Below are 288,358 nucleotides of genomic sequence, written 5' to 3' on the forward strand. Positions count from 1 at the left end.
TGTCCTAGTGTTCACTTCTATAATTTGAAAAGTAACATTATCGGAAGGATATCAAAAAGAATATGTGGTATGATTGCCAATGAGACAACTGTCCACAAGAGACCAAAATGACACAGAAATTAACAACTAAAGCAAAGCCCATACCGCATAGTCAGCTATAAAGGCCCCGAAATGACAATGAAAAACAATTCAATGAACTGAATAACTACTGTAGATTCATTATTATTCGTTTAATACAAATTTTCGTTTGATTTCTTGGGTACAGGTGAACCACGAAATTTAACGTTCAACGAATTACAAATTTCCTGTAGGTTTGTATGCAGTTTTTGGCAAAACCACGAAATTAAATATCCCCGAACATGCAAATTTTCTCTTATCCACGGAAATTGGTACCCACGAATATAATTGAATCCACAGTATTCTGCTACAATAGAGTACTACTGTTACATGTATCGCAAGTGATAAAAATAGAAAAAAATGTACAAATACCAAACGACAATGATTTATTTATTATCCAATTGTAGCAAAATTTTACAAATAACAAATCTTTGATTGGTTCTACGGCTAGAACAGTTCTTCGACTAGAACAGTTCTACGACTAGAACAGTTCTACGATTAGAACTCAGCTAGAATTGATTTAGTCAGTTCTATCCACTAAAAGGTTTCAAGAAATCTTTGTCTTAAATATAAATAAGTCAAAAGAAGGAAATATATTTAAAAAAAATTTATCATCACAGCACTGTTTTTACCTTTAGAACTGTTCTACAATCCTGACAGTTTTTATCAGTTCTACGGCTAATAGACAATTGAACTGAAACATGCGAGTTAGTATCTTTTCTCACCAGTGGTAGACAGGCAAACTCTCTATAAAGCAATTAACTACATTAATAATACATGTTTTAGTACGCATAAATGTTAGAAGTCAAAAATAATTACCACAATAAAGGTTTACATGAAAGATGAGTTTCACAAAAAAGTAAGGTCGAAAATTCGCATTACAGTCATCGGTGGTATATTTTGTTACCAATCTAGACCTGAATCAAAGGAGTCATCGTCTCTATCATAAACGTACATGTAATCCATCCTGAAAAAAACCATTACATTTCCATTTAATCTTTATTTTAAATTATACAGTATACAGAATACCTATTAAAATACAAGTTAATTGATTATAATATTCCTAGTGTAAAGAATCTCTCTACCATTTTCAGTTTGAATCGGGTTTTGACTTTATTAAATGTTTATTACAACAGATAATAAAATTTTCCATTTGATTATGAATATTTACCTCTTAAGGCAGCACAATACAAAGATTTGTTCACTTCCAAACTTCAACCTTTAAAATGCTGTTACTTTCTTATGACTACATATAAATTAATAAAAGAGGTATATAAAGATAGATAAAAGATTACTCTTTTAAATGAATGCAATATTTTGTTATGCAATCATTATGTAATCAATTATTATGCAATTAATGGCAAAATCTTGGTCAATTCACTTCAATGAACTTAGCTCTGGCATCCCTATAACTTCACAAGAAATGTTAACGTTATCTTAATCAACACAGCAGGAGCTACAAAAGGGTGTCTCAAATTATATCTATCGTGTTCCATTCTCTCATCAATCTGTTATTAGTGCATACATCCTTACAACATTAAAGTAGAGATTGTTTGATAAGTTGTAAAATTTTATCTATACATTCTATCAATAAAGGGCTGCGCTTTAGCGCATGATACGCCCGTTGCTCTTTTAACTTGTCTTTTATGCTTTAAATGAATTTATATGATCAACTAGAAATATATATACAAATCAAAAGAGATGTTACATTAATATATACACCAAAGTTTCATAAAATCCCCCTTTTTTAGGTATAAAAATTCATTACTTAAGAAAACGTAAAATCTAAAATTTATAAAAATGAAAAGGGAGCTTATGTCAATAGATATAAACAATTTATCAAAGTTGCATAAAATTTTGTGAAAGTGTTAGTTATTGTCCCAAAATTCGAAAATCCCCCCTTTTTTAAGCATAAAAATTCATAACACGGAAATGTAAAATCTGAAATTTATAAAAATTGAAAGGGAGCTTACATCAATAGATATAAACAATTCACCAAAGTTTCATGGACGTTGGTGAAAGCCTTTTTGAGTTATTGTCCGAAGTGTTGAAAATCACCCTTTTTTTTATGAATAAAGCCCCATAAATCCAAAACCTAAAATCTGAAATTTATAAAAATTGAAAGGGAGCTTACATCAATAGATATAAACAATTCACCAAAGTTTCATGGACATTGGTGAAAGCCTTTTTGAGTTATTGTCCGAAGTGTTGAAAATCCCCCTTTTTTTATGAATAAAGCCCCATAAATCCAAAACTTAAAATCTGAAATTTATAAAAATTGAAAGGGAGCTTACATCAATAGATATAAACAATTCACCAAAGTTTCATGGACATTGGTGAAAGCCTTTTTGAGTTATTGTCCGAAGTGTTGAAAATCCCCCCTTTTTTATGAATAAAGCCCCATAAATCCAAAACTTAAAATCTGAAATTAAAAAAAAACGAAAGGGAGCTTACGTCAATAGATATAAACAATTCACTTAAGTTTCATGGAAATTGGTGAAAGTGTTTTTGAGTTATTGTCCGAAATATAAAAACTTATTTATACTCGCTAAGAAACTGGAAAAAAAACCGCCGGGCCTCGTTTTTCGTCGTGTTTAGAAATGTCATTCACATACATATCAATAATTTTGACAATATACATATACATGTAATGTATATTTGTTTGAGGAATTATGACTTTGGAGCTCTACCTATTCTGTCTTAAAAAATTCAAGATTATTCAAGATGGCCGTCATTCAATATGGCTAACATTTTAAAAACTTTGTTCAACAAGATAATTGGTATAAGCACTGTCATTATGTTCACCAGGTATCATGTCAATATCTTCCCTATTATCATTTTCATGATTTTTGTAATGACTTTATGGAAATCAAACGTCCTCCATCTTTAAAATGGTCGCTTCTACCGCCATTTTTGTCTTTCAGAGTGGGTTCATAGCTGTAAATGTTGTCCATGACATATACTATTACTTTGCAAAATTTCGTGCTTTTACCACAATCTGAGCAATTTTGCCAAAAATCTGCACAAATCGAATGGACTATATATTCAATAGCATTTTTTAATATTTGCCAAAATGTAGTTTTTATCATGCTTTTTAAAAAATAATAATAAAAAGAATAGGTCACAGGGCTTATTTTCACGTTACACGGTGTTCAAAACTGACAGATTTTGTAAAGACACTAACAATCAAAACCAAGGAGTAAACAAAGACTCATAAAATTAAAGGACATTTACATCAACAGTTATAAATTATAATTAAGAAACAACACGAACTCCACTAAAACCGGGAGTGAAATCAGGTGCTCCGAAAGGGTAAGCATTTCTTGCACCGTATACGGCACCCGTCGTGTTATTTCTTTGTTCAATTCGGTAATGATGGAAGGTAACTATGACTGCGGACGAATATCAGATATGATTTCTGACACACTTTTGTCATAATGGCTAATTAGCTCATTAATACGACCGTAAAATTTCTTGAGTGATGACCTTAATTTGATTGATTCATAGCCCTGTCTCAGCAACTTTTGAGAAAGCAGTTTTCCTCGTTCAACAAAATCAACGTACTTTGAGCTAGCTCTAGAGTAAAGTATCAAATGAGACACATATATTTCTCTTTCTGGTGCCGCTGGGATGTTGCTACACAGAAATGAAAAGTTGACTATAGGAAAATTAAAATCATCGCGCTTGTCATAAATTTTGGTATTCAACCTACATTTCGAGAAAAAGGTCTAAATATGAAGCAGATTTATCTTTGTCGAGTATGCATGGAAAATCCAATTTTCTGCAATAAAGCGTAAACTACACCATATAATTTTGAGATTACATATGAGAAGATAGCTTTAATAGTATGCTTTCAGTTAAGAAAAAGAAAAAAATGGGGTCACCGGACCGTTTTCTTGCTACAGAATGAAATAGGTAAATTCCTTACACATTCTATTGTAAAAGTACCTTTATCTGAATTATATGCCCTTGCATTTGAGTTGCATCCCCTTATGAGGCAAAGTTAGGGGAAAAAAATATCAGACAAAAAGTTTCTGTTTTTTGTAAAATACATCCATGAATATAATAACACATGTCATTTTCTATATTGAAAAGAAAGCTCTTACACATGAATTTACTACTACTCTCAAACTTTCCACATTTTATTAAAGATCTATACCTTGTTTTCTGGTATTTCCTATCTACCTTAAGTCTAAGGTTTTATGCTAAAAATACATTTTAACCAAATAAAGATTTTTTGCAATTTGCATAATTCTGAATTGTTATTTTAGCAGAAGTGAAAAACAAACAAGATCGATATTTCAATGCTTGGTTAATGATGCAAAACTATAAACGAATGGCGAAATATATCAACTGGATATTAAGAGTCAATGTCAAACGGACCACACAAGTTAGAAAAATAGAAAATCGACAAAAAGACAGGCAAAAGTATACATAACATTACATTAATAAACACTGGGAAACACTACCCAAACTCCGGGGCAATTGCAGGTACTCAAGAAGGATAAGCAGAGTTTACTCCCACATGTGACACACTTCGTGTTGCTAGAATGGTGTATTATTCAAAAGCGACAGGGAGATCTCGAAACATAACTCTGGAAAGATTTATACGAAAATAATTACTTTCTTTCTGATCTTTTTCGGATAGACAAACAGCGATTGGATATATGCAGTACGATTTTGTTGTAATTCTATTTTTGAAATATACGAAAAAAACTTACTATTTTATCTCAATATTTTCGATGTCGTTCATAAATTCCTTCAAAGATAAGAAACATTGGATTTTTGGTGGAAGCGGAAGTGCTGAAATCTTTGTTTCAATCTCAGAACCATTTGACACCATTAAGAGTTCAGATCGAATTGATTTTCTGCATATATTTGTTAAGGATTTTGGACCTATATCAATGTTTTCCAGGTATGATTGAAATTCTGCTTTTCTTGCTTCGAATTCATTCTTTTTGTAGATTCTTATATTTCTAAGATCTAACTTTGAGACATCAAAGTCATCAAACCATTCTTCTTGTTTAACATCCCATCCACTTTGTAGTAAATATTTGGCAGTTTGGAAGAGTCCATTACTTATAAACATGAATAAGACTGACCGATTTGTATTTTGTCTGAAAGGTAATTAGCCACAATATGATAAGTATATTTGCTTATAATTGAAAAGACGCATTTAAAGTTCGATCTTCGAACATATATCGTTTATTTTATCTTATTAGGCTACACCAATTTAATTTCTTGTTCTACGGATTTTTTGACTCCAAAAATTGGGGCGAGCGAGCTATTTGAAAATTTAAATAAAAAAATATTTAATTTGCAAATTTTTGAGACGAAGCTTGAAAAGTAAAGGCGAGCGATTATAATTTTTTTTGTAAACATAAAATAGTAGGATTTGACAATATTAAAACTTGATTTATCACTTGTACTTTGACATTTCTTTAATTTATGAAGTATTTTTTCCCTGTTTACCAAGAAATAATTGAATAATTAAATCTGGTCTTTGTATGTGTGACTGACAATGAGACAATTCTCTATCCAAGTCATAATCAGGTTGGAAACAACCCCTTAATGTTATAAATATCCCTGTTAATGAGGGGTCATTATACATGTAACTTTATAATATTTTTTTTTGTTAAAATCACTTTTTAGTACAAAAGGGCTCATATTTTCCCAAAGAACTATATATCTATCTGGTATTAAATGGTCAAAGAATGTTGTAATATTTCTGGACTTTAACCATGTTAACACATTTATTTTAACAGTTTAATATTATTCAAAATAAGTGGACCCCTTTTTTAGAAAAGTTGTTAAAAATATGTTGTATTTAACCTCTTTTTGAGTAAAAAATTCTAAGTTATCAAAGGCTTTGTATAGTAGCACTTTACATTTCTATTTTCTTTTCTACAACAGTAAAATGACCGCTTGTCTGAAAAGGGGGGGGGGGGGGTATTATTCCCAATTTTTCGGATCACTCTAATTTGGGATTAATTGGTTTCACAGATATGCACAGTGTGGTGGGGTGCTAATAGGTTTAAAATCGTTATATACAGGTTTAAAATACTTTGATCTTAAGACAAATGTTTATATCTTTTTATAATATTTACAAAAAAAACGGTGCGGGAAATGAACATGATTACATTTACGGATGCGGGAATATAAAAAAAATTAAAAAAATCTGTTTTGAAAAAAATAGGTATGGGCGGGTCCGTCGAACAAGGATTTAAATTGGTGTGGCCTTCCTTTAATCTAAATGTACTTCTCAAAACCCTATTATAATTATCTATTATGCAGCAAAAAGCTTCTTATTAAGGTTCATAAAACTTTATAAAGGTTTGATAAAGTAACTGATGTGTAATAAACTTTAACCCCAGATTGTATCTTCGTTTAAAAAAAACCAAGTCCATTTTTCCGTTAAATACGGAAACATGAAAACAAACGCCGGAAACTGCTATTTGCACATAAATAAGCTTTTGTTCAAATATTATAAATTTCTAGGACAAAATTAATGATGACTGAAAATTTTATCCTTAAACCGAGTTCTAACTGTATAAAGTCCATTTATCAGTAAAATACTACGGGGTCATGACAATTCACTATTTTGAACATTTTGCTCTGAATACTTTCTTTCGTTTATAAAGAAGTTTCTGTCCAAATTTTCATTTTTTTTTTTATAGTTTGACAAAATTTATGACGACTAAAAGACTGTAACCTCACCATTGATAAGTAAATACGTACAAATGAAGATAATATTTTCTATCGCTCTGGGTCACAAAGAAGCTTCTGTCCAAATTTCACATAATCCCATGTAGATTAACAAAGTAATTGATCTTTAAAAAACGTTAATCACAAACTGAACCTTAATGTTGCCAACACTGACGCAGGTGCGAAATAGGTTCGACATTAATAAATTGCAATTTGTTAAACTCAAAAGATGTATAAATTGCATGAGCACAACTCAAATAAAACACTAGACACATGCACCGATATAAGATTACTGGCAGCTACTGATAAATAAAGAAACAAGAATGTGTCCAAAGTACATGGATGCCCCACTCAATCATTTTTCATGTTCCATGGACTGTGAAATAGGGTAAAAATCTAATTTGGCATTAAAATTAGAAAGATTATACTATAGGGAACATGTGTACTAAGTTTCAAGTTGATTTGACTTCAATTTCATCAAAAACTACCTTGACCAAAAACTTTAACCTGAAACTCCCACTTTCATTTTCTATGTTTAGTGGACCATGAAATTGGGGTCAAAACTTTAATTTGGCACTAAAATTAGAAAGATTATATCATAAGCAACAAGTGTACTAAGTTTCAAGTTGATAGGACTTCAGCTTCATCAAAAACTACCTTGACCAAAAAGTTTAACCTGAAACTCCCCCTTTCATTTTCTATGTTCAATGGACCGTGAAATTGGGGTCAAAAGTCTAATTTGGCTTTAAAATTAGAAAGATCATATCGTAAGCAACAAGTGTACTAAGTTTCAAGTTGATTGGACTTAAGCTTCATCAAAAACTACCTTGACCAAAAACTTTAACCTGAAGCGGGACGAACGAACGGACGAACGAACGGAGCCACAGACCAGAAAACATAATGCCCCTCTACTATCGTAGGTGGGGCATAAAAATACAACTTATAAATATACCATGTTCTCCCAGACTAATGTATCTATCAATACACATCTTTATGGATTTAGTATTTAGACAATACATTCAGTCTTTGAACACACGACCTTGGGTAATGTCAAAATATTAGTAAATAGTCTTGACATAATGTAAGGTTATGCGCTCTCATAACTGTAAATATATTTCAATATATCATTAGTTATGTTTTAATTTTTCAAAGTAAATGTTTAAATCGATAAAAACAAGAATTAAAGATGTCACTACGGGGGTAATTTAATAGCCTTTTAGAATTAGTTATCAAAGGATCGAAATGTTTGTATTGTGTGTGCGGTATTGATTTATATTTGTATTGTCAAGTGTAACGTTTTAGCAAGCAGCATTGTTAAAATAATTCTAAAGTTAGACTAAAACCCCATGAAGATAGTCAATAATGAAGTATTATACTTACAGTTGTATTGGTCGAGAGGACAGTTTTTTGTTTTTTGGTGGTGCGATTGGATCAATTGTAGCAGGACATAAATCTGCACCTCCGCAAACTAGTAGATTCAACAGCGACATGTCTACCGTTATAAAGCTGCATTGTTCTTCCTTTACCTCTTTCCTCTTGAGATCATATATGTCGTTAATCATATTCTGCACTAAAATATCAAGAGGTCTTTCCCCATTTATTGATGCTGCATTTAAATTAGATCCATATTTCACGAGCAGTGCTGTCATTGTATATCTATCATTGAAATGGTCTACAAATACACATTTGTTTTTTAGATTAATATGTTAAAAAAGTTTCAAATGATAAAACGTCTGTAAAGTATATTGCACAAACATTTAAAACAGTATTCAAGCATAAATCAAATTATCAATTAATATACTTTGTACTATATTTCTATTTGCAGAAGTTTTGAACATAAATAATACATTCCAGTTGATATCGCCTCACCAGGAGACATATCTTAATTGACAGCATTTCGCCATGAATGACCACAACACAGGTGGCTAAACGGAAGAGAGAATATATCGACAACAATTTGGAGAAGAAACTTAAAACAAACGTATGCACCATATTGAATATATGAGAAGAAGTAGTTTCCCTTTTATAATTGTGGACTTGTCGTTACATTCGGGATTTGATAATTCCAAGTCTATTCTAATGAAGATATTAATTTGTTTTATCTATATAATTCAATATCAAGAGCATATTACTTCGGTTACTAATATGCACTTACCTTCTAGATGTCGGAAATCTTAATAGAATGAAATAGCATTATACAACACGCACGATACTTGATATAGATCAAGAGTCCTAATATATTGTAATTGGTCCAGAGTCAACAATGCAATATTTATCACGATGGAGCCATTTCCTTGATATTGTCTTTACTCTTTTGTACCCATTTATATTAAGTTAATTCCGATATAGTATTGACTTTCCAAGTTATAAGAACAAACAATTCTGACATATGTTAATGTCAAAAGTCTATACACAAAAATACCTCACTATTTGGGAGGACTGAAAGAGATGTTCTGTATTGATGAAAACATATATAAAGTATAAAAAATAGTAGACAGTAGATTTAAAACCGAATCCACTTTTTGGATAGTTCTCGGAGGAAATGTATCGCAGTTTTATTTGTACAACATATACCCAAATCAAAGATACTGCCATTGGCGCCATCATTAAAAATCTCTTTAAGGGTTTTGTAGAAGATTGACACTAAAAAAGATGAAGAATAATCAGTTCTAAACCAGTTAGAAAGGGTTTTCTTCGAGGAATGCTTCATTCTTTTATTAGTTTCAATAGAAGAAATACGCGTATTTTATGATATTTTAAATTATATATTACGCTTTATCGTATTTATATATTTTTACACAAAATGTTTAAATGATCAAATGACAAAATAACTGTATTCCTTAAACAAATCCAACTATAACGCATCTGTATTTGAATTTTACAATTTGTTACAACACGTTATCGAGGAGAAACACATATTTTGTAATACTACAAAGGAGATTCATACATACATGTATCCTTTACAAAGTAAGATAATTTAAAAAAATATATTGAATAGTACAACCATGTATACAATAACATAGGAAACAATCTGCAAGTCAAACTATAACACAAAAGTTGAAATGAACAATGTGTAAATGTGTGGTGACAATGGTTGTTGAATCGGCGAAATATGATAATCGTATAATCAGAGACTGTTACTTTACAATATTCCAAATATAGTAAAAAATTTACGAATGTTCAAATATGGGATACACTACATAACCTGTCCAGGATGCATTGAACACTGTATTGGACAAACGAGAAATAGCCTTTTGTTAAAACTTGAATCCACTAACAACAATGCAATATCAAATTATACATCATGTTTGATGTTTATTCTATTTTATATATTTAAAAAAAAGTAAAATCATAAAAATACTGAACTCAGAGGAAAATCAAATCGCAAAGTCCGTAATCTTATGGCATATTTGATGTTCATTATATTTTACATATAATATGATGAGTAACTTATAGAAAACATAAAGAAGGTGACCTAATTATTGTAGTTAACACTACCTGTACAACAACGGATAAAGGATCGAATCAACAATGTCCTGATAAAATTCCATTTTAAACCGAAAAAAAAAAATGATGACGTCACAGTCACTTCACAAAATTATGTCTTTGAGGTGACAAACAAAACAACGTCAGCCAATCAGAAGACGAGTTACATCCAAAATAAAATTATTGAAAAATGTCTTCACTTGAGGAAGCAGATACACAATACTTGATCTCACTGCCAATTGCTGACACAGTACCTACATGACATTAGAATACATAATTAGAGAGGAAATAATTCAGTTCGTAAGGTTAAATAAATCAGCAGCAAGCAACACGATGAATCGTTTTGGAAACTTTCCGTGTAGACTATCAGTATCATTTTCATGACACAATTCTATAATATAAATACTTATACTTTAAAGACCATTTGAGTAATTTAAATTGACAATGATCAAGACTTCTTCACTAACCTATATTACAGGCATAATGTAAAGCCGTTGTCTTCATAACATCCGAATAATTAACATCAGCCCCATGCTTGAGAAACTCTTCAACAATATGACTGTTTCTTTTTTCAATAAGTTCAATAAGATTTGACGATTTTGCCTTACGCTTGTTTGGATCAGCTCCTTTCTGCAGCACGGAGATCATAAAAGAAATCCAAGATTTTCTATTTTAAAACTTTCTACAAATATTCATTGCATTTTGCAGGCAGTATCCATTCTTTGGGTCCGCTCCGCTTGCCAGTAGAATTCGTCCTATGTCTATATTTTTTCCTGTGTAGATAAAACATTTGAAATATAACTAATCAAGATATTAAACTACAGGTATAACATAGTTATATACCGTTGTAAAACTGTGGATGGTAAAATTGTCAATTAATCAGGCACTGTTTATCACCAGCCCAGTAGTCAGCACTTTTGTGCTGACATGAATTAGTATCGATATGGTTACAAATGTATATTTATAAATTAACTGTTTATACAAAAAATTGTATTTTAATTAAATACTAAGGCCTTTCTATCTCAGGCATAGATTACTTTAGCTGTATTTGGCAAAACTTTTAGGAATTTTGGTCCTCAATGCTCTTCAACTTCGTACTTTATTTGGCCTTTTACAATTTTTGGGATTCTAACGTCACTGATGAATCTTTTGTAGACGAAACGCGCGTCTGGCTTATATACAAAATTTAGTTCTAGTATGCTCTTGAACTTCGTACTTTATTTGGCATTTTTAACTTTTTTGGATTCGAGCGTCAAAAGTGCCTTCAATTTTGAGGATACACCTTATATCTTCAAAAAGTATGCATTCTTTATCAACACTTACGAAATTACTGTAACATTCTTCTGTCTATGAAGAAATAACATAACAAAATGTGGTGCACACTGGATTACTCGCGTAGCAGGTTATTTTAAAGTTTGTACCACATTTCTTATGTTATTTCGTATAGACAGAAAACATATAACAGTTATTCCTTTTAATTTAATACTAAATTTAATTCTAAGTCGAAGTAAGTCATGAAAACACGTTGATAACGTTAACGTCAGAGTCACATGACTAAATTATGCCTATGAGCTGATAAACAAAACACAATCAGCCAATCACAAGACGTGTGAAATCCACAATTAAATTATTCGTTACTGTGTTGAATGAATTTTCTTCAAATATATTGTTCAACATAATGTTTTTATAACTAATAACAGTACCAAAACACACTTTTAAATATATTGTTTTGAAGCAAATATCAATAATAATAAAACAAGACACAATTATATTGTTTTCTGTCAGTAATTTCTGTCCGGGTTTTGTAGATGTTTGTTATATTGTTATATTATTTATATTTAAAAGAATATGAGATTTGTCAAACGATTTACTACAATTGCATTTAAAACCCGATCCGTCATCTTTATTAAAAGTTATAAAAATTCAAAATAAATTCTTCTTAAAAGAAATAGTTTATATACATTTTGAAAGACGCGTCCTTTTTTAAATTATTGTTTTAACGAATTTATTTACTTTAACAGACAAATAGTATCGAACACAAGTTTCGCCGACATATGAAGTCGTCTTATTTACATAATATACCAATTGCAATTATACCTAGCATGCAACATTCAGTTTAAAGGTTTAAGTAAATGAAACTTTTACACTTAGTCTAAAATAAGGCCTGACACAACCAACAAATAAAAAGAGAGAATTGAGAAAATACAAAACCAAAAAAAAAAAAAAAAAAAAAAAAGAATTGAAAATTAGAAACATCATTCAAAAGAATACATTTTTGTGTAATAATTAATTTTAAGTTATAACAACTGTATAATAGAAATACAAACATTATCACCAATAACATATTCCATAAAACGTATTCCAACAGTCGTTACTTAAAAAGTTATATATTCGTGTGTTTTTTTAATCGGTATAACATTTTTATAAACCACTTTCAAATGGTAGTTATTAAAACGAATTTCACCTTTTTACCAATGTTTGAAATGTCATTACACTATTTAAAGTATCATACTTTGTCATGTTAGAAAAATGGTATTGTAATCATTTGTTCAAATGAAAAAAGCCATGTTTGCATATATAGCAACAATAGCTTCATGTTTTGCCTGATTGGCGATAGTTGATAATATATAAAACAAAAGATTTAGATGGCATCATCCATCTTTAAGCCATGATATTAAAATTAATGGATTTACAAAACTAACATACATAAACATGTCAAAAATTGTGGTACAGCAGTCAACATTGTGTCATAATCTTAATTACTATAAAAACAACGAATGTGTGAACAAAGAAATACAAAAAGGCAAATAGGCAAAGAAATACAATAAGGCAAATATACAAAATAAAAATGAGAAAGGACAAAATCAAAATATACAGCTTTAACTGAAGAATAACGCGTAGAAATGACGTTTTGAATTTCTCATTTTTCATTCAAGAGGTTAAAAGTGACATTATCATAAAATTTGCATAAAATGATTTCAGGTTTAAATGAAATCGTGAAATTTACTGTGAATCAAAATGACAAAGTAGTCACTTACCAAACGAACAGTATAAACTCAATACTGTTTCTTCTGAATTGTCACAAATATTGAGATCAGCGCCATGATTTAAAAGAGCATTGAAAATATCATTAAATAAATGAATATCTGATTCGTTTCTGTCATAGTTATCCATATACGTATCAACCATATGGAACATTGCAGACTTTCCCTCGCTATCAATCAAATTAACTTTGATACCCTTTTCAAGCAGCAGATGTGTCAGACAATGATCGTTTTCTGAAAGAAAAAAACCCAATGATTTCATTCTCAGTTATATGTAAGTTAGCATAGTATTATCTATACTATTATCCGAGAAGACCTCATTTTGGGTGTCGCTTCTTCTCTTTCCACAATAAATTAATATACACGTCTCTGTGTCCTATAGGTATAGTACATAGTCGCATTTGTCATCTATTCATATGATTATTCAGATTGAGTTATTTTGTGAGAAAAACGAGAAAAAAGGCATCCGGATATTGTCCCGCCATTGGACGAAATTTTAAGTCAGATTAAACTTCCGGTTTGCGTTTTTCTGTATACTTTGAACATACATATACAAAGAATAAAGTGTATTTTCAGAATTCTATCTGCTATCATTTTCAAGTTTACTATCAACGGCGGTCACAGAGTTTATTAAATAGAGAGGATCTGCATACTATATCAATGACCACCATGGACCGATTAGTAAACTTGGAATTGAAAGTAAATACACTATATTTATAAGTAATGAATTTTCATAATATACAGATAAGCGCTAAAAATATTCATGTGAACTTTTGATACCTTTTCTGAAATTCTCCAGTTATTAAATCTTTTACAAAAAAAAGAAGATGTGGTATGATTGCCATGTTGAGACAATTCTCCACAAGAGACCAATATGACACAGAAATTAACAACTATAGGTCACCGTACGACCTTCAACAACGAGCAAAGCCCATACCGCATACTCAGCTTTAAAAGGCCCCGAACTGACAGTGTAAAACAATTCAAACCAGAAAACTAGCGGCCTTATTTATGTACAAAAAAATGAACGAAAAACAAATATTTAACACATAAACAAACGACAACCACTGAATTACAGGCTCCTTACTTAAATGTCCATACTATACATATACTAAATGTATGTTCATATTGAAATTGATAGAAAACCAAAAATTGGGAATTTGGAAATAAAGGAGGAGGGATGAAAAAAAGCATTTTCATGTCCCCAATTAGCTATGACTTTAAGATACTTTTGCTGAAATTCTCCAGTCATTCAATATTTTACAAAATTCTTCCAACAACACTTTACATACTTTAAACTACGCTCTGAATGCCCGCGATTTCGCGGGTGTGTTCTAGTTATTTTAAAATTACATCTGACTATTTAATGACCACAGTTTTACCGAAACAATATTACAATATGTTGTTCACTTTTTAATTGTCAAAAGTTCTCTCAAAGTTTAAAAATAAAATCATGTAGAATTTTAAAAGCCATGAGGCATATTTGTTAAGATTCGAAATTCTTGAAACAAATCAATTTTCGATTTAAAAAGCTTCAAAACTGTTCGAGATACATAAGTGATCGTCTGTCATCTCGGTTTACTGCTAAATTTTCTCCTGTTTTGTGAACTAACCAATCATGGTTTCGATTTCTATAATACATTTGGTACTATAAAGTGGTAGTAATGAGTATAGATGTATTTGAAACACATCAAGAAGCACATTAATTATTCCCAACTTTCAATAATAATGTTTTCTCTAATAAATTAGACAGCATACCGCCTACAGGAGCAATAAATTCTTTAATTTCCGTCAAAATTATCATTATTTTTCTTTTTTGTCTTTCAGCTTTATTTTTGATGTTTCCGACACATGAATTTCGAGATTTTTAACGACGCCCATTCAACTCCAACTTTTTGACTTTTTTATTTCTATATGATTTTGGCATTTTCTTCTGATACATAGAATCTTGCTTGTAACTGTGTATCTCTATCAATTATAATATCCTAGATAATAAGCAAAACTACACATTTTTATTAGCTCACGTGACCGAATGGCCAAGTGAGTTTTTCTCATCTCTTTGCGTCCATCGTCCGTCGTCGTTGTCCTTCGTCCGTCTTCGTCGTTCGTCGTCGTTAACTTTTACAAAAATCTTCTCCTCTGAAACTACTAGGCCAAATTAAATCAAACTTGGCCACAATCATCATTCGGGTATCTAGTTTAAAAAAATATGTCCAGTGATCCGGCTTACCAATCAAGATGCCCGGCATGGCTAAAAATAGAACATAGGGGTAAAATGTAGATTTTGGCTTATATCTCTGAAACCAAAGATTTTAGAGCAAATCTGATATGGGGTAAAATTGTTTATCAGGTCAAGTATCTGCAATGAATTTTTAAGATGAATCAGACAGAGAACCCGTTGTTTGGTTACTGCCCTTAAATTGGATATTTTAAGGAAATTTTGACGTTTTTGTTTATTATCTTTTGTATTATTATAGATAAAGATAAACCGTTTTAAAATATCAATAATGTAGAGCAAAGTAAGAGCTACAAACAGGTCAACTTGACCAAAGTGGTCAATTGATCCATAAAGGAGTAATAGTCGTTTTAATTTTTTAACAATTTTCATAAATTGTGTAAATGTTTGTAAATTTTTACAACATATTTTCCACTGTCACTTCTGGGCCAATTTCATTTCTGATATTGTAAGAGATAATTAATTGTAAGCAGTAATATTGTTTAATAAAGTAAGATCTACAAACACATCACCAACAACAAAACACAATTTTGTCATGAAATAATCTTTGTCCTTTGTTTAGTATGCACATAGACCAAGGTGCGCGACGCAGGCTCTTTAGAGCCTCTAGTTAAAATTACTAATTCAGGGACAGCTTTTAAACAACGGGTTGTGTAATGCGTCTGAAAATTTCAAAGATATAAGCCATACACTACAATTAACCACCATGTTATAATTTTAGCCATACAGGCCGTCTTGGTTAATGGGAGGGTTCATTGAATACGTTTTGTAAACTAAGTACCATAAGAATCATTAAGAGATTAATCCTTTATAACATTGTATTTTCTCTGTCATGTAGAGCCTTTTCAATTATCAAGATTCTTCAATCTTAATAGGAATATTTTTTTTGTAAATTGAAAAAGATTGTCATGGCCCATAATCAAGGTTATAAGTGACCATAGACCTTTTGCCAAATAGTAGGCCATTTGTTCCATAATCATTACTTGATACCCCATTTGTTTACCACTAACTGTTTTAACTTTTAATTATTTGATTTGAAAATATTCACCGCGTCCTTTCTCTATTTGTAATATGTTGATATTTTTACCTTTTTTATCATGACACATAAAAATAACATGGAGTCCCGACATTCCACGGTTATTTGTGGCGTTAACATTTGCACCAGCTTCTAATAGAAGGGTAGATGTTTTGACATCCTTTGCTTCTAAAGCAGACAACAAAGGTATATAATGCGTAGAGTGATCATTAGGATCGGCACCATTTCCAAGTAATGCTTCTACCAACTGAGCCGTTATCGAAGAAAAGTCAACTTTGATGTTTTGCAGTTTTCTTAAAACAGTTGCTAGGTACAGTGGCGATTCTCCTTTTAAATTCAAAGACAGTGTTGAGTTTTGATTTTCTAGAAGCTTTTGTATAATTTCACATACATTTTCCTTTGCTGGAAAATAGAAATATAAATTAAATAAACCCAATAAGTGTTTCAAGTCAAAACAGGGTTTAAATTTAGTTTACTTTTGTAGGTGTGTTACCATTGCAAAATGAATATTATGGATTGTGCACTTTGCTGTTATCAGGTTGAATATCAATGGTGGACTACATGGATTGGTTTGAATGTCTATAATTTATTATACAAGTATAACAAAATACCAAGAATATGATAAATATTGGAAGCTACGTGTCTGCTTTTTTTCTTTATTGGTATCACCAAATTTCAATTCATTCCTTAACAACTGTTAATAACGTTTGAAAATAAAAATCGAATGGCGAGTTAACTTGATTTATCGGAAAACATGATCGAGAGATCTTTCAAATGCAAATATATTACAACTCATTACTAAATGTAGCTGTCAATCACTTATTTTGTCATTCTGTTTTGTTTTCTCTATGAAAGTTTGAACAACTATTTAATGTTTATTCAACATATTGAGGATATTCCTAGAGAAAACAAAATAGAACTCCAAGATATGCTTACCCTTCTGGAGCACCTGAGATCACCCCTTGTTTTGGTTCGGTTCGTGTTGCTTATTCTTTAGTTTTCTTTGTTGTGTCATGTGTTCTATTGTTTGTCTGTTTGTCTCTTTCATTTTTCGCCATGGCGTTGTCAGTTTATAATCGATTTTTGAGTATGAATATCCCTATGGTATCTTTCGTCTCTCTTTTAAGGGATTTGATTCAAAAATTCAAATGACGCAAACAATTCAAATCGATACATGTATTTTTTTTTTACTGTTATGTCGATTATTGTGTTTCTTACACTAACTCTTTTAACGGCAACAAATCCTTAAAAATATAAATTCGTGGTATATGTAATTAGAATTTATCGATATTTTGTATTTTTTATTCGATCGATGTTCTAAGTTCAAATGGAAAAGGGGACATTTCCTAAATCGATCAAAAATAATAGAAGGGCAACAACACTTCTTTGTGTCAATAGTCAGGAATATAATTGGTGAAAAGCACTGTTAGGTACAAATTTGACACACCAGCTACACATTCCTCACAATGCAACAAAAAATGTATTATTGTTTTTTAACATCATAACCTAAAGGAATACTTTGAGTAATCAATTGCGAGTGTTGCAGTTTGTTTCATTGTTAATTGTCGTTGGAAGATGGTCTATATATTTTTTTTATATAATATTGTCTTCAAAATGTTTTGACAAGACTTTCTACAATTCAGCATGATACTAAATTTAACCCAACGTTGCTGTCACATGATCACTATCGTTATAAGGTCAAAGAGTATATACACATTAAATTGTCGAAAACATACACATAATTATCAGCAAGAGACATATCATGTTAATTTGATGTTTTTTTCTGGATTCAGCCTGTAAATATTAGTTTACTTACGATTTTTCAGACACATATGTACCGCTGTATCCCCTACTTGATTCTTGTCAACTATTGTGTTCTTGCACAATTGTAAGAGTACTTCTAAAGTCGCTAGGGAACCAGTCTTTGCAGCTATATGCAATGGCCCATTTCCGTCTTGATCTTTTCCAAAATATGCTCCATGTCTATCAAGGAATGAAGCTATATTTGATTTTATTTCATCTCTGTTCATATCATCATCGCAACGTGTTTCTTCAGACAACAACGATAATAGTATTGAGCGTTCTGCCGAATCAATATTTTTAATAGAATTTCCTGTATCCCCAAAGAATTGCAGAAATTCCAATGCATCATCTAAAGCTAGAAAAGAGTAAACAATTATTCTAATCTAATTCCTGACAATTTGAGTTTCGAGAGAAATGGAACGTTTACTGAAATCCCAAACTGGTGCAAAAAGCTGCTCACAAGGAAGCTATTAAACCAAGAGTCCCAAACGGTGAAGTTTAAATCATCCCTTCGTAAATTTGACGGACGCCATCACGAGTTGGTTGACCGTTATGGAATAACCGTTTTACAAATGATATCGGATATGTTTCTTATGTCGTAACTACACGGCCGACACGGTTAATCTATATTGAGTATGCGGCTATATCGGAGGTTGGTCTGTTAATCGGGTTGGCTTAAGTCTGTTAATCAGGTGTTATCGAGAAAATCATTGAAAGTTCGGCATGTTTCATTGTATAACTTTCTAAATATATTTTCATCATAAAAAGTATTCATGTCTAACAAAACAATTCAATGTACTGAATTCAGTGGTGTAATTATTATTTTTCTAGCTTCGATGTACGATCTATAAAATGAAAAGGCGGGTTACTCATCAATAAATTTATACACATTTTACACACATAAAATGTACACAAAATTACACATTGGTTAAATTTACTTGCATTCAATATTTTGAACATCGAAAAAAGAAAGGCATTATGTTTGTTAACCATATTAATATCATTGTGTGAAAAATGTACACGAAAATCTGTATTTTGGTGACATAAATCAATCTTTATTTAAAACCTGGTCTGTTAATGGGTTGGATGTATAAAACCCGGTCTGTTAATTGGTCTGCTAAGAGTTATTAATGGCAATTAAAGTATAATTTTATTTTTATATGGGGTGTTATCGGATCAAATGAGTAGGCTCAAGACGAGCGGCTAAAATATACGAAAACAACACATGAGCAATGAAACATAACATACAATGTATACGGAAACAACACATGAAATTGAAAATTAATAAAAAATGGTTTCAAAAAGTGTAATATTAAAGTAATATCAATTTCATCCAAGAATGATCGCATATATCATGTTGATTCTGTTTAATTGTCATGAATGACACAAATTTGTCATCTACATTGGTAACCAGTATATTAAATCAGAGATAAACGTCGTAATGTAACTAAACATCAGTAAGTAAAATATATTGGGATGACAAAATATGAAAAATAAAGAAAGAATAATGAGTAAGATAAATAAAATGTAGAAAAAAATGACATAAAAATTGAAAGAATACAGAAATAAACAATACCCCCAATCCGGACCCTCATGTACTGTATACGAGAGAATCTGGATGGAAACGAAGAATATAGAATAATATGTAAGGACAGTAGAGGGTGGTACATTGCTAAAAACGAGAGAAAAATAATACTTGTTTAAGAATACACGCGTGAAACACCGATGGCTGTTGAAACAGTAACGGATTGCGATGTACTTATAGGCGAGTGACTTTAACCATAAAATTTTATTTTTAATGCACCTACCTAACACACGGCTAAATTATATATCATTTGAAAGCTACACATCTGTACTATCTGTTTTGCCCGGTCGTAAAAAAATCGTACGGTGCAATTTCCGTCAAATCAAGATCAAAGGTCAAGGACGAATAAGTACATATTTTCTAAGATTTCATCTTGATTGCATAGTATGACTTTTATACACTAAATTCATATATGAAAACAATTTAAAATTTTAGCAGAGAGATTAACAGACATTAATTATATGCATTTTAAAATATTTAAAGCGTTTTTTTGCTAGACAGCACATGTTTCCTGAAATTCGAGCAAAAGTTAACAAAATGTGTGAAAACCCAAATTTTTCTATCTGATGCAACTGCTAATCACTTAAAACTAAGTAAAACCTTGTAATGACTACCAAAGAAGTTTTTGACATCATAAATTTCCTAAAATTATGCTTACTTCTAAACAAACAGCAAATCATAACAACTCATACAGTTGCCCAAAATACCACCATCTGCGAAAAAAACAGCTTTTAAGCATTTCTTCCTATTTAAACATTGTATGTTGTCAATATAAGATTTATTCAACAAATTCTTAAGAAATTGAAAAATTTAAAGTAAAAAAATATGTGCGCAAATTATACTATTGCTTGAAATAAAGGGTGCGAAACTAAGAAATTGCAATCTGCATTTTAAATACCAGACTGAAATAATTTAAACATCTTTCGACTTTTCTAATTGTTTGATTTGTAGCTTTATTATAAATATTGATGTAGTGAAAAGACCTTTTATTTATTAAATGTGAACCATAAAAAAGAAATTGAAGATTTAGACAAACATAAATAGAAAATAAATTGAAATTTCAAAGAAATAAAAAAACTAGTAAAAACATTATAAAACATGACTTCTTGATTGCTTAAATTGCGTTGTTCATTATTTAAATGCATTAATTCATCAAATGAGAATAATTTTGAAGAAAAAAAATCTATTATTACGCAACGATTCTAGTTACAACTAGACTTCCTGAATAGCTTGAATGACTAGTTCATTTTTCATACGAGGATGACTTCATGCAAGAGTTTCTGGTGACGGCTGAAAAGAAGCTAGCATTATCTTGAAACTTCACTTTCCAGTATATGAATGATGTCATCTCACTGAAAAGTGCCAAATTTGTGACAATGTTGGAATCGTATTTTCCATTCAAATTGAAAATAAAAAGACTCAACAGATATAGTTAACTCTATCACGTATCTTGAAATCGACGATGAGGGTTGGTTGAAAACAAGTGTTACGACAAAAGAGAAGAGCATAAATCAACCCATAAAAACACTCCTTACTACCAAATTATAAAGTTTTCATTTCTATGTAGCAATATTATAGCAACGGCTGCATATCTATACTACTAAAGGAGGAGACCGATTTCATTGAAAATCCTCTGAAACAATAACAAGTCCGAAATATTTATGATATGACGTATAATAGTTATCAAAAGTACCAGGATTATAATTTTATACGCCAGACGCGCGTTTCGTCTACACAAGACTCATCAGTGACGCTCGTATCAAAATAGTTTAAAAAGCCAAATAAATACAAAGTTGAAGAGCATTGAGGACCCAAAATTCCCAAAAGTTGTGCTAAATACGGCTAAGGTAATCTACTCCTGGGGTAAGAAAATCCTTAGTTTTTCGAAAAATTCAAAGTTTTGTAAACAGTATAAATGTAGGGTTTTGTATTTCCTTAATTTGTCTTTGCATGCTCAGTCGACGTACTGCCCGCGAAATTGAATAAACCTTTTTATTTAAACACTTGCCCAATTGTAACGCGATTTCGCGGAATCTTCTTGTGGAGTATATATCTCCAAGTTGATACAATATTTCAGAGCTTGCATTTACTTTCACGATTTTCGAGATAGTGCGTAACTGCTCACAATGAAGATATTAAATAAAGGCAACTATAGTTTACCGCTATTCAATAGTCATCAATCGATTTACTAGTAACTGAAACAAATCCGGTCACAAAACCAAAACCAAGGAAAATGCATCAACTATGAGAGGAACACAACGATATAACAGAAACACTGAACTGCTTCAAAAACAAACGCCAACATACAAAGAAACAGATTAATGGATACCAACTGTCATATGCCTGACTTGGTACAGGACATTTGAAGAAAAATGGTGTTTCGAATATGGTTTTAAACCAGAGTTCAAATACAAAATTTAAATTATCCCTTAGAACATTTTATGGACGCCACTACTAGTTGGTTGACAATTATGAAATATCTATTTCGCCAGATGATGACTGATAAGTTCCAATCGACGTAACCAAAATACCGTCATCTCTGCCTTGATTGTCACCTACCGAATAAGGCTTGGCACCGAGTTAGGAATTACATAGCCACAAGCTGGGTGTCACATGTGGAACATGATCTGCTTACCCTTTGGGAGCCCCTGAGTTCACCCCAAATATTTTTGGAGGGTTTGTGTTACTCAATCTGTAGTTTTATATGTTGGGTTTTGTATACTGTTACTGTTCGTTTTTTGCCGATTTTCATTACTGCAAGTTAATGTCTTCAAAGTAAAATAATACCAAAGGGACAATCAACATCTCAAACCATGAATCAAATAAACTTTATTAAAACAATGAACAAAATTAAATTAAAGTCCAAGAGACGAACAACAGTCCACAAAACACAGCACACCATGAAAACGATCACTGCCTAAAACAGCGAATGATCTTATGAGGTCAGGAAGGGTATTCAACTTTTTCATTTTTTATTTCACAACTGCTTATATTGTTTTACATACACAATGACCTGCATTTGTATTTTAAAAGCTTATGTTGAAAATGATCAAAGCATCTTTTATTCAAACAATTAAAGCGATTAAACTTCTAAACAAATTTAATATGACGAACACGATTTTAAACTAAATAAGAAGCAGCAGAATTCTATTTAGTTCGTTTACATCCCGCTTTGGACAAGCAAGTGTTTCTTTACAAGATTACTTATTTCAATGTTGCCTACGATTCAGTCGCAAAGTCATGTTTGCATTTAAACATGATTACAAAAAGTAAATAAGTTTGACTTCGTAAAAAACATATTTTTACCACAATTAGCTCGTATATATTCTTTTCGAACTTCAAATACCCCTTCTATTATTATGGAAAATCATTCTCCTCCCTGATATTGACAATAAGCGATGTGCTATCTTAACATAGAATAACAAAATGATCACTATTTGCAGCAACTACAAACACTTCAATACAAGGCTGTTCTATTAACAATAATTAATAATTGCATCTTAAAATTACAAAACAAATATTCCTTGACCTAAAACATATACATTTATCTATTTTTTTAGCATACAAATATCGATTCCCCAAGATATATTTTGCTTGTGGAACAATTTTTCCTTTTTTTAGGATTTATGATAAATTTCAATTTTTCGGGAAATAATGCGCATCTAACCTCTTATGTTTTGTTTGATTTGGAAGTAATGTATCATATTCCATAAAGTTCATATGATCTTTTGGAAAATTTTATGGTACAAGAATTAGAAAATGGCTTTTTGTTTAGTAATCGCAAAAATTGAAATGTTTATTCATGACCTTTGACCTTGATTTAACAGAAAATGCACCGTACGATTTTTTTACGACCGGGCAAAACAGAAAGTACAGGTTATTAGCTTTCGAATGATATATAATACAGCCGTGTGTTAGGTGGGTGCATTAAAGTCGTTAACTAAGCGCCTTTTTGAAATAAGTCACTCGCCTATTATATTGGTGACAAATTCCAGAAGTTTACATGAGGACAACTATGGTGGCAGGTTAGTGCCATTTTGCGTTTTAGCGCTTTACCGTTTTCGCCTTACATATTCTATATGGCGAAAACGAAAAATTGCGAAGTCGAAAACGCGAGAACGCGAAACCGATTTCTCGTTTTCGACTTCTCGTTTTCGTGTTTTCGACTTCGCGATTTCGCGTTTTCGCCCTACAGATTATGAAAGGCGAAATCGCGAAAACGCGAAATGGACTTCACCGGCCACCATAGACAACTGTAGTTTTCCTCTGCACTTATGTAGAAAGGAACTAAACGGAATAAAATGAATTGAAACTTAAAATAACCAAATGTAGCTGCATTCGCTCCTCTCCGTTTACTTCTTTAGAGTGATTTGTAAACAACATATGATTAAGTAAAAGAAGTAACCCAATTGGAAGATGCTGACGAATTAGGGTTTAACGTCCAGTGACAAATATCATGTTCATATGTGAACGAGAACACGTTATATGTACCCTGTGTTGTATTAGAAAGACACTTTCAGTCGGAATTGAGAACTTGCTACTTCGAACAGACACAAAAATTAAGGCTGAATGAAAACGTCAATAAAAAAATCATGAATATTCCAGAGGCCAATCCACATCACGCTATATTGAAGTGACACACCCTTCAATAAAATGCAAAGTAAAAATGCTCTTTCTATGATACTGTGGCACCGTATTGTCATTTTTGTTTACTCAGGAACATCTCATTCTTAAATTTTTCAAGGGGAAAATATAAAGGTAGCAAAATTATTGTCTTGGCTAAATAACTCTTAACTGACACAATTTCAATTGTCCAACCCATTAACAGACTTTATTCCCATAATTTTCACTAAAATGTGGTATTATTCACGTTATTTTAAAATTATGAAATATTTACTAAATGTCAATTTATTTTTTAGAACCACAGTACTATATTTTGTCCTTTAAATGATATCTAAATTTGTTTGTTTCGCCTTTTATTAAAAAAATTGCTATGCGTATAAGCATAAATACTACATACTTGCGCGACGCCTTTTAGTTTTACTGAATACTGCGCAGACTAAGAAATGTTTTTACAAGTGCAAAATGTTCTATGATAGATATCATTTTGTCAGACACTTTTCTTTTTTTTATTTGGTTCTTGTAACATGCCAAAAATCTGTATATTTAATAGAGTTTAACATTAAATTAAGCGTTTTACTCTTAACAGACGTATAACCAACCCGATTAACAGACCAATCGCCCATATAGCCGCATACTCAATATAGATTAACCGACCAATCTCTCGGTTAGCCGAGTGTCGGCCGTGAACTACAATCCGCTTCCCTTTCATGAATGTGACCTATCGAATTAGACTATTTACCGGATTTTTTATCACATAAGCAACACGACGGGTTCCACATGTGGAGCAGGATCTGCTTACCCTTCCGGAGCACCTGAGATCACCCCTAGTTTTTTTGGTGGGGTTCGTGTTGTTTATTCTTTAGTTTTATATGTTGTGTCATGTGTGCTGTTGTTTGTTTGTCTTTTTCATTTTTAGCAATGGCGTTGTAAGTTTGTTTTAGATTTATGAGTTTGACTGTCCCTTTGGTATCTTTATTCCCTCTTTTATAATCAAATACAACTGTTTAAGTGTTGACTGACTTACACATTTCAATATAAAACGTGTGGTAAGAACTATGATTGATTTCAAAGTGTAAACTACTTTTTGAAAAATTGATATAAATCGAAGAGCTTTTAACATGATCCAAACATCAGACATTTTCTTTATAATATTATGTAATAGAATAGTTTTACCACAACACTTGCAAATGAAGTAAAATTACCTCGTGGTTAAAATTAACTGCAGTTTAACACCCTTGAAAAAGTCTTAAAATAACATTCACGCCATTACAGGTATACGAGCACATTGAAAAGTTATCAAATACGATGTAGTTTAAATTTACTTAAATGGGTACTACTTTCCAGTATTGTCTTTTAAACCGAGCCTTAGGTGTTTACAATTGATTATAGTCCTTTTCTAATTGTGTTTTGTTTATTAACATAACATGTCTTACCGTATTTAGTCTTTTTAACGATTATAATACAGTGTATATGTTAGCGGCAAACATTTCAATTTTATATCTAGTTATCTCCAAAGACTAACAATACCATGGTCATTGAAAATTTGTGAAAGACAACATATTATATATTCATGAAATAAAAAAAAAGTCGTGCATTTTTTTTTTCTTTTCAAAAAATATTTTATTAAAAAATTGTTTTTGTGATTTTACTTTTTTTCACAAACATGCACACATACTATCGATATTAAGTGTTAAACATCAGCATTCTCAGACAATCACAAGTCTTATTAAATATAAAGAAAAGAAGATGGTACTATTGTCAATAAGAGGACCCCAATCCACATAGTCAGCCGTTAAAGACCCCAACGTGACAAATGTATAACAATTCAAACAAGAAATGATGTGGACCCCTATGTAAAGTTGTGCACCTCAAATGCACATATATGCATGGCAATACATATTTCTGTAAATATATAAAACATTTAAAGCAAGTATCTTTTTTCACATGTTTGCTGGGCAACGGCGTCCATTTTTGAAATTCCAAAGTCAAAAGTCTTATTTAGACTTACTTGCTAGTCAACAATCATATTTAGTTCATTAACTTTAAAGCATTTTGAAATGTTTGACATTTTTTGACATTTTATATGGTTCATATTGTAACTAAGATCATTTCAAAAATTTAATGGCAGATACCACATTGGTACAATGGAGGGAACATACCTTCAAAGTTTAAATGCATTTGACCTACCATTTTAAGAAAGTGAATCCTACTTTTAGATTTTTGGAGCCTTTTGACCAGTCTCGACGTGTTTCCATGGTAACGGCAGACATTTTAGAAATTCCAACACCAAATTCAACATCCAACAATATTGCTCATCGTCAATGTGAAGTTTTAATAAATTTGGAGCATTTTGAAATTTTGTACCTATTGTATTAACAATAGTTGGCTAGTTGCATGGTAAATTTGTGTCGACACAAGACTTTGAATCGTGTGTTCGCAACTCTAAAATTTTATTTACTTTTCCTGATGCAGAAACTGAAAAATATACAATGCACCCCAACAAAATGCCAATTGAACGAATGTTTGAAATGTATTTCACATACACTTCGAACCATGTTTTAGCTTTCCCAGCTGAAGTTGCAACTTAAGGATTTGGCTTCTCAAATGCTAAATCATACATCATCTGCCAACCTTCACATTTTTATTTTCTTCTCTAAACCTTTTTACTTATACATACTTAATTTGATTTATCAATTATAGTTGTAGTCAATGCATATTTATTCTATTTCCAAAACACTTCTTTCGAATGTAAGCACGGATAATTGCCATGTTGACGTTGAAATTATCTATCCTTTCCATGTTAAGTGTGTATTCACAAGTTAAATTGCTACTCATTCATATAATCGCCTTACAACAAATATGGATATTAGTGCATGGTGTTTACGGTTACCGGTTCACTAGTTTTTCAAGTTACATCCTAGTAGAATGCATATGTTTGTACATGCTAAACAACGAAAACAGTCAAATTTAACATTTTGCGATTTTTTTCCAAAGTAAGCAAGACACTGTTGTTTTATATATTTTTATTCTTTAAGGTGGCTCGTGGGTACAAAAATTTAATCAAAATAATTCAACCTTTATTTTTTCATTACAAATTTTATTTATTACACTACTAGTTATTACTTTATGATATGGTAAAAAAATCAACCCAAAAATCGATTCGGTTTGGCCCCAGATGACTTTTAAAATGTTTATATCATTGAAAAAGATCCAAATTATCTTCTTTTGGTGCAAAATGCCATTTTTTGGCATTAAATTTGAAATATCTTTTTTAACTCATCGGTGACCTATATTTTTTATTATTGTTTTCACATAAGCTGTACATAAACTAAATAATTGTAAAATTTAAGCGATTTCTGTAATTAGGTTATTTTTTATTTCTATACTGCCTCTATTTCTATTAGTTCAACAGAAAAAAAGGACTTTAACAAAAATGTATGCTTCTTCCGGAGGCAGATTGTGAGCTTAAATGAACGGTGACTCCATTTTTTTATTTCATTTTTCTTTTAAGTATCTGAAAAAGTTCATTTATAAAAGAACATAGCGAAATCCTATAATAGAAAAAAAAATTGATTTATACCCAGGAGCCCCCATAAACAATTTAATTATATCATTGACTGCTATAAATTCAGTTGACTGTTGTCGTGATAGTATAAGATATTAATACAAAATTGGTCGTTCTGTTACAATGTAAACTCATTGAACAAGCATACTAGAATCGAGTACCACCAGAAAAGGCTGGTAATCATTTAATATACCAGCTGCATGATCTAAATTAAATGCTTTTAACAACTAATTTTAATAGTTTGTTCTTATTTTGTATTGTTATACCACTGTCCCAGATTACGGGGAGGGTTGGGATCCCACTAACATGTTTAACCCCGCCACATTATTATGTATGTGCCTGTCCCAATTCAGTGGTTGTCTTTTGTTTATGTGTTATATATTTGTTTTTCTTTCCTTTATTTATATGAATAAGGCCGTTAGTTTTCTCGTTTGAATTGTTTTACATTGTCATTTTGGGGTCTTTTATAGCTGCTATGCTGTATGTGCTTTTCTCATTGTTGAAGGCCGTACAATGACCTATTTCTGTTAATTTCTTCTTTTTTATATAATAAACAAATAATGATCTCCCAGACAAAACAATCAACCAGTTAATTGTATAGATATTATAGGTCACACGTCATTAAATGGCTATATGTAAATCTGAAGAAAAAAAAACAGTATTTGCCAACTTATACGTGTTTTATGTTATTCGATCTCTTGGGAAAATCAAGTTGTGTCATTATCAACAATACTTCCTCTTCTCATTTTATTATATTTATTTTAGTTTTTCGATATAGGTGTCACTATGGAATATTTTGATAAACGTTTAGAAAAATAACATACCATTATGTGTGCAGCACTGTATCCCATATTTTTCGTCTCTGTCTAACTTTAAGTTTGCACCAGCTTTAACTAAAGTCTCGATAGCTTCGTCAGCATCCTGTATATTTACTGTTTCTTTTAGCCCTTCAAGAAACCCCCGATCATCCATGTGTCTTATGAAAATAAGGAGATGTAGTACATTCCTTATAAATGGCATTCAAATATGGCCGATTATTGTATTGATAACAAATCGAAAATGCACTTACTTGATTTACCGGAAGAGTACTTTATTGATATTTGATATATTAGGTTATTTTTAACTTTCAACTATTAACTTGTATTTACTGCGAATTTGAAAAAAAATGCAAATTATTATTATTCTTAAGGAGTTATAGTTCTACATGGATGAGCAACAATTTCAAGTATTACATGGAAGAAATAAAATTATACAAATTTAATTATTTTACCGCAAAAATGTGAAATAACTAATAAGCTGAGTCGCTGGAATAGGTCACTATTTCATGCTCCATAATATATATATTGGATAGTATTTATATTCTTACTTGTGGAACTTGCAAGCTGCAGTATGTTGGTGAAACAGAAACTAAATTCAACATCAGACTTAACAATCACCGGGCGTTCTATACAAAAGGAAGAAACTGTCCAATTACGAGACACCTCTTAAGAACAGGACATACTTTTGATTATACTTAATTGCCCAAATACATGTATATCTTATCTAATAATCTATAATCATATATTCATGTTCATTCTTTTATTATTCATATTTCCCCTTACTTTTAACTCTATAATGAACCAGAACCGACCAATTATATATTTCAATAGATATAGTAAGATATGGTATGAGTGCTAATCAGACAACTCTCCATCCAAGTAACAATTTATCAGAGTGCAGCCTTCAACACGGAGCTTTGGCTCACACCAAACAGCAAGTTACACTAAACCAGTTGGATGTACTACTCCCTTGATTTTATTTGTACATGTACATGTATGTCATGTTATGTTTTATTGTAAAATAGTATTGTTAATATTGAGAGAATTAATATCTCTTAGTCATCCTTTAAGAACATTAAAATTTAAATGTAAACACTGCTTTTCTATACTGCTTTAATATAACTGTACATACATGTTATTGAAATACATCAAAATCTTTTTGGACAGTTTGGTCATTGGCAATCAGACATATCCAGAAATCAACGCCACTTTGCTTATTTGAATATTATACTAAAGAAATCAGATACGGGTCACGGAAATTACATTAAAATGATAGGGAATTTTGAAAAAATGTCTGTTTTAATTTTAATTTAAGCGATAGACAGGTTGCCGGGGCAGAAAATGAATATACACAACAATATACACCATTTAAACGAAACATAATGACTGTTGTTGCAAAAATACAGGTTCCTGAGCTATTTTAAAAATCGAAGCGAGAGGCTTTTAACATTGCAGTGTAAAATACAGGCTAAAATGGCTGAAACATCAAATTTGCAAACTTCGTGTTGAAAATTGGCTTACAATGTACAGGGCCATTACAAAAACAGGTTTCCGGGGTGAAATTTGAAACTTGAATTTCCAAAGAATAAGCAAGTCCAAACCTTGTATATGTAGTCGTTGAACTCTAGGTTCCCACGTAAAATTAAAATGTCACTATTTCAAGAAGAATAAACTCACAAAAGCACGAAAAATTCACTAAATTCGCGTTCATTGTTTTGATTTTGACCGCCGACAACTTTACGGAAATATCAAAGTGATTGTAAACAAGGACTCTTTGACGGGCAACTTATAATATCCGTGTTTTAAAGATTTTAATGATATCAAGCCTATCAAGCCAGTCTAGTTCAAACTACTATCACGTGGTACAATTCTCATTTACATATTATGAATATTAATTAGCAAAACCACTACTAATTTCTGGCTATGTCATCCCACTTCTTTTCATTTATTTATTCCATCAACAGCAATTCAAAAGCAAATGATACATAGATATTAAATTTCATATGAACGAATTTTAAGCTCGCTACCACACAGATAAAATATGGGAACAACTAATAATCTCAAATACAAATAAACAATTTAACCCTTAACTAGAAAAAACTGGCACAAAGTCATCTTCTCGCCCATTTTCCTCTTCTAATTGGTTATTCAGGAGCAAATCAAGGTATTCCTCCTCGTCCTCCGACAGAGGACAGTCAGATTCACTCTCATCGTCCATGTGTACAGGTTAAGAAGCAATAAGTAGTATGTCTCGTTAAAATTTCAAGTAGCAAAAATGTTGGAAAATAAGTTCAACAATCAGGACGTCGCGATAATGTAAGAAATATTCCGCTTCCAAAACCCGTAATTTTCCGTCTATTTTTGTCAAATTTCACACGCTAATTGCTCACTCATTCCAGTATCAAAACTTGAAAGGAAAAGTCTTTTTGGAAAGCTTGGAAATTAATTTAAAAAATACTCGATTTAGATTTTCCAATTTCGAGATACGTTTTCCTATAATTGACGTAGACCTTAAAAACTATGTTTTTTTGGCATTGTGAGTCCTTGTCTTTTTCGCTACTCGTTTCCTCTGCTTGGACACATACCATAAATTATTGTTTTCTTTCAATAATCGATAACTATTGGAAAGCTCTTTGTTTGGTCTTTATGCATATTTTAATTTTCCATTGGTAATGTTAGAAAGCCGTTAAAATACGCCATTTCGGCAATGAACAGATTGTTTCCCGTTTGTAAATAACGTATGAACTGCGAAATAAAATGACTGCATTAAACTCACAAAACGCATTGAATAAAAAAATATTCCATTGACTCTTGCCTTTAAAATAAGTCTTTCGTGGCTAAAATACGTTTAGAATGAGTGACATAATGCTTTCATAAAAAAATATGACTTAAAAAACGCTTGATGAATGCCAGTGATCCCATCAGAGGTTTCCAATGTATAGAGGCTTTATTTCAAAAGATATATTATTTCTGGTGTTACATTTTCTTTGAGATGATCTTTTTAGCCCTGCATAAATCTCCTTTGTATAACTTATAGAAACTTTCTAATACTGGTAATCATGACGTAAAATTAAATGTGCTTTCTTATCAGTAACTCAAGTTATTATTTTCTAGTTTATATATTTAACTAGATAGTAATATCAAACATAATAAAATGTTGCCTTTGTGCAAGGCATCCAGTTGAGTTTTACAGCGGTCCACTTGTCTGAGTGGTATAAATAAATCAAATCAAACAAATAAAATAAGTTTGCTTCATATGACCCCATCAGGTCATTATAATTACAGACAAGACAAAGACAAGAGACAAACACTTAACATACATTAGAGGCAATAACAATAGTATATGGTTGGTTACACACACAAATATGTGCGAGAGTGAGCTAGCTACGGAAAAGAATGTTGGCAAAACTTGTATATACAGTCCTTGGATGGTGTAAACTTCCCACTAACACCATACACCATTACACCATTACACCATACACCTTGACCTTGTACCATTACACCATACACGTTACACCTTTGCACCATACACGTTACACCTTTGCACCATACACCTTACACATTACACCGTGCACCATTCCCCATTCTATCTACTCGATTTCAAATTACCGTCATTACCCATTATGCAATTAAATTTCAAATATTAAAAGTATTATTATTGTTTATGTTTACAATTCAAAAAAATAAAATAAAAAGAACTTCATTTTCAACCAATGAAATGTCGTACACCATCATTCACACCATTCCATATCGCACGTTACACAATCAAACCATTCCTCAAACACCATTACACCATTCCCCTTACACCATACACCATAGCACCATACACCTTACACCATTGCACCATATGCCATACACCATTACACCATACACGTTTTTTTTGGGAAGTTTACACCATCCAAGGGCTGTAATAGCTAGGTGTGTCAATTTGGTAAATTTATTTTCCAAGTTTTTTTTTCTAGCTTCACAACTTTTGATCATGTATCTGAATAAAGATATTATAAAGCTTTTATCATTATTTGAATACATTCTCTAAGCTTATCATTTTCAATTTTAAATATTCAATAATTCACTGCAACTTTCGGTCTACACGTTATGAACATTATAAGCAGCTGTTTGAGGGGTTCATTGATTTGGCCCGTAATAATTGCTAGACAAAACTTCTATGCCTAATCACTATGCACTCATTTTCTAATGGCATTTCAAATTTCCCAAGATTCATTTCGGTCAACCCCCTCAATCAGGACCTGCTTTGTTCTAATCCTGAACATGTTTGAACTTGTTATTAGAAATGCATTAAACAAAAAACAGTCTAACAATCATTCTACTTGTAATTCCACTATACATTTATCTAATGTGAAACGCAGGATTATTAATTAAAACATTGAAATATTCTGTTTCCTTCAATCACTGGAGTATGTCTCAGGTATTGGAACACACTGGTTGTATCCACTAAGCTTAGCTGACATAGATTTTGACAGTTTTGTTACTATCATACATCAAAAAAGGAATGTTCTTAAAAAATTACTTTTGTTTTGGCTTCAAATATTTTGATTAATCAAAGTACAGTCAATTTAAACGTTTCATATACGCAGAGACTACTCGTACTTGATATATACGACAAAATTTCGAATATTTTAAAAATATTTATTAAGCACGGGGAAAAAGTTTTTAATAAACTTGATTTGAGAAAAATGTGGCGTGACTACATGTATTAACAAAATTGACGTGTTTTATGGTAAATTATAATATAATTCCCGAGATAGCAATGACGCTCGCATCGGATGTTCCCCGCTTGAATGTGACTCTGTTGATTCTTTTGTTTATATATAGTTCATATAATTTCTCAAGCGAATGTCTCGTCAAATTTAATAATATTTTAGAGCAACATAACGCCCTAATTTCTTTTTAGATGAAAAAAGTGTAAAAAAACTTTACATTACATTTACTATAAAAAAAAAAAAAAAGAACATGTGGTATGAATGCCAATGAGACAACTATCCACAAAAGACCAAAATGAAACAGACATTAACAACTATAGGTCACTGTACGGCCTTCAACAATGAGCAAAGCCCATACCGCATAGTCAGATGTAAAAGGCCCCGATAAGACAATGTAAAACAATTCAAACGAGAAAACTAACGGCCTTATTTATGTAAAAAAATGAACGAAAAACAAATATGTAACACATACACAAACGACAACCACTGAATTACAGGCTCCTGACTTGGGACAGACACATACATAAATAATGTGGCGGGGTTAAAACATGTTAGCGGGATCCCAACCCTCCCCTAACCTTGGACAGTGGTATAACAGTACAACAAAAGAACGAACTATAAAAATCAGTTGAAAAAGGCTTAACTCATCAGAAGGACAAAAATACAAATGGACGTGGCCGGGTACTTATACATCCTTTACTGTAAGTTTATGTTTTTTTTTTATTCTTTCAACATTCAACACCATTTAACTTTTTTGTATGTTAATTAGTGACATTTCATTTTTGAAACAGTTAAACTTCAATGTGTATTGATTCGTTTCAATAAATATAAACAATTCATAAGTATAATCCGGTTTTCACTCTAAAGCGTCGATATGTATTATTTCTTTGTGCCATTGAAAACAAACAATCAATCAAGACATATTATGTTCAAATATTCAATAGTTTCAGCACTTACAAATGTTTTGGTTATATCTAAATGATAAGTAGGCCTTAAAAATATATTAACATGTCCAGTAAGTATGTTATTGCAAACAGAACAAAATTATTTATATAAATATTCAGCGATTGTTTTCTATTTTCTATTGGGGGATACAAAAGTCATTTACCAAATGAAGGCAGGCAATACTGGGCCAAAATGCGTCAACATAACTTATATAAAGTTAACGGTTAAAAAATATAATAAATTATATAGAGGAAAACAAACACACAAAAAAAACGAAACAAAATAAGCCATCTTATGAAGAACAAGGGTGAGCGGGTGCTCCGGTAAAGTTATCATTTCCTGGTCGATAAACATCATCATTCACATTACTCCTGCATAGATATGTCGATCTGTCCTAAGTCAGGAATATAATGTTCAGTAGTTGTTGTTTGTTGATGTGGTTCATAAGTTTTCGCGTTTTTCGGGTTTTTTTTATATATAGATTAAACCGGAAAGTAAACATCAGTATGTTGATGGTTTTCTGAAACTAAAAAAGAAGAAACCGTTGGTTGTACCGTTTGAATGGTTTTACACTTAGTCTACCAATTTGTTGCCCTTTATAACTTGCTGTTTGGTGTGGAAGCTCGAACATAAAAAAAATAAAAAGGTCAAATAAAGATCGAAGTTGACGAGAATTGAAGACCCATAATTACGAAAAGTTTTGGCAAATGCACCTTAGTTTATTCATGATGTACGTCAAGGTGTTGCTTTATAAGACAAGTCAGAATATTTCTTCCTCCCTCTAACCTAAATACATAACTATCTATTACTAACACATGTATGGTATATTTGTCAATGGAAATTTGGTATACAATAATTAAGTATTTAATATAATAACTTACACACGTGACAGTGTGACATACTAAGTTACAAATCGCTTTGTAAAATAGTTCCGGATTGAATATTCTGACCTTAAATCAATATACCGGGACATTATTGTTTAAACCAGGGTACGAATTGTCTTATAATGCAGTATTTATACAATTCATTAAATATTTTAAAAGGTACACACTTTCTTTTGTTATCCAGTAATCGTGAACAATTCGAACGGATAAAATCTCTCTATAAACCTGAGCCGAATATGTTATAGCAGTCGAAAAACCAGCAAAAGTTAAATTGAGATTGTTTTCAAAATGGACGACGTCGATTCATTTGAAAGAGAGTTACACAAAGCAGTAAATTCTAAAAGCATTGAAACTCTTTTATCATTATGTGACGATCCAACAAAGAAGAGGGTGGTTTTAGATTTCAAAGGATATTATGATAATAAAAGCTTGGTTCATTATGCTGCAGAATTTGGATCTGTTGATTTGTTAAAAAGGTTAGTATGTTTAGGTGCCAATGTAAAGGAGACAGCAGGTTCTGGTAAGAACACCTTACATTTTGCATGTGAAAAAGGTAATGAGAAAATTGTTGATTATTTAATGCAAACCGTTAGTGACAGTTCATTCAAATCAGCATTTACAATGGACTTTGACAAAAAAGTTTACAAAAACTCGTTTTACTATGCGGCTATATCTAGTAATAGCAATATTGTTTATTGTTTAAAAAATAAGGGAAATTTAGATATAGACGAGGCTTTACCAAATAAAAGTACAGCTCTTTTTACACTTGTCAAGCAGAACCTATATGAAGCAGCAAAACTATTGTGTCAATGTGGAGCAGACGTGAATCTTGGATTTCATGGACGACATCTTCGACCGATTCATTATACAGCCGAGAGAGAAACTCACACAAAAATGTTAAAACTGCTGCTTGAATATGGAGCCAATGTGAATGAACACTGGGGAGATCCCCCGTATGGTCACCAGCCTCTATTTTTTGCTCTTAAACACAAGCTTAAAGAAAATGCAAAACTATTACTGGAAAAGGGGGCTGATATTTCATTTAAAGGTCGAGTAACAAAAATTGGTTGGATAGATTGTTTCTGCTTGGCTGCAATGAACTGTCCATCTTTAATACCCGAATTTCTGAATCGTGGAGCAAACCCAGACACTAAGAACGACGGCAGTTCAGTTTTGATAATTGCATTTGAGAACTACGCCAACAGAAATGACCTATTGGCTTTGATAAAGGCTGGCGCAAGACAAGGAAGAGATGGTAAAACTGCAATACAGTGCTGCAAATCTTACAGTAAGTAAAATATATAGTATCTTAGGTCCAGTTTGCCGAATTAAATAATTACATCTAGCTTGTCTATTTCTATTCGTACGGTCTTCAGATGGAGTCGCGCAGTGATTAAGGTGGACACTCCCAATTTTTGTTACATTGTACAGATTTTTACTGAACAAACTATGCTTTGGATTTTTGTAGGTTATCATGTTTGTTGTTTATTAGCATTAAGCTGTTAAAAAAGTCATGTATAAGTTTATAACACATTGTTGGAAAAAGTGCAAATCTAATCTAAAATGTTAATTAAAATGTAGAAGTACTTTAGTGGAGGCTATAACATAATGAACAATATTGCGTCTAAAATCGGTATAGTTATCGTTTGTGTAACGCCGAAATTACATCTGACGGTGTATTCAAATAAAAGAGGGCATTTTCTTTCTTCCAGTCGACAAGGCTTTTGTTTTCATACACTACAGTCAGGAGTTTACTTCGTCAAAATTATCTCCCCATTACGCCAGTTCATTATCACAATCGTAGAAATGGAAGCCATTGTAGGGAGGACGCGCTACCAATATTGCTCTTGGAAACCGAAAAAATATCCACATTGCACCATTACGATCCTTATATGTTAGTTGTATTTTAAAAGACAAATATATCAACTAGCTAATGAGCATCAGTTAATAATCTTGTCTGCATTGATTCAACTTAAAACTATTGTCTGATCGGTTGTCAGGTGGAATTTTCGAAAATTCATAAACATTTAAAAAAATTCTAATTAAATATTTCGTGGAAGGGCAGACTAGATTTTTTTTTAGTGTATGAAGACTATAAACCCTAATAATCACACACAAAAAAATAGAATTTTTCGAAGATATGCATTTTCATCATCCAACTTGAAAGGCTGTCGTCAAGTACTTTCAATAAAAAAAATAGCTATTCGAACACACCTTCTCTGTTTTTGTGACTCATTAGATAGGTATTTCACTTGACCCATATATTTCATCTTTTAGTACTGTGATTCTTTTGTGTTATAAAGTCAACCTGTAGCTTTAATATATAAAAATGATAGAATCTGAAGCGAGACGATGTATGAAATATTCTTACTTTGTACGATATCAAGACAAAATACTCAACTCAAACACGCCCTAACATAAAAAGGTGCATTCGATTTTTTCTTTTTGTTACCCATTTTTGGAATTTTTTCTTCAGTCACATAATGGAAGGGCAGACACGAAAATTACTGAACTAATAGATTGATATGTTTTCCGTCCGTGGTAATTTTTTCATAAAAATCGGGGGTTATGCATTTTCTTCATCCAACTTGAAAGATACCCATGTCGTCGACTTGATATCTAATTGTTCTGCTTAACTATGTACTAGATAAATTGAAAACTTATGAAAATGGTGTTTTTAAAATAAAACACCTCGTAATTGAGAAGAAAACTGCAATTTTGTTTGTTTCTATTAACTTTTAAAAAGTTGGTCACTATAGTAAACAATACAGTAATCATTTATCGCCTTCTCTAACAAAGAGCTTCGATTCTTTTGTTCTATTTCAACCTGGTTTCCGACTGCACTAGAATATCTGTATGTCTAAACTCGTTGATAAGATACTATAATTTAGAATGTTACTGTATCATGATCACGCACCAAGTTTCGTATATTAAAGATTTCAAGATTTCAAGATTTTATTGTACACTCTGACAGTTTACACTGTTACAAGAGGCAGATATACATAATATACAGCTTGACAGAAGTGGTATAATAACAGAACAAAACTGAAATAAACATATATACAGGTCAATTTAATATAAGTCATCAAACACACCGTAACATACGGTTGTTTAACACGTGATTTAAACGATCCAAACAAATACACATATCATGGCATATATATATATATATATATATATATATATATATCATATGATTAATTGGATTATAACACACAACTTGAATTAGGTAAGTACTAAACAGTTTCTTTTATCAAAAATACTTCATAAAATACTTCATGATTTTTTGCAAAAATAATGCAACATTATTGAGCACTTTTATATTACAATAGTATAGCAAACCAAATAGCTTGTCCTCAGTTGGGTTAAAAAAATAGTATCTTGGTATATGTATTTTTCTAATTTTTTCAATATTAGGGTTACAACATACTAGCAGATAATGAAATTCATTTCCTATTACACCTAAGACACATACATAGATAAAAGAAGTAAATTGTGTTTCATGTGATTTCTCTGCATTTGGACGTAATAACGCAGGTTTGTGCTCACAAGCTGGAGGGTTATACATAAATGGGAAGAAGTAAGCATAAGATTTAAAACAGCCAGTAATGAAGAAATGAACATCCAGAAATCATTTTCAAATTATTTTATTTCCCAACTTGCTCAAAACGGAAAATCATTATGGAGGATTTAACATTACATTTTGGACACTTCCGTGAGTGTAAAGAATAAGTTGTCATTTATATAAATACATTCTTTAGAAAAAAAATACTATTATAAAACGTTATTAATTTGCTTCTCATAAAATTTAAAGATAAAAGATATCTGGATCTAGAAGTTTAGATATTTGATGTTAGAAACAACTGGAAACTTCTGTTTACAATTCTGGTAATGAAACAGAAACTAAATTGAGCTAAAATTTATCTAAAGTGCAAATTACGGTTACAAAATATATGACAGCATCTATATGTAAGCTCAAATTTATACAAAAATATCCATGTAGCTTAATGTTTAGTAAGATAATTAAATTAAAAAGAAACGAAACGATCATTACTCGTCTAAAATCGAATTCGAAGATGGGTGAACGATGATAAAACAAATTTTTTTTTTTCTCATTTCAGATCAACTATATTTATTCATACAGGCTGGTATTTCCGTGGATGAAATTGAATCAAGGCATGGTGTATCAACTTTAGACAAACTTTTAAGAACAAAGTTTCCGTGTTCTCAAAAACTCAAAATTCAAAACGAGGTTTCAAAGTTACTTTCGGATGGTGCAAATCCTAACCTGGCTCAAGAGGGAGAAGATTCGCCTTTGATTTTAGCGATTACACTCAATTTGTTTGAAATTGCAGACAAATTAATTGAAGCTGGTGCCAATGTGAATCATATTGGAGAGAACGAGACCAATCCTGCTAATGCATGTTGTGTTTCGGGTCCGTATATTTTCTTTTCTATTTATTTGTAGATATGCACTGGTCATTATTTTATGAAATGCAAAAACAAAAATATTGAGTCATGCGTCTTAAAATATTATGTGTAGTTATTTTCTTTTTATAATTTAATATTTTACCTTAAAGTTCACACAGTCAGTTTTTGCGCAGACATTTAAGGCAGATGACACGTGAAATTTTATGATACAGATTTAAAAGTATATAATAGTTTGGTTTTGTCAAGCTCTCTTGTCCAATTGCATAGACGTGCAAAGATCATTGATAAAAAGAAATGATATTAACAAGCCTTTATGCGTTACTAATCTGTCTGAACATTTAAAACAGTTGTTTTGCGTATCTCTTTTAAAGCGGACGTCGGGTGAGACGTAATAAGACGTTTTAGTCGTACGATAATTTATCTAATCTTGTCATTTTATGAAGGACAGGAGTAACACGTAACACACTTACTTTTCCATTTTCTGACTTCATCAAGAAAAATACAGCGTTAGTCAACAACATCAAAAAACATCATTGTGACTTGGATTGAGAGTTGTCTCATAGGCACTCATACCACATGCGTCATCTTATATATATGTAAAAGTAAGTTTTACACGTTCAAACTCATCAGATCAACATGAACCAAAAACAAAAACAAAAAGACTACAGTAGCATATACACAAACATGTAAAATTAACAAGATATATAAAATTTGTCTTGCCTTTGAAAATTTACTTTGACATTGGAAAATATCTTATAGACATTTTCAATTACGCTTTCTGAGTGGCCACTATCTGCCATTGAATTCGTACGAGAAAATACAAAAATAACTTTTAAAACTTTACTGTATTAAATTTGTTCATCAATGTTTTTGTAGGATTGTCTGCCAATAAAAATGCTACCATGGAAGCGATGATTAAAAAAGGCTTGCTTCTTAACAGCCAGCATCCATGTGGTAACCATTTAATCGATCTTATAGTTGACGCAGATTTTGACAGTTCCGTGCTGATGTTAATGATTGAAAAGGGTGCAGATTTAAATCTAGTAAAAGACAAGAATGATTCAATACTGATGAAAGTCGTCAAACAAAAACGGTACCAAGTCTGTTGTGCTCTAATAGAAGGAGGGGCTGATGTTTCCTATAGGAATGCTAAAGGACTGACTGCTTTCGACATTTATGGTGGTAAGATGATAAGCTTAGCGTTGCATACAGAAATGTGAAAACCTACATTTACTTTTATCAATTGTGACCTGGATGAAGAGTTGTCTCATTGGCACTCATACCATACTTTCCTATATCTATATATGTTGTTATAAGTAATACATTCAAATACATAATAAAGATATGTTTTATTTTCCTAAACCTACTCTTATGAAGGATACAACGTACGTTACTCGGACATCGTTAGAACGTTTTAATTTAGGTAGAAATGTGTATGATATATATTTGAAGACAATTTGAAAAAGATTAATATAAGTATTATAAACGTTGTAGACAATTCAAAAGGTTATCTTCCATGTTATTTACAGATTTATTTCTGGAATCAAAGACAGAAATCTACAAACACAAAGACTCAGACATAAATTGTATGTATAATAGTTGTCATCAGTTAATAATTTTTTTTTAAACGTTGGAATGTCTTGAAAATTAGATTATTCAAATAAAATGTACTTGAAAATCAGAGAGATTGAGTTAATTTTCGTGTTAATCGTTGTTTTCGTGGAAAAAATCATCAACAAAGGTTACTGAGTTTTTCTTCTAGCAGGCCACCTTTGCACCCTTTAGGGAGTATTTCAACGGTTCATTAATGTTCATAGAGAGCACTACGTGGCGTTTAGTATTTAGATTCCCGATTTTGACTGAACGTTGGTGCGAAATTATACATTCCCAAAACGACTAATCAGTCGGAAAAATACAAACATAACAATTGTATTTTCCCCGCATAACAGAAGGTTAGTTTAGTTTCGGTAGAAACAAAAAAATTATGTTAAATAATAATTAGTTTTGATTGATTGATTAAAATAGTGACAGTGAATTATGGCTGCATCTAGAAAATTTAGAAAATAAGATGAAAACAAATAATCTAGCCATAGCAATCTATATATCAAATGATCAAGCAAATAACATGTCTGTATTGTTTGTAGTGGATAAGATGAAAGTATTTAAAGCTTTCCTGGCGGCCGGAATTGATGTCAACAAGTGTACTGTGTCAGAAATATACCCTTTAATCATAGCGGTATGGCTTCGAAGTGAGGATAGCGTTAAATTGATACTGAAAATGGGAGGAGATGTGAATATAATGGATAACTATTACGACACACCATTGACTACTGCACTTGAGTTTGACCTTGAAGAAATAGTTAATGATTTGTTGAAAGCAAAAGCAAATGTCAACTATAAAGGAGGTGAAAAGCTTGTACAATGGATTGTTGAGAATGAAGGTACTATATTTTATAACTAAATTAGAGAAACTAGGGGATAACGCTCACAAGATCGCTCTTCCTTTTAAATGGTTTCGGATTTTATAAATTATTGTATGTGTGGATTTTGCCCATTAATGCTGTACAGTGGTTTATGTATTTAAATATATCGTTGTTATGTGTTGTCTTTGATGGAAAGTTGTTTAATTGCCATTTAAAATGTACATGTATACCGTATCTCTCTTAATTTCAAGTCGTAAATTAAGGCAATCCATTTAAAACATTTCACATCAAATATTCAAAACTTCCTTTTTCATTCTGCTTTTTCCAAATAAAATACATAATTATAGAGATTAGTTTACAGTGCTCCAAAAGTATGAAATTCTCTTACCTGAAATAAAAAAAAAGATTTGTATCAGTATTACATATTTGTTCCAAAACTATGTTCGTGTTTTTTAGTTTTCTATGTTGTGCCTTCTGTACCATTATTTGTCTGTTTGTCTTTTTATTTTTAGACATGGTGATGTCAGTTTATTTTCGATCTATGAGTTTAACTGTCCCTATGGTATCTTTCACCCCTCTTCGATAAAGGTTGATTTTGGGAAAAAAGGGGGGGCATTAAGATCTATGGGTTTTATTGATACTTAGCTAAATTGTAGTTATCTTCAATGCTTTCTGAATTAAAACAAAAAAGAAAAAAAAAAGAAGGAAAGTGTGGGTCACGGGTATTATATTTTAACCTACAGGCTTTGCAAAAATGTCATACTTTGTATACAATAATGAATGTACACTTTTGTGTAATGGACCATAAATTTTATTTATAGTGAATTGGGAAACAAGTTATTGCAACTCATATTAACCCCTTTCATCTTTGCGGGTGCGAGTGCTGTCTTGTAGCGGCATAAGCCTGCTCTTTCGAAATCTACAAGGGTTTCTGTTACGTGAAAGCTATATGACTCTCTCTGAACACGGGTCAGCCATTTATCGTCCCCTTCCGACGAATTAAGACCATACTCGCAAATGGTGTCAAAGGAGAGCCGAAAATTCAGTCCCTGAAATTTTCATCCTGGAACGGGAATCAAACCAGGATCATTTGTGTTAGTAGTCCGATGCACCTACTAAGAATAGCTCTTGTACTAGACTTTCACAATATAAAAAGAAAAAATAGTATAACGGGACTCAATGGCTGTATTTGTAACATACAGTCACAAAAATAGTATAACGGGACTCAATGGCTGTATTTGTAACATACAGTCACAAAAATAGTATAACGGGACTCAATGGCTGTATTTATAACATACAGTTACAAAAATAGTATAACGGGACTCAATGGCTGTATTTATAACATACAGTCACAAAAGTAGTATAAAGGGACTCAATGGCTGTATTTGTAACATACAATCACAAAAATATTATAAAACACATCATTATCTTCATTTAATTGAAAAGTCTAACAAATGAATGACATTTTCTCTGAAAGTTTGAACATTTGATTAATGACCTTAACCGATATTTTTCTGCTATTGCAAAGGGTTCATCAAAAGATACTATGACCTTGTTGGAAAATATTCAGTTTCAGCTTTTACATTTACATATAATTTGTTTTGTAAAATGTTTAGTCTATTTTTACTAATACCCCCTTGAACGTGGTTCGATACTTATATATACATCCCATCATTGTAACATTGTTGTCAATATAATGAAATTGTATACAACTACCATACATGTCATAAATTAAGCTCGTAATAAAACCAGGTTTTATCCATCATTTTTTACATAAGGAAATGTATGTACCAATTCAGGAATATGACAGTTGTTTTTCATTTGTTTGATATGTTTGAGCTTTTGATTTTGCTATCAAATACAGGTTATCCGTTTTAAATGTTCATTAATACTTTTGTTACTTTTTTGCTCTATAATCTAAGATGGCGGAAGATACCCGAACTTTCGTAACAGTATACTACTTTGTTTTGGTTTAATTTCACCACTATATGAGTCTTTAATTTAAATGTATATGTTTAAAAATGTAATGGACATCTTACGAAAACAAACAGCATGCAGAAAACCAAACAAGAAAACAATGTGATAACAAAGGCGTAAACTCAATAGAAAACAAAGTGGACGCGTCTGGCTACCATAATATTTATCAGTTCTGAAATTTGCAATCACACTAAGCGGCATATTGTTAAACTGTATAACACAATTTTTCTTTATAGAACCATCAAATGCAAAATACATGAAGCTTTCAAATGTGTGCGGAAGTTGTATTAAAAAAAATAGCTATTTAATCAAATATGGACATACCTTATTGACAAGAATCATAACTGACATGCCTTTGATGTCAGTAGAAAGAAAGGATGTATATATAAGGCTACTTCTGGAGTTTGGTGCTGATCCAAATCTTGAGGAAACGGAAAGATATTCTACATTGATGCATGCTATCTTATTTGAATCTCATGTATTAGTTAGAAGTCTTATTGAAGCAGGTGCTGATGTCAATTATGTTGGAGAAGGAAACATGACTGCATTGCATATTTATTTTCAGCAACATCACATAAAAGGTGAGATTTGTTTTGTTTGGTGCCAACATTCCTTTAAAACATTTTTCTGTTATAATGAAACATTACGTTAGGGCCAATCGTAAATTGACTTTCGATAACATTCTTTCTTACTCCTAACTACATCTTAATTAAACAAGTTCATTTTGACATTAAACAAGCACACTTAAGCTATATTTCCATATATATAGACATACATCTAATTATGGCGGAATGAAACGGTATTTTGTCGAGATTGGTAAAGTGATGACATATTTAGAAAATGTTTATACGATCCAATTGGGACAGCAAGTACTGGTTACGGTTCTTTATGTTTAAAACGATTTGATTAGAGTTTTTATCAACTGATAAATTTTATTTAAAGATCTTTTCCTTTAATTTTTCCCGAAAAATTAAGAAAGATAACACTGATTCTTGCTACAAAAGTGTTTAATACTTTTACCTTGTCATGTACAACGTCGTTACGGAACGACACTGGAATGGTTTTGACAAGTCCTAAGATAGTTGATATCGCCAGGGAATACAGTAGTGTTATGATCTATTAATGTTACTTTTACCTAACATAAAGAAGTTTTGTTGTAGGATGTAAAACATACAAAAACAGAATCGATGCTGGAAAACATTTAATCTTACAAATGTTGTTAGATGAAAAAGCATGCATCAATGCAAAATCACTTCATGGGGACTTACCAATACATCTTGCATTACGAATGAAATATGATGACATCGAAATGCATATCAAAGACGTACTTCTACTGCTTAACCACAGTACGGAAATTAACACTCCCGACAGCAACAACATAACACCCGTCATTTTGGCTGCACAGTCTTGTACTATCGATGTTATTAGAAAAATGACAGAAATCGGAGCTGATGTTAAATTCAAGGATAATCAAGGAAATACAGCTCTTCATACTCACATGGGTAGGATTAAGATGGTTATAAGTTTCATAGAGTTCTTTTTAAATTGTAAATGTTCTTCCAACTTTAAGTATCAGCTATTTATCTATGTTATCAAAATCTCAAAACACCAAATGACATTTTTGGAAAAGAAAAAATATAAATAAAAAGCGTATGTACCGTTGGTTGGTATAGTCTCTCGATTGCCACATGTGGAGCAGGATCTGCTTACTCTTCCAGAGCACCTGAGATCATCCCTAGTTTTTGGGGTGGTTTGTGTTGCGTATTCTTTTGTTTTCTATGTTGTGTCGTGTGTTCTATTGTCTGTCTGTTTGTCTTCTTTCATTTTTAGCCAGGCGTTGTCAGTTTATTTTCGATTTATGTGTTTGACTGTCCCTCTGGTATCTTTCGTCCCTCTTTTTTCGACAGTTTCAATACACATCAATCATCGTTTTAAATTTAACCTTGGAGCTCGGCATTTTTTCTCCTACTTTTCTACACTTTTTTTATCCACAATTATTATACCCCAATTAACGAAATTGCGGATGGTATAACAGAATTTCATGAAACCTTTTAAGAAAATAAGGACATACTATGTAGATGTGCATATCGACAGGAAATAATGATTCAATTTTTTTCTAGGAATTATTCCCCTTTAAACTTATTTGCTTCAATATATTACCCCAGCAGTTTGTCACCGCAACCACACAACAGAATTCTATGAAACTTTGTAGATAATTAGGACATACTATGTAGATGTGAATATCGACAGGAAATTATGATTCCTTTTTTTTTCGTATACAATTTTCGTTCTAACAGTTACTTTAATTCAACAATGACAATATGGGGACGTGGGGTATGTGAGCGCGCTCACTAAGGTTCTTTTATTGTATTTATTATGACTCTTTTGCCTTTTTTATAAATTTATTTGTCACCCAAACAATAAAAAACCCACCCCAACAAAATCGAAAAAGAAACGACAAGACAGCAAAAAATCACATACAGACAATTAAAAATCAATAAATCAATCTAATAATCAATTAAATAAACAAGCAATCAATCAATAAAGCAATAATAGAGAAAACATGATATATACCAAAACCCAAATGATATTTAATTTATCTAGATGATCATTTATTTACCTGTAGTACAATGTGAATTGTGTATACTGCATTATTTGTGAGACGTTGATAAATCATTATTGTATTGTATTGTATTTTTTTTTGAAGATTCAGAGAGGTTTGATAGAGAAACAGTTTTAATCTTATTACGATGCGGCGCCAGTTTGAACATTCATAATGATCTAGGCGAAACACCATTAATTAGATTTATCAAAAGAAGACATTTTGCTCTTGAAGATATACAGTTTCTGTTGAAAAATGGCGCAGATCTTGATAGTAGTAGTGAAGGATGTAGCTCAGCATTGATAGTGGCGATAAAACACAATAAATTTACATTACTTCATTATTTTATACGTGCGAAGGTTAATCTGAACCATGTTGGTGAAGGAGGGAAAACTGCTTTGCATGTTGCACTTTTAAAAGGTAATTTAACACTATTTGCAATTTCTTTATATCTGTATTTTTACGCAGAGGAATAATAATTTCAACATGTTCAAACATTAACCCTCCCCCCCCCCCAAAAAAAAAACAACAAAAAAACGAAAGACAACAACAAAAAACATAAATGCTACCCTGAATAATGTAATGTAATATGAAACAAAAGCTAATAGATACTTAACATCTTAAGACGTCCTAAAATATATTGCAATATTTAAAGTTAAATATATTCTGAACTCTCTAAACTTGTCCTGAATACAAAGTTTCATTTACATATCATATATAAAAACTGATTGTTTTATGTTCAATTGCAGGAAAATGTCGATTTGATGTTTCTATAGAAGCAAAAATAAAGCAAATGACAAGTAACACAACGCAATCGTCAGTTCAAGCAGGTAATTATAACACACGATGTTTCTGTTTAGATGTCTTATTATGATCAGGTTAATTTATTATATAACTAATGAATAGTTATAGCAAGATTGCAAAATTAAAGAGTTTATTTTTTTGTCTAATTTTTTGTATGCAAAAATAATAGGGAAGCGATAATTTGGCGCTCTTTTTACGTCATGGCGGCGACAATTGTTTAGTTTATGCAAATTACAGATTAAAGGGAACCGCAACTTATAGATAATGTATACTATTTAGTATATGAAGCTTACAATGGGATTGCAAATATATTGATTTACTGCTTAATCATAGAACTGGTCTTTGAAACTTGTGCTCAGTCATATGAAAGTACTCATATGTACCGTATTTGGCCTTTATAAACATTTTTTGATTCACTGATGAGTCTTTTGTAGACGAAACGCGCGTCTGGCGTAAATATAAAATTTCAATCCTGGTATCTATGATGAGTTTTTTTTACAGTGTTTTGGTTTCTATGTTGAGTTTTGTAAATATTTTCGTGGGGTTTCTTATTTTTATGCCATTGCGTTCTTCGATCGTTTCGAATAGTGAGATTTGAATTTCTCTTGATATTTTGCGCCTCTCTTTAAAAACTAATAGTTGTATCTGTTCAGAGGAGAACTAATGGTAAGACAATGCTTTTCGGTATTCATTTTGAACATATTGTCACTGCGGTTACTGTGCATTGCTTTCGCCGTCAAGGTCCTATCTTAGAACTTTATGCCATCTAAGAAGATTTTGTTTAAGTGAGAAAAAAAACCAACTAATTATCGTTACTTTCATATTCACGCGAATAATTTGATAAAATCATTGAATGTTTAGCGAATTTTTTATACTTACCAAAAGCGGTAGGAGCGAAAATAACGCATTTAATTTTGAAGCTTTTACATGTACTTTCAAATTGACCCTATTAATGTATCGTTTTCTTGTAATTTGTTTTAATCTTTATCGAGAATGAAATATATTTTTATGGCGTAAAAAGGTAAATTGAACGCGTTTTGTTATTAAGTTATGAATTCATTGACATTTCTATTCTTCTGATTATGTTACAGACCCACTCGTCAGCTATGGAAAAAGGTATTGGTGTTCTGAAAATGAAAAATCTCTTGTAAAAATGAGAACAACTGGATCATGCAATTGGTCAGAACAAGTAGTTACAGTTCCCCCTGAAACTCCAAAGAGCAAGAAAGAAAATAAGTACATGGACAAAGGTGAATAAGAATGATGTAATAGATTGACTCATGTTTGATTGTTTTCTGTTTCTAATATAATAAATGTAAACACAAATAAAGAGGGACTGAGTCATCCTACTAAAAATGGTGTATATGCATAACAATAAAATTGTGTGCGCATCGTTTTCGATCCTTTGTTTTTACACAATATTTGTTTCTTGTTATTTGGTGTCCTAAGCTGGAAAAAAATGAAATCGAAAAGAAAGCAAACACCTTTCGACAATCTTAAATGTGTTAAATTCGTTCGGACTAATATCACTAAAGTTCGTATTTCCAAAGCTTAATCATATGGATATAATTTGTATAATTCGCCACCTTAAAACTAAGACAAATTCTAATATGAAGCTATTCTGTACTTTTTAAATTCCAAAAGAACATGGAATAGAGATGTATGACTTCACAATAGACATTTCCAGGACACGTATTTTGAACAACGCCGGTTCGATCTAAATAGATATAAGTATGTTTTTTGTGTCTTAGGTGCTTGTTAGGAAATCAAATAAATTGTTCTTCAAATTAAGTTTACATTTTTTATTATTTTTAAAATCGTAAAACTGTTTGTTTGCTAAAAGATTAAAATAGCTGTCATTCAAACGCTTCGTCCAGGTTCGCTTTTAACTGCACACGATTTGATAATTCTATAAGAATTCAAGTAATGCTATCATACTAACGCTCGGTATATATTATAGAGCTATTGACAAGTATAATGCCTATCAGTGTAAAAAGGACAATTGAGTATTGCATTAACAAATTATTTCTACAATTGGTATACTAGTATTTTCCGTGTATTTAAGGAGGTAGAACGAGGGTAAGGAAAATCTATACTATTAAACGAGAAGACCTCATTTTGTGTGTTGCTTCTCTTCTTTCCACAATAAATTAATCAGCATGCCTCTGTGTCATATAGGTACAGTGCAAAGTCGCATTTGTCATCCATTCATATGATTATTCAGATTGAGTTATTTTGGGCGAAAAACGAGAAAAAAGGCATCCAGATATTGATTCCGTCATTGAACGAAATTTTAAGTCAGATTAGACTTCCGGTTTGCATTTTTCTGTATACTTTGAACATACATATTATGTCATATACTACGAATGAAGTGTACTTTCTGTCTGAAATGATTTTCAAGTTTACTATCCATGGCGGTCACAGAGTTTATTAAATAGAGAGATGTCTGTATAATGTATCTATGACCGCTTTGGGTCGATTAGTAAACTGGAAATTGAAACTGAGTCTTTATTTATAGTAATGAATGTTCATAAAGATAATATACAGATAAGCGCTAAAATCATGCATGTGTAATTTAAATTAATAGAAAACAAAACAAAACAAAAGAATGGGCATTTTTGGGGGAAAACAAGGAGGAGCCGGGCTAGAAAAGCAATTGTCCTGTCCGAAAATACCTTTTTTGACTTTTTTGACTTTTTATACCTTTTACAAAAAATCATTGATAAAAAAAAGAAGATGTGGTATGATTGTCAATGATACAGCTCTCAATAAGAGACCAAAATGACACAGAAATTAACAATAACAGGTCACCGTACGGCCTTCAACAATGAGCAAAGCCCATACTGCACAGTCAGCTATAAATTAAAAGGCCTCAAAATGACAATGTAAAACAATTCAAACGAGTAAAACATTTTAAAACTAACGGCCTTATTTGTGTACAAAAAAAATGAACGAAAAACAAATATGTAACACATAAACAAACGATAACCACTGAATTACAGGCTCCTGACTAGAATGTTTATAATATACTAAATGTTTGTTCATAAAGAAATTAATAGAATTCAAAGCAAAAAAATGGGAATTTTGGAAATATAAAAGGAAGAGGGATAAAAAAAATACATTTGTCTGTCCCAGAGTACCTTTGACTTTTGATACTTTATCTGAAATTCTCAAGTCATTAAATCTTTTTCAAAATTCTTCCTACAACACTTAACATACTTTCAACCACGATCCGAATGCCCGCGATTTCGCGGGTGTGTTCTAGTAACTCTTAAAATCATTAGTACGTTTGTGTCAAACATTTTCATAAATATATTCTAAGATTCTAGGTTACATTGATAGTTTCCAATATGTTTAAAAAAAAAGCTAGGAATACACTGATGAAACTTGACTTTTACAAACACATAACTGATTCAAAGAGTTATCGCCCTTAACCAAGGTCTACCCCCTTAAATATCTTAGATATTGTCTTTAACAATGCGATTGAATACTTTTTAAAATTCGTCAGATTATAATCCTACCATGTTCAGTATGACCTGTGTTATCGTTTGTATGTATATCCTGTCGCTAATAAAGATGTTTTACTTATATTCAAACTAATAAAAAGAATGCCATTTTGTTACAGTTGTAGAAACAATAACGCTTCTTTTAAATGCTGACGCAGATGTGAACATCATAACAGAAAAGGGAAAATCACCGCTTTACTTACTGTTATCAAGACATCAAAGTGATATTGTCCAAACACTCTTGCCAGTCATTCTTGATAAAGGTGCAGATCCGAATTTAGGTCATTATCCACCTTTGGAAATTGCAACACTACTACAACAACAGGCAGTGGTAAAATCCTTGCTCAATTACGGTGCTAAAGTGGATATCAAAAATAAAAGATGCCAAACTCCGCTTATAGGTGCTTCGCGAATGTGTTTCCTCGAAGATAAAGGTATGTTTTGCCCTGTGATTTTACATGTTACTCAAAATACGTCACTTTTTGAGTCGTTGATTCATAGGAGTGACGCATATTTTATAATTTTATTGTGGTGTCCTGTTGTACTGTCGTGAATTCATAGAAGGTGTCCGTTGTAATACATGTTATACATGTTGTAATGTACAATTATACTATTTATGTATGTAGTTCTCTGTCCTCTAACATAAGGGGGTGGGGTAGTTGCTAGCCATTAAACCAGGTTCAACCCATCATTTGTTTACTTATTATGTCATGTACAAAGTTAGGAACACGGCAGTTGTTATCAAATCATTTGTTTCTCTTGGGCTTCTTTTGTTGTGTTTGCTTTTGTTGCAATTTAGTGTTTATGTTTGTGTCGTTGTTTTCCGCTGATAGTTAATGTGTTTCCCTCGGTTGTGGTGTGTGACCCGGATTTGTTTTATATCAATCGATTTACGATTACAGACCAGCAGCATACTTCTGTTGCCTTTATTTGTAAACTCGAATAACTATTGTTAAATATTGTACATTACTCACAATTACATGTTCCGATTTAGTGATTTCTGCATGACATATTTTTATTGACCCGCAACGAAGTTGTCCGTGCTATATAGTTTTACCCTTGTCCGAAATTCCGGAATTCCGAATTTCCGAAATACCGTCTTTCCAAAATTCCGTCATTCCGCAACAAACCATTATACGGATTTTTTTTCTATACGCCTTCAGATATTGGGCTGATTTTCGATTTGTGACTTCACCATGATGAGTTACAGATCAAGTTTAAGTTTCGTTCCGCTCCGCTAATTTTTGCTGAAATTACGGGTTTTGGACTCTGATAAATTGTTGAAAATCACAGTTATACGGAGTTTTTTTCTAAACGCTTTCAGATATTTGGCTGATTTTTGGTATGTGAAGTAACCATGATGAGATACAGGTCAAGTTCAAGTTTTGTTCCGCTTCGCTAATTTTTGCCGAAATTACGGGCTTTCGACTTTGATAAATTGTTGAAAATAAAGTTATACAGACTTTTTTCTAAACAATTTCAGATATATGGCTGATTTTTGGTATATGAGTTACTCATGATGAGTTACAGATCAAGTTTAAGTTTTGTTCCTCTCCATTAATTTTTGCAAAAATTAAGGTTTTACAACTTTGAAAATTGTTGAAAATCACAGTTATACAGACTTTTTTTCTATAGGCCTCCACATTTTGAGCTGCGTTTTGTTAACAGTTATACACTTATTTCTATTGGCTCCACATTTAGAGCTGAGTTTTGTTAACAGTAAATTTATAGTTATGAACATATCAATGTGAGAATACCATCATGTTTGTGTCAACATGTGTTATTGAAATTGCAGATTTTAAAACTTTTTTGGACGGGGCCATTTGTGTCGCTTTGACACATCTAGTCTTAAACTGCTGTTTTGGATTTTTGAAAAACTAAATAAAATTATACTAAATTTAAACTGAGACAAATCACATAAACTAAAACTTTTTTCAAATGAAGGATATAGTAAAAAAATATCATTATGATATATGACATGTACCATGGTTACGAAAATATTGTTTAATGCACATTTAAAAAATTCATTCTTATGTTCATATTTTGTAATACACACTTTTAAAATCACAAACTAATATTTTATACAAGGTAAGAATGATAGGATTGTTTTACTTCAGATAAACTTCTGGAGATAATGGAAACACTTTTAAATGAAGGAGCATCGATTAATGTTAAAGATGAAAATGGAAATCCTCCATTGATAATATCAATCATTAATGGTTGTTTCCAGCGGAAAGATAATTGTGACTCAGAAATGAACAAAATAGTATCGTTGTTGCTTAAAAAAGGAGCAGATCCAAATATTGCGGACATTGGAAAAGATTCTGCCTTAATTTTAGCAGTTGAAAATATGTTGCCATCAGTAGTCGAAACTCTCTTGGTTTTTGGTGCAAATGTTGATCATGTTGGGGAACTTTGTATGTCAATGTTACAGAGATGTGTACAAACAAAAAGTAAGAAATTTACAATTATATCTAGTTTGACAGTGAACTTCTACATATTATTGACATTCAACAAGTCAGTCAGCCATAACATTTCGTATCAGTAAATTTGTGTAAGGAACACACCGATGTTAATGAAGTACCTGTAGTATAAATACGCACGACAGAGTAATTCTGCGTCTTCTTATCATATTTGTATCCTGTCAATTTATTCCTCGTTATTTCGCTGCGTTGAAAAACTAATTACAATGGATTTTGTAACTATAATTCGCTCGCTTGCTATAACTGATTATTATAATTATGTCTTTTCATAATATTGTGTATATAATGTACACGTCTTTGAGCAAACATATCTATTTCAATATAATGTTCTTATAAAAATCGTTGAGATTTTGCTAATGTTTGTTTTTTCGGACATGCGTTTTAAAGTAAAACTTAAAACAATATACTATCAAGTTGTGATAAAATTCGAAGAACATAATATAAATGGTTGAATGAAAATGGAACGTATTTTTTGATTATTTTCAAAACTAAAAATTTAAAACCGAGGACTTATCTTCTAAAAGATAACATTTTGTTTCTTTCTTTTACGCTTGAACTAATAAAATTTCAGATAACACAAGTTCGAACTTCGAAATGTTGAACGTTTTACTAAGCAATAGAAGTTTTGGAGAAGAAATCAACGTTTTCGTTCCTCAATTTTGGGAGTACATGCAGAAACCGTATGACTTGAAAGCGTCCTCTTCTTTTCTAGAACAGAAAATTAACAAAAAGCTTATTGGAAAAGTTTCATCAATTGTTTTGTCGAAATCCCATGCAATTCCAAATTTTACAAGTGAACTTCACAATTCTGCACTCATTTACTTTTGCCAAATTGAATGTCTGGATGCTGTCAAACTTTTAATACAATATGACGCAGATGTTAATGCCATAGGCGAGGAAGGGAAGACTGCAATACATCATGTTATAGAAATAAATGGTAATTCATTTTGTATTTGTACTGATTGAGGTATTTATATATACATATATGTAGTTTTATCGACAAATATTGAAAATTTTATTTCAATTATATATTCCTCTTCGTAATTGAGTACCAAATGGTAAGCCTGATGATGTGTTTGATGAAAATCAATGCCGTAAAGTCAACTTGAAAAAAACGTATCATTTTAAACAAATGTGCACTTTTCACTCTGTTAAGAATACTAGCTGCACTGCTCCTACATGTATCTCTCTTAAGAAAATGTTTTGATCTGATGTTGTTCCACGAAACTATACTGAATCACAATATGTTTAGTGGATATCGTCGGAACAATATAAATTATAAGCTTATAAAACAGGTGATCGTTAACCGTTATTAACGGTATGATATATGTAACACTTGTTCAACCCAACAATAACAATAAATAGTATCGTATAAAACAAAAAAACTTACAGTAAGAAAATGAAAAGTGAAAATGTTAAACTATTGGAGAAGTATGCTCAATCGAATGAGTTTTTTTTTCTTTTACATCGTGCGATTCGATTAATTTTTATTCATAATAAGTTTTTTGAAACATAATCGATTTGTGTTAAAGACTTCACATGTTCCGCATAAGGAAATAAATATTTTATTGGGGAAGAAGATTTTTCTGTGTTCACTATGTACGCATTAAATTATGAAATCAAAAAGCTACGGGCTACACTCTACCTAGTCATACACAAAAACTATCCAAATAAAACACTTATATACTGACTTTTTATCAATTTGGATAAACGTTTTAGAAAGGACAATCAAAATAGGTTTCGACGTTGAAACAGAATACGTTGTTTAAAAGATGATACTGTACTTGTTTATCTTTTTAAGATTCATGTACGGCAGAACCAATGCTCGATTGCATTTTAAGAAGACAACCAAATCTGCATCTTACAGATAGAGCAGGGAAGACTGCTCTAGAAACAGCTATGTGTTATATAGATGCTCAGTTCGTACAGTCGAACTGGTACAATGAACGAAAGACATATCTTGCTGAACACGAAAGAGTGAAGTTGATAACGCTGAGACGTTTGATGATTCGACTATTAGAATCAGGGGCAACAACGGAAGTTTATTCATTAAACAGCACGTTAATCAATTTTCCCATGCTGGCGATTTCAATGGAATGAAAGCATTGATTTCACATGGGGCAGATATGAATTATCGAGAGAAATCTGGAAATTCAATACTTCATGTATGCTGGTCCTACTGTAAGACATTAATGTGTTTTCTTATATACGGGAAGTGAATAAGGTAAAAGAGGGACGAAAGATACCAGAGGGACAGTCAAACTCATAAATCGAAAAATAAACTGATAACGCCATGGCTAATAATTAAAAAGACAAACAGACAAACAATAGTACACATGACACGACATAGACCACTAAAGAATAAGCAACACGAACCACACCAAAAACTATGGGTGATCTAATGTGCTCCGGCATGGTAAGCAGATCCTACCTTACATGTAAAATTTACTTTTTTGTAGTATGATTAGTTATAAGATCTAAAGTAAACCTATAGATATGCGTAAAATATGTGATTGTTAAATTTAAGGAGAAAGCAGGAATTATCTAAAACACCATACAGACATAAACATACAACACTAGCCACTAATACACTACCTCTCCTAAAAATCAGATTTACAAACCGAAAATAAACGTTAAAGAATAACGTACACATGTTTCAGATAGTAACGTGGCTTAAACAGCAAAATAGAACTGTTGGTTGCATACTATCACGCAAAAACAATTAAAATACAACCCTTTCTACAAGTAAATAACGACTCTCCAAATATTTAAATTGAAAAATACATTCATTAAGTATTTCACGGATTATTCTTATCTCACGATTTAATTTTTTTTTTATAACAATTTAAGATATTTGAATGATATATTGGCTCTCAATGATGACGACTTCAGTATGTACACTGAAGAGATTTATCCTGCCTCACTTACTCTAGATAAAGCTAATTTTACAATCAGCACTGCCCTTTCCGGGATCTTGATATCTATATCTTTAACGGGATGATGTATACCAAATTGTATGATAAAAGAAATGATTTTCAATTCTGGAATTTGCCGAATGACGTCGAAATTCCATCCGACAACGTTAAAGCAAAGCATGCGATATTAACCGGAAGCAGTTGATATGAAACGGAATCAGTTAATATAGCCCGGAAGCAGTAGATAACAAAAGTCATATCACACAGCTAAGGCAATTCTTCAAATTTAATGAATAAATATGTTAGACTCAGATTTACATCCGGCCTCTAATCGACGTCCGTTCCTCAAATTGACGTCCGTTCCTCAATTTGACGTCCAAATCTGACGTCACATTCTCAAATTGACGTTCAATATTTTGATACTCTAATCAACGTATATTTTGATAGTCTATTCGAAGTCCAATGTGGCGTGATATGTTGCAAAAATCAAAGTCTGATTGACTGTAGTCTTTTCTAATCGATGTCCAATATCAATTGATAACTCTACTAACAATTCTACATGTTTTGTTGGGTTTTTATGACAACTTAATTTTCAAACATTTATCCAGACTTTCCATTTAGACTTTTTTCAAACCCTAAAAGGTAACATGCATAATAATGTTTATTTTGTTAAAGAGTCAATCTTATCGACCTACGTTGTAGTGTGTTCAACCCCCCCCCCCCCTTTTTCCTCTTTTCCCGGGAAATTCCTGGCTACCGGCCTGCATATTCTGGCCTTTTAAAGCCTTTGATATATGGTTTTGTTTATCATTGTTGAAAGCCGAATGGTTGCCTTTAATTGCCCACATTCACTTTATTTGAACTTTATAGTTGTCCCATAGGAAATCATGCCAAATCTCCTTATCTTTATGTTATCTCTAAAATTTAAAAATTTATATCAGAACATATTTACATGCATAGTCGAGTATGTAATACATTTAGATTTTTTAAAATAAATCGTATTTGTAACACTTTATATGTTTAATAAAAGGTCTAAAGATTTCAGTTGCTATAGGTTTAGTTTGATTTTGTATTCTGTGTCCAAAAAGGACGTTGATTAGAGAAGTTAAAAAATAGACGTCGATTAGATAGGCATACAATTGGCCGTAGATTTGGAATGTTATTTTATTGTGACGTCATATTTAGACGTCGAGTTGAGGAACGAACGTCGATTAGAGACCGGACGTCGATCTGAGTCTTAAAAATATAATTACAAATAAGTTGTATCATGGGGTACAATTATACCATTATCTTCTATAAGCATAGATAAATGTTCTTTTCATTTATGTTAAGATAATATGATACTAAACCCCTAAAGTGATATACTGTGCTTGATGCTACTATGATGAAAACAAAAACATAAAGGTAAATTGCGGTCTGGAGCTGGCATGTCAGTGACAGCTACATAAAGTAGTCCTCTGTTAATTTATGTATCGTCGTTATGTTGTTCAGTTTCTTCAGTTACCTTTTCTGACATCGGACTCGGACTTCATTTCAACTGAGTTTTATTGTGCGCATTGTTGTGTGTTTTTTGTTCTAAATTGATTAGACGTATAGGGGAAGGGTTGCGATATCACAAAACATGTTGAATCCCGCCGCATTTGTGAGTTTTTCCAAGTCAGGAGCCTCTAGCCTATGTTTTTTTTAATTGTAGTTTATTTATATGTTTATTATGATGTCAATTGAAATTGAACTAGTATATATTTTTGTTTAGGGACCAGATGATGCCGTTTCCGAGTGCTTGATTTTCTAGTTGTGCTAAAGACCCCGTGGTGGCCTTGGAATCTCTTTTTTTTTTCTTTTTGATCCGGTTGTGTTGTATCTTTGATACATTTCTTATTTCTATTCTCAATTGTATGTTATGTGACGCTTTTTTTCATTTATGTACATGTAGTTGGTTTTATTTTGTTCGATATCACGACATGGCTGAGGGAAACAGACCTATGTGACATAGAATATTGACGGATGTAGAATGCCATTGTTACGGAATATGTTATCTATTGCTCTATAAAACATTCAACACAACTTTTAATTGTAGGTATTAATGAGTCATTGGCTTTTCTGAAATGGGTCCACGGAAAGGGTTTTGATTTGGGCATTGTAAATGCCGACGAAGATTCCATTTTGATGTCTATGCTAGCTAGTCGTAACAACGGAAAAAAGGATGAAAAGTTTGCCGAAATTGTTCATTTTTTTGCTGAAAATGATGTCAAATTTGTTGCGAACAAATACAAGAATTCCCCTTTACATAACGCAGCAATAGGAGGATATGCTAAAACGATAGAGGCATTAATAGAATACGGCGTCGATGTATGCTGTCGAAATGAAAGTGGATTGACACCTGTCCATTCTTGTTTTGAAAATCCAGGTAAATTAGTCTATATTTTTTACTAAAAACAAACAAATAAAACTAACATCCTGCTCAACTACTATTACTTGTATTTCTCATCGTGTTGTTAATGAATTTAATAATCCAGGAGTAAAGGCACATTGTACTGGTCATTAACGCGATGGAAAGAAGAAGAATATAGTTGTAAAAGAAGACAAGTAGAACATAGCTGTTAACGTCACTTGAATTGCATGTATAAATTAACGCCAACAAAATTTATATGAATCTAGCGTGTTAATTGTATCTTCAATACACAAATGTAAGGACCCGATGAAAACTTACAAATATTGTTTCAAGTAATCAAACTGAGTATTATGAAATGACATTTATTGTCATTTTCTATTTTTATAAAGATTTTAAATATGCAACCGTCATTAACATAACTATTTTCTTATAATCAAAGAAAGTTTTGTCGCTTACTATACATTCATTTGTGTGTACATTGATATGTAAATTGATATTTATTTTGAAAATAAATGTGATATGGCCAAGGAAATACCAACTAACCTTATATCTTAAAAGAGGATAGTAGCTACACCTGCCAACTGGTCCTATTTTAAATTCCTTTGAAACTATTTTGAACTATTTTTCCGTTTAATGTGGCTTAATTGGTTGAGTTGCAGCTTAATTATGACATACTGCTATGTTAGACTGTATTTTTGAATGATTTATATCCATAGATAAAACTAATGGTCCACAGGTTATATCACAACTACTTACTGTTGCACTATCAAAAGAGGATATAAAATCGCTAGAGGGAGGGAAGCTTCTATATCTCTCATCAATGATAGAATGTAATACAGATTCAAAAGAGGAATCAGCAAATTTACAAACTAAGTTAACTGAAATTCTTTTGAATTATGGTGCAGACCCCAACGATCACGAAGGTGATGACATACCATTGCTAGCAGCATGCAAACAAAATAACATAGCGCTAGCAACACTATTACTAGATTCGGGAGCGAATGTTAATGTAAAAAACAGTGGAGGAAGTTCTATTCTCCATATTTTGTTTTCTGTTTTTTCGGACAAAGGTAAGGCTTGATATACGACTTTTAACTGTCTAATACCTGTTATGCAAACCATTTTTTTTAGAGTTAGCTAGTAATTTAGTGAAAGGTGACCATGTTCTTGTTCAATCTGTTATTACTTCAATTTTGTATTTTGTAATTTATGACAATACCGAATATGATTAATTATCAGCTTTAACTTACCAAGTATAACGCAATAGCACAGAGGACCATGTTATCCACTCGGACGCAAATTATGCGTTTATCCAGCTATTTATGTTTCAGTTATTCAGTCGGAAACCAGGTTGAAATAAAACAAAAGAATCGAAGCTCTTTGTTAGAGAAGGCGATAAATGTTTACTGTATTGTTTACTATAGTGACAAAATTTTTAAAAGTTAATCGAAACAAACAAAATTGCAATTTTCTTCTCAATTACGAGGTGTTTTATTTTAAAAACACCATTTGCATAAGTTTTCAATTTATCTAGTACATAGTTAAGCAGAACAATTAGACATCAAGTCGACGACATGGGTATCTTTCAAGTTGGATGAAGAAAATGCATAACCTCCGATTTTTATGAAAAAATTACCACGGACGGAAAACATATCAATCTATTAGTTCAGTAATTTTCGTGTCTGCCCTTCCATTATGTGACTGAAGAAAAAATTCCAAAAAAATGGGTAACAATTGTATCGAAAAGAGAAAATCGAGTGCACCTTTTTATGTTAGGGCGTGTTTGAGTTGAGTATTTTGTCTTGATATCGTACAAAGTAAGAATGTTTCATACATCGTCTCGCTAACACAAAAAAATCACAGTACTAAAAGATGAAATATATGGGTCAAGTGAAATACATATCTAATGAGTCACAAAAACTGAGAAGGTGTGTTCGAATAGCTATTTTTTACTGAAAGTACTTGACGACAGTCTTTCAAGTTGGATGATGAAAATGCATTTCTTCTAAAAATTCTAATTTTTTGTGTGTGATTACTAGGGTTTATAGTCTTCATACACTAAACAAATCTAGTCTGCCCTTCCACGAAATATTTAATTAGAATTTTTTTTAAATGTTTATGAATTTTCGAAAATTCCACCTGACAACCGATCAGACAATAGTTTTAAGTTGAATCAATGCAGACACGATTATTAACTGATGCTCATTAGCTAGTTGATACATTTGTCTTTTAAAATACAACTGACAAATAAGGATCGTAATGGTGCAATGTGGATAAATTTATCGGTTTCCAAGAGCAATATTGGTAGTGCGTCATCCCTACAATGGCTTCCATTTCTACGATTGTGAAAATGAACTGGCGTAATGGGGAGATAATTTTGACGAAGTAGACTCCTGACTGTATTGGTATTCTATGTTATATTTGTTAACTTATATTTGTCTGTTGGCTTTTATGAGGTTATTTTCTAATTTGATAAATGATCTAAATTAGTACTTTTTATGTTCTATATTCCCTAATATACCGATCAAATGAAGTTCAAATATTCACGTTTTGGATTAATCTGGTATATACACAGCTACTTTTGCATAGGTACTATTTCTGCACCCAGTACAACAAACATTTGAAATCAACTGTCGAAATGGCAAGAAGTTTTCTCCAAACGAACATTACATTGGACATACATTGTAGGGAAAGGAATTTGAAATAAAGCAACTATCTATTGAAGATATTATAGAATTTCTTGACTTATTTACGTTAGAAGTAATATATAAATAACCACATAAAAGAGCACTTTGAACATATTTATATGTAGCAAAGAATTCACACACAGCTACTTTTGCATAGGTACTACATATTTTAAGTACAGAAATAGTGCCTATGCAAAAGTGAATGTGTGTGTATTCTCTGCTACATATAAATATGTTCAAAGTGCTCTTTTATGTGGTTATTTATATATTATGTATGTCCAATGTAATGTTCTTTTGAAGAAAACTTCTTGCCATTTCGACAGTTGAGTTCAAATGTTTGTTGTACTGGATGCAGAAATGTAGTTTCTTGTTAACATGTTACAACTGGAAGTAGATACGCTAACCAAATTCTTTTTTTTGCATGGCTATACCTAAATATTGGCATGCAACCAATCCAGTGATGTGATAGGAAATATTGTTCTCTCTAATTCCAAATAAGGGTAAGAATGCTTGGTATTATTTGTTTATGTAAAAGAAATTTTGACATTAAAGGAGTTCCAAATAAAAGACTTATTTTTTTAATTTAATTTTCAATGGAACAAATATAACAGCTAGTAGAATTGTTTCTAGCGGAATAAAAAGTAAGGACATATTTCCAAACAGGAACTTATTTATATCATTATGCAAATGAGGAGATTTGGTATGATTGTTTATTATAATATTCTGTTAAGTGGAACACAACTACATTGACAAAGTCAATGGAGATATTATCTATATTTTCATTTTCATTTATGAAATTATCAACAAAACTTTTTAAATTTATATCTATAATTGTATAATATAAAATATAATTTAACGTTGCGTTTCGAACGTTTTTAATTAGTTCACTGTGTTATGTGATGCCAGATTCATGAAATGTACATACAAAAGACCTTTCTGCTTGAAAATACAGCATTTTGTTATTCTGTTACGTCGATCAATTATCTACGCTCGGTATTATAATTTTACGTTTAAGAGCTTTTGAAAAATATAATCAGGTCATCAAATACCGAAGTTAATTTTAACTTCAATAATTCAATTTTACAATTTGTTGTTTAACTTATTAGAGCTGGTCAGATCTAGATTGGTTTACTAATGTTTGACTCGGCTTAACAACAAGAAAAGAAACAATCGCATGGCCCATGCTTAAGCGCTTTTATATGTAAATAAAAACGACATTTACAACAAAAAACCATCGACTGACTAAAGACCGACTAACAACAGGAACATTAGAAAATGTTTCGCTTACAAACATGTTTTTTAGAGCTCAAAGCTTCCACTACACAGTGTAACAGCACAACTCAACTCATATGCTTAGTATTCTCCAATTCCGTTTTCAATTTTATATTGTCAAAATTGCCGGATTGAAAGGTAAACAAAAAATATTATTGGGAGTCAATCATGTGTGTTATAGCTTATAACCGTCATATTATATATATAATTACCTCAAACAGGGGTTAACGTTTTGTAACTTTAACAACTGTACGGCCTTCAAAAATGAGAAAAGTCCATATCGTTTAGTCAGCTATACCTTTGTAAAAGGCAACTACATGCAAAATGTGAAACAATTCGACTAACGGGCTAATTTATGTACAATAACAGAATATATATATATACAAAAATTGGCCATGTGTCTGTTTGTCTAACTGGTAATACTGTACCTTTCTTGACATGCTTAAAGAAAAGAAACTGCAGTTGGTTAGACTTTTGCTTGAAAGAGGTATACGTGTAGATATGGTTGACAAATCTGGACGATCTGCATTGTTTTTAGCCATTCAGACGTGTTCCGATGATCCAATTGATGACCTCGATGAAATGGAAATCTATTCTCCAGCAAAAAAAATAGATTATAAATCATCCAGAGAAATTGTACTTGAGCTGCTTCAAAATGGATCAGATGTTAATTTACAAGATAACTCCGGAAACACAGCTTTAACAACGTTCTGTCACTCAGGTTAGTTTTTGTCTGTAAGCTACAAATGTTTTATCATTCATCATTTATCATTTTTATAGACGTTTTTCCATTCGCTGCATAATTGAAGCCATGTTTCACTTTTGTCAGACCCGTGACATTTCAATTCAGGTTCCAACATGTACATCGTGAAGTTTGTTTTCGTATACTAGTACTGTAGATCAAATTTTTTTCCGGATATCGTGTTTACCTTTTCTAATCCACTTTGCTGCTATTTAATCTATCGATTTATAAAATTCTTCGTTAATTGATCGATCACAGATTTACATATTCACGACGAATTTATATACACCTTATTTTTCTACTAAAAATCGCTTGTGAAAAGAAGTTGGTTAACAGTATAGTGTGATTACAGCCAATAAAAGTAAACACATCTTGATAGTCAACGAAATATTTGCACTACAATTAAATATGATTCTTATATGAAGCCCTATTTTTCTTAAACCAGTATAGTTATGGTATATCTACTTTTTGGCTGTTCCGTGTTACGCCAGTCGTATTTATTATTCGACTTGAATGTCAAGTAAGGCATATTCAATTTTTTTTAAAGTAGAACCAACCAACGTTTGACTGAGGCCAATCATTTCTTTTCTTATGCAAAAAAATAAACAAAACAAACAAACCAAATACATCCGTCCAATTCAGATATTTTTTCGATGTAAAATGTCATTAAAAAAAATCTGCGAAATCATGTTAATGACTTTGGCAATTTAGCAACTATACGTCTGTGTATGCTTCTGGTATCAAACATAAACAACAGACATTTGCAGGCTTCTTGTGTGCATCAGATGGTAATTAATAAAACAAAAGAGAGTGGGTAATTTTTAATTATTAATATAATAACATGGTGTGTAAAACGTAACAATCATACAGTAGCGTGTATAAAGGGCTATGACGGTTGACAAAATTGGGCTATTCATGATATTAGAATGGAAATAAAAAATGGCAGTAGATATATTTTCATTTAATTTCATGAGTTTGACATCTATAGTCAATCATTTTATCCCGAGCGAATGCAAATTTTACAATACGAACATAAAAACCAAATCCATTATTTAATAAAAACAAAGCTACATGTACGGCCTTTTATAATACGAAGAATTGGGCACATATTAAAGCTAATGATATCATCAAAACTACAAATTACAAAATTATTCTTATTCGTTAATGTTGTCATCGAGCAAAAGAAGATAGGACTGTTGTTATGACAATTTGAACATACCCGTAATCATCATGTGTGACACAGATAGTCAAAGAGAACTTACCAGCTCGTTAAACGTTTGAGGGCATGCTATATTTTATACAAATTCTGTGGCAATTAAAAAATAAGACAATATATACAATATCTCGTTTGTTTTAATTTTCAGGTTCCGATGTTTTTATAGGAGAAGCTCTCATACAAGCAGGTGCCGATCCAAAATCATGTGATAACATATATTGTTTACATTTTGCCGTAACAAATAGACAATTACGGAGTAGCACCGAACCCTGGGTTAATTTTGTTTGTCTGCTTTTGGATAAAGGAGCATATCCAAATGAGTTCAAAGGAAATGTATCAAATTTAATTGAAGTTACTGTAAAGAAAAATATACTCCTGATAGAGAAGATATTGAAGCACGGAGGGGATGTAAATTTTGCAGACAACACAAAAAGAACTGCGTTGCATTATGCCTGTATTATAAGTAAGATATTGACAATTTATACACGCATGTTCTATAGAAAAAAGTGTGCAAATATAAAAAAGAAGATGTTGTATAATTGAGACAACTCTCTACAAGGGACCTAATGACACAGAAATTTACAACTAAAGGTCACCATACGGCCTTCAACAATGGACAAAGCCCATACCGCATAGTCAGCTATAAAAAGCCTCACAATGACAAAAGTATAACAATTCAAACGAAAAAAATAACGACCTGATTTATGTACCAAGAATAAACGAAAACCAAATATGAAACACATCAACAAACGACTACTGAAGTACAGGCTCCTGACTTGAGACGGTGACCTTTGTCATTTTGTCATTTTGTCATTTTGGTCTCTTGTGAACAGTTGTCTCATTGGCAATCATACCATATCTTCTTTTTTATACATACATACAGAATGTGTGACGGTTTTTAGTTGTTTTTTGAAATACATTTCAATATTTGTATCAGTATTGACAAATTTAAATTCTGTTTTGTAGAGGACAACAGAATAATAATGTAGGTAAACAAAAACTTATTGCAGATTTATTTGCAGAAAAATACATTTTTGATTAGTTCACGATTAAGGGTTTGTAAAGTCTAAATTGCATTGATGTTCTCATATATAGAAATATAATGTGTTAAATTCATTCACATTTAAACAAAATCATATTTCTAAATAGTGTTATAATTTCACAAAGTTAATATCTTTCCTCAAGTAAAGAAAATAAAAAAAATTAAAAAAAAAACAATCAAATTGATAAAAAGAAATGAATTACTTTCGGAAAAAACAAAATTTTTATTGGAAAGATCGTATTATTATACTATATCAGACCAATATAGTATTTTCACCTATATTTGAAATTGAGAGAGGAAAATCAAGAAAAATGTAGTAACAATAACTCATATTTAAGATTCATTATTCAAAATCTCTTTTATTTCTGCGTGGAAGTAAAACTGAAATTAGAATTAATACATAATTTCTCATGTATGTACATTATAACAAACTCTAGTGGAAAATGTTGCATCATTACAACTGACATTTTTTACTTACGTCAAGCAAATTGATATAACTTCTTTTAGAAAAAGGGAAAGAATAAGTTTTTAATTTTTTTGATTTTCAATTTCATGTTTATTGATGATGTCAAATCAATAGCCAATATTTCAGTGATTTTTAGCATGGCATATATCAAACTCAACTTGCTAATTAGGAATATGAGCACAACTACGATGCTTTACTTCATATCTTGATCTGTCATTGGTATTGACACAGAAGGACGACTTCTTACTGGAAAATATGACAAACATTAAAACTTCAACTGTCGCGCTGTCAACTTCTCATTTATCAACAGGAACGACATACCCTCTATACCAAAGAAACAAACAAATAGTCAAAACAGAACAAGCATACGACATGTCACAAGTCATTGATTTATTTCCAATAAAAAAATGTAAATATTAACAATTTATAAATATTTATGTATTTGTAGAGAATGCGATGGATAGGGATGAAATAATTGATAAACTCTTGGATTTCGGTGCAGGTCTTAATTGTCCATCAATTACTGGAGAAAAACCACTAGATGTTTTAATGAAGAGTATGATACATGATTTAAGAAACAATTGCGATATCTGGGATAATCCAAACGATCCATGTTATCAGAAATTTGTAGTTGATTTGTCCTCGTTCAATCGTTTTGTTAGTGGAGGGTGTGATTTAACTCCAGTTCAAGATCTTAAAACAGACATGTTTATATCGTTCCAAAAATACATTTTTGAATGGTCAACGAATTTAATTGTAGAGAGGTTAGTTGATTTTAGATAATTATTGTACCTTTGTTTTCCCGTGTAGTTCTAATACACAACAGATGAGAATTATTATCATTCTAATTAGTTTATACACGCATACCATATCTAGTTGAAGAGGTATTGGGAGCTCGCTTTGATGTCATGTGTTTGACAGATCTAGAACGTTGTGTTTTAATTTATTTGTCTTTCTTTTCTTGTTTTGTCGTATTGACTAATATCAATAATCTCTTCTTATTAACATCATTACATGTTATAAATATTTTTGATTTTCAAAATACTTCAAACGAACTGCCTGTCAATACTTTTTTTTCGCATTGCACAAGTCAATTTTTCTTTTACTGTTAATTGCGTTAAAACACTAAATCTATGGAACGTGTTTTAAAGAGAATGTCTCTGATGCATGATGTTTCATTATTAACTGTGTTTGGCCTTATAGAAGCTTTCAGTAACTGTGAATACTCTCAAATTATACTTTCGTGTTAACTTGACCTGTTGACACAATTTGTGTAATGAATTTCTGTTATTCAATGTTCATTATGTTGTGTAATATCTCTTCCCACAATTGTTTTATAAAATGTTTGTAAGATTCTAGTATAACGATAATCGTTAACTTATTATAAATTACTTCCGTACTCCTTACAACAATATTATTATATTTAAATTTATCTGTGTGATTTCTCTTATTTTAGGCCATTTTTATCAAGGATAGATTTGTCTCTTTTTCACTCTTTTTTTAACTCTTGCTACATCTGTTGTATTAATACCTATTACTTATGGCAAGTTACATAGGTTCCTACATTTTGATATGTGTTTGTTTACTATTTTTTTATATGTCTCTATTGATATTTTATAGTGTTTTTTTTTCAATTTTGTAATGGTACACTACTGTCTCAGGTTGAGGGTGAAGTTTGGAGCCTGCAAAAACGGTAAAACCAACTGGTTGTTTTTGCACCTGTCAGGAGCAAGTTGTTCAGTTCGGTGGTTGTTCTTTGTTTGTATGGGTCATATGTATTTCTTGTTTCTCTGGTTTTTATAGATGATATCGTTTCGTTTGTTTTCCTTTTTGAGTTGTTTTACACTAGTCATTTTGAAGCCATTTATAGCTTTTTTTTGTATGTGAACCAAGGCAGCTTATTGAAGGCCGTACTTTGACCTACAATTGTTAACTCTCTATACAATTTGACTTACATGTTGGATTTTCTAATTACCTCTCATATCACATTTTCTTGCTTATAATCAAAAGTATAAAAACGTTTTATTATTTTTATCAATACGTCAGTGGTAAAATTGATAGTATTTGTGTAGATAGCCAGTTAATCGTACAACAAAAGTAAAAAAACATATCGAAAGTTGTTTGTATTGTCTCACATGTTCCATATTTAGAGGAGATATTTTGATGTAAAAAGTTAAAGGTCAATTAATTTGATGTTGGCGATTTTCTCTAATCTAATCTCTATATGTACTGTTGTTTCAAATATGGACATCAACATTGACAAATACATTAAGAAAAAAATAGACAACATGATAAGTGGCACAATGTTTAACCAAAACGCGATGTGTAAAACAAAGTGACCGATCATGCATGTTGATAGTATAACATAAAATGGCGAAAAATGTTTGCTATATACTGTGAAATTACAACACATATCATGGACGATACAAATACCGACAATTAATAAAATGACTGACCAAGTGAATAGTGTTTCTTTTTCCTAGTTTGCGCTATATTTGTCTTTTTTTTACCTTAATCTTTTGTTTAAGTAAGAGTTTATTTGGTTCAATTCATTGCCATGTAATAAATTGAAAGAAACAACTTTTTTTCATTATATACCGCAAATTATTTTATGGATAAATGCAATAACCATGCATATAAAACAACAATTTATGCCTTTGTTATCTTTCTTTTGTTTTGAGTGATTTCGTATTAAATCAAAACACAATATGATTTCTTTTTGCATTTTAATGGCAGTTTGTTAACAACCTTAATGATTACTTTTGTTATCTTTTACAGCAACGATCGTTCAAATGAATCCGTTTTATAAACTTTACTACAAACAGGATTGTTTGAAACGGCAGAATGTCTCATTCGTTGCGGTTGGCAGGTGGAACGTGAAAAATGGTTCAGTACTAACAAAATCGCAAATCTTCATGCATCAGGCATTGAGATCTGTGGAACATCTAGAATACTAGAGGTTCAAGATGGTCAAGACCGATTCAAAAAGTTTATTGACAAAAAAGATATAGGACCAATATCTTTGTCAATAATATGTAGAAAGACCATTTGACAGCAGCTTATTAAAGCATCAAGAGGGGCAGAGATTGAGACAAGGATAAACCTACTTCCTATACCGTCGATAATACAATCATTCCTAGCCTTCCGTTATCTTCTCCAGGACTACGAAATTATAAAACTGCGAAAAAATCATAGGTATTAAAAGTAATAGATTTAAAATACTAATAAGGACCTAAAAATATCATATGAAGTTGTTTTCCCTAATAATTTCTGTATATAGACTTTTGCGAGTTGTGATGTAAATAATTTTAAAACAAAGATTGCTAAACATTAAAAAAAGTTGGATGCAACAGATACGTTATTTGAAATTTATTTGAATTTCACTTTGTTATATTTCTCCTCTTGTTTATACCTTTGCTGATCTGTTTTATGTGTTGTTTACATTTGTAGAATCACAGGTTGATTTAAATGATACGGTCGCAATCACGAATTTAACGATAAAAGACCGAAATAAGGATTATATCCGCTACATCAGTGTCTCAACTCGTTTTGTTTGTTGTGTTAACTACCTTGATTTGCCTTAATCGAGATTTAATCATCGGGAAATTGGTTTCGCCATAGTTTGTCAGTAATAAGTTCAGCAATCTGAACTCTTAAACAATAACAGAATGCAGACAATATAGTCATAACACAGAAATATTTCCCGAACTATTGAAAATGATAAGATTGCTTACACGAAATTAGTAATATTTTCCTTTTTTGTTGAAAAATAATTCGTTATTGATTTTTATTGTTATTTATGATAGATAATCAAGATTGTGTGTTATTATGTACAACGTTATTGAAATAGCTACCTGAATAACGACTCTGTGTACAATTATTCCACGTAGAATAGTTAAGGTAGACGTCATTAATGGCCTGAGTATTAAAATGAAGTGAAAGAGACGGCACACAATAACTAAAAAGGCTATTTATGTCCAGTATTCAAACACTTTTAAAAAAAATGAGAATATTTCGATTCATGATAGTTAAATAAAGAAAATGTTAATAAAGCCAGTTACTGAAATAACTGGTTGAATAACCACTGATTACATACTTTTATTTTAGCTCTTTTTATTCCACAAGAGATAGGTAAGTTAGAAGTAATAAATGTCATGATTAAAAAGAAAATTTGAAAAGGTATCTCACAATACAATAATTTACAAAATTGTGCGATTTTTATCCAAGTAAGGAATACAGTTGTGTTAAATTCCTTTAATGTATATGAGTTTTTCGTTTTGATATAAGATACACGCATTATTTTACAAAACGTTATTTTATCCAAGGTTATAGTTGTCTTTCTGATACTGATGTTCATCTTCCCCTTTTTGTTATTAATATTGTGTTTACATTGTGTCATCGATAAAATGTTTTAGTTCTGTGTTAGTGTATTTGTTTATGTTAACATGTCTTTTGATTGAGTTAAGAAATTTCAATTGATATTTTATAACGTGTCTTTCTATGTTCTGATGATACATTCATGTAACTGCTCACGGAAGCGCCTGTTAAAACGTTCATACCCGCTGCATTTGTTTGCGCTTGTCCTGTGATTTTATCGTTATTTTTCCTGTTTAACTGGTTTTACACTAGTAATTTGTGGGCCATGTATAGCTTGCTGTTCGGTGTGTTGAAGGCTGTACTTTGACCTATAATGTTTTACTTTTTACTAACAGCGACTTGGATGGAAAGCTGTCCCATTGACACTTATACTGCATCTTCTTATGTCTACTAGCGAACAAATTCCTATACAAAAGCGATAATAAATACAATATGCACATACAAAACAGAAATAATTCCAAATTTATTGTCAATGTTCTTGATATTATTGCCCATTATATTATATATTTGCTATGCGCGTGAAAACCTTATTTTAATTAACGATAAAAATTTGCAATTGATAGTCCAAGTTCGTATATATCATATATTTAAACACATTAAGGAAAAAATATAGTTTGAAAAAAAATGATTTTTTAGAATAATTTTTAGCTGGCTATAAATTCAGATTTAGTCCACTATTTTGTACATACAAAAATGTCTGCATCACGTCAGGAATATTGCAGTTGTTATACATTCGTTTGATATTTTAAGCTTTTGATTTGGACATTTTTATGCCCCACCTACGATAGTAGAGGGGCATTATGCTTTCTGGTCTGTGCGTCTGTGCGTCCGTCCGTCCGTTCGTTCGTTCGTCTGTCCCGCCTCAGGTTAAAGTTTTTGGTCGAGGTAGTTTTTGATGAAGTTGAAGTCCAATCAACCTGAAACTTATTATACATGTTCCTGATGATATGATCTTTTTCATTTCAATGCCAAATTAGAGTTTTGGCCCCGATTTCACGGTTCACTGAACATAGGAAATGGTAGTGGGAGTGGGGCATCCGTGTACTGGGGACACATTCTTGTTTATTATAGACTTTTTGTTTAGGTTTTCCTTCGGAGTTCAGTATTATAGTTTTTTTTTAACCCTTTGCAAACATATTGAAGTCAAATATATATAAATATACTACAATAATTGTCCGCTGCGTACTGCAATGCTTGCAATTTTGCAATTGGGACATAGGCATATTTGGCGTCCGTCCGTCCTCCTCTCCGTCCGGTCCTGTTAGCGCTCTAACAGGAAAAATTGTTGTCAGATTTTTAAACAATTTATACTATAGGTTGATATCAGCAATATCTCGGACAAGTTCGATAATGGTGTCCGACTTTAAAAAAAGTTATGTCCTTGGAAATATTCAATTTAGTGAAAATGGCCTCTATAGCGGTTGAAAATAAAGTGTTATTTTTAGTTTTGCCCTTGAACTTTTAATAGATAAAATATGTACAATTTTATCAATAAACTGGTTACATGCAAATATCTACTTTTTTTGTTTTTGGTTGAAAAAATTAACTGGTGATTGTTTTGTTGTGATTGATAATAGATGGTTAAAAGTAATATTTTGAAAATTATTGAAATAACTAATCGAATAACAACTGACTGCACTATTTCATTTTAGTTCTCTTTATTCTACGAGAAATAGGTAAGTCAATGCTCATTAATTAGCTTTATAAAAAAGTGGAAAGACAACACACCATGCAATAATTGAATAGAGATATAAAATGTATCAGCTTTACCTTTTTGATGTTATCAAATTGAAATTTGAACTGACGTCTTTCCATTCTCAATCCTTTATCGTATACTAATCAATAACACGTGCTGATAATTTTATATATCCATCACATCCGTTAAGTGCATTTAATTTGAAACTACCCCTTTGCAAATAAAAGCAAAACGGTCCCATTACAGACCAAAAGGCAACTTATACAGGGCTGTTATGCATAAAATGATGCACTAACTAAAATAGGCTATTACATATTTGTATGGCCCCGCAATAAAGTTGTAGGTGCCATATAGTTTTACCCTTGTCCGTCATGTCGTCATTCCGTTATTCTGTTATTCCACAACAAACCATTATACGGACCTTTATTAAACGACTTCATATATTGGGCTGAATTTTGGTATGTAAGTTAACCAAGATGAGTTGCAGGTCAAGTTTAAGTTTTGTTCCGATCTGATAATTTTGGTGGAAATTACAGGCTTTCGACTTTGATAAATTGTTGAAAATCACAATTATACGAACTTTTTTTCTAAACACCTTCATATATTGGACTGAATTTTAGTATGTGAGTTACCCATGATGAGTTGCAGGTCAAGTTTAAGTTTTGTTCCGATCTGATAATTTTTGCAAAAATTACAGGCTTTGGACTTTGATAAACTGTTTCTATACGCCTTCAGATGTTGAACATATTTTTGATATATGAGGCTACCATCATGTTTTTGAGTCAACATGTGTTGTTGAAATTGCAGATTTTTCAACTTTTTGAGACGGGGCCATTCGTGTCGTTTCGACACATCTAGTTTGTTCTTATAAATTCAAATACATTTCTGATGGAAAAAAAAACCATTAAATTTCAAGTTAATTATTACATAATGCATTCCATGCATTTATTTATATTAATTTGAGTTTTAAAATCCTAAAGGAATTCTAGTATTTTATTTGCCATAAATGTCTTCGAACATGAAAACAAAATACTGCATTTAAATTGTTTTTTTTTTTTATATTGCATTGGTATGGTTGTATGTATTTAAAATTCTGCACAAACACACCAATTACATTTTTAAACATTGACATTTTGGTTAAAAAAGTGTAAAAAAATGATAGTGTTTATATTGATCCTGTTATTTGACCTCGTTCAGTAAAAATGACCTCTGATGATGTAATGGCCCTCGGCGTTGCCTAGTGTGCACAGCATTTTTTATGGGTTTTTTTAATAAACATAAACACATATTACAATCATTCCTTGAATAAATCTGTGTGTGTGTGTGTGTGTGTGTGTGTGTGTGTGTTTATTCCTTCAATACGACATAACTCGTTGTCATCAGATTATGAAAGCATATGTTTCGCATTTTTATTGTATAGTATTGTTGATTTTCATCATACTCTGGAAGTATTGATATATACTAGAACACACCCGCGAAATCGCGGGCATATACAGCTTGTAGACTGATCTTTTGTAAAAGATATTATGTATGGAGAATTTCATAAAAGGTATCAAAAGCCCTCTCCCTTTTTCCAAAGTCCGATATTTGTTTCCTTTCTGTTAAATTCAATTATTTTCGTGTGTCTGGCCTCAGACCACAATTATTCTTCTCCTTGCTACAATGCTTCTTTTGGTAAAAGTCAAATCAAATTAACAATTTGCACCGTTTCAAACATGAAATAAATGTAACTGCTTATATATAGACCATTATAAGTCTAATACAATATGCTTCTAGGACAATCCATCAGTGTTTTCTTTTTCTTTTGAGAGCCTTATTAACATGCCAATGGTAGGATATGAATCATCTATAAATGACTAAGGCTTATTTGAGGGGTGGTCGGACGGGTCCTGATCCCGAAATGCCGGGCTTAAAAAACATGAAATCCCGAGATGCAGAATTTAAAGAAATGCATATCCCGAAATCCCGAAATCGAAAAATATATTCCCGGATACCGTAAGGATCAATCCCCGTATCCCGAGCTTAAAAACACCCGATCCTGACGCCCCGAAAAAGGTCCTGCCTACTTCTAATCTCTCTACCTTACTTTCATTTTTGCCAAATCACTATTTTCCCTTTCAACAATAAATTGTTATGCCCCATTTATGGGCATTATGTTTTCTAGTTCGTTCGTTCGTCCGTCCGTGTCTGTCCCGCTTCAGCTTAAAGGTTTTGGTCGAGGTAGTTTTAGATGAAGAGCATGTTTAACTTGTTTTAATATATATGCAAGTGGTATGACCCCTTAAATAGTAAAAATTTCAAAGAAAACAGTAGACAGAATCAGGGCCGACTTTCTATACTAACATACTAGCATACTAACATAGAAAGTCCCTGACAGAATACAGACAGTCTCTATATATTAAAGTAGTATAATCGTAGTTTACATGTAGATAAACGCGAAAAATAATTGTCTTCTCTAAGAAGGTATAATAGTTGTGGTTCTTGCGATCTAAACACCATGATATGAAACGCAAAAATAATACTCCTCTCTAAGGAGATATAATAGTTGTGATTCTTGCGATCTAAACACCATGATATTGAAAACGCTCTGAATGGCTTATTTTTTTCCATTTTTGTTATCCATCATACGATTGGTTGTACTTGTGTCAAATGTTTTACTTATATTAATATATATACAACTGGTATGACCCCTTAGATATTAAACATTTCAAAGAAAACAGTAGACAGAATACAGAGAGTCTCTATATATTAAAGTAGTATAATCGTAGTTTACATGGAAATAAACGCGAAAAATAATTGTCCTCTATAAGGAGGTATAATAGTTGTGGTTCTTGCGATATAAACACCATGATATGGAGAACGCTCTGATTGGCTTATTTATTTTTCATTTTTGTTATCAATCATACGATTGGTTGTATTTGTGCATCTTAAAACCGGAAGTCTTATCTATGACTAAAAGTCAGTCCGATGACGGAATCATATCCGGACTCCTTTTTTGTCGTTTTTCTCCCACAATAACTCAATCTGAATAATCATAAGAGTGGATGACAAATGCGACTATGCATGTTACCTATAGGACACAGAGGCATGATGATTGATTTATTGTGGAAGGAAGAGAAGCGACACCCCGAGGTCTTCTCATTTAATAGTATAGATATGTTCTTCTAGGTAAAATAATTCCATGTCCATTATTTTTCAGTTCAGTATTTTTGTGATTTTACTTTCTTGTACACCGAAAAAAAAGGAAAATTCATTTGGAAAAATTTAGTTGACAAAATATCTTGTTAAAATTATAATACATAATACATTATAAATTTAAGGTTTACATGTATGATAATATTAATTATTTTCAATTTGATTAAATACTAAATAAAATGCACGACATTCTTGCCTGTCTTAACTTATCTGAATCAAAAGAAGATTTTGAATAACAACTATATGATTTTGAAATGAAAGCTTTTCAGTATTGTCCAATACACCGTATCGTTATTTGTCCGCCATTACTGGATATCACACAGGTTCCCGTAAAATTTTGACGTCATAAAGCAAAATATCTGACGCCACAATGGAAAAGTGATTGTTGTTGACGTCAAAAGTTCAAGCGGCCGGGTCAGCCGGGATTATTGATAAGGTGTATAGGTTAATAATCTAACGAATGTTATAAATCTTATTTAATTGTATTCAATGACATTTTGTATTCTAATCTGTTTCAGGTTCGAGATGCCATATTACAGTGAAAATGATAATGAGTACAGTCACATTACAGATTTTGATTACGATGTATATTAATTTTTGTGAAGCTGACTTTTCCAATATATTTAAAGATGTATATATTAAGTCATAAATAAAGTAATTACAACAAATGAATAAGGCAGCATGCGTTACCTGATATAAAGGAGTATATTACGCATTTGTCTCCCTATTCTGAGAAGGATATACAAATTAGTTTACATGATAAAATTCCTTTTTCGGATGGCTGTCCGAGGGTAAAAAACATTTGTATCTCCCTAAGCCAAGGGAAATGCTTTTTTCTTCCACCACTGCATACGATTTTTGAACATAAAAACTTTATTTATAAACCTTTTTAAATACCCACTTGTCTTTATGACTAGATACGACCATACCGATCACAAATGCAGATTTTTTATGACAAGGTGATTTTCTGTTTCTGTTTTATGTCTTTAATAATTTATAAGACGGTCATGTCTATATACTCTATAGAAAATAAAACGACCAAGGCCTTATGTAGTGTAACGTCGCACGAGGTAGTCCTGATTTGTCATATGTTCAGTTCGGAATATAAACAAAGTATGGTATACTCAGAAGGGTGTATGCAGTTTTGTTCAAGGTCCCGTTTTCTTCAACAATCAGGTATTAATTTCGGTCTCAATATTAACATGTTCTTGAATATTATGGTATCTTTGCGTTCAATTTTTAGGCTTAATTAATTAATCTCCAAAGGAGTTTATCCAGTAAGACCACTTTTCGGCCCCAAAATATAGCAGTTTTACAAAATTGCTAAAATGTAAACTTTTAGTTATTTATTAGACAGTAGAATGCTTCTGCTACATAAATATGGACTGGTTTTGACAATACAATACACATATATCGGGTACTAACACCATTAAGTCATTGCTAAATTACTGAAATCTCGACAATTTAGTTAAATTTTAGACGGTTTTCGTGTAAAACGAAAGTGGCCGCATTCGTGTGCATCCTTGATATTGAAATGTAAGTTGATTTTATGATAATACATAACATATATAAAGGTTGAGGATGAACACGGCCACTTTCATTTTTGACAAAAACCATCTGAAAAGTGACATATTTTGGCATGTTTGGTAGATTTTTCATATTTGAGCTTGAATCTTTAAATGACTAAATCAGTTAAAATCGTTCGCATAAAATAATTGATTCAAATGAAATAGACACTTAAGTGTTTAAAAAGTGGTCAAAATCTTTCGTCAGATGGACCTGAAATTTGAGGCCAAAATCGGTGCTTACCGGACCTACTTCTTAGTTGATATCCATGACAGTTGGATTGGTTTAATTTTTAGCTCACCTGGCCCACAGGGCCAAGTGAGCTTTTCTCATCACTTGGCGTCCTTCGTCCGTCGTCCGTCGTCGTCGTCGTCGTCGTCGTCGTCGTCGTCGTCGTCGTCGTCCGACGTTAGCTTTTACAAAAATCTTCTCCTCTGAAACTACTGGGCCAATTTTTACCAAACTTGGCCACAATCATTATTAGGGTATCTACTTTGAAAATTGTGTCCGGTGACCCGGCCAACCAACCAAGATGGCCGCCATGGCTAAAAATAGAACATAGAGGTAAAATGCAGTTTTTCGCTTATCACTCAAAAACCAAAGCATTTAGAGCAAATCTGACGGGGTAAAATTGTTAATTAGGTCAAGATCTATCTGCCCTGAAATTTTGAGATGAATCGGACAACCTGTTGATAGGTTGCTGCCCCTGAATTGGTAATTTTAAGGAAATGTTGCTGTTTTTGGTTATTATCTTGAATATTATCATTGATAGAGATGAACTGTAAACAGCAAAAACATTGTTGTTTTTATTGATCATAAAATTTTGTATTCTACTATATGCATCTACATCAAGGCATCCAACATGTGACATGTAAATATAAATTTATATATTTGTTTTACATTGTATTGATTATACATTTGTTCTATCAAATATTATTTTTATTGATGAAACCTTAAGTAAATATTGGCTGAAATATTTTTGCACTTGACTATAAATCTTAATGATTAAAATCAACATTGTTCTTCATTTTTGAAAGGTATGCATTTTCATTTATTCTGATATCAAGTTTATTAAATTTGGAGTCAGGAACTATACCAGTGCTGTAAAACGAAAACAACTTGCAAGTGAGAGGTTTAGTTAGCGATAAAACTATGGTCAAGCTACCATTTTCTACATGAGAAAATGCCTGTACCAAGTCAGGAATATAACAGATGTTATCCCTTCGTTTGATGTGTTTTATCTTTTAATTTTGCCATTTGATTAAGGACTTTCCGTTTTGAATTTTCCTCGTAGTTCAGTATTTTTGCGATCTTACTTTCTTGTACACCGAACAGAAGATAAGCCTTTTAAAGAAAAATAACAATTCAATTAGAAAAGTATAATTGACAAAATCTCTTTTTGAAAACCTAAGTATTATTAATGTGCGATAATAATCTATTAATTTTAGATTAATATGTATAATAATGTTATATTTGTTTTTCAATTTGTTTCATTACACAATAAATTGACACGACAGTCTAACTTATCTTTACTTATCTGTATCCAATGAAGCTTTCAATAATGACCCTATAATTTAAAAATTAATGCCATTCATAACACAGTGTTGTCCAATAGGTTTCTACTTATTAGTTACTTGTTATAGTGTTCTTTTATTTGTTTTTGTAAATTATTGATTTTAATGTTTATATATTACTTTTGGTCATATCCATTTGACGTGGCTCGGTACTTATATATCCCGTTATTGTACTATGATGAATTTTTGTATGTTTGTCTTTCGTCTTTGCTAACGTGTGTTATCTATATGATTTTTTCTTTGTTGAAATATTAATTGGTTTAATTTTTATAGATGCCAGATTATAACACAATGATGAATGCTGTGCCACTATTTTTGACATTTGATAAATTATACCTGTTTAGTTTTTTTGTTCATGCATTGCTTTCAATATAATGAAATTGTCATACAAGCGAGAGGTTATCTTCACCGTTCTCTACTTACAAAAAAGCTTGAACCAAGTCAGGGTTATGACAGTTGTTATCCATTCGTTTGAAGTATTTGAGCCATTTGATTGGTTGACTTTCCGTTTTTAAATTTTCATGTGAGTTCGGTATTATATTTTAATTCTGATGTTTATGTGTGATATTTTTAATTGATATTTTTTATATATATTTACATAATCACTAAATGCATTGTTGCAGACTTTTAAGTTTTTTTTTTATTTGATATTAATTAAATATTGTGCAGTTTTTACAAACGAGTGATATCAGTGACAAATAATAAAACAACATACATGTTATTGGTTATTAACACATATTTGCTTAAAAGAAAAGTTAAGTCTATTTTTTTTTTTTAAAGTTAATAACAAAGAAATTTTACAACATTAGTCCTCCACAATCAGCTTTAAACGACATGTGAACAGCACATGGTCCAGATATCCTGGCTAGTAATTTAGGATATAACTAATTTTATTTTAAGCTTCGACGGCACCAATAAGTGATTTGATGGTTGCAAATTCAGTTTACTGGCAACTCGAAAACGAAGCCAGTAAACGAGTATTTGTGAACATCAAATAAACAATTGATATTAACTACACGTTACAAAAATACAGATGATGACATTTTCCCCGAATAATTCATTAGTTGGTGATTATCTTGACTGAAGCTATCCCTTTGAAGTACACAAAGAAATAAAAGATACACAACAAAGAGGAAAGTCTATTTCATATTTTGACTATTCACAAATTCAGATCAGAAGAATGATCAAATTGAATTTTATGACAAAAAATGTAGCAACATTTGATTAGCTCTTCATATAGCGATTTCATCACTGTCGAATGCTGCATGGTGACGGTAAGTTCCTTACCTGAAAATGTATCTCCTTGGCTAAAAGCATACTGCATATTCAATACAATTTGTAAAAAATTATAATCAGCAAAAACAATGGTCAATAGTATTTTAATATTTGAAACTGCTGACGTGTACATTGTATTTTTTTTTCTGTGCTAATCGGAGATACCATAAGAGGTAAGTAAATGAACAAAGGGTCTATTGATTATATTATTACAATTTGAAAAGATATCCATGACTCCGGGAGCTTTATTTTATACATGCAATTAATACAGAAATAGAGTGATGCAAGTCAAAGAATAGAAATCCAATGAAAATAAAACGATGCACAAAAAAAAACATTTTTTTTTACAATAACATAAACATTTATCAATGATACTCTTCAATAATATAAACAACCAATACAAATAACAGTTAATTAGGTATGTTTGCATTAATTATTTATCTTGTGATATCACCAAGCATCATGCAAACGGAGAAAACTTTACAAAAACATACCAAAAACTAACAATTCATTTAAATACAAAAAAAATAACACGAATAATCCAGTCGTTATATTACGATCACAACGATCACTCCATTTACGAGAAAAGTAGTGGACAGAGGGCGCATAATTAATTAAATAAGATTCATACCTAACAATGCCATGTTCAGATTACCATTTAACTTCAACAATCTAGTTTCATCTAGATTTGTTTAATTAGACAAAACTCTTGTTTAGTTAAACTGTCTGTGCTATGTCATTTGCAAAGACAGACGTTAAAAGAGAAAACTGGACTAGTTTTAAAATTGGAACAGACCACCGTATGATCCGTCTACTTTTAATAACTGGAATCCAGAAGACATCTACCTAAAATAAAGCACAAAAAATAACCACATTATTCAACTACTGAATCTGAGACGTTTTTTTCTACAGTTTATAATGTACCAAATATTGTTAACCTCTTCTTATTGTCAGGCTATATTTTGACAGTTACTGAAAAAATAACGTTGAAGTGCGTATGTAAATTAAAAAATATAAGATGTAAATGAGTCCTTGCATTCAGGAAACAATCCGTTACTGATTTCCACTTATATAAGGCTACGTAGAAAACAAAAATTTGAAATATTTTCATGATCAATGTTAATATCAAGTTAATATGAGTTTGATATAATTAGGTGACAAATGCGAGTTACGATCTATCATCTTCATTGAACTGTGTCGCACCCAAGAAAAGTGAATGGCAAGAACCCCCCTACTACTTTGAGAGAATCACAATTTGATACAAAGATGTTGCATAAAAATAAATTTAGATTGAGAATGTAAACGGGAAATTTGTCAAAGTGACAACAACCCGACAAAAGAGCAACATTATAACATTCGTTTATCTTGAACTTAAATATGTTGATAATTTGTAAGTGATGTTAATTAAATGCTTATAAAAAGACCAAGTTGAATATGATTGCTTTTATTGCACCAACGTTAACTTTATGTAGACATAGGCAGAAGGGGTTGATTGAATGCTGGTGTGCAACATAATTTCAACACCCTATGCTATATCACAGCGACCATTTTTTTTAAAATTTTTTTGGTCGAAGAATTCTTTAGTTCTCGAAGAAAACCACCGACATCAAGCAGAAAAATACAAAAATAATAAACAAAATGCTAAATCTTAAGAAAACATTTAAATAACCATTAGTTTTTGTATGTGATTTGCATATGCATATGTTGGTCATTCCTGTTACTCCATTTTAATTTTTGCATAAAAATGAAAATAAATAGATACAGTGCAGAATTGACTAATTGATTATTCGGTCTAAGTATCCATTCATTTCATTACAAAATACTTCTTAAACTTTGATCGCTTCTAATTCCTTAAATGGAATGGTTACAACAATTATTTACTTAAGAAAGGAACGAGGAAAAAAGGAAAAAATGGATCAATTAAAATAAATAATTAAAAAAAAATCGCAAACAGGTGACGTTTATTTCCTGTTTTAGGATCATAATATTCTTTTTTTTTTTCGGAAAAAAAAGGTAATGACTGAATGCTTTGTTTCTCAAATTATATAGCTTAATGGAAATAGAAAAAAGTTTGAATATGCATATTTTGCTTCGGATAAAACGACTGCAATCATATTTAGCATTATAAAAGAGAAATGTACGAATTTAAAACATACCTTTCTGTTTTTGCAAGCTGAATAATTTCGTTGTCTTGGATGAATTCCTTCAACGATAGGAAACATTTGATTTTTGCTGGAAGCGGTAGTGTTGCAATCTTCGTTTCAATTTCAGAACCGTTTGATACCATTAAGAGTTGTTGTCGAATTTCTTTCCTACACATCTTTGCTAAGGATATCTGACTTTTAACAAAGTTTTCAAAGAAAGATTTGAATTCTGCTTTTTTTGATTCAATTCCATGCCTTTTATAGATGCCGTTATATCTTTTTAGATTTTCCAAATCAAGTTTGGAGACATCAAATGCACGTATCCACTCTTCTAGATTGATATTCCATCCACAATGTAATAGGTATTCGGCAGTTTGGAAAAGTCCGTTACTTATTAGCGAGAGCAATGCTGATCGGTTTGTATCTCGATTTATTCTAAAACGTGAAAAGCAACAGTGTGTAACTAAAACATAGAAACGGTATATAATTCTCATAAATAGTGTATTTGAAGTACAGATTTAAAACAGTATGCTTATATATTTGACAGTTTGAACAATACTTTGAATACTTGGATCCATGTTGTATATAGATTAGGCCGTAAGTTTTCCGTTTGAATTGTTTTACATTGTCGTTTCGGGGCCTTTGTATAGCCGACGATACGGTATAGACTTTGCTCATTGGTGAAGGCCGTACGGTGAGCTATAGTTATTAATTTCTGTGTCATTTTGATCTCTTGTCTTCTACCACATCTTCTTTTTTTCTATGTTTTGACGAGATTGATGTTTTTATATATATTGTTATTTGAATACTCTGGCATGAATTCTTATTAAAAAAAACCAGTTCCATATAAGTCCCTATTGATTCCAAAGCATTTGACAAAATACTTCCTCCACTCCCCCCTCAGATATAAATATAAATCAGACATTAACGGGTTTTCACAAGTAGGCTGGACAAATTTGGTATTGATAAGCATACATTTGCGTAGACGTAATATTTAAAAAGATATAGCGAGTTGATGATTTTGTGAAAAATATTCATGTTTTTCTAAATTCATTAGTTTTGCTTGAATAAAACGGTCCCGAGTTTGAATCAAGAGCAATGACCAAATACTACCATGCAGATACTTCTTAACAACTACGACTTTGGCTTTAAAAATAATAACAGTTCGTACATTACAAATTTATGGGTTTTTTCAAAGTGCATTTTACTGGATCTGAGATTCTAGCCAAACAATACAATTTACCGCACGCTACTTTAAATAGTGCATATATGAGTAAATCGTTGATAGAGTAAAGACCCTAGGCAAATGTTTCTGTGTACATCCAGTCGATTCCGGAAAACATTTTCATATGGTTTACGTGTTTGGCAATGATGAAGCTTTGAGTCCTGATTATGGCTTAATAAAGCTATCTTAATTAACAAAGCAATATATCAAGTTTAGAAAAACAATTATGCAGATAACTTAATTAATAGTTATTATAAATATCAATTTTATTTAAAAAAAAAAAACCCGTTTTTTCTTCAAAGATACATGGTAAAATTCATATCCTAAATATCTAGTTTTGTGTACACTTAATCTACACAAGGCCTAAATTGACCATTGACTACATGTAGACAAAACATGATTTAAACAACATGTAAACATTGAGTTTTATCAATGGGAACGTAACTGTGTTTAGTTTACGTGAGAATTACACTAACTCAACATCGAGTTTTGGTCAATGTGAACAAGGCCTAATATTGTATTGCATGTGACCTTCCTGGAAACCTGTTTAATGATATAGATAATTCATGCCTGTATTCAATTTTATGTTTTATTTACATGTTTATGATTCATTTAAGCAAACAATACACAAAGGGGTAAATATCATAAGATGGGCAGCATCTTTAAACCGTTTATTTGACAAAACTGTCTATGAGGAGTTGTTAGCATTAAATGCATATTTTTACAATTTTAAAGCATTATGCGTGAGATTTAAGGATGTTTGCTCCTCTACTTTTTGAATTTTTGCCAGATTTTCGAAATCCTCTGGTTTTATCCATGTATTAACATTAAACAAAATTGCCCACTAACCCCTATTTTTCTTTTCATATTTTTATTACATATGATTTAAAAAGCCATATTTCAAAATCTTATGAAATCCTTGTTATTTTTTCAAAGATTTTTAAACAAAAAAGGTGCCAATGTTAAGTGAAAGAAAAATCTAGAGAGAATTATTTCCTGCCAAATTTTCAACGTCTTATATCTCAAACACCAGCACACGGACCCTCCATTTTTTTCTGCTTTTTTTTTTGTTTCTTTATTTATATACTTTCAATTTATAACAGTCTTTTAAAAAGCTTGTTATTTTTAAACAGAGTAGCGAACATCCTTAAATATAATAATTATTAATAATATTATTTACTGTTTTTGAATAACAAGACTGACTCCATGCTTTCATGGTTTATTTTATAAGCTAAATTTGATAGCTATATCTATATGATTAAAAACAAAATTTAAATTTCAAGTAAACTATTGTTTCGAGGAATTTGAAAATGTGAAACCATGTAATATGGAGTGAAAACCAACTCTGAACAGTCATATTCCGTTACCAAACTGTTTGCAGCAAAGCTGATTGACAAGTCATTGACTTTATAAAAAGTCATCATGACTAAAATCGACAGTCGACACTTCAGTTTCCTTGTATAAGATTTTTTTTGTCACACTTTTTTTTAGTGTTTAGTAGCAACTTTTAAAAATAAATATATTGCATCTTCCTTCCTTATTGAAAGCCGTTTCTAAATAGTTTGCTATCTCTCAATCACAACATCTCTTTGCTTGTATATTACGACATATTAAACATTAGATGACATTGTGTGAATAGAAAACATTACGTACATGTACCTTGCCTCGTTTGAATTAAAATCTACAGGGCATAGATCTGCACCTCCACATACAAGTAGATTAAATAGAGACAAATTGATTGTTAGTTCCATGCACGTATCTTCTTTTGGTCCTTTAAGCTCGAGATTCTTAATGTCTTTGATCATATTTTGCACAACAAGATCTAAAGGCTTTTCTCCAGTGACGGATTTTGCGTTTAAGTTTGATCCATACTTTACGAGAAGTGCTGAAATTTCATATCTATCCTTCAACTGGCCTATAAAGATAAAGCTATGATTGTTTGTCAAACCAATAATAATAATAATAATAATAATAATAATAATAATAATAATAATAATAATAATATTAATGATAATTAAATAAACCATTATAGGGCAATGTACGGTCTTCAATATGGAGACCGTGACGACTCACAGCGGACAGCAAGCTATAAAGGGCACACAATAAAACTAGTGTAAAACAATTCAAACGGAACCACATCAACAAACGACAACTACTGAACATCAGATTCCTGATGTAGAAAGCATATTACATACAATATTATAAAAAAATCCAAAACAAAAGACAATGCTTATGATAATATCAATGTAACTATAGCAGTTGTTTTTTTGTTGTCACACATTAAATAAAATTGAAAAAGAAAACAACGATAGAAAGAAGGATGAATACGACCCAATTGTCAAAACTAAGTAACATAGCATATCTTCTGCATGTAAAATGAAAAAAGTTTGTTTACAATCCCCAAAATAAATTTCTGAAAGGTAAAACGATCTCAATCACAAATACGCATGCATAAACCATTATATCATAGCAATCAGAACAGCACATACATATAAACATACAGAACATCTGAACAGCAACCAGCAATATTTATACATTGGGACGATAAGCAACATTTACTTGGGCACAAAAAAGTCACTCACATGGAAAATAATTCACACATAAACGGTTTTCCTGCCATGATATTAGTGCATGTTAAAACATTTGTAGTATGCAGGTTTACTTATTGATATGAAAAGGGATTGGATGGAGACAAAATATGTCAATTAGGAGATAACTGTATTGTATTGTAAGCTACGACGGCATCAATTGGGGATTTGATGGTCGCAAATTAAGTTTACTGGCGACGCGTTAGCGGAGACAGTAAACGGGTATTTGCGACCATCAAATCCAAATTTGGTGCCGTCGGAGCTTAAAATACAATATTGTTATCTCCATTCTAATGAAACTGACAGAAAACAACGTTAAACATGTATTTAAAATCTGTCATATGCCCTCTGCGCTTGCGCGTACGTCCCATAGCATCAATTGTCAATTGATGCCATGTAAGAAAGTGACGCTATCCAATCAAAATGAACGTTGCAAACGTTGCTGCATTAGAATGATGATTATACCCAGCCACTTATGCATGTTCGTGTGAAAATCAAAAGTAAGGGACATTGTCAATGGTTGTCTTTCGCAATATGTGAATAGATTTTTCATTTGTTTGTGTTGTTTCGATCTTCCACGTCGAATGATTCTTATTGATGAGTTGCTCAATGTTCTTTGGTTTACATGACGTCTTTCGTCTGATGTATATGAGCATTCTGTGGAAAGGTTCATATATGTACATGAATGTAAAATTGAAGGTCTCCCAAACATTCAACATAAACAAGCGATGAAAAAAATGAGGTGACAGCTCTTTTAATTTCCTTAAATATTAAAAAAAACTGAGATAATTATTTTCTTTCTTTCAAACCTGTATAATTATATCTTTAATGGTAAATCGTTAAAGATTGTAAATTATCCCGTTTTCTTAGTCTTATACGTTAATATCAATAGTGTGTTTACTTACGGGTACAGTAAATATTTGCTTTCGTGCACGATCTAAAATATTGCCGTCTCTACGTGTTGTATGGCATACGATCATTCGATGAACCGGCGTAAATCATAAGAGGACTATGTATATGTTTTATTTATAGAATTCTAGTTTGATATATGTTGTATCAAATATTATATCAAATAAAACGTTTCTTTCCCAGAATCCCAAACTATGTGTACATTTTATCGACAAATACATTTGTAGCACAACTTTACTTACCAAGGTCACAAGCATAATGTAAAGCTGATTTCTTCATTTCGTCAGTATAATTTACGTTAGCGCCGTGTTTGATTAACTCTTCTACAAGACCTGATTGTCTTTGCTGAACACTGTGCATCAAATCAGACCTTTTTGTATTACGTTTGGTATGATCAGTTTCTGTGTATAGTGGGTTAAAACTATATCTATTTGAAGGAGTACCCTCGAATGAATCCTCAAGGCAGAATCCAATGTTTGGGTTCGCTCCGTTCGCCAACAATATTTTTCTTTGTGCTTCATTTGTACCTGTTCAGTAAAGTTAAGTAGACAATGTTTCAATGCTAGATATTGTATGAGGTACGTATACAATGTAGAACATAACATAAAATATGTCCACATACCATCCTTCATTTCAATGTTACAATATCCAGTTTGTAATATGCAGTATGCAATATCGAGTCTATAGTTGATGATATGTTAAAAAATTGTGTTTCATATAAAGATTAAAACACAAAAGATAACTGTGCTTGAGCGTAATCACTTGCATCGCTTATTATCGGTACAACAAGCAAGTTTTTAAAATCAGCTGACGTCAAAAAAATATGTGTATGCTCTCCCTACGGTACGTAGTAAATGAATGTTATGATTTTTGGTCTCCGCGGCCATCAGATAATATGCCGACCGTTAGTCCTTTTCGATAACGGTAGAAAAAAATGTAAATGGTATATCACTAGGAAAACGAAAATATAACAAAAATGACAAAATCCGAGGAAAATTCAAAACGGAGAGCACGTAATTAAATGACAAAATCAAAAGCTAAAAAACATCAAACTAATGGACAACAACTGTCATATTCATGACTTGGTACAAGGAAGGTAATTTCACATCAACTTGAAACAAAATGCACTAGTTCCTTATGACACATATTCGCGTTATAGAAGCCGGATTACTGTCTTAATTGAAATTCACGAATCAGTACTAGTGATAGTATACGACTAGAACATTCGCAGGTAAAGTTTTTGGTTCAGATACTAGTAGTATACCATGAAGCTGTCGTCACATCAACTTTAAATTCAATTCAATGATCATCGTTAAGTGACAATTTTGAATATTTTCCCAAACTTTCAAAATTGATTGTTGTTTACATACTTTTGTATCACTCACTGTTTTACGTCATATAACTAATGACCGAATGGTATTAACATAAATATTGTAATGGAACAATGACAAGTTATTAATATCCTATTGGAACCAAGTTGATTGGACTTCAACTTCATCAAACACTAACTTGACCAAAAACTTTAACCTGAAGCAGGACAGACGGACAAACGGACGAACGGACGAATGAACGAAGGAACGGACAGACGGACGAACGAACGGACGCACAGACCAGAAAACATAATTGCCCTCTGTTATCGTAGGTGAGGCATAAAAAAATAAATACACAATCTATATATATATCTTTGAAAACGAATGACTATAAATAGATTTAACTAACCAAAAATACAGAAGTAGCTCAATACTGTCCCTCCTGTTTTGTCAGATAGATTTATTTCGGCACCATACTTCAAAAGAACCTTGAAAATTTTCTCAAACGTGCGATCGTTAGATTCGCAACTCGATAATCCATTTCTGATATATTTTTCAACCAGAGAGAACAATGCAGATCTTCCATGTACGTCTACTAAATTAACATTGATACCCTTTTCAAGCAGAATTTGCGTAAGACAAAAATCATTTTCTGAAGAGAAAAAAGATAAAATTATGAACTTTCTACTGATTCAAACCTTATTGAGATTTTATGCAATACATACTTTCCACTGATTCAAACCTTATTAAGGTTTTATGTAACAGACCACTGCGTGTGATTTCGACTCCTTAAAACGAAATCATGATCATTAACTAGGATACTTACACCTATATCATGATACATAAAATGTATGTAAACATTAATTCCTCAGCATTATTACAGATTTAACAAGTTTATTTGGTAAGACCATCAAAACAGATTCAAAATAATATTTTTGTTCATTTAGTAATTGTCAGACAGAATTTCAAATATCTAAACAAATATTTTCAAACATAAATATACAATTATTTTGAAACAATCAGAATCTGATGATCGCCAAACGGAGTGGGGTTATGTATGTCGATAGAAGTAGACATTGCTTCAATGTATAAACACACGTTCATGTGTTATGAAAGTCTTTACGACCTTGAAAACATGATGGTTATTTAGGAGTACATTTCAAAAAGTTATAATTCAAATTATAAATGATTTATATACATTCTGCACGGATAGGATTATAAATGTGCTGTTTTTACACATATGTGAACTCCTTAACAATATCGAAAAGTGGCTCAATCTGTACAACAAATGAGACAGACCATATATGTGTCAACCCAGAATTTATGTATTCCACTTCGGCTGACAAGTATACTGTGGTAGGAAGTATGGGGTATATGGGAAATCAGTGTTGTGTCCAGAACACATGGAAACATAGAAAATACTATTTAGGGTTATAATTGATGAGAGATAAAAAAAAAAAAAAACATATTCTCACCATTTTACATCTAATTTCACATATGTTTCTTCTCAAATTGTGTCAGAATTACCTCCATTTGACACAGTCTAATGTTTTATCAGTGATCCTTAATGTAAAGTTGCTAATTAAGTTGTTATAAAAACAGTCAATGTGCAACTTTATATATAAAATATGCATTTAATGAGTTACAATTTATGACAAAAATAAGCAAAGACCCATCGAAACAACATCTGATAAACAAATTAAATAATACTTTTAGATATTTGGATGATATTTTGGCTCTCAATAATGACGACTTCAGTATGTATACTAGAGACATTTATCCTGTTGAACTTATTTTAAATAAAGCTAAAACTAACAATGACCACTGCCCTTTCCTCGATCTTGATATCTATATCACTAACTATGATAAAAGAGATGATTTTTCATTTCATATCGTTAATTATCAATTTTTAGATGGTGACGTTCCCTTGTCACCATCTTAGGTTGTTTATATATCTCAACTTGTACGATTCGCTCGTGTATGTAACAATGTTTTAGATTTTAACGAGAGAAATTTATGTATTACTGAAAAATTATTACACCAGGGTTTTCGATATCACAAACTAGTCAAAACATTTACCAAATTTTATCATCGGTATAAGGACATCATTCGTAAATATAGCTCAACATGCAGACTTTTTATACGTTCAGGTATTTCAAATCCAATTTTTTATTGAAATATTCTTTATGAAGCACAAAGGTGTCAGTATTCACCTCCGAAACTAACAAAACCTTTGAATAGACTTATTAAGAAGGGATATAGTTGATATAGTTACGATACTGTTGTCAGGTCAGAAAGATTGCATGTTTTGGCGTTAATATTGATTCACTAATAGGGTCTTTGCATCGGAACTCAACACATTTATTCAAAAACTAGTTGTTGGCATGACACGGGTTATGTTCTTCTCATATATGTTATGATGGTATGATACTAAACCCCTAACGGGAAGGATTATGCCTGATGTTCATATGATGAAATCATTATCTTTCAGTCAGTCTAATTGAAGTCTTGAGGTGGCATGTCAGTTAACTGCTAGTAGTCTGTTGTTCTTTATGTATTATTGTCATTTTGTTTATTTTCTTTGGTTACATCTTCTGACATCAGACTCGGACTTTTCTTGAACTGAATTTTAATGTGCGTATTGTTATGCGTTTACTTTTCTACATTGGCTAGAGGTATAGGGGGAGGGTTGAGATCTCACAAACATGTTTAACCCCGCCGCATTTTTGCGCATGTCCCAAGCCAGGAGCCTCTGGCCTTTGTTAGTCTTGTATTATTATAATTTTAATTTCTTGTGTACATTTTGGAAATTAATATGGCGTTCATTATCACTGAACTAGTATATATTTGTTTAGGGGCCAGCTGAAGGACGCCTCCGGGTGCGGGAATTTCTCGCTACATTGCTGTTGTTTTTTTTTCTATGGTCGGGTTGTTGTCTCTTTGACACATTCCCCATTTCCATTCTCAATTTTATTATTGGCCATATCATAGGCTGAAGTATTAATTTCCCTTTATCTTAACAAATTCAGCATTAATGAATTTTGTATCAAAACTGAATAAACTGCATGAAAAATACAAAAAAAAGGCAATGAGGAAAAATTCCTTATAAGAAGTCTTTGTAGATCAACGATTTACTGTGTTAAAAATGAATTTGAAACATATAGTCACTTTGAACCTTTGCAATAACAAATACGTTAAGACTATATATTTTTTTGTTTAAGATACAATTGTTAATTCCCATAAACAAACCAATGACCTACTTCAGTGATTAATAATTCGAACTTATGGGTACTAATATATTGAAAAATAAAATACAGATTTGGATCTCCAATTACAATAGGATTTTTGTTTCAATACTTCAATATTGACTACGGTAATTGGAATTCATGTGAGTTTTTTCATAAATTAAGAAAAATTATATCATAATTGTATCCATAAGTTCGAATTATTAATCACAGTGTCTTCCTCTTTTCTGGTATTTAAAAAGTAAATATGATGAAGATTTAATATGGAAGAAAACTTCTGGAAAAGGAATGTACATTGAAAAAAATTGAAACTAAAATACCGAACTCCGATCAGAATTCAGACAGACGAAGTCTATAAATTAAAGTACTGCGTTTGATGAACAGAAGACATCAAACACCAAGTGGCAGTCGCTTGTTTAAAGAATTGCTGAATTGGCATTTGCCTGTGGTAGACATTTCTATCATATTGTTTAACTGTTTTGTTTACGCCTTTTTGATTTTATAATGTTAATAATCTAAAAATTTTTGCGTCATGTTTTGTCTACAAACCTTAATCAGGAAACCTGTGTTGAGATAAAAATCTTATCATATGTTTTACATAGTAAGATTTAACATTTGTGATGATCGATATACATCCACTTCAACATTTAAACATACACATTTTTGTTTTTGTTCCATTTACTGGTTACCTTGTAAAATATTAACTAATTGTATAGTCGACACCCTGCGAAAAATCTTGAATACATACGGAAGAAGAAGATTTTCTGTGCAATTTCATTGAAGTTTCATATATTTTGCCATTGAGATCAGATATAAAGTAAACCGATAACTGATAAATCAAGGAAGGAACTTTCCATTTTTCAATCGGAAACAAACTCTTTGTGATCCTTTCGTTCATTATTTCTTCTATGTCCAACATTGGCATATTTTGTTCAAGAGAAGAAGAAAAAAGAACCGATTTGTTATTGGATTTATAAACATACACAGCAGCATTACTGCAACGCAAGCGACATTCATAGGAATATAAAAGATGAAACAACTCCAAACTGATTATGAATAACTGTTAAACCAAATAAAAAAATGGAATGTAGAAAAACAGACTTTGAGTAGTCAGTCAAATGTTTCAGTCTTTCACACAGACTGAGAGTAATTATTTAGTACATGAGTGAAATTATATTATATAACCACATCATATTTCATAAAAATGTTTCGTTATAAAGATTTACCTTTTCCTCTATTACTTTCAAAAACAATATGAAGTGCAGATTTTCCGCTAGAGTTGGTTACATTGACATTTGCAGAAGCTTCCAACAGGAATGTTGAAGTCTTGACATTTCCTAATTTCAATGCAGCAAACAACGGTATATGATTCTGCAAGTGCTTATTCGGATCAATTCCATATTCAAGTAATGTTGTGACCAACTGAGTTGTAAGTGATGTTACATCTACATCGCATGTATTAAGTTCTCGGGAAATAACCGTCGAAAGATACAATACCGACTCTCTGTTAAAATTACAAACCAGTTTTGAGTTATGACTTTCTAGCAACCTTCTAACAACTTCATATACGTTAGCCTTTGCTGAAAAAAAACCAGAAAGTAAAAACATATGGATCGAATTATTTCGTGTTTATATAAATGAAAAAATCACCATCAGTAAAGTATCATTAATGGTATTTAAAGGAACATTTTCTTTTTAAAGATTAGAACAAGTGGTCTATATCTGAGATTAGAACAAGTGGTCTATATCTGAGATTAGAACAAGTGGTCTATATCTGAGATTAGAACAAGTGGTCTATATCTGGGATTGATTGAATATGATCCGGTCATCAATACGTATGACAAAAAAAGCGTTATCAGGTAAATCATTGTTTAATCATATTCCAATATTGATGATTAAGGGATAAATTCATAATAAATAATTGTGAACCCCCGGATTTACTTTTTTTTTAATCAAATAAAGTCAGATTTTTGAGTTTTATTTATGCCATATATTTTTTTAAATTTTTTTTTCAACTTTAAATATGTTATTTCACTACTGGTTGTTAACAATGTCCCTTAGCGCTACAACAATGACGCTAAGGTTCCTCCCTGTGTTGTTAATTGCTAATGAAACCAGGGGGTTTGATTAGCAAAATATATCTTATATTTATATCTTGTGTTAGTTGCATTTTACAAAGTATGCATACGAGCACACAATACATATATATTATTCAGTGATCCTATATATAAACAATCATATAAGAAAGTAATACAAAAAAGAACACCAAATAACCGGATTTTTGCCCGTCATTTGTTTTGATTATATAAAACTAGTTTAACCGAAAGTAGAATGATCAAGAATGATCAAGCATGGTTGTTGACCTCATGGCTTGACAAATAATTTTATGAAATGGTGAGTAATTTATTACAGTCGTCAAGTCACTTATCAAATGTGTAAATTTTTAAACTTATAATAATCGAATATTTCAGGTAAGTAAGAAAGAAATATATTGAAGAGATCAAAGAAGGAGCTATTGACCCCTGATCTTGATTGATTTGTAAATTATTAATTGATTGATTGATTCTTTGTTATTTAAATACTGTAGTATTTATATAAAGTCTAATTCTCATAAAAAAAAAATATATTTAGTAATTTGAAAGATTATAGACTTAGTTTACAGAATTTGATTTCAATGTCTTTTTTTCAAAAAGTATGGAATAAAAATATCCTTTTATTTATTTCCTAGTTTTCAGTATTTGTCGTCATATATTTATGAAAAAAAAAGATGTGGTATGATTGCTAATGAGACAACTTTCCACAAGAGACCAAATGACACAATAATTAACAACACGTTGTCTACATAATTTGCATGTATATACTGCAGGTTTTCCATGTGTGTAATATTCAAACTAATAAGGCGATGACATCAGGACAAAACGATAGAAAATAACTTCAAAAATGATCAACAGACAAAAAAAATGTAAAATCACAAAATACTATACTCCGAGGAAAATAAAAAATGGAAAATCCCTAATCAAATGCAAAAATCAAAAGCTCAAACACATTAAACAGATGGATAACAACTGTCATATACTTGACTTAGTTCAGGCATTTTCTTATGAAGAAAATGGTTAATTGAACTTGGTGTTATATAGCGCTTTACATCTCACTTGTACGACAGTCGCATCAAATTCCATTATATTGACCACAATGCGTGAAGAAAAATAGACAAAAGGGTAAAAAAACATAATTAGCAGTCAATATCGTGTTATAATCTTAGTCACAATAAAAACAACAAATATTTAACAAATAATCACAAACAATAATGTGTCCCTAGTACACGGATGCCTCATCCGCACAATCATTTTCCATGTTCAGTGAACCGTGAAACTGGAATAAAAACTCTAATCTAGCAATAAAATCAGAAAGATCATATCATAGGGAACATGTATACTAAGTGTCAAGTTGATTGGACTTCAACTTCATCAAAAACTACCTCGACCAAAATCTTTAACCTGAAGCGGGACGGACTAACGGACGATTTGAAGGACGGATGGACGGACGGACGAACAAACGGACGAACAGACCAGAAAACATAAATGGGGCATTAAAAGAAGATACCAAATTTTACAACCTCATTCATTGCTTTCTTAGTTTTGTATTTTATTTATGTATGTTAAATCCAACCATAAAGGATTGCAAGTTTGTACGTACTGGGACCGAATAGTCAGATTAACATTAACTCTGACGTAGAATCGAGAGTTTGACGTCAGAATGTAAACTTCACACAGGTAGAGATTTGAAATAATTTTATCGTTTAAAGTATGAATAGAATATAATTTATAGTTTTGATAGGTATATCCTCTGCTGAATGTAAAATATAAGTTTACCTTGTCCTTCAATTGACATTGATTTCTTTTTCATGATCATTCTTATCTAATTTTGGCAATTTTGAACGACTCATAGCCTAAAATAACACGGAGACCCATCCTTCCTATTACATTTTTGAAAAAAAAACATATTAAGGTCTTCATTATGGCAAAGTATAAGGAAATGGGAATCATATACCTATGAGCTACCTTAAACGAAATGGAAAACAACTGTCATAATTCTAACTCGCAACAGACAATCAATGAAGGACTCCGGGGAACAGAAGCTACAATGTCTTCTACACTCTGTCTGTCTGTCTGTCTGTCTGTCTGTCTCTCGTCCTCCCTCTCTCTCTCTCTCTCTCTCTCTCTCTCTCTCTCTCTCTCTCTCTCTCTCTCTCTCTCTCTCTCTCTCTCTCTCTCTCTCTCTCTCTCTCTCTCGATCGATCGATCGATCGATCGATCGATCGATCGATCGATTGTTTTTCATGTTAAAATGTATTGTAGGTAAAAGCTATATATGTTGCCATCAATTTACGCTGCATGACGACACAAATTAAATCAGGTTAAGGTGTTACATTCAGAACCGATTGAAGACCTCAGTTGTTCTCAATCGTCATGTTTCGGAAAATACTAAATGAATTTCTTAGGAAGAACAAATACTTTACTTTGAAAAAAAAATGTTTTAGAATATATTAACACATTCTCTAACCGAACAATATAATCACGACAGCTTTTAAAACCAAATGGTTCCAAAACGATGAATCTACATTTTCTTCCTAACACTTAACCGCTCCCTCTTTTCTTCACTATTCACTAGAACACACCAATGATGTCACGGGTCCGTGACTGAATTAAAGTATAATACTATGCTTATTATCAATTATTGGTAATATTAATTATTTGGAAAACAAAAGGGCCTGGAATGAAGTATTTTTTTTATCAGCAGCAGTGTCCTATATAAGATATAAATAACGTTAAATTCTTTGATTCGCTGTTTTACGTCATGCAGGCTAACCAATTGAAAAAAGTACCTATACACCTAGATGTTAGTCCAGATGTTTGGTATTCGTATTGACTTCTTAGAAAGTCATACTGATCAAAATACTACAATAGGGAGCAATATGACCATGATTGAATTTAGTAGTGTCAACCCTATGGTTATGACCAGTGAATATAGCAAAATCCTAAATACACTGTATGGTGATGCGCCTGTCAGATACGGAACGTACAGATAAGGTAGTAGGTAACAGTTGAATAAACTATCGGTATCGAATTCGACCTGGAACTTGTTAATTATTGGCAGTATTAATTATGTGGACAACAAAAGGAGTGCTGTAATTTTAATCAACACCATTGTCCTATATAAGCTATATATAAAGTTGAATTCTTTGATTTGTCGTTCAACCCCATTACGGCTGACAATTTGGACCTCGTTATTTTATAATAATAGATACTGGTTTTAATGAGACCAATTATATGTACTATATTAAATATAGCACCTTCTTACAAAATATAAACCATCGTTCATCAGACTTTTAAAAATTAAATACTAGTAGTCAATATTTGTAGATACTTTGCACTCTTCCTGAACACTTAGGCAACAATATGCATGACACTTTGTGACACTAAGGGGCCACCATGCGACACAATGTTTGCTTTGTAGCTTTCTTGTATCAATATATCAAGTAAGTATGTGTATAATGATCATGTAAACATGACAATATGTCAAATATGATAATTGGATAAGAAAATCAAATACGCTCTCCTATTTAGAAATAGAAATGAGATTAAGCATGACTATATTAGCGATGAGTCTCGTGGAGACGAAACGCTCGTCTGGCGTATCAAATTATAAGCCTGATACCTGTAATAACTATAGAAGGTATAGCTAAATAACGACAGCTATGTTATACTTGTTTTAGTTTATACATTGTCCGATTACTTACGATGTTTTAGACAGATGTGTACCGCTGTATCACCAACTACATTGTGGTCAAATACATTTATATAACCAAGGTCTGACTTCAAAAGTACGTTTAAAGTTGTCAGATATCCATTTTTAGCAGCAATATGCAACGGCCCGTTTCCTTCCTTATCTTTTACACAGCATGCTCCATTTTTTATAAGGAATGCCACTATCTCTGATTTGAATTTATCTCCTTCCATATAATCATATCCATATCCTTTATTAGACTTCAATAATGATAATAATATTGATTTTTTTACGGAATCTATACTGCTTAATGGGCGTCCACTATCAATAAGAAAGTGCAAAAATTCCAGTGCACCATTTAACGCTAGAAAAAATAAATAAAGTGTGACATTTATTCTTACTACAATATCAAAAGGAAGATATGGTTAATGTCGTCAAACAATTAAAATTATTGTTTAAACTGCAAATGTTGATGTCATAAAATAATGGTTTTAAATTAAGTTATGAAATGTAAAATTCACTACGGAATTACACATTGTATTGTTACTTTCTTTTAAATAACGCGCTCTGACTAACAATTTGGCCTTATTTTCCAGGGGAGAATGATTGAATGTGCAAAATGCTTTTGATGCATGTTTACAAATCTGTTCGTGCATGTTTAACGAAAATGTATTATAAAGATACCTGGGGTTAGCATAAATTATATCTTTTTATTACTTCTTGTACCTTGAACTTATTAACCCGGTGTTACATGTAGTCGAGGTGATATTTACTCAAATCTAAATCGGAAATGACACGCTTTCTTAGAATCAGGGGGTAAAAAAGGATCGGAAAGATCGAAAACAGCCAGTGGAATATCTTGATTTACAATTTCATAGAATCAAAGTGTTTTTGGTTTATTATCTGCGGTCAAACGGCATTTGATTGGGAAAACAAACTTGTCCGAAACCCAGAAATGTTGGCTGCAATGGGATTTATTTACTAAATAAGGCAATATCTCATTTACTCAGGGCGGCCATTATTTTTGTATATTCAAAAGTGGGCGTATAGCTTATCCTGGTTTTAATTTATTATAGTACGACAAACGTTTGTTATATCCATGTCAATATTTCGGTTTTGATTGAAAGGTAATAGAGGTATACAATAATGCGACAGCAACCCAACGAAATAGACAAAGACAAATCAAGACATTTAATTTAGGAGTTATCAAACAGTTTTTTACCAAAATTTCTATACATAATTAAAAACCATTTGTTCCGTTTTGTTCAGATATCATTTAATTTTTTTCCCATTCAAATGAGCTTAGGATGAGAAAAAATCTACAACAACAGTATGTCCGGGTTTAAAGGATAACTTATCAAACCTTGATATTGAAAATGTTGTTTTGGGTATTTTGTCTTCGATTAAATGAGATAGTAAACCACGTCCGTTTAAATACAATTAATTTCTGGTGTCAAATGATAGCTTACTTTACCCTGTACATTACCGGATGTACATAAACTGCAAAATTAGCCGAAATAATATACTGTGTGTATACAACTGAGAATAGAAATGGGAAATGTGTCAAAGTGACAACAACCCGACCAAGGGAAAAAAAAGCAAAAGGACACCATTTGGTCTTCAACAGCGAGAAAATCCCTCAACCGGAAGCTGGCCTTAGCTAGCATATTACAACAAAAATGTAAACTAGTTGTATGTTAACTCCCACTAGGTTAGTCAGTGCTTCGGTAAATATACATGTGATAAAACTGTGATAATCATTGTTCTACGATTTAGGACATAAATTTGACCTACACGATTTTTGAATGTCTTGCTTGCTAATTCGGTGCCTGTGGTTTGTTTGAACGTCTAACATTTTACGAACTTATCGTTTTTATTGAATCTGAATAATACATAAATAAAATTGAGAATTAATACGGGGAAAGTGACAAAGAGACAACAAAGACGGTACAAACATGTTGAAAAATCATATCATAGTGTTCAACAACGAAAATATTGTTATGATATCAGTATGTTGCAGACGTATTCATAACCTAAATAACCCTGCTATTTGAAATATCGTCATCGGTCGTTCCTGAGTGACGAAACAAACACTGAAAATGTTAACCACAGCACAATTGTCGACACGGACACAGATACCAGCAGACATCAATGTGCTACCTTGGCTTTCGAACACACCAGTCTGTAATCCTATTGAGCATCTACAAGACCAACTGGATAAACGTGTGCGCAAGCGTCAAACCAGTCTGATACCGTTGATCAGCTCCGATAAATGTTGCAAAAGGATCAGTTCCACGCAACAATAGTGTAACCTTGTTTGCATCAAAATCAAGTCATGTATCAGTCTCAGCAGGGAGGGGTGCTCATACCCGGTACCAACTATATTGGCATCGGAAGTAACTTTGATTGTGATCCATTTACTTCAATCTAGAAGGAATTAACTGTCGTCTTCTCAAGCAAATACGTTTTTGGTGAATTTACTTATTACATGTAGTAATTGTAAAATTTTCATTCCAAATACATTTTTTGTGTACATGTATTAAAATTTAAAAATCCGTTATGCGTTTCTTTTTATATTATATCATTGAATTTCCTATTTTCAATTAAAAAAGTGGTTTGGCAATATATCCTCCTTTTTTTGGTTACAGTTTAATACGACACTAGGAACAATCCAAAATAATACCAAAACTCTTTTCTTTAAACAATATTGTTTTCTTAACTTACAAGCATGAATTAATTGCAATACTTTACCAGAATTTTTACAAAATGAAATAAAAAGCGAACAAATATAAAATGTGATTGCGAATGACTCGGGACAAGAACATACGTACTGTGATTGTTTCAAACATGTTGAAATCTTTAAATAAATATATTGCAAATCTTATATTCACATTCTACAACAATACATTAATTTCCGATTCTGGTTCAGTTGGTAAATTTTGAGTTTGAAATTAAATTGACAGAAATTGAAAACTTAGCCTCACAAAAAATATCACATTTCTATCATAAACACAATTACGGTTTAAAACCAGTACCGAAAAGTAATGGTTACTTGGTTGGTTAATCTCGCGATGAATAACAGTTCTTTCAGATGAGTTATTGATAAATTATGATATAACCAAGTGAAACTGCGAGCTACTGCACCATGAAAATATCCGCGCCCAAATATTTTAGTAAACAAGAACTTAATTAGTGATGAATTTGAAAACGCATCACTGTATAGCCGTGAAAACCAAATTTAAGAAATCCTTGTATTGTAGTTTCTGAGTAAAATGAGACAAACATTTTCAATTTGGCTATCATGTGCAAAATGATACAAGCGTTAGGTAAACAGGAAGTTGTTGAGTGATGATTCTAAAAACGCATCACACGGTAAAGCTGACTTATATACACCCTGAATCCTTGTATTGTAGTTCCTGAGAAAAATGCGACGACAATATTCATGGGACGGATGGACTGAAAAATGAGAAAATAATGGACAGGCAGAGCACAACAGTATACCCCTACTTTTTTAAGTGGGGTTATCACTTTACAATTGTAGGTTGCACTTTGTAAATACATCTGTTTCTGAAATCACGCCTCTACTATACAATATCCATAGATACATGTAGTTCGTTTTGTTTACATACTGGTTCCTAGATATGTCCTCTATGTTCATGTTGTAGAGAAATAGTTTGGGAAATATATCCGTATAAAACATATTTTTGCGGTGAAAATTGAATTTTGAAATAGTGAATATATTTGAGTAGTACATAATGTAGGTATAGGTATAACAAGTTCGGGGCATAAAAATATTGAAAATATGCCGCACAGTCCTGTGTTTTGACCTTTGAATAAAATAGTAGTGCATATCGACTTTCCATTCTAGGATATAATATATAAATATAAATTTTACAAAACTTCATTGTAAAAGTGGCAATATATTTGTATACTGACTTAGTTACATGTATTTCAATAATCTACTCTTTACCATCGGCTAAAAATCAAACTATTCAAGATGTTTTACAACGCCAATCAACATTCAGTGTTGACAATCCAAAAAGCTTCTTTTTTGTGCATTGGAAACATTTCAAATATATGATCTTCAAAATATATACTCATATAACGTCAAAGCAATTTACATATAAAATCTAAATGAAAAATATTAGTAAATCTTAAATTATCAAACTACTGGAATAATGTTCTTCAAATCGATACAGTCCAAGAGACAACACTTAACTATCTAGCTATCAAGCATATCAAAACTGTTCAGCCGCATATATCATACATCACATTTCAACCTACACTTGTAGATGTTCGAAAATGTATTATCAAAAGGATGATGCCACGAACATATACCCTACAAGCTGATCGGCATAAATTCAGCAGATATGAAATTGCTCCAACATATCAGTTGTGTAATCAAAAACCAGAAGACCTTCCATATATGCTTACTACCTGCTCAGCATTAAGTGAGACAAGAACAGAACCAAGAGAAGCAAAACATATGCCCTTTATCATTTTTGTAATAACAGCTGTTAAATAAAGACAACAGTAGTATACCGCAGTTCAAAAGTAATAAATCGATTAAGCGTAAACTAATCTGTAACAAAGTAGAACCGTGGGGAAACATCAACTATAAGAGGAAATAACGGACTAACAGAAACAATAAACTGCTACTAAACCAATCGTCAACATACATGTCCATTGAAACGTCCACATATATTGTTAAGCATAAGATATAGTTAAGAATAATTTGAAAAATACTCACAATTTACCAAAGACAGATGCACAAGAGGCATCTCATTTTTATCTTTTGCACAATAGTCTCCTCCATGACGTATTAGGCATTCCATTCCTTTAAAATCGTTTTTCTTTGAACAAACAAATAATGTATTATTCAAGTCATCTCGAGCTGGGATCGCCCCTGCCTGTAACATTTTCTGGATAAATGAACTAAGAGAAGGAGTAAAATTACAACCATTTAGAAAATGATAATCATCCATACTCCAATATATCGTCTGCTTACCACACAGTATATCAATTGCTTTTTTCAGAACTGTCTTGCCCATACCATCCAAAATATTTAGCTTCGCGTTTTTTTTGGAGCAAACATTCAAATATTGGCACGGCATTTTCATTATCTGCATATTATAAAAAAAAATAATCATCGTTTATGTCATACAAGAATATACGAAAATGTAATAATAAAATTTGAAAACGTTGTTATATCCTTTAGTATCGGGATCTACCTTAAATAGTTGACATGTATTTATGGTACACATAAAACTAACTTAACGGTAATTACAGTAGCAAAATGTTTAAATGATCTCAATCGACAATCAATTTCACAATTTCCGTATGATTAAACTACATCATCCTTTATGAAAAGTTAACAACTCAGGGACACTTAAGGTTGAGCAGTCAATGCTACACTATTTTCATGCATCGTGACAAAAACAAACTTAAAATAAAATTTCATTTGATACTATCAACGAAAAAAAACCACCTTCCGATATTTGGCAATAAAGAGATAACAAACCTTCAAATTTCCTGACCATTATATCTTATATTCCTTACTCTAGGTCACGTAGCAGGACATTGACAAAGTCTTGTTGTTGCTCTGTCTTTATGGTAAGTTGTCTATGTTGTGTTTACTATTGTTTGACTGTTGTGCTTTATTTTAGCCGTGGCGTTGCAAGTTTGTTTTCGACTTATGACTTTGAATGTCCCTCTGGTACCTTTGAACTGTCGGTTTCAACATGTATGCAAGGGAAACACATACATTATATCATGATATATGTGGTGGAAAATGTTGATTTTATTTTAATATGAAATACTGAAAAGACTGTAAAAGATTTTGCAAATGTTGCTTAACATAGCTTAAATATCTTTGAATCATTCAACTGTATATCAAAACATAAATATATAAAACAAAACAATTTGGCTCACACAAAAATAACAGCCCTGACCGATGCGTATTGGTGTGCACGTGTCAACAATGGAAAATACTTCCCTTTATGTATATGGATCGCATTTGAATTTTTCGTAAACAAAAATTGAAACAAAGTGTTCTTACGTTTACGCGATATATGAAATTAAGAGCAATATCAATCTATTGAATGTATGATCAGTTATCACTGCAATTCAAATATGAAGCTTTTTATGAAGATATTTGAATAGGCGTATAAAAACAAATACGTGATAGTTAATAAAATCAATAAGAATACCAGGATTTAAATATCAAACGCCACACGCACAATATTAATTCGTGTATAGAATCAGGGACGCTCCAATAAAAAAAAGATTAAAAGGCCAGAGAAACTAAATTACAGAGCGTTGAGGAACCAAACAACAAGTAGTTGTGTTGTAAACAGTTAATTTATGATAGTAACCAAACATATACATAGAATTTTCGATAAGACTGACAATTTTACAAATATCTACTTAAAGACAATGAAGACGTTACATGTACCTGGTTCGATATGTTTCGACATTTTTGTTTAATAGACAATTTCACAAATTTCAATTTACACGTATTTTTTTCTTTCCGTATTGTGTCCGTAAGTCTTTACAAAATATTATAACGTATATATCATCACTTGTTTTGTTTTATTAATGAGCTTTTAAATGTTTTAAAGACCGAATACGGGGATTTCATTAATTTGTATTTTAAATTAACTCCTACATAAACATGTCTTAGTTTTCTTTTGAAGACTACCATAATTGCACTCGACAAGTTTTCATAATATCTTCTGGATTGCAAAACCTGTCTCTCTTGTCTTTCAAACAAATGCTTATAAGACGCTTATCTTAATCGTCTATGGAGTGGTAAAAACATAAGCGGTACTAGTATCCAAAAAAATGCGTTTGTCTTACTTCACATTTCAAACTAAGGAGTTTTCAAATCAATCAAAACACTAACATGACTAAGGGGTTCTACCCTAGTCAAAGATTTTTTTTGGAAATGTTGGTCTTTGAATACACTAAATTATGGTTTTATGATTTGGGAGAAAAGTAGCGAATGCTCAATAAACTGATTTATGTGTTGGTTTTATTTACCATTTATATGTAGCTAATGAGCGATAAGTCTATTAAAATGCGTTGAATTCGTTTCATCAAAAGTAACTTTATTACAGAATTTCATTTTATTACAAATAGCGTCGTTACACCGCGCAAATTTGAACGTGTTATTAATTCTAACCTTTTAAATCAATCATGTTATGTAGAGCAGTTCCTCTCTTTCCAACATGGTTTACATCGGCTTTGTGAAACAATAACCTTTTCACGGATTTAATGCATCCAAGTTGACAGAAGTAAATGAGTGGTGAGTCGTCCCTTTTGTTTTCTACATTTACATTTACCAATTCCTCAGTAGACAACATTTTGAATGTAACGCTGTCGACAACAGCGCTATTGTCTGACATATCCTTTGCTTTGATGTATTCCCAAAACTTATGAAAGAAGACATCAACATGTTTGCCTAAGCCTTGGTGATCAGTAAGGGCGTCTAGGAACAGCAAGCACTCTTGTGGCCTGTCATCTGTTGAAAAACACCGCACAAATGCATATTCACAGAAAGAAAGAACAAAGTCATCAAGTTTGATAAGCACATCAACATCGATTGTCAGTAGTAATAATACATTTTAATATACTATAGTCTAGTATTGCCCTTGATTGTCAATTTATGAGTCGTATCTAGACGAAACGCGCGCCTGGTATTTTTAATGAATTTATACAAGCTTAGATCTTTACCAATTCTGGTGGACCTTCTGCTCCCTAGGGTAACACTAACTAAGTTTTTTCACTTTTGTTTTGACATTAATTATCAATGGTCTTTCTACTTAAATCTACTGTTCACAACATCTTGAAAAACTCGAAATACGAAAATTGTTCTAACGTCAGGCATTACTTTCTTCTTCGTATTTGTCACATTGTTGTGGGAATCTCATGTTTTGATTTGAATTCATTTTTTTATATATAAATAAGGCCGTTAGTTTTCTCGTTTGAATTGTTTTACATTGTCATATCGGGGCCTTTTATAGCTGACTATGCTATATGGGCTTTGCTCATTGTTGAAGGCCTTACGGTGACCTATAGCTGTTAATTTCTGTGTCAGTTTGGTCTCTTGTGAACAGTTGTCTCAGTGGCAATCATATCAAATCTTCTTTAGTATATATAATGCTTTTAAGTTGGTACTACATGTAGTATTTGAGTTAGCATCATAACTGTTTTGATTCTAGCACCATGAATGAGTATTAACAAGTCGAAACGCGCGTCTAGAGTCACAAACTTTACGCCTGATATACTTGGTGAGGACTGTATATCTCAATGATTCGATTCTAATTAACCACTTCTTTATTCTCTTTACTAATTGTTATCATAATATTAATTCCCATTTTCGGTTTTTCCTTTCTGTTTTCGTCTTTTTAGTGTCTTTTATTACTCCATTTTTCATCAAAATTATTGTTATTAGATGATACTTAAAGTTACTGTTATTTCTTTTTTTTTTATTCATTGAATTTATATATAATTGCGTTTTTTTTATCAAATACGGTTGTTGTGACTTGATTCCAAATAACTAATAAAGAAACTTAGAATAAAATTGTTCTAAATGTACTTACCGATCATCAAACACATATCAAACTCATTTAATCTATTTTGTCTCTGAAGTAACAAATCAGGATTAGCAGATAAAATTTTCTTCGTTCCGTCAATCTTCAGATTTTGTATTGATAGTTGTAAGGGAGTATATCCATCGTTGTCTTGAAGATTGACGTTTAATCTCTTCGATAAAAGTGCCTCGAGTATTTCTAACTTTTTACTCTTTACATCTCCGTACCGGAAAATTTGCATTTCTGAAAATATATTGTTTTTATTAAAACCAGTTATGCACAACGGAAGGTGTTGTTTACAATAACCCGGTAACGGTTCTGGTATACAATTGCTTGAAACTATTTCAGAACAAACTTTTAAAATTAATACACGTATAACCATATTCACACTAAGTTATATCTGTCTACGTTCGACCCAAATAAGGTAATCCGGGTTAAATGTATTTAGTGCGAACCCGGCTTAATAATTCTACTGATTGTATGTGCCTCGACTTCCATATGTGAACATGAAGTGGAGCTAATTCCGCGGTTGTCGCTTGTGGCTGTGTTTCATATACATACATTATGCCGTTAGTTTTCTCGTCATTGTTTGTCATTTGTAATTTCGTGGCCTTTTATAGCTGACTTTGTTGTATGGGATTTGCTCATTGTTGAAGACCGTACGGTGATATATAACATAGAAATGCTGACTTCTGGGCATTGACTTTTGATACTGTCACTGAATAAAAACTCTTCCAGCAATGGCATCGACCCAGTGGTTATATATTAACTCACCATATATAACAGGCTTGAAATTGTATTTGCGCCAGACGCGCGTTTCGTCTATAAAAGACTCAGCAGTGACGCCCGAATCAACAAAACTTAAAAGTTCCAAATAAAGTACAAAGTTACAACGCGTTGGGGCACAAAAATTCGGAAATGTTTTGCCAAATACGCGTACGGTCAAGGTTATCTATTCCTGAGGTTAACTATTCATGAGAAGAATTGAGTATTTTCAAATTATTAAAACAACTCTTAATCCTATGCCGTCTTAAAATACCAATCTTATCTATGGTGTTATAGTTTTGTTACAAAAAACATGTTGGCGCCTGTTAAAACATTTTAAACCCGATGCATTTGCGTTATATGCACATGTCCTAAGTCAGGACACTTTCCAGTGGTTTAAGTTAGCTGATGTGTTGTTCATATGCGTTTATCATTTTTATATAGATTAGATCGTTAGTTTTTCCTGTTTGAAATGTTTTACACTGGTCATTTTTGGACCCTAAATAGCGTACTGTTCTGTGTAAGCAAAAGCTTTGTGTTGTAGGCGGTACCTTGACTCATAATAGATTACTTTTTACACTTTTTGACCTGGATATAGAGTTTGCTCTCGTAGAATATCTTCTTAGTTTGTGTACATGTAACTAGTTATCAAGATGGTAATGTAATATGAAAAATAGAAAGCAAGCTTACTGTTAGACCTAAAGCAACTATGTAAAACATTTTGCCCATTTTCACCAATGTGATTAGTATCTGCGCCGGATTCCAAAAGCATTTTGACAATTGTTGGCATAATATTTTCTACTGCTACGATCAGAGCAGAATCCTCCCCAAATGGTGTTGTATTTGGATCTGCTCCTTTTTTAATAAGTTCTGCAACTATTTCACTGACTGACATGTCGAATGTGTCGCATCCATAGTTTTGTTTAGCAGAATTTATTAATAAAAACAGGGGTGGTTTGCCTTCGCCGTCGGAAAGATTTACTGATGCTCCCGCATTCAAGATAATATCTACTGTTTCTCTTCCAGACCCTATGAAAATAAAACAAACACATTATAGTGGGGCTTCGTATGAAGCAATATTATATTACTAAAGATGCCAGAAATATTTGAACAACATGTATTAACATATTAAAATTGTACTTGGCATTGCCTTACTTGGCATTGACTACAACCAATTAAAGCTTTTTCGCATATTCAACGCTTAACACACCAGTATCTGATTATTAAATTGCATTGCATGTCAATTGGGAAACCAACCAGTATAAAATTAATCTCAATATATCCATTATGCAGATCTATACGACAATAGCTGTTTTTTTTTATATTCGAAGAGCTTTATTTTCATTCCACAACTTTGGAAAAATATGTCATATTCCCATTCCGTAACAATCAACATGTTTACTGCATGAATTATTTCTGACTTGAGTATCACTAATGTGTTGATTATGCACTCTGATCCTTTCACAGAAGATGTCTAGAGTTTGCCATTTGTAGTTGTCCATGTACGTTTAGTTTGTTGTTCAATCAATCAGACTCCTGGTTTTGCAACTCCTTAGTGCAGTCACTGTAAATGTTACAGGTTGACCACTTCGTTAATATATTTTGGATGTTCCACAGCGACGATATCCCCATGTTTGTACTTTCGTATACTCTATTTTAGATTAGAATCTGCCTTGTTTAGCAGCCATTATAAATTTAGCGGTTGTTCGCGGCTATTTATTAGCCTAGTGTTGTTTCCGATATGAGTTCCTTTAGTTGTATAGATTGATACAATATGTGATGATCTTATAAAACAGCTAGCTATTGCAGTGTTCCAAATAATGTGGTTTCGAGGATTGTGTGTATATCAATTTTATTTATCTGGGTATCTATGATGAGTTTATATCCAAACGATTTGTCATTTCAACTTTAATTTGTTTCCTTCGAACGTCTAAGGGATTGTGTACAATTAAATGTGAGGAATTGTGGATATGTTATCATAAAATTACGTTTATATACATATATACTGAAGAGCTGAAGTAACAACGACTAAAAGCGCTAACAATGTTTCAATTGTTAATCCATCTGGGTTTTTTTCCTTTTCTGTTTCATGTATTTAGATTATTTTTTTTTTTATCTATAAGCATAAATATACTACAACACTTTTGCAGTAGGATTCTTATGGAAACCCAACCCGTTTTTAATTTTTTTGAATATCCAACAGTTCAAACCAACAAAGTATTTAGAAAGTCAAATACATATTTTGTCTTTTCTAGAAGGCTGTAACAAAGACACGGTCACTTTGTCGTATATCCACGTTATCAAGCTTCATGAGTATACCAAACAAGGCTAGAATTAATCGAAAAAATTCTAGAAATCGCTGTTTTCCATATTGTATTTAATAGAAAGGTCCTTTCTTTTGCATGAATTCACAAATATTTATATTTTGTTTGATATCGTTTAGTGTTTGAAGCTCCGGAATTCACATTGACATGAACCTTGGTGAGTGTCAGGCTAACACTTGATCTTTCGACGAAGGACAATAGATAGAGTTTATCCACATGAGCCTTTTCTTTATTGTGTCCTAATGGTTTGCATTCACCTTGACAACAAAACATGCAAAATGAACGCCTTCATTTAAGTAACAACTTCCGTACAATGATTATAAATAAATAAAAATGCTAGATTTAAACAATTTTTTTCTTACCTTTCCAGAAGTCAATGTTACCATCTAAAATAGTTGTAAGTGCTGAATTTCCTCGAGAATTCTTTTGATCCACATCCACACCATGCTCCAATAACATTTGTATCGTTGCTGGTTGATTTAATTTTGCTGCAACAATAAATGGCAAATCATCACCAAGGTTTGGATCGGCTCCTTTTTCCAGAAGCTTTGATAACACTATATTAATGGTAGCATCCTGTTTTACAATGAGAAAGTAAAGCGGTGTCTCTCCGTCATTGTTTACAATATTCAAACATGCTCCGGCATCCACCAGTCGAGATACTGCTACCACTTGTTGAAATAATGCTTTAAAAACTGAAATAAATGAACTAAGAGGTATGAAACCAGTAGATATTATGTAAACAATTTTTAATACAACGACATATATATGCATTTTCTCCTATTTCTATTTTTCTATACATATATTTAAATTCAGACCAACAACGTTAACTAGATCTTCAAATTTTCATTTAATATATCATTTCCTCAGCAAGATAGGAATACTAATACCTGACTCTATAACAACAGGGCAACACTTCCTGCAATGTGTCCAGCGCAATAAACAACTGGATCAACTAGGCTATGTAAAATTTAGTTCTAATTGCAATATGAAGGATTACTTTTACAGAAAAAAAATTTAAAACAGATTTTGTCAATTAAATTACTGCAATTTATTTTATGAACGTTTCTTAAACATGCTTCAAACGATCGCATCTAACTGTGTTTTTAAAGAAACAACATTCCAATAATCTCAATTTTAAGTATCGTTAGAATTTCAAGCCCTGGTATATATACTTTTCATAATGAAGCTTGGGAAATACAAACGCCTAATTAAAATAAAACAAAACAAAAAAACAAAAAGTCATCTATGAGTTCCATTCATAAAGGGAAAAAGCATTCAATGACGACATCCAACGTCAACGTATGAAGTAGCACTGGTTTTGATTATTTTTAAGTGAGGGCCCTCATGAGGTTTCCAAATTATTACATTATTCCAAATTTTTGGCCAAAATAATCAAATAGCCATTAGAAAAAAATTAAACAAGATATACAAATACAGTACTAGATTATGAAATAATTAAATTGTCATGAAATATTTGATCTTTTAATCAAATAGATATAGGAAGATGTGGTGTGAGTGCCAATGAGACAACTCTCCATACAAATAACAATTTAAAAAGTAAACCATTATAGGTTAAAGTACGGCCTTCAACACGGAGCCTTAGCTCACACCGAACAACAAGCTATAAAGGGCCCCAAAATTACTAGTGTAAAACCATTCAAACGGGAAAACCAACGGTCTAATCTATATAAACAAAACGAGAAACGAGAAACACGTATATATTACATAAACAAACGACAACTACTGTACATCAGATTCCTGACTTAGGACAGGTGCAAACATTTGCAGCGGGATTAAACGTTTTAATGGATCCAAACCTTCTCCCTTTTTCTGAAACAATAGCATAACATCACAACAAAGAAAAACATACGATAAAATATCAATTGGCAGACTTAACTCAATCAAAAAATGTATGATTAAACAATGAACGAATAAATTTGATCTGCGATATCTGAATACAAATGCACAGTTAATTAAATATTAGAGACAAACATTCATGACCAAAAAGCTAACAAACAAATTCAAAAACAGGACATGACTGAGAAATATTTAACCAATCAATGTTCACTTTAGAAAAAAACCGGTTTTTTTATAATCTTGAAGTTTATACAAATGTTGTAAGAATAAGTGAAAAATTGAAGATATTACAAATAATCAAAGCTGGTGTACAGACAAGATCCATATAAATAAAAATAACAAAAAAGCATTATAAACAGTATCAACAGGTCGAATTAACAAGAAAATACGATTTGAGAGTACTCGCAGTTACTGACAGCTAGTTAAAAGCCAAAACCAATTAATAATAAAAAATCATGCATCAGAGACTAAAATCGACTAAAACACATCACAGGGATTTAGTATTTTAACGTCATTAATAGTCAAAGAAGACATGACTTGTGCAATGCCAAAAATAAATGTATCGACAGGTAGTAGTATAGTGAAGAGCGACTTCTATAGAAATAAAAGTTAACGTGTCTGTGTCTCTATACATCTCGCCTCAAAAGATAATGAAATTTAGTTATGTTTTAATTTGCTAATGACAATATCAATATTAGTGCCAATGTGAACTATATTCAGAGATCTTATTACAATATTGGTACGATAACCCTTACTTATAAGTTTGTTTAAAGGTTCGATGAGTTTACAAGGATCACATAGTGATTTCCTCGCTTTAAGTACAATATTACCATAAAATTTAGGATGTGAAATACCATTTTTAATAAGTTTTTTACAGGTATAGCCAAATTTACTAATCAAATCTTTGTATCTATGAAAGAATTTAGTAAAAGTTTTCAGTAATTTATGGTATCGAAATCCCTGACACAACAATTTACCAGTGATGCATTGATTACGTTCGTTAAAATCTATGACATCAGAACACACACGGGCAATCGAACGAGTTGCGATATATAAACACCGTATAATGGAGCCAAAGGCACATCGCCGTCTAAAAAAGGAAAATTAACAATAGGAAATGAAAAATCGTCTCTTTTGTCGTAAATTTTAGTGTGAAGTTTCCCGTTTGAAATTGAAATGTCTAAATCTAGAAAAGGACAACTGCTGCTGTTTATGTTAGATTTAGTTAAAGAAAGTTCGTTTGGGTAAATTTCTGAAGTATATTTAGAGAACTCTGGATTATTCAACGAAAAAATATCATCCAGATAACGGTAGGTATTTTTGAATGTATCAACCAAATGTAACAATGATGGATCTTTACTGAGTTTGGTCATAAACTGAGATTCATAGCAATATAGAAATAAATCTGCTATTAAAGGGGCACAGTTGGTGCCCATAGGAATACCTACTAACTGACGATACACTTTATCGCCGAAACGTACATAAATGTTATCAAGCAGAAAGTTTAAAGCTTCAATCATATCCTCACATTTCCAGGAAGTGTATCTAGCATACTTTCCTTTTTCGTTACAGAAAAAGGCCTTAAACGAGTTACAGCAAATAAAATTACAATGAGATTTTTCGAAAGACCATTTTATCAAATACAAAAACTTTTTCTTTATAAGATTGTGTGGAAGTGTAGTGTACAGAGTAGAAAAATCATAACTGTCAACAGAATTGTAAGGACCATTGAAAGCATGTATTTTATCTAAAACCTCTAAAGAATTTTTAACACTCCAAAAATAATTAATACCATTATTTTCATAAGCTTTATTACAAAAGTTAATAACCAGTTCTTTGATAGTAGTAAGGGAGGTGGTTAGAAGCACTGATAGATTAGTAGTAGAACACTTACTGGAAGCGGAGATGAAACGGAATTTAAATGTTTTTTTGTGTAATTTCGGTAACCAGTACATGGTAGGGACTTTCAAATGTTCGGAAGATGCTTTAAGCTGGGCAGTAGTGGCAGTGGTATGCTTGTAAACGATTTGACTCTCTGTGGTGCGCACTGACCTGAATGTAGAGGAATTGATAATTTCGTTTTGAAGAACTTTCGTGTAGTATATGCGTCACACCACCACTACATTATTTGCTGCCTTGTCTGCCGGTACGAACACAAACCGCTCTGCGAGTACCTTGAGTTTGTTTTTTATTCTAGAAATGGGTATATCATGGTTCCTATTATTAATTTCAGAATTGTTTTCTAAATGAGATATTCGAATATCAAATGTATTCATAATTTTATTCAAATAACTGTCTAAAGATTTTTTATCGGATTTTTCACGTTTGCACCAATTTTTACAATAGGCAGACAGAGCGTCTTTAATGACCTGACGACACTGTTTCCAATCTATTGTAGATGGAGGACGGTATTTCGGTCCTTTCTTTAGAAAAGTTATGACTTCACGGTCATCGACGATGTTGAGGTCTCCTGTGATAACATGACCATAGGGAACATATTTAAAACTAGATGTTTCGCAATCTCAAGTGGAAGGAACATTATTTTCTATATTGACGTCTGTTGTAATTGACGTATAATTGAAAATCAAATTTCTGCTTGGTTTTTTATAAGAATACGAAATAATGGGTTGTTCTATATTATCAAAATATGGAGGTATTAAGCTATAGACAGAAGAGTCATTGAATATGCTAGACAAATTAATAAAATCAATACCTCTATTTATATATTTTAATTTGAGAAAATGTCGTTTATGATTTTCAGGTTTATCAATAATAGGAAAAAGCCTGTGATGACAAAAGGCTGTAACAATACGGGTGTATTCATAAAATGGACAAAAAAAAGAAATTTTATCACACTCCAGAAAAATAGCATATAATTTACTTATAGGTATCTGACCCAGTTTGCATAATACTTGATGTCTGCCATTATTCTTTATTATAGATAACAGATCAGCAAGTGTATAATTTATACGATGTTTAATACGTTGATTACGGTTCTTGCGTTTACCATGAGACCTATTATTTCTAAGTCGCTTATCAACAATATTAATGACATCGATATGAGTTTTAGATATGTTCCCCTGCCCTAATATTTTATCATTTAGACCGAGAGGATAAGCTGTTTGAAGTCTTTTTATCCAAAACAATTCGCGAACTTCGCGTGATTTTTCAAATTGCTTGTGCGATTCTCCTGGTTGTTTTTGAACGGTTTCGAGCGGTTGGAATTTTATATATATCAGATTATGATTATGCTTATCTAAATGCTGATATACTAAACTTTTGAATTTTTTGGGTCTACGAAAGCGGTAGAGATGTTCTTGATTTCTTCTGAAATACTCTCGTCCCGTCTGTCCCACATATTGAATACCACACTTAGGTTGGGTTCAAGTTACCACATATATTAGGTTTTGAGTTTTTCAGGTAATATCACAGGAAAAGGAGAGTGAAAAAGTTCTCCCGTTCACTGTTGACCTTATAGTATTTTGAGAAGTTAATCTAAAACAGGTTAGTCATTTTTTGGCATTGCACGGGAAAATTTGTGGATATCCACGTGCATTTCTGTTAAATAATCTGGCTGTAGTGGCATTACCAATACGTTTATTTATGCACGTAGATAACCTAGAAGTTGTGTTGTTGATAATATTTTTTCCATTCCGTAAAATCATGATTATTTAATAGGGGTATAGGATCAATACAAAAGACCGGAGGTTGTAACATTGAATGAGGATCACAGTTACGGAATAGGGAGTAATTAGGAGTGCAGTAAAGAACTCTTACAAAAATTGTAATAAAAGGCCCGACGTATGGACTTAAATATAACAAAACTGACATGTATAACAAACACAGGGCAAAAACAGTTGTTGTAAGAAATCGAATAAAAACCATAGCAGGGGGCAATAATAAAAAATAGCAGGCGTGGATGAGTATCAATACATCCCAACATCGTAAACAATAAAGATATAAACATGTGAAAGCTCTCTCACAGGCAAACAACCAATAACTGAAATATATAAGGGCATACACTACAAGCACTACAAATAATCACTTTTAAAACGGCAAAGTAATTACATAAACACAAACCCCGTGAGGAGGCTCTTAAGTTAAATAAGATAAAACAATTCAAAAACTTGTTTACTTTGAAATATTGTCCATCGGGTGTTTTACTTGTGTCAATAGTGTCATGTAAGGAAAGGTTCGGCGTGTATGCATGATCTGTTTTCAATCATCTCCGTCATTGCTTTTCCAGCACCAATGTAAAGATAGAAACAAGTAGATGTGGTATGATTGCAAAACATTACATATTCATTAGAGTCAAACGTACGAGAATGTAAGCAACTATATGTCACAGAATGGGCTGTAATATGAGAAAACCTTAAGGTATGTATAAATTAAGTTATTAGAGGCCCCGGAATGACGAAATAATCACTGTTCAAAAGCTTAAGAAAAAACTAGAGGCCCTGATTCATGGAAAAATCATCCGACAAAAGTAAATATTGAATAAAGCAACACAAGACAACCATTGGACAACAGGCTCCTGATTTATAGATGTACAGGTACACAAATATTGTAGCGAGGTTAAACATATTTGTGAGCACGCAATCCTCCACCGAACGTTGGCAGTGGTTTCAAAGCATAACACAAGAGCAAATTAAAAAGTAAATTGACAAGGGTTTCTCTCTTTTTATCGGTACGAATCATAAAAAAGGAAATACCAAAAGGAAAAACAAATAAAAACTGATTTGAAAGAACTTTCAGTAACTGAAATTATATAGTAGTAGTTTATCAATGTCCATTTTTCATAAATCTATTTAGAAGATACAAACCAATCAACAACCACACATTTTCTCGCTCATTATTAATAATTGAAAAAAATCATCTATATATTTTTTGAAATTGCGGATATCTATGATGTTTTAAGATTTTAATTGCCTTCACCGTACGTTATTATAAATAACAAAATGCCGAACTCCTTTAAAAATTCGGAACGAAACGTCCATGTTGTCGTATGCTGTTGTTTTCAATTGATCCAAAAAAAAATGCGTCCAAAGCGGTTTTCTTTTATGTTATCTATTCTAACAAATCCAGATTGCATCAGGTCAACAACAAAATACTAAGTACAGTACTCGCAGTTAACACTCTGGTAATTTCACTAAGAAATAACCTACTATTCAAGCTTCTGCAAAACAGTAACTAGGATCGAGATTAAGCGTAAACATTTGCAGATAATTGTAGTTTGTTTGTTTGAGATAATCATATGTCTCTCTTTAAGAAAATTACTTGTGTTAAACCATTCAAATCTATGAGATCATGTTGTTTGTTTTGTTGTTTATTTTTGTGTGTTAGGAAAGGGGGTGGGGCGTATATTTATTGATTCATTCCATGCTTCGTTTTACAATGAAGCAACATAAACAACGATCAATAAGGGAAACAATAATGTAATCTTATTTCTATATTTCACCGTTACAATGAATCGAATCTTCTCCTGTATCATCGTCGTCTGTGCTATAATCAGTATTTTCGAACACTCCACCTGCACGTGAATTTAATGAGCTATCTAAAGACGATGTGTATTCGTCATCTGATGTAGATTCATCGGATTCATAGAAGTATTCTACAACAAAATTAAATCATAAAATCATAAAATCATCACAAATAGTAGATATTTCAACCTTCATAGAACCTGTCCACATTTCTGCACAACTTATCAATTTTTATTACACCGCTCTAGTTGATCATTTCAATTCGCTTGATGATTTACCTTAATTTTCAAATTAAGCTTCCAGTATTATGTCTCACTTGATATCAAAATACTGATTGCGTCACCTTTGGATACAGAAAACATGTATGTCTATCAGTCGATATGATACTCTTTAAAGGTAAGCCATATTTGTATTGTGAAATGTTTCTTTCTACAGAGTTTACTGAGCCAGTACTCAGTCTGGTATAATTATTTGCAAAATTATTGTTTTCACAACGCGTTGTATCACACACTGCTGTATGTTAGAATACGGTATGACAACCTCTAGTTATTGGTGCTAAATATTATAGAATAGACTTATGTGACGGTCCAAAACCTTAAGTTAGTCCAAAAAGCTTATATTCTGCCATTGTTTTTTCATTGTTGTACGTAGAAGTTGTAATGGAAGTGGAATAAATAAACTTAATAAGTTGTTAAACAAATTTGCATGGCTTATAGTAATGACATACAGACTCCGGTTTATTGTTTAAAAGTTGAAATTGGTTAAATGTGGAAAATAAATTTAGTATCAAAAGTTCATTCTTGTCTTTCAATCATTTATAGATATGGTTTTTACTATTTACATTTTACTGATAGTCAAAATTATAATTTACGTGATAGGTATACAAAACAAAACTTTCATAAGATTAATTTTTATGCTCCATTTATGGGCATTATGTTTTCTGGTCTGTGCGTCCGATCGTACAACCGTTCGTTCATTCATTCGTCCTTCCGTCTGTCCCGTTTCAGTTTCATGTTTTTAGTCAAGGCAGTTTTGGTTAAGTTGAATTCCAATCAACTTGAAACTACGTACACATGTTCCTTATGATATGATCTGTCTTATTCTAATGCAAAATTAGAGATTTTAACCCAGTTTCACGGTCCAATGAACATAGAAAATAGTACTGCGGATGGGGCGTCCGTGTACTCGGGACACTTTCCTGTTTTTTCATATTTCATTTTGTTAATTTCTGAAAAGATTATTAAAAAGATGACGAAAAAGAAATTTACGAAGGACGCCTTCAAATCATGTTTCGAAAGTTAACAATAAATTTATGAGTACTGAATTTTTCATAGTAAACACAATCATATAAATTCGTTTTTAAGATTTTTGTGCTGATCCGAAACGAATGATACTAATTAACAAAAAACTATCAAATAGAGTAAACTTTAAGAACGGTTAATTGACTAAGCATTAACAAATATTAGATTGATACCTTTAGAAAAAATAACATGAAGGGCTGAATTTCCATTCTTTCCTATATGATTTATATTTGCCTTTGCGTCCTTCAAAACAAAAGCAACGTCGAACGAATCGAATTTAAGCGCCTCTAGAAATGCAGAATTAAATCCTTCAGCGCAGATATTTGGACCAGCGCCATTCTCAAGTAAAAAAGTTATGTTTTCTAGGTTTGAAAATGTCGATCCTCTTTTGGTGCATGTAATGAGTGGTGTCTCTTCTAAGTCGTTAATGGCGTTAATATCTGCGTCATGTAACAGTAAAAATGATACGACATCTTTGTCGAACTGTACTTTCTCTGTAAAAAAAAATCCAGTAAGAATATAAATAATTTTAATTCGTGTTGTAGAAATCATATTTATTTAAAATAGAAATATTACCACGTTTATAGCATAAGACATTTTAAATATCTTTGGGTTATTTATGTCATTGGGTTACTCCGTCTCTCTTTCGTGTATACCCAACAACTCAATTATACACAAGATTACATGGTGAGGAATTTGTGTTATAAATTAAAAGAAGATTAGGAGTATAAATGTTCAATCAGACAGTAATAAGCATCCAAACTACACTACAGATATCTATATGTCAATACACAGTGATCAACAAGACTTGAATTTTTAAAATGTGACAAGCATGAGTAAAACATGCACGGAAAAGATAAAACTGGAAGTGTCATAGTTCTTCTATCCTTTCCCCGAAATATATGAGACAACCAGTGTTAAGGTTCCCTAATCAAACGAGGCATTTTAGCTCTAAACCCTACTTCTTTAAACTTTCACCAGTTGCTTGATACCTTTATAAACAACAATTAATCTGCATAGAAAAACAAACGCTTACATAACGAAAGAAGAGAAATATTTGTTACAGAATAAGATTTTACATATCTATTATATGTAATAAAATTGAGAATGGAAATAGGGAATGTGTCAAAAACAGGTACAAGACACTGTGTCTCATCGTGTATCGAATTTGATTAATGTACTGGGTGTCAGTTAACAAGATGAAAATTGTGTACGATCACAGTATTGCACTCATATGCGACTTCAATTGCACATGCATAATAACCAATAAAAGAGGCGAAAGATGCCAAAGGTACATTTAAACTTATAATTTGAAAATAAACTGACAGACCTAAGGCTGGAAAAGAAACAGACAAATCAACACACAACAGTACACACAACACAAAATCACAACATAGGAGACTAAATACCCGTCGGGTTGCTCATATTAATACAAACATGGTGATAATTCTACTTAAGTAGTTCACATTCTTGGAAATGGGGGGCATGATTGCAGTTACGACTTATTCGTTGTCATCTGTGAAACGGATATCCGCATAGTCAACCAACTCGTTGTGGCGTCCATGAAGAGAGATAACGGTGTATCGTTACACCTGTATTTCATTTTTTTCCCGCCGCAATGTATGATGTCAAGCTGATATGCATATTTAGAATGGTTTGATTTTTAAGATATAGTCAGTCTGAATAAACAATGTTATATTTCTTTTGCGTTGAAACACATTTATCTAATTCTTTATGTTTGTATTTGAAAGCTATCCCACTATGATTGCAAATTAAATGTTAAGCATAAAATGACCGTTTTACCAATCTAGAGGACTTTTTTATCGAATAGTTTTTCTATAAAAGTTTTACTTACCCATGACTTCATGAAGAACCGTATTACCATACATTCCTTTTGACTTAACGTCAGCGCCCAGATTTACCATCATTTGTATAACGTCTAGGCTACAAAACTTAGTAGCACCTAAAAACGGAGTAGTTCTGTTTTTGTCTGGTATGTTTATAAGATCTTTATTTGACTCTATCATCGTCATTATCTCGGCTAGATTATCATCGAACAGGCACTGGTTTGAGCATTTCGATACAGCAATATGAATTGGTAGATCTCCATCAGAAGACGGTATATTAGTTGGAGCACCATACTCAAGCAAGGTTTTAAAGATTGACGAACAATTTTCCTCAAGGTTACCAGTCATTGTTTGTTCATGGTGTGTTTTGTACGATGCTATTTATTATAAAATAAAGTAACTGACATTTTGGAAACAAAATTAAAAACATGATAAATAGTTTCCGTTGTTTTTTTATTTTTCTTATTTAAAAAACAATTTTTATTAAAACTTAACTTAAAGGTACTTGCTTTACCGAAATAAATAACAGATTTGTTTGAAGGTCTTTATCTGAAGTAACACAAGTTGCATAAATGCCTATGCTTAACATTGAAATAGAATACTTTGTAGTGTAAGGTAAAATCACAAAAATACTGAACTCCGCTTTATAGCGCTGAAACTTGTCAAATTTCATTATTGAATATATCCAGACATAAGAATAATAGGAGATTTCGGGGTAATGAAAAATGACACAATAACTCAAAATTCAATAAACGGGTCAAAATGAAATTTTCTATAATAGACAAGTGTCTTTACAAAATACTCGTATGAAAGAATAATAGCTATGATTTTTCGCAATTTAAAAAACAAATGGTGAATTAATAAAATTTAACAGAAACAATCAAATATATGTAATCAACATATTGTTTTCTAAATGATAGATACAAAACATAGTGTTCAACACTATACATTTACCGACGTATATAATAGAGAGACAAAATATACAAAAGGGATTTTCAAACTCATAAGTCGAAAATGAACTGTCAACACCATGACTATGAACCTCCTCAGAAACCGAAGGTGAACTCATACGTATCGATGTCGCGGCTCTTAAAACACCGTTACCACAATTTAGACAGGTACATAACTGGCTAAATATAATGTTTGTCTACTAATTTTAAAGGTGAAAGCTTCCTTTGGTCGACTTATATTCGGCCCATAAGCAATGTCTTTTTAGGCTTCTATCCATTGTCAGTATAATAGTAAGACTAAACAGTCATTGCAGTAATAAGCGTGCAAGAAAATTTATTTCTATGTGTTATATTGTAATCTTTTTTAACTGAGATGTGTCTCGTCTATTTGTTGTTTTCATAATGCAAATGTTAAAAAACTAAAATAGCAATTTATTATACTTTAACATGTAAGTTATTCAAATATTCAAAGTCATGAACCACGACTGATCGTCAAAAAACAGGAATTAACATCATCCATGGAAACAATTTTTCAATCCTAACACAATTGCATAAATATATAACAAATAACATTGACGTTTCCCTCTAAACAAACCTAAACATAAACGTTTACTTTATCTACCCAGACTGACCTTATTACAAGTTAATACATGTAAACTAAGCAAAGGGTTAAAAGTCAATAGACAATGACTGACGGATAAGGACCAACTATTTTTCATGGAGATGAGATATGCCAACGCATATAACTGAAAACCAAATATCATTGATCTACTACTTGTGGTTTACTATAAACTGACATAATCATAAACTAATATATGTAAACTGCGTAGAAGTGTCATAGTCAATATACAAGACTGATTATGAGCTAGGGGGAAATAAATTCCATCGAAATGGTATATTTCAATGTTGATAGAACTGCATACTAAATATCATTGACATACCGCTAGTGACTCCCAATCAACTGACCTATCAAAGTAATACATGTAAACTAAGCAAAGTTTGTATGTAAGTATACCATGACTGAGTAGATGTAGTCAAATAATCGCTATTGTTAAGAGATGTGCCTATGCTAATACAACAGGTTACCAAATATCATTTTTTTAAATCAACTCGATTTTTAAAGTAGTTATTACAAATTGATACTATTCAAACTGTACCTGGACTATGATTGGTCAAGAAAAAAACATGTAAGGCTGTGTATCCTTTGTGTCCAATATGTTTGATATCTGCATTTGCATTCAGTAAAGTCTTTACCAATAAGGAGTCGTCAAGTTTGACAGCGTGTATGAGACACGAATCTTTTCCAGACATTTCAAGATTAGGATCGGCGCCAAATTCTAACAAAGAACTAACAAAATGTCGTATTTTCTCCAAAGGCATTTGACTGTTTGTTATCAAGTTCAATAGTAAACATATCTCAGGCTGGTCATCATGTTTCCTGTGTATCCTACATCCAGCTTCAAAGTAGGTATGAACATGAACTATTGGAAAAATACACAAAATTAAAAACAACATAGCTGATGATATTGTAGAAACGTTTTTTTTTTCTCTTTTCTAAATGAAGCATCACAGGAAGCTAAAAAGTAAATATGGTAACTTGGACATTAGAAACATGTAGAACGGAAGAGCCTTTGTGAACATTTTGGTCTCTTGTGGACTGTTGTCTCATTGACAATCATACCACATCTTCTTTTTTATATTTACATACCCAATAAGAATTGCGATGAAAAACTTATGATTCGATTGTCACTGATGAGTCTTTAGAAGACGAACGCGCGTCTGGCACACATACAAATGATATAAATCCTGGTATCTATGATGATAAAATTAAGAATGAAAATGAGTTTATTCGCCGTAGTATATTAAGGCGAAAATGGATAAGGTGCATACCATAACTCTTATAAAATAAAAATATTCATAGTTTGCAGTCTATATGCAGACGTAAATATTATAAACACAACCTAACTGTTTACGATCCTATGACTGTTAAGTTAATGTAAATACTAGTAGACATTTGGAAGCTGGGGTACACCTTTAGGAAAGGGTAACTCCAAGATTTAGAGACTTAAAGAGATTTAAAAGACTTCGGAATATAATGTTTTGAGAAATTCTTTACATTGGATTTAATGTCAATGCTAGAATTTAAACTCTTCGATGAGGATACCAGACTTTGCTTACTTGAATTAAATTTAGGTCAAAGCAATTCGTTATTTTTCATGTGCTTAAATTTACATTGACGTTTTCAATAAACGGTAAAGTATGTTGGGTGCATGTAACAGAACGTATGCGATATTGAAACACACTTTAGGACGACAATCGTGTTTGTGAACACGTCTTTACTGTGTAGGACTATAAAAGGGTCACGAAGAATTGGTCATTTGAAGTTAAAACATTATATCATTTAAAGGATTGGAGAAAAACTTTATTACACAAACACACGTGATTTTCATGTGTTCAAAACAGAACCAAAAAGGAAAGAGCTCATCAAATTGGGAGTAAGGTTAAGCGATCTTTCCGAAACCTCGAACATGCAGACGCATAAAATCTTAATACAACTGTTAACATTAATTAGAACTTAAGTTCAACAGTAACGAAAGGTCTGCATTAGCGCTGCACAAGTGGGACATTCTTCCGGAAACGATTCCATTTCCTAATAAAGTATAGTTTTTACGAGTTTAGCATTGATAGAAAAATTATATATTCTATCAAAAGATGAATAGTTAAGTAACATCCGAGAAAAACTGATTAATACCTTTTGCAAGCTTTCAATAAAAGACAAAGAACTGTTTTTTTAACATTGTCTATGAAATAATTATTGATTTGCCATTGACATTATATAATCAACATTAACAATAACCCATAAACCCCATAGTCGGCTGTATCACTTTAATAACCGTTTTGTTCTTGCTCTGGATTTTCGATGTCAGTCTGTTGCAGTAGTATATTACAGTCGAGATTCTTAGTTCAAAGGGCATGGAAAAAGACTGAATTTAATTTTCTTGTCGATATGCACAAATTCATGTACATGGTGTGTTCATATTATCTACAAGTGTTCAGAAACAGTTGGTTTGTTTCAGAGGAGTTACCATGATAATATGCTGTAGTAGTATATTATGATAACAAACTAATTAAAAAAGGCATAATACCTAAAATGAACTTTGAATTATAATGTATTTACAATCAACTTGCACATCTGAATAGTATGTCCTTATTGAGTTCAAAGTTTCATAAAATTGTGTTGTTTGGTTTCAGAGGAGTTGTCATTACAAATTATTGCAAAAGTATAGTATGACTTAAATTCTAAGATCAAAGGGGCATAACTAAAAACAATCAGAATATAGTATTTCCTAATTATATACAAAATTATATGAAACTCTGATAGGCAGCTTGAGAGGAGTAGCACTGACAAGAACATGACTGATGGAAGGACTGTGAATCATTCTGAAGAACGGAAATACGGGCCGAAACAGTAGACATAATGCACTTTGCGGCGTGATGATAACACTTTAAAAAGAAGAACCTAACAAAAGGCATAATTATAACACGATAAGGCATTGTCAAAACTACAAAGAAAAATAAAGTTCACAGACTATCCTTTTAGCTATGCATGTACATGTATGGTCCAGTTAGGTGTCGATTGTATATTCGGTATTTATGTCTTCATGTCGTAGTGACTCATTCATTCATATTTTCATTGCTCCCCTTTTTTGTGAGAACACGAAACAAAACAAAATGTGTGTAAGTTTATCTTTTTGTGTCATCGTTAGACTTTGACATTCTGAGTGTACAATATCGAAACATCCCTATTTTCCCTTTTTGGAAATTAAGGTCAAAGAACACATGTACACTGCATCCTAAATTACTGATTGGCGTCGTTTTGAATTGGACTCGAATATTGCTTAACATGTTAAGTTAACCATTACTTGAGTCAAACATGTAAGGCAGCAGTGTGAAACATGATTTAGCAATTATAACAAATTAGTGATTTCTTTTTTGTTTTCCCTTTATGTTGAACTACATGTATAACTGTCGATAATTCAAACTAACAATTTGACATTTTAAATTATATGATAATTATAGATATTAATTTGACAAAGACATATACAGATACATTGTATATTATGATCGAAACTTTTGGTAAGAAATTTATTGGAGAAGATAAGACTCAGGTAAAATCAACATCCTGAAGTTATGATAAAACTGAGAAAGAATGTAGGAGATGTGTAAAAGGGATAACAACCCGGTCAAAAAGCAGATAACAGTCTAATGCCACCAATGGTTCTTCAACACACCGATAAAAATCTCTCACACGGAAGAAAGACTCACCCTGCATACTTGGATAAAAATACAAAATCAACTAGAAGTAAAAGTAAGGGCTAATAACGTTTCGATTAATAGTTATCAAAGGTACCAGGATTATAATTTAATACACCAGATGCGCGTTTTGTCTACATAAGACTCATCAGTGATGTTCAGATCAAAATAGTTAAAAAGCCAAACAAGTACAAAGTTGAAGAGCATTGAGAACCCAAAATTCAAATAAAACTTAAGGCAATTAACACTCAATATATTTATAAATATATAAAATGACTGAATAAACAATCAACGATAAATCTTACGGGGTGTTACTTCTAATAAATATATATATATAACAGATGTTTACCTCTTCTTTTGTCTTGATTAACTGCAGTTAATCTTTTGCAGAAATGGTCAACGTTTGCTCCAGAACGCAGAAGAAGTTGGACAATATTATCAAATCCATGAAAAATAGCTTTCGTCAACGATGTTTCTCCAGCTTCATCGACTATGTTTACATCTGCATCGTTGTCTAATATAAATTTAACAAGTTCTTCTCTGTCAAAGGAAATAGCCAAAAATAATGGATATGTTCCAAACAGATTGTGTTGATTCACATCAATTCCAGCTAATACAAAAGCCTTGAAAAGAGCTACCGCTGAATCTAAATAATAAAAAAAATATTTGAAGTGAACATGAATTGTTTGCAATTGTCATAAGTCAGGAGTCTGATGTTCAGTGAATGTCCTCTGTTTATGTAGTTCATAAGTGTTTCACTTTTCTCGTTTCTCGTTTTTTTATAGAATACACCGTTGTTTTTTCCGTTTGAATGGTTTTACACTAATAATTTTTGGGGCCCTTTATAGCTTGCTGTTCGGTGTGAGCATAGACTCCGTGTTATATACCGTACCTAGACCTATAATGGTTTACCGTAATAAATTATGACTTTGATGGAGAGTTGCTTCATTCGGACTCATACCAAATCTTTCTAGCATATGTTAATTTACAACTAGAAATTAAATCGAACGTTTATATTTACAGATATATTTAACACGTGTCTACATAGAACGTGCATACAGAAGCGAAAAACCGGAATGTGTTACTTTTTACACATTCTATGTAATTAAACAAATGGCATATGCTTGCAAAGGAATTTTACATTTTGCATACAGTACGATCTGGTTCAAAGTTTTCAAAATTATTTCAATTGGAAAAGAGTAGAATTAAGAACGCTAATTGACGGCCCTGTAGAGGAGATTTTTTTAAAAACTTATATTATCAATGTAAATCTAAGGTATAACGCTAAATACATGATATTTGAAAGTATAATAAGAAAAAAGTTGTATATCCGCTTCATAATTATATAAATATAAGACTCAAATAGAGGACAAGATGTCATTATAATCTATTTTCTTAGAAATTTTCAACTTATTAAAACCTATTTCTTGACTTTATATATGGCATCACGCTTCTCTCATTGGCATATTGATTGAAAAGTGAAGAGTATGGTATTTCGGAATATTTTAGCAAATATATTTGTTTGAGAAGGGCGACGCCACTGTTGATTTTGCAGAAAACGGTCCAATATTGTGCCGAATTCAAGATTTTTCGATATTAGTAGTATGTCATGACGTCATAAATACGTCCCTTGTGACAGAATTGTTGAAAAACATGTTAAGGGCAAAATTATTGGACATATTAGCATATGTGTTCATAAAATTTTCAACACATTTCCGCAAAGTTTTTTTTAGGGTCAAAATTGTGAGTAATAGAAAACCAATTTGTAATTTACTTGTACGTCCCAAAATTGGATATGATATTCTCGTATTAGAATGACTCATTTTGCTAATGAACTTTGTTTATATGCCTTTTGGTATTACTTCGAAAACTTGTGTGTTGCTTGTCTTTCATTTTTGCTATGTGCTTTGTCTATATGCCTTTTTATGTTTCTTTGTAACATATATGTATGTTGTTGTGTTTTAATGATTAAGATTACAATGTATTACACAATTATTGACTGCTGTATTTTTGACATTTTACCTATTATGTCTATTTGTTTTGTTCACGCATTATCAATATAATGGAATTAAGTGCAACTGTCGTACAAGTGAGAGGTTTTATAAATTTTCTAGCTATAAAACCAGGTTCAATCCACTATTTTCTACATAAGAATATGCCTGTACCAAGTCAGGAGTATTACAGTTGATATCCACTCGTTTGAGCTTTTGATTTTGCCATTGATTATGGACTTTCCGTTTTGAATTTTCGGAATTCAGTATTTTTGTGATTTTACTTTTAAGCCTCTATAGATACAATTATTTGGACCGCTCTGACTTGCTTAGAGAAGTTGTATCTATATTTCTGAAAATATTGCCCGAAATATTAATCATGGTTTTTTTTACATGTTTCATATAACATTTTCTTTAAAACTGATATGAATTTAAATTTAAGTATCAAGGAACAAATCTAAAAAAGGGATACATCAGAATATCAGTCATTTTACGCGGTACGGTACACTCCATCAATACGATTTAATGTTTAAAACTAGCATCTTTCTTACCTCGTCTTTCCTGTCTGTGATCGTTATCCATTATCATTTCAAAATCTCCTATAAAAATGGATTACCTGACCAGTCAAAATATCCTCCTCATTATGTTTTGTCAATTGTTTTTTATCGTCAGTATAAAGATATATTATACCGTCATTTATATCCTCCGTTGAGGCATATGACAGAAATATTTCCTATTGGATGTTTTACATTAGGTGTCCGTTAACTTTTATGTAAAATCTATGTGTTATTTTCTTCCATTGTTGAAGCATATAACAAATATAGATTGTAACAACATGGCATTTTTCATATCAGACCCCTTATCAGCACTAAGTCATGATATCAGCCCGAGAGCCGTTAGAGATAATCTTGACCATATAGTCTGATATGAAGATTGACATGTTATTTTCTTTTTATCATATACTTCAACAGAAGACATACAAACACATACTATTTTTAAAACTTTGATAAAATGCTTGTGTTGTAATATTTGTTTTGCATATTTCAATAATATTTTTTCGAAGAAAGTTCTTTTACGTTAGTACTTATATACATCCCATAGAACTGAATTTTCGTAAATCCTTCATTTAAACTGTAAGAAGTTATAAAAGTTACTTAATATCAACATCTTCATGGAGAGTTATATGGATTCGGATATGTATGGTCTAATAGCGTTTCCACTGTTCGGTTCTTATGTATCCATGGCTTTCAAGTATTAAACTTTGTACCTTCTTGGAAAATTTAGATCATGAAAATCATCAAAAAGAATAACAGGTATATTCTCAAATTCTATTCTAAAATATTTTTATTTATATTATTTTCTATCCACACAAGATTGGGTTTCCCTTGTATAATCATATCATCATTTGACAATGTGCACCACCTGTGACTTGATAGAAAGACCTGTTGTCAATTATGCATATTTTTAAACGCAATATATCAACTACATTTTGGGCAAAATATGTAAGCATTATATCAATGTTAATCCCAGTCTCATTAATTAAGGCAATGTAGTAATTAACTCACTTTGTGGACCCAAAATTCTCATTAACTAACAAACCGTTTACTTAATATAAAAACAAAATTGCGCAAAGTATAACTAAAACAAACACTACGGATGTATGATTTACAGTCAAACAACTTCGGACGAAAATTAATATATTATACTTGCACCGTTTCCATTTTTCAACTATAGATATCAAGCTTACTTGCGAAAATATCGTATGCAGTTAATGCATCCACATCTTTCATATTAACATCAGACCCTGCCTCTAACAGCGCTATGCAGAGATCATACAGTTGTAATTTTACTGTCTTCCTTAAAAGAGAATCTTCCCCAGCTGTCACAATATTTGGATCAGCGCCATTTGAAAGCATTAGTCGAAATAAAGTAATGTCAGGAAAATATTTGATCAACAATTCCATAGGGTATTGTCTTGCAGAATTGGCTTGATTCATAGGCAGTTTGTGATTGATGAGACATCTGATAATGTTGATATCCCTGCGTCCTTTCAAAAGATTTGTTTGTATAAAATTAAATTTTAACCTCTCTCTTTCTCTATTTTCTCCTTTTCTTTCTTTCTCTCTTTTTTTCTTTCTCTTTCTTTTTCTTTCCCATTATTAAACTCTCTCCTTTCCTTTCTTTCTGTCTTTCCTCTTTTTATTTTCTTTTCTCTTTTCTTTTCTATTATTAAACTCTCTCTCTCTCCTCTTTCTTTTTTTTTGTTTTTCTCTTTTTTTCTCTTTTTTCAATTATTAAATTCTCTCCTTTTTAGCTCACCTGGCCCTTCGTGCCAGGTGAGCTTTTCTCATCACTGTGCGTCCGGCGTTCGGCGTCCGGCGTCCGGCGTCGTCCGTCGTTAGCTTTTACAAAAATCTTCTCCTCTGAAACTACTGGGCCAAATTAAATCAAACTTGGCCACAATCCACATTGGGTTATCTAGTTTAAAAAATGTGTGGCGTGACCCGGCAAACCAACCAAGATGGCCGGTATGGCTAAAAATAGAACATAGGGGTAAAATGTAGATTTTGGCTTATAACTCTGAAACAAAGCATTTAGAGCAAATCTGACATTGGGTGATATTGTTTATTAGGTAAAGATCTATCTGCCCTAAAATTTTCAGGTGAATCGGACAACTGGTTGTTGGTTTGTTCCCCTTGAATTGGGAATTGTAAGGAAATTATACCGTTTTTTGGCTATTATTTTGAATATAATTATAGATAGAGATAAACTGTAAACAGCAATAATGCTAAAAGTAATTTGGCTCGTTTAATTTTCATAAAATTTTAACACAGTATTTACTTTGACCCTTTAACTAAAATATAAAAAGTTTGAAAATTTTGAACCAACTGTTTTGTCAGAAAATTTTCTGACAAAACGGTTGGTTCAAAATTTTCAAAGCAGTTTGACAAACACCAATTTTTATCATTGAAAAGCTTAATATTCCCTTTACAACACAACGTAATTAAAACGTTAAGCTGACCTTACAGAGGTATCTCCCTGTAGTGTTAGGTACCACCTTAAGGAGTTACTGCCCTTTATAATCTTCTCCTCTAAAACTACTGGTCCAAATTAAACCATACTTGGCCATAACCATCATTGAGGTATGTAGTTTGAAAAATGTGTGTAGTGACCCTGCCAACCAACCAAGATGGCCGCCATGGCAAAAAAATAGAGCATAGGGGTAAAATGTAGATTTTTGCTTATAACTCTGAAACCAAAGCATTAAGAGCAATTCAGACAGGGGTTAAATTGTTTTGCAAGTCAAGATCTATCAGCCTTGAAATTTTCATATGAATCCGACAACTGGTTGTTGGTTTGCTGCCCCTGAATTGGAAATTTTTAAGGAAATTTTGCTGTTTTTGGTTATTATCTTGAATATTATTATAGATAGAGGTAAACTGTAAACAGCAATAATGTTCAGCAAAGTAAGATCCACAAATAAGTCAACATGACCAAAAAGGTCAGTTGACCCCTCAAGGAGATATTGCCCTTTGTAGTCAAATTTTAATATTTTTTTAATTTTGTAAATTTTTGTAAATTTTAACAAAATATTTTCCTCTGTAACTAATGGGCCAAGTTCATTATAAATTGAGATAATGAGATAGTTGTAAGAAGCAAGAATGTTCAGTAAAGTAAGATCTACAAACAAATCACCATCACCAAAACACAATTTTGTCATGAATCCATATTTTTCCTTTGTTTAATATGCACATAGACCAAGGTGAGCGACACAGGCTTTTTTTTTCTCTTTCTTCCTTCCTTTCTCTCTTCCTTTCTTCCTTTAATTCTCTCCTTTTTTTATTTTCTATTATTAAATTCTCTCTTTCGCGCGCAAACACACACACATACTCACACATGGTAATAAGTTGTTATTTGACTTAAGATATAAGAATTAATAAAGAATAAGTAAACTCACCCGATCTCAAACACGTTTCAAATGCTGTAGATTCTTGTTTCCCAATATGAGAAATATCAGCACCTTTATGAAGCAATATCTCAACAATGATGTCTAATCTCTTCTCTATTGCCAAAATTAGCGGAGAGTTTTTACCAGGTGCAGTTAAGTTTGGATTTGCACCTTTATCTAGCATTTTTGTAATGATATCTTCTTTCGACACGTTGCTTTTCGTATCATTGAAATACCTCAAAGCAAGCTCTAATGGGTAAATGCCTGTGGAGTTGGCCTTGTTAAGGTCTGCGCCTGATTCGATCAATGTTTCTAGATATTTCCATTTTGACTCTGAAGGACATAAAAATATAAAAATGATACTTTACAAAATAGTCAGGTAGATCAGACTGTAATGGTTGATACATAAACATATCATTTTCTCTAATTACGGCATAATCGGTTAAAGTTTGGAAATACATTGTTTGATGATTTCGTTTTGAACACTCTCGGCTGTTTTTTTTATATATGAGGATTTGTAATAGGTTTCCCATGACACGCGGTGTGTCAGTGAATGATCACCCAGATAGCCGGATGCCAAAGGTGATGTAACACTGACACACCAAGTCCGAATCGGATAACAATTTTACATCCCAGATATTCTAGATGAGATAAAATTTAGTCTAGAACGCAACACAATCATTATAATAAACTTCATATATTACTTAATAGTACATGTTTATACCCTAAATCAGCCCATGACAATATGTTTATATTCATGAAATAAACCGCTACTTTGTGTCCAGTCGTCCTGATGTAGGGATATGAGTCGTGGGTCTCTATGTTTCAGGTCTTGTATTCGAATCCCACCGTAAACACTGGATTTATTCATATTTTTTCATAGTAAGTATTACAATATTTCTTAAGTATTATTGTGGATTTGACATTCCGGACAAAATGTTCAAAAACGAAGGAAAGCATGCAAAATGAAGAAACTCCAGTTATGGTTATTTGGTAGGAGCAATCTGGCTCAGATCAACCCTGGTAGAACAAACGAGATGGGATGAGAATTGCCAACATTTTCTTGTCTAAGAGGGGTGACAGATAAAATAGGGATAGTCAAACTCAAAGATGGAAAGTAAACTGACAACGCCATGGCTAGAAAAAAAAGACAAACAGACAAATAAGTACACAAAAAAACATAGAAAGCTAAAGACTAAGCAGCACGAACCATCTCTTTTGTTGTAGTTGACCCGAGATAAATTGAAGCTATATTATGTTAAAGTACCCTTTAGCCATCTTGGCTGTCAAATATATGACTTTGACATATAACAGACATCAACTAACCTATACAAGAAACATGGACAGCTGTATTGCCATCTTTTCCTGGTTTATCAATGTTGGCACCAGTGGCTATCAACATTTCGAAGACATCTAGCAAATTCATTTTGATTGCTTTAATAATGGGTGTGTCATGTCCTTCAATTGCCATATCAAGATTAGCTCCTTTTGAAATTAAGTCTGCTATCTCATTTTTAAGATCCAACGATTGAGTCATGTAATACAAATGATCCCATGTAAAAGTTGCCACAGCCATTCCTAGTGTAGATACTTTATGCTTCGACTCGATATCCTGCACAGATATCCCTGCTGTAAGAAAAGACTTTATTTGGTCTGAAATAAAAGAGTTATAACTTTCAAAAGGTTTAAAGGTGTGCCTGTTGCTAATTTACACGTTACATATTAAAACGTTCATTTGTATTGCTGAATAGAATGATGATGAACCGTGATTGCCTGTTTTGAGTTGATTTCAAAGAACATATATTTTTTGAATTATTGAACGGTTTCATGACTTTAAAACGACAAAAGTCCGTGTAATTAGGTTCAACATATTTGCGAACGCTTAAATCTCTTCTACCTTAGAATAGCAGTGTTTCGACACATGATAATTACACTGTATAAAAATAATTAAAATGGAGATATAATCAGTAAAACTTTAAAAACAAAATGGATGTACGAGTCTGAAGATATTATTATTTTAGTGAATTTATACACTGGCATCTCGTATCGGTCAAGAGATATTTATTTCAATGTAACCTAATAAATGTTTTGAAACAGTCTTTGTGTGGTGAACATTTCGTTGTACATGATAATTGTTTTTCGAACGTAACGTACCGATTGAATTAATATGCCCACGCTATTTGATAGGGTAGGTATTTAACTTCTAAGAAATTGAATAACCATGAGGAAACTTATCATAGATTTTAATTTGAAGTCGTTTTTCTGCTTCTTTCTCTAAATGGAGGAAAAGATCGATATACGAAGAAACCCTTCGACCGTCGAAAACATTGTTTATTTCATGTTCATTGGGATAGTTGATATTCAAGCAATCCTTTAAATGCTGGTTATGGAGTTTCAAAAATATCTCCGAAAGTGAAATTTTAAACATCTGCAAGAAGTTTGTCTTTGGGAAGATACTGCGTGAATTCGTAAAATATCAATTTATCAAACTCAGCAAACTTCGATATATTTGTTTTAAGACTCAGTGTGGGAGTTTACAATATATAAGAGCCTTCGTTACATAAAGCAAAAATTGTATATACGACCCCTTTTTGTTTAAAAAAACAGTATATTTAATTTATGTTAAATGTATTACTAATTTCAATAGTTCTCCTATTTTATTTAATAAGGTGATTTCAGAATCAGAATCATTCCTGTCGTCGGTCAATTTTAATTTGTTTAATTTGGGTGAGATAAGTGCACAAGTTAGTTTTATTGCTTTTCGATCGATATGAGTAGAAAAAAAGAATATATAATTACCATAACGTTCACAACATTGTATAACAGTTTTTCCGTTTCGACCAAATTTGATATCTGCACCAGCTTTCACTAAAGCCTCAATAACCTCACTGCCGGCATTGCTGTATATGGCAATCATCAGAACTGAACAGTTTTGGTGTGTCTCGTACAGGTTTGCACCACGTTTGATGAATTCTGGAACAAGGGATGGACACCTTTGTATCGCTAAACAAAAACACCCAATTGTTTCATCTTGAGTTTTCCCCTGAAATGATATATCAGCCCCATTCTCTAACAACACACTAGCATTGTGTAATTTTCTCCTTCTTAAAACCATGAAAAGAGGTTGCATGATGGACTCTGATGTTATGTATGGTTCGTTTACGTTTGCATTATATTTTAAGAGTATCCGGATCATTTCTACATCTCTGTCATGTCTGTTCCGTGAACTATATTGTTCCGAAGCCACATGAATTGCTTTATATCCATGCTCAATACTATTCATACTGATACTTCCAACATTTACATCAGCTCCACATCGACACAAAGTCTCAACGCCTTTAGAATCATCCTCTTTAACTAACACCAATAATGTTGTACTTCCATTCGGGAATATTTTGTTGATATCAAAATGACCAATATTTTGTAAACTTTTGACTGTTTCTATATTTCCAGATTTGGCAGCGTAATAAAACATATTTTTGTAATCTTTCTTTTCACATATTGTCGCGTCATTCTTGAGGTCATCGTCAGTTTGTAATAGATACGTTACTACTTTCGTATTACCATACGAGCTAGCAACATGTAAAACAGTTTTTTGGTCGCAATTTTTCTCTTTCACATCAGCACCTATTTCAATTAAAGTTCGTATAAGGTCAATTGAACCAAAAGAAGCAACAAGATGGATTAGTCTATTTCCATCGTCGTCTGTAAATTTCAAAATGTCATCCCTTTTGGAACTATCACAACACAGATGGAGAAGAGTTTTGACATCCTGCGTATTAATCGCTTCAACCAATTGATCGACAAACTTTGATCCATCCATTACTTTTTCTTCATTGAATCAACATGACAAATGTTATAAATCCTAAGTATGAAAATAAAAATGAAAAAAATCGATGTTTGGAAGTATATATATCATACAAAAGTAGTTATCTTACCTTTAACTCGTTTTGCCATGAAATTTGAAATAAATTATATATCATTATAAAACAATTATAACACAATACCTTATGATTATAGTGCATCCATGTGTCAATTTTCATTTGTTATTGATTTTCTTTTTAAAAAAGTCACTGAACACAAACGGTAGCTTATCAAAATACAATAAATGTTTTATTCTGTAATATAAACAACAATCAGCTATGACGCGGAATACAGGTCATAAATATTAAGTTGTCAATATACTATTTTTAATTCATAATATTCTAAATCAATGATTCACAATCAGGGATACCACACAATCGATAAAATTGCAAGACGACTATCATCTTAATATTTTTGAATCGGTTTTTGTAATTGGATTTTCTATTGTTTGTCCTCGTATCTATGCTGCAGCTGTTTTAGTGTAATAAGTACATTCCTGTAGGCTAATTTGGTAATGTGTGATTATTTTCTACGGTAACGTAGGTAGATTCATGGATTCAATAAACATTTAATTGAACAGAAAATTGGAGGACTTACCTTGTTTGTACTGGGTACCTGAGTTTCACAAAATTCTATACAAACAACAGTACATTGCCTGATCCACGAAAGAAAAAAGTAAAATCACAAAAATACTGAACTTAGAGGAAAATCAATTCGGAAAGTCCATAATCAATTAGATTGACAAAGACTATCTTCGTAACGAAAGAAGTTCTTCAGAAATAATGTGAAACTGTTTAGTGGTATTTAACATTTATGGTTTTAAAAACCTTCTGGATTATTTTTTATCTCCATCTTTCTCTGACATAAGTTCAATCAAAACTTTTGTTTTTTCAACCCTGTATTCCACAATTCCACAATTGAAATTGAAAAATCCATCTTAGAAAAAACTCAATGCTTTGAAACAGACAAATGGTAGCATATGTTAACAAATTATTATTTTGGGATACCATATGGCATATTTTGTTAATAGTAAATTAAAAAATTAAACATGCTACAAAAAGGAACAAGTAAACAGTATGCTGGAATATTTTTATGGACAATATGTTACTTCTGAGAAATTAGTTTTTAATTGGAAAGTTGAAATGATCATGTGCGATATACATTTAAATTTGAAGTAATTCATCTAAATAAAACCTAAAACATGTGGTATGATTTCCAATGATACGTATTGCTATCAGAGACCAAATTACGTAAACGATTATATAGAAAGTTTCGAAAAGAACAAATGTATTAACTAACATCGTTAATTACATTTGACATTAGGTGTGTACTGATAGATACTTAAATCTTAGATACATTAATATATTATGGGTTGTAATCTGTTTACTAGCTGTCAGTAATTGCGAGTACTCTCAGATTAGTACTCAAGTATCTTTAATGTTGTTAGGGGCACGGAATGGAAAGACACCTTGACACGTTTGGTCTGGATTTGTTTAATGTTTTAATGTTGTTCTTTGTCTCGACTTAAGTTTTTTTTCAACTGAGTTTTACAATTTGTTATACTGTTACATCACTGTCCCAAGTTAAGCGTGGGTTGATTGCGCACAAAAATGTTTAACCTTCTTGAGTTAGGAGAATAAAGTTCAATGGTTGTTGTTGTTCATGTCTGTCATAATTGTTTTTCCGTAAATTGTTTTGTTGTCAACTAGACTGTTTCTTTTTTGAACTGGATTGTTTCATATTTTTAATGTCGGGACCTTTTACAGCCGACCATACAGTATGGTGTTTTTCTCGTTGTTAAAGTCCGTACAGTTTTCTAAAATTGCTTACATCCACTTCATTTGAATTTTTGCGGATAGTTGTCTTATTGGAAATCATACCACATCTCCTTTCCTATACTTATCTTTACAGAAGAAGCTAATTACAATTAGACTGAATTGTGATGAAGGATATTGTCTGAATTAATGCTACCAAGACCTTTGTTGGCAGAGGAAAGTTTTAGAAAAGGTTGTGTCGGCGTTGCATCTTTATAAATCGGTCAGAAAAGTCAATGGTCGATGGTCAATATGCGACATAATTTCTGAAAAATATGCATAAAGAAAACTATTATTGATATCGTTTCACATGTATTCTTTATACGCTACATGAATGTTTGATTTCTCCATTGAACACATTTTAACGTCTTATCAATATAAAATTGATGTTCATTTTTTATTCAGATTAATTTTGATTTGATAAATGAAAATCATTTTATTTATTGATTTGTCTTTAATTACGTCCATGTAGTACCGTTTTATTAGATACACAACTTTTATATTTTTTCTTTCTTGTCGTAATTAAATTTTTTTTAATTTAAAAAAAATGTTTTAAAATTAAAATTTTGTTTTTTGAAATCTCGAAAATTTGACTTTTTCGAAGTGGTTTAAAACTTTTGTGTTAGTGTTAAAACACATTTATCACAGTTTTAGAAGTAGAAAACATGGACACAAATTACTAATGAGTCATCCACACATTTGGATTACCATTTAATATCGAAGAGTTTCATTCGGAAAGAACATGCATGCATATATGTTGACAGAAATTTTTTCTCTCCCATATTCCATGTTTAAGTTCCACGACACTGTCATAGGATCGTAAGATCTGAGGACATTTAGCATCACATGTTTTATAGTTGGTTTTAAATGCCTGTTTGTTTCCCAATAGCAAGTTACTAACTTTGCATTGTTCAAACAATGGTAAATCAAGTGACAAAAATGCAATGCATATTCAGGACGACTAATGAGTTGCTCGGTGTTTTAGGTTTGGAATTTTGAAATGTTGGTTTCTTTTTTCTGGAACATTGATTAAATAGATATAGGAAGATGTGGTTTAAACTCTACAAGTTGACATTCGTATGTCACAACTATTAACCCTTGTCTTTATATATAATTGTACTGCTGAATAAAAGTATGGCGTAATATAGGTGTGTTGGAACAACGGGTTGCCTTGATACACATATATGAAGTCCAGACTTGAAATCTATTTGTATTTGTACATGAAACATATTCTATTTATTCTTCCGCAAAAACAAGATTTTCTATCTAAAATAACCTTTATAAAATGGTTTAGTTTATTTAGATACGCTTATCAAATTTATGATTTATATTTTATAGAAGTTATTTTAGATAGAAAATCTTGTTTTTGCGGAAGAATAAATGGAATAGTTACTTAACAAATTTTAAAAATTGCTACGTTTGAGAAAAAATGACAAGATAATATTTTTAAATTGGAATTGTCGAATTATACCACATTTAACTATAAAAAAAAGTTTTTGACTAATGTGTCATACAAGATAAAAAAAAAATATATGCGCGCATATTAAGAAGGAAATATTTGTTTTGTTGTGGTATTTTAATGTTTTTCTGTTTATTTCTTTAGGGGTTACACAATAAGCAACCCCATTGTTCACTTGGTTATGAGTGCTTGTAAGTGTGCGTTGCTGTCTTGTGTGTTGAATAATTACCATAATACTAGTATATCATTATTTCCATTGCTTTTTAGGAATTTAAATATTTATATTTGTCATATTTTAACAGAATGAACGTCTATTCGAAATCACGCTATCATTCCAATGAATCGGTTTTAATGACTTTATAAACAAATGGACTATTTAAGGCTGCCGAATACATCATTCGATGCGGGTGGTAATTACACAAAGAACGAGGGTTTAGTTCTCTAAAAATATCACAACTCGCTATATCAGGCATGGATATATGTGGAAGATGTAGACAACCGGATGTACGAGATTCTAGGGATCAATTCCTGGATTTTCTTAAAAACATAGAAACGGGTTCAAAATCTGTGTATGAAAAGAATAAGACAACAGTTAGTTACAGCATCAAGAGGGGCAGAGATTGAGACAAAAATAAACATACTTCATATCTCGGCAAAGATACAAGAATTTATTGCCTTAAAAGATTTTCTTCAGGATAAAGAATTAAAACTTGAAAACAGGTATAAAGGTTATTAAAGTTAATATAGAACAGCATATATAATTTTGATAGTTTCCTGTAAAGCTTCTTTTAAATATACTAAAATGTAACACGATAACTATGATTTGACTGTAACTATACAGTTAATTCAATGAGTACAGGGAACGGAAAGACTCGCAGTCAAACTTAAGTATTCGGATATCTTGACATGTCTCCCGGTTGACTTTGTATACCAGAACGACCAAAGTACAACTTAGCGTGTCGATATACTACAAAGCAGAATAAGTAATCATAGTACAATAAAATGGATTAAGCAGCCATTCATTATCATCATTCAGCTTACTTCAGCATCATCTAAAAAAACAAACGATTTTTCGCTATCCTCATTCGAATTTGAAACATTTCTTATTTAAATTCTTTGGTACGAATAGACATGTTACGAAAAGGTATATTCACGACGCAGAGGTTGACAAATTACATTTTAAATGCGGGGACTGTGTCAAAACACAAAAGATATTACCTATGTAGTATACATTGAATATTATTTAAAAAAACTGCACGGATCCTTTTGGAGGCAATTCAGTATGGAACGAATATTCAATAACAAGCTTATGGAGACACCCGAAAGAAATATAATAAATAGGTATTAATAAATTCCATAATTTGTTTTAAGAAAATATAATGTAAAAAAGGGAGGGGTCATGTAAATGCAGTAGATGTACGAGTCACGGAGTACATACATGTATGTGTATGAATTCTTCGGCGAGCCCTTAGTAGACCTTGCATATAATCTTAAGTTTTATAATCTGTTTTATACATACTTGTGAAAATATATGTAAGGGTCATTTTTTTATAGTGAAGAAATTAAAGCAAACAAAAGAGTAGATGTAGGAAGATGTGGCATGAGTGCCAATGAGACAACTCACCATCCAAGTTACAATTTATAAAAGTAAACCATGATAGGTCAAGGTACGGCCTTCAACACGAAGCTTTAGTTCGTACCGAACAGCAAACTATAAAGGGCCCCAAACATTACTAGTGTAAAACCATTCAAACGGGAAAACCAACGGTCTAATCTATAAAAAAAAAACGAAAAACGAGAAACACTTATTAACCACACAACAGACGACAACCACTAAACTTAAGATTCCTGATTTAGGACAGGTGCAAAAAAAGGAGTGTATGTATTTAGATCCAGTTGTTTGCCACTAAATATTTTTACAACGGGGTCTGTTTTGAAAAACCTTAACACGATTTTGATATAATTTCAACTTGAAACATGCTGCATTATAGAAAATTTATACCCGGCCATATAGCTTCGATGGCATGTATTTTCCAATTTTTACAATTTCGGCTCAATTTGTATTTTCTTTATAAGGGGTTTGTGATTGATTAATTGTTGGTTGCTTAACGTCCAGTGGCAAATAGTTCATGAATGTTCAGAACGATAAGAGGTTTGTGTAAAATATGACTTACTACTCACCAGTTTTTTACCCCCTAGAATTTTGTCATATTAGGGGAAAAAAATATCAATGTCGATCAACCCTTGTTACCTCCTACAGACGCCATCAACTAAGAGCTAAACCACGAGCAGAAAGAAGAAAATGTAAATATATATCAGAGTGTCGGGTATATGTCAAACACGCTATAAGACGCTTAAAAACTTCCAGAGTCATTGGAAGCTTATGGAGACACCCGAGAGAAAAAAATCAACCAGACTGTAGAGCTTTGTGTTGGATTAGGGGAGCAACAAATTGAACTTTTAAAGGAACTGTAATACAACAATAAAACTAATATCTAACTGACTTACTATATATGTATATTACAAATCTAGAATCGAATGAACTTGTATAACTCTCAGCCCCCCTTTTTCCAACCCACTAATCTTACACGTGTACACCTTTCATGTCTTATGATAGTCAGCAACATCACAAAAGCAATTTTCATAATGATGTTCTAGATAATTGTGATTTAAATTAACCAAGACGCCCAGTATTTAAATTTACCTATAATTAATGTTTGGACACCGTCCCCAAATTAAACGTCTAATTTGTCAACCTCAGCGTCGAGAATATACCTTTTCGTAACATGTCTAATAAGACAACACGTATTTTTTATCTTTGCAGGTACATAAAAAAGTTGATGTGGTATGATTGTCAAAGATACATTTCTCCACAAGAGACCATATGACATAGAAGTTAACAGTTATATTCACCGTACAGTCTTCAAATATGAACAAAACTCATACCGAAAAGTCAAATATAAAAGGTCCCGAAATGAAAACAAATGTTAAACACCTCAAACCAGAAAACTAATGGTCTAGTTGAAGTACAAAATAATGAACGAAAAACAAATATGATACAGCTACAAATGACAACCACTAAGTTAATAGTCTCTAGTTTGGGGACAGGCACATACAGAATGTTGCGGGGTTAAACTATATTGAAAGCACCAACCTTCGCCGTAACCTAGGACAGTGGCGTAACATTAAAACAAATGAACATACTATAAGAATCAATGAAAAATGCTTAACTCATTAGATTGATATAGAACAGAAATACAGCTAACGCAAACTCAAACAGGACACGGAAGGGTACATATACATCTCCACAAAAGAAATCTAAAAGTAAATGCAGATACTGTCAGCTAGTTCGAAACCAATACCAATTAATATATTATTCATGTAGGTAAAACTGACATATCAATTATGTCAACACCAAATGGTTTGGATGCAAAGACGGCATCACCAGTCAGAGAAGAATATGACCTTGTACAATGCCGAGAAACAGGTTCAGGCAGATTGTAGAGTCATTGGTGTGCCTGAACAGGTTTATAAAAAATAATCTAGTTTGATTTGATTTATTGATAACAAAATCAATATTTCTACAAATAACAACAATATTCAACGATCTACATGTAGATGGCTTCCTGATGACCTTATATTAAATGTTAAGTTACTTACATCTGGTAATCCGAATCTCTCCTCTCGTATGAAGAACATGTGAATATATTTTTATCAAAAGGTCTGAGAGATTTCTTGTTATGTAGAAAATGTATTTACGGTACATCCACCATCATCATCATCATCATCATCATCATCATCATCATCATCATCATCATCATCATCATCATCATCATCATCATCATCATCATCATCATCATCATCATCATCATCATCATCATCATCATCATCATCATCATCATCATCATCATCATCATCATCATCATCATCATCATCATCATCATCATCATCATCATCATCATCATCATCATCATCATCATCATCATCATCATCATCATCATCATCATCATCATCATCATCATCATCATCATCATCATCATCATCATCATCATCATCATCATCATCATCATCATCATCATCGTTTTCAATGTTTACATCTATTCCTGTTTCATCTTTTTTCTCAATCACTGGTATTAAAGAGATAATAGTAACTGCAATTACTATTATCCCAATATGGCGACTTTACACTCGTTTTTCTTTAATGTAGCATGTTTTTGTCAATAGTTACTCAGCTGCAAGGTTTATCTATACCATTACATCATATTTGAATCGTAACGGTGCACTGGAATTGTCTAAGACCTGTGAAAATAGCCGTTGAAAAATTCGGGATGATAATCGTTACTCTATGGTATTTTTCTTCTTTGATAATCGTAATTTTCTTTATATGATAATAGTAACTGAAACATAATAAATGTGTCTTTCAGCATTTCAATGGTATTTTGTGTGTTAAAAATGTAATGCCCAGATAAACGATGACATTAACGCATATAAAAAATAAATGAAGAAACTTACAGGTTAATATCTAGGATAAATTTACCTATATATCTCTAATTGATGAGAAAAGGGATGGATTAGCTATATCCCATATTCCAAAAGTGCAATCCTTTCAATTCATTGCTCAAAATGAAAGTCACGTATACCACATTTTCATATGTCAAAAAAGATATATGCCTGTTTCATTGATTTCAGGAAGGCATTTGATACTATTAATAGAGATGCCCTCTTTTACAAATTGTCTTATTACAACATAGATGGTCCCTTTTTTTTAGTATAATGAAAGATATGTATAAAGAGGTTTTGTACTTGGTAAAGATCTCGGAAGGTATCACTGATTTTTTTAATTCCTCAGTTGGGGTAAAACAAGGGTGTATTTTAAGCCCTACATTATTTTCTTTATATATTAATGATTTACCATCTATTTTTGACTCAACATGTGAACCACCCAAGTTAAATGATAATGATATATCATATCTGTTATACGCTGATGATTTAGTTCTTATCAATAAATTTAGCGGTCCATATTTTTCCTTTGGATTCACTTTTTTCTATTTTATACTGATATATGATTTCAAAAATTAAATTCAAATGTTTTGATCAAATTCCCATGTAATTTAGGACGTTTATTTAAACAGTGTGGATGGTAAAGGATCTAGAATAGTTACCAGTTTATTGTTACTATTGTTTATTGTCACTTTTGTTTTTTGTTACTTTTGTTTATTATTTAGGGCCAAACATTCTCTAGTCTTATATAGCATTAAATGTTTTAAGGATGTCATATTATCATAATTCAAAATTGAATTTGTGTTGTTTATAGTTTATATCTGACATACTGAAATTTCAGTGACAGTCATGAAGTAGCTAATATGAATAAGAAGATGTGGTATGTTTGCCAATGAGACAACTTTTCACAAGAGACCAACATGACTCAGAAATTAACAAATATAGGTCACCGTACGGTCTTCAACAATGAACAAAGCCCATACCGCATAGTCAGCTATAAAAGAAATGACACTGTAAAACACTTTTCAAAGTTATCCCTTGTTCATCATAACTTTTAAGTTGTGATATCATCCATGAAAAATGATCGAAGTGACATGAAAACTGTAGCCACTAATTTCTCGTCAAACGGTTTTTGACGAATACTAAATGTCTTTCCTACTTCGTTATGGCATAATAGGGTATATTCTAGAATTAAATCAGCAGTGGCTTCCCGGGGGCAGAAATAGCACATATAACCACCTACAATAAAATAATTTAAACAATATTAACTATATTTACTATTTACTTCAGGATAAATTATTTTTTGTTTACTGTCTTAATCAGAAATCTGATGTAAGGTGACACATGCGTGTCGCCTGACAATTATTGTCATGTATCATAATTTCCATCGCTCATTCACATATTTTGTGGCATACCTAGGTCAATAAATTTCTGTAAATTAACAAAGTTCGTGTTTTCCCATTTCCAAATTTCTCGAAGCTTGTTCACCCTTCCAATTTTATAATATACTAGTATGTAGCTGTTTTCATAAGAACAATTAATTATATATGCATAAAAAGAAATGTCATAAGATGTTGTGACGTTTCGTAAATAATTCATCTATACGTTTTTAGTGTCAATATCAATAAAACAGTTTCCAGTTACGATTATCTTTTTTATTTTTAAATACCATAATTACGATTATCTTTTTTCCGAGTTACGATTATCATCCCGAATTTTTCAACGGCTATTTTCAAAGCGCTTAGACAATTCCAGTGCACCGTTACGATTCAAATATGATGAAATGGTATAGATAAACCTTGCAGCTGAGTAACTATTGACAAAAACATGCTACATTTAAGAAAAATGAGTGTAAAGATTTTACCTATATCTACCGTCGCCATATTGGGATAATCGTAATTGCAGTTACGATTATCTCTTTAATACCAGTGTCAATTGATAGACTCGTAAAATATTGTTTATTTTGATATTGCATGCTCATATTAATATTGTATTGTAAATTATTGTCATTCGGAGCGGACTTCATAAGTATGGCTTACTTGTGTCCAATCCATTTTACTTTGAGTAAATAAAATATGTTTAAACTAAATCTACATGTAGTTACAGTGTTTATACGTTTTTCTTGACTACGATGTTAACACAATAATATAATATCCCACGTGTTTACAGTTTCCAAAGTGATATTTTTTTTTATTAAACAAATTATTCAATAGTTTTAAATGAACTGACATTAGACACGTGTATATATGACAATAATCGGCGAACTGTCTATCATGCGAATTGGGAGCACCTTCGGTGAACTGACACCCTAACAATTGTTTTAAATAGATATAAAGAAACACCTGGCCATCAACAACTAAAAGATTTTACGTGCAAATATTATCCACATATTTAGATTAAAAATAACATGAACACAGAAACTCTTTGTTTTTATTTTAACGACAGTAGAATCATAACCATAGGATAATTCCATGCTCTATCGAAAAACTATAATGCAACCTTCAGTTACTTGAAACTTTTTTTTCAACACCAATATGACCTACATTTGGAAGTTAATAACACTAAGTTCGCATTACTATACATTTACTATGAACATCAATATAAATAAAAACTAACAATCCTCCTATCAATTTCAAAGAGATTTAGTTCTTGAGGATAACAGAATTACCATTACTCCTTCTGTCAGTTTTATCGTTTGACTGTTTATCGAAGGACCTTTCCAGGACTAATCTCATTTTTATCATTAGTTTAATTCCATAAATGCACATCTTTATGTTCTTGTATAGTATATTGATTAAGCTACTGTTTTTATTTATATCAAAAACACGATACGTCCTTGGATGTTTAAATTTGCATAACCACGAGCTAGACGACGAATGTAAAATGTGGACCAGGATTTATTTACCCTTCCTGGGCACCCAAGCTTAACCCTGTTTTTAGTTCGATTCGTGTTGTTCAGTCTTTATTTTTCTATGTTGTTCTATATTGAATACTGAAGTTTGTCTTTTAGCCTTTTTCAATTTTTACCATTTCATTGTCATTATGCTATCGACTATTTTCGATTAAGTTTTGATATTCATTTGGTATTTTTCAACTCTATGCAAAAGCAAAGCAAAAGGTATTGGTAAAAATCGAAAACTTAATCGTGAATTATATACAAGAAAAGAGCTTTAGAAGGAAAGCTTTTTCATTGAATGGCCATAAAAGTATACTTCAGATACATTTAGTGACATATGTAATTTTTTATGGAGATAACTGCAAAAGGATGTACTTAGGTGATCTTAGGTTAAAATAAATAAATCAAGAATTCCAAATTGATACTTTAAGCTGGAAGAGTATTAGTTAAAGATCAAAATTAGCTAAAAATATTGATAGGTAATGGAGTTCATTTTCGAGATATTTAATTTATAAAATATGGCGGGTAAAGGCTAACTCGGACTTTAACCTTATATTTGCACAACATTTTGGAATTTTGGTCTTTAATGCTCTTGAACTTTGTACCTGTTTGGCTTTATAACTATTTTGATCTGAGAGTCACTGATGAGTCTTATGTAGACGAAACGCGCGTCTGGCGTATGATATTATAATCCTGGTACCTTTGATAACTATTTATACCACTGGGTCGATGCCACTGCTGGTGGACGTTTCGTCCCCGAGGGTATCACCAGCCCAGTAGTCAGCACTTCAGTGTTGACATGAATATCAATTATATGGTCATTTTTATAAATTTCCAGTTACAAAACTTGAATTTCTCGAAAAACTAAGGATTTTCTTATCCCAGGAGTAGATTACCTTAGCCGTATTTGGCACAACTTTTTGGAATTTTGGATCTTCAATGCTCTTCAACTTTGTACTTGTTTTGCTTTATAAGTACTTTGATCTGAGCGTCACTGATGAGTCTTATGTAGGCGAAACGCGCGTCTGGCGTATTAAATTATAATCCTGATACCTTTGATAACTATATATATATACATCACTGAGAAACACTGGTCGAATTCTCAATTTTGAATACACATTTTTTTGAAGAAATTATTTTTTTTGTAGCCATTCACGTTTTGGTTTTTTGTTATAAATGTAGATTTATATTGAAAATATGTATTTGACAATAGAGGCTTTTTCTCTAGAAAAAAATCCGTCACAGGCGTATAACTTTTGTTGTCGTTTCCCATTTTATTTTGTTGCTATAGAAACTTTTGGTATTCACCAGGGAATATGCATCATAGCATACCAAATGCGATTTATTTTTAATTAAGCCTTATCGAGTGTGAAAAAAAAATCAATCAAAATTATACACCTCCGATAATTTAATGAAACCCGCAGTTTTTAACACGCCTGGACCTACCAATGGTAGATGATAATGTAAAATTGAAGAAAACCCTATGTCAAGAAATACCGAAAATTAACAATCAAATATATATCTGAGTAACAAATGTCTAACCTCCGCTTTGTATTAGACCAACCGCCGTATATAACGTACTGTTAACCAATCGATTAAGTAATGGACAAACTGTAAAAACCTAAAAGAAGCAAGCTTTATATAAAACATACTTTTGATGCGCTTGAGCTTTTGCTTATGCATTTTATAAGGGACCACCCGATTTTAATTTCCTTGGAGCTCAATATTTTTGTTATTTTACTTTTTAGCTTGCTTTAAAATCAATATATTATTTATCAAATATTTTCGCCTTAATGAAAGACCTGTACCAAGTAATGATACGATAGTGGTTTTCCTTCGTTTGATGTGTTTGAGCTTTTGATGTTGCCTTTTAAGAAGGAATCGACCTTCCGCTTTTTTTCTTTGGAGTTCTTTTTTTTACCCAAAATTTTGCTGGTTATGTTAATTCAATTCATCGGATACATGTTTTACACTAGATACCATTAGAATGATATAGGCCAAGTTTGGTTCCATTTTGCGCAGCAGTTTCAGAGGATAAGATTTTTGTAAAAGTTTTGGACGTCACACGCCAAAACTTGAGAAAAGCTCACTTGGCCCTCTTGATTCTAGTGAGCTAATTATGACATACATCAAATTTAACAACCTCGTTCATTGCTGTGTTATACGATTTGTTTTATCTATTTAAAATCCACTCGTAAAGGAATGAAAGAATATAAGTACTGGGACCGAATCCTTATTTTGACAGACACATGGTTAGATTAACATTAGCTCTGACGTAGAATCGCGCATTTGACGTCTCATTCGCTGAATTAAAGTAACCATTTGTATAAATTAAATTTACATGATAAAAAAAGGATGTTTTGTTTCATATCTATCTGAGTCAAAAGTCATTTTTCACATAAAATATTGATTCAGACAATTTTCGCACATGATTCACTCTTGATTTACCCGAAATGACATTTTAGAAAAGGGGGTATATGTACTCGTTTTTTAATTTATGTTTAAAATTGTAAAAACACACATATATTCCCATGTTTCAAATTTTGACGTCGCAAATAAAGTATGAAGTTGTTAATTCTTCTGTCATTGTATCGTTTGTCTTAAAAATGATACAATCAATGTTAATGCAGTATATATCTTATTCGATACATGTACGATATAAACTCATCAAAGATACCAGGATTACATTTGTGTATGCCAGACACAAGTGTACGCATTCTTCTGTTGTCTACTATATCGTTATGCATTTTAGAATTTTATCTCTCGATCGATATCCACAGTTGTTTTGATTAAAATGAAATAAAAATGGAGGACGACATTTTGTTCAAGAAAGTATTACGGAAAGCAGTTGATTCTAAATGTAGTGACTCTCTTCTGTCTTTGTGTAACAAGACATCACACAAGACTGCTATCTTGAATTTCTGTGAAAATGGTAAAAAATTAATTCATTATGCCGCAGAATTTGGATCTGCTGATCTTTTAAAAGTGTTGGTGGGTTTAGGTGCTAATTTAAAGGATACAACAAGTACTGACAAAAACGCCCTACACATTGCATGTGAAGGGCGCAATGAAGACATGGTTGATTATTTACTAAAAACTGTTAGTGATAGTTCATTCAAAACAGCACTCACAACAAGCTGGGACAAAAAAGTTTTGAGAGATGTATTTTACTATGCGGCTTTATCCGGCAAAATCAATATTATTCGATGTTTGGAGAATGATCGGGATTTAGATATAGACGAGGTATTTCCTAATAAGAGTACGGCATTATATACACTTGTGAAGGAAAATCAGTATGAAGCAGCAAGTCTATTGTGTCAATGTGGAGCAGACGTAAACATTGGATTTCAAGGACAACATTTCCGACCCATTCACTTTTTAGCTCAGAGAGACGATGGCGCAAATATGTTAAAACTGTTGCTGAAATATGGAGCTAATGTGAATGAAAACTGGGGAAACCCACCGTATGGTCATCAGCCTCTTTTTATTGCTCTTAAACATAAATGTAGTGAAAACGCAAAAATATTATTAGAAAAGGGGGCTAATGTATCATTTAAAGGGCGAGTAACAAAGCTTGGTTGGATAAATTGTTTTTGTTTGGCCGCTATGAACTGTCCGTCATTAATACAAGATTTTCTTAGACATGGCGCCGACCCAAATGAAGAGTACGGAGGCAAATCTGTTCTGATGATTGCTTTCAATGAACATGTTACACGAGAAGGCATTATTGCTTTGATAAAGGCTGGGGCCAGTAAAGGAAGGGACGGTATGACTGCAATACAGTGCTGCAAATCTTTCAGTGAGTTTAATGAAAATACTCTTTGTGATAACTTTCACAGTCGATAATTATTTTTTTCAAATTATTTTAGCTGAAAAAGCTTGAAAAGGTCGCCTTTTAAGTTATTTACAATGCTATTGCTTTTGTATTATTTATTTCTGAATATTAAAATCGCGGAACTAGAAGGCTACATCATATTATTTTTTCAACAGTTACTTGTTTGTTTTTGATTTGGTTTTTTTTTCGACAAAAAAATTATTACATTTGAGGTACTATTATCGAATTTTGCACACTTGATTGATAACTTCTCCCTATATGATATCCACTATATAACCGACAGCTTAAGCAAACAGTGGACACATTCTAGTTTATCGCTATTTTAAGAATTTTTTACTTTGATCTTGCTGACTGATAATTCCTTTCTCAGAGGCGTCGAGTGATATGAAAATTATCGCTAGAAACTAAGAGAACACGTGCTGTTATCAAGGAAATTGACAACGTCTTCATATGTATAAGCGATAAACAGATTATCATTGGTCATCTCAACTCGATTTCTTTTCTCACTTACGCCGGACCGGCACAAGCGAGATATCCGATCTCGTTGAGATAACCAACGATAATCTATAATAATTGCGTATCAAAATACTGATAAAAAAATATGAATGAATAAATGAAAAGAATGAACTGAGTATCAGGATAAATGAACAAACAAAAGAGTAAAGTGAATATACGGTTATAATTTTTTTTTTATCTATTTTAGGTCAGCTGAAGTTATTCATAGATGCTGGTATTACTGTTAAAGAAATTGAGACAAGGCATGGGGTATCAACTTTATTATCAACCTTCAATAATGATGTTAAAAGAATTCGAAATCACTTTCCGCAACTACCAATTTCGATAGCTATTTCAAAGTTACTTCTAGTTGGAGCAAACCCTAACCTAGCTGAAGAGGGGGAAGAATCGGCTTTGATTTTAGCCATAAAGAACGGGTTGTTTGAAGCTGCTGACGAATTGATTCAAGCAGGTGCAAACGTTAACCATATTGGAGTGGACGGAAACAATGCAGCGCATGCTTGTTGCAAATCAGGTTTGTGTTTGTCTTACTATTTGTGCGTAAATATACAAATTTTAGTAGATAGGCTAATGCAAAATGAAGTTGACGATCCTCCACGAAATGTCAAGGGATAAAGAAGTATCGAATCAAACCAATTTATAAAACATATGATTTCACATCAAACTACAAGCCCATGCTAGTTCCGTTTATAATAATCAACATTTAATGATATCGTTACATAAACATTTAAGGTTTTAAGTGTATAAAATTAGTAATCTTGGTTCTTGAGACGCTTTTAATAAATCCGTGTTCTAAAACAGTTTTAACATTGGCTTCTTATCATAGTACCTAAATATTTGTTGAGGTATCCCAGCGTGCCGAATGTATGATAAAATCATCGACATCTATCAAAGACAGTCCACTCTAACTCGTGCAAGCGACTTTCTTACTCTGCAATTAGTTGTGAACGCATATGTCGTGTTATTAAAACGCACCAATTTCAGTGATATACGATACCCCCTGGTCGGTGACAAAATTAGATTTTCCCTTTTCTCCAAAAAAAGATGACGAGCGATACAGATTTATCCGGAAATCGTTATGTCATTTAACTATATAATAATAAAAAAAAAAGCGTTGATTCGACGTCGACACAATGACAACGTATATTGGTAATGTCACCTGACTATGTTGAGATGGTCGAAAAAAGTAAAATCACAAAAGTACTGAACCCTGAGGAAAATTCAAAACGGAAATCCCTAATCAAATGACAAAATCAAATGATAAAACACATCAAAGGAATGGAAATCAACTGTCATATTATTGGAATATGTTTGGGGAAATATGTTAAAATAATTCAATTTACTATTTTGCCTACAAAAAAAGAATACGAAAAAAATGAGATGTGATGCAACTTTTTTAATCTCCACCGTGATGTTGAAAAAGGGGCGTATTGGAATATGCAGAAATGTTCAAAACTGAACATTTATTATTTTTTAGGACCGATGGCTAATAAAAGTACTACAATGAAAGCTCTGATTGACAAAGGATTGCTTCTCAATAACCAACAACCATGTGGAAACTATCTTTTCGATCTTATAGTTGAAACATGGTTTGATAATTCGGTGCTGATATCAATGATTGAAAAAGGCGCAGATCCAAATCTCGTGAAAGATAGAAATAATTCGGTACTAATGAAATGTGTCCAACAAAAAAGGTTCCAAGTCTGTTGTGCTCTAATAGAAGGAGGGGCTGATGTTTCATACATGAATGAAAACGGAGAGACTGCCTTTGACATTTATGCAGGTAAAATAGCAGAACCAACCTTTAAAAGCTACATAAATGTAAAACGAACTCACCGTTAAACTAGTTTAAAACGATACATAATCGGTACTGTATCTTTTATAGCTAGCTATTCGTTTTGTGTTTTGATCTTTGTTGGAGGCCGGACGATGACCGACCGTTGCTAATTTTGACGTCATTTGGTCTACTGTGTGAAGTTGTTGCACCGGCGATCATCTTGTTATTTTCATACAGTATGTTTGTATTTCATTTCCCTTCATATCCAATTTGTATGCATTAAAACAATTAATTTCACAGATATTTTAGGCAAATAAAGGCAACTATAAGAGGAAAACAGCACAACAACAGACCACTGAACTGCAACAAAAACCTAACGATAATGCAACATACATATAGAAACGACCATTAGATAACAACTGCCATGTTCCTGACTAAGTACAGGACATTTTAAGAAAAATTATGGTCTCGGCTTGGTTTTAAGTCTAGTCAAACATCCGCGCTTCGTGGCAATGCTAAATATACCGCCAACATTACATAACGGGAATACAGTATAAATAAATGTAAGAACACTAAAGACAGAAAAATACATTAATAAAAAACTTATCATACGTTTCGACATGTAAACCACAGAATAACAATAAATAACTAAAATTAATTTATAATAGTACATACAACAGCTTTAAACAAAACATTTTAATCATATACTCGAACAAGATGTGAAAAGTATATCATACAAATTCTAAGGCAAATTAAATGACAATGTCCTTTATTTTAATTATAGAAATGTTCCCGGAGACGAAGACAGTGCACTCCAAAGACGAAGAATCAGGTATACATTGTAGATATATACGTACAGTTTATAATAGATTAAATGCACTATAAACACAGTGAAGCTTTTTTCATAGATTTAACAATATTCTAAATTGAAAATTTTTGAATCTTGAACATTGAACGGCATTTAATAAAATATCGTAATAAGGTACTCGTCGCTTCGAATTAACAAATAATTGATAAAATATTATGTTCACCACTTCCCTCTTCATACATTTTGAAATGCTGACAACGATATCAAATATCAAATTCTTATTACAGTTTTGCCGTTCTAATTTTGTGTATTTTTTAGAAGAAACCCACATTATTTTGAAAGGTTAAAGTTTTATTGAGTCGATGACGAAATGTCAAATGCTGAACGTTATATTCGAAAGTGCAACAAAACTATTCCAATCAAAAAATAAAAACATTAAATAAAAAAACTAGCCATTATACACTAGGGTGAAGTGAAGTTGATTATAAATGAGTCAGTTACAGAATTTGTTTGCATTGTGTATAATCAAATAAAAAGAGTTATAGAAAACGCATTAGGATATACATTTTTAGCACTGGTATATCTACTATCGTAATGGAGTTCACAGACTATAAGTTTGAGCTCCGACTGTGTTGTACGTTTTTGAAATGTAAAATAAATGTTAGTTAAAGGTTAAAGGTAAGATATAAGATAATTCAGGTTTATATAGGATTCTTGAAAAATAAATACTTTTAAAAACAATAGCCTTTCAGAGATTCACGTTTAGTTTAAACTATGTTTTACAAATATAAGGGTTTATTTAAATACAAGTAATACGTCGGAATAACATTACAACAAAAAGATAGAGATTAGACCGTTGGTTTTCCCGTTTGAATGGTTTTACACTAGTAATTTTGGGGCCCTTTACAGCTTGTTGTTCGGTGTGAGCCAAGGCTCCGTGTTGAAGGCCGTACATTGACCTATAATGGTTTACTTTTTTTTAAATTGTTATTTGGATGGAGAGTTGTCTCATTGGCACTCATACCACATCTTCCTATATCTATGTAATGCTTTTTGTAGTGAGTAAGCTGAACTTATTAAACGCTTTCCTAGCGACTGGAATCGAGACCAACAAGTTAAGTTTGTCAGGAATCTGCCCATTGATGATAGCGATATGGCTTCGATGTGCAAATACAGTTAAATCGATATTGAAAAATGGAGGACATGTGAATATAAGGGATAACTTTTACGACACACCATTGACTACTGCGCTGGAATTTGACCTTGAAGAAATAGTGAATACTTTGTTGAACGCAAAGGCAAATGTCAACCATAAAGGTGGAGAAAGAAGTCTATCAAGCATTGTGGTGAACGAAGGTAGACAATAATATTGTATTTGAGAATAGGTTCAGCTCTGAAAATTACGACTGTTTATGCAAAAGATTGAAAAGAAACAAAACTGAAATTGGAAGCAATGCTTATTATTATATCTAAAAAGTAAAATCACAAAAATATTGAACTCCGAAGAAAATTCAAAACGGAAAGTCCCTAATCAAATGGCAAAATCAAAAGCTCAAACAGATCAAATGAATGGATAACAGCTGTCATATTCCTAACTTGGTACAGGCATTGTACTAAGATTTACTTTGTAGATTTGCAGTTTTGTTTCAACAATTTCCTAAAAGCGACGTATATGAGATTATCATTTAGGTTATTAGTTAGCCTTTCCTGGGGGAATTCGTAGATACATGTGATATGCTTTATGTATTACAATATTGGAACAATATTCAAACACAAAAAATAAGGTTTTGACCCAACCTGTATTAGCTGAACAAAACCAGCAATATAGCCGGGACAGTTTAAAAAATTATGTAACGTGTTCATCCTATAACATTTGTGGCACAAGGCAATATATAAACCATTTGTTATAATATATATATATATATATACAACTCGTCTAAACATCAACCCAACAATGTTAGATCTGTAAATTTGCTTTCGCAAATTTTTTGGTTCTTCCCTCGCCGGGATTCGAACCCATGCTACTGTGATATCGTGACACCAAATCGCCTGCACTGCAGCCGTCCCGCTAGACCACACGACCACCTGGGCTCTCAATAAAAGAGCTTTCGGTGGGCATGTGTTACCTTTCCACGTCAGTTTTAATCTAGCGGCGTACTACAGTACATGATATATAAGGCATGAAGATGTTATTGTTACAGATCAGCTAAATTATCTATAGTAAAGGATCCTACAAATTAATGTAAGATACAGTCACAGAAAATAATTATATTCATAAGTACGTCTGAGTCAGTGACAACCCTACAACAGATGTATCCATCGGATCGCCATCAATGATGGTGATACATGGCTGTGTACATAATGTATATACAACTCGTCTAAACATCAACCCAACAATGTTAGATCTGTAAATTTGCTTTCGCAAATTTTTTGGTTCTTCCCTCGCCGGGATTCGAACCCATGCTACTGTGATATCGTGACACCAAATCGCCTGCACTGCAGCCGTCCCGCTAGACCACACGACCACCTGGGCTCTCAATAAAAGAGCTTTCGGTGGGCATGTGTTACCTTTCCACGTCAGTTTTAATCTAGCGGCGTACTACAGTACATGATATATAAGGCATGAAGATGTTATTGTTACAGATCAGCTAAATTATCTATAGTAAAGGATCCTACAAATTAATGTAAGATACAGTCACAGAAAATAATTATATTCATAAGTACGTCTGAGTCAGTGACAACCCTACAACAGATGTATCCATCGGATCGCCATCAATGATGGTGATACATGGCTGTGTACATAATGTATATACAACTCGTCTAAACATCAACCCAACAATGTTAGATCTGTAAATTTGCTTTCGCAAATTTTTTGGTTCTTCCCTCGCCGGGATTCGAACCCATGCTACTGTGATATCGTGACACCAAATCGCCTGCACTGCAGCCGTCCCGCTAGACCACACGACCACCTGGGCTCTCAATAAAAGAGCTTTCGGTGGGCATGTGTTACCTTTCCACGTCAGTTTTAATCTAGCGGCGTACTACAGTACATGATATATAAGGCATGAAGATGTTATTGTTACAGATCAGCTAAATTATCTATAGTAAAGGATCCTACAAATTAATGTAAGATACAGTCACAGAAAATAATTATATTCATAAGTACGTCTGAGTCAGTGACAACCCTACAACAGATGTATCCATCGGATCGCCATCAATGATGGTGATACATGGCTGTGTACATAATGTATATACAACTCGTCTAAACATCAACCCAACAATGTTAGATCTGTAAATTTGCTTTCGCAAATTTTTTGGTTCTTCCCTCGCCGGGATTCGAACCCATGCTACTGTGATATCGTGACACCAAATCGCCTGCACTGCAGCCGTCCCGCTAGACCACACGACCACCTGGGCTCTCAATAAAAGAGCTTTCGGTGGGCATGTGTTACCTTTCCACGTCAGTTTTAATCTAGCGGCGTACTACAGTACATGATATATAAGGCATGAAGATGTTATTGTTACAGATCAGCTAAATTATCTATAGTAAAGGATCCTACAAATTAATGTAAGATACAGTCACAGAAAATAATTATATTCATAAGTACGTCTGAGTCAGTGACAACCCTACAACAGATGTATCCATCGGATCGCCATCAATGATGGTGATACATGGCTGTGTACATAATGTATATACAACTCGTCTAAACATCAACCCAACAATGTTAGATCTGTAAATTTGCTTTCGCAAATTTTTTGGTTCTTCCCTCGCCGGGATTCGAACCCATGCTACTGTGATATCGTGACACCAAATCGCCTGCACTGCAGCCGTCCCGCTAGACCACACGACCACCTGGGCTCTCAATAAAAGAGCTTTCGGTGGGCATGTGTTACCTTTCCACGTCAGTTTTAATCTAGCGGCGTACTACAGTACATGATATATAAGGCATGAAGATGTTATTGTTACAGATCAGCTAAATTATCTATAGTAAAGGATCCTACAAATTAATGTAAGATACAGTCACAGAAAATAATTATATTCATAAGTACGTCTGAGTCAGTGACAACCCTACAACAGATGTATCCATCGGATCGCCATCAATGATGGTGATACATGGCTGTGTACATAATGTATATACAACTCGTCTAAACATCAACCCAACAATGTTAGATCTGTAAATTTGCTTTCGCAAATTTTTTGGTTCTTCCCTCGCCGGGATTCGAACCCATGCTACTGTGATATCGTGACACCAAATCGCCTGCACTGCAGCCGTCCCGCTAGACCACACGACCACCTGGGCTCTCAATAAAAGAGCTTTCGGTGGGCATGTGTTACCTTTCCACGTCAGTTTTAATCTAGCGGCGTACTACAGTACATGATATATAAGGCATGAAGATGTTATTGTTACAGATCAGCTAAATTATCTATAGTAAAGGATCCTACAAATTAATGTAAGATACAGTCACAGAAAATAATTATATTCATAAGTACGTCTGAGTCAGTGACAACCCTACAACAGATGTATCCATCGGATCGCCATCAATGATGGTGATACATGGCTGTGTACATAATGTATATACAACTCGTCTAAACATCAACCCAACAATGTTAGATCTGTAAATTTGCTTTCGCAAATTTTTTGGTTCTTCCCTCGCCGGGATTCGAACCCATGCTACTGTGATATCGTGACACCAAATCGCCTGCACTGCAGCCGTCCCGCTAGACCACACGACCACCTGGGCTCTCAATAAAAGAGCTTTCGGTGGGCATGTGTTACCTTTCCACGTCAGTTTTAATCTAGCGGCGTACTACAGTACATGATATATAAGGCATGAAGATGTTATTGTTACAGATCAGCTAAATTATCTATAGTAAAGGATCCTACAAATTAATGTAAGATACAGTCACAGAAAATAATTATATTCATAAGTACGTCTGAGTCAGTGACAACCCTACAACAGATGTATCCATCGGATCGCCATCAATGATGGTGATACATGGCTGTGTACATAATGTATATACAACTCGTCTAAACATCAACCCAACAATGTTAGATCTGTAAATTTGCTTTCGCAAATTTTTTGGTTCTTCCCTCGCCGGGATTCGAACCCATGCTACTGTGATATCGTGACACCAAATCGCCTGCACTGCAGCCGTCCCGCTAGACCACACGACCACCTGGGCTCTCAATAAAAGAGCTTTCGGTGGGCATGTGTTACCTTTCCACGTCAGTTTTAATCTAGCGGCGTACTACAGTACATGATATATAAGGCATGAAGATGTTATTGTTACAGATCAGCTAAATTATCTATAGTAAAGGATCCTACAAATTAATGTAAGATACAGTCACAGAAAATAATTATATTCATAAGTACGTCTGAGTCAGTGACAACCCTACAACAGATGTATCCATCGGATCGCCATCAATGATGGTGATACATGGCTGTGTACATAATGTATATACAACTCGTCTAAACATCAACCCAACAATGTTAGATCTGTAAATTTGCTTTCGCAAATTTTTTGGTTCTTCCCTCGCCGGGATTCGAACCCATGCTACTGTGATATCGTGACACCAAATCGCCTGCATATATACATTTATATTTTTCCCATTTTTCGGAAGTCATCTTTTAAGACGTGTTATTCGGGCTGTTCGGGATTTGATCAACATGAGAAATTTTTGTTCCAATTCAACAATGAGATAAGCGGTTATTAAAAAGAAAAAAAGGAACAAATAATGTCAAATTTAGCAATAACAACACTTTGAAAAATATTTTTTACATATAAGCATAAAATGCTAAAAAAAATTATTAATGTGAAATACGTCACCATTTGCTAATATATAATAACAACAACAATAATGCATTTACATGTAACATGTTTCATGTTTTTCCATGTACATTTCTATCTTGAAATGAATTTTACATTTTTCAATATATTCAGATTTAAATAATCAAACTAAAAAGTATAAATAGACAGAGTTTTACATCTTTCATCCGATTTATTTTTATTAGAACCATCAAGTGCTAAACACATGAGGCTTTCAGACTGTTCCGAAAGTTGTATTTCACAACCAAGGTATGTTCTACAACGTATTCAAATGCAGAAAATCCACATTAACAAGAATTATAACTGACATGCCTGGATTGTCCATGGACAGACGGGAATATTATGTGAGCTTATTACTAGATTTTGGAGCTGATCCTAATATTGAAGAATCAGGAACCGATTCTACATTGATGCATGCTGTCAGACTAGAATCACCTGGACTAGTTAGAACTCTTGTTGAAGCAGGTGCTGACGTCAATCATACTGGTCATATGGGCTTGACGGCATTGCATGTTTATTTTAAATCATATCACATGAAAGGTTTGATAATTTAGAAATACATATACATATCTTTACTGAAGGCAGAAACGTAAAGGTGGAAGACGCCTACATATTTTTTATTTATTGGTTAAAATTTGAACATGAAGATAAGATAGCAAAGTTTGAACAAATATATATCGGTAACACAGAAACTTCTTCCTATTATACATGTTATATTCCAAATATGTGCCCCCGGAGAGTTTTTTTTTATATTGGAGCTCTTGAGCTAGTATTGGTAAGGGTTGTGGTTTCAGATACCTGACTATTTATATTATTTCGCTTCTTTAGTGTTTGCTCATTCATGTTTTTGTATGATATCTCGAGTCTCTCATTATTTATTCGGATACATTTATACAAGATGAAAATGCAATACTAATTTTTTAATATAGTAAACTCATGCTTATAAAATTCTATAAGTAAAATGAATACAAGTGTATAATAGTAAAAGTAGGCACGCATTTGATCCTTTCAAATACTAAACAATAAATGTATGTAAATCACCTTACAGTGGCTTCAGGAGCGTTTGAAATAATAAAATATGAGTGGTACATGCCAACTTTGTCCCCTAAAGCATCAATCATGTTTTAGTATGTGATCTTGAAAACATACTGTTTCCATTATTATTTTAATTGTGAAGACTACGTACTTCTTAAGAACTTTCACGGATTTTGCAACCCTGTTTAGCTTTAACACCTTGCATTATGAATTTGTTTTCTACTGTGGATTCGTTTATTTTCGTGGATGCCAATTTTCATGATTGAGGAAAACTTGCATATTTGTGGATATATAAATTCGTGGTTTTGGCAAATTCTGCATACATTCCTATTGAAAATATGTTGAATATTTGAATTTGTGGTTCTCCTGTAACCACGAAATCCACAAAAAGTAGTATCCAACGAATATTAATGAAATCACAGTTAATTACTAGATACACCTTCTGTTAAAGTACTATGATTAAAAGCATAAAACAATATCGAAACTCTGAGGTTTATTCAAAAAGGGGTAGACCCTCAAACCTTAAATACATGTTAAACCTGATGAACCAACTCATCAATTGGAAAACAATTGTCATTATCCTATCTCAGTACAGGCAATTCATTATGTTGTATATATGTTAAAGATAAAATGTATATCCCCACTATTTTTACAACATGGCTGAGGGGGTGTCATTTAAAGTATCGTTTCAACGACATCTGGAGATTTCATTGTACATTTTGTTTTATTTACAATTTTTTATTCATATCAATTTCTGTTGTAGGATGCAACATACACGAAAAGAACATCTACGCCGATAAGCAGTCGATCTTATTAATATTATTAAATAAAAAAGCATGCACGAATGCAAAATCACATCATGGGGATTTACCCATTCATCTTGCATTACAAATGGAATCTGTTGACAACGAAAGGCATCAGAAAGATATACTATTATTGGTCACTCACAGTACGGGAATGAACTTTCCAGACAGGAACGGAAACACACCAATCATTTTGGCATCATCGTTTTGTTCCGTTGCTATAATTAGGAAAATGATTGAAATGGGAGCTGATGTTAATTACAAGGGACACCGAGGAAATGCAGCGCTTCATAAAAACATGGGTAAGTTTTATGTGTTGTATATGGTGTACTATTGTATGTCTATTGCATTTTTTAGTCATTGCGTTGTCTGGTGTTTTTCGACATATCAATTTGAATGTTACCCAGGTATATTTTTCCCCTCTTTTAATCTATTTAAAAATAACGTCATTGTCTGATAATGTTTTTTTGAGATTGTAAATTGTATAAACTAATAATGTAAAAAGCAAAGAGTAAATGAGTTTATTTAATCATTTGTTTTATATTGAAGTTTCAGAAAGGTTTGATAGAGAAATGGTTTCCATCTTACTGACATATGGTGCTAACTTGAACATTCAAAACAATTCAGGCGAAACACCACTGATTCGATATCTCAAAAGAAGACATGTTGAATTTGAAGATATACAGTTTCTGGTAGATTGTGGCTCAGATCTTGAGAGTAATCGAGAAGGATGTAATTCAGCATTGATTGTGGCAATAGAACAAAACATATTTTATGTAGTGGATTTTTTTATACGTAATAAAGTCAACCTGAACCATATTGGACAAGGTGGGAAAACAGCCTTCCATGTTGCACTTTTGAAAGGTTAAGTATGTTATACCCTAGTCATTAGCAGGAGGGATTACCGTTTTCCGTATTGGCGTAAGGAAATTGAATTCCGGTCTCCAATTTATGTTGACCACAACCACTGTTTTTTTAAACTTCTACTGAATGCATAGCACAGATAATGATCGAATATGGCGTTGTTTCATATATCTTTGAAATGATGAAAATGGAGGAATCTGTTATTTCTGCACTCCATTTGTTTCAATATTGACTGTTACATATGTATAACAATATGCATCCCATGTACAGTTAATTCTTATTACTTGTACTTATACATACATCGGGTTAAAAAGCTTCTGACATCTGAATATAAGTATCCAAACCATTTCTATCAATCCATAAATCGATTAGGATATTAAAAAGTAAAATAACAAAAAAAAACTAAACTCAGATGAAAATTCAAAACGGAACGTTCCCATTCAAATGGCAAAATCAAAAGCTCAAACACATCAAATGGATAACAACTGCCATATTCCTGAATTTGTGTAATGTAGAAAATATCATAGTTTTAGTACAGCGAATAAGTATTTTGATTCTAATTAAACATAAATAAGAAAATAGATGGAATGATTACAAACATCGAACCCATTGGATTCAATGGAAAACGTTTTTTTTTTATATTCAGCCTTTTGTCTCTTTGATTTAACGAATTCTAACTTTATTTTTAAAATGGAAAACAAAATGTGACATGGTTGCCAATTAGAGGACGATAAACCATATTCCAAGTATAAAAAGATCTTAAATAAACCAACTGTAGTATACCATTGTTCAAAAGTAAAAAAATCGATTAAGCGAAAACAAAGCCGGGTCAAAAACCCCAAAATTGATGGAAATACGTCAACTAATAGAGGAAAATAACGGAATAACAGATACACTGAACCGCTTCACAAACAAACACTAATTCCTGACTTGGTAGAGGACATTTTAAGAAAAGCAGGTATCTCGGTATCTTGGTATCTCTTTCATAAATACACATATCTATAGCAAACTCTTGAAATTTAAGGTTAAAAAAGTGGTATATAATAAAGAAGGGTGTAAATGAAACATCAAAGCCCAAAAAAATAAATTTAGAAAAGAAACAGATATGCGTCTCTTTTGTTATAAATATAAACGTAGATATTACGTTTATTCACAGGTAACTGCCGATTTGATGTGTCAATTGAAATTAAACTTAAAAGAATTGCTACTCAACTTATACAACAATCAATTCAAAAAGGTAACAGTTATTCTTATTTCATTTTTAGCTCACCTGGCCTAAAAGGCCAAGTGAGCTTTTCTCATCACTTGGCGTCCGGCGTACGTCGTCCGTCGTCCGTCGTCCGTCGTCCGTCGTCGTCGTTAACTTTTACAAAAATCTTCTCCTCTGAAACTACTAGGCCAAATTAAATCAAACTTGGCCACAATCATCATTGGGGTATCTAGTTTAAAAAATGTGTCCGGTGACCCGGCCAACCATCCAAGATGGCCGCCATGGCTAAAAATAGAACATAGGGGTAAAATGCAGTTTTTGGCCTATAACTCAAAAACCAAAGCATTTAGAGCAAATCTGACATGGGGAAGAATTGTTAAACAGGTGAAGATCTATCTGCCCTGAAATTTTCAGATGAATCAGATAACCCGTTGTTGGGTTGCTGTCCCTGAATTAGTAATTTTAAGGAAATTTTGCTGGTTTTTGGTTATTATCTTGAATATTATTATAGATAGAGATAAACAGTAAACAGCAATAATGTTCAGCAAAGTAAGATTTACAAATAAGTCAACAGGACTGAAATGGTCAGTTGACCCCTTTAGGAGTTATTGCCCTTTATAGTCAATTTTTAACCATTTTTCGTAAATCTTAGTAATCTTTTACAAAAATCTTCTCCTCTGAAACTACTGGGCCAAATTAATTCAAACTTAGCCACAATCATCTTTTGGGTTAGTAGTTTGAAAAATGTGTCCGGTGACCCGGCCATCCAACCAAGATGACCGCCATGGCTATAAATAGAACATGGGGTAAAATGCAGTTTTTGGCTTATAACTCAAAACCCAAAGCATTTAGAGCAAATCTGACATGAGGTAAAATTGTTTATCAGGTCAACATTTATCTGCTCTGAAATTTTTAGATGAATTGGACAACCTGTTGTTGGGTTGCTGACCCTGAATTGTTAGTTTTAAGGAAATTTTGCTGTTTTTGGTCATTATCTTGAATATTATTATTGATAGAGATAAACTGTAAACAACAATAATGTTCAGCAAAGTATTAAGATTTACAAATAAGTCAACATGACCGAAATGGTCAATTGACCCCCTTAGGAGTTATTGGTCTTTATAGTCAATTTTTAACAATTTTCATAAAATTTGTAAATTTTTACTAACATTTTCCACTGAAACTAATGGGCCAAGTTCATTATAGATAGAGATAATTTTAAGCAGCAAGAATGGTCAGTAAAGTAAGATGTACAAACACATCACCATCACCAAAACACAATTTTGTCATGAATCCATCTGCTTCCTTTAATATTCACATAGACCAAGGTGAGCGACACAGGCTCTTTAGAGCCTCTAGTTCGTAAATCTTAGTAATCTTTTACAAAAATCTTCTCCTCTGAAACTACTTGGCCAAATTAATCCAAACTAGGCCACAATCATCTTTTGGGTTAGTAGTTTGAAAAATGTGTCCGGTGATCCGGCCATCCAACCAAGATGGCCGCCATGGCTAAAAATAGAACATGGGGTAAAATGCAGTTTTTGGCTTATAACTCAAAACCCAAAGCAGTTAGAGCAAATCTGACGTGGGGTAAAATTGTTTATCAGGTCAACATTTATCTGCTCTGAAATTTTTAGATGAATCGGACAACCCGTTGTTGGGTTGCTGACCCTGAATTGTTAGTTTTAAGGAAATTTTGCTGTTTTTGGTCATTATCTTGAATATTATTATTGATAGAGATAAACTGTAAACAACAATAATGTTCAGCAAAGTAAGATCGACAAATAAGTCAACATGACCGAAATGGTCAATTGACCCCCTTAGGAGTTATTGTTCTTTATAGTCAATTTTTAACAATTTTCATAAAATTTGTAAATTTTTACTAACATTTTCCACTGAAACTAATGGGCCAAGTTCATTATAGATAGAGATAATTTTAAGCAGCAAGAAGGTTCAGTAAAGTAAGATGTACAAACACATCACCATCACCAAAACACAATTTTGTCATGAATCCATCTGCTTCCTTTAATATTCACATAGACCAAGGTGAGCGACACAGGCTCTTTAGAGCCTCTAGTTATAGATAGAGATAAACTGTAAACAGCAATAATGTTCAGCAAAGTAAGATCTACAAATAAGTCTACATGACCAAAATGGTCAGTTGACCACTTTAGGAGTTATTGCCCTTTATAGTCAATTTTTAACCATTTGTCGTAAATCTTAGTAATTTTTTTACAAAAATCTTCTCCTCTGAAACTACTTGGCCAAATTTAACCAAACTTAGTCATAATCATCATTGGGGTATTTAGTTAAAAAAATATATTTTTGATGTGTCCGGTAACTTGGCCAACAAACCAAGATGGCCGCCATGGCTAAAAATAGAACATGGGGGTAAAATGCAGTTTTTGGCTTATAACTCAAAAACCAAAGCATTAAGAGCAAATCTGACAGGAAGTAAAATTGTTGATCAGGTCACGATCTATCTGCCCTGGAATTTTCAGATGAATCGGATAATCGGTTGTTAGGTTGCTGCCCTGAATTGGTAATTTTGAGGAAATTTTGCTGTTTTTTTGTTATTATCTTGAATATTATTATAGATAGAGATAAACTGTAAACAGCAATAATGTACAGCAAAGTAAAAACTAAAAATAAGTCAGTATGACCAAAATAGTCAATTGACCCCCTAAGGAGTTATTGCCCTTCATAGTAAATTTTTAACAATTTTCTTAAAATTTGAAGATTTTCAATAACATTTTCCACAGAAAGTACTGTTATAGATAAAGATAATTGTAAGCAGCAAGAATGTTTAGTAAAGTAAGATCTACAAACACATCACCATCACCAAAACACAATTTTGTCATGAATCCATCTGTGTCCATTGTTTAATATTCGCATAGACCAAGGTGAGCGACACAGGCTCTTTAGAGCCTCTAGTTATATATTAATATATTGATTTTAATTACAAATTACCAAACTACGATTTGCGGAAGCATCAATAAAATGTGTCGTACATGGATGTATAGATACGCCATGATCATTATTCTTATTTGAATAGAATTTCGTAAACGACGGAAAATTTATCCTGATGGTCTGATAGTACACTTTATACTAGTTGATATTGGTCTAAATAACGCTTGTCGTTTATACGCATCATTTGGGTTGTTTTTGTGTTGTTGTTTTTTAATTGTACTTTTGCAACCTCTGTCAATATCCATGCAGGATGTTTAGATTGAGCCTATTGTTACTATATATTTCCATACGTCTTTTTACATTTGTAGCAGTTTAGTTTTTACTTTTATTGCAGTCTTATAGCAGATTTATTTGATAAAGTTATTGCCAACTTGTTTCTTTATTTATATAAGACTGACTTCATATAGGAACTTCTTCGGAAGATAAGAAGTTAGCAATATTCTTTAACTTTACTTTCCGCTATATGGATGATGTTCTCTCACTAAATATTTCAAAATATAGTGACTATGATGAACGCATTTATGCCATCGAACTAGAGATAAAGAATACAACAGATAAAGTTAACTCTGCCTAATATCTTGACTTACATCTTGAAATTACAATGAGGGTATGTTGAAAACAAAACTTTACGACACAAGAGATGATTTATGATTCCCAATTGTGAACTTTTAATCCCCTTCCCTTTCCATGGCACATGAAATCACCCCCGGTTTTTGGTAGTTTTCTATGTTGTGTCTTTTGTACCATTATTGGTCTGTGTGTCTTTTTCATTTTTAGCCAAGTTTATTTTCGATCTATGATTTTGACTGTCCTGGTATCTTTTGCCCCTCTTTTATTGGCTAACTTGCTATTGACAGTGCCTAATACGTATTTGGATAGTCAGGTTTTCGGGCTACAATACAAACAACACATGGATGCTCATTGCTGAGCAAATTGTAATATGAATCGGATCCTGACCTTTCCTCGCACCTCATAACGTTTATTATATTCATTTGTCTACACATCTAACAAAGTGTTATATATAACTTTTGATTATTAGATTAAGTTGCCACAAATGGGAGACATGTATTACTGGCGGCGATGTTTGACAAGTGTAAGAATGTTACCATTACGAACCAAATGGTTGTTGTTATTTCAACTTTAGAGATGGTTAATGGGTTCAAGGCAAAACAAAACTATGAATTAAACGGAATGAATTAATATATAAGTTACTACGTTTCAAGAACGTGGTTGGCTTATGTTCAATATTGCGGAATTTCGAGTAAACCGAATTTGAGACTTGTATGATGTATGTTTGTGAGTTTCTGTCTAAATATGGAGTATAACTGTTATATACCTTTCAAGATAAATTGAAGTTGAACATGTATGAAGAAAATATTATTAATCATGTTTGCATGTTTCGATTTTTACAGGCACTACGGTCAACAAAAGAAAAAGAAAACATGAAGTTCAAAATGAAACATCTCATATTAAAATGAGAAGGATGGGAATAAATCGAATGTTTGATCATCCATTAGGACATGCAGCTAGAATAATCCTTAAAGAGGCTAGCAGAAAAAATGACGATGAACACCAAATCAAAGGTTAGTTTAAATTGACAGTTCACTTCATAATTGTTTACTAATTGGTTGCGTCACGGGATTGCTTCACATAAATAATAGATAATGATCATACCGAACTGTGCTCTGGTTGTACTTCGAATTCTCAACCTCAGTTTGCAAGAGCAATGACTTGTAACAAATAACCCGAAGTTCGAGTCAAGACACTCCCTCCGGGATCCCCGTGGAAGCAATATGATTTTCTAATATGATTCATTTTATCCGGTTACAGAGTTTTCTTTGATTATCAAAGCAAAAGTTAAAAGCATGAAATGTTTAGGTATTTGTATTTACTATATAGGTGTACGTCAACTATCTTTTGGTTCTATTACTTCTAAACCAAAATGAATATTTATTTATGAAAAGACTCTGTGTGGCACTGTTTTTACAAAGCGTTATTATAAACCGGTAACCTTGCTTAATTTTTCGTTTTTTCTTTACGGGCAAAAAAATACCATCGATAGTGGGTTTGACGATACGCTGGTTCTAAAAGAAAGAAGTGCTTCATGACTTGAAAACTTTATTTGTACTTAATTCTACCATTCCCTTTGTGAAATTGACAAATCGTCTAACAGAATAATTCACAATGCTTGTCAATATGAAATAGCAGCATATGGTATAACTGTATTGCTTTGGGATACCATATTTACGGCATATTTTGTACAATGCCAATAGAAAGATAAAACGTGCTCCACCGAATAAAATGTGATCAGTATTCTGGGGTTTTTCATCGTTAACTTGTCTGGTGAATTTGAAGTTGGACTCTCCCACAAATTGATAGCATTCCTGTGGTTAAGATTACAACATAAAGTTGACTGTTGTACCCCTATCATTGACTTCTTTTACCTATCACGTCTGTTTGTTTTGCTCTCACATTTTTGTCATTATAATGGAAGTCTATGTGTCTGTCATAAGAGTGAGGGGTTTAGCTAGCAAAATATAGGTTTTATAGACCCTTTGAACATAAGGAAATGATATACCAAGTAAGAAATATTTCAGTTGTCTTCCATTCATTTGGTACGATGCTTCAGGTGTCATACCACCAATTACTCCCTCAAATTTAGAACGTATGTGAAAGTAGGCCTACTCGGACAAAAAAAAGTGCATTTGATGTCATTGTTCACCTAAACTAACTAACAAATTTGCAGAAATGAAAGTTTTGTTGAAAGAGAAATATATTAAGACCATTTTGAGCCAAAATTTACCTGTCTATGAGTTTGCATTAAAAATTGAGGATTAATGCGCTCCATAGTATACTAATTTAAGATTTCCAGAAAACCAGGGGTTATTTTTAGTGGTACCTCCTTTCGGAATCTCTCTGCTTTCTTATATGATTTTGAATGTATGTTGAAAATTGGCATGCAGAAAGGTGACACCTGTACAATTCAGGATATACCTAGTTTCTATGAAGTTAAACTTAAGGTAAAATATTTAGAAAGCTATGAAAATTGCAAAATTTGGTTGAACAGATAGGGACTTTTAATTGGTGGTATGACACCTTTAAGCAAAATGCGGTGAAACATCAAAATCAGAAAACAATTGGTTTTTTTTGTCTCAACTGATCATTTGAGATAATAGTAGCCACATTTCAATCTTTTTGGGGGCAAAATGTCACATATTGCAAATTTAGAGCCTAAAACTTGAGTTTGTCCTATTTTTAGCTTTTCCCATCCTGACAATATGCTTTTATATAAAAAATGTCCTAAATAATGTTATAAATGCACAGAAAGTTATTCTGTGGTGTTAAACATTGAAACATAAGTTGTTTACTACCCCCAAAAAAATTTTGTCATGCAGATTTAATGAAATTATTTGATTTTTACCCCTTATAGCATTGCGTCATACTATGTACTTGGCAGATAGCATAGCCTAATGTAATCACTGCAGAAACTCACAAAAGCACCATTTATTATTCCTAATGAAATTTTTATATCTTAAATTTTATTAACTGATGTAAATAAACACAGTTAAATGACCATGACTGCACTTTTGATCAATTTGTAGTACTTTACTGACACCAGATGAAAAAAAGGGGGGTCAATATTCCTTGACACTTCAATACCTTGGATTTTTTACTAAATTCATTGCAAAAATTGTTGGAAGTCTTTAAAGAAGTAGAACAAACAAGAAAAAATCAGCAAACAATGATCTTGATATTGAAAGTTTATGTTCCTGTAGCCCAAAATGAAATTTTCAAGTATTTTCTTTAAAGTCATACATTACAGTCAGTTTAAATTGAGCTGTGAAATTTTTATTATAAGTCGCATAATGCTCAGATAGGCTGTTTTTAACTACAAATTGACTAAGGATTAAGAATAAAGCATAATAAAAGATTTCTAATCAACTTTTTTGTCTCTTTAAGCAAAATGCGGTGAAACATCAAAATCAGAAAACAATTGGTTTTTTTTGTCTCAACTGATCATTTGAGATAATAGTAGCCACATTTCAATCTTTTTGGGGGCAAAATGTCACATATTGCAAATTTAGAGCCTAAAACTTGAGTTTGTCCTATTTTTAGCTTTTCCCATCCTGACAATATGCTTTTATATAAAAAATGTCCTAAATAATGTTATAAATGCACAGAAAGTTATTCTGTGGTGTTAAACATTGAAACATAAGTTGTTTACTACCCCCAAAAAAATTTTGTCATGCAGATTTAATGAAATTATTTGATTTTTACCCCTTATAGCATTGCGTCATACTATGTACTTGGCAGATAGCATAGCCTAATGTAATCACTGCAGAAACTCACAAAAGCACCATTTATTATTCCTAATGAAATTTTTATATCTTAAATTTTATTAACTGATGTAAATAAACACAGTTAAATGACCATGACTGCACTTTTGATCAATTTGTAGTACTTTACTGACACCAGATGAAAAAAAGGGGGGTCAATATTCCTTGACACTTCAATACCTTGGATTTTTTACTAAATTCATTGCAAAAATTGTTGGAAGTCTTTAAAGAAGTAGAACAAACAAGAAAAAATCAGCAAACAATGATCTTGATATTGAAAGTTTATGTTCCTGTAGCCCAAAATGAAATTTTCAAGTATTTTCTTTAAAGTCATACATTACAGTCAGTTTAAATTGAGCTGTGAAATTTTTATTATAAGTCGCATAATGCTCAGATAGGCTGTTTTTAACTACAAATTGACTAAGGATTAAGAATAAAGCATAATAAAAGATTTCTAATCAACTTTTTTGTCTCTTTAGGTGTCATACCACCAATTACTCCCTCAAATTTAGAACGTATGTGAAAGTAGGCCTACTCGGACAAAAAAAAGTGCATTTGATGTCATTGTTCACCTAAACTAACTAACAAATTTGCAGAAATGAAAGTTTTGTTGAAAGAGAAATATATTAAGACCATTTTGAGCCAAAATTTACCTGTCTATGAGTTTGCATTAAAAATTGAGGATTAATGTGCTCCATAGTATACTAATTTAAGATTTCCAGAAAACCAGGGGTTATTTTTAGTGGTACCTCCTTTCGGAATCTCTCTGCTTTCTTATATGATTTTGAATGTATGTTGAAAATTGGCATGCAGAAAGGTGACACCTGTACAATTCAGGATATACCTAGTTTCTATGAAGTTAAACTTAAGGTAAAATATTTAGAAAGCTATGAAAATTGCAAAATTTGGTTGAACAGATAGGGACTTTTAATTGGTGGTATGACACCTTCAGCGTTTGAATTTGACATTTGAAAAGCGAATTTACGTTTTGAATCGAATAAATCGTCAAAATTCGCAGAAAAAATTGCAAACGTTAATGTTCGTCTGTATTGTCCTTATTCCCATCATGTTAGTTGTTTAGCATGAAAAAAATTTAAAAACAATTGTCAGTTGAGATTAAACAATTAAACTACAAAATCAGCTTCTTTTAATGACATATGGTTTCTTCAATATAGAAAAGAGGGAATAAAATCAACAAATTTCACACGCCTCTTTCGTTTACCTGCTTCTTAAATTCATATTGGTATAAATCATTCTACTTTATAATGATTTCACCCGAGTACAATACCACAGCATGTTGCATATTGCCTCTCAATAGCTGCATATCCCGTAACTTTCTTCAGCTCAGTCTTTTGTTATTTGTTGTGGACCGTTGTTTATCTTTTCGTTGTTTTTGCCGTTGTGTTGTCTTCAACTTATGATTTATCTAATGTGCTATTAGAATTTTTTGTCTGTATTTCATATTTTGTAATGGGAAAATTGAGTTTGAATCAATATCCCCATATAAATGTAAGACTCAGATTGACGTCCAGTCTTTAATCAAAGTCCGTTCCTCAAATCGACGTTCAAATATGACGTCACAATTAAATAACATTCAAAATCATCGGCAAATTTAATGCTAACTAAATCGACGCCCAATATTTTTGGCTTCTCTAATCGACGTCCAATTTTAGCTTCTCTATTCAACGGCTGATTTGGGTACATAATACAAAATTGAACTGAAATGATAGCTACAGCTAAAACCTCTAGACCTTTAAACATATTATGTGTGACAAATGAGATCTATTCAAAACAATTTTTTTTTAATTCATTATATGCTAACGTGTAAACAGGTTGTGATATTAATTTTTAAATTTCAGAGATGACATAAAAAACGGACATGTGGTATGATTTCGAAAGGGACAACTATCAACCAGAGTTAAAATAAAGTGAATGTGAGCAATTATAAGAGACCGTTCCGCTTTCAACAATGATAAAAACCCATACGAATAAGGCTATAAAAGTCCACGACATGAATAGTATAAACAATTCAAATTAGAAAATTAACGGTCTTATTTATAACAAAACTATTCTGAAAGGCCATTATGATAGACATACACCAACGACAACAGTGGCGGATCCAGGGGGGGTCCAGGGGTTGGAACCCCCTTTTTTGGGGACGATCAATGCATTTGAATGGGGACATGTGGTTGGAACCCCCTTTTTGGGACGATCAATGCATTTGAATAGGGACATGTGGTTGGAACCCCCCCCCCCTTTTGTCCTGGGTTGGGACCCCCCCTCCCTTTTTCAAATGGCTGGATCCGCCCCTGGACAATCACTAAAATACAGGAACATAAAGAATGTGTCGGGTTTAAACATGTGTATGGTCATTTAACGTAGAACAGAGGTGTAACAGCACACCATAAAAACATTATGCATATTTCTTACGTATATGTTACTTAAGCAACACGACGGGTGCCACATGTGGAGCAGGATCTGCTTACCCTTCCGGAGCACCTGAGATCACCCCTAGTTTTTGGTGGGGTTCGTGTTGTTTATTCTTTAGTTTTCTATGTTGTGTCGTGTGTACTATTGTTTTTCTGTTTGTCTTTTTTTATTTTTAGCCATGGCGTTGTCAGTTTGTTTTAGATTTATGAGTTTGACTGTCCCTTTGGTATCTTTCGTCCCTCTTTTTTTTCACTCCAGGTGTAAAACTCAGAAATTTATTGAAAAATATCTTACAGATTCCGAATTATAATACTCTCAAAACCATTTGCTGTACTTCTTTATTTTGTCTATTGTTGAAAACTGAATAATGCTCATAGATGTTGTTTGGTTTTCTTTGTCGTTGGGTTGCTTTATAATTGACTAACACTTACATAAATGCCATTTATTAATATGAATATAAATGGCACACTGTTTTGAAGATCGATTGGATTAACATTTTATCAAGATAAATATATATTAAAATGCATGTTGCCATTTTCTGGTTGAAAAAATCTAGATGGAAAGTATGAAAAAATGTTTGAAAATTTAGCAGTCATAAGAACCCTTCAAAACATATACAGATATAAGTGTAATTCCAGTTATGTATTATTCATTGATTTTGGACATCAATTCAAGACAACTACAATCGCAAATACACAACGTCTCATTAGACGTCGATTAGAGTATCAAAATATTGGACGTCGATTTGAGAATATTACGTCAGATTTTGACGTCGATTTGAGGAACGGACGTCGATTTGAGGAACAGACGTCGATTAGAGGCTGGACGTCGATTCGAGTCAAATATATATATAAACACCTTTATTCCAAATCAATAATCTGTATTCAGCCAATCTTAAATATAGTGGTATAATGGCAGCACCATTTATTCAATGAGTGGCAAATCTCATTCGTGATGATCAGACAGTTATATATCGTAAGTATCTGCTTAAGCAAGTCTAAATTGAAAACAACGTTCAAACTTATGAGTACTAAACATGTAGTATCTGCTTAATAAAGATTGTATGAATTTGATAAGCTTCACTGTCTACAGTTTAAAGAAATTTAAGGCTGCGATTTCTTTACAGTTGTAGAAACAGTTATGTGTCTTCTGAATGCTGGAGTTGACGTTAACATTATAACAGAAAATGGAAAATCTCCTTTGTACCTACTGTTATCAAGACACTCACATGAAACTATTCAAGAACTTTTACCACTCTTTATCGAAAAGGGAGCTGATCCAAATCAAGGTCCTTATCCACCATTGGAAATTGCTACTTGCTTACGACGTATATCCGTAGTTAAATTCTTGCTTAACCATGGTGCTAAAGTTGATATCAAGAATAGAAGAAATGAAACTCCACTAATAAGTGCTTCGCGCATGTGTTTCCTAGAAAAGAAAGGTATCTACTGTGAAATAGTAAAATACTGTCTACTCAGATAGTCATGTATTGACAAAGAGTGTTATTTATCATGCTATGCTTTATGGCTGCCATTTAGGATATTTTACGACTACAGTGCATGGTAACAGATTACATTGTAAGAACGAGCCATTCTTTACAAAAATCTGCTGACCATCACTCACGAAGAATTAAATTGAAATACAATTTTCAAGAAAAAATAAGAGCATGCATGATTGTCAACGAGACATCTCTACATTGGCGACGAAACGACACAGAAGTTAAACAACTATAAGCTATTACACGGCCCTCCACTAGTAGCATACGGCATAGTCAGTTAAAAAGGGTCATACATAATAGATTACATACAATTTAAACGAGAAAACTAACAGTCTGATTTATTTACAAAGCTAAAAAGAAATACTAGTATTATACACAACAATAAACGATAACAACCCTAATATTAATTTGATAATTTATCAAGGTTACAAAAATGTGGTTTGTTGCAAATGCAAATCAACTCAAAAACATATATTCATTAATCATGTGCTCGTGGTATTAGCATATAGATCAACTATGAACTATACCATTTTAGATAGTCTACGTGAAGTTGTGTCATAATATTTGTTTGTTGGTCTTCAACTGTTTCCAGCTCTTTGATCGGATTGTTGTATCTTTGACACATTCCCTATTTCCATTCTCCATATTATGGAAAAGAGACCTTTTATAAATACTTTGAATCCAACATTTTTAAATTCTCTTATTCAGATTTTCTTTATTACTTCAGAAAAACTCCTAGATACGATCGAAACACTTTTACGTGAAGGCGCATCAGTTAACGTTAAAGATGAACAAGGAAGTTCACCATTGATTATATCCATCACTCACGGTTGTTTTAAAGCAAATGAAAGATGTGACTCAGATGTAAACAAATTAGTATCGTTGTTACTCAAATATGGAGCAGACCCCAACACACAGGAGATTGGCAAAGACTCGGCCATGATTTTAGCAGTTGAAAATATGTTGCCATCAGTAGTAAGAACGCTCTTGATTTATGGTGCAAATATTGATCATATAGGAGAACAGCGTCAATCATTATTACAAAGATGTTTACAAACTAAAAGTATGCAAATTATTCTGGAACTCTTTAACGTTACAGATAATAAACGCGGACTAGATCAATCGCCAGAATTATGTAGTGTTTGTAAACTTCTGTTATTTATAAAAGGGGCATTCGCTAAAAAATTGACAGAAATTCAAAAAATGATTTGTTTTGTTGAACATAGTTATAAACCTAGAATTGTGAGAAGAAAGTATTATAATATGTAGTCTTTTTTCGTTCAATTTTTTCAAAATAAGAGCAAACATCAATGTTATATTATTGGCGTGCAGGTCCTTGATCTAACTCATAAGAATTCGTATTCCTGTAAACACGTATATAACCCTATAACTAGAATGGATTACTCATGGGCTAACGATATTTAGTTCTTTAAAGAAAAGAACGTCAAAATCGATAAGAAAAGCAACTCAATCACAGTGAAGATAACATTTTTTTTCTGATTCAGCCAACGACAACAAAATGTGGTATTACGGATAAAACTCAAAAGCCTTAATTCGTCTTGAAAATTGTAACATAATACGAATTCACGATCATTACAGTTTCCTAATTATAATTATTATTTCTGGTTTGGTCGCAGATGGTTAACTTCGTATAACTTTTCAATTAAAATCAAATGAAATCTTTTGTTTTATTTGCTTTGACATTGCAATATTGAATATTACTTCAATTAACCGCTATTGTTCCCCATCGTCGTTTTATAAGGCGTACTACTATGATTTCCGGCAAAAATTACGTTGATAATTCTGAATAGTCTTCTTTTAGATAGTCGAAACTCCACAACTAAGTGTACTGAAGAGGTAACCATCTGTTTAACAAATATTCATCAACACTATTTGTTTTTTGTTCCAGATGCCACGGCCTCAAACTTTAAAATGTTGAACGTATTACTTAGTAGTAATACATTTGGTGACGCAGTCAACATTTTTTTCCCTCAATTTTTTAAGTACGTACAACATGTGACGAAACCAGATGAAATATTTTCGCATTGGGTTTTTAGACCTACATGTATTCCAGATACAGATAAGGTGGACAAAAAGGTTACCGCTAAGATTTCAACAATGGTTTTGTCGAATTCGTATGTCGATCCAAATTTTACCAAAGACCAACAAAATTCACCACTTATCTTCTTTTGTAAGATTGAATGTGCATATGCTGTTAAACAATTAGTTCAGTATGACGCAGATGTAAATCACATTGGAGAGGATGGAAAGACAGCAGTACACCATGTTATGAAGATAAGCGGTAATCAGATATGTTTTTTTTTATCAAATTTGTCTAAATAACGTTCAATCAAAAAAGATAAACATACAGCTTCCGAGTAAACTTAAAAACATACTGCGCAATAAAAATATGGTTTACAAGATCTCATTGCAAAAGAAATCAGTTGAAAATCAGAAAAATGACATGTTAGTATTTTGTTGCCTAATGAAACGGTCTCGTTTTACTTATTTACAACTGGCATACAAGTGAGCGGTTTAGCCAGCTAAAACAACAGGTTTAATCCACCGTATTCTTTTATTTTATCTAATACAACTACGAACAAGAAGAGGTATTGGGTTTTTGAAATTGACAGCAGACAGTTTTGTAGAGGTTAAGAAAACTTAAACTTAAAAAATGCATGGATATCGAAGCAGACAACTAAGACGCAGTTTAAAAGGTTATCTACTTGAAAAATGAGAGCAATTTAGTAAAATATCATTTCAATTTCAAACATAATACTATACACGAAGTTTTGTTATACTTATTTTTTTTAAGATCCATATACAGCAGTAGCATCGCTCGATTGTTTATTAAGCAAACAACCAAATCTAAGTTTAAAAGATGCATCCGGAAAGAATGCGTTGGACACAGCCATCGAGTACATGAAAGAACAGTGCCATCGTGAACGAAATGCACACTTAAATGAAAATGAACGGATGAAGTTAATGACGCTGAGGTGTTTAATGATTCGACTTTTAGAAGCAGGCGCAACTGCGGACGTTGCTGCATTAAACAGCACCTTAATTGATTGTGCATATGGTGGAGATTTTAATGGCATGAAAGCACTAATTGTACATGGAGCAAACATGCATTGTCGAGATAGATCGGGAAGTTCAATTCTACATTTATGTTGGTCCTATTGTAAGACATTTTATTCATTATATATTAAAAACGACCATTGTAATAGTATGTTGCTGTCTATTAAAAGCAACGGTGACGAAACACTCCCTGCATTCGAAAATGATTTTCACTTTTGAGCAATGAATCGTTCCGTCACTTAGTTTAATTTTCGAACCATTATATAATTACTAAGATTTTCTTCGTGACTTAAAAATTTAATACAATTTTTGTTAATATTTAACATTTTACTCATTTTGCAAGAAACAGTCATTATACAATAAGGTTACGTTTTTTATGTCTGCAGTGTAGTTTTTTATTGGAGAAGGAGAGGTATTTCATTTGGTTTTGAAGTAACTGAACACTCAGAATAAAACTAGATTACATTGTAGTTTGTGATAGTAATAATAATAGTTTCCATATTTTAAAATATTCATCAAGAATATATCAGACGGTTTTGTTGCAGGTATTAACGAAGCAATAGCATTTCTTGAGTGGATTGTCGGAGAAAACTTTGATATGAGCATTGTAACAGATGAAGGAGATTCCATTTTAATGTCTATGCTAAGTAAAAGCTACAACTTCACAAGAGACGATCAACCTGATGAAAGAGATAAAATAGCAACACACATTGCAAATGTTTTTGCTCAAAATAAAGTACCGTTTGTAAAAAATAAATGTAAAAATTCCCCATTACATTTAGCAGCCAAGGCACGATATGCAAAAACAGTAGACGTGTTAATAAAACTGGGTCTTGATGTATGCGATCGAAACGAAAGTGGCTTCACACCTCTTCATTCATGTTTAGAATTTCCAGCAGGTTAGTAAATTGAAGTTCGATACCATAAAAAAAAAAGAAATAAAACAAAATGAAACAATAAAAGCAATGAAAAGAATATAGCTCAGCTATAGCATGCCACATATGTATGTGCACTTTTCAATTGCAATATACTCAATTCGTATGTTTAGAAAGTCTAACTCGCACATTATTTTTTTTTCACTTAGTTTTTAGTGGACTGCAATGTAATTCATTAAAGCCGATAGAGATAGATTTATTTATCCAAAATGAATGCTTCATACACATTGTAACAGGTGATTAAACAAATTGTTTGTACCTGGGTACGTCCGTACTTAACGGGTTAATACTTGACACGAGGTTAAATAGGGTCGCAAGTTTGTACCTGTTGTCAATTGAAAGTTTGTACTTTAATGTTAGAATAGATCGTATAGATAACGAAATTAAATTACCTTTGAGATGATCATTACAATGACAAAAATTAATTTATGTACACTTAATGTTAATGGTATACAAAATAAAGAAAAAGGATTAAGAGTTATAGATTGGGTTAAACGTAATAAGTGTTCCATTGTCCTTTTACAAGAAACACATCTCAATGAAGAAACTAGGGCTAGTCTAGAAAAAGAAACTGATTTTATTTTTCACTGCAGCTATGCACGAAGATACTGTTGTTGTGTTATTTCTAAACGTTAGGGTATTTTGATGTTTAAAAGTTACATTACAGAACCCCATGAAGAACTGTATGTTTTACTTATCTATTACAGCAGATACAACTCGAGTTCCTGATATTTTATCCAAACTATTGACTTGCACACTTCCTAAAAAGGATTTGAAATCACTAAGAGGAGGAAAGCTTTTACATCTCGCATCAAAAATATGTCATTATGACCAGAGCACGACAGATTTTCAGACAGATTTGCAGACAGAGCTAACTGGTATACTTTTGAATTACGGCGCAGACCCAAATGATCATTTTGGAGAAGACGTACCCTTAATAGAATCATGCAGACAAATGAATATAGGGTCGACAAATCTATTATTAAATTCAGGAGCCAATGTAAATGTTAGAAACTTCGAAGGAAATTCTATTCTCCATGTTTTGTTTGCTGAAAATTGTTGGAGAAAAGGTAAGATGTAATACATAATACAGGTCTGTTGTCCATAGTTATTTCACAAGATTTCTAAAATTCTGTGTAGCAATTTTTATCAGTGCTTGCTTTTTACCCTCTCCAGTTTTATTTCCCTTATTTGTGACAATACTGCGTGAGACTTATCGTCAGTTTTTATTTATCATGCATAGCACTATAGATGCGGCCAGTGCAAAAAAAAATATTGTTTGTCTGTGTTGTTAAATAATCTGTATTTTTATTGTTGTTTTCAGTCTTTCTTTCTTTTGGTCAAGGTGTTTCTTCTTTCTGTCATTTATGGTTTTTACTGAATAGCCCAACAGTATGGTCAGTTGAACGGAGCGTATTAACGCCACACAAACATTGTTCATAAAATTTTGTTCTAACGCCTTTGTTAAAACGCAAACATTTGCTAAATAAGACAAACATATATCGCGATCCTTTGCGAAATAAGGCTAACATATGACGCGATACCTTGTGAAATAAGGCAAACCTTTTGATTTTAAATATTTTATAATCAAAAGCTGTTATATTGAATAAAATTTTACATTTTATGTTAATTATTTGATTTAAAAGCAGTGTTTTCTAAATATCGGCAATTGCATGTCTTTCTGACAGTAAAAAAGACGTGAGATTGTTGTTACTCTATCAGGCTAACGGAGCTCTTGAAACTTTCATATTATGTTTTAATATGAATTTACGATGAAAATATATCACAACGTTATGTGTTTGCAGTTGTTATGTTTCATAAATGGCTTAATATGTTCAAAATTTTATATTGTGTCGTGTTCAAGTATACCAAACACAAAAATGTTCCCAAACAAGAAAGTTGTCTCACTGCAAAATATAAAAAAGAAGATGTGGTATGATTGCAAATGAGACAACTCTCCACAAGAGACCAAATGACACAGAAACTAACAACTATAAGTCACCGTACGGCCTTCAACAATGACCAAAACCCATACTGCATAGTCAGATATAAAAAAAACGAATTGACAATGTAGAACAATTCAATCGAGAAAAATTATGTACCAAAAAATGAACGAAAAACAAATATATCACACATAAACAAACGACAACTACTGCATTAAAGGCTCCTGTCTTGGGACAGGCATGTACATACAGCATGTGGCGGGGTTAAACATGTTAGTTAGATCCCAACTCTACCCCTAACTTGGGACAGTGATGTAACAGTACAACATAAGAACGAACAACAAAAATCAGTTAAAAAAGGCTTAACTCATCAAATGGATAATAATAGAAATACTACAAATACATGTGGCCGTGGCCGAGTACTTGTTAATCCCAACAACAAAAAGACACCAAGTACGTACAGTAAAAGTCTATTATATGTCCCACTCGATTTTAAATGGAACGAAAAGTAATCGTCTCATCCAAAAAAATCAAAATAGTTGTAACATTAACATTTAAAACAAAAAACAATAAAACAAATTAAAAAGAAGAAAAAGCGATGTTGTAAATGAAGCCTTATACATGGGTTGCCTTTAAAAATATGGGGATATAACAAGCACAGTATATGAATATTGCGTTTATATACTATGTTATCAGAAATTAAAACCATAATAAATAATATTGTAATACACATCTGCAAATGAATAGTTCTAAAATCTGTCGATACCTACATTGTGACATTGCACAAGGTCGTGTTTTTTCTAACTGTTAATTCGTTATTGGCTGTCAGTAGCTGCAAGTACTTTCAAATCTGTAATTTGAGTCATGTTCTTCTTTTAAGGATGTACACCTCTAAGGAGACAAACATTTCTTGAATTAAACTCTTTTTCTTAACCTGATGTTTGGATTTATTTGACTGTAAAGAAGTAATTGATGTAGAAAAATAATAAATGGTAGTGAATTTCTTGTTTTGCTACGGCCCTTTCAAAGTACCCAATATTGATGATTTTCCAAATTTTCATAAATTTTTACGCATTTTGGAGCTATTGCCTTGAAAAAAATTACAGTTCCACAATTAAACTTTTTTCATACTTTCAATACAGATGAAGTGGACCAAAATATATAAAATTAACCTAAAAATCAACAATGGGTAGGTGTGAATTTAAGAATTGTTATCATACTTTGATTCTTTTTTCGTGTCAAATTTATCATGCTGTCAATTTTGAAAATTTGTGATTTTTCTGTTTTAAGAACAAAATGCATAATATTTCAACTTCTTTGTTATAAATCATTGAAAAAATACATATTCAAGATATTTGAAAAGAAAAAAGTGATATGGGATGTGCATGTTTCTGGTAAAATCATTTCTTGTAACCCTCACCAATTTTCTCAAAATTGTGGCTAAAAAGACTGACTTGAGGGACAATACAATTCGAAAAATTTATTACTCAAAAACTACTTATTGTGAAAACACAATTTCTTCACAGAGTTAAGTTTGATAATGATATGTTTTAAATTTATTGATATTTTTTCTTCTAGTATCACATGATTCGGAAATATTTTTTTCAACAAGACTGAACGTCAGAGGAATACATCATACAATAAACCATGCATCGACAGTCTGTTGTTCTGCATTGTGTTGTTCTGATGAGTTTAACCCTTGAACATGATGATTATAGTTTTGTCAGTTTTGTCACATGTTGAAACTGTCAAAGTCAAGTCTTTAGTTCAGTGATTGTCGTTGATTTATGTTTCTCATATTTTTCTATCGTAAATTGTTTTGTTAAGCTGTTAGTTTTCTTAATCGAAGTAATTCATATTTCATATTTTGAGTCCGTTATAGACGACTATATAATATGGATTAGTCTACTTGTTGAAGGCCATACGGTTGTCTTTAATTGCCATACCCACTTCGTTTGAACGTTGGTTGAAAATTGTCTGTTTGTCAATTATACAATATATCTTTATTCCTATTTTGAGCTTCTCTTGATAATCCATACATAATTTAGACCTAAACTATACTGATGAAAACCCATCTATGAAACCGATTTTTCATGGCATTTGAAGCATCAATGCTTAGACGGTTAAGAATAGAATATTCAATATTAGATTTTATCATAAATTATTTTATCAAAAACTGTATAGATAAGTGTTTCCTTACAATATACTAATGTGTTTCCTTACAATATACATAGCTTAGTAGCCATGCATAACATACGAAAAGGCGATTGGCACATGTTTGTCAGGCTTTATTTTCAAAAGGATTGAAAGGGTTATGGAGAAGGTATCCCAAAATTTCAGACGCGTACATAGTTTATTAGTATGACAGTAGGAAGATGCAATGAGGTAAAAAACTGAATTATATATAAAATACGTACATGTTGTTTATTTTCTTTTGTTATCTATTCTGACATCGGACTCAGACTTTTCGTAAACAGAGTTTTATCATGCGTATTGTTGTGGGTTTGTTTTTGTCTACATTGGCTAGTGATATAGGGGGAGGGTTGAGATCTCAAAAAATATGTTTTACCACGCCGCGTTTTTGTGCCTGTCCCAAGTCAGGAGCCTCTGGCCTTTGTTAGAATGGTATGATTTTTAATTTTAGTTTCTTTGTGTATAATTCGGAGTTTAGTATGACGTCAATTATCACTCAACTAGTAACATATTTGTTTAGGGCCCAGCTGAAAGACTCCTCCGGGTGCGGGGGTATCTCGCTGCATTGAAGACCTGTTGGTGACCTTCTGCTGTTGTCTGCTCTATGGTCAGGTTGTTGTCTCTTTGACATATTCTCCATTTACATTCTCAATTTTATGTACTGATTCTTTATAATATTATAATGTATTTTAACTTTTTATGGAAGAAAACGAACTCCACTTGATGAAACTCTTGCTTGAAAGAGGTATACATGTAAATGCTGTTGATAAATTTGGAAGATCTGCACTATTCTTGGCCGTTCAAACATCAATCGATCTCAATGAAGCCATAGATGACCTTGAAGAAAAATACGAAATCAACTATTCATCAAAAGAATATTATGCATCAAAGGAAATTATATCAGAGCTGTTACAATATGGATCAGATATCAATTTACAGGATGATTCCAGAAATACAGTTTTATCAACTTTCTGTCGTTTAGGTTTGTTTTTCACCATACTATTCATTATTTATAAAATAAAGGAGTATATGATGAATAATAAATTTGATAAAATTAATGATGATGACGAGGACGACGACAATGATGTTCACAATATTTCGAATATATACTTTTGCTCATGATATATATTAGCCACTCAAATTTTGTTTTCATAATACCGTTTTGAAAACTACAAAAATACAGATTATTGAAAAAAGAGTGATTAGACAGTAATATTTCAAGTTTTTTTTCCGCAAACAAATATGGTCGTTTCTGGATTACATTTTTCATTAGGTACTCCCTTAATTCTGAAAAATAGGGGTCTAATTCAGCGTTTCCAAAAGCAAATGTCTATCTTCCTCCATCTTTCTTTCATTTTCTGTATTTACATTAGTAAAAATTCTTTTTTTCGCAGTCTGTTTGCTGATTTAAAGCATCCTATTGTTATCGAAATTAAAGACCCCTAACATTACAATGGAAAAAAGTAAAATCACAAAAATACTGAACTCAGAAGAAAATCAAATTTGAAAGTCCCTAATCACATGGCAAAATCAAATGACAAAACACATCAAAAGCGAATGGACAACAACTGTCATATTCCTGACTTGGTACAGGCATTTTCAAATGTAGAAAATGGGGGATTAAACCTGGTTTTATAGCGACAGTCTCGTCAAATTCCGTTATATTTACAATGATGTGTAAACTAAACAGACATAAAAAAATAAAAAAGTCAAAATATGGGTACAGCAGTCATCATCGTACGCGTGTTACAATTTTAAAAGAAACAATCTCGCGTGTCTGACGTCAGAAAATTTATACGTCACATATTTTTGTCGTTCAATGTGTATACAAACAATTTAAAAATTTCACATGGGCAATGTTAGCATACAGGGTTAACAGGGAAAACAACAACGAGCTTGATTTGATGTATTAACATTAAACAAAATCAATAAGGACTGACGTAAATCAACCAGCGAACTACAATGTACAGTCTTTTGGCTTGGAACATGCAAATAAAATAAATGCTGAAGACATATTTTGGGAGGATATGTTCGCCCCCGCGAACATCTTTTATGCCATTACTTTCTGTATGTTCCTTTCCCAAGATCAAAGCCTGTAATTCAGTGATTGTAGTGTAGTTTGTTGCTGAATATCGTATTTGGTGTTTTGGTTTTTATTTGTGTACGTATATCAGGCCGATAGTTTCTAGTTTGAATTGTTTTATTTTTGTCATTTTGTGGCCTTTTATAATTTGCTATTATAAGATATTGATCTGTGCACATTGTTGAGGACCATACGGTTCAGTACATGTTTGAAACTTTATTACAGGTCTTGCTTTTCTAATTATGATTTCTTTCATACTTTTATATTTGCTGCTTACAAATGAGAATGTTGAAAGTGCATAAACGATTTAAAATGATAAAGTTGGTCTTTTGAAAACTATAAAGTCATCATGAATTGGTTGACGGTTATAGGAAATCCGCGTCACATGTGGAATATCGATATGTTTCACTTGTCGATACGTGTCTTTCTTCCTCGATTGTGACATTTCAAAATATTACGTAAAAATGTACATTGCGATATGTATATGTAGTAGGTGTGCAACTATAGGTAAACAAACGGACGTCAAGAGTCAGAAACTCAGAAACGGCGCATAAAACGTTTGCCTAGATTTGTCAAGAGCGTACAGATGCATCTGATACAATTGATAGCGAAATCATGCATACTAATCTGTGTGATTTTCATATACCTACCATCTTTCTTTAAGGGATTATTATTTTGTAAAAGAACCTTCCTGTTGATTTTTAAAAAGGAGCGACAGACGAGGAAAACAAAATTTGGGAATGGAAATGGGGAATGTGTCAAAGAGACAACAACCCGACCATAGAGCAAACAACAGCAGAAGGTGACCAACAGGTCTTCAATGCAGCGAGAAATTCCCGCACCCGCAGGCGTTCTTCAGCTGGCCCCTAAACAAATATATATACTAGTTCGGTGATAATGAACGCCATACAAATCTCAAAATTGTACAAAAACTGTTCGATGTCATAATTTGACATTTTTAACATAAAATTATACCCATAATGGTCACTAAAAAAATCCAGATTATCCTAAACATCATTTCATCTTCGAAAATGAAATAAAATCAAAAATCAAATCAAATCAATAATTTCTCTTTGTTTTAAGGAATGGATGCAGGTATAGGAGAAATTCTAATGCAAGCAGAAATTGATCTAGGATTATGTAATGACACGTTCTGTATACACTACGCGATAAACAATAAATCGTTACAAAGAAGGAAAACGAAATGGATTAACTTTGTACGTATGCTTTTGGAAACTGGAGCGTCTCCAAATAAGTTTAAAGAAATCTCAAATTTGGTGGCAGTTACCTTACAAGGAAATTCTTGCCTTGTAGAGGAGATTTTGAAGCATGGAGGGGACGTAAACTACGCAGATAAATATGGCACGAAAAGAACTGCTTTGCATTATGCCTGTATTTTAAGTAAGATATTAAAAAAATGAAAAAATATTATACACATATTCTAACAGAGGTTGGAGGTATAGTCATGATTTTAATTGAGTTCTTAATTGGTGTTATAATTAATTAAAATTTTCGAATTATTATAAGCGTTGTGTATGACTGATTATTAAGCAGGTTGTATGTGTATGTAAACAGTATTACTGTTACACGCTGATAACACGTTTGGTAATTTGCATAGTCTTAACTGTTTTTATGTTTTTATGATAATGTTCGATGAAATATTATAAAAACGCAGAAAATTGTACTGTGTGTCAACAATGAAAAATATCAGTCTTGTTGTTTTTTAATGTAGAAACACAGTAATTATTTTTTTAATTCAGTGACGAAAATACAAGATATGTAAACTATACATGCTCTTTAACTTAGTTCTTTATTTGCCCAATTTAACAGTTTTTGATTCGAGCTTCACTGATGAGTCTTTTGTAGACGAAACGCGCGTCTGACCCATATATACAAAATTTCAACCCTGGTATCTGTGATGAGTCTCTAAAGATAAGATAAACTTTGATATGTGTCTGCTGTCGACTATTAAACTTAAATTTTCAATCTAAGATGATACATTTTATAAATAAATGTATCGACTATTAATGCATTCATTTGTAAATATTACACATTTATCATTTTTATTTGTATTTATAGAGAATCCACAGGAACGGGATGTCATAATCCGCACACTTGTAAAATTCGGTGCAGACCTTAATCATCCATCAATTACTGGAGAAAAACCACTAAATACTTTGATGAAGTGTATAATATATGATATTGCGGAGCATGGTATTGTATCATTAGATGACCCATCTTGTCTTAAAGTAGAAATTGATTTGTCTCTATTTAACCTCTTCGTCTGTGGAGGGTGTGATTTAACTCCATTTAAAGATCTAAAAGATGATATAGACGTATATCATCGGCTGATTGGAGCCACCAACTACAAATGGTCAAAGAATTTAATTGGAGAAAAGTAAGTTTACATGATATAGTACACATTATTTTGTTCATTACAAATTTAGATAGTCATCAAAACAATTATTTTGTTATAATACGATTCCATGTTGGTTGAAAGTGACGTTGTTTGTTTTCGTGTGCTATTCAAGATATTCCCTTATCTGTATGTTGTAGGGTTTATTGTTTATGGATTGCAGTGTAATTCAAATTCTGACATAATAATTGACAATCACACAAAGTAAAAAAAAAAAGGGAAACACACAAAACCTACCGAATACAAGTTTGCTTTAACTATTGACTCGACTGCAATATTAATTTACGACCATACATTGCGCTAATAATTGTCATAGAGCGGTCGAATTCATGATTAATCCCTACATAACGGTACTTATAAATTACTGGTTGACGTTTTTTAAAATCTCATCCCCTAGCTAGTCGGATGCACAACGCTTTGGCCAACATGGGTACTATCAGCTTACAACTACTTATGAAATTACCGGGGTTAAAACAAGCAACGCAACGGTATATTGGATTAGCAACCCGCGGGTATTTGGGTTTTCAAAAGAAGCCTTATTACTTGTCTAGTTGAACTCCGAAAAGTTACTAATCCGTGGATAATGCGAGCTTTTGTGCAGGAGTATGAACGTCCTTTGTAACCTTCAAGAGCATGATACATTGTAGTATTTATAGAGGTGAATAAAATGCTTAGTTGCACAAAAGAATTATTCTTATATGTATTAATTAATATATGCAATTTGTATAATTTATTTGTAATAAAGTGTCATTGACCAGTGTCTTGACAATGCAGATTGGACGATTTATTAAATTGCATACTGGGGATTGATTAATAATCGTTGGATACCAATTTTCGTGGGTTTCGTGGGTACATGGGAGCCACGAATATAAATGTTCAACGAATTACAAGTTTTCTAAAGAGATGTATGCAGACTTTGCTGAAACCACGAAATTAAATATCCAGGAATATGTAAGTTTTTCTCAAACCACGAATATTGGTAACGACGACAATAAATGAATCCACAGTCCTAGTAATTTGAATTTGTGCACGTTTTGATTTTGTCTCATGAATTTTTGTAAAATAATTTTGTTTTTGTTTTACATCCTTGTCTTTGTATTTATCTTCTTTTGACAGCATGAACTTCACTGAGAGATCACGCTTTAATTTTGAAGAATCGGTTCTACTAACATTATTAAAGACAGGATTATTTAAGGGTAGGCACTTAAAGTTAACCATCGAGAGACGTTAACCACCGAGAGTCGGTTTTTAGACCCGCCCAGTGCACCTAAGCACGCCTACTTTTGGAGCTCTTTAGTATGAAGATAAGAAAAATATACGAAATTACGGAACTATGTACCCTGTTTTATCCTTGTTGTTGGTGTTTCTTGCGCATGCGCACAAAGCACGGTGATAGTTACGGTTACTGACTCAGGAACCTTGTATATTATATACCTCGGTTTACAGACGTTTAATAAACTGGATCCCTGTTGTGTTCACTTATCGATACACTACGATGGAATTACGGACCAGTTTAACATAAACATGGTAAATAGATAGACAGCTGATAATCATAATTGATTAAGAAATAACCTGGAAGAAGAAATGAGTTAACTATTGATTATAACAGAGACGAGAATGCCATCGTGTTTGTTCTGCTAAAAAAAGCAGGAACATTGGAGTTTATGGTTAGATTTTAAATATTTATTAGTCTCCAAACTGGGTAAATTTGATATAGTAACACCCCCCCCCCCCTTTTTAAATAACTCGAGAACCACACATCGCGCTCGCTTAACAAAGTAACAATAAGAAATAATAATGGTTAGTTTCAAGAATAATTAATCGTCAAAACTTTTCCCCTCCCCGACATCAAAGGAAGTTAAATGTATTATCCCAAAATTAGACCAAATTATTATGATATAAGGACGTCTTGACAGGCTATTATTTTATTTTGTTTTGTTGGTTTTTAGCTCACCTGGCCCGAAGGGCCAAGTGAGCTTTTCCCATCACTTTGCGTCTGTCGTCCATCGTCGTCCGTCGTCGTTAACTTTTACAAAAATCTTCTCCTCTGAAACTGCTGGGCCAAATTAAACCAAACTTGGCCACAATCATCATTGGGGTATCTAGTTTAAAAAATGTGTGGCGTGACCCCGCCAACCAACCAAGATGGCCGCCATGGCTAAAAATAGAACATAGGGGTAAAATGCAGTTTTTGGCTTATAACTCAAAAACCAAAGCATTTAGAGCAAATCTGACGGGGTAAAATTGTTTATCAGTTCAAGATCTATCTGCCCTGAAATTTTCAGATGAATCGGACAATCCGTTGTTGGGTTGCTGCCCCTGAAATGGTAATTTTAAGGAAATTTTGCTGTTTTTGGTTATTATCTTGAATATTGTTATAGATAAAGATAAACTGTAAACAGCAATAATGTTCAGCAAAGTAAGATTTACAAATAAGTCAACATGACCGAAATGGTCAGTTGACCACTTTAGGAGTTATTGCCCTTTATAGTCAATTTTTAACCATTTTTCGTAAATCTTAGTAATCTTTTAGAAAAATCTTCTCCTCTGAAACTACTAGGCCAAATTTAACCAAACTTAGCCATAATCATCATTGGGGTATCTAGTTAAAAAAATGTGTCCGGTAAATCGGCCAACAAACCAAGATGGCCGCCATGGCTAAAAATAAAACATGGGGGTAAAATGCAGTTTTTGGCTTATAACTCAAAAACCAAAGCATTAAGAGCAAATCTGACAGGAAGTAAAATTGTTGATCAGGTCACGATCTATCTGCCCTGGAATTTTCAGATGAATCGGATAATCGGTTGTTAGGTTGCTACCCCTGAATTGGTAATTTTGAGGAAATTTTGCTGTTTTTTTGTTATTATCTTGAATATTATTATAGATAGAGATAAACTGTAAACAGCAATAATGTACAGCAAAGTAAGAACTAAAAATAAGTCACTATGACCAAAATAGTCAATTGACCCCCTAAGGAGTTATTGCCCTTCATAGTCAATTTTTAACAATTTTCTTAGAATTTGAAGATTTTCAATAACATTTTCCACAGAAAGTACTGTTATAGATAGAGATAATTGTAAGCAGCAAGAATGTTTAGTAAAGTAAGATCTACAAACACATCACCATCACCAAAACACAATTTTGTCATGAATCCATCTGTGTCCATTGTTTAATATTCACATAGACCAAGGTGAGCGACACAGGCTCTTTAGAGCCTCTAGTTTTTTTTGCTTTGACGTCTTCCTCCTGTATGAAAAAAACATAATAGACCCCCCCTTTTCCCCCATAATATAGCTTTTAAGAAGTCATAATTATTTGGACTACCCCTGAATATATTTCAGACAGACTCTTCTCTAAAAAAATGTAAACATGATTTGAGAGAGAGAAATCTTTGGAATAGTTTTTTAAATGATTTAATTATTATGTCATGTATATAATTAACATTAACATAGTTATAAACTGAGACTACTAGTATAACACATAGTGTTATAGTAGTCTCAGCTATAAACTTTCCATTGTATTGACCAATATGACTAAGTCATATGCTCTTTCCCATAAATGTCACAATATCAATATATTACAGTAAAACTGATAGTTTGATGACATTGTTTAAAACTATTGACCTCAGGTCAGCCTAAACTGAGTTTAAAACTGTAATTTATTCATTAAAACAGTTCAAGACATGTACCTTATGAAATGTGATTGCATCAAAATTAAACCTAAGGCATAACATACTTAGTGTGCAGGAAGTGCCACCAAATAAATACTGATTTGTAAAATTAGATGATGATATTTGTGAAGTCAAAGATATTATAGCTAGTTATAACTGGTTTTAGATATAAATCTGAGTAAAAGGTTGATTTATATGTGCTCTTTCATGTTTAGATTATAATTTAAATTTAATCTTTTGAAGCTCCTGGGTATAAATGAATTTTTTTTTCTAATATAGGATTTCGCTATATTTTTTCATAAATGAACTTTATCATATACTTAAATGAAAATAAAAAAATGGGGTCACTGTTCATTTAAGCTAAAATCTGCCTCTAGAAGAAGCATACATTTTTGTTAATGTCCTTTTTAGCTCACCTGGCCCAAAGGGCCAAGTGAGCTTTTCTCAGCACTTGGCGTCCGGCGTCCGTCGTCTGTCGTCCGTCGTCTGGCGTCGTTAACTTTTACAAAAATCTTCTCCTCTGAAACTACTTGGCCAAATTTAACCAAACTTGGCCACAATCATCATTGGGGTATCTAGTTTAAAAAATGTGTCTGGTGACCCGGTCAACCAACCAAGAAGGCCGCCATGGCTAAAAATAGAACATAGGGGTAAAATGCAGTTTTTGGCTTATAACTCAAAAACCAAAGCATTTAGAGCAAATCTGACATGGGGTAAAATTGTTCATCAGGTCAAGATCTATCTGCCCTGAAATTTTCAGATGAATCGGACGACCCGTTGTTGGGTTGCTGCCCCTGAATTGGTAATTTTAAGGAAATTTTACTGTTTTTGGTTATTATCTTGAATATTATTATAGATAGAGATAAACTGTAAACAGCAATAATGTTCAGCAAAGTAAGATTTACAAATAAGTCAACCTGACCCAAATGGTCAGTTGACCCCTTTAGGAGTTATTGCCCTTTATAGTCAATTTTTAACCATTTTTCGTAAATCTTAGTTATCTTTTAGAAAAATCTTCTCCTCTGAAACTACTGGGCCAAATTAAACCAAACTTGGCCACAATCATCATTGGGGTATCTAGTTTAAAAAATGTGTCCGGTGACCCGGCCAACAAACCAAGATGGCCACCACGGCTAAAAATAGAACATAGGGGTAAAATGCAGTTTTTGGCTTATAACTCAAAAACTAAAGCATTTAGAGGAAATCTGACATGGGGTAAAAATGTTTATCAGGTCAAGATCTATCTGCCCTGAAATTTTCAGATGAATCGGTCAATCCGTTATTGGGTTGCTGTCCCTGAATTGGTAATTTTGAGGAAATTTTGCTGTTTTTGGTTATTATCTTGAATATTATTATAGATAGAGATAAACTGTAAAGAGCAATAATGTTCATCAAAGTAAGATTTACAAATAAGTCAACATGACCGAAATGGTCAGTTGACCCCTTTAGGAGTTATTGCCCTTTATAGTAAATTTTTAACCATTTTTCGTAAATCTTAGTTATCTTTTACAAAAATCTTCTCCTCTGAAACTACTGGGCCAAATTAATTCAAACTTGGCCACAATCATCTTTGAGGTACCTTGTTTGAAAAATGTGTCCGATGACCTGGCCATCCAACCAAGATGGCCACCACGGCTAAAAATAGAACAGGGGTAAAGTGTAGTTTTTTGCTTATAACTCGGAAACCAAATCATTTAGAGGAAATCTGACAAGGAGTTAAATTGTTAATCAAGTCAATATATATCTGCCCTGAAATATTCAAATGAATTGGACAACCGGTTGTTGGGTTGCTGCCCTCCAATTGGTAATTTTTAAAGAAATTTTGCTGTTTTTGGTTATTATCTTGAATACTATTATAGATAGCGATAAACTGTAAACAGCGATAATGTTCATCAAAGTAAGATCTACAAATAAGTCAACATGACCTAAATGGTCAATTGACCCCTTAAGGAGTTATTGCCCTTTATAGTCAATTTTTAACAATTTTCATTAATTTGGTAAATTTATGTAAATTTTTACCAAATATTTTTCTCTGTTACTAATGGGCAAAGTTCATTATAGATTTAATTGTAAGAAGCAAGAAAGTTCAGTAAAGTAAGAACTTCAAACACATCACCATCACCAAAATACAATTTTGTCATGAATCCATTTGTGTCCTTTGTTTAATATGCACATAGACCAAGGTGAGCGACACAGGCTCTTTAGAGCCTCTAGTCTGTGTTTAGTGGACTATGAAAATGGGATAAAACTGTAATTTGGCATTAGAATTAAAAAGATCATACCATAGGGAAAATGTGTACTAAGTTTCAATTTTATTTAACTTGAAGCTGGACAAACGGACAAACAAACAGACAAACGGACGAACGTATGCACAGACCAGAAAAACATAATGCCAATAAATGGAGCATTAAAAACATTAATAATACATACGAATATTTGTTTATCGAGAAAGCGATAAATGTGAACTGTAATGTTTGATATAGTAACAAAATTTTAAAAAGTTAATAGAAACAAATAAAACGACAATTTTCTTACTTTAAAAACACCATTTGCATAAGTTTTCAATGTATCTATTACATAGTAATGCAAAACAGTAAGATATCAAGTCGACGACATGGTTCTTATCGGGGCCTTTTATAGCTGACTATGCGGTATGGGCTTTGCTCATTGTTGAAGGCCTTACGGTTACCTATAGTTGTTAATGTTTGTGTCATTTTTGTCTTTTCTGGATAGTTGTCTCATTGGCAATAATACCACATCTTCTTTTTTATATATAGTATCTATAAGTTGGATGTAGAAAATGCATAACCTCCGATTTTTTTTTATCACGGACGGAGAGAATCTTTTAGTTCAGAAATTTTCGTGTCTGCCCTTCCATTATGTGAATCAAGAAAAAATTCCCCAAAACAGGTAACGTTTGTATCGAAAAGAGAAAAATCGAGTGCACCTTTTTATGTTAGGGCATGTTTGGGGTGTATATTTTGTCTTTAAAACGTACAAAGCAAGAGTATTTTATATAGCATCTCGCTTCAGATTCTATCCTTATTATATATCAAAGCTACAGGTTGACTTTATAACGTAAAAAAATGACAGTACGAAAAGATGAAATATATGGGTCAAGTGAGATACCTATCTAATGAATCACAAAAACAGAGTAGGTGTGTTCGAATATCTATTTTTTAGCTCACCTGGCCCGAAGGGCCAAGTGAGCTTTTCCCATCACTTTGCGTCCGGCGTCCGGCGTCCTGCGTCCGTCGTCGTCCTGCGTCCGTCGTCGTCCTGCGTCCGTCGTCGTTAACTTTTACAAAAATCTTCTCCTCTGAAACTACTAAGCCAAATTTAATCAAACTTGGCCACAATCATCATTGGGGTATCTAGTTTAAAAAATGTGTCCGGTGACCCCGCCAACCAACCAAGATGGCCGCCATGGCTAAAAATAGAACATAGGGGTAAAATGCAGTTTTTGGCTTATAACTCAAAAACCAAAGCATTTAGAGCAAATCTGATATGGGGTAAAATTGTTTATCAGGTCAAGATCTATCTGCCCAGAAATTTTCAGATGAATCGGACAACCCGTTGATGGGTTGCTGCCCCTGAATTGGTAATTTTATGGAAATTTTGCTGTTTTTGGTTATTATCTTGAATATTTTTATAGATAGAGATAAACTGTAAACAGCAATAATGTTCAGCAAAGTAAGATTTACAAATAAGTCAACATGACCGAAATGGTCAGTTGACCCCTTAAGGAGTTATTGCCCTTTATAGTCAATTTTTAACTATTTTTCGTAAATCTTAGTTATCTTTTACAAAAATCTTCTCCTCTGAAACTACTGGGCTAAATTAATCCAAACTTGGCCACAATCATCTTTGGGGTGTGTAGTTTAAAAAATGTGTCCGGTGACCCGGCCATCCAACCAAGATGGCTGCCACGGCTAAATATAGGACATAGGGGTAAAAAATGCAGTTTTTGGCTTATAACTCAAAAATCAAAGCATTAAGAGCAAATCTGACATGGAGTGAAATTGTTTATCAGGTCAAGATCTATCTGCCCAGAAATTTTCAGATGAATCGGACAACCCGTTGATGGGTTGCTGCCCCTGAATTGGTAATTTTATGGAAATTTTGCTGTTTTTGGTTATTATCTTGAATATTTTTATAGATAGAGATAAACTGTAAACAGCAATAATGTTCAGCAAAGTAAGATTTACAAATAAGTCAACATGACCGAAATGGTCAGTTGACCCCTTAAGGAGTTATTGCCCTTTATAGTCAATTTTTAACCATTTTTCGTAAATCTTAGTAATCTTTTACAAAAATCTTCTCCTCTGAAACTACTGGGCTAAATTAATCCAAACTTGGCCCCAATCAATTTTGGGGTGTGTAATTTAAAAAATGTGTCCAGTGACTCGGCCATCCAACCAAGATGGCTGCCACGGCTAAATATAGGACATAGGGGTAAAATGCAGTTTTTGGCTTATAACTCAAAAATTAAAGCATTTAGAGCAAATCTGACGGAGTGAAATTGTTTATCATGTCAAGATCTATCTGCCCTGAAATTTTCAGATGGATCCGACAACCGGATGTTGGGTTGCTGCCCCATAATTGGTAATTTTAAGAAAATTTTGACGTTTTTTGTTATTATCTTGAATATTATTATAGATAGAGATAAACTGTAAACAGCAATAATGTACAGCAAAGTAAGACCTAAAGATAAGTCAAACATGACAAAATGGTCAGTTGACCCCCTAAGGAGTTATTGTCCTTTATAGTCAATTTTTAACAATTTTCATAAAATTTGTAAATTTTTACTAACATTTCCCACTGAAACTACTAGGCCAAGATCATTATAGATAGAGATAATTGTAAGGAGCAAGAATGTTCAGTAAAGTAAGATGTACAAACACATCACCATCACCTAAACACAATTTTGTCATGAATCCATCTGCTTCCTTTGTTTAATATTCACATATACCAAGGTGAGCGACACAGGCTCTTTAGAGCCTCTAGTTTTCTGTTGAACTAATAGGAGAAAAAGAGGAAATATCGAAATAAAAAAATAACCTAATATAAGAAATTGCTTAAATTTTACAATTATTTAGTTTATGTACAGCTTATTTGAAAACAATAATAAAAAATATAGGTCACCGATGAGTTAAAAAAGATATTTCAAATTTAAGGCCAAAAAATGGCTTTTTTGCACCAAAGGGAGATAATTTGGAGCTTTTTCAATTTTTAAAGTCATCTGGGGCCAAACCAAATAATTTTTTGGGGTTGTTTTTTGTACCATATCATAAAGTAACAACTAATAGTGTAATAAATAAAATTTGTAATGAAAAAATAAAGGTTTAATTTTTTGCTAAAATTTTTGTACCCATGAGCCACCTTAAGACATTAAAATCACAATTATTTATTTATACACAAAAAAATAATATTTTGTCCTTTTTAGCTCACCTGGCCCAAAGGGCCAAGTGAGCTTTTCCCATCACTTGGCGTCCGTCGTCCGTCGTCTGTCGTCCGTCGTCGTCCGGTGTCGTTAACTTTTACAAAAATCTTCTCCTCTGAAACTACAGGGCCAAATTACACCAAACTTGGCCAAAATCATCATTGGGGTATCTAGTTTAAAAAATGTGTCCGGTGACCCGGCCAACCATCCAAGATGGCCGCCATGGCTAAAAATAGAACATAGGGGTAAAATGCAGTTTTTGGCTTATAACTCAAAAACCAAAGCATTTAGAGCAAATCTGACAAGGGATAAAATTGTGTAACAGGTCAAGATCTATCTGCCCTGAAATTTTCAGATAAATCGGATAACCTGTTGTTGGGTTGCTGCCCCTGAATTAGTAATTTTAAGGAAATTTTGCTGTTTTTGGTTATTATCTTGAATATTATTATAGATAGAGATAAACTGTAACCAGCAATAATGTTCAGCAAAGTAATATTTACAAATAAGTCAACATGACCGAAATGGTCAGTTGACCCCTTTAGGAGTTATTGCCCTTTATAGTCAATTTTTAACCATTTTTCGTAAATCTTAGTAATCTTTTACAAAAATCTTCTCCTCTGAAACTACTTGGCCAAATCAATCCAAACTTGGCCACAACCATCTTTGGGGTATGTAGTTTGAAAAATGTGTCCAGTGACCCAGCCATCCAATCAAGATGGCTGCCATGGCTAAAAATAGAACCTTGGGTAAAATGCAGTTTTTGGCTTATAACTCAAAAACCAAAGCATTTAGAGTAAATCTGACATGATGTAAATTTGTTTATCAGGTCTAGATCTACCTGCCCTGAAATTTTCAGATGAATTGGATAACCCGGTTTTGGGTTGATGCCCCAGAATAAGTAATTTTAATGAAATTTTGCTGTTTTTGGTTATTATCTTGAATATTATTATAGATAGAGATAAACTGTAACAGCAATAATGTTCAGCAAAAAAAGATTTACAAATAAGTCAAGATGACCGAAATGGTCAGTTGACCCTTTTAGGAGTTATTGCCCTTAATAGTCAATTTTTAACCATTTTTCGTAAATCTTAGTAATCTTTTACATCTTCTCCTCTGAAACTACTTGGCCAAATTACACCAAACTTGGCCAAAATCATCATTGGGGTATCTTGTTTAAAAAATGTGTCCGGTGACCCGGCCAACCATCCAAGATGGCCGCCATGGCTAAAAATAGAACATAGGGGTAAAATGCAGTTTTGGGCTTATAACTCAAAAACCAAAGCATTTAGAGCAAATCTGACAAGTGGTAAAATTGTGTAACAGGTCAAGATCTATCTGCCTTGAAATTTTCAGATAAATCGGATAACCTGTTGTTGGGTTGCTGCCCCTGAATTAGTAATTTTAAGGAAATTTTGCTGTTTTTGGTTATTATCTTGAATATTGTTATAGATAGAGATAACTTGTGAACAGCAATAATGTTCAGCTAAATAAGATCTAGAAATAAGTCAACATGACCAAAATCGTCAGTTGATCCCTTAAGGAGTTGTTGCCCATTTTATTCAATTTTTAACAATTTTCACTAATATGGTAAATTTTTGTAAATTTTTACAAAATATTTTTCACTGTATCTAAAGGTCCAAGTTTATTATAGATAGAGAAAATTCTAAGTACCAAGAATGTTCAGTAAAGTAAGATCTACAAACACATCACTATCAGCAAAACACAATTTTGTCATGAATCCATCTGTGTCCTTTGTTTAATATGCACATAGACCAAGGTGATCGACACAGGCTCTTTAGAGCCTCTAGTTTAGTTGAATGACTGTACACAAACATTATACACACATAATTTTGATAATTCTGTAATGTTTTTTTTTCTATAGCCCCAGAATGTGACAAAAGAGTTATTAATCCAGATTTACAAAAAATAGAAATAGTTCAGCTACCATAAGACTGCTATGACAAAAATTCTGCAGTTTCCAGAATTTGAGGTAGAGTACAGTTAGGAATAGTTTGATTATGCAGATGCTTAGTTTGCCATAAACAATTATGCCCTTGATACAAAAGCAGAGGAAACAAAAAAGTATGAAAATAGTTGAAAAAAGTAATCATTATTACCTAGTCATATACTGTAAATAGAAAAAGAGAAAAGCACTGGTTATGATTTGGTATTTTTAATAGCATTATCATTTGTCCATAACTTGGAATATATACTGGATTGAGCTTGACATTTATTTAATATCATTGACACATGGTTGCAAGAAATGAAAGATGGTATTTTAAACCTAGCAATTTTATTAAGATTTAAAAAAAAGTTTTTGATTTGGTAGAATATGACTTTCTTTGTTTAAAGCTCGACATGTATGGATTTAGTGAGACTACTGTTAGTTTTTTTTAAGTCGTACCTGAATAACAAAAGGTATACATTTGTAATGTTAACTCTGAACAACAACATGTAAAATTTGGTGTTCCCCAATGTTCTATACCTTGTCCTCTATTGTTTGTGCTATTTATAAATGACCTTCCCTTATGCATTAAAAATTGTGAAACAGACCTATATCGTTGTATATGCTGATGACACCACTATTCATAAATCAGGGGGAAACATCTAGAAAATATAAATGATGATGTTCAAGAAGATTTATACAGGGTTGAAGAGTGGTGTAAAATGAATAACATGTTCATAGATGCAAATGAAACAAAATGTTTGATTACTGGAACAAAGCAGAAACTATTCAGACTTTTCAACCAAACTTGATAATAAATTAAAGTATTACAAAATTCTTCATGTGAAAAAATATTAGTTTCAAAATTGACAGCCCACTATGTAACTGGAGAAATCAAATTGACCAAGGTTGTGCTAATTATATCATCCAGAATATACCATCTTTCTTAAATACATTTTTTTTATATAACTGCAAGAAAACATAATACAATGGGTGTTCTGCCCCTAATTGACTACTGTTGTATTATTTTGGATGAATGTAAAAATAGAGGGATAACAAGAATTTTAAAAATCCAAAAAAAGGGCAGCATGATAAATTCTAGATGCAGATCCGTTATCCCTCTTGGTATATAGGAGCACTATATTCTATGTTAACCTCCGACAGTAGGTATAAACAAATACTGTTGATAGACGGTATATAGGAGCACTATATTCCATGTTAACCACCGACGGTAGGTATAGACAAATACTGGTGATAGACAGTATATTGGAGCACTATATTCTATGTTAACCACTGACGGTAGGTATAGCCAAATACTGTTGATAGAAGGTATATAGGAGCACTATATCTTATGTTAACCACCGACGGTAGGTATAGACAAATACTGGTGATAGACGGTATATAAGAGCAATATATTGTATGTTAACCACCGACGGTAGGTATAAACAAATACTGTTGATAGACGGTATATAGGAGCACTATATTGTATGTTAACCACCGACGGTAGGTATAGACAAATACTGTTGATAGACGGTATATAGGAGCACTATATTGTATATTAACTACCCACAGTAGGTATAGATTAATACTGTTGATAGACGGTATATAGAAGCACTATATTGTATGTTAACCACCGACTGTAAGTATAGACAAATACTGTTGATAGACGGTATATAGGAGCACTATATTGTATGTTAACTACCAACAGTAGGTATAGACAAATACTGTTCATAGATGGTATATAGGAGCACTATATTGTATGTTAACTACCGACGGTAGGTATAGACAAATACTGTTGATAGATGGTATATAGGAGCACTATATTGTATGTTAACCACCGACGGTAGGTATAGACAAATACTGTTGATAGATGGTATATAGGAGCACTATATTGTATGTTAACTACCGACGGTAGGTATAGACATATACTGTTGATAGACGGTATATAGGAGCACTATATTGTATGTTAACTACCGACAGTAGGTATAGACACATACTGTTGATAGACGGTATATAGGAGCACTATATTGTATGTTAACCACCGACGGTAGGTATAGACAGATACTGTTGATAGACGGTATATAGGAGCACTATATTGTATGTTAACCACCGACGGTAGATATAGACAAATACTGTTGATAGATGGTATATAGGAGCACTATATTGTATGTTAACTACCGACGGTAGGTACAGACAAATACTGTTGATAGATGGTATATAGGAGCACTATATTGTATGTTAACCACCGACGGTAGGTATAGACAAATACTGTTGATATATGGTATATAGGAGCACTATATTGTATGTTAACTACCGACGGTAGGTATAGACAAATACTGTTGATAGACGGTATATAGGAGCACTATATTGTATGTTAACTACCGACAGTAGGTATAGACACAAACTGTTGATAGACGGTATATAGGAGCACTATATTGTATGTTAACCACCGACGTTAGGTATAGACAAATACTGTTGATAGACGGTATATGGGAGCACTATATTGTATGTTAACCACTGACGGTAGGTATAGACATATACTGTTGATAGATGGTATATAGGAGCACTATATTGTATGTTAACTACCGACAGTAGGTATAGACAAATACTGTTGATAGACGGTATATAGGAGCACTATATTGTATGTTAACTACCGACGGTAGGTATAGACAAACACTGTTGATAGACGGTATATGGGAGCATTATATTGTATGTTAACCACCGACGGTAGGTATAGACATATATTGTTGATAGATGGTATATAGGAGCACTATATTGTATGTTAACTACCGACAGTAGGTATAGACAGATACTGTTGATAGACGGTATATAGGAGCACTATATTGTATGTTAACCACCGACGGTAGATATAGACAAATACTGTTGATAGATGGTATATAGGAGCACTATATTGTATGTTAACTACCGACGGTAGGTATAGACAAATACTGTTGATAGATGGTGTATAGGAGCACTATATTGTATGTTAACCACCGACGGTAGGTATAGACAAATACTGTTGATAGATGGTATATAGGAGCACTATATTGTATGTTAACTACCGACGGTAGGTATAGACAAATACTGTTGATAGACGGTATATAGGAGCACTATATTGTATGTTAACTACCGACAGTAGGTATAGACACATACTGTTGATAGACGGTATATAGGAGCACTATATTGTATGTTAACCACCGACGGTAGGTATAGACAAATACTGTTGATAGACGGTATATAGGAGCACTTTATTGCATGTTAACCACCGACGGTAGGTATAGACAAATACTGTTGATGGACGGTGCAAAGGAGTACTATATCGTATGTTAACCACTGACGGTAGGTATAGACAAATACTGTTGATAGACGGTATATAGGAGGACTGTATTGTATGTTAACCACCGACGGTAGGTATAGACAAATACTGTTGATATACGGTATATAGGAGTATTGTATTTTATGTCAAACATCGACGATAGGTATGGACAAAATCCAACAAATACTGTATACAGACAGTGTATAGAAGTACTGTATTGTATGGTAAACACTGACGGTTGGTATGGACAATTTCTGTATCGTGCATCAATTGTAAATAAAAGTATCATGTGAGTGACACAGGCTCATTGAAGCCTCTAGTTTTTATATTATTAATGTGGAGATCTGGTCTAATTTATCATTTTCTCTATTACATGCATGATAACTGCAACAATTTAATTGAAATAAAAGTGATAATATTTCTGTTGTAGGTTATCAAGATTTAGTGTTTCCATACAAGTGACAAAGATTGAACAACAAAAACATCTCAAACTTTACAGGACAGAGTAGACTTTTTTCACTGTGCTTAGTTTTGTCTTTATGTCTAAATTATGATACCTTTAAAAAAACCAATAAAATATGGAATAACATTTATTTCTATCTTATAAAGTGGAGTGAAGAAATAAGGGGTCATTGAAAACATAAGAATATATTGCTATCATATATGCAGATCAGCAGCCCATACATTTGCTATAGCACATAAATATGGGACCAATAATTTCAAGTTGCCTTTTAAAAAAGACCTTATTAATGTTATGCGAGATACCACCAAAGACCACTAGGTGTTGATCAAATGATATTGTAAATAAGAGGGTTGTCCAAAATATTTCCAACAGCTGTTTGATATACACTACCTTAATCAAACCACAATGGTAAAAAACAGTTTTGGTCAGTCTTAAAAGAAGCAAATATAATTTAGAAAAAGTGCAAGCTGTTGATAAAAACTACAAATAACTGCCAGTCCTAAATGTGGGTGGAGATTACCATTTAGCTCAAATGAGTTTCTGGACTAAAGAAAGTAATTTCGGCACAAACCGATTATACCCTTTCAAAAACTATGTGTAGTCCCTTTTATAAAAGTGGCAGATTATCTTTCTATCTAGAGTATCTATGACAACTAACTGCTGCTCCTAGTGAAGTTAGTCTTTGGTTTTTGAAAAGATTGGATATATTGTCACAATTCTTTTCTAAGGTACTGGTCTGATAAACAGGAAGTAGCTAGATTAGCTACTAAATATATGCACACTGAAATGTAGTCCCTTAAAATTCCCATGGCTGTGTACATGTTCAGATACGAACTATGAAAATTTTGTTTATATCTTTAGAGAAGTAAAATCAAGTATGTATGTCTTTAGTTTTGTCAAATTGCTGTCTTGTTTTGTCCTGTTATTAGGTAACAGTACTGATACAATACTGTAAAAATACGGAGATGTGGTATGATTGCCAATGAGACGCCTACATGTATCCACTCAAGTTCAAATAAAGTGGATGTAAGCAGTTATATGCAACCATACAGCCTTCAACAATGAGAAAAATCATATCAAATAGACCCTTGTAAATAGGTGTTGATCAAATGATATTGTAAATAAGAGGGTTGTATATTTCATGACGGTATAATACTAAACCCCTAACAGGAGGGATTGTGCCTGATATTCATATGATGAAGACATAATCTTTCAATCAGTTTAATTAAGGTCTGGTTCTGGCATGTCAATAACTGCTAGTAGTCTGTTGTTATTTATGTATTATTGTCATTTTGTTTATTTTCTTTTGTTTCATATTCTGACATCGGACTCGGACTTCTCTTAAACTGAGTTTTACTGTGCGTATTGTTTCGCGTTTGTTTTTTCTACATTGGCTACAGGTATAGGGGAGGGTTGAGATCTTAAAAAACATGTTTAATCCCGCCGCAATTTTGCGCCTGTCCCAAGTTAGGAGCCTCTGACCTTTGTTAGTCTTGTATGATTTATAATTTTAGTTTCTTGTGTATAATTCGGAGCTTAGTATGACGTCTATTATCACTGAACTAGTATACATATTTGTTTAGGGGCCAGCTGACGGACACCTCCGTGTGCGGGAGTTTCTCGCTACATTGAAGATCTATCGGTGGCCTTCGGCTGTTGTCTGCTCTATGGTCGGGTTGTTGTCTCCTTGACACATTCCCCATTTCCATACTCAATTTTATAGTATGATTTACATCTGCAATAATCACGAAACAATCAGAGACAAGTTTGGGTCTAAATCTGTATGTCCAACATAATCAAATTGACCCAAGAGAGAGGCGAAAGATACTAAAGGCTTATTCAAACACATAAGTCAATAATAAACTGACAAAACCACGGAAAAAAAAGAGAAAGATTAAAAAACAAACAACAGAATGCAAAACACAACATCACAGACTGAACAAAACGAACCTCGCCAAAAAACTGGTGTGACCAAATGACTAATTTATCTCAGCCTTACATTATTTAGCATACCCTTTATTATACCAAACCAAACAAAGTTCTTTATGGTACAATGTTTTTGATCCATCGGTCTGTCAGTCCTGTTCTCGTTATTGCAACTCCTCTGAAACCACATAACAGAGTTTTATAAATCTTTGTAGATAATGAGGAAATTATGAAATTATCAGTTCATTGATTTTCTGTATACTCCTACAACAGTTTGTCATAAAATCTGTCTAAAGACCACAACAGAGTTTCATGAATTTTTTAGATAGTTAGGACATGCTATGTAAATATGCATATTGGCAGAAAATCATGATTAATTTTTTATGCCCCACCTACGATAGTAAATGGGCATTAGTTTTCCGGTCTATGCGTCTGCTCCTTCGTCCGTTTTCTCGCTTCAGGTTAAATGTTTTGGTCAAGGTAGTTTTTGTTGAAGGTCAGGTCCAATAAACTTGAAACTTAGTACATATGTTTCCAATATGTTTTTTTCTAAGCTTAATGCCAAAGAAGGTTTTTTCCCCCTATTTCACGGTCCACTGAACAAAGAAAATGATAGGGCAAGTGGGGAACGGTGTACGATGGACACATTCTTGTTTTTGTCGAGCCTGCGACTTTTGTCGCAGAAAGCTCGACATAGGAATGGTGATCCGGCGGCGGCGGCGACAGCGTTAGTTCACTTCTTAAAAGCTTTATATTTTAGACGGCGAACGACTTGGATGCTCCATACTTTAAATACAGATGCCTTAAGTTTGGAAGTTTCCGCATGTCACATGTCCATTGCCCTTGAACTCATTTTCATGGTTCAGTGACTACTTGAAAAAAAGTTAAGAGTTTTTGTAATTTCTCTCATATTATGGGTAACTATGTTTAGTATTTGCGTACCTTGGTCAGCATGCCCATCAGACAGTTTTCACTTGACCTCTCCATCATTTCATGGATCAGTGAAAAGGGTTAAGTTTTTGGTGGTCAAGTCTATATCTCAGATACTATATGAAATATGTCTTGTATATTTGGTGTATGGAAGGATTGTAAGGTGTACATGTCCAACTGGCAGGTGTCATCTGATCTTGACCTCATTTTCTTGGTTCAATGGTCAAAGTTAAGCTTTTGAGTTTTGTTCGTTTTTTCTAATACTATATGCAATAGGTCAACTTTATTTGGTGTCTGGAAATATCTTATGATGTCAGCCTCGCAAGTCTCATTTGACCTTGACCTCATTTTCGACGTTCATTGTTCAGTGTTTAGTTTTTGTGCCAAGTGTCATCTGACCTTGACCTGATTTGTATTGAATGATTGTAAGGTGTAAATGTATTCCTCATTTTGGTCATATGACCTTGATCTCATTTTCTTTGGTCATGTTATTAATAAGTTTATGTGATAATTGTAGTAAAACTTTATATTTAGGTCTATCAACATAAATAAGGAGAGAAATTTCAACGTGTGTACTCTTGTTAGGAATTAGGAACTATGCCTTCTGAACTTAGAATTTCGGCCTTAATATACTTCTGCATATCTTCTGAAATTACACAACAGAATTTCATGCGTGTTTGAACTAAATAATCTGTTGAAATTTTGTTTGCTTAGTGACAATGTCGGGCTGTGAAGTATGTGAGCATGCTCACAAAGGTTCTTTGATTACACACAGTCAATGCATTGTCTGTGCTTCCCAGATACAGTCTGTATGCATTTTCTTTGTTGTAAATTAAATTAGGTGTATGTATTGTACGTCGTTCTTAGTCTTTATACATTGTTTATATGCTTTGACTATGAGTCTGAGATACTTCTATTGTCGGTATATCTTAGATTTAGTCGGTTAACACTGTCTATGGATCAGAGACACAGTATGTATGCATTGTAAGTTGTTCCAAGTTGAAATGAAAGGCTGTATGTTTTGCCTGTTACTGCAAGATAAAGTGTTTCACTGCCTGTGGCTCTTATATACAGTCTGTTTGCATTTTCTGTATGCTTTATCTGTGGGTCTAATTTTTAGATACAGTCTGTATACAAACTGTATCTCTGACCGATATACAGTGTCCAAAAAAAACTCTGTTTTAAGATCTGTTTGTTTATATGTAACAAATTTGTTTTTCGTTCATTTTTTGAATATAAATTAGGTCGTTAGTTTTTTCGTTTAAATTGTTTCACATTGTCATTTCGAGACTTGTTATAGGTGACTATGCGGTATGGGCTGTGCTCATTGTTGAAGGCCGTACGGTGACCTATAGTTGTTAATTTCTGTGCCATTTTGGTCTCTTGTGGAGAGTTGTCAGTAGTGTTTGTGGGACAGAATGAACCCATAAAGGTGGACGTCGGACGCTAACGCTATATTTGGACCTGGGTGTGAACGCCGACGCCATATTTGGGCCTTAACGCGGACGCCATGGTCGACTATGAAATCGGGACGCGAATTTGAGGTTGGACCGTATGATTCGGACATCGACACACCGACGCCATATTTGGGCTTTAAACTTGGACGCTATACCTTAATGTTGCATCAGACTACCCTAGCCGCGAAGTTGACTAGATAAGGCTAAACGCGAAATAAAGTATCCGCGAAAATAAGTTGGTTTACAGTATTCCCGTGTAAAAAGAATTGGATTAAAATGTTTGATATCAATACATAAAATATTTGTCTTTATCTTTTTAATTTTTGGATTTCTTATCTTATTAACATGACAATCGTGAAACATTCAGTAGTATTGCTTTCTACGGAAGCCCATTTAGGACCTTTCAAAAGTATAAAATTATTTGAATTCGAAATCACGAATTTAAATTGTTATCTCGAATTTTATAATTCGTTTTAACAGATTAAATTTGTGATAATGAATTGGTGAAAATCGTTATAACAGATCTTGTAATTCGTTATTAAGAATTAAATTCCTTATCACAATTTTTTGTAATTTGTGATAACGATAAATTCGTTATAACGATTTTATCGTTATAACGAATTGTAGAATTTGTTTAAACTGATTAAATTTGTGATAACGAATTTGTGGAATTCGTTATCACAGTTTTTATTGTAATTGGTAATTTCAGATTAAAATTCATTATCACATATTTTTAGCTCACATGGCACACAGAATTAAGAGAGCTTTCTTCCTCACTCTGCACCCATCGCTGTTTATTACTTTTACAAAAATCATTAAAACCTTTTTGACAAAGTGAAACAAACTTGACCGCAATCAATTTAGTTTAAACGCATTTTACACTATACCTAGAAATGTTTGTCGTGTAAACGGGTGGGTTTATTAGCCAGCGACCCAGTTTACACACCGAAACTCTCCGGGGGAAAACTTGTCTAATTCTCATATTTCTTGACCGAAATATTTTAATTTTTTATTTTCTACCAAAGTTTTTTTAAACGGTGAATATCATTAGTGTGTGTACCTGGATACATTTTACACAGATGCAACGGAAATAGTTTCGCCAACATGGTTTATCGAAATGTAAACCTAGGGATGAAAATCTTAGGTTTTACACTTCGATTAACCATGTTGCCGAAACTAATTATTTTGCTTCTGTGTAAAATATATTAATTGGCGATACACACGAAGGAAATCGCCTGTCTAAGAAGACTTTAAATTAAGAAAAAGGAATACAAATGTTACTGTCACGAATTATGGGTATCAAACACATTTTTTATGCCCCCGCCGCTAGGCGTGGGAGAAGTTTAGTATAGCCCTTGTCCGTCAGTCCAGTCCGTTTGTCGGCTACGTTCCCAGAAATGCTTTCCGTTTGCCTCAACCAAATTTTATAAATTCAACTTATACACTATGCCAATTACTAAAACACACAGATAAAATTTGAAATTGAAGGGCGTCTCTTTTATAGTTCGTGAGTTATGCCCCTTTACAAATGGTCAAAGACGTAGTGCTTATTCTGTAATTTCCGCTCTCTACATTTAGTTTGCCTCAACCAAATGTTATTGACTTAATACACAATGTTTATTTACACAAAACACTGAGTCTGATGATCAAGTTTGAAATTGGGTGACGTCACTTTTACCGTTCTGAACTTGTGCCCATTCAGCGCTAATTTACAAAAACAAAACAAAACCAACAAACAAACAACCAAATTAAGTGTCCAATCAATTTTGCTAATTTTTAAAATAGAAATCGTTAAAACTAAATTGCTCGTGGTCAAGTTTGTTTCACTTTGACCAAAAGGTTTCAGTAAAGAGAAAAAAGCTCACTTAACCCTGTGTGCCAGGTGAGGTAGTTCAAATTTAGGTGAAAATGTTTTTAATCTGGAATCACAAATTACATTAAAAAAATATGATAACAAATTCCACAAATTCGTTATCACGAATTTAATCCGTAATAACCATTTATACAATTCGTTATAACGATTTTAATTCGGTATCACACATTACAAAAAATTGTGATAACGAATTTAATTCGTAATAATTCGTAACGAATTACAAAATCTGATATAACGATTTCCAACAATTCGTTCTCACAAATTTAAGCTGTTATAACGAATTATAAAATTCGTAATAACGATTTAAATTCGTGATTTCGAATTCAAATTATATTTGTGGGAGGTCCTATGGGCGTCCGTAGCTTTCCGACTTATTTGAACCACTTAATTAATATCCTATGGTCCTGTTTAACATGACATCTCAAATAATTAGATTAAGAGATAAAGCACATCTGGTGATTAAAAATAAGTATCTTTATACACTTTCTTTCAATAACATGTTTACAGGTGTACACTTTTTTATTTGGTTCTAATTAACGGACACCAATTATAAAAATATAGTCTGTGACATTAAATAATTATCTTTATCTTTTAGATAAGCATGAAAACCGTAAACATTGAGTAGTATTGCATTCCAACTCATTTCAACCACATATAATTACTATCATATGATTAGGATTTCAACCCAAATGATTAACTAAAACCACGTCTGGTCATTTAAAATTGTTTCTCATTTAACATAATCTTAACTATATATTTGAAAATTCCACGGTCGTAGTTGGTTTTTATCTTCAAAAATACACGGATAATATATTTAATCAATCAATATTTATATACAAGGAGTTTGGATTGGGTTTACAGAATAGAGAATAATGGACGAAAAAATAAATAAAGAATGATATGGGCGAGTTTTTTTTTATTTATTAATAGCGAAAACTCGCTTTCATCCATCGTTTGAAAATAACGTACGTGGCAATTTCAAAGTGCGCCTTGCAAAACGCTATACGTTGGATGGATCGTGGGAATGTGCATTGAAGGTGTCGTTCATACCGGAATTAGAAGCCTAAACGAGACGTATGTACTTCTGCTTCGATTTCGTGCACCAGTCGTACGTTAGGGAAAATCTCTCCATATTCTCCAGTCGATACGATTAAATGAAGATATCACGGACGTGACGTTTGGGAAACCAGTCTATTTCACGGTAACCAGGAATGAATTGTATCACATCGAATTTGTTTTGAGATACGATCATCTCCAAATATGTCGTCTAAAAGATGACCATGTATTTCTCTTGCTATATTTTCGAAGGAAGTGAAGTAAATCTATAAGAGGAAACTACTCACTGTCATTTAGGAAATTACGAGTATGTTTAATTGCAATATTTGCTGTAAAGTGTATGTGTGGCCGCACGATCTTCAAAGACATATAAGAAGTAAGCATTCTTCCGATGAGCCACTATACCACCCAGGTGTTACCCAGCAGCAGCAAAAGCAGCAGCAGAAAAAGAAGCAGCAGCAGCAAAAGCAGCAGCAGAAGGCTTTCGTGTTTAGACACCCTTTCACCTTGATTGTGTCCGGTCCAACCTCCTGCGATAAAACTTATTTTATTTTATTTGTTTCAACACATAAAAAAACTGTGAAGTCCTAGTCCAGACAGGATCGTTTGGTTGTATAAAAGGTGGCAACCTCATTACGAGGAAATACAACGAACATGCAGTGCTTCCACGCGTTGAATTCATTCGTGGAATTCCTTTTGATCTCGAAAGGGACGATTTTTTCGATCCCAACATTCGAAACATGATCCTATTAGATGACCTCATGTCGACATCGGACAAAGACTCCAGAATAAATGATTTGTTTACGGAAGGGTGTCACCATAGGAATTTATCGGTCGTCGTTTTTAATCAGAATTTATACTTTGGCAAAGACCCCACCCAGAGACGAAACTGTCATTATCTCATTCTCTTTAATAACCGCATTGATCGACAGCCCATCGTGACTCTTGGCCGACAGATGTATCCTTCTCGAGGGGACTTCTTTCTCCGGAAATTTGAAGAGGCAAAGAGGACACCTTTCGGGTACTTTCTTGTTGACCTAAAAGCTAGAACCCCAGAAGCCTCCAGATTGCACACAGAGGTCTTGGAGGTCGGTCAAGAGGAGACACCAGACGGACAGAGGGATGACGACCGTCTCTTGAATACTTTTGAAGACGATAGTTCGGTCTCATCAGACGAAGATATTGCCGACGAGACAACACATAGTTCGTCAGAGGATGCTGAAACACGGAAAGATCTCATCGCCTGTCAGGATTGCGGAGTACTTAGTGTTTGCTCACCTACGTGGATTAGAAGCCCAACGTCAGCAAGGTTGTGGGAATAAAAACGGCATTGCCCTTAACGATGACCGGGAAAGATGTAGAGGATGCTTTGAGTGGATTGCCCGTGACCGTTTGCTGTGCAGAAGACTTGCCTAGATATGTGAGCGACAGGCTTAGAAGGTTTGTGGTCAATACGGACAACTGTGATCAAAAGGGGAGTCATTGGGTTGCATTTCATTTCCCCGCATCGGGTCCATCAGAATTTTTCGACTCCTTAGGACGATTACCGGAAAAGTACCAACGCTATTTCAGAAATGTACTCATCGTCAATGGACCGAAATACTGTGTGGTTTGCAATCAAATCCAACCCGATGATTCAGATACATGTGGCCTGTATTGCATTTATTACGTCAAATTGAGATGTCGGGACTCGAGATGAAGGACATTATCAACAACTTTTCATCCACTGAGACGATTCAGAATGACAGTAAACTCGTAGCTCTATTTGGTTGAATGAAAAATAATGATACAAAAAAAAAAAGAATGAAAAAAGAAAGAAAAACAAACAGAAGAAAAGAAAAAAAAAATCTTAAAACACCTACATGGATGTATAGCAGGTCTCAAGTCTTGAAAAACTCTTTCTAGGGTCACTAAAAGTATCCACCCTGGAGGGTAGCCTGGTCAAACATTAAGATATAGCGTCCAGGATTTAAGCCCAAATATGGCGTCGGCGTCTCGATGTCCGAGTAACATGGTCCAATCCGAAGTTTGCGTCTTGATTTCAGGGTCGACCATGGCGTCCGCTTTAAGGCCCAAATATGGCGTCGGCGTCTGCGCCAACTTTCGAATATGGCGTCAGCGTCCGACGTCCACCTTAATTGGGGTCATTCTGTCCCACAAACACTACTGTTGCCTCATTGGCAATCATACAACATCTACTTTTTTATATTATATATATATTATCTATACGTATATATTTTCTATATACGAATTTTACATGTTTAGATAATGCAATGAAAATTCAGAAGATATGTGGTAATATTGCCAATGGGAAACTTATCCACCAAAGACAAACGAATGTGAATCAGCCATAAGTTACACATATGTAATCATGTAAAATGCTATTAAAACCCATTCCTGACTAGATGTGTCGAAAAACGAAAACTAACAGCTCGATTAATGCTGAAACGATAAACGTAAAATCAATATCAAAGACAGCAACCAATAACAATACAGTGCTCCTATTTACCGGCTACAAACAGTATTTGTCTATACCTACCGTCGGTGGTTGACATGCAATATAGTACTCCTATATACCGTATATCAGCAGTATTTGTCTATACCTACCGTCGGTGGTTAACATACAATATAGTGCTCCTATATACCGTCTATCAACAGTATTTGTCTATACCTACTGTCGGAAGGTTAACATACAGTATAGTGCTCCTATACACCGTATATCAACAGTATTTGTCTGTACCTACCGTCGGTGGTTAACATACAATATAGTGCTCCTATATACCGTCTATCACCAGTATTTGTTTATACCTACCGTCGGTGATTAACATACGATATAGTGCTATTATATATACCGTCTATCAAGAGTTTTAGTCTATACCTACTGTTGGTAGTTAACATACAATATAGTGCTTCTATATACCGTCTATCAACATTATGTGTCTATACCTACTGTCGGTAGTTAACATACAATATAATGCTCCTATATACCGTCTATTATCAGTATTTTTCTAAACCTACCGTCGGTAGTTAACATGCGATATAGCGCTCCTATATACCGTCTACCAACAGTATTTATAATGAAATTCAAAACAGTGTAGCTGTGGCCATTGATTGACACATTAAATTAATCCATTGACTCGGACAATTAAGGTGAACGTTTGTATGTAACTACCACTGCTCACTATGTACTTTTTAAAGACACTTAAACTATGGGGTCACCAAAGGTTCTCAACAACTTAATAAAGTAATTCGAAAAACTAATCAGAAATAACACGATGTTTTGATTTATATCAATTATATAAATCAAAACATAAAGGTAATTCCTGATTGATTTTTTGAATTATTTTATAATTAAAGGCGTTAAGAAACCTTTGGTGACCCCACAGTTTAAATGTCTATCGTAGGTACGTCGTGAACAGTGGTCGTTACTGACAAACGTTCATGTAAATTGTCCCAGTCAATGGATGAATTTAATGTGTCAATCAATGGCCACAGCCACACTGTTTTGAATTTCATTCTATCTATACCTACCGTCGGTGGTTAACATGCAATACAGTACTCCTATTCACCGTATATCAACAGTATTTGTCTATACCTACCGTCGGTGGTTAACATACGAATTAGTACTCCTTTACACCGTCTATCAACAGTATTTGTCTATACCTACCGTTGGTGGTTAACATGCAATATAATGCTCCTATATACCGTCTATTATCAGTATTTTTCTAAACCTACCGTCGGTAGTTTACATGCGAAATAGTGCTCCTATATACGGTCTACCAACAGTATTTATCTATACCTACCGTCGGTGGTTAACATGCAATACAGTACTCCTATTTACCGTATATTAACAGTATTTGTCTATACCTACTGTCGGTAGTTAACATACAGTATAGTGCTCCTATACACCGTATATCAACAGTATTTGTCTGTACCTACCGTCGGTGGTTAACATACAATACAGTGCTCCATTACACAGTCTATTGACAGTTGTCTATACCTACCGTCGGTGATTAACATGCAATATAGTGCTCCTATATACCGTCTATCAACATAATTTATCTTTACCTACCGTCGGTGATTCACATGCAATAAAATGCTCCTATATACCGTCTATTATTTTTTTTTCTAAACCTACCGTCGGTAGTTAACATGCGATATAGTGCTCCTATATACCGTCTACCAACAGTATTTATCTATACCTACCGGTGGTGGTTAACATGCAATACAGTACTCCTATTCACCGTATACCAACAGTATTTGTCTGTGCCTACCTTCGGTGGTTAACATACAATATAGTGCTCCTATATAACGTCTATCAACAGTATTTGTCTATACCTACTGTCGGTAGTTAACATACAATATAGTGCTCCTATATACCGTCTATCAACAGTATGTGTCTATACCTACTGTCGGTAGTTAACATACAATATAGTGCTCCTATATACCGTCTATCAACAGTATTTGTTTCTACCTATCGTCGGTGGTTAACATACAATATAGTGCTCCTATATACCGTTTATCAAGAGTTTTAGTCTATACCTACTGTTGGTAGTTAACGTACAATGTAGTGCTCCTATATACCGTCTATCACCAGTATTTGTCTATACCTACCGTCGATGATTAACATACGATATAGTGCTATTATATATACCGTCTATCAAGAGTTTTAGTCTATACCTACTTTTGGTAGTTAACATACAATATAGTGCTCCTATATACCGTCTATCACCAGTATTTGTCTATTCCTACCGTCGGTGGTTAACATACAATACAGTGCTCCATTACACATTCTATTGACAGTTGTCTATACCTACTGTCGGTAGTTAACATACAGTATAGTGCTCCTATACACCGTATATCAACAGTATTTGTCTGTACCTACCGTCGGTGGTTAACATACAATACAGTGATCCATTACACATTCTATTGACAGTTGTCTATACCTACCGTCGGTGATTAACATGCAATAAAATGCTCCTATATCCCGTCTATTATTATTTTTTTTTCTAAACCTACCGTCGGTAGTTAACATGCGATGTAGTGATCCTATATACCGTCTACCAACAGTATTTATCTATACCTACCGTCGGTGGTTAACATGCAATACAGTACTCCTATTAACCGTATATCAACAGTATTTGTCTATACCTACCGTCGGTGGTTAACATACAATATAGTGCTCCTATATAACGTCTATAAACAGTATTTGTCTATACCTACTTTCGGTAGTTAACATACAATATAGTGCTCCTATATACCGTCTATCAACAGTATTTGTCTATACCTACTGTAGGTAGTTAAAATACAATATAGTGTTCCTATATACCGTCTATCAAAAGTATTTGTCTGTACCTACTGTCGGTTGTTAACATACAATATAGTGCTCCTATATACCGTCTATCACCAGTATTTGTCTATACCTACCGTCGGTAGTTAACATACAATATAGTGCTCCTATATACCGTCTATCAACAGTATTTGTCTATACCTACCGTCGATGATTAACATACGATATAGTGCTATTATATATACCGTCTATCAAGAGTTTTAGTCTATACCTACTCTTGGTAGTTAACATACAATATAGTGCTTCTATATACCGCCTATCAACAGTATTTTTTTATACCTACCATCGGTGGTTAACATACAATATAGTGCTCCTATATACCGTCTATCAAGAGTTTTAGTCTATACCTACTGTTGGTAGTTAACGTACAATGTAGTGCTCCTATATACCGTCTATCAACAGTATTAGTCTATACCTACTGTCGGTAGTTAACATACAATATAGTGCTCCTATATACCGTCAATCAACAGTATTTGTCTATACCTACCGTCGATGGTTAACATACAATATAGTGCTCCTATAAACCGTCTATCAACAGTATTTGTCTATACCTACTGTCGGTAGTTAACATACAATATAGTGCTCCTATATACCGTCTATCAACAGTATTTGTCTATACCTACTGTCGGTAGTTAACATACAATATAGTGCTCCTATACACCGTATATCAACAGTATGTGTCTGTACCTACCGTCGGTGGTTAACATACAATATAGTGCTCCTATGTACCGTCTATCACCAGTATTTGTTTATACCTACCGTCGGTGATTAACATACGATATAGTGCTATTATATATACCGTCTATCAAGAGTTTTAGTCTATACCTACTGTTGGTAGTTAACATACAATATAGTGCTTCTATATACCGTCTATCAACATTATTTGTCTATACCTACTGTCGGTAGTTAACATACAATATAATGCTCCTATATACCGTCTATTATCAGTATTTTTCTAAACCTACCGTCGGTAGTTAACATGCGATATAGCGCTCCTATATACCGTCTACCAACAGTATTTATAATGAAATTCAAAACAGTGTAGCTGTGGCCATTGATTGACACATTAAATTAATCCATTGACTCGGACAATTAAGGTGAACGTTTGTATGTAACTACCACTGCTCACTATGTACTTTTTAAAGACACTTAAACTATGGGGTCACCAAAGGTTCTCAACAACTTAATAAAGTAATTCGAAAAACTAATCAGAAATAACACGATGTTTTGATTTATATCAATTATATAAATCAAAACATAAAGGTAATTCCTGATTAATTTTTTGAATTATTTTATAATTAAAGGCGTTAAGAAACCTTTGGTGACCCCACAGTTTAAATGTCTATCGTAGGTACGTCGTGAACAGTGGTCGTTACAGACAAACGTTCATGTAAATTGTCCCAGTCAATGGATGAATTTAATGTGTCAATCAATGGCCACAGCCACACTGTTTTGAATTTCATTCTATCTATACCTACCGTCGGTGGTTAACATGCAATACAGTACTCCTATTCACCGTATATCAACAGTATTTGTCTATACCTACCGTCGGTGGTTAACATACGAATTAGTACTCCTTTACACCGTCTATCAACAGTATTTGTCTATACCTACCGTTGGTGGTTAACATGCAATATAATGCTCCTATATACCGTCTATTATCAGTATTTTTCTAAACCTACCGTCGGTAGTTTACATGCGAAATAGTGCTCCTATATACGGTCTACCAACAGTATTTATCTATACCTACCGTCGGTGGTTAACATGCAATACAGTACTCCTATTTACCGTATATTAACAGTATTTGTCTATACCTACTGTCGGTAGTTAACATACAGTATAGTGCTCCTATACACCGTATATCAACAGTATTTGTCTGTACCTACCGTCGGTGGTTAACATACAATACAGTGCTCCATTACACAGTCTATTGACAGTTGTCTATACCTACCGTCGGTGATTAACATGCAATATAGTGCTCCTATATACCGTCTATCAACATAATTTATCTATACCTACCGTCGGTGATTCACATGCAATAAAATGCTCCTATATACCGTCTATTATTATTTTTTTTCTAAACCTACCGTCGGTAGTTAACATGCGATATAGTGCTCCTATATACCGTCTACCAACAGTATTTATCTATACCTACCGGTGGTGGTTAACATGCAATACAGTACTCCTATTCACCGTATATCAACAGTATTTGTCTGTACCTACCTTCGGTGGTTAACATACAATATAGTGCTCCTATATAACGTCTATCAACAGTATTTGTCTATACCTACTGTCGGTAGTTAACATACAATATAGTGCTCCTATATACCGTCTATCAACAGTATGTGTCTATACCTACTGTCGGTAGTTAACATACAATATAGTGCTCCTATATACCGTCTATCAACAGTATTTATTTCTACCTATCGTCGGTGGTTAACATACAATATAGTGCTCCTATATACCGTTTATCAAGAGTTTTAGTCTATACCTACTGTTGGTAGTTAACGTACAATGTAGTGCTCCTATATACCGTCTATCACCAGTATTTGTCTATCCCTAATGTCGGTAGTTAACATACAATATAGTGTTCCTATATACCGTCTATCAACAGTATTTGTCTATACCTACTGTCGGTTGTTAACATACAATATAGTGCTCCTATATACCGTCTATCACCAGTATTTGTCTATACCTACCGTCGGTGGTTAACATACAATACAGTGCTCCATTACACATTCTATTGACAGTTGTCTATACCTACTGTCGGTAGTTAACATACAGTATAGTGCTCCTATACACCGTATATCAACAGTATTTGTCTGTACCTACCGTCGGTGGTTAACATACAATACAGTGCTCCATTACACATTCTATTGACAGTTGTCTATACCTACCGTCGGTGATTAACATGCAATAAAATGCTCCTATATACCGTCTATTATCATTTTTTTTTCTAAACCTACCGTCGGTAGTTAACATGCGATGTAGTGATCCTATATACCGTCTACCAACAGTATTTATCTATACCTACCGTCGGTGGTTAACATGCAATACAGTACTCCTATTCACCGTATATCAACAGTATTTGTCTATACCTACCGTCGGTGGTTAACATACAATATAGTGCTCCTATATAACGTCTATAAACAGTATTTGTCTATACCTACTTTCGGTAGTTAACATACAATATAGTGCTCCTATATACCGTCTATCAACAGTATTTGTCTATACCTACTGTAGGTAGTTAAAATACAATATAGTGCTCCTATATACCGTCTATCAAAAGTATTTGTCTGTACCTACTGTCGGTTGTTAACATACAATATAGTGCTCCTATATACCGTCTATCACCAGTATTTGTCTATACCTACCGTCGGTAGTTAACATACAATATAGTGCTCCTATATACCGTCTATCAACAGTATTTGTCTATACCTACCGTCCATGATTAACATACGATATAGTGCTATTATATATACCGTCTATCAAGAGTTTTAGTCTATACCTACTTTTGGTAGTTAACATACAATATAGTGCTTCTATATACCGCCTATCAACAGTATTTGTTTATACCTACCATCGGTGGTTAACATACAATATAGTGCTCCTATATACCGTCTATCAAGAGTTTTAGTCTATACCTACTGTTGGTAGTTAACGTACAATGTAGTGCTCCTATATACCGTCTATCAACAGTATTAGTCTATACCTACTGTCGGTAGTTAACATACAATATAGTGCTCCTATATACCGTCAATCAACAGTATTTGTCTATACCTACCGTCGATGGTTAACATACAATATAGTGCTCCTATAAACCGTCTATCAACAGTATTTGTCTATACCTACTGTCGGTAGTTAACATACAATATAGTGCTCCTATATACAGTCTATCAACAGTATTTGTCTATACCTACTGTCGGTAGTTAACATACAATATAGTGCTCCTATATACCGTCTATTACCAGTATTTGTCTATACCTACTGTCAGTAGTTAACATACAATATAGTGTTCCTATATACCGTCTATCAACAGTATTTGTCTATACCTACTGTCGGAAGGTAACATAAAATATAGTGCACCTATATACCGTCTATCAACAGTATTTGTCTATACCTACCGTCGGTGGTTAACATACAATATAGTGCTCCTATATACCGTCTATCAGCAGTATTTGTCTATACCTACCGTCGGTGGTTAACATACAATATAGTGCTCCTAAATACCGTCTATCACCAGTATTTGTCTATACCTACTTTCGGTAGTTAACATACAATATAGTGCTCCTATATACCGTCTATCACCAGTATTTGTCTATACGTACCGTCGGTGATTAACATACGATATAGTGCTATTACATATACCGTCTATCAAGAGTTTTAGTCTTTACCTACTGTTGGTAGTTAACATACAATATAGTGCTCCTATATACCGTCTATCACCAGTATTTGTCTATACCTACCGTCGGTGATTAACATACGATATAGTGCTATTACATATACCGTCTATCAAGAGTTTTAGACTTTACCTACTGTTGGTAGTTAACTTACAATATAGTGCTCCTACATGTGTATGTACCGTCTATCAACAGTATTTGTCTATACCTACCGTCGGTGGTTAACATACAATATAGTGCTCCTATATACCGTCTATCAAGAGTTTTAGTCTATACCTACTGTTGGTAGTTAACATACAATATAGTGCTCCTATATACCGTCTATCAACAGTATTTGTCTATACCTACCGTCGGTGGTTAACATGCAATATAGTCTTCCTATATACTGTCTATCAACAGTATTTGTCTATACCTACCGTTGGTGGTTAACATGCCATACAGTACTCCTATATATCGTCTATCAACAGTATTTGTCTGTACCTACCGTCGGTGGTTAACATGCCATACAGTACTCCTATATACCGTATATCAACAGTACCTGTCTATACCTACCATCGGTGGTTAACAAGCATTACAGTACTCCTATATACCGTCTATCAATACTATTTTTCTCTACTTACCGTCGGTGGTTAACATATAATACAGTGCACCTATATACCGTCTATTATCAGTATTTTTCTAAACCTACCATCGGTGGTTAACATGCAATATAGTGCTCCTATATACCGTCTATCAACACTATGTTTCTAACCTGTTTCTATACCCACCGTCGGTGGTTAACATGCAATACAGTGCACCTTTATATCGTATATCAACAGTATTTGTCTATACCTATCGTCGGTGGTTAACATGCAATATAGTCCTCCTATATATCGTCTATCAACAGTATTTGTCTATACCTACTGTCGGAAGGTAACATAAAATATAGTGCACCTATATACCGTCTATCAACAGTATTTGTCTATACCTACCGTCGGTGGTTAACATACAATATAGTGCTCCTATATACCGTCTATCAGCAGTATTTGTCTATACCTACCGTCGGTGGTTAACATACAATATAGTGCTCCTAAATACCGTCTATCACCAGTATTTGTCTATACCTACTTTCGGTAGTTAACATACAATATAGTGCTCCTATATACCGTCTATCACCAGTATTTGTCTATACGTACCGTCGGTGATTAACATACGATATAGTGCTATTACATATACCGTCTATCAAGAGTTTTAGTCTTTACCTACTGTTGGTAGTTAACATACAATATAGTGCTCCTATATACCGTCTATCACCAGTATTTGTCTATACCTACCGTCGGTGATTAACATACGATATAGTGCTATTACATATACCGTCTATCAAGAGTTTTAGACTTTACCTACTGTTGGTAGTTAACTTACAATATAGTGCTCCTACATGTGTATGTACCGTCTATCAACAGTATTTGTCTATACCTACCGTCGGTGGTTAACATACAATATAGTGCTCCTATATACCGTCTATCAAGAGTTTTAGTCTATACCTACTGTTGGTAGTTAACATACAATATAGTGCTCCTATATACCGTCTATCAACAGTATTTGTCTATACCTACCGTCGGTGGTTAACATGCAATATAGTCTTCCTATATACTGTCTATCAACAGTATTTGTCTATACCTACCGTTGGTGGTTAACATGCCATACAGTACTCCTATATATCGTCTATCAACAGTATTTGTCTGTACCTACCGTCGGTGGTTAACATGCCATACAGTACTCCTATATACCGTATATCAACAGTACCTGTCTATACCTACCATCGGTGGTTAACAAGCATTACAGTACTCCTATATACCGTCTATCAATACTATTTTTCTCTACTTACCGTCGGTGGTTAACATATAATACAGTGCACCTATATACCGTCTATTATCAGTATTTTTCTAAACCTACCATCGGTGGTTAACATGCAATATAGTGCTCCTATATACCGTCTATCAACACTATGTTTCTAACCTGTTTCTATACCCACCGTCGGTGGTTAACATGCAATACAGTGCACCTTTATATCGTATATCAACAGTATTTGTCTATACCTATCGTCGGTGGTTAACATGCAATATAGTCCTCCTATATACTGTCTATCAACAGTATTTAGTCTATACCTACCGTCGGTGGTTAACATGACATATAGTACTCCTATATACCGTATATCAACAGTACCTGTTTATACCTACCATCGGTGGTTAACAAGCAATACAGTACTCCTATATACCGTATATCAAAAGTATTTGTCTATACCTACCGTCGGTGGTTAATGTAAAATATAGTGCTGCCTATTAAAATTATGTGTCTATACATACTGTCGGTGGTTAACATACAATAAAGTGCTCCTATAAACCGTCTATCAACAGTTTTCATTTATACCTACCGTCGATGGTCAATATAACGTATTATATGGTCCGTATATAGTGCTCATATATACCGTCTGTCAGAAGTATCTGAATTTACCTACCGTCGGTGGTTAACATACAATATAGTGCTCCTATATACCGTCTATTAACAGTATTTCTTTATACCTACCGTCGGTGGTTAACGTAAAATATAGTGCTCCTTTATACACCGTCTTTCAATAGTATTTCTTTATACCTACTGTCGGTGGTTAACATAGAATTTAGTGCTCCTATATACCGTCTATCAACCGTATTTGTCTATACCTACCGGCGGTTGTTATCAAAACAAACTATTTTCAATCGACAGTCCAAAGTTTCGTATCTATACTTCACTCTGAATGACCGATGACATTTATTTGACCAGTAATATTCCCTATTGTATTCATTATTTAGTTTTCTCCCTGAACTTGTCTGAAATATTTGCGGCTGTACTGATGGCAAACAACAATCAATCAATTTCTTAAAGTACTTCTTAATCTAAATCATATATTATTTTTTAATCTAACCAGTAATATGTGATCGGTGAATGTACGTATGACAATTACGCCAATTTTGAAAAAGCATATTTTTTTTCATTTGCGCACATTGACATTTTTTAATTTGCGCCAAATTGATTCGAAAGGTTAGGTCTGATAAATTTAGATGATAAAATTCAACTTGTTTAACCAAACGCAGCAATTCAATGAACACAAGCTACAATATAGATAAATGTGTGTATAGACACATGTTGAGCTCATGGGTATCATCATTTAATCACACTTCTGGTACCCGAACATTTACTCTCATATATGGAACCGATGCCATAAGAAAAAAACAGGCTTTAACTTATAAAAATTTTGATAAAAAAGGGGATACTTTATTGTAGGGAAGATATCACAAGGTTGCAGTTCAACAGAAGTGTTGCATGACAATACTCAGTTAAAAAAGATTTGTGCATATGCAAATGTGCTTTTTATGTCAAACAGTTACATTCTTATTTTATAAAGTGCTACTTCAAGTGTGATGTACACTTGCAATAAACTTATCCTGCTTTCAATCTCCCTCCTCCTCCCCGTCGCGTGTGAGCAAGTGGCAGGTGACAAAAGGCCAGAAGGAATATTTTTGTTATTATATAAATAAATTCGGTACATCTTATATGCCTCATGACTTGTGTTTACCTGTTAATTTGTGCAAATGAAGAAAATAAATTTGGCGCAAAGAAATAAAAAAAAAAAAGGCGCTAATTAAGTGCAGATTGGCGGAAATGGAAAAAGCCAAAGCAAATATAATCTTTTCTCGTATCAAGATTTCCAAGATTTTATTCATAACCTCAGACACATACTTGTGTACAAGAGGACAATAATATATACAACCATATTAAAATAATATATAGCGAGACAGGACAAACGAAACACAAATTCATAGTATATTTTAAAAGACAATTAGTATAATTAGATTAAGTATTTTATGATTTTCTTCACGAAAATTGATAATTTCCTTTGAACTTGTACGTTACATATAGACAACAAGCCAGTGAATTTCTTCTTGCTTGGATTCATTACATAGTAATTTGGTACAAACTTTGATCTAAGAGCAGAAACATCAGCATTTTTACAGGTAAACAATATATGAAACTCATCCCCTATTCCCTCATTACATAATGTACATATTCTATTTTCCCTCGCGATCCCCGCCCATCTACCCGTCTCAATAGGTAACTTCAAATTCGAGCATCGAAGTTTAGATATGTAATATCTGTCCTTGGGTAATAATCGCAATAGATACGGTTCCAAACCAAACTCGAGTTTGAATAAAGAATAGAATTCACCCCTATCAGATCAAATTGGTGTTTTCTTTCTTTTTTTCGTTCAGTTTCATCTAGTCCATTTGTTCATTTGACTTTGTCTCCATCACGACTAGGATGCATTTTAATTTATAATGTAAAGTCGTTCAGGTTTTTGTTTTATTATATAAAAAAAGAAGATATGGCATAATTGCAAATGAGACAACTCTCTAAAAGAGACAAAGTGACACCGGAATTAACTATTAAAAAAAACCTTTAACAGATCACGGTACGTTGACGGTACAGATGTCTGTAAATTCAGAAATTAATGCGAGGTTTTTATTATTGCGACAATAATTAAGACTCGCATTTTGAAATATTGCGTTTGAATTAATCAATCAAAATCTCATTTCAGGCTATAATGACACTCATCGCATTAAATATTTAACAATTGCACGCAACAAATTTACATTCAAAAATTTGATGTATATTTGACAATATTAGTTCGTTGAAGTTGCCAAATATTCTATAATTAGTGTATTATTCTCCCAAGTTTATTTGAAAAGGTATAATTCCTCTATACAAATGGCAAAATCTTTCATAAAATATCCAGTAAGTTGGATAATCGTTTACCAAATCATCCCAATACAGTTTGATTTATATATTCACTTTGCTATTCCGTTCTTGCACAGTGATATAGTTCATTTTGCGTCATCCCATATTCTAGCAAAGGGAGATTATCTAAGCATCACCGTTACATCAGTAATAGCTCTCGTACATAAAATAGTTAGCCCGAACTGTATGATCCTGTGTGAATCTGATCTTTATATTAAAAGTGCATAAATGGTTCACATATGGGTCTTATTTAAAAATTAAACAGTATCAAAACAATTAGTGCATTATAATATAACCAAATAGGCATGCAAAAAAGAATCAATAGGCAAAATATGCTTGTCTACCGTCTAATTCTAATTGCTAATATTTACTGTATTGTACATAGCTCAATTCCATTCCATTCCATTCCATTCCATTCCATTCCATTCAATTTTATTTATTTTTTAATTTTCAGCAGAAAACAGTATTTCTAACAATTAAATTGAATTAATTTGATATGACGTTGACACACGGTAATCACTCTCATGTTTTTATTTACATCGCTGTCAATCATCCGGTAAAGATGAATATTCATTACTACCCTCGGTAGTTAACGTCCCTCGATGGTTAACTTTAAGTGCCTACCTTATTTAAGACCGCCGAAAATCTCATTCGAAGCGGTTGGGAAGTAGACAGTGAGAAATGGTTCAATACTATGACCATCTCAGAATTCGACGTTTCAACCATTGAGATATGCGGAAGAAAAGCAATACCAGATGTACGAGATTCTAAACATCAATTCCTGAATTTTGTTAGTAACGAACTTATTATTAAGGGACCAAAACCATTGTCTTTATTGTGTAGAAAGGAAATAAGACAGCAGCTTGTATCAGTCTCAAGAGGGGCAGAGATTGAGACAAAGATCAACATACTTCCTATCCCGTCGAAGATGAAATCATTCCTTGCCTTGAGGGATTTTCTCCAAAATAAAGAAATAATTAAACTTGGAAACAATCACAGGTAAACGATACTCGTTTCTGAACGAGAGACTCATCAAAAGCAGTTATTCATATGTATCACGTGATATGTATACGCTCGTGTTATATTAAATTAACTCCGTAAAAGTCAATCGATCTTATTATTAGGGTTCAGTTAAAATACATCTATATTTTAAATATCAAAATTGCATGATAACAACATTAATTTGGTGCACCAGATTAGCATTTGTTATTTATGTCCCGTCTAACAGAGTTAAAATAAATTGACGATAGCAATAGACAATATCAATATTTAAAGAACAATTAGTTTACAAACAATTCGCAAAGGAACAAAAAAATACCAATATCGATGTCCCGGTAAAGACTTTTACTAGTAGTATAACGTTACACAATAGTTCCTTCGTTAGAACTTCAAATTTCATTTGATGCGCTATATGCACGACAAAATGTGTTTCCATCTTTCACTTAACTAGACACAATTAAAAAAAAATAAACAAAAATACCGAACTGTAAGGCAAATTAAGTATAACCCTTTATGGGTTGGGTACCCTAAATTTAAATAAAGGAAGAAAAGGGAATGATTATTGATTTAAACACGTCAATTTAATTCTAAATGTGTCCATTTTAGTTTCGTATTTGATTCTGTTTCAGGTTCGCTTTTGATAGTCAATATGCAAGTGCAAGTATGTATCCGTTCACAGTTGGAAGATTTTCTGGATACGGAGGTTATATGAATATTAATGGATACCAATAAACTAAAAATTTACTTTTTCTTTAAATGATTCTAGTTCTAAGTAACATTATCGAGACGTTCACGGATCTTCTAGCTGACAATTTGTCAACAAAATATGAAAATGAAACATAACATTGTTTGTCATGAATTATATTGTTTGCGATATTGATAAAAGATTATATTCTGTCAAATTATTATTTAGTTGATGTATCCTTATTTACTATATGACGTTGCGCACGATGTTGGTACAACTGAGTTTTACACGACGTTCCTCATAATAAGGCGACTTCGACGATTTCAAAGAACGTTTCAAGCGTTCAAGTTGATAATTAATGAGGTCAATTAATTGTTGTAAATTTGGTTATCGATTTCGGTTTGTCTGAAAATGCATAGTTTTACAAATAAAATTCAAAGTGGTCGTATACATATTTTTTTTAATGAATATTAATGTACAGGAGTTGTCAGTCTTTCTAGCATATCCAGAAATCAACGCCACTTTGCTTATTTGAATATTATACTAAAGAAATCGGATACGGGTCACGGAAATTACATTAAAATGATAGGGAATTTTGAAAAAAATATCTGTTTTAAATTTAATTTAAGTGATAGACAGGTTGCCGGGACAGAAAATGAATATACATAACAATATATACCATTTAAGGCCATAATTGATCATTTTTCTATTGGCAGCAGTTCGCATTCATGAATCATACATTAATTTCCAAATTTACATAGATTTATTTTTTAATATAAATTAGCTTTTGAATTTATATTCCCTTTATTTTTTGTATATTATCAAATATCCCTTTTGTGGCATTTCTTTCCGTTTCCGTTTCCTTCCTATATTTGATCATTTCCGGATGCTTTCTTTTTCACATAATCAATATATAACAGATTAAACATGTTCTCATTTCCGTATTTTTGTAGCATTATGCATATTCTTTGTTTGTTATAATTGCCAGCAATGGTTTTTCTCTTTTTTATTTATTATATATTGAACCAAAAAAATATACATGTTTTTGACGATTTAAAAATTGTAGATAGATAACGTTCCTTAAATTAAAACAAATACTAGTATGCTTTATAAAAGGTAAGCTCCCAATAATTTTTAAATCGATTTCCTTTGGTCAACATCTGAATTTAAACTTTAAATTAACTGTTCGTTTCTCATCCATAAGTTATATTATAACTGATATTTTTATTTTCACTCGAAATTAAAATTGAAACAAATATTTATGATATAAAATTAAAAACCCGAGCATGATAAGAATTACTTAAGGGTGTTCGCTTGTCATGTTTTTGGAATTGTTGTCAGATTTTCGAAATCCTCTGGTTTTATCCATTTAAATGCCTTAAAATATTTGCTCATTGACCCCTTTTTTTCTTTTTATAAATCTTTTACATGTATAATTAAAAGCCATTTGTAAAAGTATTATGAATCATATTTATTTTTTAATAGTTTTTGATAACTTTAACTTGTCAACAATAAAGTATAAAAATTCAAGAGAGAACATTTTCCCGCCAGAATTTCAATGGCATATATCTCGATAAAACTCACCTTGACCTCAATATTTTTTTGGGCATTTTTGATTCCTTAAATAGTACCCTATCAATATATATATATGCTAGTGTTATGGAAAGCTCTTTATTTTGAAACTGAGTACAGGGGTCGGATCCAGGACCTCGATGTCTGGGGGGGGGGGGGCACCATGAACCATTTTTTTTTTATATATATATATATATATATACATATGCGAGTGTGAGTGGGTGGTAAGTTTGTTTTGTTTGTTTGTTTGTTTTTTGTTGTTGTGTTGTTTTGGTTTTTTTTGGGGGGAGGGGGGGTCAGATCATCGTTTCTGTATTTCAATATGTTTAAAGTTTTTTTACTTTTCCACTTTACTGCCAATTGATCTTTATTATATTCGACCTAAACATGCATCAAATATTTGCCACTGGACGTTTAACAACCATGCAACAATCAAACAATATTTTCTTTATATATCATCACCTCTATATTCTTTTATTTATATTTTTTGGCCTCGATTCCAGACTTACTTTTTTGCACATTATTCTAATATCTTCAAAACACCTTCATATCTTCATAAATGGTGACCTTTTGCATAGCCTCATACATGTACATGGTAATTAAAACAAGAACAATAAAAACAGATATAACTGCATGCTTCGGCTTTTAGAGAAATGTATAAGTCCTAGATTCTGTTACAAACTAAATTTTAACGAAAATCAAATAGAATTTTATTAATGATTATTTAATAGGAAATGTCAATTTTTTCCTGGACGGGGGAAAGCATTAGGCGAAAGGGGAGGGGGAGTAAAAGATTTCCCTTGAAAATAATGACATTCCGTTTAAAAAACATATCTTCTAAGTTATCAAAAAATAAATAGTTTAATTTGTTGCTGAATAAATTCAAAAAAAGAAAGTTTGGGAAAAAACGTACATTTACAGGAAATGTTTGTACCTATTCTTCAAATACACAGATCAGAAGTTTCACCTGGTAATCGATCTTAATTGGTATTCATTGTATTATAAACCAATACAAATTTGTACTATTCCAATCAACATGTAAATGTATTTTACATAAAAGCTTTTGCATAGAGACATTACACACAGGTGTCAATATTTACACACCCACCGATAAGTTGTCATAAATCACACATGGTGACGCTGGTATTAATTAACGGAAAATTTCCGCACCAGATAAGAAGTTTCAGTAGCAATAACATTATGTTAGAAAATAAATTGTTGACCTGAACTGGGGGGGGGGGGGCATGCCCCCCCCCCCGGTAATTCCGCCACTGGAGTAGCGAACTTCCTTAAGGTTGTTATATATATGAAAGTTTTTAGCGACCTTGACTGGCTATACAGCCCTTGCACGGTCGGTTAAGGTTGTTCAGGGGTATACCGCCATCTTGAATTGTACAATCACAGTAAACAATCGGTCTTGTTCTTTGTCCAAATCTGCAAATTTGGAGACAGATTTGCAATTTATTGGTTACACTGTTTATATATATAAAGAAAACTTAGTTATTCATTGCATTATCGAAAATGTGTAAACAAATACCAAATAGTAGTGCTTATATAACTATTTTTTCTAATAAGCCATTTGAAGGGAGATAACTCTTTTGGTACAAAATTTATAATGGACATATAGGGAAGTTTTCATTTTTTACTTGTAGCAAGAAAGCAAATCCGGTCACACTATTTTTTCTTTTTATTGTCTTTAAATATATTATAAAACTTATCTTCTCATATTTTATTTCCAAATTCTGTCTCATAGATTTCTTTGTATGCACTAAAAAGGGTTTTTCATGAACATTCTAAGCAAATTTGGCAATTTTGAACGACTCGTACTTAAAACATACGACAATTAAATCCTTGATAAAGATTATTTGAAACAGTTTAAAAGAATTTGAAAGTTTTTAACAACTTATGTGACAGATTGATGTAGATTTGATGAATACATTTTCTATGGCTAAAAAAGCGTCTGCTTTTCCCAAATGTCGACGTCAAAAGGAGGAATATGGGTAAATCATTCCCTTGCGAAGATTGATATCAAACTAAAAAACAAATCCCATTAACTGACGAAGAAGTATAACCGACTAACATGAGAACAACCAATGTCTAATTTTAAAACTAAGCTTTATAAATCCTTTCACATCAGTATGAAGTTGTCTAATTAGGATAGAAACAATTTTTGTATTGTGCTACTGTACCTTAAAAATAATTTCAAATCAAATTCACCTAAATTTTACTTTTAGATAAACTTGCTTTACGATTATAGAGAATATTATTAGTTACATAGTGTGTTAGTGACCTAATATGATATATACAGGGTCAGTAAATTCCATATGGGATGAGAGCGAAGCATAATATCATATTAGGTCACTAGCACACTATGTAACGAATTTATCTTACCGGCTATCTTTATTTGTGGAATTTAGACTAAAGTTGTCTTATTTGCTATCATAACACTTCTTCTTATTTCTGTATAAAAAAGTGTTCAAGTGTGGAATTTTAAGAACCTTCTTCAATTGGTCTGCACTAAAAATAACTAATGTAAACGACAAATATCTATTATCAACAACCTTGATATAACAATATTAAACAGATCTTTCAATACTTTTTAATAATCAAACAATGCCTAAGTTGTAAATACTACTAACCGTGTATTGAAATAAGCCCCGCCTCCCTACTAACCTAATATTGAATATACACGGTCTCCACGAGGTCGCTATTAACCAATCAGATTCCTATAAATGTATAGGAGGTAAGATAAATGTTAAATACTATCTAAATGTAGATTTCCATAATACCAACAGGCAAACTTTAGTCTTTGGGGACTGCAGAACATCAACTGCATAAAATGGTTGAAAATTATCATATTATCAAAGATGCATATATAATTTAGGATAGATATGGTTAAACTGGAGGCAAATAACTTAGGGACATACACATTAAAAAAATTGCTCAACCATATTTTTTTCATTTCAAAATTTCTCAAATATATCACAATATACTTTTTTTCAAAACAAATGTTTAGAGCAAAAACTACGTATTCATTTGCTGTACAATTAATATGTGGCACAACAGGTTTCGGTTTCTACCTACCGATTACCAAAACATAGTAGCAGATGCAATGCATCCTTCAAGATATTGTATAGAAGATTATATTACAGCTTTTTGAGACATAGAAAATGGCAGCCACTTCATGAACAAACAAAAAACTGAGATACAAATGTTTGACATATTCAGGAAAGATGATTCATAGGAAATCCGATAAACCCTTAACCAACTCTCAACTGGAACAATGCTATTTAAAGACTTAAAGAACAGTATTTGACAAATGAAATTTCAATAAGTTATTTTCTTTACCAATGTTATAATTAAGGTTTGAAAAGTAAAGTTTAAACCAGGCAGGCAATTAGACAGGGTTAGATAACAAACAAACTGACATTTGCTGCCTTTCTGCAAAGCACGCACCATTAAGGAGTATTATTGATTCATTGATTGAATGTTTTTCTTTACGATCAGTGACAACTATTCCATGTGTAACAAGTAAAGAATTAAATTAGAAATTTTTGAGTTATCTCTCTTTGTATGGAGTTCAGTAAATGAAGTGACATTTTGAAATTAAATAAAATTGGAAAAAAAAGACAATTTTTATATTAGCATTTATATATTTTATCATATCATATTTATGATATCGTTTGATTAATTTGTCCAATTATTATTAAAATATATTTCAAAATATTCTTTACTTCATTCTAGTAATTGGTGTACAGGTAAAAACTGTTCACTGCATTGTATGTTTTTACTATTGATAAATAATTGATCGACAGGTGTAGTTGTGTCTCAGTTTTGTGAACAAGAATATTTGAAGATTTGAAAAAGATCAATGTGATTTTCCAGCCCAACTAGAGGATGATATTTTGCAGTGAAATTGTCTACCATTTCCTTATTTAGGCGTCGCCAATTAATATGATTATTTTTCATATATGTTTATTATGAATATATGCATATGAATATACAATAAATTCATGAACCTGATTTTGTGCTTTCGTATGCCAGTTTTATCGTTTTCAAAGGTTACGCATGCATATTTCGGAATGAAAGGGTGAGGAATTTAAAACACCATCGGAAAATTAAGTTCTCTATGAACATAATCAGCTCGCTGCGTGGACGCTCTTTTACATCGCGATGACCGTGAGGGCATTCCGATGTATTGTTGCCACAGAGATTTGACTTTCGTTTTTGACTAGTAACCGATCGTATAAATACGCGAACATTTCTTAGTGCAATATAACAATCCGTATCGCTTGTTATAAATTCATTTCTTCAATGAATACTCAAAAATATGTTTAGAAAACAAATAAATAAGATGTAAATGTCTGTTGACGTTTATTTGGTATTTTTATTGACGTAATCGTTCTTGTACCATCATAGCTGTCGGTACCGTTAAAGCTTTAGAAGTGTGCTAGTTCATATTGCACTTTACAAAAGATTCAGCACCCAAATGACGTTTTTGGAGGACTGGAAAGCATTTATTTATAAGGGGAAATTTAAAAGATTTATAGATGGTGCATGAGTTCGAATGAGACACTTTTCCATCAAAGTAATAATTTATTTCAAGTAAACCATTATAGATCAAAATTGGGCCTTAAATACGAAGCCTTGGCTCACAGCGAACACCACGCTATATAGGAACCAAAAAATTACTAGTGTTAAACCATTCAAACAGGAAAACCAACGGTCTATAAAACTAGAGGCTCTAAAGAGCCTGTGTTGCTCACCTGTTTTAACTGATGCTTTGGAAATCATGTAAAATAAGGTTAAAATCATAATTTATAGTATAAGATATCATTAGATACTATAATAATATCCAAGATAATAGCAAAAAACTGCAAAATTTCCATAAAATTACTTAGTCAAGGACAGCAACCCCACAACTGGTTGTCGGATTTGTCTGAAAATTTCAGGGCAGATATATCTAAATCTGATGAACATTTTTGCCAGCAGTCAGATTTGCTCTTAATGCTTCAGTTTCGGAGATATTAATAAAAAAAAAATGCATTTTACCCTATGTACTATTTTTAGCCATGTCTGCCATCTTGGTTCGCGGGCAGGGTCATCCGACACATTTTTTAAACTAGATACTCTTATGATGATCGTGGACAAGTTTGGTTACATTTTGTCTTAATAGTTTCAGAGGGGAAGATTTTTGTAAAAGAAAAATTGGTAAAATTGACTAGAAAGGGCAATAACTCCTTAAGGGGGTCAATTGACTATTTTGATCATGTTTGACTTAGGCCGTGTTCACATTGACCTAAACTCGGTGTTGTGTTAGTGTAACTCACACATAAACTACAGATGATTACGTTCCCATTTATTAAACTCAATTTTTACATGTAGTTTAAATCATGTTTTGTCTACATGCAGTCGATAGTCGATGTAGGCCTTGTGTAGGTTAAGTGTACACAAAACTAGGCATTCAAAACTTTAATTTCCCATGTATATTTAAAAAAACAAATGACTTTTATATAAATTTGACACTTATAACTCTTATTCATAAAGTTCTTTACAGAAATATTTGTCTAAACTTGATATATTTATTTGTTATAAAAACACTTTATGTAGCCTTATAAACACCTTAGAACACATAATTCATTTTAAAAGGTCTTCCTGGATCGACTTGACGTACACACGGACAGAAATATTTGCCACTGGTCTTTACTCAAACAACGATTCACTCATTAATGCATTACTGAAAAAGGGTGAGATTAATTGTATGTTTGTGTAGTATCTCAGATCCGTTAAAATACAATTAAAAATTTAAAAAAAACATTACCCCCACTTCAAAATACCCCTTGGAGAAAAAATACCATTTGAAACAAACAGAAAAGATAGAAATGTAGTCATCCTTAACATCGCAATTTTTTTTCTTTGTCTGTAAGCACGCTGATGCAGCCTACGTTTTTAATGCGTAATCGAGACCTCTTTAAACTACTGCAAATCATCCAAATGACTTTCTTAAGGGCATACGATACAGTTTTGATCCCGTATTTACAGTTTGATGAAAATTTCCATATAAGCTAATTTTTGCCTGATTAAATCAAATATGTTATAAAAAATATACCTTCATGTGCTACTTTTTGAGTTAAATGAGGTCGAAATTTTGTATATTTGCTCAAAATTCGGATTTGTGGCCGTATTTTTTCCTTTCGAAAGACAGACATAACTTTTTTTGTTTTAAAAGATAAACAAAAAATGTTTTTTTGTTAAATAATTTGTAATTTCTGTATTTTATAAGTATCCTAAAATTTATGCATTTTTTATTCAGAAATAACTCATATTTATCAAATGGTCATGAATTGAGAAAAAAACGTCATTTTTGGCTGTATATTTATCCAAATTAAAAAAATTGCACTATTTACAGTTTTATAAAATTTTGTCCACATAATCTCTTTGCAAAATGAAACAAAATGTCGTTTTAAAAAATAGGGGTCCATGCACTCGTTTTCAAATTAAATCAGTTTGAATGATAAAAATCAGTCGAAAAATGCATCTTTTCCCGATATGTCACAGTTTGACGTCGCGAAAATAACATTTTACGTTAGCAACGTCATTACCTCCCCTGTAACTGTATCGTATGCCCTTAACAATCACTTTACTTTAAACAAAAAAATGCGGGTGGGGGTCTGAGTCAGATTTTTTTTTAGCGCGAAAGTTTATATTTAGTTTTTTTTTCGATGGTACCAACCAATTTAATATTTAACACTATAATTTATGGGGAAACTTTGGATTCAGAATATTTGTTGATTCTAATCATCTGTATGACCCGATTTTTTTTATATCAAATTGTGGAAAAATCCATCCCCCTTTTTTTTTTTTAAAGTCAAATGATCGTTCCCTTACTGCTAGAAAAGCTGTTAGAAAATTTGGTTCTACGTAATGAACATTTAAATGACATATAGTTTACAAGTGTGAACAAATCTTATGTACAGGTAGCTAAACAAGGTGTATAGATGTGAACAAATTTAATGTGAAACTAGTGTACATCACATTAAACCAAATGTAAACATGTTTACTGTACACGGAGTTTGGTGTGAACACGGCCTTATTTGTAGATCATACTTTGCTGAACATTATTGCTGTTCACAGTTTACCTCTATCTATAATTATATTCAAGATAATAACCAAAACGGCAAACATTCCTTAAAATTACCAATTTAGGGGCAGCACCAACCCAACAACGGGTTCTCCGATTCATCTGAAAATGTCAGAGCAGATAGATATTGATCTGATTAACAATTTTACCCCATGTCAGATTTGCTCTAAATGCTTTGGTTTCAGAGATCTATATAAGCCAAAATCTACATTTTATCCCTATGTTCTATTTTTATCCATGGCGGCCAGCTTGGTTTGTTGGCCGGGTCACCGGACACATTTTTTAAACTAGATACCCCAATGATGATTGTGGCCAAGTTTGGTTTAATTTGGCCCAGTAGTTTCAGAGGAGAAGATTTTTGTAAAAGTTAACGACGACGACGACGGACGACGGACGCAAAGTGATGAGAAAAGCTCACTTGGCCCTTTAGCTAAAAAGGAGATTCAAAAGTACAGGTCAGATTTTGTCGAATCAATCTGAACGAGGACAGTATGATTCATCCTTGTCACAAGTTAGTTTCATTGTTATCAATAAAGAAAGTCTTCCATGCGTGCGTTGCGAGCATATCAGATATATATTATTTCGGTGCGTGCATTATAAAATTTGCTAAATGTTATATATGTGAACAATAATTTTGATACTTAGCTATTTGATTACGACATTGTTTATTAACCCCTATCGCTACTGACATTTTCAAATGTTGAAAATGGTGGATTAAACCTGGTTTTACAGCGCTAAACCTCTCACGTGTATGACAGTCTCATCAAATTCTGTCATATTTACAGCGATGCGTCAAAAGAACAGACATAATAGGTAAAATTGTCAAAATATGGGTACAGCAGTCAAATATTAATACTAATAAGTACTAAGATTGATATAATAAAAACAACGCTATGATATTTTAAAAGTATCGCATTGATATTAGAACTAATAGCATTTGTATATTTATGTATATAAGAAAAACACAGCACTTCAAATTTTACACGGACATAAACGTTTGCTTCTAACTAACTTCTGAATGTATATTTAGACTCAATTGTTGTTCATATTTGAACAATAAGTTTTAAAGGTAGTATTTTCTTAATTTTTCGTTGCCGAAAACAACATTTTCCGCATGGAATGTATGCATATTTACAATTGATATTAGACAATATCGCTATGTGATATAAGAAAAGTTTTTATCGATTCGCTTCTTCTATAGACTGATAGTCAATGTCAGTCACAATTAGGACTTTAAATCCAATGCCGCCTATAGAAAGACCTCCATGCGTTCTACAATTAAGGATAAAGTAAAATCACAAAAGTACTGAACTCAGAGGAAAATCCAATCGGAAAGTCCATAATCACATGGCAAAATCAAATGACAAAACACATCAAAAACGAATGGACAAGAACTGTCATATTCCTGACTTGGTGCAGGCATTTTCAAAGTATTGTAACAATTCTTTAATGGCTGTAAAGTTAGTCTGGTACAAGGTTAAATGTTTGTTCGTATTCAATATACATCGATTTACCAACGGGAAAAGTCTTTGATATCCTGTTTTCCTTCTCAATATTTTTTTCTATGTTAATAATAAATACATTTTCTGTTTGACAAGATTTTTGATTTTCGTTGTATCTGAAGATGTTCAATTTATAGTCTGAGGCTACTCAGTTGGTATCTTCAAAGTTCGGGACATCAGCATTTGTACATTTAAATTTGTTTGGAATATTTATTGTACCATTTGAATATTCATTGTGATTTGGAGCCGTATTGGATTAGATTGTTTGAATGAATGTTTTTTTTTTCTTTTAAGTAATGATACTTTTTTGTCTATTTCGATATTACCCATGTGGATAGGCAATCGCACTGTGACAATCAAGGGTGGATCCAGTCGTTTTCAAAAGGGGGGTCTCAAACCCATGATAAAAGGGGGGTTTCAACCATATGTTCCCATTCAAATGCATTGATCTGCCGTAAAAAAAAGGGGGTTTCCAACCCCCGGACCCCCCCCCCCCCCTGGATCCGCCACTGGACCTATATTAGAATCTAATAGATCGGTAGACGATTTACAACCGCATTGAAATTCCACCATTGCATCATCACTTCAAATAGAACTAGTTGGTTAAACCATGTGATTGAAATCAATAGACTGAACATTTTCGAAATGATAACTTCATTTAAGCGTTAATTTTGTTACAGATACGAAATTTTAGTGATATTGATCCTCAAACATTAAGCCGGTCATGAACTAAGTTTGTGAATTATGTTTGCGGTTTTCTTGACATGCATTGTGATGTGTCATCGTATTCATTTTATATTAGAAAACTATAGCAGTTATATTAGAAAAGAATCGCATTCATAAATTTTTGATATTAAAAACACATCGCTATGATATAAGACAAACATCGCATTGATATAATAAAATATAGCGGTATCATTGACTTATAGGTGATTTTGGCTAAGAAAACAATTGAATTCATTCCACTGAATTTGCTACATGATATTTATTGAATGTGTACATCTACAAATGATAAATCGTGCATTTATGTTTCATTTATTCAACAGTTCAATTTTCTCGTTTAAATACACCTTGCTTGTTATTACATGATACAATAATTCATGGAAATTATTTAGCAGACGTCTGTCGTGTTAAATGTCACCCTTTTTTAAGAAAAGAGTCATTACTTTATACCGAGAAATCAGCCTTTCTTCGTACAAATGCTAACATTCGTCTGAAATTTCCCACAATGAAACTCGTTGATATAAGACAATATCGCTCGTTGATATAAGAAAAAGTTTATATCGATTCGCTTCTTCCATAGACTGACTATGGATATATACATTTTGTGAATAATTTAGGAGTTAGAGAACAGGCTGGTTGCATTAGAAACAAATTGTCCTGGTGGAGTTACATATATTTCTAGCAGACTATTATCTTGCAAGTAAGAATGTTTAAAAATCAACATATAGCCCCACGACATTTACCAAGGAGGAAATCTGGGATATTTGTAATCAGTTCATTTGGAATATAAACCAAATATAAAGAACTGGAACTTCCTTCTCTGTATTTGATACGCAAATTACATTAGTGTCCTTACAAACAACGGTATATTGCTGGGTCTTCCAAGTGTTCAACGTACAAAATGTAGTATCAATCCTTTTCGTGTAAGAACATACTCAAGAGACTGTAAATGAAAAGGATGCGAATAAAATAAATTCCAAATGTATGTAAAAGTACTCACAATATAAAACTCTTTCATCTTGAAATAATTTTAAAACATGTAACCTTTTCTACATTTTACCCTGATCTAACTTAAAAGATTGATTGACAACATGTATGTTACGCTAAATTTGGAGCAATCTAATTAAAATATTGATCTCTGATTACGTTATACTACATATGAGTATAACGTAATCAGAGATCAATATTTTAATTAGATTGAATTTGGATTACTTAGTTTTCAACAAACAATCGGCATTCCGATGGAAACCAACTGTGCTCCTCGCCTTTACACTAACACATCTATCTAATCAACATTGAAATAAAATTAACCACATATATAGCTAGGTCTTCCTCTTATCTAGAAATTGATTATGACTGTCGATTGAGAAAAGCTCTTTACGACAAAAAAATATTACTTCCGCTTCCCAGTTGGGAACTTTCTATGTAAAATAAACTTCCAGTAGCGCTTCCATATTGGGAGATAAATCTCCAAGTTAATACGATATGCCAGGGCTTGTATTGTCCACCATGATTTTCTTGATAGATGGTTACTGCTAAAAACGAAGCTATTAAACCAAGAATTGATAGTTGTGAGGTTTAAATTTACAAACGCCATCACTAGTTGCTTGACCTTTATGGAATGTCTGTTTAATAGATAACGAAGGATATGTTCTCATCGTCGAAACCAGAATCCCACATTTTTCCGAAAGCCAACCATCGATTAGACTTATCACCATGTTTTACTCACATGATAAATACGACGGACACATATAGAGCAGGATATGTCTAACGGTCGATTTTTGGATGCAATCTCAAATATCTACTGTAATGCACTTTAATGAATAAATACGAATTACAACTAAATACTTACTTTTGTTATATAGTTTACATCACAGTGTATGTAAAGTGCGGATCCTAAAATATCATTTTTACTGTATATGCCATAAATGTCTAATGTAGAATGATAAATAAACAGACGAACTTTTTTTTACTTTCGAAGAAAATGAAGAAAATTAGTTAAAATGTATATGTTCAGAAATACATAATACTAATAAAACAAAGTAAGAGATGCGAGCGGGGTTTTATCGCGCCTAAAGCCATCCAGCTTTGAAATATATACCAAAATAGGTGAATATTTATGACATTTCACGAACAGATCGTGCAGGTGCTTTATAACTAACAGGTAAGATGTTGTTGCAGTACAAAATATTCATTTTAATACAATTAATAAATTTGTATAACGTAGAATATGTTTTGTCATTCAGTTTCTTCATATTTAACTAAATTCCATTATGATGATTTCGTAATACTAGTCATGTTTACTGTCGAATAATGATACTATTCTTTCATTTTTACTGTGGAGCGAATCATTAGTACTGTATATGCGGTGCATTTTCACTGTATAATTTTTTATTTATTTTTTTATCTATTACAGCTCATTTCTTTAAGCATGTAGAGCAAGACTTTAGTTGACTTGCTTGTTTTTCTTTTATTGGATAATCGTTATGATAACACCCAATTTAATTCAGTCAAATATTAAAAATACAGGTTAAACTATCATATGCCTAATCATGTTGTTTAAAAATGTCAATCTTATTTACAAAGTTTGTATAAACAATTAAACAAACAAAGCAAGCAAGCCAACCATAGTTTTGCTTTGCATGCATTATGAAATTAGCTGAAAGGCCTTAATTTAGCCGACTTGCTCAAACAATAGATAAAGTAAGAGAAAGATTTGATAAAATTTAACTTACGGAGGAAAGTTTGGTTTTAAAACACTCTAATAAATTCAGTAGAAATAACATTTATTTCAAATGTATTCCATTTAGTTTCTTATAAAGCGTATAGGGATCTTTATCCTTATTTTTTTTATCCATTTCCATGACACTTCACCACTAATTACGTACATCTTGATGTAATGTCACCGGCGCTCCATATGTACTTTTTTGGATTTATCTCCCTTTGTTATGGAATCCGTTCCATGTCACTGCACAGGAGTTTGAAATCCTATCAATAAGGGGGTAAAAATATACCAAAGTCGACTATCACAGTAGAGCTTCTCTCGAAGAGAGAAGCGACAGGAATGCAACGCATTTTCCTACTTTTTTTTAAAACGGACGTTTTGGGTCGGAATAAACACTATCCGTCAATTACAAAACATATTTTTACTTCAATTTACCTTTTAAACTTCTTTGCAGGTCACTTATTATTCATTTACAGCTTATTTTGTCGTCCAGACAGGACTCCAGATTTTCTGTGACTCCATGACAGGAAGTCCTAATACAATGAGGATCGCACTGAATATATGCAAATGAGGTATTCTTATTAATTAAACAAACAGCCGAAATAAATTATACAGATTTATTAGACACTTGCTAGTAATTTATCCTAAATTATTATGATGGTAAACTATTTATAAACCCGGTCCTTTTATTAATTTTGATTGTTATATTTGTCAAGGGAAATAACTCATCTAAATAAAAGGTTTAAAAAGGCGGGAAATTTATACTACTCTTTCTCAATGAAGGGATCATTTATATGTTGAAAGTATTTGTAGAAATGGGGAGTATGAATTAAATTGTTATTAATGAGAAAACATAGATACATTTAAAATACAAATAAATAAGCACAGAAATTAAATATTGAAAAAATTATGAAAAAGAACCTTTGATTTATGTTTCTAGAAAAAACAAATATATAATATTAAAAGATGGTGCAATGATAAGCAATCGTTTTGGTTATTTCATTGGCTCATAAAGTCTAATAAAATATGTCTGTTAACTCTTAAAACAAGATTTCAAGGTTTTATAGGCATATATACTTTGATTCTACTTTCTCATTTTTATGCCAAAAGAGTTATGATGAATCGCTTATATATGTATTTTCACCTTACATAAAATTGAGAATGAAAATGGGGAATTTGCTTTTTATGGATAAATTTAGAATTCAGAAGAAAAAAAAAAACGTGGACAAATTGCAGAAGTTATTCGTTTCAATCTTATAGAAAAAGTATATAAAATTGATTTTGTACATCGGAAATATGTTGAAGAGCAGACAATAGCCGAAGTCCACAAAGGTGTCTTCAAATTCCTGTACCAAGAGGTTGTCCTCAACTGGCTCCTAAATAAAAGTGTGTACTACTTCAGTGAAAATTAACGTAACTCTAGACTCCAACATATTAATCAGTGGCGGGTCCAGAAATTTTTATAAGATGGTGCCCACTGACAGCATAAGAGGGGTCCGCTCCAGTCATGCTTCAGTGATTCTTTGTACAAAGAACCAAATTTCCCTCACTAAATGGGAGGCCCCACCCCCCTGGGACCTCTATATCTGTCTCTGTAAATGATCAATAAAAAAAATATCAAGACAAACAAAGCCCAGAGGTTCCGAACTTTTAGGACAGGCGCAAAAATGCGATGGGATTAAACATGTGAGATCTTAACCCTCCCCTATATACCGGTAACTCTAGCCTATGTAGAATAAAGAAACGCATACGATGGAAAAATGACGTTCATCCTCAACTGTATCAGCTTTTTTATTTAAAAAAAAAGAAAAATATATATATACCAGCTGTATAATATAAACAGTAGTGCTAAGATCTTGCAATACGATACTTTTTTAATAACTGTCTCTTTCAATTCCTTATCTAATGGGTGAGCACTGATTCTTGAATTCGTATGAAGTGCCTTTCTTAAAATCAATGATATCTTAATATTGTTATTTTTGAAAGCAATCTTTAAATGATAAATAGAGTTGTCAGTGTTCATCGATCTGATGAGTTCAACCCTTTTCAACTATTTTTTTTTTATTAAAACTCATGATAGATACGAGGGGTAGAAAATGTTGGGACCGAAGAGGGCGGGTAGTGTTATCCAACTCTAATATATTTATTTATGTAGTTCATAGTAGTGAAACCTCACTCCCTAAATATGCCAAATGGGGAAACTGAATTAAGATGTATAGTGATAGATCAAGACACAGTGTTTATGATGATGAACTTTTCATCGTTAACTATACATAAATTTACTTCCGAAATTTCTTTGTCAATGGAAACTAAACTGGTCGGATTAAATGTGTGTGTGTATGTTTAATTTTTTTTCATCAATATTACTTTTTGTGAGGGATGTGGACATACCTTTTTTAGTAGAATATCTTTTATTATTTAGAATTTTCTGAATCTTCTCTACTGTTCAGTTGGTTTCTCACTCCGTTTTAAATAAATAACAAAAAAAGCTGTGCCATGGACGCATGATACGTCCGTCGCGTTTTCAAATATGAGAGTGTTGACCCTAAGACATTTAGGTTTAACAACTTTTGAGAATTGGACATCTAGCTCCTTATTTAATTCAATTAAGAATTGAATGCTTCTTTTTGTAAATTTATTGGGTGGTAAAAGCGTTGACCGAAGTACATTTTGTATGAAGCGCGGAAGCGCTTCATTCTGAAAATGTACGCACGGTCAACGCTTTTACAACCCTATATAGTTTCAAAAAGAAGCATTCAATACTTATAATTACATTTTTCAGCTAGGATCATGAAAACACGAATTTTATTCAGTTTTATTCAATTCACCTGTGCACTTTATTGTGGGACCTCGTGTCATCATACATGATAAATGTTATTGTCTGATGCAATTGTTTACGGAATAACATGTGATGTGCAGTTAGCCAATCAGAATAACGTATTATAATGAAACTTACATCTTATGTAATTATTTAGTAATAACAACTCGGCGAAGGCTTGTTTATTATTATATTGAAATTAAATAACTCGAGTTGATATCAAGCTATATCCATTATCACTCGTTATGAAATCTATAAATAATTTCTCAATGTCATATAAAAAAATGTATGAAAAACTAAAGGGAGGATACCTTAATCTATATAAACCAGTCACCGTAGTTTTATGAAAACTCCTCAAAGCACTTTAAGAAATATTTAAAAATCACCCCTTTTTAGTTCACCTGGACCAAAAGGGTCGGGTAAACTTTTCTCACTTGACGTCCGTCGTCGTCGTCCATTAAATTTTACAAAAATCTTCTTCTCTGAAACTACTTGACCATGTTCATTATAGACAGAAATAACTTCAAACAGCAAGAATGTAATATGTAAAATAAGATCCACAAACACTCCACCATCACCAAAACAGAGACTTTTGTAATGAATTCTATTTTTTTCTTCTTTAATGTTGAAGAATGTCCTTTGTTTTATATGCACTGCAGCACATAGACCAAGGTGAGCGACACAGGATATTTAGAGCTTCTAGTTTGTTTAATAAAACCCCATAAATTGAGGTTACATCTTTTTGGGGTTATTATCCGACATGCTGACAACGGACGGACGGACAGACAATAATATACTATAATCCATCCCGTATAAAAACTCCAGGGTTCACCACGAAAAATATTATAAACTGAGACAAATAAAGAACCATGAAATGAAGTTAAAATGATTCCCCTTCACTATGTTCTAACGACCATGTTTTATAAAGGACCCAATTCTTTGAATTTAATACTAGAAAGGTTATGATAGAACGGTTGCCGAAAAAAATGTGCATTAATTTAAAAAAAAGTTTAATATTTTATCAACGTGAGGTTTTGGTGATTTATTGGCAATATGGAACATTTTCATTCATTTAATTACGGTTATAAACTAAAAAAAAAAGGTCATTTTTAAAGTCAAGAATACCTTTTTAGCTCACCTTGCCCGAGGGGCCAAGAGAGTTTATCTCATCACTTGGCGTCGTCGTCGTTGTAAATTTTTTACATTTTAAACTTCTTGTAGAGAACCACTGAATGGAATGAAACAAAACATAGGGAATGTTCCTTATGAGGTGCTGACCAAGTGTTGTTACTTTGTAGCCGATCTAATTTTGCAAGATGGCCGCAAGCGGGGGACTTAGTTTAACATAGGACCCTATGGGGAATGCGTACACCTGACTTCTTTTAGAGCACCACTAAATGGAATGAAACCAAACATAGCATGAATGTTCCTTATGAGGTGCTGACCAAATGTTTTTACATTGTAACCTATCTATCATCCAAGATGGCTGCCAACGGGGAACTTAGTTTAACATAGGACCCTACGTAAAATACATACAAATTTCTTCTTTTAGAGAACCACTGAATTGAATGAAACAAAACATGTGTGTTCCTTGTTTGTTCCTTTCCCTTTGAGGTGCTGGCCAAGTGTTAATACTTTGAAGCCAATTTTAATTTTTTTTTATATATAATTTCAAAAACTCATTAGAAAAGTCAGGTGAGCGATACAGGCTCTTGAGAGCCTTTAGTTCTATATAATGACAGGCACAAATGCTTGGTTATGCTTGCATATTAACAATTTTAAAATATCTTTTGAAAGCTTGCTTTGACTTATCTCTGTAAAGTCTGTAATTGTGAAATAAAGATGGGCCCGTCTAGGAACCTTGAATACTTTTTTTACAAAAGTGCACACGCTGAAATGTCTCGCCTTCTTTACTTATCATTGATATCATGTTTATAGTTCTGAATATGGAGCTTTATACAACTTTCACTTAAACTAAACATTAACCAAGAAAACTAAACATTGACCAATGAACCATGAAAATGAGGTCAAGGTCAGATGAACAAATGCCAGGAAGGGATGTACAGCTAACAATTCTTCCTTACAACAAATATTGTCGACCTATTGCTTATAGTTAAAGAAAAACAGTCCAAAACACAAAAACTTAACACTAAGAAATGAACCGTGAAAATGAGATCAAGGTCAAATAAAGCCTGCGCGGTTGACATATAGATCATAAAATATTTTCATGCACCAAATTTAGTTGACTATTGCATATAGTATTAGAAAAAAAGACCAAAACTCAAAAACTTAACTTTGAACACTAAACCATGAAAATGAGGTCAAGATCAGATGCCATGTCAGCTAGACATGTACACCTTATAATCATCCCATACACCAAATATTGTTGACCTATTGCATATAGTATTAGAAAAAAAAAACAAATACGCAAATACTTAACTTTGAACACTAAACCATGAAAATGAGGTCAAGGTCAGATGACATCTGCCAGCTAGACATGTACAACTTACAATCATGCCATACAACAAATATAGTAGACCTATTGCATACAGTATAAGAAAAACAGACCAAAACGCAAAAACAACTTAGCTATAACCACTGAACCATAACAATCAGGTCAAGGTCAGATAACAACTGCAAGTTGGACATGTCCACCTTACAGTCCTTCCATACACCTAATTTACAAGACCTATTTAGTCTAAGATGCATGGTTTTTTTATTAGTTGTTAGTGGCTTTGAACTAGCTGTCACATAACTGTGAGTACTCTAAGATTTGTTCATTGTGTCTTTTTTGTGTCGGGATGTATAAGTACCCGGCCACGTCCATTTGTATTTTTGTCCATCTGATGAGTTTAATAAGCCTTTTTCATCTGATTTTTATAGTTCGTTCTTGTGTTGTACTATTATACCACTTTCCCAGGTTAGGGGAGGGTTGGGGTCCCGCTATCATGTTTAACCCCGCCACATTATTTATGTATGTGCCTATCCCAATTTAGGAGCCTGTAAATTCAGTGGTTGTCGCTTGTTTATGTGTTACATATTTGTTTTTCGTTATTTTTTTTTTACATAAATAAGGCCGTTAGTTTTCTCGTTTTAATTGTTTTACATTGTCTACTAACTTGGGGCCTTTTATAGCTGACTATGCGGTATGGGCTTTGCTCACTGTTGAAGGCCGTACGGTGACCTATAGTTCTTAATATCTGTGTCATTTTGGTCTTTTGTGGATAGTTGTCTCATTGGCAATCATACCACATCTTCTTTTTAATAAACTACAGCTTATAGTATCTGAGATATGGACTTGACCACCAAAACTTAACCTTGTTCACTGATCCATGACATGAGGTCAAGGTGAACAGTGAAAACTGTCTGACGGCCATGAGGACCTTGCAAGATACGCATATATAAAATATAGTTATCCTATTACTTATAGTAAGAGAGAATTTAACATTTCAAAAATCATAACTTTTTTTCAAGTAGTCACTGAACCATAAAAATGAGGTCAAGGACATTGGACATGTGACTGACGGAAACCTTTTACATTAGGCACCCATATACAAAGTATGAAGCATCCAGGTCTTCCACCTTCTAAAATTAAAGCTCGACAAAAAGCACCAAGTTTAGAATTTTATTCGGTATTACGTTTACTGGTTTATATACCCAATTTATTTAACAGCTGCATGTATACAAGATATAGTTCTGGAAAATCCAACCCAAACCAATGATTAAAATTAAATGGTATGCCTTGGACTTCAACTGAAGCATATTGTTGGTACAAATTTATGTAGTACAATGTATATAATAATTCTATTGGTCTATACAAACAGAGTTTGTCTTTAGTGCCGTGTGGAGACAGTAGAGTGCCTCCCCGTGCTTAAGGTTTATGCTCTTATATTATACTAGATTATGGAGTGTGTGTCCGAGCGAGAACTTCTCTATGTTCATTACTTTAGGAATATCTATCAAAAAGTAGTATTTTAATATTCAGCCCCATTCATCTATTTAGTCAGACGTCAGTCGCTACCTTGATATACCCTTTCTTTTTTTTAAATTTGTCGGGTAACTTATGACAATAAGCATTTGACGTCTTGAGCCGAACAGTTTTATCATTTTTACACAATTTAATCTACTGTGTGATGGTTCATATTCTGGACGCCAGTCTTTGCTCCTTTGTAATAAATCTACATACCAAAAAACAAATATGAAGCTTAGAAATGGAAAAATATTAAATACTAAACTCGTTCAAAGGGTATCTACACGTCTCAATCTTCAGAATCGCTTATCTAAAAATACTACTATAGCTAACGTTTTTAACAATAAAAATCGTGGTTACCCTTCTATCGATAAGTGTCATGCCAAAAAATGACTTACGTGTCCCCGTCTTTCCACCAACAATACAGTAAGGTCCACATTTAATGGTCGCACATTTTCTCTTAATTTTGAAACTGATATTACTTGAAAAACAAACAGTATTATTTATTTACTCACATGAAACAAACCGGGATGCGGTATTCAGTACGTAGGTGAAACTGGGCGATATTTATCTAAACGCACGCAAGAACACCTGTATCGTTTTAAAAGACCCAATAAATTCAAAAGTATCATTTATCAACATCTTAAGAAGCACAGTCATCCTATTAAATATTTAACAGTTCAACCTTTAGAAGTAGTAAATAAGCAGCCTGGTGAATCTCATTCCAAGTTTGTACGATCACGAAAAATAAATGAATTAAATTGGATTAAAAAATTACAGACAGTCTACCCTCTCGGTCTTAATGATAATATCATGGGAATTGGCAATATATCAAGAACCGATTCTGTTAACATTTTGGATATAGTTTCTAAAACTGTTCGTAAAAATCGTTCTCATGGACGCAGAAAAAATCGCAATCAAAGAAAATTTCGGACCAACCATACAAATATTTCGGACCTAATTTCCATTTCAAAAAACAACGGCAGACATTATCTGTTAACCAAGCTTTGTTCTTTACCTATAAATAAATTAAATAAAATTTTAGAGGATTGCAACACAATTTCATATTACAGTCCTAAGTATGAAATTGTCCAAATTATAATGGCATATTGTTATTCTAAACTGTTTCCAAAAATTGATCGCCCTGAAGATCATAAAAAACATTTTATTAAAATAAAGTATGTCAATAAAGGTTTTGATTTTGTAAATATTGCCGGTATTTTTAACGACCATTCTGTTAAAGACCAAATTCCTGGATATTTTGATAATACTGAACTCCCTCTCATTTGTTATATTTACAAGAAATCTACCCGAAAATATGTGTTTAATTATAGCCAATTGTGTAAAGATGTAAATATCACTGAAAATACACCTATGTCGTGTAATTGCAGTAATTCAGAATACACCTATGGACCAATTTCCCATGTTATAACAGGAGACCTTAACATCGTTCAAGACCGAGAGTTAAAATCATTCCTCAGTAAAGGACCTAAATATCGTCCCCCGTCAACTATTAACTGGAATGAGTGTCGTAATATCATCAACGACTCACTCCGCGCCTACTGTTTGAAATGGGTAAAACGGGAAAAAGCTGACAAAAAATCTTTGGACTCTTTTATTAATTCAGTAATGAAGATAGTTGATATTCGAATACAACATTTTAAAGAACATTTTACCCTCAACAAAAACTATAAAAACCCTATTTCGCGTATCAAAAATAAACTAACAGAACTAGCCAAGGAATTTGTTTTTGTCCCGGCTGATAAAGCTGCTAATAATATCATTATTGTTTGAAGTAAATTTTATATAGAGGTTCTGCAAAAGGAAATCACGAATTCACCAACATTCCAACTGACTTCATTTTCAGAAAACGACATCTGTAACAAACATAAACTTTTAGCTACTTCTTTACAAGCAGAACCAAACACAATGAAAGTCCCAACTATGTACTGGCTTCCGAAGCTGCACAAAAAACCTTACAAATATAGATTTATTTCATCTTCCAGCCATTGTTCAACTACTAAATTGTCTGTTTTACTTACTAGTACACTTGGTACAATAAAAAACCTGATAATAAATTGTTCAAATAAGGCCTTTGAAAATAGTGGAATTAATTACTTTTGGAGTGTCAAAAACTCGTTGGAAGTACTTGATAAATTGCATGCATATATTGGTGATTTTGAATCTGTTCAAAGTTTTGATTTTTCTACCCTATATACCACTTTGCCTCATATTCTTATTAAGAAAAAATTCACATCCCTAATTAACTGGGCATTTAAAAAGTCGGAATGCGAGTACATATGTTCAAACTCTTTTAGATCATTTTTTAGTAGCAATAAACAAAAGAACTATGTCAATTGGACATGCTTTGATACTATTTATGCACTTGAATTTTTACTTGATAACATTTTTGTTCGCTTTGGAGATTCCGTATATCGTCAAGTTATTGGAATTCCAATGGGGACTAACTGTGCACCACTTATTGCGGACCTGTTTTTGTATTGTTATGAGTTACAATTTATGACTAAAATTAGCAAAGACCCATCAAAACAACATTTGATACAAAAATTTAACAATACTTTTAGATATTTGGATGATATATTGGCTCTAAATAATGACGACTTCAGTATGTATACTAAAGAAATTTATCCTGTAGAACTTACTTTAAATAAAGCTAATGATAACAATGACCACTGCCCTTTCCTCGATCTTGATATCTATATCATAAACGGGAAGCTTAATACAAAAATTTATGATAAAAGAGATGATTTTTCATTTCCTATTGTTAATTATCCATTTTTAGATGGTGACGTTCCCTTGTCACCATCTTATGGTGTTTATATATCTCAACTTGTACGATTCGCTCGTGTATGTAACAATGTATTAGATTTTAGCGAGAGAAATTTATGTATTACTGAAAAATTATTACACCAGGGTTTTCGATATCACAAACTGGTCAAAACATTTACTAAATTTTATCACCGGTATAAGGAAATAATTCGTAAATATAACTCAACATGCAGACATCTTATACGTTCAGGTATTTCACATCCAAAATTTTATGGAAATATTCTTTATAAAGCACAAAAATGCCAGTATTCTCCTCAGAAACTAACAAAACCTTTAAATAGACTTATTAAAAGGGGATATAGTTACGATACTGTTGTCAGGTCATTAAAGATTGCATATTTTGGCTTTAACATTGATTCACTGATAGGGTCTTTGCATCGGAACTAAACACATTTATTTCTAAAAAAACAGTTGTTGGCATGACACGGGTTATGTTCTTCTCATATATTTTATGATAGTATGATACTAAACCCCTAACGGGAGGGATTGTACCTGATATTCATATGATGAAGACATAATCTTTCAATCAGTTTAATTGAGATCTGGAGCTGGCATGTCAGTTAACTGCTAGTAGTCTGTGGTTATTTATGTATTATTGTCATTTTATTTATTTTCTTTTGTTACATCTTTTGACATCAGACTCGGACTTCTCTTGAACTGAATTTTAATGTGCGTATTGTTATTCTTTTACTTTTCTACATTGGCTAGAGGTATAGGGGGAGGGTTGAGATCTCATAAACATGTTTAACCCCGCCGCAATTTTGCGCCTGTCCCAAGTCAGGAGCCTCTGGCCTTTGTTAGTCTTGTATGATTTTAAATTTTAGTTTCTTGTGTATAATTCGGAGTTTAGTATGACGTCCATTATCACTGTACTATTATGCATATTTTAGGGGCCAGCTGAAGGACACCTACGGGTGCGGGAATTCTCGCTACATTGAAGACCCATTGGTTGCCTTCGGCTGTTGTTTGCTCTATGGTCGGGTGGTTGTCGCTTTGACATATTCACCATTTCCTTTCTCAATTTTAAATATACGAAACATATATTTCTCGTTTTAATTTATGAACTTGTCGGTAGACCAAACTTTTAAAGCAACATATATAATATATTTACACTAGATGTGAAGCATAATATGAATGAAATTATCAGGCTTTCTCATGTTACCATTATCAAATTAGAATATATGCCTATAATACAGAATAAGAGCATACATGCAAATTAGCTACATGGATTTCATTCAGAATTCATACCACAACGATGATCTTGAGAGGATAATCTTTTGTATTTTTATACAAAAACTAATATATATATATATAATCTACTTCCTATCTGTTATCGTTAAGACCTGGAAAGACCACTTTTGTAAATATAGTTCAAATTGATTAGAAATTTTGTAGTCTCAACATTGAAAATTGGTAATAGGCATACTGACAACGATAATCCTAGTCAACCTAATAATAAAATTGAACTCTTGGATTCCACTGCTCTATTTCCTGATGACTTGAAATGATTTTAAAATCAGCTTGCACAATGTAATAACCACAGACCCTGTTTAAATCTTAATGAATGGCTCAATATTATTCATATTATTCTAATTGGTGAACTGTTATGATCTGTTACTGTTGTATTTTGTTATAAACAAAGGCAGTAAGGTCTAGATCACTCGCCTGCTGATTGAGCACCTGTTGATATAGCACCATCAGCTGGCGATACGGCACCTTTTTTGGAAAATTTGATTTGCCTCCCTTTGCACAGTGTCTTAAGTTTTTAGAGAAAAACTATTATTAAATTAATTCAACTAATTGCCAAAAAAACAATGTGTTCTTCCACAACCATTTTTAAACATAATAAAATATGTCCACAAATGTGTATTTTCACAAACAGATCTAATTTACATTTATTTTCTTCTCATTTTAACATAATTTAAATTGTTTTGTCGGGATTTATTTGAATACATACTTTGAAAATGTAAGTATTTTTTAATTGGCTTTGTAGTATCTCCTTCAGATTTAAACAATATGTAAACTACAAGCTAAAAGAATAAGATTTAATTTTCGTTCTAAATATTTTTCCTATAACTCACCAATAACGATGCTGTCATATATATATGAATGAAGTTCTGGATGGGATTGTTATATATATTAGAGAATAATGGACACAGACAACAGAATGGACACAAAAAGGGAATAAAAAACAATAGGATAACAATAGAGAATAATATATTTAAACTACAACTTAAAGACAAAAATGTAAATCTCGTTCTTATTAGACAAATAATGATGCCTGTAGTACACATGAATGAGGGTCTGGATGGGGTGTTGATATAACAGAAAATAATGGAAATAGAAGACAGAATGGACAAAAATGAATAGATCATAATATGGGGGGTGGGGGGATATAAAAAATAATGGGATGTTAAAATTCAAAGAAGAGAGAATAATGGGATAAAATATAACGGACATATAGATAGAGCAGGAGCATTTTTTTTTCTATGTGAATTTAATGCACAATGAAATAACTGCCTCTAAAGCTAGATTGTTCAACAAATACACATGTACACCTGTACACACTTGGATATCCACACATATTCTAATAAGAAGACAATCGAAAATAAATCAAGACCACTTACAAATAACACTGTCTTGTAAAATTTTTTCACGGTATCTTATACAATTTTACTATCTATTCAGACAAATACTACAGTTACCAGTGGCGTAGCTAGGCGGAAGCTCGGAAGCCAAGGCTTCAACATCGTTTTGTCAAAAACAAAAAATCATAATAAAAATAATAAAAAATAAAAACGAGCTAGAGGTATGAGAGAGAGGGAGGAGACTCCGAGTGAAAGAAAGTGAAGGGGAAAATAAATGGGCACTGTGCGGTTAAATAAACAAAAAGTTGTAGAAGTCAACGAGTCGATATCACTTCTCAGACTCTCGGCGTTCGTTCCCATCACCAGCGCTTTATTTCCCCCTCTTTTTATAGCAGACGAATATTGTGTCTGCAGGGTGTTCTGCTATTTACAACGCAACGCAGAATTGACAATGCCTGTGACCAATTTCACCGCTGAATCAACGCAGTTTCAGTGTCATGTGCCGGGTTAAAACATATCTGCGTTATACGATGACAACCGAACGACTTTCGGGGCTATAGATGTATCCTTCACGCGTACAAGGAGACGTCCATTGATAAAGTAATTGACATTAGGCTTGCTTTTTTGTTGGTGAGAGAGATTGACTCTGACCAGGGACAGTCTATACTAGTTAGTATAGAAAGTCCCTGCTTTGGCTCTTTTAATAATTCATATCCACACAAACAATTCAAACGAGAAAACTAACGGCCTGATTCATGTACAAAATAATGAAAGAAAAACAAATATGATAAAGCAACAAACGACAACCATTACACTGAATTACATGCTCCTGACTTGGGACAGGCACATACCGAATGTGGCGGGGCTAAACTAATTTGAAGGCACCATCCTGCCCTAACCTGGGTACCCATTATATTAACCTGAATATATTGTTTACATCTCATCACCAAACAATTTTTAATGGTGTGGTTTTTGTCGAGCCTGCGACTTTTGTCACAAACGCGATCTTTATATTCCGTCGTCGTCGGCGGCGGCGGCGTCCAGAAATATTCACTGTGTGGTTAAAGTTTTTGAAATTTTAATAACTTTCTTAAACAACCCTGGATTTCTACCAAACTTGGACAGAAGCTTGAATATGATCAAAAGCTAGTATCTAGAAGGAAATTAAAAAAAAATATATTTCCTGTTTTTCCGTATATTACTTATATATGGACTAATACCGTGTTCACACTATAAAATCTGCACCGGGTCGAACCCGGGTTAATTAACCCGAATTAATTACCACAGTTCACACTTGATAAAAAAATAACCCGGTTTGGGATTTTCCCTCTCAACAAAAAGAGAAATGTTTAGCGCCAAAATTGTAACCCGCATCTGTCCACTGTACATATTTACATTTTTTTTTCATTACAGATGCATTATTTTAAAGTCTGATTTTTTTACGGCACTCCTGGCCGCTTTGGAGGAGTTCGATTACCACTGATCAACCACTTTCTGTGCTTTTTATTTTTATCCCCGAAAAAGCGACGGAAATGATATATAACGTTAAAGGTTTCACCGTTTGTCATTATGCAGGATTTTCAACATAGATTGATACACTTATAAATATCCATCTTGCTGTCGCTAATTTAATATGGGTTATATAATTCTTGACCCAGTAAATATTGTAACTGGACGTCTGTCAAAATATGACTTCATTCAATATATGACGTCATGTAATAGTTACGTCACATTGAAGACTTATAAATTTAAGCAAACGTCATATATGTCACTAAAGCAACGACCTCACATTAACTTCACTTTGCGTTCACATTTAGAAGTGAGGTAGTTAACCCGGGTTCGCCCCACATTAACTCCACCTCAAATGAGGGGTAATTTTAATCCGGGTTCGCCCCTGGTTAAGGCGTTCACACTACCTAAATTTAACCCGGATTAACTAATTCGGGTCGAACCCGGTTTAAAAAGGCATAGTGTGAACGGGGTATTAGTTTTTCATCCAGTTACATACAGTCTGCAGTTAAAGTTCTTAAAACATTTATTAGAGTCTTAAAGCAGGCGAGACACTGGTCTTGGCAAATATAACCTTTTTATCCCACTGGAATCTCCTGGTTTTTACAGTTTCTTTGAGGAACAATATATATTTTTTCACAAAATTATCTGACTTGTATCAAACAAAAATGCTTTTGACTACACCTTAACATTCAATATTTTCAGTTAATATTTGTGGGTCTAAAACCCTAAAATCCAGGAGCTTCCGGGGGCTTTGCCCCCTGGCCCCCTATCAGGGCTTTGCCCTGGACCCACTGGGGGCCTTAAGCGGCCCCCAGACCCCCTGCCGATTTGGGCTTCACCTTCAACATTTGTCTAGCTACGCCACTGGTTACCATCATCCGCTTGTCAACAGTGAAACTGTAGACGCATTTTTCGCGAATTTATAGTTTGTCAAAGTTTATGCAAACTTTGCAAACATATGTTAGAAACTAATGATATAAACATGTGCTCGCTGAACCGTTTTTATCGTTTTTGTTAGAAAGAAATGCACTCTAAATACGGAACAACTTCAGTTTTTTGTGGGTTTCGTGTTGATCAGTCTTAAATTTTATATTTGTGTGTGTTTTGTGTACTTTTGTTTATTGGTCTTTTTTCTTTTATCCATGTTGTTGTCAATTTATTTTCGACTTGTTAGTTTGAATATTCTTTTAAGGGCGTTACATTCAAAGCTCTGTGGACAATTTAATTTTGAGAAACCGTAGGACTTGACTACAGCTAACTTGAAAAGGGCAATGTTCGAATAATATCCATGTAGGCTCCTGATTTTCCGACAGTTTTATCACATCAACTTTGAATTTGTATTTATTATTATCAAAGTCTAGTAGATCATATATGATAATGCTTTCCGACGTTAATACCAACAATGTACTTCAGGATTGTAATCGGACGAGAAAGACTTTGTAAAGTGTGGGGTTTGGTCATTTTTTACATAAAAATAAAGTGTATCCAAGTTTCTTTGTCTCGTTCCAACATTTTCTTATTGGTTGTTGTCCATACTTTTTTTTCACATCGGGATTCTTTTACGTTTTCTTATCATTAAGCAAGAAAAATCACCAATGCACAAAAACACAACAAGATACACCACTTTACTAATTATAATTAGAAGCATTAAAAAAGAAACACAGATATGATAACAAAAAAACTTTTCCCCAACAATGACTATGCGGTATGGGCTTTGCTCATTGTTGAAGGCCGTACGGGGACCTATAGTTGTTAATTTCTGTGTTATTTTGGTCTCTTGTGGACAGTTGTCTCATTGGCAATCATACCACATATTCTTTTTTATATTTTAAAGTTAAGAAGTATTAGGCACAATAGTTTCAGAGCAGAAGATTTTTAAATGTTAGCAAACCTGATGAACAAATTGTGTAAACTTGTCTTTAAAGGACAATAAGTCCTTAAGGGGTCATTTGAAAATATTGGTCATTTAACTTTTTTGTAGATTTTACTTTGCTGAACATTATTGCTGTTTACAGTTAATATATCTATAATACTAAAATTACGAGGTCCAATTTGTCAGCCGTCATCGGGTAAAAACGACAAATCAAAGAATTCAATTCTATATATAACTAATATAGGACAATGGTGTAGATTAAAAATTACACCACTCCAGACCCTTTTGTTTTCCACATAATTAATAGTTCCAATAATTAACAAGTTCCGGGTCTAATCCGATACCGATACCAATAGTATATTCACCTGTTAGCTATTACCTTATCTGTACGTTCCGCATTTGACAGGCGCACCACCAAACGGTGTATTTAGGATTTTGCTATATACACGGGTCATAATCAAAGGGCTGACACTACTAAATTCAATCATTGTCAAATTGTTCCCTATTGTAGCTTTATTCAGCAATCAGCAAGACTTTCTAAGATAACTAATATAGGACAATGCTGTTGATTAAAAAATACCCCATTCCTGGATAGCCTGGACCTTTTGTTTTCTAAATAATTAATATTTCCAATAATTGATAAGTTCCAGGTCGACGGGTTCAAACAGAAAGATTTGAAAGCAGAGAAAACTGTGTATCTTATAATCGACATGACTTTATCAGATGACAATACCAATTACTAAAATAAGGCTTAGGCATAGTTATATACTTTAATTCAACCGTGATATCGCGGGTCACGGACCCGCGATATCACGGGTGTGTACTTGTATCTATAATAATAGTCAAGAAAACAACAAACAACAGCAAAATTTCATTAATGGGTTGTTCGATTCGTCTGAAAATTTTTGGGTGATAGATCTTGACAAATTTAACAATTTAACCCTTGTCAGATTTGCTCTAAAAGCTTTAGTTTTTGAGATATAAACCAAAAACTGCAATTCACCTTATTTTCTATTTTTAGCCATGGCGGCCATGTTTGTCGATGGATCAAAACTTTGGATAAAGGAGTAGGGTCGGTAAGGACCGATTTTGGCCTCAAATTTCAGTTTCATCTGACGAAAGATTTTGACCACTTTTTAAACACTTAAGTGTCTATTTCATATGATTCAATTAATTTATTTGAAAGATTTTAACTTATTTAGTCATTAAAACCGCTCCGATTCAAGCTCAAATATGAAAAATCTACCAAATATGCGAAAAAATGTCACTTTTTAGATGGTTTTTGTCAAAAACGAAAGTGGCCGCATCCGTGTTCATCCTCAATCTTTATATATGTTATGTATTATCATCAAATACAACTTCCATTTCAATATTTTGGATGAACACGAATGCGGCCACTTTCGTTTTACACGGAAACCGTCTAAAATTTAACTAAAATGCTGGAATTGTGAAGATTTCAGTAATTTAGCATGACTTATTGGTGCTAGTACCCAATATATGTGCATTGTATTGTCAAAAACAGTCCATATTTATGTAGCAGAACCATTCTACTATCCAATAAATAACTAAAAGTTTACATTTTAACAATTTTGTAAAACTGCTATATTTTGGGGCCGAAAAGGGGTCTTACTGGACCTACTCCTTTTATAAACAAGATACCTTAAGGAACATTTTAGTTAAAGTTTGAAAGTATTTGGCCTAGTAGTTTCAGAGGAGTAGATTTTTTAAATAGTTTACGACGACAGACGACAGAAGACGGACGACGACGGATGCAAAGTGATGGCATAAGCTCACATTGGGCCCTTTGGGGCTCGAAGGGCCCAGATGAGTTAAAAAAATGCGCTTGGAGGCAAATACATTTATAACGTGTTTTAATTTTTACATCGGATAACCGTAAGGGCATTCCAGTGTATTGCTGTCGGCTCGCCTAGATTTCCATTATGTAATTTTCGTGTTGGGATTGTAACCGATCTATAAAAATGATAAATACGCGGACATTATCAAGTGCAAAGTAACATTCCCTATCGCTTGTTATAATTTCATTTTTTCAATGGATACTCAAAAAAAGGCTTTTTTATAACATAAATTAAGAATGTGAAAATTTTGTGTCGTCAGAAATATATATACAAGTAACAAATCTTTAAAATCTATGCACACGCACAGAAAATGTGTGTTTGAATTTCGGTCCATTTTTATGGTTATTTAAAGGAGACCATCCTAAGACACCAACATTGGTGTTCTAACTTAGGAAAATTCCTGTGATATATTCTAGGTTGCGACACGTTTGATGTGTTGAAAGATGGCCTTCGGACATATCATAGTCATAAGACTGCTTCGATAAACAGGCATTAGTAATATAACTTCATAATTATATTCTAATATGACGTGCTTCTTTCGCTTTGTGAACAAAACCATGCTCTAAATCCAATAAAATGTGTTTGTACATGCGTATATTGATCTCTTCAGAATAATGAATTTTATCAAATTATCATGCACTTTAATTTATTTCCTTAAACATTTTCAAACTCTTAAATGGTGCACATGATGTTACTAATTCACTTCTTATGACTGTAATGTGTTGCATTCCGAAATTGACATATTTGACCTAGATACTACAACCGTTCATGTTGGCTGTTCAAGCTCCTTTTTCTGGAAAATCACAGTGCCAGCCGTTTGCTTCTTTACAAACAAAAAAGGGAGGTTCATGGAAGAGCATACACAAACGCTTTTACACTTATACTTAAATCTAGAAATTACCTTAATTGTCCTATTCAGAATCGAAATAATTGATGCAAGCTATACTTTATTGTAGTTTTAAAGGCATTATTAATATATTCGTGTTATTTTAGACCTCACTATCGCTCGGGCAAAAATAATCACGAATATAATGCCTACCTATGTTAAAACTACAATAAAGTATAGCTTGCATCAATTATTTCTTAAAGAGGTAGGGCCAATTTGTCCGAATTTTTTTTCACAGAAGGGCCAATTTCAAAAAGTGCCAACAGAATAAAATTTACTATAAAAACCAAAAATAAAAATGCTTTTTGATTAATATCTCCATTTACATATATTATGATATGTGTGATAAATATTTAATTGAAACATCAAAAAGGATGAAAGTCCAATATGCGGAATTTAGGGTGTTTATAGGTGGGGAAAACAGGGAATCCCACAAGAAGGACATTTCAAACCAAAAAGAAGTTATGTTTTTTCATGACTGTGGCAATTTATACTACATTTTCCGTCAAAAATGAAATTGGTTTAGTGTGTCCTTATTATGTAAAAAACAACTTTTTAATAATGAAAAATTGTAACATCTCTAAATTGTACCGATATATCTCAGGACTTATTAAGAATATCATGGTCAAGTATCGCGGTTGGCTCAATCAGCAGAGCATAGAACTACACATGAAATATTGTTTTCAAGCTAGGGCTCGAATCTTGCTCTGACTTTTTGCATTTTTTGTGTTGTTATATTAAATTTTAATGCTTCTATCAGATTTTTTCGGATGTTTGCTTAATTCATAGAGTCAGTCTGTTTCATTTTGACTATATAGTATAAATCATGTTATTAAAAAAAAAAAAAATACTGTATCGCTTATTGTGTGCATTCCTATGACTGTCCATACTCTTGACTTACTTTCTATTCATGTGTTTACATTGATAACATATACGCAAGAAACAACTGCCGTCAAACTGAAGTAGGTGCCTATACATAACCAATAACACGAGAATTGATTCTAAAGCAATGAATCCCAAATGTTGCATGTGTAATATACACATAACATAAAATAAGGCCATTGTATGAAGTTTCGAAACAACACAAACAATTTTTCGAAACTTTTTTTGAACATGGTATAATATGTAACAAATGCAGTCAACAGCAATCAGTTTTGTCGCCAATTCACTAACTGTGTAGATACTAGTACTGAAATTCTTACCACCGTCCCTACACCTGTAAATGTACCTATAAGTCATCAGAAAATAAGACAACACCACAGAACAAATCAATTACATGCAGTTACAAATCGTGATTGTATAATTAGGTAAAACATCAAGAAGCTGTTGCATCTGTATCACAACGAAGGGCCGATTTGTTAAAATGCCAGAAAAGGCCATATAACATGTGTTAGTAACACAAGGTGTTCTATGGCCAGCTGATGTAAGATGTTCTCCGGTTAATATATATATATATACAAGTACACACCCGTGATATCGCGGGTCCGTGACTGAATTAAAGTATATAACTATGCTTAAGCCTTATTTTAGTAATTGGTATTGTCATCTGATAAGTCATGTCGATTATAAGATACACAGTTTTCTCTGCTTTCAAATCTTTCTGTTTGAACCCGTCGACCTGGAACTTATCAGTTATTGGAAATATTAATTATTTGGAAAACAAAAGGTCCTGGCTATCCAGGAATGGAGTATTTTTTAATCAACAGCATTGTCCTATATTAGTTATCTTAGAAAGTCTTGCTGATTGCTGAATAAAACTACAATAGGGAACAATTTGACAATGATTGAATTTAGTAGTGTCAGTCCTTTGATTATGACCCGTGTATATAGGAAAATCCTAAATACACCGTTTGGTGGTGCGCCTGTCAAATGCGGAACGTACAGATAAGGTAATAGCTGAATATATTATTTGTATCGGTATCGGATTCGACCCGGAACTTGTTAATTATTAGCAATATTAATTATGCTGAAAACAAAAGGGTCTGGAGTGGTGTAATTTTTAATCTACACCATTGTCCTATATTAGTTATATATAGAGTTGAATTCTTTGATTTGTCGTTTTTACCCGATGACGGCTGACAAATTGGACCTCGTAATTTTAGTATTATAGACAAGTACACACCCGTGATATCGCGGGTTCGTGACTGAATTAAAGTATATAACTATGCCTAAGCCTTATTTTAGTAATTGGTATTGTCATCTGATAAAGTCATGTCAATTATAAGATACACAGTTTTCTCTGCTTTCAAATCTTTCTGTTTGAACCCGTCGACCTGGAACTTATCAATTATTGGAAATATTAATTATTTGGAAAACAAAAGGTCCAGGCTATCCAGGAATGGGGTATTTTTTAATCAACAGCATTGTCCTATATAAGTTATCTTAGAAAGTCTTGCTGATTGCTGAATTTGATGAATTTAGTAGTGTCAGCCCTTTGATTATGACCCGTGTATATAGCAAAATCCTAAATCCTAAATACACCGTTTGGTGGTGCGCCTGTCAAATGCGGAACGTACAGATAAGGTAATAGCTAACAGGTGAATATACTATTGGTATCGGTATCGGATTAGACCCGGAATTTGTTAATTATTGGCAATATTAATTATGTGGAAAACAAAAGGGTCTGGAGTGGTGTAATTTTTAATTTACACCATTGTCCTATATTAGTTATATATAGAGTTGAATTCTTTGATTTGTCGTTTTTACCCGATGACGGCTGACAAATTGGACCTCGTAATTTTAGTATTATAGATATATTATCTTATCTTATAGACGATAAAACATTAAAAGACCAGGACAAATACAGATATACATATATTCAGAATGAGAAAAAAAAAAAACATCCCATTCGAATTTCTTCAATATTATTTGGCTTCTTGACAAGTTACATGGTACTTGATTTTAAACATATTTTATTTATTAAGATATGAAAAGGATTGAGCAACAGGCACAGCCTATAAAAGCTCTCTCCATATTACATGTACAAGGTATATTTCAATTACAACAACTGTATTTAAAATAATGCAATATAATGGAACATGCATGCTACTTGTGAGCACACACGAGCAAATATATGTTAACAGTGTTACTTACTAAATGCAAAGTATATTTAAATATATGCAATTAATCATCAGTTATTTAAAGTACCTTGAAACATGCAAATATCCTTTATAAGTCATTAGAAATATATTTATGGCTTGAAAGAGACACTAAGCTTGCTTAGTGGAATAAATGAATTAATGTTGAAGTGTAGAAAAAAATAAAAAATAAAACTAGATGAAACAAAAATTAAGTAAGTTTCAAACAAAACATTGAGTGTCACTGATATATTTCTGAACAGATTTAAAAATAGCAATATTCATATCATATGAAAATAATCTGTTTCCAAAAAGTAGCAATTCAATATTTATGTCAACATTATCAACAATGGAGTAAATGGAATCAAGAAGGCTCTGTCTTACATCATTATACTTAGGGCAAATAAAAAAGAAATGTTGGTTATCCTCCATAGGATGGTTACAGTTTGTGCAAAAAGTGTTCTCGGATAAGAACTGATTAAACAAATGAGATTTAAGGTTGCTAGCATTATTTCTGAGTTGACAATGACTTATATTAAGTTTCCTTATCCCATAGTTGAAAGTTGAAAGGTTTAAAAATATCATCAGTCCTATAAAACTTATCCAGTCCACTTCTAAATATACCCAAACTTGGTGATATTTGTAAACTCAAAGGAAGACTATTCCAAAGTCTTATAGTGGAAGGAATGAAACTATTAAAATAAGAGCTAGTTCTAGCAAGAGGCGGGTGAAAAGTGTTATTTTCATTCCTCAAAGTATAAGGGGTTTGTCTGGGAAGATATGGCTGGACTAACTCATATAAGTATGCAGGTGTCATCCCATTTAATATTTTGTAGAATAGTATAAGCTTATGTTTATTACGTCTATTCTCCAGAGTTTCTAAACCTAATTCAATATAAAGTTTTTGTCTGGAGGAATTACGTCGTAATCCTGTAATAATTCTAGCAGCTTCTATCTGAATATTTTCAAGAAGCTCAGACTCTTGCTGGGAGCAATTGCCCCAAATAACATCACCATATTCTAATATAGGTCTAATAAAAGCATAATAAATACGTATAAGTGAACTATCTAATAAGTGTTTAACTTGACGAACACAGAAAGACGAGAGCATGCTTATTTATAAATAATATCAATATGCGTGTGCCATGAAGCTGATGACTGAAATGTTATCCCAAGATGACAGTGAATATTTATTTTCTCAACCTCTTCGCCATTTATCCCCAAAAATACAGGTGGATGCTCCCTTTCCCTTCTAGTAAATACTATATTTTTAATCTTCTTAGAATTAAATTGAACAGCCCAAGATTTTGCCCAATTTGAGATAACATCCAAGTCATCAGTCAAAGAAGCAGCTGCTACAGCATGATCATCATCTACTATGACAAATAAAGAGGTGTCATCTGCAAAAAGTCTAATATCATTAGCAATGTTATTTACTATATCATTTATATAAATAAGAAACAGAAAGGGTCCCAAACCTGATCCCTGGGGGACACCTGCATGTATACCATTTAGAGTTGACGAAAAGCCTTCTGAAACTACCTTTTGTTGACGATCCGAAAGATAACTTTCTATCCAAGATAAGAGCTGGTCATTTAAGCCAGATTGTTTAAGTTTAAAAAAAAGTCCTTTATGCCAAACTTTATCGAAAGCTCTAGATACATCACAAAATACAAACCTTACATCCCTACCACTATCCATATTACTAATAATTTTATGATATATTTCGATTAACCGATTAACAGTAGAATCACCTGGTTGGAATCCAGATTGAAACTTTGACAAAAGGTTATTACTCCTCATATAATTATACAAATGTTTAGATAAAACTTTTTCCATAATCTTACAAACAATACTAGTAACAGATATTGGACGATGGTTTAGAGCTGAATGTGGACTACCTTTCCCTTTAAAAATAGGATTAACATGTGCAATTTTCCATAACAGTGGAACCTGTTTAACTGATAGAGACATATTAAATAACTTAGTTAATGGTTTAGAAATAAAGCTAGTTACGTGGTATGGTACCTTATGCGCAAAAAGGGTGTTCACAATTAGATAAAATCAATATAAAAAATCAATAGTCTTGGTCTTGTTTTTGTAGGAATATCTGTTCAAGGTATGAAAATAGATGATGTGACGTATTTTAATGTACTATAATTAGCATTTACCAGGCTATTTAAAACATGATTTACATATCTTATCGAATGAAAAGAATTGAGGGGAAATTGGCCATACCTTATCAGTGTATAATACAGAAAATTCTTAAATTTTACAGCTGCTTAATCAGTTAAGAACAATCTCAAATTTGCAGTTTTTATCCATGTTTTCATTCAGTAAAAGTGTTCTATTTCTGTTGATCATTTGTTTAATGTAATTTATATCATATCCGTAGATTTGCGTTCTTTGTTATGATACTTTCATTGTGTCAAAATTATTTTAGCGGGTTTTTTTTTTACACCAAAACATTAACACAAATTGCAAGTTTCCGTAGAAATACATGTATGACCGGACGATTTGGACTGTGCAGACGTCTGAAATTAGTTTTTAAACAACATTTTATTAATTCAATTGTTGTTAATGTATATTTAGGTTTTGCATTTATTTTATTATTCTAGACATTGTCGTAAATTTAGGCAAAAGCGTTTTACACGGATTATGTCATGTATGTGTCAATCATAATCTTGGACAAACGTCTTAAATGCATTTACTCTATTTAATTTATTATTTATTCTCTGTGACAGTTTGGACTATAATTTACAAATACGTGTCGGACACTTATTACTCTTTTAATCTACGGTTATTTCTAATTTGACATCTATTAATCTTCTTAATCCTTTAATTGCTTGTGCTTATTTATTGTTATTGTTTGTATGTTATATTACATTTAGTTTGGAGTTTGCTTTTCTGTCTTGCCGGACTGAAATAAAAGATTAGGACCGAAATATTCCTTCTTGATTTACATTTAGCCGAAACGCCATTTTACCCAGCTATAGAAATATAAAAACTGAATCCTTTATGTTTACGAGGGTGCAAAATAATTGGAAAATTCGTATATGTTTTATTTATTTTTTAAACGGGAAAGTGCTGCATATAGCATATAATTTAATACTATCTATTCATTTTCATTTTTGTCATTCTTTGACTAACATCTCAAATATCTGGTTGAGACATTATTTTTTTTTTAAATGATACAAGTGTGGACACAGATGAGTGTGGATAGTATGTTTGGATGTTTGACAGTGTCTTATGACAAAAGGAGTTCTATGTTTTTCCTTTATGGTGTTATTTTTTTGTCTATCTGATGAGTTGAGCCTTTTTAACTGATTTTTATAGTTTGTTCTTATGTTGTAGGGGTCCCAGGTTAGGGGGAGGCTTGGGATCCCACTAACATGTTTAACCCCGCCACATTATTTTTGTATGTGCCTGTCCCAAGTCAGGAGCCTGTAATTCAGTGGTTGTCGTTTGTTTATGTGTTACATATTTGTTTTTTGTTCATTTTTTTACATAAATGAGGCCATTAGTTTTCTCGCTTGAATTGTTTTACATTGTCTTATCGGGGCCTTTTATAGCTGACTATATATGCGGTATGGGCTTTGCTCATTATTGAAGGCCGTACGGTGACCTATAACTGTTAATGTTTGTGTCATTTTGGTCTTTTGTTGATAGTTGTCTCATATATGTTTTTTATATTATTAACTGTGTTGCACGGTGACAACCAATCTGAGCATTAGAACTGTTATTTATTTAATATTTTTTTTTATGTTCATGACAGGCATGGAGGAGACAGTAATAACACTAGTTACCGAAGGATTATGATAGAATATGTTCTACATCTTTGATTTTGGATACATTTTGTATCTAGGAGAGCAACACATAATAGATTAATTTTTTCACACATTTTTTTTCTATATATGGGAGATGATATCTAGATTTGAGAACATGATATAAGGAGCCTGTAACTCGGTGATTGTCGTTTATTTATGTGTTACATATAAGTTTTTTGTTTATTTTTTTTTTAACATAAATAAGGCCATTAGTTTTCTCGTTTGAATTGTTTTATATTGTCATTTCGGTGCCTTTTATAGCTGATTATGCGGTATTGGCTTTACCTATTGTTTATGTCCGTACAGTGACCTATAGTTGTTAACTTCTGTGTCATTTGGTCTCTTGTGGAGAACTGTCTCATTGGAAAGCATACCACATCTTTTTCATATGTATTTGCTTACTATTGGTATGGTTCACTAGATTTAGTTAAAACAAACTTAAGTTAAGACTAAATAATTCTTCAATGTTTCCATTTGTAAAAGGGCATAACCCTAGAATGATAATCAAAGTGCTTGTAATCACTGAATGGTTATTAAAGACTGCTTTAATTTATCAGTTGGTAGTAAAGTGAATTTTGCATTGTATATTGTATAAAGCATTAATTTAAGATGATTAAACTACTATTCTGGACAGAGAAAGACAACTCTAATTTTCAAAGAAGATTTCATAAAGCATTGGTTTTAGGTAATTCAACAACCATTCTGGACAATTTATGGTCTCGACTCTACAAACATGCTTGTTTTTGGCCCTCAATTCCTCGACTGTTTGCCCCAATAACCCGTAAAATATACCCCAACCTTCTACTTATGGTATTAAACATTATGGTACAATTTCAGAGCAATTGAAATACTTATACACAACTTTTTGTACTGACACTAAATTAATGCTTGTTTTGGGCACCTTTGAAACCTAAACCTTATGGACTATAACCCCCAAAATCAATCCCAAGCTTCCTTTTGTGGTTATAAACATTGTGTTATAATTTTATTTATTTCTTTTTGCTTATAGTTAAGTTATTATATGGAAACCATCTGTCTTCGGACGACGACGACAGGATACCTATTTAGGACCGCAAAAATTTCTGTGGTTGTATAAAAATTTCAAGCATGAACAATGAAATATAGTTTAAGAAATCGATAAGCCTAGATAGAGCTTATCATTTTTTTAACATAATTGAACAAACATAATATGTTTGGTTCAAATTAAAATAGAATGCTTTTATCTCCCTAATACTTACATTGTACATAAGAGGTGATACTACTTTGACAAATCCTTGTACATAAGAGTTGTCTGTCAAATCTTTATTTTACAAAGAAAGAATTGCATAACAATGAACTGAGCTCAAAGCAAAGTGATTTAATAATACACTTAGACAAAGAGCTAAATCCAGTGATATACTTTGTACTACAGGTCCTTCGTGAACATCCATCGACCAAAACCATATCTCAAGAACATTCCATACTACATGGTTGTATTCAGAAGTCCTGAAAAAGACATGATTGTTTTATCGTATTTTAAGTATATATATGCACAGGTTAAAACTTTCTTGTGGTATAATCATTCAGTATCTAGCAACTATCAATTTGCTTTATGCACAAATTGATATAGGTTTAGTGTACATCTGTTGGAAATAAGAACACACACACCTCCATCTAGTTTTAGTCAACTGACAAAATATTCATAACTATAAAATGTTATCTAAGACCATAGGTGGATCCAGGGGGGCAGCCCCCCCTTTTATGGGAAAAATTTGGTTGATTATATAGGGAATCACTCACTGAAGCATATGTAACACATAAACAAACGACAACCACTGAATTACAGGCTCCTGACTTGGGACAGGCACATACATAAATAATGTGGCGGGGTTAAACATGTTAGCGGGATCCCAACCCTCCCCAAAGTCATTTTCAAATTGTACTTCATGATAAAATAAGATTCTATATCTACTACCAATGAAAATGAAATATCCCTCTAATAGACTAGCATTTAAATCACTGTTTTCTAAACTGGTAGCTAGGTCACCATAGATCTTAAATATTTCAAATGCATGTACATTTAATAATATAAATTCTCCAAAATTCACTATATTTTCCCTTTTTTGTCTTCTGTTTGATATACCATTTTTTGAGTCTATATAATGTATATATATATTGTCCTTTATATTGAGGTCATTTTTCGCAAAATAAACCCACTTAATCTGAACTTTAAATGCAAAAGACCCCTAAATGGCTAACAGACATTGCTATAAAGAATTATAGTCCATGATTCATATACATGTGATTTAAGAATTCATGAAATTTAAACTGATGCCAATACTTTTTTATGAGACCTGTTTTAACTTAAGGACGACACCAAAAGTTCAATGAAGGATAAAAAACTTAATTCACATAGTTTTTTCACTGACCCCCCTACCCCCTTCTTAACTTAATTTGGGAAAAACTGATTGACCCATATGGATATATTTTGCCGTAGTCCAACCCCCAAACTATTTGAATTAAGTTTTTTATCTTACATTGATCTTTTGATGTCGTCCCTTACCGTAAAAACTTTAAACAAAATAATATTTTACTTCAATTTTAATTTCGAAAAAAGTGGATCATACTATATTAACATGATTAAGGAGCCTCGAGGGTATAAAATTTTCAGAAAAAAAATAAACATTTGTTTTTCATTACAAATTTTATTTGTTACCTTTTGTAGTTGTTACTTTATCATATGGTACAAAAATCATTCAAAACAATAAATTTGTGTTGGCCCCAGATGACTTTTACAGGGACTAAACTTGGGAATTTCAAGCTAGGAGCCCAGACCAGATATTTCATAATTAGTTTGTATATGTTCAACTAAAATTTAACTGAAAGTTTAGGGGCCCAGCTCAAAATCTAGGAGCCATGGGCGACTGGGCCCCCTTTAAGTTTTGTCCCTGTTTTAGAATGTATTCATCATTGAAAAAGTTCCAAATGATCTCCCTTTGGTGGGTAAATGTCATTTTCTTGCTTTAAAATTGAAATACCTTTTTCAACTCATCTGTGACCTATATTTCTGTAATAAATTTCTTTTTTTATTTCGATATTAACTTTATTTCTCCTATTACTTCAACAGAAAAAAAACACTTTTACATAAATGTATGCTTATTTGGAAGACTGATTATGAGCGCAAATGAAGGGTGACCCCACTTTTTTTATTTTATTTTTCTATTAACTATAATAATATAAAGTTCATTTATAGAAAAATATAGAGAAATCCTATATAAATGATTTAGACCTGCCACCCCCTTAAAGTTTCTTGATGATCGCTTTCTAAAATTTTTACTCCCTCAGCTCTCTACTAAAAAAACTCTATTTTCAGCCACTTGACCCAAACAGGGAGTTGTACATTTGACTGTCTTTTCGAGATTGGATTAAATAGCGATAAGGTGTATTTTTCGTATTTTCCGGGATTGTTGAAAACTTGCATATTCATCACTATCTGATTTTGTGGTTTTAACAATCCAGACAGACAAATGGTTCGAGACCACAATTGTTGTCCCTTGATTTTCGTTGCTCACGAATAAAGTCCCTAGTGTTAATAGTGGGTTACTTGCCATTAATTTTAATACCCCTTCCAAATTAATTTATCCATGTTTAATGCCTCAAATTGTAAGTAAGGGGGTGAAATTACACTGTAAACAAATTTGGGTCCCGAATTTAAAAGGAAAGTAGTGATTTGGTCCAGGTGAAAAAGGTTGAAATATAGGACTTCGGAAGCTGTCAAAAGATTTCAAGACGCCCTAAAGATAAAATTGTTCATATTTTGAGTTAGAGACGATGAAGTTTTCTACAATTTTGATATAATTTGTCCAAAAAGTAGTACAACACACTGTAAAAGTTTCATTGAGAAAGCGCAGGTGGGATTTTTTTTATTCTCATTTATGTTCTAAAAGAAATGCGCTACCAATTAATTGTGTTCTTGGACCTAAGAGGTGAAGTCTGTCAATATAGAATCTGTACTTGGGCAACTTCCTTAAATGATTTGGTGGTGTCAATTTGTCAAATAGCATGAAACTAAAGGATTCAAACTTTTATTCTATATAATTTCTACAAAAATTACTAATTTTGGCATTTTATGGTCAAAATAGGCATTTTAAGGCTTTTTCAATATTAATGCATACATGGCATCCTGACTTTCTATCGGACAGGTTTTCATGTTTCAATACTTGTGTTTCTATGCCTTTATCTAGTTCCTTTACTTGTTTATGAACTCGGGATCTACAGAAAAGAAGATTATCTCAGACAATATGTGCAAAATGTGTTGTATAAATGACCCTTGTCTAACGCCCTTGTTTGGATGAAGTCAAAAGTGGGGTTCTTGGTACATAAAATTTGAAGTCCACAATAAAGACCTCACTAAATTTGAACCAAAAGCACTTTACAATGTCTATTGTACCTGTTCCATTTCACATATCTTTCTTTTCTTCTGTAGGATAGCAAGTGGTTTAAATATAAGCCTGTTGACACTAAAATTGCATTCAAGTTTTTCACTAAAAAGCCAAAAATCTTTGTATCAGACCATTCTCTCTGCAAGAAAAGTTAATTGCAAGAGCCTTTTTGTGCTCAGATTTGTTGTATCATGTCACATGAGTATAGAAATGAAAAAAAAAAGACACAATTTTTTATTTCTTATAGCCTCAATATGCGTTTTTTAATGGAAATATGTGGCACAGCCTAAATTGACCCTTATTTTTTTCGAGTCTTACTTGGCTTAAGACCCTTTTAAACTAATATGATATGATATTTGTAACTTTTCTTTCCATTTCAAGTACATGCAATACATAGATATGTAAGGATTATTTATAACCAAAAAGCTTCACAAATTTAAAATTGCTGGAAAATATTACATCTTCATGAAAAGCCCCCTTTCATTGAAAAACATCAATTTTCAGGCCCAGGCTGATATAAATTTGACTTTTGAATAATTATGCTAAGTCTGATAAATCAAATGAGTACTCTATTGCTTTATGAACATAATAAATGATATATTAAGACATTTCAATGGAAGTTTTTTGCAATATTTTAATTTTTAAAGCCAAACATGTTGATAGTTGAAATTTTCCAATTTTCACGTCAAAATTTAACACGCAAAGATGAGTATAGAATTTAACATATTGTCTATAATGTATATCCTATTGTTGTGAAACTTTGCAAGCAGTGTTATAATTTATTAAGCTTTGGTCATACTAAGTTTTTTTTAAGATTTGTCAACTCTTTCTATCCTATTAGGTCCGAGACCACAATTGTCGTCCCTTGATTTTCATTGTTCATGAATACAGCCCCTAGTGCTAATAGTGGGTTACTTGCCACTAATTTTAATACCCCTTCCATATTAATTTCTCCATGTTTAATGCCTCAAATTGTAAGTAGGGGGGTGAAATTACACTGTAAAAAATTTGGGTCCAAAATTTTAAAGGAAAGTAGTGATTTGGTCCAGGTGAAAAAGGTTGAAATATAGGACTTCGGAAGCTGTCAAAAGATTTCAAGACGCCCTAAAGATAAAATTGTCCATATTTTGGGTTAGAGACGATGAAGTTTTCTTTAATTTTGATAAAATTTGTCCCAAAAGTAGTACAACACACTGTAAAAGTTTCATTGAGAAAGCGCGGGTGGGATTTTTTTAGTTTTCATATATGTTCTAAAAGAAATGCACTACAAATTAATTGTGTTCTCTAACCAAATAGCAATAAGGTGTTTAGGAAAACATGACCTAAAAAGTTAACCTCCTTCATATAAGACAAAAAACGTGGGAAACTGAATGGTGAAATGTGTTCAATATGAAAATTGCAGTTAAGATGGTGAAATCACAAATCGGTCATTAATGTAAATGGACTAAAAGTATGACTTTTGCGCAAATTTAAAGGGAAATGACGGGGAAGGGGCATATTAGTGTTCAAGGGGAGCAAATGCTGTTTAAATTAGTATGCGGTTTTAAATATAGAGGGAAAGTGGAGTTATCTTTTTAGACATTAGTTAAATATAACTTATGTAGACTTATAGTTACTTTCTAATTCTATAAAAAAAAACAAAAAAAACACACAACTCAGAACTATTACTAATTCACTTGGACTATACTGATATGCAGACCTAAAAACAAAAAGAAATATCATAAAATAGTGATTGAAAGATTCATAACACTTTGAAAGGATAATTCAGACACGTGTTACACGGGGAGCATGTATGTTTACAAATAATAATGTCACGTGATCGCGCACTGACCTCCCATGTTGCATCGCCCTTACAATTGACTAATACATAACCATTTTCATGCAAACATGTAACGTGAATGTGATTGGTTATCAAACAATACAGAAATAATGCATGAACCGCTGAAGAAGAAATTATTTCATCAAATAGATGCGATTTTCACTTTCGACACGAATAGGTCGGGTTGACATTTCTGTCATCGGAGATAGTATTGAGATAAATGGGATAAAACGAACCGTCAAAACGGTCTAGAGAAGCACATCAGTAGAACCTTAACATTAATAAGTAATACTTACCAAAAATTCTCTAATTGATAAACTATATGACTAAAATTTCACGAAAATAACAATAAATAATTTTGATGACGGTGATGAAGCTGCTTAAATTGGCGCGAAAAATATTCTTACTCCTATTGCTTCACGTAAAAAAAAATGTATAGAATTGAATTCGACTACAGTTCAGCATAAAAAAACGTGAATATGCAAAAGTCTGGTAATATGTTAATGAAAAAGTGTGTATAAATTTTCGTAAACGAAGTTACCTGTATACTTCACCAAGAATTACATTTGAGCGCAAAGATCTGTATGTGTGATTCGGCTTATGTAACATCGTCAATCGGAACTACTCGGCTATTCACTTCGTGCAACGAGAAAGGCCGAGAAGTTCCGACTGGTAACAAAGTACAACATGATTAATGGAATTTTTTGCGTTGCTATTAAATCATTGAGGCCACGTGATTAAGGCCATCTATTTTTATTGCGGGTTCCACATATTTAAATCGGAATTATAGAAAAAATGGAATGTTGTAAGCAGAATCAAAACAGAAATGATGAACACTGCAACATTTCCAGCAAAATATAAATAGGATGGAGGATCTGTGTATTCACATTATTCGTAAAACTCTCCTTATTCCTGTGAAGCGTGTGCTTTACATCGAGGCTTATTATGCTAAGCATCGACGCCACAGTACTTCAACCAATCAGACAATGTTTATTTGGGGCATTCGATTTATTTTTACTCAGATTTTGGAATATTTTAATCGAAATTATAGAAAAATTGAATATTGTTAGTACATATAAAATAGAAAAAGATGAATACTTTTAGCTAGAGATAATTTGGATGGGGGTTCTGTGTATTCACATTATTTGCACAACTCTCCTTACTGATGCCATATTTTGGAATTTCCGTGACCTAAATGGTTCGCGAAAATTAATATTTTTATATATAGTATAGTAATAAATAGATTATCACTTGGTGTCTGAACTATTTTGGATTTTTTCTATTTCTTTACAAAAACGTTTTGTATGAATAAACGGTCATATATATATACTTCATTATTATTTTACAAGCATCATATCAAAATAATACGCGCATGGACTATTATGTAATTGTTTACCCTGATTGTATGGATAGGATATAGACGTTTTATAAACAGTTATTTTATTAGAGGGAAAACTATTGGCGAATAAGCGTAATATATTGTCTTACTAACATGATGGGACAACGTTAACTTCACTCAGGGTTAATCATCTGTTATGTTTCTCAATAATAAAGCAATCAAATGTAAATAAAATGCAATCAAATGTAAATAAAATGCAATCTAATGTCCAATATTATACATATCAAGACAGGGATGTAATAAAGATGTCATTGAGGTAATTAATAATGTCTTCATTAGCTGACAACTGTAACAGGTGCTCATCTCTGACCACTATGATAAGCACCATGTATGCAACCGAATACAAAATAATCATACTTGTTTCTATGGAACGCCACGACTGCCTTATGTTAATAATCAGCATTATACGCAGTGTTCACAGCATTATATGAAGTGATCACAGCATTATATGTAGTGCTCACAACATTATATGAAGTGATCACAGCATTATATGCAGTGCTCACAGCATTATATGCAGTGTTCACAACATTATATGAAGTGCTCACAACATTATATTAAGTGCTCACAACATTATATTAAGTGCTCACAACATTATATTAAGTGTTCACAACATTATACGTTTTTTGTTGTATGATGAGATTGATGTATGATGAGATTTATGAATGATGAGATCATTCGGTAAACTTCGTTTTATAGCGGAAATTACCGAATCCATAATTGGTAAATTACGGTAATGCCCAGCAAACATATTTAAAAAGTTATTAAAATCATGTTATCATAAGGTAGCATACAATATTTAAAACTGATTGAAATAAGTAAGGAAAAGATGAAACTGAGAGGTGAATGATTGAAGTAGTTCTGTTCGTCGTAAGAAATACGAATGGCAAAATGTAAGTTAAATAATAAAAAGTTTATTTAATGGAAATATCGTAGAAAAATTTGTATGATATATTCTCGAGTTCATTTCCTACTGAAGAAATTTAGCAAGGTGCCACTTTATAGTCCGTACTCAGTTTTAAAAAGCTTAATTACCTTTTAAATAAAACAGTCAGCTTTCTATAACACATAGGTGCCATATTACGCTAGCTTATATATGTCATGATAGAGTCATTTTTGGTATCGAATTTCAGAATTTGGCATTTTTACATGAATAAGTATCTAACAGATATGGAAAATGCAGTTTAAAGCATTTCACTGTAGGTGTTAAACATAACTTTACATCAATTATTCCATTTTTTTACAAGCTTTTTAGCACGGTAAGTACTAAGATTGTCTTTTAAATATGATCAGCAGTCTTATATAGAAATTTAAACTTTCATAGAAAAATTTACCCTTTCAAGACCCTGTTTAACATTTTCATTTAAAGTTATCATCTCTTATGAAAATTGAGTTTGTGGGGATGAATAAAACATTTACTACGTTTGTTCGTCAGTTTGCACGGTACATACATGTATATATATAAAAGTGGTATGCTTGCCAATGAAACAACTTTCCACAAGAGACAAAATGACATCACAGAAATTTTAAACAGCTAAACGGCCACAGTACGACCTTCAACAATGAGGAAAGCCCATACCGGATAGTCAGCTATAGAAGGCCCCGAAATGATAAACGAAAAATATTCCTAATTTATGTACAAACAAACGATCGAAAAACTAACATGTATATAACACATTAATTAACAAACGACAACCACTGAAATAAAGGCTCCTCCTGACTTGGGACGGCCACATATATGCAAAATGTGGCGGGCTTTAACATGTTAGCGGGATGTTGGTATCCTCCCTCTAACCTGGGACAGTGGCGTAACAGAACAACATAAGAACGAACTATGAAAATCAGTCGTAAAAGGCTTGTTAGTTTTCTCGTTTGAATTATTTTACATGGTCGTATCGGGGCCTTTTATAGCTGACTATGCGGTATGGGCTTTGCTCATTGTTGAAGACCGTACAGTGGCCTATAGTTGTTAATGTTTGTGTCATTTTGGTATTTTGTGGATAGTTTTCTCATTGACAATCATACCACATCTTCTTTTTTATATTAACTCATTAGATGGGTACAAAGGGTCTACAAATATAAATACATATGATCTAACAAGAAAATAGAGTGAACGTGCATGTGGGCGGGTACTTGTATATCCCAACAATAAAAAGACACTATAAGTACTGATCTGAGAGTATATAACTAATATAGTACCATGTTGTTGATGAAAAATAACATCACTCCAGACCCTTTTGTTTTCCACATAATTAATATTGCCAATAATTAAGAAGTTCCGGGTCGAATCGATACCAATAATATATTCACCTGTTAACTATTACATTATCTGTACGTTCCGCATCTGGCAGGAGTACCACGAAACGCTGTATTTGAGATTTTGCTATATACACGGGTCATAATCACAGGGTTGAAACTACTTAATTCAATCATTGTCACATTGTTCCCGATTGTAGTACTTTAATCAGTATGACTTTCTGAGATGACAATACGAATAATAAAAATCTGGACTTAAAATAAGGCGTATAGGTACAGCATGTACAGTTTTCAATTTGTTAGACGTAAAACAGCGAATCAAAGATTCAATTTTATTCATAACTCATTAAGGACAAAACTGTTGATTAAAAAATACTCCTTTCCAGAGACTTTTGTTTTCCAAACAAAATCAATAATACCAATATTAAATTGACAAGTTCCAGGTCGACGGGTTCAAACAGAAAGATGTTAAAAGCAGAGAAAACTTCATCTTATAATCGGCATGACTTTATCAGATGACAATACCAATACTAAAATAAGGCTTACGCATAGTTATATTCTTTAATTCAGTCACAGACCCGCGATATCACGGATGTGTTCTAGTAAATATATATACATATTAAGTTGTAAATATGGTGAAACTAATCCTCAAAATAAGTTTAAAATGCCCTGGTGTGGAATAAACTTGGGTTAAATTGATCATACTTCTTAATTTACTTATTTCAATCCGTTTTAAATATTGTATACTGCCTTAATGATCACATACATGTATGATAATAACAGTTTAAATTTGTTTGCTGGGCATTAATTTACCGTAATTTACCAATTATGGATTCGGTAATTTCCGCTAAAAAAACGAAGTTTACCGAATGATCTCATCATTCACAAATCTCATCATACATCAATCTCATCATACAACAAAAAACGTATGATGTTGTGAACACTTGATATAATGTTGTGAGCACTTAATATAATGTTGTGAGCACTTAATATAATGTTGTGAGCACTTCATATAATGTTGTGAACACTGCATATAATGCTGTGAGCACTGCATATAATGCTGTGGTCACTTCATATAATGTTGTGAGCACTACATATAATGCTGTGATCACTTCATATAATGCTGTGAACACTGCGTATAATGCTGATTATTAACATAAGGCAGTCGTGGCGTTCCATATTTGTTTCCATTGCATGTAATAAGGGTCTGATTTAGATTTTGTAGATTTTTTGGCTGTTATCAAAGAAGCTACGTACGTGATTGTGCAACAGATTCATAGATAATAATTTTATATTTAAACTTTGAACTAGAACTCGTGCAGTTAAACCTACAAAGTAATATGGTAATGACGTGTGTTTAACCCTCTTTCAAACCCAGGAATGGCTTGTTGTCCTTTTACCGAATGTATGACAAATGTCCTTCTGAAAAATACTGCATTTGAAATTTTGTAAATATATTCTTGGTTCCTCTCCAAAGCAACATATACATGTATAGCTATTTAAATAAATTGGGAAGAATTGCTTTATATTTCAATATTGTGAAAGATATAGACAATAACTGTTTAGTGTCTTTAAATATCAGCTGTATTTGTACGAGGCTAGAAAACAAGGTGTATGCGAGCTTTTAGCGAGCTATTACACCTGTTTCGAGCCGAGTACAAATACAGCTGATATTTAAAGACACTAAACAGTTATTGTCTTTATCCTGCAATTAATTCTGTATATTATTTGTGTTTTAGAGACACAAAACACATGATTTTCATTTATTTTTTATTTGAAATCCCTTGAGGCCCGTGTAGTAATACGATACAGTAATCACACATTCAGCTGAAGACGGGTTTGCAAAAAAAGAATCTCGAATGTTCAACAATGATACATCGCTCAAAGTGAATAATTATCTATTTTAACATAACAACTAAATTCAACAATAAAAACAAATAACAAAACATTGTCCAATGAATTTGAAACATGAGTGTACGAGTTGTCCTACGCTTCAGACTCGACATTCACTAAACATGCATGCTGAAATTGACACCGCGCTGAAGTACGTCCATTATTCATAGTTCATTATTCATTATTCAATAATGAATAATGAAATAGTTCATTATTCACTATTCAATATTGAAAAATGAATAATGAATAATGAAATGGTTTATGTTTCATTATTCAAATTGAAGCGGTGAATAGTGAAAAAAATATAAAAAAAATTGACCGTGACACTATAGCTATATTTTGATTCGCAATGAGCATAAGAGGGTTTACGGACGACCTAAATGCCACAATATGCATAAAAAATGAGGAAATATAAAAAAAAAAAGAAGATGTGGTATCATTGCCAATGAAACAAACATCCACAAAAGACCAAAATGACACAGACATCAACAACTATAGCTCACCGTACAGCCTACAACAATGAGCAAAGCCCATACCGCATAGTCAGCTATAAAAGGTCCCAATAAGACAATGTAAAACAATTTAAACAAGACAACTAAAAGCCTTATTTATTTTATAAAATGAACGAAAAACAAATATGTAACACATAAACAAACGACAACCACTAAATTACAGACTCCTGACTTGGGACAGACACATACATAAATAATGTGACGGGGTTAAACATGTTAGCCAATTTTGAATAATGAAATGGATATTTTGAATAATGGAATGGACTGCTGCGACCCTTTAGCCCCTAATTATAGATAAACTTTATACCTCATTCGAAAGTTTATAACGAAAAGAACAAAATGTATATAGTCAACATGTTCAGCAACGCATATTAGAGGACTTAAATGTCGAAATACGCGTGAAAATTAAGAAATAGCCAATTTTGAATAATGAAATGGATATTTTGAATAATGGAATGGACTGCTGCGACCCTTTATCCCCTAATTATAGATAAACTTTATACCTCATTCGAAAGCTTATAACGAGAGGAACAAAATGTATATAGTCAACATGTTCAGCAACGCATATTAGAGGACTTAAATGTCGAAATGCGCATGAAAGTTAAGAAATAGCCAATTTTGAATAATGAAATGGATATTTTGAATAATGGAATGGACTGCTGCGACCCTTTAGCCCCTAATTATAGATAAACTTTTTACCTCATTCGAAAGCTTATAACGAAAGGAACAAAATGTATATAGTCAACATGTTCCGCAACGCATATTAGAGGACTTAAATGTCGAAATACGCATGAAAGTTAAGAAATAGCCAATTTTGAATAATGAAATGGATATTTTGAATAATGGAATGGACTGCTGCGACCCTTTAGCCCCTAATTATAGATAAACTTTATACCTCATTCGAAAGCTTATAACGAGAGGAACAAAATGTATATAGTCAACATGTTCAGCAACGCATATTAGAGGACTTAAATGTCGAAATACGCGTGAAAATTAAGAAATAGCCAATTTTGAATAATGAAATGGATATTTTGAATAATGGAATGGACTGCTGCGACCCTTTAGCCTCTAATTATAGATAAACCTTATACCTCATTCGAAAGCTTATTACTAGAGAAACAAAATGTATATAGTCAACATGTTCCGCAACGCATATTAGAGCACTTAAATGTCGAAATACGTTTGTAAATTAAGAAATAGCCAATTTTGAATAATGAAATGGATATTTTGAATAATGGAATGGACTGCTGTGACCCTTTAGCCCCTAATTATAGATAAACCTTATACCTCATTCGAAAGCTTATAACGAGAGGAACAAAATGTATATAGTCAACATGTTCAGCAACGCATATTAGAGGACTTAAATGTCGAAATACGCATGAAAGTTAAGAAATAGCCAATTTTGAATAATGAAATGGATATTTTGAATAATGGAATGGACTGCTGCGACCCTTTAGCCCCTAATTATAGATAAACTTTATACCTCATTCGAAAGCTTATAACGAGAGGATCAAAATGTATATAGTCAACATGTTCAGCAACGCATATTAGAGGACTTAAATGTCGAAATACGCGTGAAAATTAAGAAATAGCCAATTTTGAATAATGAAATGGATAATTTGAATAATGGAATGGACTGCTGCGACCCTTTAGCCCCTAGTTACAAATAAACCTTATACCTCATTCGAAAGCTTATAACGAGAGGAACAAAATGTATATAGTCAACATGTTCAGCAACGCATATTAGAGCACTTAAATGTCGAAATACGTTTGAAAGTTAAGAAATAGCCAATTTTGAATAATGAAATGGATATTTTGAATAATGGAATGGACTGCTGCGACCCTTTAGCCCCTAATTATAAATAAACCTTATACCTCATTCGAAAGCTTATAACGAGAGGAACAAAATGTATATAGTCAACATGTTCCGCAACGCATATTAGAGCACTTAAATGTCGAAATACGTTTGTAAATTAAGAAATAGGCAATTTTGAATAATGAAATGGATAATTTGAATAATGGAATGGACTGCTGCGACCCTTTAGCCCCTAATTATAGATAAACTTTATACCTCATTCGAAAGCTTATAACGAGAGGAACAAAATGTATATAGTCAACATGTTCAGCAACGCATATTAGAGGACTTAAATGTCGAAATACGCATGAAAGTTAAGAAATAGCCAATTTTGAATAATGAAATGGATATTTTGAATAATGGAATGGACTGCTGCGACCCTTTAGCCCCTAATTATAGATAAACTTTATACCTCATTCGAAAGCTTATAACGAGAGGATCAAAATGTATATAGTCAACATGTTCAGCAACGCATATTAGAGGACTTAAATGTCGAAATACGCGTGAAAATTAAGAAATAGCCAATTTTGAATAATGAAATGGATAATTTGAATAATGGAATGGACTGCTGCGACCCTTTAGCCCCTAGTTATAAATAAACCTTATACCTCATTCGAAAGCTTATAACGAGAGGAACAAAATGTATATAGTCAACATGTTCAGCAACGCATATTAAAGCACTTAAATGTCGAAATACGTTTGAAAGTTAAGAAATAGCCAATTTTGAATAATGAAATGGATATTTTGAATAATGGAATGGACTGCTGCGACCCTTTAGCCCCTAATTATAAATAAACCTTATACCTCATTCGAAAGCTTATAACGGAAGGAACAAAATGTATATAGTCAACATGTTCCGCAACGCATATTAGAGGACTTAAATGTCGAAATACGCATGAAAGTTAAGAAATAGCCAATTTTGAATAATGAAATGGATATTTTGAATAATGGAATGGACTGCTGCGACCCTTTAGCCCCTAATTATAGATAAAATTTATACCTCATTCGAAAGCTTATAACAAGAGGAACAAAATGTATATAGTCGACATGTTCAGCAACGCATATTAGAGGACTTAAATGTCGAAATACGCGTGAAAATTAAGAAATAGCCAATTTTGAATAATGAAATGGATATTTTGAATAATGGAATGGACTGCTGCGACCCTTTATCCCCTAATTATAGATAAACTTTATACCTCATTCGAAAGCTTATAACGAGAGGAACAAAATGTATATAGTCAACATGTTCAGCAACGCATATTAGAGGACTTAAATGTCGAAATGCGCATGAAAGTTAAGAAATAGCCAATTTTGAATAATGAAATGGATATTTTGAATAATGGAATGGACTGCTGCGACCCTTTAGCCCATAATTATAGATAAACTTTTTACCTCATTCGAAAGCTTATAACGAAAGGAACAAAATGTATATAGTCAACATGTTCCGCAACGCATATAAGAGGACTTAAATGTCGAAATACGCATGAAAGTTAAGAAATAGCCAATTTTGAATAATGAAATGGATATTTTGAATAATGGAATGGACTGCTGCGACCCTTTAGCCCCTAATTATTATAGATGAACATTCTACCCCATTCGAAAGCTTATTACGAGAGGAACAAAATGTATATAGTCAGCATGTTCTGCAACGCATATTAGAGGACTTAAATGTCGAAATGCGCGTGAAAGTTAAGAAATAGCCAATTTTGAATAATGAAATGGATATTTTGAATAATAGAATGGTCTGCTGCGATCTTTTAGCCCCTAATTATAGATAAACCTTATACCTCATTCCAAAGCTTATAACGAGAGGAACAAAATATATATAGTAAACATGTTCCGCAACGCATATTAGAGAAGTAACGAAGGACTTAAGTATCGAAATACGCGTGAAAATTAAGAATTAGCCAATTTTGAATAATGAAATAGCTATTTTGAATAATGGAATGGACTTCTTCGACCCTTTAGTCCCTAATTATAGATATACCTTATACCTCATTCAAAAGCTTATAACGAGAGGAACAAAATGTATATAGTCAACATGTTCCGCAATGCATAATAGAGGAGAAATGATGGACTTAAATATAGAAAAACGCTTGAACATTGAAAAATAGTTTATTCTGAATAATGGAATGGACTACTGCAACCCTTCCGTCCCTAATCAAAGCAAAATTTATACACCAAATTAAAGCCGATTGGTAGAGGAATAAACTGAGTATAAACCTTATGTGCCGCAATGATTATTAGAGGGGTTTCGGAGTACCTTAATGCCAAAATACGCGTGTAGTTATAGGACCCTTCAACCCTTAATTATAGATCTACCTCATTCGGAAGCCTAATAAAGAGAGGAAGACATAGTATATAGTCAATTTATTATATAATTTATTTCTGCTGGGACCGGACCTAAAAATCCGAAATATTGCACGCTCGTTGACGAGATTAAGCGGGCAAAACGTGGGTGGTTGGGGTTGAATGGAAAAAAGTGGGAGGTTGGGGTCGTGGAAAAATGAACCTTTTTGGAAGAAAGAAAACACAAAAAAAAACATAGATGGAATAAAGACAATGGCTTGTAAGGTTACAAATATGTCTGATCAGAGAGAGAATATGGCACAAGAGGTAGACATTTTGGAAAATACTGATGAGGAAACTCTCAAATGGCGAGAAGTAGATCAGGACTCGACCTGGATTGTCAAAGACATTTAAGATTTTGACACAAAGTGTGGTTCGGAAAAATTATAACCTTGTACTGAAAAGAGAAAACATATCTGCACTTGGGGATGTGAAAGACTAAACAAACACCTTACCACCGTCTGGGCAAAGAGAGAGACCGACGGAGCTGTGCAAATCGTGAGCTATGGGATGAAAAAAAACAGGCACGCCGGGTATATGATAACCACAACTTGTATATTTTTTATAAGGACGGTATGATTTGAAGTGTAAAGATCTATTGTTTAGGCCTGAAAATCGGGTCTAAAACCATTTAATTGGGGATGGTGGGAAAATCATAAAAGGAACATTTTGACAAACTTTGCTTAAACTGGACATGAGTTGCTGCAGCTGATCTTTATGGTCGTAGTAGTTTTTGAGGCTGGTGACGAATTTCCCAAACTAGGCATCATCGATCTGTTCATCATCAGCTAAAGCAGAGCTGACACATTGCTCAACCAAGGACTTTTTGGACTGGACCAATCGCGAGGTATCGTGGTGTTTCTTTTTCTTTTTGGTTGCATGCCTAGTAATAAGTGTGAGATCCATTACGGTTGTAGCATTCAAGCAAGCTAGAAACCCCAGAGGAAAGGTGGCTATAGCACCTGTACCGGTCAAAGCTAAACCCAAGGTTCTGCTGGTTAACACCAAACTACCAACAGAACAAGCACCCAGTGCTACAGATACAGCTTTGTCCAGACGTTTATAGGAGTTCAAGGTAGTTTGATACCTTCAAATTTCTGCATCGAGTTGAATCTACACACATTCGACTTTAGTCTGCCGGTACCTAGCATCTAATCGTTCATTTGTTTTATAGGAGCATACCGAGGAGGGGAATATTTTTGAAGGGGCTGTTAGCATCTAAATATAAGACCAGACCGGCTCCGCTTCCACCTGAGGGCACCGATTACCTCAGGGCATACAGCAGCGGACCTAACTGCCACCTGCGCTTCAAGTAGAGACAATACCCATAGGTAATCGAGGCGTTTGAGGATTTGAGGTAGAGACCGTTGCCACTGAGATTCACTGTGTAAACGCATCCACCACGTTTCAGGTACTATCCAGACCTTAAGGCCTTGTTGACGGCTACATCACCCAAACAAACCAAGAGATCTTACTCAGGTTGATTTCTGCTACGTCCTCAGGTTGATTTTCGCAACGTCGTTCACGGCAGCAGCAGGATGACATTGTCGTCCGAGGTGCGCACGAGTGACAATTCGTGCTTAAATCCATACACAATGTTGTTGTAATCGTCTGCAAAGACGAAAATGTGTCTCAGGGGTATGGTGAATGAAAACGATCAAGTATCTCTGCATAGTCGCCAAGGTCGTCGAGCTTGAACGATTCTGGTTTCTTTTTTACCATGACTTCCCAGAGGCCAAGGGTTCCTTTGTATTTCACACTCTCCATGAAAAAATTATCACCGTCATAAGTAAATGATGACCTTCTGGTGAAGATACCATCGTTTTCAGAAGGGTGTGGTCGGGAGTAGTCAAACTGAGCTACACATTCTGCTGTTCTCGAACTCCGAGGACGGTGTCTGTAGTAGGTGGTCCAATGAGTAGTAGTGTCGAGGATTGCGGGAACGTTATGCATTCGTATGTGTGCTGTCGCCACGGACGATGTGACGTCGCGTTTCTATGTATATTGTATTTAAGATTCTATGCTTGTTTGAATGAATGTTGAACCACACGATTGTATTTATTGTTAGCCAAACCCTAAACGAACACAACACGAAGTACAGACACACTTAAAACCCAACATTGGTGCCGTGACTAATGGATAGAGAGAATGGACATAAGCAGATTAAAATAATTGAGAGCGGGGAACAAAGCAGTGGTGACGAAAGTTTTTAACAAGATGGAAGACGCTATTGTTGATTCAACTTAAGACCCAGAGGAAATATGTACATTATTGGAAGCAGTTGAAAAGAAAAAGAAAACTTTAGCCAATATCGACGAACAGATTTTAAATTCAGTGGACTCGGAGGGAATTACTGATGACATTATAGAACCAGATGAGAACTATTTAGAGAAAGAAAGTAAAATTAGAAAATATAAAAAGTTCTTGAAACCCGTCGCCACCGCCACTTCTTCAATTTTAGATAGCAATGCCCAAGAGTTTATACCACATTCACATTCAAACCCATTTACGCATTCCAGTCGGGAGCTGTCACAAACAAGTTCAACCTCAATCCAAAATCATCGCCTACCCAAGTTAACGCTACCAAACTTTAGCGGAGATATATTAGAATGGCAATATTTCTGGGATTCATTTGAATCGACGATTCATCATAACAATACACTATCCGACATTCAGAAATTTTAATATTTGAAGTCCTTATTGCAATCAGATGCTGCAAACGTAGTTTTAGGCCTCACCATGACCAACCCAAATTACTACAAGGCTATTGAACTTTTAAAGAATCGTTATGGCCAAACCCACAAGATAATCAATGCATATATGAGATCACTTTTGGATATGCCGGTGCCTGATGAGCGTTTAGAGAGTTTAAGAGCATTTTACGATAAGTCTGAGGCATACATCAGAGGTCTAGAGTCATTAGGCCAATGCCAAGAAATGTTTGGTTCATTACTGATTCCAGTTATTCTAGGGAAATTTCCGACAGATCTCAGGAAAAATATTACACGGGAAAACGGAAGTGATGATTGGAATATACAGAAACTACGAGACGCCATTTGCTGAGAACTTTCAATTCAAGAATCAGGACATAATGACATGAATGAATACATGTATCAACCGCCGACAGCTAATCACACCACAAATTTTGTAGCAAGCGTTAAGAAGGATTTAAGCAAAACTCGCCCACAAGGAAAAACATCGAAGTATCAAGGTATGAAAAAAAACCAATTAATTCCGCACAAAAAAAAGCCTGCACATTCTGTGAGGGGACCACTTTTCCAATGACTGCACGGATGTCGCCGAACATGAAAGAAGAATAGCCATTATTAAAGAAAAGAAATTGTGTTTTAATTGTTTTGGAAAGCACAGAGTATCAGATTGTAGCACTAAATACGACTTTAGAATTTGCCATCGTAAGCATCATACATCAATTTGCAAGAACAATATAACACAACAATCAGAAGATAAGGACACCACAGAAACTTCAATGCTGTACACATCAGCCAGTCAAGAAACTTCAACCGTTTTGCTTAAAACAGCAGCAGCTCAGGTAATGTCGGTGAATAATACAGCAGAGACAAACATACTTTTCGACGAGGGTGCACAACGGTCTTTTATTACTGCAGACTTAGCTACTAAATTAAATGTACAGAAAGAGGGATCCGAAAATCTGAATATTGTTTCTTTCGGGAATAAAACTAGCTGTATAAGAAATTTAGACAAAACCATGGTATAGTTGAAAGCCAATAATGGAGAGATTATACCTATAAAAGTACTGATAGTTATCACCATAGCATCACCGCTTCAGAGCCAGAGCAGAAAAATCACGCAGGGACTTCACTATCTACATGGATCATCTCTAACCCACCCCGTTACAGACGCAGAGTCTTTTGAGCTTACTCTTCTAATTGCAGCAGACTTTTATTGGAATATAGTGCAAGATAAAGAAATGCTTGGAAATGGTTCGACTGTTGTGAGCTTAAACTCGGATATTTGTTGTCAGGCCCAGTTCCAGTCAAGAATAATAACCAGTCAACTTTAATGATGAATGTTTTGATATCTCATAAACAGGAAAATTGCGATTTAGAGGAATTTTTGAAACTGGAATCTTTAGGAATTGACGAAAAGGAAGTTGATACGCAATTGATAGATGTCATGGAAACCTTTGCCGAATCGTCCATTACAAAACAAAATGGGACATATGTGTCCAAACTACCATGGAAAGAAAACTACCCGGAGTTTTTAACAAACAAAGATTTTGCCAAAAGAAGAACAGAAAATGTAATACGTCGTATTTCAAAAGACAATGAAATGTTCCGAATGTATGGAGATATTAAAGCTGACCAAGAACGGAGAGGTTTCATAGGAAAGGTAAGCGATGAGACTCTTACTGAAAATTTAATTCATTATATACCACATCACGCTGTTAAGAAGGATTCCACAACCACGCCTATACGAATAGTTTATAACTGTAGCTGTAAAGCAAATTTTTACAGCGCTAGTCTCAACGATTGTTTAGCAGAATATCCGCCTATGATGAACGACCTTATTACAATGTTGACACGCCTTAGAATGGAGAAATATGCAGTGACAGCTGATATAGAGAAAGGATTTCTACACATATAATTAGACGAAAATGACAGAGATGTTACGAGATTCTTTTGGTTACAGAACCCCAACAATCCGAACAGTCAATTAATAACTTACAGATTCAAAGTAGTACTGTTTGGTGCAACATGTTCACCCTTTATTTTGAGTGCTACATTGATGAAACATTTTAGAGAAAATCCATCTAACACATCCTCAAAACTGCAAAGGAACATATATGTAGATACCATTCTGACGAGACAACTCTACTCAAGTGTTATGCAGAATCTCGACATTATTACACGATGCCGGTTTTAACTGGAGATCATGGAATTCTAACAATGAAAACTTACGAAATATAGCAATACAGGAAACGGCAGGAGACGAGGACCAGACAGTTTAAATACTTGGAATGCGTTGGAACACAAAATATGATAACATTTTGTATAATCAACTAACTTTCACAAAAAAATGATGATGTACCATTAACAAAACGAGAAGTGTTGCGCCAGTCGTCAAGAATATTTGATCCGCTTGGATTAATATCCCCAGTTACTGTGACATCAAAAATTTTTATGGGAAGATTATGGAAAGAGAAGTTAAATTTGGACGAGCTATTACCGTGTTCTTTAAAAGAAGAGTGGAAATCGATCGCTATGGAAATAGAAGAGGCAACAGAAACAGAAATTTCCCGCCAAAAAGCACCTGAATATGATGCGCAAGACGAGACTGAACTTCATTATATTTACAGACGCCAGTCAATAAGCATATGGCGCGTATGCCTATTTAGTCAAAGGGAACACGTCTAGTCTAATCATTACAAAAACAGAGTCGCTCCGGTAAAAACTATAACTTTGCCACGTTTGAAATTAATGGGTGCGCTGATTGACGCCAGATTAGCAAACTATTTATTAAGATTTATTGAAACACACAAGACATATTTTTGGAGTGACAGTCAAATAGTGTTGAGTTGGATATCGTCAACAAAAACGTTACCTACATTTGTATCTAATTGTCTCAAAGAAATAAGAAAATTGGCCGAAAACAGTGATTTGAGATATTGCCCAACAGACCAAAACCAAGCAGATTATCTTACCCACGGAATTACGGCAAAACAGCTGATGAATAGTGTACTTTGGATAAAGGGACTAAAATGGGTCGCCAACAAGACAGAATGGCCAAACTGGACAAGAAATGTGGAAAACTGTAACACATTTTCAACAATTACACAGGAATCTATGGACGCTGAGATAAATGTACCAAAGACAAGTTGTATTCAAATCGACAAATATAGCTCGTTTAGTAAATTGGTTAGAATAACAGCATTTGGAATAATCAGCATTCAAGAAATTGGAGAAGCCGAAAATACATTTATTCGTAATGTTCAGCGGACGACATTTGAACTCGAGATTGATAGTTTGAACCCATCATCGAAACATAAAGTTGCTATAGTTAGACAACTTATACTTTATTTGGACGACAACGGATTATTGCGCTGCGGAGGAAGACTAAACAACGCATCATTAGATTATAATACGAAGTATCCAATTTTGTTACCAACGAAACTCCATTTTACGTCGTTGATAATTAGAGACATGCATCACAAAAATTTACACTCTGGACTAAACAGTACAATTGCGCATATTCAGCAGAAGTTTTGGATTCCGAGAATTCGTCAATGTGTGAAGTACCATCTTAGAAGCAGTGCAATAAAGTAACAGAAAAACCTTACCGTTCACCTGAGCCACCACCGCTTCCGAAAGATAGACTTAACGATGAATTTCCCTTTTTGTTACAGGTGTCGACTTTACAGGCGCTTTGTGTACAAAAGAACAAAATAACATTGACTGCAAAACTTATATTTGCCTGTTTACATGTGCAGCAACACGAGCAGTACATCTAGAAATTGTGCCGGATATGAAAGAAGAGTCATTCGTGTTAGCTTTTAGGAGATTTGTGGCACGTCGTTCACTTCCAAGAATAATGATGTCAGATAACGCTAATACATTTAAAGCTGCTGCCGAATCAATTCAACAAAAAAGTGGTGGAGCGCGGAACCGAATGGAAATTTATCCCAAATAGAGCCCCATGGTTAGATGGATGGTGGGGAAAACTTATAGGACTAACCAAAATGATATTAAAAAAGTATTAGGTCGATCATTTATTACTATTGACCTGGTTCGAACCATAGTGACTGATATTGAAAGCATACTTGATAATCGTCCGATTACGTATATATCAACAGACATAACAGACCCACAACCACTTACGCCATCACACTTACTAAACGGAAGGATATTGGATTCGCTACCACATCAAATGGATGATATTGAAAACTTTCACAATTCTAACCATTCGTGTTGTTACAAAAAACTTCAGAGACAACATCAACTAATTTAATATTTCCGTTCACGTTGGAGGAATGAATATTTGACATCTTTACGAGAATTCCACCGTGCAACCATCTTCGCTAGCCAAGGGTTACGATCCACTCCCGCTAGAGAGCGGGAGTGGATCGTAACCCTTGGCTAGCGAAGATGCCGTGCAACTGGTACTAACGTTCAAACTATTGAAGTAGGAGACATCGTTCAAGTTCACAACGATTCCAATAGACTTATGTGGAGGTAAGCCGTCGTGAAGGAGTTGATTCGTGGAAAAGATCGATTTATCCGAACTGCTATTATCAAAACAGATACTGGTATTATAAATCGACCAATTGTTAAATTATATCCGTTGGAATTGCAAGGACCAACTAGTGAAATTTCTTAAACGCACTATTAACTCCGTTCCCGCCAAAAGTAAACAAAAAAGGACTTTCACGTATCAATTACATTCAATGACGGAGGGGCAAATTGAAAGACAATTGTGAATTAGTTAAAGTAATTTTCAGGAGTCATTTAAATATCGTAAATTACAGAGACAGTAAAAGTAAATTCCTTTTGGATTCTTTTGTGATTGTAAATTTTATCATTTTTCTTTAGTAATTTCCATTTCGGTGGCCCCCAGGATGTCGAGGATTGCGGGAACGTTATGCGTTCGTATGTGTGCCGTCGCGTTTCTATGTATATTGTATTTATGATTCTATGCTTGTTTGAATGAATGTTGAACCACACGATTGTATATATTGTTAGCCAAACCCTAAACGAACACAACACGAAGTACTAACACACTCAAAACCCAACAAGTGGTACGACAAACTCGGGCGGTGGAGGTGGGAGGGCTGGCACTGTTTCAGGAAGGTCTGCAATATTTTGGTGATCTGTGAACCTGCCTCTCGCTGAGCCTCAAGCACAGGATTGAACACCTTGTAAAGGTCCCGGCTAAGTTCAGTCTTGTCGAGGCGATGCTGCATATTACTGGCTTGAATATTTCGTTTGGTGTCTTGCAACTCCTTGACAATTGTATCATGCTGCTTAGGGTCGATAATCTTGATAAACGTCATTACTCAAGAAGGATCGAATGCTGCTAAATGCCCCCAAGCGTTGGAGTGAACGCCCCCAATCGATGAGTTGCACATGAAGGTATTACACAGCTGATTCGGATTCCTTTTCTTCGAAAAATCCAAGTGTCATAGGTATGTGCGCTGGTGGCCTCGAATCGTCTTTGCAGGGCATACGGGTTGAGAATATCGCTCCACCTTATCATAATGATGAATTTACATGCATTGAAATCACCTCCACAGCTTTAGATCGAACGAAGGATCACACAACCGCATCTTCAACATATGCTCCTCGTATCGACTGGAACCAACTCAAAATTGCATTTACAGGGCTATTCAAACGTGGAGGGCTAGTTTTTCATTGTTTCTACATATTCTTCATCCTTCAGTTCCATAACGAAATCTTCGGGCTGGTCCATTCTTTATCTTGTACCTCATAGAACTCCTTTTTATTTGCATCGATATTTTCCATTTGCCTTGGTGCTTGTAAATCGATGGTTACAAATTCATAGGGCTTGGACTAACAATGCTTACACAGAACGTCAAACTGTTCCTTGGTGAGATCGTTGCAGTGATCGTGTCGGATGTGGTCGATATTCTTAGCGTTCTACTGGAAGAGGCAGGGGAAGTTGGCATTCTCCCGGATCGACTGGCGGGGAAGTGTGAAGTTGTTCTGGCATAGGTAAAAACAATCGACGTT

General features: G+C 32.8%; 6 protein-coding genes and 1 long non-coding RNA gene across 7 annotated transcripts; 4 read left to right on the forward strand and 3 right to left on the reverse strand.

Annotated features, from left to right (window-relative positions):
* Window positions 1-628: 628 nt before the first annotated feature.
* Window positions 629-29,251, reverse strand: LOC143084410 (uncharacterized). The gene is made up of 8 exons (XM_076260787.1): window positions 29,025-29,251; window positions 18,441-18,782; window positions 16,676-17,026; window positions 13,347-13,586; window positions 10,776-11,081; window positions 8,203-8,494; window positions 4,839-5,234; window positions 629-1,084 (listed from the first exon to the last, which is right to left on the reverse strand). Exons 1-5 carry the CDS (start codon window positions 29,218-29,220, stop codon window positions 10,981-10,983), a joined length of 1,230 nt encoding a protein of 409 aa, XP_076116902.1. The 5' UTR covers window positions 29,221-29,251; the 3' UTR covers window positions 629-1,084; window positions 4,839-5,234; window positions 8,203-8,494; window positions 10,776-10,980.
* Window positions 29,252-35,792: 6,541 nt separating this feature from the next.
* On the forward strand, window positions 35,793-42,460 carry LOC143084141 (uncharacterized). Its single transcript, XM_076260548.1, has 5 exons — window positions 35,793-36,856; window positions 39,690-40,004; window positions 40,876-41,181; window positions 41,529-41,585; window positions 42,144-42,460. The coding sequence occupies exons 1-5, from the start codon at window positions 35,857-35,859 to the stop codon at window positions 42,458-42,460; spliced, it is 1,995 nt and encodes a 664-aa protein (XP_076116663.1). The 5' UTR covers window positions 35,793-35,856.
* Window positions 42,461-44,645: 2,185 nt separating this feature from the next.
* Window positions 44,646-70,728, forward strand: LOC143082406 (uncharacterized). The gene is made up of 16 exons (XM_076258057.1): window positions 44,646-44,980; window positions 45,560-45,901; window positions 47,107-47,421; window positions 47,751-47,831; window positions 48,897-49,055; window positions 51,431-51,745; window positions 53,429-53,764; window positions 54,366-54,731; window positions 55,596-55,975; window positions 58,787-59,116; window positions 59,818-60,171; window positions 63,509-63,781; window positions 65,167-65,481; window positions 66,975-67,290; window positions 69,305-69,721; window positions 70,634-70,728. Exons 1-9 carry the CDS (start codon window positions 44,656-44,658, stop codon window positions 55,892-55,894), a joined length of 2,538 nt encoding a protein of 845 aa, XP_076114172.1. The 5' UTR covers window positions 44,646-44,655; the 3' UTR covers window positions 55,895-55,975; window positions 58,787-59,116; window positions 59,818-60,171; window positions 63,509-63,781; window positions 65,167-65,481; window positions 66,975-67,290; window positions 69,305-69,721; window positions 70,634-70,728.
* Window positions 70,729-80,240: 9,512 nt separating this feature from the next.
* On the reverse strand, window positions 80,241-106,248 carry LOC143084411 (uncharacterized). Its single transcript, XM_076260788.1, has 10 exons — window positions 106,021-106,248; window positions 104,601-104,939; window positions 102,168-102,540; window positions 97,431-97,781; window positions 92,857-93,210; window positions 88,795-89,037; window positions 87,318-87,602; window positions 85,232-85,493; window positions 82,366-82,788; window positions 80,241-81,055 (listed from the first exon to the last, which is right to left on the reverse strand). The coding sequence occupies exons 3-10, from the start codon at window positions 102,535-102,537 to the stop codon at window positions 81,052-81,054; spliced, it is 2,292 nt and encodes a 763-aa protein (XP_076116903.1). The 5' UTR covers window positions 102,538-102,540; window positions 104,601-104,939; window positions 106,021-106,248; the 3' UTR covers window positions 80,241-81,051.
* Window positions 106,249-116,407: 10,159 nt separating this feature from the next.
* Window positions 116,408-127,604, reverse strand: LOC143084142 (uncharacterized). Its single transcript, XM_076260550.1, has 6 exons — window positions 127,395-127,604; window positions 125,202-125,498; window positions 121,696-122,019; window positions 119,597-119,965; window positions 117,915-118,235; window positions 116,408-116,571 (listed from the first exon to the last, which is right to left on the reverse strand). The coding sequence occupies exons 1-6, from the start codon at window positions 127,429-127,431 to the stop codon at window positions 116,408-116,410; spliced, it is 1,512 nt and encodes a 503-aa protein (XP_076116665.1). The 5' UTR covers window positions 127,432-127,604.
* A 20,527-nt stretch (window positions 127,605-148,131) lies between these two features.
* Window positions 148,132-224,428, forward strand: LOC143082408 (uncharacterized). Its single transcript, XM_076258059.1, has 22 exons — window positions 148,132-149,124; window positions 149,864-150,190; window positions 151,154-151,459; window positions 152,238-152,285; window positions 153,321-153,617; window positions 158,277-158,631; window positions 159,890-160,231; window positions 160,479-160,793; window positions 161,950-162,030; window positions 166,386-166,556; window positions 172,867-173,181; window positions 173,966-174,301; window positions 175,148-175,540; window positions 176,054-176,419; window positions 176,862-177,215; window positions 177,959-178,321; window positions 182,094-182,369; window positions 184,554-184,871; window positions 185,550-185,868; window positions 187,003-187,072; window positions 223,153-223,526; window positions 224,156-224,428. The coding sequence occupies exons 6-22, from the start codon at window positions 158,343-158,345 to the stop codon at window positions 224,256-224,258; spliced, it is 4,785 nt and encodes a 1,594-aa protein (XP_076114174.1). The 5' UTR covers window positions 148,132-149,124; window positions 149,864-150,190; window positions 151,154-151,459; window positions 152,238-152,285; window positions 153,321-153,617; window positions 158,277-158,342; the 3' UTR covers window positions 224,259-224,428.
* LOC143082409 (uncharacterized) lies at window positions 187,110-200,849 on the forward strand. Its single transcript, XR_012980382.1, has 3 exons — window positions 187,110-187,553; window positions 196,882-196,989; window positions 200,691-200,849. It is a non-coding gene; the product is annotated as an uncharacterized LOC143082409 (long non-coding RNA).
* Window positions 224,429-288,358: the final 63,930 nt, after the last annotated feature.

Source organism: Mytilus galloprovincialis, chromosome 7 (assembly GCF_965363235.1).
Source record: "Mytilus galloprovincialis chromosome 7, xbMytGall1.hap1.1, whole genome shotgun sequence".
In the NCBI taxonomy this organism is placed as follows: domain Eukaryota; kingdom Metazoa; phylum Mollusca; class Bivalvia; order Mytilida; family Mytilidae; genus Mytilus; species Mytilus galloprovincialis.

What these genes read in the sequence shown, in the direction of transcription:
- LOC143082408 (XM_076258059.1), top strand. Translation starts at nt 158,343, where the DNA reads ATGTTCTACAACGTATTCAAATGCAGAAAATCCACATTAACAAGAATT. An exon ending in AAGATGTTTACAAACTAAAA is followed by an intron (nt 174,302 to 175,147) that starts GTATGCAAATTA and finishes TTTTTGTTCCAG; the next exon opens with ATGCCACGGCCTCAAACTTT. An exon ending in AAACTTGGAAACAATCACAG is followed by an intron (nt 223,527 to 224,155) that starts GTAAACGATACT and finishes ATTCTGTTTCAG; the next exon opens with GTTCGCTTTTGATAGTCAAT.
- LOC143084411 (XM_076260788.1), bottom strand. Translation starts at nt 102,537, where the DNA reads ATGAAAATGCCGTGCCAATATTTGAATGTTTGCTCCAAAAAAAACGCG. An exon ending in GCATCTGTCTTTGGTAAATT is followed by an intron (nt 97,782 to 102,167) that starts GTGAGTATTTTT and finishes TATTTTTTCTAG; the next exon opens with CGTTAAATGGTGCACTGGAA. An exon ending in ACATTATGCTTGTGACCTTG is followed by an intron (nt 85,494 to 87,317) that starts GTAAGTAAAGTT and finishes TTATCTTTATAG; the next exon opens with GCCAGTTGAAGGATAGATAT.
- LOC143084141 (XM_076260548.1), top strand. Translation starts at nt 35,857, where the DNA reads ATGGACGACGTCGATTCATTTGAAAGAGAGTTACACAAAGCAGTAAAT. An exon ending in TAATGCATGTTGTGTTTCGG is followed by an intron (nt 40,005 to 40,875) that starts GTCCGTATATTT and finishes ATGTTTTTGTAG; the next exon opens with GATTGTCTGCCAATAAAAAT. An exon ending in TGCTTTCGACATTTATGGTG is followed by an intron (nt 41,182 to 41,528) that starts GTAAGATGATAA and finishes TGTTATTTACAG; the next exon opens with ATTTATTTCTGGAATCAAAG.
- LOC143082406 (XM_076258057.1), top strand. Translation starts at nt 44,656, where the DNA reads ATGAAGCTTTCAAATGTGTGCGGAAGTTGTATTAAAAAAAATAGCTAT. An exon ending in GCAATCGTCAGTTCAAGCAG is followed by an intron (nt 47,832 to 48,896) that starts GTAATTATAACA and finishes ATTATGTTACAG; the next exon opens with ACCCACTCGTCAGCTATGGA. An exon ending in GAGATGTGTACAAACAAAAA is followed by an intron (nt 53,765 to 54,365) that starts GTAAGAAATTTA and finishes ATAAAATTTCAG; the next exon opens with ATAACACAAGTTCGAACTTC.
- LOC143084142 (XM_076260550.1), bottom strand. Translation starts at nt 127,431, where the DNA reads ATGATAATGGATAACGATCACAGACAGGAAAGACGAG. An exon ending in TCACAGACAGGAAAGACGAG is followed by an intron (nt 125,499 to 127,394) that starts GTAAGAAAGATG and finishes TTTATTATTTAG; the next exon opens with ATTCAGCGGTAGCTCTTTTC. An exon ending in TAATCAAGACAAAAGAAGAG is followed by an intron (nt 122,020 to 125,201) that starts GTAAACATCTGT and finishes TTTTTCCAATAG; the next exon opens with TTCATGTTCATACCTACTTT.
- LOC143084410 (XM_076260787.1), bottom strand. Translation starts at nt 29,220, where the DNA reads ATGCCATTTATAAGGAATGTACTACATCTCCTTATTTTCATAAGACAC. An exon ending in ACAGTGCTGCACACATAATG is followed by an intron (nt 18,783 to 29,024) that starts GTATGTTATTTT and finishes ACTCTTTTCTAG; the next exon opens with CTTTAGATGATGCATTGGAA. An exon ending in TATGTGTCATGATAAAAAAG is followed by an intron (nt 13,587 to 16,675) that starts GTAAAAATATCA and finishes TTTTTCTTTCAG; the next exon opens with AAAACGATCATTGTCTGACA.